At 45.3% G+C, this 288,358-nt stretch overlaps 3 protein-coding genes and 1 long non-coding RNA gene across 8 annotated transcripts; 2 read left to right on the top strand and 2 right to left on the bottom strand.

The window, feature by feature from the left end:
* Positions 1-57,682: 57,682 nt before the first annotated feature.
* On the bottom strand, positions 57,683-139,180 carry LOC140393850 (uncharacterized). The gene is made up of 6 exons (XM_072480382.1): positions 138,504-139,180; positions 123,939-124,060; positions 106,806-106,900; positions 96,456-96,582; positions 71,202-71,341; positions 57,683-60,290 (listed from the first exon to the last, which is right to left on the bottom strand). The coding sequence occupies exons 1-6, from the start codon at positions 138,956-138,958 to the stop codon at positions 60,240-60,242; spliced, it is 990 nt and encodes a 329-aa protein (XP_072336483.1). The 5' UTR covers positions 138,959-139,180; the 3' UTR covers positions 57,683-60,239.
* On the top strand, positions 138,452-230,763 carry LOC140393852 (diphosphoinositol polyphosphate phosphohydrolase 1). Of its 2 annotated transcripts, none has more exons than XM_072480386.1 (5): positions 138,452-138,478; positions 180,689-180,799; positions 215,040-215,084; positions 227,464-227,548; positions 228,576-230,763. In XM_072480386.1, the coding sequence occupies exons 1-5, from the start codon at positions 138,467-138,469 to the stop codon at positions 228,767-228,769; spliced, it is 447 nt and encodes a 148-aa protein (XP_072336487.1). In that variant the 5' UTR covers positions 138,452-138,466; the 3' UTR covers positions 228,770-230,763. The 2 variants fall into 2 exon arrangements, with proteins under 2 accessions (XP_072336487.1, XP_072336486.1); XM_072480385.1 differs by lacking the exon at positions 138,452-138,478 and adding an exon at positions 140,713-141,235.
* LOC140393854 (uncharacterized) lies at positions 227,544-252,856 on the bottom strand. 3 transcript variants are annotated; one of them, XR_011935750.1, is made up of 4 exons: positions 252,654-252,856; positions 243,404-243,469; positions 241,799-241,880; positions 227,544-228,040 (listed from the first exon to the last, which is right to left on the bottom strand). It is a non-coding gene; the product is annotated as an uncharacterized lncRNA (long non-coding RNA). The 3 variants fall into 3 exon arrangements; XR_011935749.1 differs by lacking the exon at positions 243,404-243,469; XR_011935751.1 differs by lacking the exons at positions 241,799-241,880; positions 243,404-243,469.
* A 221-nt stretch (positions 252,857-253,077) lies between these two features.
* Positions 253,078-279,283, top strand: LOC140393851 (suppressor of cytokine signaling 2-like). Of its 2 annotated transcripts, none has more exons than XM_072480384.1 (3): positions 253,078-253,131; positions 254,621-254,835; positions 267,663-279,283. In XM_072480384.1, exons 2-3 carry the CDS (start codon positions 254,706-254,708, stop codon positions 268,133-268,135), a joined length of 603 nt encoding a protein of 200 aa, XP_072336485.1. In that variant the 5' UTR covers positions 253,078-253,131; positions 254,621-254,705; the 3' UTR covers positions 268,136-279,283. The 2 variants fall into 2 exon arrangements, with proteins under 2 accessions (XP_072336485.1, XP_072336484.1); XM_072480383.1 differs by lacking the exon at positions 253,078-253,131 and adding an exon at positions 253,174-254,079.
* Positions 279,284-288,358: the final 9,075 nt, after the last annotated feature.

Genomic DNA, 288,358 nt, shown 5'->3' with positions numbered 1-288,358 from the left:
TCTCGGATGGTGAACTTAATGTTCTCCAAGTGGAGAAATTCTGATAGGCCTGTAAGCTAGTCTGCAGCTTGGGTGCTGATCGCCAGCCGAGCAGGATTCTCCAGCTGGCAATTCAGAAAGCAAAGGCAAGGGCGTCAGCCCTCTTCTCCATATGTAGTTCTGGCTGATCCGATACCCCAAACATTGCCACTTTTGGGCAAGGCGCCACCTTCACCCCCACAACTTTGGACATTGCTTCGAAGAAGGCTGTCCAAACCCGACAAGTCTGGGGTAAGCGCAGAACATGTGGGTGTGGTTGGCCGGGTCTCCTGGTAGCGTTCACATTTATCCTCCACCTCCGAGAAGAACCTGCTCATTTGGGTTCTTGTCTGGTGTGCTCTGTGCACCACTTTCAGTTGCATGAGGCTTAGCCTTGCACATGAGGAGGTGGAGACGGCTCTATAGAGTGCTTCGCTCCAGAGTCCCCACCCTATTTCCATCCCTAGCTCCCTCCCATTTTTCCCATGTTTTGTCCAGTGGGGAGCGTGTCCTTTCTAAAAGTCATTCATATGCGTCCCTGTAGTTCTCCCGAGACTGTCTGCGTAAAGTACCTCATCCAACATTGTGTTTCTCGGGTTCCTTGGGTGCATTGTTGTGTCCTTGCAGAGAAAGGTTTTGACTTGCAGATGTAGGAGTTTGTTCAGTAGCTCCAGTCTCTACCTCAGTTCTTCTAAGGTCACTAGTATGTCCCCTGTGTATAAGTCCCTAACCATCAGTGTCCTCCCCGTCCTGTCTCCACCTCTTAAAGGTGACATCGAGCATGGCTGGTGGAAACCTGTGGCCACAGATGGTGGACACCTCGGTCAGGCTGAAGTGCTGCCTCATCTGGTTCCAAGTTCTCAGGGCTGCTACTACCACTGGGCTTGTTGAATATTGTGCTGGGGGGGAGTGCTGTTGTGGCGAGGTCCCGGAGGATCGTTCCTGTACAGGAGGGCTCCTCCATCCTCACCCATTCTATATTTGGTACCTTTACCCATCCCCTCTCTCTCGCAGCCATGGCTGCCAAGTGGTAATATTGCAAGTTCAGGAGGACCAGGCCTTCCATTCTCCTTCTCCATTTGTAGTACTCTTTTGGAGATTCTTGGATTTTCTGCTCCCCACACAAACACCATAATCATTTTTCTTATTACCTGGAAAAAGGCCTCAGGGATATAGATTGGTTTGCATCTAAACAGGAAGAAGAACCTGGGTTGTATGTTCACCTTGATCGTCTATACCATTCCCACGAGGGAAAGCGGGAGTGCATCCCATCTCAGTAGGTCCTTTTTTACTTCCTCCAGACTGGTCAGGTTCCACTTGTGGATCTGTGTCCAGTCATGGGCTATCTGGAGCCCCAGGTGTGAAATTTGCTTCAGGCTATTTTAAACAGTAGATCCTCCGGCTCTGCCGCTCCCCCGATCGGGTTCACCAGGAATACTTTGCTCTTGCCCAGGTTGAGGTTGTAGCCTGAGAAGGTTCCAAACTCTCCCAGGACCTTTGTGATTTCTTTCAAGCCATTTTGCGGGTCCGAGATGTATAGGAGCAGGTCACCGGCATAGAGTGAGACTCTGTGCTCTCTGCCTCCTCTTCGGATTCCTTTCCAGCCTCTTGCTTCTCGCAGGGCGATCGCCAGTGGCTCAATTGCCAATGCAAATAAGAGTTGGGACAGCGGATATCCCTGCCTTGTGCCTCTGTGCAGCTGGAAGTATTCAGTATTGGTGTTGGGAGCATTGTACAGGAGTATTACCCATGAGGTGAACCCTGTCCATAGCCCAAACTGCTCTCGTAACTCAAATGAGGTACTTCAACTCGACTCTGTCGAAGACTTTCTCTGCATCCAGGGAGAAAATCACCTCTGGTTTTCTTTTGCTGGATGTGGTATCATATTTAGCAGTCGCCTGATGTTCGCAGTTAGCTGTCTACCTTTAACATAGCTTGTCTGGTCCTCTGCAACCACCTCTGGTACTCAGTTCTCCAGTTTCTTGGCCAGGACATTTGTAAGTATTTTTACATCCACGTTGAGCAGTGAAACGGGTCTATATGATCCACATTCCATCGGGTCCTTGTCCTTTTTGGGTATCAGCGATATGGTGGCCTGTGTTAGTGTTGGAGGGTGGACGTCCCTTGCTAGTGAGTCTATGAACAACTCCCACAGGTGCGGGGCGAGTGCTGGCACGAAATTTTGTAAAAGCTCGCCGGGAAACTGTTAGGTCCCAGTGCCTTCCCCGCCTGCATGTTTACGTTAAGGATGGAAAGGGATAAGTATACACCGCAGGGCAAGAGTTATAGCTGGGGGAAGGGCAATTATGATGCCATTAGACGTGACTTGGGGGGGATAAGGTGGAGAAGTAGGCTGCAAGTGTTGGACACACTGGATAAGTGGAGCTTGTTCAAGGATCAGCTACTGCGTGTTCTTGATAAGTATGTACCGGTCAGGCGGGGAGGAAGGTGCCGAGCGAGGGAACCGTGGTTTACCAAAGAAGTGGAATCTCTTGTTAAGAGGAAGAAGGAGGCCTATGTGAAGATGAGGTGTGAAGTTTCAGTTGGGGCGATGGATAGTTACAAGGTAGCGAGGAAGGATCTAAAGAGAGAGCTAAGACGAGCAAGGAGGGGACATGAGAAGTATTTGGCAGGAAGGATCAAGGAAAACCCAAAAGCTTTCTATAGGTATGTCAGGAATAAGCGAATGACTAGGGACAGAGTAGGACCAGTCAAGGACAGGGATGGGAAGTTGTGTGTAGAGTCTGAAGAGATAAGCGAGATACTAAATGAATATTTTTCGTCAGTATTCACTCAGGAAAAAGATAATGTTGTGGAGGAGAATGCTGAGCTCCAGGTAAATAGATTAGATGGCATTGAGGTACGTAGGGAAGAGGTGTTGGCAATTCTGGACAGGCTGAAAATAGATAAGTCCCCGGGACCTGATGGGATTTATCCTAGGATTCTCTGGGAGGCCAGGGAAGAGATTGCTGGACCATTGGCTTTGATTTTTATGGCATCATTGGATACAGGAATAGTGCCAGAGGACTGGAGGATAGCAAATGTGGTCCCTTTGTTCAAAAAGGGGAGCCGAGACAACCCCGGCAACTATAGACCGGTGAGCCTCACATCTGTAGTGGGTAAAGTCTTGGAGGGGATTATAAGAGACAAGATTTATAATCATTTAGATAGGAATAATATGATCAGGGATAGTCAGCATGACTTTGTGAAGGGTAGGTCATGCCTCACAAACCTTATCGAGTTCTTTGAGAAGGTGACTGAACAGGTAGACGAGGGTAGAGCAGTTGATGTGGTGTATATGGATTTCAGCAAAGCGTTTGATAAGGTTCCCCACGGTAGGCTATTGCAGAAAATACGGAGGCTGGGGATTGAGGGTGATTTAGAGATGTGGATCAGAAATTGGCTAGCTGAAAGAAGACAGAGGGTGGTGGTTGATGGGAAATGTTCAGAATGGAGTTCTGTCACAAGTGGAGTACCACAAGGATCTGTTCTGGGGCCGTTGCTGTTTGTCATTTTTATCAATGACCTAGAGGAAGGCGCAGAAGGGTGGGTGAGTAAATTTGCAGACGATACTAAAGTCGGTGGTGTTGTCGATAGTGTGGAAGGAAGTAGCAGGTTCCAGAGGGATATAGATAAGCTGCAGTGCTGGGCTGAGAGGTGGCAAATGGAGTTTAATGTAGAGAAGTGTGAGGTGATTCACTTTGGAAGGAAAAACAGGAATGTGGAATATTTGGCTAATGGAAAAGTTCTTGAAAGTGTGGATGAGCAGAGGGATCTAGGTGTCCATGTACATAGATCCCTGAAAGTTGCCACCCAGGTTGATAGGGTGGTGAAGAAGGCCTATGGAGTGTTGGCCTTTATTGGTAGAGGGATTGAGTTCCGGAGTCAGGAGGTCATGTTGCAGCTGTACAGAACTCTGGTACGGCCGCATTTGGAGTATTGCGTACAGTTCTGGTCACCGCATTATAGGAAGGACGTGGAGGCTTTGGAACGGGTGCAGAGGAGATTTACCAGGATGTTGCCTGGTATGGAGGGAAAATCTTATGAGGAAAGGCTGATGGACTTGAGGTTGTTTTCGTTAGAGAGAAGAAGGTTAAGAGGAGACTTAATAGAGGCATACAAAATGATCAGAGGGTTAGATAGGGTGGACAGTGAGAGCCTTCTCCCGCGGATGGAAATGGCTAGCACGAGGGGACATAGCCTTAAACTGAGGGGTGATAGATATAGGACAGAGGTCAGGGGTAGGTTCTTTACGCAAAGAGTAGTGAGGCCGTGGAATGCCCTACCTGCTACAGTAGTGAACTCGCCAACATTGAGGGCATTTAAAAGTTTATTGGATACACATATGAATGATAATGGCATAGTGTAGGTTAGATGGCTTTTGTTTCGGTGCAACATCGTGGGCCGAAGGGCCTGTACTGCGCTGTATTGTTCTATGTTCTATGGAGTTGATGCACTCCATGACCCCTCCCAGGCCAAGTGGTGCTTCCAGTTCCCTCCAACTATCGTCCCCCACAACTGGCATGTCCAGTCCATCGAGGAACCGTTTAATCCCCGAGTCCCCGTCAGGAGGCTCAGAGGTATACAGCCCCCCCGGTAGAAGACCTCTAATGCTTTGTTGACCTTTTTTGGTTCGGCTGCTATTCAGCCTCTGCTGTCCTTTACCTGGGCTATTTAGCTTGTGGCTGCCTGCTTTCTCAGCTGGTGAGCCAGCAAGTGGATAGCCTTGTCTCCATGTTCGTAAATGGGTTCCCATGTCTGGCGGAGTTGGTACACTGCTTTCCTGGTGGATAACAGATTAAAGTCCATTTGTAGCTTTTTCCTTCTGCCAGAATCTCTACGGTTAGCGCCACGGAATATCTCCTGTTGATCTCCAGAATGGAGTCGATCAGTTGTTGCCTAGCCGCCCTCTCTTCCCTATCTCTATGAGCCTTATAGGCTATGATCTCTCCCCTAATCACAGCCTTCAGTGCCTCCCAGAACGTGGAAGGTGAGACATCCCCATTCCGGTTGTTCGGAACGTACCTGCCGATGGCCTGTGATGTTTTCTGGTAGAAGACCTTGTCGGCCATGAGGGTTATGTCCAACCTCCATATGGGGCATTGGGCATGGCACGTCTCCAACCTCACATCCATGTAATGTGGAGCTTGGTCGGAGATTACGATCATGGAGTATTCTGCGCTATTTCTGGAAGCACAGATTTCTCCACGACAAAGAAGTCAATGCAGGTGTAGACCTTGTGTACTGGTGAGAAGAACGAGAATTCCTTCTCACCTGGGTGCATGAACCTTGGGTCCACTGCCCCATCTGCTCCATAAACGTTTTCAGTTCCCTCGCCATGCCTGCCGTTTTCCCCGTTCTGGGGTTTGACCTGTCCGTCAGTGGATCCATTTCCACCATGGCCTTCTTTATAAATTCCGTGTCATCCCAGTTGGGTGCATACATATTCACCAGGACTACCGGTGCCCAGTCTAGAACACCGATGACCATGACATACCGAAGTAGCTATCCCCCCCACCCCAAGCCTTTGTCCCCGAGCAGGAATGAATGGTCTGTCCCACCCAACCCTTCCTTACCACAGCCGGTACTTCTCTTGGAGGACAAATATGTCGGCTCTCATCCTTTTCATGTGGGCGAAGATCTTTTCACTGGGCCGTTAAGTCCCCTAACATTCCAGGTGACTATCCTGGTGGAGGGTTTCTGCAACCCCACCCCCCTCCCAGCCTTCCTGCAGGATCAACCATACCTACCTGGTGGATGCGCCCCTGCACTCCGGGTTTTCCTTTGTTAGGGGGCCATCCAAAATGGCCACAGTCACCGTTCCCACCATGAGCTACGCTGCAGGGTTTCCCTTTATCCAGGGACCACCCAACATGGCCACCAACTATGTGTACGCCATGTGGGTGAGCCCCTGCACCCTGGGGTTTCCCTTTGTTTAGGGGCCCTCCAAAGTGGCTGTCTACGATACCATCTTGTTCCATCTTTTCAAACTTTACCTGCTGAAGCCAGTCTAGTGGCCCCCCAGCCGCTGCATTGTCGTGTTCCTCCCATGGTCTCGGTTTCCTCTTCTATCCACCTCTCTGCCCTCCCCTTCCCACCCATCCCTATATTCAACCCGTTTCCCGTCAGACGCTCTCTCCCCACTGGGAGATGCGCCATGACCCCTCTCTCTCTCTCTCAAGTCTCCTGGCGCTAGCTTTCCCCGCTAATGTACCAGTCCTCTTCCTACACCCATTCCGTTAATGTCCTCTCTGCCCCCTCCTCACCCTCCCCTGCGCTCTGCTGCCCCCGCCCCTTACTTCCTATGAGCTGGTTCCCTTACCCACAGCGAGGCAATGCAGCCCTGTGCAAAATTGTCCATTTCTATAGCTTTCTCTCTCTCCCTGCAACTACCTCACCACTACTGCATTTGTCTAGTCCGTTCATACGGACAAACTTGTCTGCCTCTGCCAGGGTTGTAAAATAGTGCTCCTTGTTCTGTTACGCCACCCAGAGCCTGGCTTGGAATAACATCCTGAATTTAACATTACCGTTGTACAGGGCCGACTTTGTGTGGTTGAATTTGACCCTGCGTTTTGCCAGGTCCGCCCCAATGTCCTGGTATAACCTTATCTTGCATCCCTCCCAACTGCTTGCCTTCATCTGCCAAGCCCAGCGCTGGATCATCTCCCGATCCTGGTATTTGTATAGTTTGGCTATTATCGCCCTTGGTTGCTCCCAGGCCTTGGGCTTTGGTCGGAGTGCCATGTGGGCTCTGTCGATTTCCAGCGGCTTGGGAAGCTGTCATTTCCAACCAGATTGCCCAGCATCTGAACCACGTAGTCAGTTGGGTCTCTACCCTCCATTCCCTCAGGTAGGCCTACTATTGAATATTTCATTGCATGGTCGGTTCTCTTGGTCCTCGACCTTCCCTTTCAGACTCACCTGGTTCACCACCAACCTCTTTATATTGGCCTCCATGGTGATGATTCAGTCGCTCTGGTCCGTCAATGCCTTTTCAAGTTCCTGTATCATTTTCCCTTGGCTTCCAGCCTCCTTTCTATGCCTTTGAACGCCGCCTGCATGGTGGCCAGCGCCTCCATCACCACCACCTTGGCTGCCGTTTGAATCTCCGCCTTAATCTCGTACTTCATCATGGTTAGTTCTTTAGTTAGGAACGTTTTCCAACCATGAGGCAGCACGGTAGCACAGTGGTTAGCACAGTTGCTCCACTGTTCCGGTTGCCAGTCTCCCTCTCTCGGGGTGGCCAGGACCCCTTGCCTCGTGGGTCCACTGACCCGCTTACTTGCTGTCCTGCCCTTTTCCGTAGTTTCTGGCTTCCCTGAAGCCTCTCGAGCTATTGCTTCCTGGCATTATTTTCCTCTCTGTTGTCTATGTGGGTGAAGGGACAAATGAGTTCAATTTTAATCCAGACTAAATTTGGCCTATTTTGCTGTTTTCTGGAGGAGCACATCATCATCACCAGAAGTCCTTAAAAGTCTAATAATGTCCATGAAACCATTATCGATTGTTGTAAACAAAACTCATCTGGTTCACTAATGCCGTTTAGAAACGGAAATCTGCCATCCTTACCAATTTGGCCTTCAGACCCACAGCAGTGTGGTTGACTCGTAAACACCCTCTGAAATGCCACTCATTTCAAGGACATTAGGGACTAGCGATAAATGCTGGCCCACCCAGTGACACACATATCCCGTGAATGAATAAAAATAACCAATGCTATAGCTGCAAAGTTGGGCTTGTGATGATTACAAGACTAATATAAATAAAGGCAAAATAGTAGAGATTACCAGTTCATACAGCTTCACTTAAGGAGGGAACAGGGTAATATTATTTGGTTCTTATGGCTCCTCTTCAAGCACTGTAAATTTTTTAATTAGGGCTTGGTTTGATCAGCTGAATAAATAATCTTATCACCATCCAAAAGGGGTCAAGATCAGATTTTTATCGTGCCCAAGTGGTTTTAAGGAATTTGTTAGAACATAGTTAACACTTGCACATAGTTTAAACTCATAGACTTGATATCTAGGTTCAATTCAAAAAACATCTTCATCGTCTCAATAACAATGCTCAGTTTACAAATAGTGCCCTGCCCTCCCTTCTTGGAAACAAGGTATGTTTTTGGCTGAAGACTGATAACTTTGCAGCAAAGAAACGTGAAACTTATGCCAGGAATTTTAATTGATATTAGAAATGAGCAGTTTTAATGCCAGTTCTTTCATTTTTATGGAATAGTAAAATCTCATACGGCACATTTTCCGTCATGGTGAATTTTCTACTGGATGTTAATGACCCACAGTAATTTTTATGCCCACTAAGAATTGATGAAGTTCATAATAAAGGGATAAACAACAGGAAAATCGCAGTGTTGCAATTTGCAATGAATCTTTTCAGTTTTAAACACTGTTCTTATTACAACTTGAATATGGATGTTACAGTACCACAGCATTGAAATGTATGAGTAGAAGCATAAGCTCTCCCATAGCAATGACTGCATGCCAGCAGGAATAAAGTATTGATTCTAATAGTGAACCCAGGAGACTGGAAAGAGCCAATCTAAAAGACCAGCATGAATTTCTGATCTCTTGTCGTAAAGCAGCATTGCAAGGCTCATTCAATGGGCTGGCATAGCATGACAGGCCGAAAGGACTCCTGCGCTGCGATTCTATGATTGACCAGCCAAAAACATTGGGCTTTATTTGGTTTTTTAACATTTCGGAAGCACAAAAAGCAGTACAACTAGAAAAAAGATAATCCGGCATCCAATGGCTTGCCACAAGTAGGCTAAAGAGGAACACAGTCGCACACATCCTGGGAGGTGAGGAACTATAAAGTCCTGATAATAACTCAAAAGTGAATTCAGAGCTCAGAGGGTGGGGTGGATCCAAATCAATTGGGAAATTCAGATGAACTTTCTGCACTCATGCCTGTGAAATTTTAACGCAGCCACTTGACTATAACCTCTCTTCTGGTTTTGATGTCAATTGCACAGCAGCTGGAGCAGTTGGTGCAACCTGCAAGATGTGATCGCACCTGAAATATTTAAAAGATCAAATCTAAAAGTGAATTTGGAGAAGTTGTGAGGTTTTGCATTGAGGCATAAATTGCAGAAGATGGATTGACAATGCTCAAAATGCTGCACCTAGCTCTGACAATACGTAGCTCGAAGCACTGTTGGTGGCAGTGAGGAGTCAGAGAAAGATACTCTTCCCCAGCAAAGGGAGGGAGCTACAAGCGGCTGTCACAAAGACATCCTCACGAAATGACACTAGCAGACCAGACCAGCTCAGGAAAGAGAAGTTCAGTTGCACATTCAACTACATCCTGTTTTGCTCATCACCCCACCCACCTCATTCTGTCTTCTCAAGCCCATACCATGGCATCTAGCCTCACACTCACTCACCTTGCAAGTGTGCCAATTGTTCTCTTTCAATGCATTTCCTCCCATCTCCCATCTAACCAAGCAGCACTGCCACTTGCCCCGATTCTGAAACAATCTATTGCCTCCATTCATCAGCTGAACAAATTCCATTACATTTGTCGGTCTGTTTGTTTTCCTGCTGCAGGAGAGAGAACAGAGAACACAAGGGGAAGGGAGAGAACCGGCAATGGTCCTCCACAGATTTCAAAGTTAATAAATGCAAAGAAGAAAGATCTGGAGGTAGGCGGCATTTTGACTTCCCAGACCATTGGAAACCGGGCTCTCCTCACTCCACTGTAGGCTGCTATTGATGCTCCTGATGGTCCTCTTGCTCCACACTGTGTCCAATCTAATGCAGGCATTTCACCACCCATCCTGATTGTCTGTCAATTCCTCCAAAGTGTACAAATTAGTCCTTCACCAACTGTGCTCTCAAGAATTCTTTTCCCAATACAAGGAATGAAAGCACTGAGTATTTATTTGTGTTTTGTCTGGTCTTTAATTGGATCTTCTCTTGATTTCAATAGACAGTTTCAGTAAGCTTCCCTAAGGGAAGCAAATAGTGTACAACGTGCCAGTCAAAAAACCTAGCACGCTGAAAATACAAATTCAAAAAGTGGAAGTATTTCAAAAATATAAACAAAGTTCAAGAGCTTGTAAAGTAAAATTTTGCATGTCAGCCAATTTTAGCTTTTTGTTCTGTATCTTGTTGCCTTCTATCACTTGATGTACTGCAATTATAGAATCCCTACAGTGCAGAAGGAGGCCATTCAGCCCATCGAGTCTGCACCGATCGTCCAAAATAACACTCTACCTAGGCCCACTCCCCCGCCCTATCCCCATAACCATGGGCATTGATAATTTTTTTAAAATAAATGTTTTTATTGGGTTTTATACATGGTATACTTACAGATATGCACACAGAGAGACCAAAGAGAAATAAAAAACACTAAAAACTAAAAAAAAAACGAAGGGAGGGAAAATAAAAACAGAGGAAGTATATGTACAAAGAAGCAAAAATGAAAACATTTAATTACACATGCCAATAAAGGGGGGGGGGCTTTGTCCCCCCTCCCCTTCTTTTCTCTTTTCTCTTTTTATTATTATATACACAGCAAGCAAAACAAAACCAGGTGGAAGGGGTTCCTAGATGGTGCCCCTGATGTCACTTGCATCTCTTGGTCTGTTTTCTTGTTTCTTTTTGTCCATTTGCCTCAGCTTCAGCCGCCTGTTGTTCCCCGTGCATTGACCATGGCCAATCCACCTAACCAGCATATCTTTGGACTGTGGGAGGAAACAGGTGTCCCTGTGCTAAATTGCCCCTTAGTGTCCAAAAGGTTAGGTGGGATTAGTGGGTTACGGGAATAGGGTGGAGGTGTCTGCTTAAGTAGGGTGCTCTTTCCGAGGGCCGGTGCAGACTCGATGGGCCGATTGGCCTCCTTCTGCCCTGTAAATTCTATGATTCTATGAAAACATCTTGCACAAAGTCCTTCACAAGCTGTGGGTTTTGTGATGAATGGTTACTGTATTACTGTACCCTTATCATCATGTAAGGTGACGTCCCCTTTAAACGGGGCTTGGAACCCTGGGGGACTCTGCCTCCGGCTCCGCCCACCTGGGAGCCGTATATAAGGGGCTGCCTTGTGGGCGGCACCCAGTAAGCACCCGTCTCGGCACCAGGCTAGTTCTTAGCTTATAAAAGCCTTCTTTACCGTTTACTCTCTAAGCCTCGTTATTGAGGGTACAACAATTTAATAAGCTAAACTTCATCAGGGTGGACGCAGGCCTAAAACAAGAGAAGCTCAATCTGGAAGCACGGACACCGGAGGCAAAATAATTTTTTTAATACTGGCTCCGATGCTTCGAGGCCTACCTGGACTCCTCAGAGACGCCCATCCTGGGGCCACTCAAGCTGCACCTACTCAACGCCCGGGTGAGTCACAGAATCTCCGCCACGCTCGAAAAGGCGACTACCTGCGAAGAGGCGGTCGAGTTACTACGCAAGCGGTCTGTCAAACCCATCAGCGAGGTACATGCCCAGCATCTGCTCTCTATCTGCCGGCATGTACCCCGCGGACCCTGCAAGCCCCCCTCGGACTTCTCCAGACTCGGCCACGTTACGGGCCTGCGCCACGCGGCAACCCGCCCAGACTGGGGGCACACAGTGCTACTTCTGCAGGCAGGAACAGCATCCATGCCCACGCTGCCCAGCCCGCTTTCCAGCGACTGCGGGAAAAAGGAGCATTTTATGAGGGTCTGCCTGGCCAGGCCCAAGGGCCAGAAACACAAAGAACAGCAGGATCGAAAATCAGGCTCACAGGCTGGCAGGCCTCACAATGCGGCTGCGCATTGACCCAACACTCCCCCTTCTGACGCGTCATCCGCCTCGTGCGAATTGTGGGAGTGGCCATATTGTCGGCGGCCATCTTCTCGACCCGACATGGGCGACCGACGGCGGCGGCCATTTTACGAATCCAACTCGGCTGAGGACTCGAACTACCCGCAACTGGGAGTGATTAGCCTCGACCAAACGCAGCCAAAACATCTGCAGAACTCGATGATCAAGGTCCAGGTCAACGGGCGTGACACTCCATGCCTTTACGACTCCGGGAGCATGGAGAGCTTTATTCATCCTGAGACGGAAGTCCACCTCCGGGGTCTCGCTTCCACCTTGGCTGACTGCTCCGAGACCTGTTCTTCTCCGGAGGCACGCGAGGAGCCATAAAACGGACCACCTGGTCGAGAGGGACCGATTACTACACGCAAACCCCAGTTCCGCCTACATCGAGTACCCCGATGGCAGGCAAGATACGGTTTCCCTCCAGGACCTGGCACCTGCTGGTTCCCCCATTACAGACGCCCCTTCCCTCACAGCTCCCCGGCGGGACCCGGCACTCCCCCCCCCCCCCCGCCCCCGGTCCCCCTCCCTGTCGGTGGATACTGACCGCATGCGCCCCCTAGCGCCCCCCCCCTCTACACACCCCGCCGCCGCCGGCACCGCTACCCCCAGTCACAGCTATTTCCCCTGCGCCCCGATCCCCTACCCCAATCCGGACCAAGGATCCGACCACCGTGCTCCCGGACGTACCCTCAACTAAGACGTCCATGTCCACCGCACCACCGCCCGAGCTGAGGAGGTCGCTGAGGACGATTAGGCCCCCGAAACGAATGAACTTATGATGGCACTTCACCCCCGCCGGACTTTTTTCTTAAAACAGGGGGTGAATGTGATGAACGGTTACTGTATTACTGTACCCTTATCATCATGTAAGGTGATGTCTTCTTTAAGACAGGGCTTGGAAACCTGTGGGTCTCCGCCTCCGGCTCCGCCCACCTAGGAGACGTATATAATGGGCCGCCTTGTGGGCGGCATCCAGTAAGCACCCGTCTCGGCACCAGGCTAGTTCTTAGCTTATTAAAACCTTCTTTACCATTTACAACAGCTTTCTTAACATTTTCCCTCTTCCTTTCTACACAGTATACCAGTGGGAGAAACATCAACAGTGTTAATAGCAAGCTCCAAGTTGCCTATTTTCAAGATGACAAAGCTAATTTATTTGAATAGCTTCAACCTTGATTTAAGATAGTAAAATGAACTTCTGTTTAACTTATGTTTAAGAAAGTGAAAGATTTTTATTGAAGTATCTATGGATTTACAGCATTGCTCACAAAGACCTTCAAGATTCTCCTCAGGATCAATTTTCCTCCATCTGAACATCAGATGAACAGTGTATGGCAACTTAACCTACCAAGATTAATATTAACAAGGTGGTAACAACCTCAAAATGGAATTGGTAGACTTATTTGCCATGGTAGCAGCAGTGCCATTTTAGTCATATTTCTCGGGACCTACAATCGAACAAGCAAAACACCAACCTGCTTCAGCTATTGGTTCACTTTTATCCTAATCTGGGTCCTGTGATGAGCATAGGCCTCCACATGCTACTTTAGGGTCAAAAAGGTGAGCGGGAGCACAATGTACTTCATGACCAATTTTACTGTGTTCATGGAGGGCCCAGAAGTCATACATTTTTTAATTAGTCTTGTGGAGTCTCACAGAAATCATCTCCACCACATCCTCCTTGTGATTGTGTTTCCCTTCACACCCAGTCCCACCCCACCCCTAGGATTTGTCTTGCTACCAACTGGGCATCCTGCTGCCCTACGTCTTGTGAATTTCATCTGTACACTTATTTGACGCCTGTCGGGCACCAGTCCAACTTAAATAAGTTTCAAAATGTCTCTGACCTTGTGACTGCCTGAACAAGAGGCAGAATGCATCCATTGCCAGTTGATCACCCATGAACTACCTCAGTGTACCAGAGATGTGCTTGTCCTGCAGAAGGAACAGTAGGAACCAATTACACCTTTCAGGCATTACCATAGCTCGGGTACCCTTCTGGCAAGTCTGTGGGGCTTTTGTTAAATGTTTAGAGCAGCCAACTACATTCTAGAAACCATTAGTTCTGCAGTGAAAAGGCTACAACCAGTTTGAGGCCTGGGGTTCATTTTGAAAGGAATTGGCAAGCTGCCTGCTTCAACAAGCCTCCAATGAAGCTCACTATGAGTTGGCACAAAGTTATGTTGCTAAACCACCTGCAAAGTAAATCCGGAAGTACAAGTTACAATAATTGTTGGGTAGAAGCCGGGGTAGAAACAGCCTAGATTATATTTGAGGGGCCCTACAGAAATAATTTAAAACTTACCTTTGTGGACCTATTCTGTTTTATTATTATTAAGTTGGTCAAAATTGGGTAAAATTAAATTTAAGTAATCTAATAATTGGAAATATGTTCTGGTGGAGTGATTAAAAGAGAGCAATCTATTTTTAAATATGATGTGGAGATGCCGGCGTTGGACTGGGGTGAGCACAGTAAGAAGTCTTACAACACCAGGTTAGTCCAACAGGTTTGTTTCGATGTCACTAGATTTTGGAGCGCTGCTCCTTCCTCAGGTGAAGGAAGAGGTATGTTCCAGAAACATATATATAGACAGAATCTTTGAATCTGTCTATATATATGTTTCTGGAACATACCTCTTCAAAAGAAAAAGCAGTACTTCAGTGGCAGAGTTCATCCTATGCAGCTAGCTGTCCACAGCACAAAGCACAAAGCTAGGTTTATTCCAAACCAGCAAGTGTCTGGGGAAATCATGTTTCAACTGCCATTCTATCTCTATTTAAGCCAGAAATAACCCCACAAGGGATATAGGTACCAAGTGTTAGTGTAAGCCTACTTGTGACAGTAATAAAGATTATTATTATTGTAAGTGTGGTAACTATTGCTTGATTTTATTTATAGTTTAAAACCTATGGGTTAGCTCTGATGTTAGGAAATAGAAGGATTTGGAACTGGGTCAATTTAAATTAATATACATTGTGTACAGACATTAATGTATTTGCCTTTCTTCTTGTGTGTTTTACTGTTCAGTAAGCAATTATTTTGTTTCACTATCACAACAAGACTTGAATATTCCTCATTGGTCTTTACATCTTTCCTCACATTGTACCAAAATGCAAAACATATTGGTGGAACCAGCAAGTTTCCCTTCTGGGATTTGGAATACCCTCGTATTTAACATCAGCTGGGTTAACTTAATACAAGTTTGGACCGCAAATTTAAATCAGGACCCCTGCTCAACATAAGGATAAACTTGGATCTGACTTCTTTGGTGAACATAAAAGTACCCATAGATTTGTTCAGACTTGTTTGCCCTGTTTTGATTTTCCTGTAGGTCAACGTGACATTTTATTATTAGCTTAATAATGATTGACTGGCAATTTGACAATGCTATGTTGGTTATCCCAAGCATAGATGAATTTTCAGAGGCTGTATCCTGGAGCTACATAGCTCCAATTTCAACAGCACGTTTATATCGTGCCAAACATATATCCTGCCTTTTCAATGTTCACAGATTCTTAAAATTAAAAAGAGTTAGCATTCTTTCCTATGAATGCAACATTGAGTTTTGTAGCGATTGTATGCGTGGGCTGGTATACAGGGCGGAATTCCCCCCCCCCGCCCCCCCAGCCCGGATGGGACGAGCGGCCTGCCCAACACGACGGCTTCCCGCCGGCGCCGTCCACACCTGGTTGCTGCCGGCGGGAACAGCGCGGCAACGCTGCGGGGACGGCCTCAAAAGACGTCTGGGACACTTTCGGTGCCCACCGATCGGCGGTCCGGCCTCTCTGAAGGAAGACCTCCTTTCCTCCGCCACCCCGTAAGATCCATCCGACATCTTCTTGCGGGGCGGCCTCTGGGAGGACGGCAACCGCACATGCGCGGGTGACTTCATTTACACGGCGCCGCTTTTATGTGGTGCCAAGGCCTGGCGCGCGTAAATGATGCGACGCCGCTCCTAGCCCCCCGGGGGCAGGAGAATAGGGGGCTGGGAGCGGCCTCCGATAACGGAGTGAAACACTCCGGTTTTCACTCCGGCGTCGGGACTTAGTCTCCCGATGGGAGAATTGCGTCCACAGTCTCTCGCTAGTGTTTTTGAATGTGTGAGAGTTTATAAAATACAGCACGTGGCCTGCCCACCTGTCCTTGACCTGCCTACCATTTTACAGGGGCCATTGTGCACGGGCTGGCCAGTCTATCCTTGGGCCTTTTGGGGTCCATAAGTGACCAATTAAGTGCCTCATCCTGCTCCCACTGCTATTTTACTCACGGCAGTAAGTGGAAGGCCCAGGCTAGGCGGGGGTTAGTTCAGCAGCTTGGAAGATGGGCAAGGGGACTTACAGGGTTCTCTGTGTCCATTGCCACATACTAGCACTGTTCATTATATGTTTAGAATATCTGTTATATTTGAAAGTATCAGACATGCAACCTCTATGTCATGCTTTCAGGATATTAACTCAAATATCATAGGCGGGATTCTCCAATAATGGGGCTTTGTCCCCATGCCGGCATGAAAAGTGGCGCCAACCACTTTGGCGACAACGGTCCCGATAATGGGGAATGCTCCTCTTCCTAGGGGGCTAGGTTGGCGCCGGAGTGGGCCCCGCAGCATCAGCCAGCGCGGAACTGCCCGCCCAAGTTGGCGCATGCGCGGAACAGCCGGCGTAGTTCCGCGCATGCGCACTACGGCCGGCGTATTTCCGTGCTTGCATGGGGATTCCCATCTCCGCGCCGGCCCCTGGGCAATATGGCGGAGCCCTACAGGTGCCCAGCGCGGAGGAACATAGGCCCCCACGGAAACAGCCCGCTCGCCGATCGGTAGGCCCCAATCGCGGGCCAGGCCACTGTGGGGGCACCCCCCCGGGGTCGGAGCCCCCCACCCCCCTCCAGGATGGCCCCCGCTGACTCACCTTCCAGGTCCCGCCATGTGGGACCTGAGTAACTCACGCCGGCGGGACTCGGCCAAACTCGTCGGCCACTCGGCCCATCGCGTCCGGAGAATCGCCAGGGAGAGGGGGGGGGGCTGCTGCCAACGGCTCCCGATGGCCGCGACGGGAATCCCGCGGGCGCCGGAGAATCGGCGCTGGAGAATGGGGAAGCCGGCGTCGGGGCGGCAGGGCGCGATTCTCAAGTCCCCCCAGGGATTCTCTGACCCGCCACCGGGTCGGAGAATCCTGGCCCATATTCATATAAAAGCAACAAATAAGAATTAAGCAGGCAGAACATTACCAATCGCCAAGTAACATCCTAAAAAATAATTCAGACATTTTGTCTTGACTTTTATCATCTCTCCAAGGGGAAGGGATGTGTACTTGAAAACAACTACAGATCTTGGGACCAAATGCATTCTGATAATTTATAGGAAATGTACATTGTGACATAAAAGGCACACAGATCAAATTGAACACAGCTCCAGATTACAACAAAATAATGCAATGTGCATTGTAAAATATACCATCAGCATATACCACTTGAGCAATCTCCGAATCAAATTTATTTTAATATCAAATACTCTTTGTTTTCCAATGGGAAATTAATAAGCTACCAATATTTGACCTTAACTTTCTTTGCTATCCAATATTACGCTAAGTCAGGGAATATTTGTCATTCAACTTCTTCCAAACTTAACTGTTACTAATTTTGGACAATTTCCATTGCTAAACATCCTTTAGATAAAAGTGCAACAGTTTCTAAAACATCGCGATTTATTTTGACTTAGATTTTACACTTATTCATTTTAACCAACGATATCGATTGTTTCATTCACGTAAAAATAAATTCCACTGTCACAATTGTTTTAGTGAGTTATACTTTTTAACCTAACAAGTGAGTAGGGAGTTAAAGAACCTAGTGGATTGGTGTAACGACAACAATCTCTCCCTCAATGCCAGCAAAACTAAAGAGTTGGTCATTGACTTCAGGAAGCAAAGTACTGCACACACCCCGGTCTGTATCAACGGGGCCGAGGTGGAGATGGTCGACAGCTTCAAATTCCTAGGTGTGTACATGGCAAAATCTGTTCTGGTCCACCCACATCGACGCTACGACCAAGAAAACACAACAGTGCCTATACTTCCTCAGGAAACTGAGGAAATTCGGCATGTCCACATTGACTCTTACCAACTTTTACAGATGCACCATAGGAAGCATCCTATTTGGCTGCATCACAGCCTGGTATGGCAACTTCTTGACCCAAGACCACAAGAAACTTCAGAGAGTCATGAACACCGCCCAGTCCATCACACGAACCTGCCTCCCATCCTTTGACCCTATCTACACTTCCCGTTGCCTGGGGAAAGCGGGCAGCATAGTCAAAGACCCCGCCCACCCCGCTTACTCACTCTTCCAACTTCTTCCATTGGGCAGGAGATACAAATGTCTGAGAACACACACAAACAGATTCAAAAACATCTTCTGACCTGCTGTTACTCCTAAACGACCCTCTTATGGACTGATCTGATTAATACTACACTCCTCTATGCTTCACCCAATGCCGATGTCTATGTATTTACTTATGTACCTTGTGTTGCCCTATTACGTATTTTCTTTTCATGTACAAATGATCTGTTTGAGCTGCACATAGAGAAATACTTTTCACTGTACCTTGGAGATGTGACAATAAACAAATCCAATCCAAGAATAGCTTTCTGATATAATTAATTCAACTAGGTTGCTCACGGCGCATTGGCATATAACTCATTGGTGAAGATCACTTTCCCAGCGTCTTTACTCTGATTGTTCTGAAGTTGCTTCCATTAGATTTTGTCATCCTATTTTACATTCCACAAGTGTGTTTTTGCTGCAGTCATGCCTTCAGGGCCTGATTAGCTAGATGGCTGGTGTACAGTACCGAATAACAGCAACATCATGGGTTTGTTGCTCTTTTTAACCTTAGTCTATTTGCTCTGATTACGTCACCTTTGCTCATGAGTCGCCAGGTATCTTTATGATACCGCCACGTGGTTCAAGTTCAGGTTATAATTAATAATACAGCACACCGCTTAGTAAGGATTAAAACAATGGTCATTTATTATATACAACAAGCAATATTAATACCCTAATACTACTTTCTATATAATAAACCTATCACCACTGGCCAATACTTAACTTAGGAAGAGCCCACCAGGTCAGGGAAACAAATGGCTTGTCCAATCAGACCTGGCCCGCGGGATTCAAAAGGCTGCTACAGGTCGGTGGCTAGGTGTCTCTACCGGATAGCGATCGCTGGATTCAAACTTACTCTTGCCGGTTGCTGTTCTTGCGAAGGTCTTGAGCAGGCGAAGAGGAGAGAGAGAGAGATCTGAACATGGACCCTCACTTTTATAGGGCCCAGGGGCTTCCCACCTCCCGGGGCGGCCCTTGACCCTGAGTCCCAAGTGATTGGATCTGTCCCCAATCTCTGGGGTCGATGTGTCCAATGGTGAGGCGATTCCTCGATCGGGGGGTGGTCGCTCACCTGTCTTTGTTTCGGCCACTGCAGGCGCCGACAGGTCTGGCCCGGTATTCAATTGCTAATATGTTGCAATTGTTCCCGGGGATAGCCGATTTAACTGTGGATGTCTGAATAGATGGGCTGCAAACAGTCCTGAATGCAACTGCAAATACCTGGGTTGATGGGCTGTTGATAGCCCTGAGTATCGATCTGGGCTAACTTCCCAGAGCCGAATATGCAATACTGTCTGCAGCTGCCTGCTTGTGTCTTGTTAGCTGCTTTTCCCAGCAGTCTTTCGGGTTAGCCATTTCAAACTGGGTTTTGGCCAGATTAATCGGAACGCAGCCATTTTACGTGGCTACAGGTTCAATTCCCATTCTGGTTAAGGTAGACTTGGGACCTGCCTTTTCGCCTGCTTCATGCTTGATGAGCAATAATGGACATCAAGCTCTATAATAAACTGGCCGGACTTCTCCAGTCATTGCGGTTCGCTTTTCGCGCCGGCAGCGCAACCCCGCTCGTGGGTTTTCTGGCGGTGTGGAGTGGCTTCAATGGAAAACCCCATTGACAAGTGGTGGGATTACAGAATCCCTCCACCAGCAAACGGTGTGCCACTTAGAAACACGCAGCTGGAAAAACAAAGAATCCTGCCCATTGTCCTCCCTAATAAAAAGAGATGCCTAAGCTCCTTTGTGGACTATGGCTAATTACCCACTTACCTCCACAGTAACTTCATTGCAGTGTTAATGTAAGCCTACTTGTGACAATAAAGGTTATTTATTTACTTTATTGATTTATGTCTTCAAACTATTTAGTTCTTGTGCTTCTATCTTAAGATCTTAAGGGAAAAAGAGTAACTAGGGACAGAGTAGGGCCTCTTAAGGATCAACAAGGACATCTATGTGCAGAGCCACAAGAGTTGGGTGAGATCCTGAATGAATATTTCTCATCGGTATTCACGGTGGAGAAAGGCATGGATGTTAGGAAACTAAGGGAAATAAATAGTGATGTCTTGAGAAGTGTGCATATTACAGAGGAGGAGGTGCTGGAAGTCTTAAAGCGCATCAAGGTAGATAAATCCCCGGGACCTGATGAAATGTATCCCAGGATGTTGAGGGAGGCTAGGGAGGAAATTGCGGGTCCCCTAACAGAGATATTTGAATCATCGGCAGCCACAGGTGAGGTGCCTGAAGATTGGAGAGTGGCGAATGTTGTGCCCTTGTTTAAGAAGGGCAGCAGGGAAAAGCCTGGGAACTACAGACCGGTGAGCCTAACGTCTGTAGTAGGTAAGTTGCTCGTAGGTATTCTGAGAGACAGGATCTACAAGCATTTAGAGAGGCAAGGACTGATTCGGGGCAGTCAGCATGGCTTTGTGCGTGGAAAATCATGTCTCACAAATTTGATTGAGTTTTTTGAGGGGGTGACCAGGAAGGTAGATGAGGGCAGTGCAGTAGACGTTGTCTACATGGACTTTAGCAAAGCCTTTGACAAGGTACCGCATGGTAGGTTGTTGCAGAAGGTTAAAGCTCACGGGATCCAGGGTGAGGTTGCCAATTGGATTCAAAATTGGCTGGACGACAGAAGACAGAGGGTGGTTGTAGAGGGTTGTTTTTCAAACTGGAGGCCTGTGACCAGTGGTGTGCTTCAGAGATCGGTGCTGGGTCCACTGTTATTTGTGATTTATATTAATGATTTGGATGAGAATTTAGGAGGCATGGTTAGTAAGTTTGTAGATGACACCAAGATTGGTGGCACAGTGGATAGTGAAGAAGGTTATCTAGGATTGCAACGGGATCTTGATCAATTAGGCCAGTGGGCCGACGAATGGCAGATGGAGTTTAATTTAGATAAATGTGAGGTGATGCATTTTGGCAGATCGAATCAGGCCAGGACCTATTCAGTTAATGGTCTGGCGTTGGGGAGAGTTATAGAACAAAGAGATCTAGGAGTACAGGTTCATAGCTCCTTGAAGGTGGAGTCGCAGGCGGACAGGGTGGTGAAGAAGGCATTCGGCATGCTTGGTTTCATTGGTCAGAACATTGAATACAGGAGTTGGGACGTCTTGTTGAAGTTGTACAAGACATTGGTACGGCCACACTTGGAATACTGTGTGCAGTTCTGGTCACCCTATTATAGAAAGGATATTATTAAACTAGAAAGAGTGCAGAAAAGATTTACTAGGATGTTACCGGGACTTGATGGTTTGAGTTATAAGGAGAGGCTGGATAGACTGGGACTTTTTTTCCCTGGAGCGTAGGAGGCTTAGGGGTGATCTTATAGAGGTCTATAAAATAATGAGGGGCATAGATAAGGTAGATAGTCAACATCTTTTCCCAAAGGTAGGGGAGTCTAAAACTAGAGGGCATAGGTTTAAGGTGAGGGGGGAGAGATTCAGAAGGGCCCAGAGGGGCAATTTTTTCACTCAGAGGGTAGTGAGTGTCCGGAATGTGCTGCCAGGTAGTAGTAGAGGCGGGTACAATTGTGTCTTTTAAAAAGCATTTAGATAGTTACATGGGTAAGATGGGTATAGAGGGTTATGGGCCAAGTGCGGGCAACTGGGACTAGCTTAATGGTAAAAACTGGGCGGCATGGACTGGTTGGGCCGAAGGGCCTGTTTCCATGCTGTAAACTTCTATGATTCTATGATTCTATGAAGAGATTTGTACTTTTCTCTTTTGCTTCCTTCTCTTTTGCTTCCTTTAATATTATGTGCATTTCACTTATCTTCTACTGATTGTTATCTATTTTCAGACGAGCCTTCACTATTTACTCTTATCTCTCAAATCTATGTTAATTTTGCTTGCCAGCTACTGACTCCATTTCCTTCCTGCTTTGTCAGCCTTCTTATATCATTCACATCCAGCAATGTCCTCTTAACAGTCTCAGCTGTTTCCTTTGCTCAGATAATATTTTTCCACTTTCCAAACTCGTAAAGTCATGTCCGCAGTTTTTAGTTCATGTTGGCACCTGAACTGCACTCGATGAGTAGCTGATCAGTTTGTGTCATCTTTACTGCTCAGGCTGCTCTTCTTTATCTGACTTTTGAATGGTTCATTTATCTCGAAACAATGTGAACTCCCTAACTTCTCGCACTTTGTGGCCGCCCGTCTTCTTCTAGTCCTCAATTGATTTGCATCATGATGTATTTTAAACGGGGGGTTCAGGCAATGCTTACATTCATTAATAAGTACACATACACATTGGTCCTGTGATATTAATTCGGATTCTAGTTTGGTGTCAAAATTCTGTGAAATTTTTCCACTTGACCATTTACTTTAAAGGGTTCATGTTACTTGATTTGGTGATCCCTTTGATTTTATTTCACAACAGTCTCTCTTACACTTCATCATTGCCATTTATCGTCGGTGTCAGTCGTTGCTTATTCCACGTTTCTGCCAGTTTGGAGATATATAGTTTAAAAGTCAATGTGAACAAAGTAATATAGATACATGTGGAAAATATCAGGAGGCTGCGCTGCCAAATAACAGCAAAAATCAGAGATTCAGGCTCGTGTTGTTTACAATATTTTGACCATAGATTTTAATATTTGGAAAATTGTAGGTAGTGCTTCCTCGATTTCTGATTTGTATTGACAACTATCAAGGATTGAAAAACAAAAAATGTTGCAGATTCTGGAAGTTTGAAATAAGAACAGGAAATTCTGGAAATAATCAGCCGATCAGGCAGCCATCTAGGGGGTGGCATGGTGGCACAGTGGTTAGCACTCTGGTTCAATTAGCCGTGGGTGACTGTGCGGAGTTCGCATTTCCTCCCCGTGTCTAAATGGGTTTCCCTCGGGTGCTCCGGTTTCCTCCCACAGTCCAAAGATGTGCAGGTTAGGTGGGGTTATGGGGATAAGGCAGGAAGTAGGCCTAAGTAGGGTGCTCTTTAAAAAGGTGGGTACAGACTCGATGGGCAGAAGGGCCTCTTTCTGCACTGTAGGGATTCTATGTTCGGTGGAGAGGGAAAGAGAGTTACTGGGCGCGATTCTCCGGAAACATTTCGAAGTGTAGTAGCGAGTGGGAGGTGCCAACATGAACTCAAAACTGCCGACATGACTTAACGACGGGCCGCGAGGCCAGCAACGCAATTCAACATTAATTGGTCCACTTAACAAGGCCTCACAGGCATCTCGCTGCAAATGACAGCTCGCCAGCTGATTTGCTGGAACCGCGCTCACCAGCTCCGTGCTAACAAGTTTGAGCTGCACTTGCTTAGCCAACCCCAGCCAGCTCGCAATAATGGCGCCGAGGAGATCAGACCCAAGATTTGGGGACATTGATCCTGGACACAGTGGAGGCCAGGAAGGTTGCCCTGTTCCTCTGAGGGTCCTGGAGGGTGAGCCACAAGGCAGTCAGTGCGGCCTGAGATGAAGTGGCGGGAGCAGTCAGCTCAGGCAGTGTGACTAGGAGGACCAGCATTCAGTGTCTGTCGTAAGAAGGTGAATGACCTACAATGGGCAGCACAAGTGAATAGACACCAACCCCCCCCCCCCCCCCCCCCCCCCCGCAAGGGAGCATCCATCCCCTAAACCCCCCCAACCCAGCCTTCACACCCCCTCTCCTACCACTGTGAACCACGTGTGTGGCTAATGATGCCCTCTCTGTGTCTCCTCAGGAAAACCTCTCCCACAATCAGCAGTGGGGTGCCGGACATCAGAATCCTCAACGCCTTCAAGGAACGGACTCTGGAAGTGACCGAGGACAGAACGATTACTGACGCGGAGGCTGAGGAAGCCGCAGAGGTGAGGAACCACTGGGCTCCACCCGGAATACCTGTCGAACGTGAGTAGTGAATGGATCACATGTCCATTCTCCTGCAGGTCCTCCAGCCAATGGAGCCAGCCCTCCCTGGCCGCCCCCTCTCCAGTCTCCCAGGAGAACGCCTCAGAGGGGAGCTCCGAGGATGCCACTGTCATAGTCGTGGCACAACTGTCAGTCCACCCTCCACCAGTGCAGAAACAAACACCTCGTTGGGAAATACTACTGGTCAGGCTTCTGGGTAACAATCTGGTGAGCACCACACTGATGATGCACATCAGGTGGAGGCAGAACCCCCAGGTGAGACAGCAGTCAGAGGCCTTCTGGATCCCAGGACCCAGCTGGGTCTCAGCCTGATGCTGAGCCTCTGGAAGTGGGTTATCCGGAGCTGATGGAGACAATAGGGAATGGCCGGAACGTTCAGAGGGAGATGTCAGTGTCGCTTCAGTAGATCCATAGCTGCTTGCGGGAGTCCCAGAGGCCACGGCTGCAGGACATGGCGCCATCAATGGGTGGCACTGAGGCCAACACTGCTACAGTGGCGACCGGAGTGAAGAGACTGGTGCACAAAGTCGGCACCATGAGTGAAGGTGTCCAAAGTGTCGCGCAGTCGGTGATGGCCATGACTGAGGGTCTCGGTAGAATGAACGCCTCACTGGGGGATGTCACCCAGCATCAGGCCAACCCTGATGAGGTTCTGCGGGACATGTCCCGCTCTCAGATGGGCTTGGCCGGGGCGCTGCTGAGCTTGTCCCAGTTGCAGGTGGGCACTGCCAAGGTGCTGCAGAGCATAGCCCAATTGCTGAGGAGAATCACTGAGGGCGTTGACACCATGGTGCAGACATTGAGTGCAGCAAGTTCAGAGGGAGGCAGGTTACAATCAGTGAGGGGAGCAGAGAAATGGAGATGGCCAATGTCACGTCTGCAGTACTCAATAAAAAGGTCAAGAGTGGGTACGAGGCCAAATTGAGGTGTCCAGTTGGGGGAAGAATATTGGAGATAGGTGAAAGGGTCTATTGAATGGGGGGGCCGGGGTGGTGGATTCCAAGTTGACCAAGTGTGCACGGAGTTGAAGGAAGTGGAAGAAAAGCTCAACATAATGCCAAGCTTGAAATTTATTTAGGTGGGGGTATAAGGGGTTAAAGCTGAGTGCTCCGCTAAGGGCAGAACGTTCTTGGAAAATTCCCCAGGAGTGGGACTTCATCACAGAGCCATCCCAGCATGACTCTGTGCCATTTTACCAACCCCTTGCCCAGCCACCCAGGAGCTGGTAGAATTCTGCCTTATGTAGTTTCTTATCATTTGAGCGTTTTTTAAAGGTCGAAATAGTTGAATTTTGAAAGCAAATAAAAATCCTCTAATTATCATCTGACCATTAGTTGGTAGATTGTTGATAATTTGAATATGTAAATATTCAAATGACAGTCTGACCTGCTCTAGTTTGTTTGCAGGATGCTCAGCTTCAGGTCAACCGTGATCCCAGGATGTTGATGATGGGGGATCAGCAATGCTTCTGCTCTCGCAAGCCAAGGGGAAGTGATGTGCTCTCTCTTGCTGTCGATGGCCATTGCCTGATACAAATGTAACCTGCCACTTTATGCCGGGCATGTGTTGCTTCATTATCTGAGGATTTTTAAATTGAGATCAACATTCTGCAATCATCAACGAACCACTCTCTTTCTGACCTTATAATGGAGGGAAGGTCATTGATGAAGCGATTGCTCAGAGACTGATCTGAGCTGTCTGGTCTGGCATGTTGTTTTAATGACCAATGTAGCGAGCAGTAGGAAGGAAAAGATTTATTTTACTTTTAACAATGATCTGTCCACAGCAGTAACTAATCTACAATCGTAGTCCCCATTGGCATAACCAATATGCCAGTCCCTGCTTGGGCCGGCTGTTATGCTCAGTTCTAACGAGCCTCACTGTGTGGACCTCCACCCCCTTCCTGGGAATCTCATAATCCATGAGCCCATGGGAATATCGATAATGGTTTCCCCATCGGCCTCGGGGGAGGTGGGGGGGGTTATGACACTTCTGATAGTCCTGGCCTGTTTTCTTTCACATCATACCATTTCAACTTTTAATAACACAACTGGAGTACTTACATTAATCTTAAATTGTCCTTCCAACTGTCACAGGAGTCACCAGTCTGTTTGTTTCGTACCTTCACTTACATTTTTTCACTTTTGGATACAGTATGGTGAGGAAGTGTTGGAAGGATAAAAGGGCTGATTCTAAGCCTGTTGAATCATGGCATGAACCCTCCTTTTGTGGGCAACAAGTCCTGGAGTGCGACTTAAACCCAGAGCTTCTGGTTCAGAAGCAAGGGAGCACCACTGACTGAGCCACAAGTCCCCCTTCGCTAGTTTGCACTAAATACCTCCTTAAACTGGCGTTGTAAGACCCTCTCGTGCATGGATCGTCTTATTTTCCACTTCAACTATTTCTTTTTACCTGTGGGCTGGCCAGCATTTGTTGCCCGCCCCTAATTGCCCTTCAACTGAACTGCCATTTCAGAGTCAACCACATTGCTGTGGATCTGGAATCACATGTAGGCCAGACCAGGTAATGTTGGCAGAATTCCTTCCGTAAAGGACATTAGTCAACCAGATGAGTTTCCTCCCCCCTCCCGACCTCCCATTGAATGCTTCAATTGTCATCAATTTGCAAATAATATTTAATGTGTTTTTCTTTACTTCTAGAAAAAACACTGGTAATATTTTAATATCAAAAATGATCAGAGCAAAACAATAAATGAGTCCGGGAAAGAAAATTAACAAAAACACAACAGAAAAAATGAAGAAAAAACTAAAAATCGGTGAAAAAATGCCTCTGCCTTTAGAAAGTTCCTTTGCACATATTGGGTGGGATTCTCTGATTCTGAGGTTAAGTGTTGACACCATCGTAAATGCCATCGCGTTTCTCGATGGTATCAACATGGCCTCAGGATGAGTGATTCTGACCCGTACAAGGGGCCAGCATGGCACTGGAGTGACCCTCGCCGCTCCAGCTGCTGATTCCGTCGTCAGATAGGCGCCGCAGGTCTGCGCATGCACAGCGGGACCGGCGTAATTTCCACGCATGCGCGGTTTCTCCCTTCTCTGCGCCGGCCCCGACGAAACATGGCGTAGGGCTACGGGGGCTGGCGCGGAACAAAGGAGGCCCCCAGCCCGAGAGGCCGGCCCGCAGATCGGTGGGCCCCGATCGCGGGCCAGGTCTCAGCGGAGGCCCCCCCCCCCCCCCCCCCCCCGGGGTCGTACCCCCCCACCAGGCCACCCCCGGAACCATCCACGCCGAGGTCCCGCTGGGTAAGAACAGGTTAGAACGGCGGCAGGACTCGGGGGTTTTTTGTACGGCCACTCGGCCCATCCCGGGCGGAGAATCGCTGGGCGGTCCCAGTAGAGCAGCTCCCGACCGGCGCCGCGCCGACCGTGCCAGCGGCAATGGCGCCGATTCTCTGCTCTCCGGAGAAGCGCGTCCCGGCGTCGGGGCGGCCTGGCGCGATTCCGCCGGTCGCAGCGATTCTCCGGCCCGGCCACGGGGTGAGAGAATCCCGCCCATTATATTTATTGAAGGTGGATGGGAGTCGACAGGGTTTTCAACATAAGCAATGCAACAATCCCTGCGATTAAGCAAGAGGATTATGTACTGCCAAATTCCCTGGTCTCCACCCTTGATGAGTGAAACATGTTGGACAGAGCCAACATCACATCAACAAAGAAGCTGTCATACTTTACAAAAAAAATTAAAAAAACACCCCCAATAAAAACACAAATCATCGTGTCATTTGAATTTTGCACCAGCCATGACCATGAGCAACTTGTAATTTGTTATTTGTATATGTGCTGCAGTTCAGTTGTGATCCTCATCACACACAGCAGCTGGTTGCCGCATGTCCTCTATTTATAGCTTCAAATGAATACTTAACATTTCACATCAAAGCCTGTTCTTGCATTAGCAGAATTTATTTTGTCAAAATATTGAAAGTTATGATTAATCATAGGAATTATTCATTTATGATAGATAAATGCTTTAATGATATGCTTTTGTTCCTAACATCTCAGGAATATTAGATTACATACCGTCTTTTATAAATATAATATATAAAACACTGTTTAGCTCCCTTAAGTCATTGTGCACCAGCTAATTCGTTTTAGTAACTGGGAGAAATGTGTTTCTGTTCCATCAGACTGGAAAAGAAATTTGTAGGTGGAATTTTATGACCCCTGCCCCATAGCGGTGAATTTAAAATTGGGGGAAATCTAATTGGGCATGAGAGTGAAGAGTGCTCAAGGGTGGCCATCCCGTCTACTCACTAATTCAGACCCTTAAGTGGGCAATTATTGCTTATTAATGGCCTAATCCCGTCACCGCTGGTCAAATATCATAGAATCATAGAATTTTACAGTGCAGAAGGAGGCCATTCAGCCCTTTGAGTCTGCACCGGCTCTTGGAAAGAGCACTCTACTTAAACCCACGCCTCCACACTATCCCCATAACCCAGTAACTCCACCCAACCTTAATGGACACTAGGGGCAATTTAGAATGGCCAATCCACCTAACCTGCACATCTTTGGACTGTGGGAGGAGACCGGAGCACCCGGAGGAAACCCACTCAGACATGGGGAGAATGTGCATAGTCTGCACAGACGGTGACCCAAGTCGCGAATCGTATCTGGGACCCTGGAGCTGTGAAGCAACTGTGCTAATCATTGTGCTACCGTGCTTCCCATCAGTGGAAAGTGGGGGAGTCGCCATGCTGGAAGCATGAAAAGCAAACCTTGATGAGTTTGCTTGCAGGCTACCAGGAAGTCCCTCATTCACAGGCACTCAGTACCTGATTGAGGGACCCACCATTGGGAAGAGAAGACCTGCTGAAATCCAACCCCCTGCCCTTGCCTCTGACTATCCCTCCATCTCCCATAGGATGTTGTTAGTGAGGGATTCTGCAATGGTAATGCCATTGAATGTTAAGGGATGAAGGTTAGATTCTCTCTTGTTGGAGATGGTCATTGCCTGGCACTTTGTAGTGCGAAGGTTATTTGCCACTTGTCAGCTCAAGCCTGGATATTGTCCAGGTCTTGTTGCATTTGGACATGGATGGCTTCAGTATCTGACTAGTGATTAACAGTGCTGAACATTGTGCAATCATCGGCGAACTTCCCCACTTCCGACCTTGTAACGGAAGGAAATATTGATGAAGCTGGTCAGGCTTAGGACATTACCCTGAGGAAATTCTGCAGTGATATCCTGGAGGATTGATGTCCAGCAACTGCATCATCTTCCGTTGTGCTAAGTATGATTCCAACCAGCAGAGACTTTTCCCCTGATTCCCATTGACTCCAGTTTTCTTGGGCTCATTGATGACATACTCGATTAAATTCTGCCTTGATTTCAAGGGCAGTCACTCTTACCTCACCTTTGGAGTTCCGCTCTTTGTCCATGTTTGGGCCAAGGCTCAAATGAGGTCAGGAGCTCAGTGGCTCTGGCGGAGCCCAAACTGAGTGTTAGTGAGTAGGTTATTGCTAAGCAAGTGCCACTTGAGAGCACTGTTGATGACTCCTTCTGTCACTTTACTGATGATCTATAGTACACTGATGCGGTAGTAATTGGCTGGGTTGGATTTGTCCAGCTTTTTGTGTGCAGGACATACCTGGGCAATTTTCCACATTGTCAGGTAGATGCCAGTGCTGTATCTGTACTGTAACAACTTGGTTAGGATGCATGGCAAGGTCTGGAGCACAGGTCTTCAGTATTATTGCAGGAATGTTGCCAGAGTCCATGACCTTTGCAGTATCCAGTTGATTCTTGATATCATGTGGAGTGAAGACTGCTGAAGACTGGCATCTGTGATGCTTGGGACCTCCAGAAGGCTAAGGTACATCATCCACTTGACACTTCTGAAGATTGTTGCGAATGCCTCAGCCTTGTCTTTTGCACTGATGTGCTGGGCTTATCCATCATTGAGGATGAGGATATTTGAGGAGCTTCCTCCTCCACTGAGTTGTTTTATCATCCACCACCATTTATGACTGGATCTAGCAGGACTGTCCTACTGCATTCACTCACCTTAGCTCCATATCTCTCGATAGCAAAAATGGCTAGCAAAAGTCCATAAGACCATAAGACCATAAGACATAGGAGCGGAAGTAAGGCCATTCAGCCCATCGAGTCCACTCCACCATTCAATCATGGCTGATTTCAACTCCATTTACCCTCTCTCTCTCCATAGCCCTTAATTCCTCGAGAAATCAAGAATTTATCAACTTCTGTCTTAAAGACACTCAACGTCCCGGCCTCCACCGCCCTCTGTGGCAATGAATTCCACAGACCCACCACTCTCTGGCTGAAGAAATTTCTCCTCATCTCTGTTTTAAAGTGACTCCCTTTTATTCAAAGGCTGTGCCCCCGGGTCCTAGTCTCCCCTGCTAATGGAAACAACTTCCCTTAGTCCACCCTATCTAAGCCATTCATTATCTTGTATGTTTCTATTAGATCTCCCCTCAACCTCCTCAACGCCAATGAATATAATCCCAGGATCCTCAGACGTTCATCGTATGTTAGGCCTACCATTCCTGGGATCATCCGTGTGAATCTCCGCTGGACCCGCTCCAGTGTCAGTATGTCCTTCCTGAGGTGTGGGGCCCAAAATTGCTCACAGTATTCTAAATGGGGCCTAACTAATGCTTTATAAAGCTTCAGAAGTACATCCCTGCTTTTATATTCCAAGCCTCTTGAGATAAATGACAACATTGCATTTGCTTTCTTAATTATGGACTCAACCTGCAAGTTTACCTTTAGAGAATCCTGGACTAGGACTCCCAAGTCCCTTTGCACTTCAGCATTATGAATTTTGTCACCGTTTAGAAAATAGTTCATGCCTCGATTTTTCTTTCCAAAGTGCAAGACCTCGCACTTGCCCACGTTGAATTTCATCAGCCATTTCTTGGACCACTCTCCTAAACTGTCTAAATCTTTCTGCAGCCTCCCCACCTCCTCCATACTACCTGCCCCTCCGCCTATCTTTGTATCATCGGCAAACTTAGCCAGAATGCCCCCAGTCCCGTCATCTCGATCGTTAATATATAAAGAAAACAGCTGTGGCCCCAACACTGAACCCTGCAGGACACCACTCGTCACCGGTTGCCATTCCGAAAAAGAACCTTTTATCCCAACTCTCTGTCTTCTGCCTGACAGCCAATCGTCAATCCATGTTAGTACCTTGCCCCGAATACCATGGGCCCTTATTTTACTCAGCAGTCTCCCGTAAATCACTTATTGTCACAAGTAGGCTTCAAATGAAGTTACTATGAAAAGCCCCTAGTCGCCACATTCCGGCACCTGTTCGGGGAGGCTGGTTCGGGAATTGAACCACGCTGCTGGCCTGCCTTGGTCTGCTTTCAAAGCCAGCGATTTAGCCCTGTGCTAAACAGCCCCTGTCTCTCGATCTCAGGCTAAAACTTATTAATTGAGCAAGTGTTTACAACTTTTTGTGAAATAAATCTCTCATTTCTACCCCCTTGCGCATGAACAAAGGCTCTCGCTCGAGCGAAACAAGGCCGGTGAATAGCGGGAGAGGCCTGTCATGGGAGTGTCCCTTTAAGAAATGTTTTGGTCTTATCACATGGCTTCAGTCATGTCATTGTGTGGGTGGAACTGGGCTGTGGCTCTGAGTTTTACTTTTGCTTTGAGTTTGCACTGGTTTTGTACAGCACATGTTTGAAAGAAGGGGCGAAATTCTCCGTTATCGGCGGAAACTCCGCCGATCGGCGCAAAAAACGGCGCAAATCCCACTTGCGTCACGTCATAAAAATGGGCCGATAGTCTGCGGCCCGAAATGGGCTAGCAGCGACGTAACGGGATCCGTGCTTGCGCAGTGGTTCACGCCGTGCAGCGTCATATGCGCTGCACGGCGTGACGGCTCATAAGGCCGCGCAGCTCCCCCCCACCCGACCGGAACAGCCGACCGCAACACCCGACTTGATGGCTGGCCGTCGCTCAGCCCCGAGGTTCGAGTCACGCGATGTGGAGGCGCTCCTGGATGCGGTGGAGCAGAGGAGGGACGCCCTGTATCCCGGGCACGGCCGCAGAGTTGCCCCACGCCACAGCCGGCGTCTGTGGAGGGAGGTGGCAGAGGCCGTCACCGCTGTGGCCCTAACACCACGGACAGGCACCCAGTGCCACAAGAAGGTGAACGACCTCGTCAGAGCAGGCAGGGTGAGCGTCCCCCATATCCCCCATATCCCCTCTCCCCAAATCCCCCCCTCCCCCATATCCCCCCCTCCCCCATATCCCCCCTCCCCCATATCCCCCCCTCCCCCATATCCCCCCTCCCCCATATCCCCATATCCCCCCTCCCCCATATCCCCCCCTTCCCCATATCCCCCCTCCCCCATATCCCCCCTCCCCCATATCCCCCCTCCCCATATCCCCCATATTCCCCCCTCCCCCATATCCCCCCTCCCCCATATCCCCCATATCCCCCCTCCCCCATATCCCCCATATCCCCCCTCCCCCATATCCCCCATATTCCCCCCTCCCCCATATCCCCCCTCCCCCATATCCCCCCTCCCCCATATTCCCCCCTCCCCCATATCCCCCCTCCCCCATATTCCCCATATCCCCCCTCCCCATATCCCCCCTCCCACATATCCCCCATATCCCCCCTCCCGCATATCCCCCATATCCCCCCTCCCCCATATTCCCCCTCCCCATATCCCCCATATCCCCCCTCCCACATATCCCCCCTCCCCCATATCCCCCATATCCCCCCTCCCCCATATCCCCCATATCCCCCCTCCCCCATATCCCCCATATTCCCCCCTCCCCCATATCCCCCCTCCCCCATATCCCCCCTCCCCCATATCCCCCATATTCCCCCTCCCCCATATCCCCCCTCCCCCATATTCCCCATATCCCCCCTCCCCATATCCCCCCTCCCACATATCCCCCCACACCCATATCCCCCATATTCCCCCCTCCCCCATATCCCCCCTCCCCCATATTCCCCATATCCCCCCCTCCCCCATATCCCCCCTCCCCCATATTCCCCATATCCCCCCCTCCCCATATCCCCCCTCCCACATATCCCCCCTCCCCCATATCCCCCATAGCCCCCCTCCCCCATATCCCCCCCTCCCCCATATCCCCCACATCCCCCCTCCCCCATATCCCCCATATCCCCCCTCCCCATATCCCCCCCTCCCCCATATCCCCCATATCCCCAAGTGAATCCAGCCCTAACCTTAACCTCTGCAATGCACGCGCAACCGATGGCGTGCATTCATATACCTGCCTAACACTGTTGCCTTTTACCCCTGCCACCACCCCCCCCCCCCCCCCAGGAGAAGCGCGCACACAACAATAGGGAGCATGTGAGGACTGGAGGAGGGCCCGCTGATGAGAGGCCACTGACCGTACACGAGGAAAGGGCCCTGGAACTGGCTGGCGGACCTGACGACCGGGAGGTTGCTGATGCAGAGGTCGGGGCCCCACGAGCAAGTGAGCCACCAACAGCCCGTCCCCATATCCCCCCTCCCCTATATCCCCCTCTCCCGTATCACCTGATCACTGCCTGATGTCTAACCATGCATGCTTCATTGTGTATCGCAGGACCAAACGTCCAGGCACCCATCCCCGCAGATGCAGACCGCCCGCAGGATGCCCCTCCGAGACCACGGGAGACGGAGAGACCCGCACCCTCCAGCATGCGACGCCCGCAGGATGCCCCTCGGAGACCACGGGAGACGGAGAGACCCGCACCCTCCAGCATGCGACGCCCGCAGGATGCCCCTCGGAGACCACGGGAGACGGAGAGACCCGAACCCTCCAGCATGCGACGCCCGCAGGATGCCCCTCGGAGACCACGGGAGACGGAGAGACCCGAACCCTCCAGCATGCGACGCCCGCAGGATGCCCCTCGGAGACCACGGGAGACGGAGAGACCCGGACCCTTTAGCATGCGACGCCCGCAGGATGCCCCTCGGAGACCACGGGAGACGGAGAGACCTGGAGCAACAGGGAGACGACACCCCCGTCACGTGCGGGAGCGACCACCCAGCGATGAGGGGGGCAGCCACAGGCCCCCGTCACATCCGAGCCAGGACACCACTACCCAGGACACCACTATCCAGGACACCCCTACCCGGGACACCACTACCCAGGACACCCCTACCCGGGACACCCCTACCCGGGACACCACTACCCGGGACAGCACTACCCGGGACAGCACTACCCGGGACAGCACTACCCGGGACAGCACTACCCGGGACAGCACTACCCGGGACACCCCTACCCGGGAAGACGAAATACCGGACAGTGACTCAGAGTGGATGGGTGGAGACGAACCCCCACCCCAAAGTGCCATGGACTCAGAGTGGGACGAAGAGCACGACACAACGCCACTGCTGTCACCAACACCCTCCACCATCGCAGAAACACTCACCACGGTTGGGCACTTTAGTGATGAGGCGTCTGGTACACTCACTGGTGCGCACAACACAGCCGTCCCGGTACAGCAGGTGGAGGTAGGAGCAGCAGAGGGACCGGGCGGTCGGAGGGCAGCCCAGGCCAAGCGAACATCTGCCGCCCAGATGGATCCCGGGTTCCTGCAGTTACCACACCCACACATAGATCCGATGCAACCACCGACACGGAGACGAGCAAATAGGGTGACGGGTGGCTTGCGGCGGCTGCGGTCGCAGGTGGAGGAGTCCACCCACGTCCAGGAGCTGGGAGTGGTCCCGGTCATGCGTGCCACCCAGGCTGACACCGCACGGGTGGCGTCCGCGGTGGAGGCAATGGGTGCGACGGTGTCAGACATGGGGAACGGTTTGCGAGGCCTGGGGCCTTCCGTGCAGGCGGCGTCTGTGGCCCAGGAAATGGCTGCCCTCTCACAGGAGGCCATGAGCCAGTGCCAGCGCCAGATGGCAGAGGCGCTCAACGCCATAGCCCAGTCTCAGCACGCCATAGCCCAGTCTCAGCAGGCCATGGCCCAGTCTCAGCAGGCCATGGCCCAGTCTCAGCAGGCCATAGCCCAGTCTCTGCAGGCCATGGCCCAGTCTCTGCAGGCCATGGCCCAGTCTCAGCAGGCCATCGCTGAGGGCATCGGCGCCAGTGGCCATGTGCGAGCTGGCGTCGCACTGTTGCAGACAGGGTTCGACAACCCCCTGGGCTCCATGGCTGCAAACCTGCAGACCCCTGTCGATACCAGCACGGGCCTCCAGGACTGGCAGCGCCAGATGTCGGGGGCGCGTCGGATGGCCAGTCCGTTCGCATCCCCCACCCATGTAGAGGCCTGGGGGCCATCGGGCACCCCGAGGGAGGAGGAGGTGGTGTGGTCCGTCCCGGCTCCCTCTGTAGGGGAGGTCCCGGTACACCGCGACACCTCGGACTCCCCCCCTTCCGTCCCAGGTGCATCGGGTGGGCAACGGGCAGGACAGGCTGGCAGCTCGCCATCCCAGTCGCCCGGGCCGCAGCCTGGCCCATCTAGGCCAGGACGCCCCAGGAAACGGCCGCCAAAGGGATCCAGTGTCAGAGGGCAGGAATCACAGGAGTCCACCTCCAGTTCTGCTGTACCGTCTGGGGAACCACGTAGACGTAGTCAAAGGGCCCGTAAGGCCAAACAATTAGACACTGAGTAAGTTGGCACGGGTGCAGGGCACAGATGAGTTTTAGGCGCTAGGGCACGTGCATGAACTCCTTTGGTTATTAAAGTCAATGTTACACCTACCGAAGCTGCCTTTGTGCTCTGTCCAAAGTGTGCGGGGGTGTCATGTACGTTGAGCGCAAGTGTGTGTGTGAGGGGTGGTCTTACCTCAGCTCCAGGTGAGTCTGCCCCCTTCCCCCTGGGCCGCCATCAACATCCCCCGGGCAGAGGACGGGACCGTGCGCTGCAGTGTCACAGCCGCATGCAGGGATGGTCCGGGTGGATGGTGGTACTGTGGCCATGGGTCAGACATAGTCCAACGATGTAGAGCCAGGAGCTCATCGGAGGCGGGTTGTCATCATTCTCCATGGCCTGCGATAGACACGCGTCCACCCGCAACTGGGTGAGCCCGGCCCGTTGTGCCGCCGGTGGATCGGCAATTGGGAGTGGGGGGGTGGTGTGCATGCGGGTGGGGTGTGTGGGGTTGGGGAGGGGGGTGAGGGTGCTGGGTGGGTGGATGGGTGGGGGGTGTGGGTGGTCGGCTGTTGTCATGGTGTGCGGTCTGTGGCCATACTACCCGATTCCCACACCCATCTAGTCAGTGAAGCGGGCGTCTATCAGTCTGTCCCGTGCCCGCTGGGCCAGCCGGTAACGGTGGACAGCCACCCGTCTGTGTCTACCCCGTCTGCCCTGACCATTGCCCCCATCCCCCTCATCTGGGGAGGACTGGGCCTCTTCCTGCTGCTCCTCCACTCCGCCCTCCTCTGCCTGCGGCACATCGCCCCTCTGCTGGGCTATGTTGTGCAGGACGCAGCACACCACAATGATGCGGCCGACCCTATCTGACCGATACTGGAGGGCGCCCCCAGAGAGGTCCAGGCACCTGAAACGCATCTTCAGCACGCCAAAGCACCTCTCGATCACTCCCCTTGTCGCTACATGGGCATCATTGTAGCGGTTCTCCGCCTCATTGCGTGGCCTCCGTATAGGCGTCATCAGCCACGATCGCAATGGGTAGCCCCTGTCGCCCAGCAACCAGCCCCTCAGCCGGGGATGGCGTCCCTCGTACATGCCGGGGATGGATGACCGCGACAACACGAATGAGTCGTGTACACTGCCTGGGTGACGGGCGCAGACGTGCAGGATCATCATGCGGTGGTCGCAGACCACCTGTACGTTCATCGAATAGGTCCCCTTCCTATTAGTGAACACGGCCCTGTTATCTGCAGGTGGCCGCACGGCGACGTGCATCCCATCGATCGCGCCCTGGACCATGGGGAACTCGGCAATGGCAGAGAAGCCCACGGCCCGGGCATCTTGGCTGGCCCGGTCCACGGGGAAGCGGATGTAGCGGTGCGCCATGGCATATAGGGCATCTGTCACTGCCCGGATGCACCGGTGCACCGAAGTCTGCGATATGCCGGACAGGTCCCCACTCGGTGCCTGGAATGACCCCGTTGCATAAAGGTTCAGGGCCACCGTAACCTTGACGGACACGGGGAGAGGGTGTCCCCCGCCAGTGCCACGCGGTGACAGGTGTGCCAGCAGGTGGCAGATGTGTGCCACGGTTTCCCGGCTCATCCGGAGTCTCCTCCTGCATTCCCGGTCCGTGAGGTCCTGGTATGACTGCCGGGGCCGGTACACACGGGGCGCCCTCGGGTGCCTCCGTTGCCGTGGGGCCGCGACGTCCTCCTCCCCTCCTCGTCCTGTCGGTCAGGTGTCCCTCCAGCCTGGGCGGCTGCCGCCTGCCCCTCTGCGGCAGCCTGCGCCGCCTCTCTGGCACGCTCCTCCTCCTCCTCCTCCTCCTCCTCCTCCTCATCCAGGGCAACATAGACATGAGCGGCTGCCACCACGGCGGCCAACATCGCTGGATGGTCTGAAAACATGACGGCCTGGTGGGGGGGAGGGGAACGACGACATGTCATCATTGCCCATATCCCCTCCTCCCCCCAGCCAGGTGGCATGGACCGCATGGGTCCAACTGTTGGAGGCTGGCACCTGGCCAGGTGGACCAACTCATTTGCCCTCCCATCACCCACCCCGGCACGGACCCCCCCCCCCCAACCTCCACCCCGGCACGGACCCCCTCCCCAACCCCCAACCTCCACCCCAGCACGGACCCCCCCCCAACCTCCACCCCAGCACGGACCCCCCCCCGACCTCCACCCCGGCACGGACCCCCTCCCCAACCTCCACCCCGGCACGGACCCCCTCCCCAACCCCCAACCTCCAACCCAGCACGGACCCGCCCCCCAACCTCCACCCCGGCACGGACCCCCTCCCCAACCCCCAACCTCCACCCCAGCACGGACCCCCCCCCAACCTCCACCCCAGCACGGACCCCCCCCCGACCTCCACCCCGGCACGGACCCCCTCCCCAACCTCCACCCCGGCACGGACCCCCTCCCCAACCTCCACCCCGGCACGGACCCCCTCCCCAACCTCCACCCCGGCACGGACCCCCTCCCCAACCTCCACCCCAGCACGGACCCCCTCCCCAACCCCCAACCTCCACCCCAGCACGGACCCCCCCCCCAACCTCCACCCGGCACGGACCCCCTCCACAACCCCCAACCTCCACCCCAGCACGGACCCCCCCCCCAACCTCCACCCCGGCACGGACCCCCTCCCCAACCCCCAACCTCCACCCCAGCACGGACCCCCCCCCAACCTCCACCCCGGCACGGACCCCCTCCCCAACCCCCAACCTCCACCCCAGCACGGACCCCCCCCCAACCTCCACCCCAGCACGGACCCCCCCCCGACCTCCACCCCGGCACGGACCCCCTCCCCAACCTCCACCCCGGCACGGACCCCCTCCCCAACCTCCACCCCGGCACGGACCCCCTCCCCAACCTCCACCCCGGCACGGACCCCCTCCCCAACCTCCACCCCGGCACGGACCCCCTCCCCAACCCCCAACCTCCACCCCAGCACGGACCCCCCCCCCCAACCTCCACCCGGCACGGACCCCCTCCACAACCCCCAACCTCCACCCCGGCACGGACCCCCTCCCGGCACTCCCCCGGAGCCCAGCCTACTCTAACCACCCCCCCCCCCGCCGCACACACACACAAGCCGAGACACACCTCTCCTCAGGCAATCAGTCTGCGGCCACGCCATTTCCTGCCCAGAGCCAACCCCCCAGGCCGTCACTCACCTCCTCGCTGGTCGGCGTGAGCCTGGAGCACCGGGTCACGCCGATGAAAAGGAGGTTTGATTCACGTCGACGTGAACGGTCATCACGTCGACGGGACTTCGGCCCATCCGGAAGGGAGAATATCGGCAGGCCGAAAATCGGCTGCCTTGCGCAGACCCGTGACATTCTCCGCGGCAGCGGCGCCATTAACGCCCCGCCGACTTTTCTCCCTTCGGAGACTTCGGCGGAGGCGGGGGCGGGATTCACGGCGGCCAACGGCCATTCTCCGACCCGGCGGGTGGTCGGAGAATGACGCCCAAGGTTTTTACCTCTGTCGGCATTTTAAAAGCTGTTTCCAGGCTGCTTGATAACTTGAAAAGAAATAACTGTTTTTTGGAAGGAATTCAAACCTGCTGTTTTGGGAAGGAAAGAAGAAGTATTCATACCAAGTCTTAAAGATAGTAAAAGTGCTGTGTGCTGGCCCACACCTTTGAAAAGGGATTTCGGATTTATAGGATCTTTTTATTAAATTGGAACAGCTTAAGGGGGAAATCTTTTAAGGGTTATACATAGAGTGCTGTAGCTGTGTGGGGTATTAATGTTGGAAGTTGATAAAAATGCTTACTGTGTGTGTTTATAAAAAAGTTAACTAAATTCGTAGAATAAACTTTGTTTTTTGATTAAAAGTGCTTCAGGCCTCTGTTGAATAACACCTAAAACACAGGCCCTTGTGCATTTCGTAACCAAAGTCAATAAATAGTTGTAGGCCAGGTGAACTCCATGATATACTTTGGAGTTTTCTAAACCCTGGCCCCTAACAGGCCGAAAACGACCACCACGCCAGGCGCCAGTTTGCGATGCAACCGACCTGCTCCCGTCGGCAAAATCGGGATCCCGTCGTAGCATGATGAGAAACCAATTATCACCACTTAGGCCCTATTTCCATGCAATTAATGGGAGCGACCCCATATCCAACCACCTCTGGTGATTCAATGGCCTCCCAGCAAGTGGTCACGCTGGCACCAAATAGTACTCCTTTTTAAAAACGTGAACCTGGCGGAAGGGATTCTGTTGGGAGCTGAGGAGGTGAGGAACCATCTTTGTTCACAGGCAAAGAGCCCGGGAACTCTGGGCTTGCCGCCCCGGTGCTCGGCGGGGGTGGGGGACCCTCGGCTGGGGGTGGGGGTGATCCTCGGCAGGGGTGGGCCGTCATGGGAAGCTCTGGAGGGAGGCACTGGGGGACCAACTACGCGCGGCACCACCAGGCCTGGATCGTGTGTACCCATTCCAAGCGTAACCCTTGTCGCTGCCCATCTGCACCACCAACCACCCATGACCCCCAATGACTGCTGAGGCATCTGGCCATGCGGCCAAAGGCTATTGATAATAGGGAATTGGCAACCATGGTTAAGTGAGCACTTCACACAACCCAAGTGGATTCCCATGGTGGGCAGGCCATGTAGCATATGGCAATCATTACCATATGGCAATCTGATTCCCAATCAGACTGTGATGCTGTGCCTGAACACTGCAGGAGATTACACCACACATGCAGCAGCCAAGATCCAAACACCCAGGGGATGGGACACAACTCCGGGGACATGTCAATGGCTGGAAGGTGTGAGAATGCGACGGGGAGGGGACCAGTGCCTGTTCCAGATGACATTATGAGCGGGTATCTGGGGTACAGGGTCTGGGGTTCATTGAGGGTTGCCCGCTATGCCCGGGAGTGCGTGGACATGGCGTTCGGGTGAGGGGTGGATCGATGGGTGAATAGAGGGTCCTGGGGTGGGAGCCACTGCTGTTTGTCAGTCTAACATCCTCTCCCAATTCCGTACAGATATTGAATGCAGTGGACGGTATTTTGAACCCTGCAGAACAGGCCCTAGTGGAGCCCTGGGGGGTAGACGCCAGACACAGCGGCAGCAGCAGCGTCTGCAAATGCTCGAGGCGGCACACATTCAGGGACCCGCCCCGCACCCTGAGGACCCGGGTAGGAGGACCGCGATGGCCCAGGGTGTACAGGCGTCGCTGGACCTTCAAACAAATGACGGACAACGCGTGCCACAGGAGGCTCTGCCTCAACAATGAGATGGTGCAGCACTTGTGCCATGTCCTTGCAGACTTGGCACCTTGTGGAGGAGGAGGACACCCGCTCTCTGTGGCTGTCAAGATCACCACGGCCCCGAACCTTCATGCCTTGGGATCATTCCAGGGCTCGCTCGATGAGGGGCATGTGTGGCATCTCGCAGGCCACCGCCCATAGGTGCATCCAACAGGTCATGGATGCCCAACAAGATGCCCGGGTAGCAGGATTCGCCATGATCGCCGTGATGCCCCAGTTCCAGGGGCTGATAGACTGTACACATGGCGCATTGCACGCGCTAAGCCAGCTGGGAGTGCCCTACATTAATAGGAAGGGGTTTCACTACTTGAAGATCATGCACTAGTGTGCGCTCGCTTCCCAGGGTGTGTGCACGACCTCTACATCCGTGGGCAGTCGGACACCCCGGCCTCATAGAGGACCACCCGAGGATGGGCAGCTGGCTCTTGGGGGATAAGGGGTACCCGCTGAGGACCTGGCTAATGATGCCAGTACGAAGGCCAGAAAACAAAGTGGAGACCCGACACAACGAGAACCATGTGGCCACTTGAGCTGTGATTGAGTGGTGCATCACAGTGAGCTAGGCGGTGCAAGCCTGGCTCACAGTGGTCGGAGAGGGGGTGTGAAGGAAGGGTTGGGCGGGTTCAAGGCAGAGGGGGCTGAAGGGTGGGTTGGGGGCCACATGGAGGCTTGGGGGGGGTGGATGCTCGCTTGGGGATGGAAAGGTCTTGGGGGGGGGGGAACGGAGTGTTGGTGTCAACTCACCCATGCTGCCCGGTGTAGATCATTGACCTTCTTGCGACACTGGTGGCCGGTCCTCCTGGTTACACTCCACGAGCACATGGCCGCCACTTAGTCCCAGGCAGCACTGGCTGCCTGATGGCTCACCCTCCGGTTCTCTTGGGTACTGGACATCCCTCCTAGCCTCCATCATGTCGAGGAGCCTCCCCAGCTCTGCACCACTGAACCTTGGGGCCGGTCTCCTCAGCACCATGGCTGCCAACTGAGTGCTGTTTAAGTGCTGCTCGACCTTGTTAGCAGGGGCTGGCAAGCATGCTCCGGGCGAATCGGCTGGTGAGCCTTCATTTCCAGTGTGAAGTCCGTGGGGCCTCATTAAGTGGATTAATTAACTATGAATACCGTTACCGGCCTCTTTAGGCCGAGCGTCAGGAAGCTCGTGGCAGTTCCCGCTCGGGACCACACTTAGAAATCTTTCTGGAGCCTCGCGCCCAAAGTGTTTCCCAACTCATATCATTAAATAGCCATGCTCAGATTTTTGGGGTCCTGATCCCAAGTAGAGAACTGCACTGAGAACTCCCATACCCCTGAACTGTAGATTACTACTTGCCTTTGATACACACGCTTTCACTGAGTCAAGGCAGATGACACCCTTGCTGGTTGTATTGATGATGCTCACATTTGACATGGATAGTCATGAAAACATTGACCATTGCCAATTGTTTTATGCCTCATGCACTGCAGAATCTCTGAGGCAGCAAACTTTGTGTGCAACTTCACGAAATCTCCATCCGATAGTTTCCTTCACTTCGACAGGAGGAACAGTCTCTGTTCCCAGTGTTGCGTACGGATCAAAGTGCATTATTTGATTGATCTCTAAGATCGTGGCTGATGTGTTGGGTGCTCTGGATCCGTGGAGCACCTACAGGCCTCCAACACTTAAAATAGTACAACACTATTTTATTAAGTTAGAAACTGTTGAACATACTTTCACTGTGGGTTAACACGATGTTAGATTAAACTAAAGACCTATGCCTTGTCCTAACCAGTCTATGCACTCAGCACATGGTGAAGATCTGTGCTGCAGGCTGTAAGCTCTGTCCTACTAGGAGGCTGCATCCCGAATGAGCGGGAACTCTGATGCCCCCTGTCTTTATGGTGAGTGTGCTCTAACTGGTGATTGGCTGTGGTGTTGTGTGTGTTGATTGATCCCACTGTGTGTCAATCAGTGTGTGTGTATCTGCACCATGATATACTAGTGTATATTATGACATCCTCCCTTTTATAAAAGAATGTATGTGTGTGGCAATAAATAATGTATGGTGAGAATGTTCCTAACTACGTGTGGGGTGCGAAGACATATTTACAGGACTACATACATGAGAACTAAGCTATTTACATGGGACAGTGCTTGGTGCAGAGAAGCAATATGCAACAAGAATAACAAAATCAACACTGTATACAAACCAGGGAAACGATCAAACAAAGCAACGAAACAATTCAGAAAGTCTATCAGTCCGCAAAGTTCATAAATTAAGTCTCTGAGGTGGGCTACGAATTCTGGTTGACCGCCTCAAGGGTGGGTTGAGAGCCGCCGGTTCAGGAGCAGGCTGGACTGCGTCAGAGTCAGGGGGATGCAAAGTGACAGGGAGCTCTGCATAGTCCGTGGGAGGGTCAGCAAGGGGGCGAGGCGACAGTGGAGGATCACGTGCGGCGCAGAATAGAGCCATCCGGTAGATGAACCAGGAACGAGCGGGGGGCCACCTGCTGAAGGACAACAGCAGTTGCAGACCAGCCCCCATCCGGAAGATGGATGCAGACGTTGTCATCTGGAGCCAGAGCAGGGAGATCAGCTGCACAGGAGTCATGAGCCGCCTTGTGCTGTGCACGAGACAGCTGCATCCGGCGAAGGTTGCGACTCATGAGTAATTGGGCTGGCGACAGGCCAGTGGACAGTGGGGCGGAGCAATAGGCCAGCAAGGCAAGGTAGAAATCGGACCCAGCATCGGCAGCCTTGCATAGGAGCCGTTTGACTATATGTACTCCCTTCTCTGCTTTGCCGTTGGATTGGGGGTACAGGGGACCGGATGTCACATGGGCAAAATTGTACCGCCTGGCAAAGTTGGACCATTCCTGGCTGGCGAAGCAGGGGCCATTGTCCAACATAACCGTGAGCGGGATGCTGTGTCGAGCAAAGATTTCTTTACATGCACGAATGACTGCAGACGAGGTGATGTCGTGCAACCATATCACCTCCGGGTAATTCGAAAAGTAGGCCATGATCAGGACATAGTCTCTACCCAGCGCGTGGAACAGGTCGATGCCCACCTTGGTCCATGGTGACGTGACCAACTCATGGGGCTGCAGGGTCTCATGTGGTTGGGCCGGCTGGAAGCGCTGACAAGTGGGGCAGTTGAGCACTGTGCTGGCTATGTCCTCATTAATGCCGGGCCAGTACACTGCCTCTCGGGCCCGTCGGTGGCACTTTTCCACGCCAAGGTGGCCCTCGTGTAGTTGTTCCAGGACAAGCTGGCGCATGCTATGCGGGATGACAATGTGGTTCAGTTTTAGAAGAACCCCACCTACTACCGCCAGATCATCTCTGACATTATAGAACTGAGGGCATTGGCCCTTGAGCCACCCGTCCGTTAGGTGGCGTATGACACGCTGTAGCAAAGGGTCAGCCGCCATCTCGCGGCAGGTTTGGACGAGGCGTTCATCCGTGGCAGGTAGATTGGAGGCCGCGAATGCCACATGGGCATCAACCTGGCAGACAAATCCCGTTGGGTCACATGGAGTGTTGACTGCCCTGGAGAGAGCGTCAGCAATGATGAGGTCTTTGCCTGGGGTGTACACCAACTGGAAGTCATATCGCCGGGGATTGAGAAGAATACACTGGAGGCGAGGCGTCATGTCGTTCAAGTCTTTCTGTATTATATTGACCAGCGGGCGATGGTCGGTCTCGACGGTGAATTGAGGAAGTCCGTAGACATAATCGTGAAAATAAATAAAAAGCGTTCTTCGTTGTCTGCAAGCAACCAATGCTGTGGTACTTAATTCAACTTTCTATGTACTGATGAAAGGTCATTGGACCAAAATGTTAAGTCTGTTTCTTTCTCCACGGATACTGATGGAATTGCTGAGCGTTTATTTCAGATTTTCAGCATCTCAAATATTTTGCTCTTGTTTTAACCTTTTATGTAATGCCATGAAAAGTAGACTAATTACCTGGGTGTCAATCTTAGGGGTTTATAAGCATCAATTTGCACACAGTAGGTGCCCAAGAACAATAATGAGGTTTGTGATCAGATAATCTGTTTTAGTGATGCAGGTTAAGGGAGATGTGCTCATCGGGATGCTTCAAATAATGCGATAGGATATTTTACATCCACCTGAGGGGGCGAATCGGTGCTTCAAAGAACAAAGAACAAAGAAAAATTACAGCACAGGAACAGGCCCTTCGGCCCTCCACGACTGCGTCGATCCAGATCCTTTATCTAAAACTGTCGCCTATTTTCTAAGGACCTGTATCCCTCTGTTCCCTGCCCATTCATGTATCTGTCTAGATACATCTTAAATGGCGCTATCGTGCCCGCCTCTACCACCTCCTCCGGCAATGTGTTCCAGGCACCCACCACCCTCTGCATAAAGAACTTTCCACGCATATCTCCCTTAAACTTTTCCCCTCTCACCTTGAACTCGTGACCCCTAGCAATTGAGTCCCCCACTCTGGGAAAAAGCTTCTTGCTATCCACCCTGTCTATACCTCTCATGATTTTGTAGACCTCAATGAGGTCCCCCCTCAACCTTCGTCTTTCTAATGAAAATAATCCTAATCTACTCAACCTCTCTTCATAGCTAGCGCCCTCCATACCAGGCAACATCCTGGTGAATCTCCGTTGCATCTTTTCCAAAGCATCCACATCCTTTTGGTAATGTGGCGACCTGAACTGTACGCAGTATTCCAAATGTGGCCGAACCAAAGTCTTATACAACTGTAACATAACCTGCCAACTCTTGTACTCAATACCCCTTCCGATGAAGGGAAGCATGCCGTATGCCTTCTTGACCACTCTATCGGCCTGCGCAGCCACCTTCAGGGTACAATGGACCTGAACACCCAGATCTCTCTGTACATCAATTTTCCCCAGGGCTTTTTCATTAACCGTATAGTTCGCTCTTGAATTGGATCTTCCAAAATGCATCACCTCACATTTGCCCGGATTGAACTCCATCTGCCATTTCTCCGCCCAACTCTCCAATCTATCTATATTCTGCTGTATTCTCTGACAGTCCCCTTCACTATCTGCTACTCCACCAATCTTAGTGTCATCTGCAAACTTGCTAATCAGACCACCTATACCTTCCTCCAGATCATTTATGTATATGACAAAAACAGTGGTCCCAGCACGGATCCCTATGGAACACCACTGGTCACAGTTTTCCATTTTGAGAAACTCCCTTCCACAACTACTCTCTGTCTCCTGTTGCCCAGCCAGTTCTTTATCCATCTCGCTAGTACACCCTGGACCCCATGAGAGTCACTTTCTCCATCAGCTTACCATGAGGAACCTTATCAAGCGCCTTACTGAAGTCTATGTATATGACACCTACAACCCTTCCCTCATCAATCAACTTTGTCACTTCCTCAAAGAATTCTATTAAGTTAGTAAGACATGACCTTCCCTGCACAAAACCATGTTGCCTATCACTGATAAGCCCATTTTCTTCCAAATGGGAATAGATCCTATCCCTCAGTATCTTCTCCAGCAGCTTCCCTACCACTGACATCAGGCTCACCGGTCTATGTTTACCAGTTTAGCAATTCATCAGAAGACTTCAACTGTGCATATCCTTAAGTACTGTGTGAAAATGCTGTCCCAGATTATGTGCCGAAATCTCTGGAGCTGGACCTTAGTCAATGAACGTCTGACACAAAACTGCCACCAAGTAGCCAAGGCTGACAAATAACCAAGAGAAATACTGATTACCTTTAGAAAACAGAAAACAATGCACTGTTTTATCCCTAAGACACATATACTGGCCGCGTTGGGCCCGAAAGGCAGTGCGGTGCAGCTGGTAGATACCGGGAGATCCCGCTTCTGGGATCTACCCAGCTCGCCATGCCTCAGAGATCTAGTGTGATCTCACAATCTGAATCCCGCCCATTGTCGGCGGGATCACTATTTTGCAAATCTGGTCTCACATATTAGACAGTTAGTCTCACTCTAATATGCGTTCCCCTGACTTACCAAGGCACTGGGTCTAACCCCTTTGCCTCGGAGATTACGGTTCAGTGGTGGTCCCCACAAATGGAACGGCACTGGTGGGGGTCTCTGATGGGATTGGAGGCCCCCAGGTGCTTGCCCTCTGGGTTGGGTGGCACCCTGGCACTGCCAGTTTTGTGGCCTGCCACTGCCAGCCTGGAACATTAGATTTGCCACCTGGGTGCCAGCCTGACACTACGATAGTGTCCAGGTGGCACTTCCAACTTGCAGGGTTTCTGCCAGAGTGCCAGACCTGCATTTTTCCTGTGGCAGGGATCAGGTCCAGGGGTACCTTATGTATGTGCGGTGGGGCCCTGAGGACCCCTTTATAGGTGAGTCGGGGGTTTAGGGATCATACCGCTGGGGCCGAGAGATTGGGACGCTATTTGAAAATGGCGCCCCGATCTTTTCCTACAATGACAGTTCCGGAGAGCGGAGCTCCTCAGTGCAGGAAATGGAGCTAAATGCGGCCTCAAAGATGCATTCCCCGCTGAGGCCCCGAATTGAAACCGAGTCCCACTAGATGGCGTGGTGTTTCTCGGCACTGCGACACGTGGGGAAACACCCGTCTAAATGTGCTCATCATGGGATTCTTCCAATTTGGTTGGATTGTGCCCAAAATCATAAAACTGTACAGAGAGAATTTGATGTATACAGTCAACATAGTACAACCGTCCTCATTGTAAACAATATTTTTTAGCGCATCTTCACACACTTTTTTCCTATTTGGGGAAATGTTCCTTAGCTGATTATCAGCCCATTGAAGCATGTCATGAACACCCCTTGATGGCCAACAATTCTTGGTGTTGGACTTAAAACCAGAGATTAATATCCAGAGGTAAGGACGTCAACACAAGCCCTCCACAATCTACATCATTCAGGAATGTGATTCCTAAACCATCAGTAAAAGTCTCAGGTCTTCTAATAAAAACAGAACTTGACTGGTTAAGACTCTTCGTATATTATATACAATTGCTGTGTGAACTTAAATGAATGGATTACCCTTCACAATGTACTATTTGGAGGATCATTTTCATCACCAGGTAACTCTTTGCGCATCGGATCTAAAAGTGAAATAAAGTATTTGCTGGTCCATTGATTAGAATTTTAGCAGCACTGACTTCAGTTAATATGTTTTATGATAAGTGAACATAATTTCTGCTATCTCATCATTAAATTACATTACCACGCTGCAAATTAGAAAGTCATCAATGAATTAACTGGGAAGTAATTTGTTGCTATTTGGCTACTTGATGGTAATAATTCACTTGTGTTTCCTGTGACATGTTAAAATTATTTACATGATCACTGAAGCCTTGAGTAATGAACACAAGGAATTGCTTGGTAAGCATACTGAAGCTAAAAGGAACTTACATTAAAAATTGTTTCTTAAGGGAAATTTTGAAGAGTTTCCAATAATCATTTAGCTTGCTTTGCAATTACGTTTGTCTGAATTTGTGCCATTGGGGAATGTTTGGAGAAAGAGGTGGAGAAGTACCGAATGGCTGGGGTGATGTTTATGGAAATATATGATAGGATTTTCTGCCAAGATATGTAAACGTGCATTTAATCAAAATCAAGTGGAGACTTTTGATTCATAGATCCAAACGTTACGGTTGTAAGGGCAATGAACCTCAGCATTTGTATCATTACAACTGTTAAACTGACAGCAATTTCTAGATATCCACACATGCACATTTCAGCATGGAAATCCAGAGCTTGTTGTCAGTGATTCCCTTCTCCTCCACAAGGTGTGCTGTTGAGATTTTGCAGATATCTTTATGAAATCATTGAATTATTGTGAATTTCCACTATGCTACAATCTCACTCTATAAAATCTTGAACGGTGTATACCCTTGTTAAATGAGTTTTCTAACAGCATTCTAAGTAATAATTACTTATGAAAGCATCTCTGGCCCTGAAAAGCTAATTTTGGATTTGTCAAATGCGCACAGGGTACCCGCATTATTGCCCTCCACGGTGTTGTGACTGGCATGAGCTGCATCAGAAATGGCTGGGAGTGGCTTCAAACATTCACTACCTTGACCAGCTCCTGCTTGCTGAAATCACCAGTGTTACGGAGCCAAGGTTTGTGGCCTGGCTTTGTAAGTAGAGTCGCCTTTGCTAGATGTGTGACACAAAATTGCTTGAAACCAGCCTGCCATATAAAACAGCTATACACTCACACTGAAATAAATTGGCACTGAACAGCACTTTGCGTCATCAGAATTACACAAGACTAAACTCATTCCTCTGCATGTCACTTGTGCAATTATAAAGATAATATTTAGACATCGCAATAGTTTAGCATGGGTATATGTAAATATTGGCATAATTATGGAAGCAAGTCCTTTTCGTAAATATTACGCAGCACGGTAGCATTGTGGATAGCACAATTGCTTCACAGCTCCAGGGTCCCAGGTTCGATTCCGGCTTGGGTTACTGTCTGTGCGGAGTCTGCACATCCTCCCTGTGTCTGCGTGGGTTTCCTCCGGGTGCTCCGGTTTCCTCCCACAGTCCAAAGATGTGCAGGTTAGGTGGATTGGCCATGATAAATTGCCCTTAGTGTCCAAAATTGCCCTTAGTGTTGGGTGGGGTTACTGGGATATGGGGATAGGGTGGAGGTGTTGACCTTGGGTAGGGTGCTCTTTCCAAGAGCCGGTGCAGACTCGATGGGCCGAATGGCCTCCTTCTGCACTGTAAATTCTATGATATATTTACTCAATGTTTCTGAGGTACATTGTGATGGCGGTTACCTTTAATTCACTTCGATTCTGGGAGTCCCTGGTGACTCAGTAAATTTGTCCCTGTCTGTGTCGAGTCAATCAATCTCAGGTAGGTTGGGAATATACAATCAATTTGAGCACCCTGGGGGGTTACAAAGAGTAAACCTGTGTTTGTGTGGACATCAGAAGAAGGCAAAATTGCTGTGATACCTGATGGCCTGCCACCAGGGCCTGTTGGCTTCTGTCTGTTGAGATTCTCAGGCCCAGCACTACAACCAAATGGCCTCCTTTTGCACTGTAAATTCTATGAAATAACCCACTCCCTGACCATGGAGCAGTGGACCCAACACTGATGGCCAATGGTTTGTGGAGCCCCGTAACCTTGGACCTAGCTAATCCCAAGAAACCAAGACCAATCAAGACCAAACAATGTTTAGCACAGTTGCTTCACAGCTCCAGTGTCCCAGGTTCGATTCCCGGCTTGGGTGACTGTCTGTGTGGAATTGGCACTTTCTCCCCTTGTCTGCACGGGTTTCTTCCGGGTGCTCCGGTTTCCTCCCACAGTCCAAAGATGTGCAGGTCGGTGGATAGGCCATGATTAATTGCCCTTAGTGTCCAAAAAGGTTAGGTGGGGTTGCTGGGTTACGGGGATAGGGTGCAGGTGGGGGCTAAGGAAGGGTGCTCTTTCCAAGGGCCTGTGCAGACTCGATGGGCCGAATGGCCTCCTTCTGCATTGTAAATTCTATGATTAGTGTACAAGCAGGTACGAACAATATATTTGATGTGATGTATGGTTGCATTGGTGTCTCCCTGCACTTTATGTTCTAATACGCCATGATTTTTCTTATGTACTCCAACAGAATGACAGCCAAAGAGAAAATGCTGTAAAATCTCAGCAGGTCTGGCAGCATCTGTAGGGAGAGAAAAGAGCTAACGTTTCGAGTCCAGACGACCCTTTGTCAAAGCTCCCACCTGGACTCGAAACGTTAGCTCTTTTCTCTCCCTACAGATGCTGCCAGACCTGCTGGGATTTTCCAGCATTTTTCTCTTTGGCGTCAGATTCCAGCATCCGCAGTAAATTGAATCTATCAGAATGATATCCGAGTGGAAGGATATTTAGGTTTCCAGAGAAATGTTTTGAAATCCTATTAGCACCTAACTCTATAAGCTGCAAATACACACAGTCCTGCACATGTATAATGATTGGTCTGTTCTATTCAGCAATGGGGGGGGAGAGACATGTGGGCTAGAAACACGCCACATTTACACACCCGGTCTGGTTATTTTCACCTGCTTTCCTTCTTATAGTGCGCTGAACGTGCAGTATTAAAAATCCAGGGACAATGCTAACTTGGCCGGCTTGCCCGATGTTAGGTAAACTTTTACACTTTTTTATTTGCGCTTTTTTTCTCGGTCCAGGATCATCGAGGCAGGAGACATTGGGAGCCATTTTTTTGGTTGGTTAATGCTTCATAATATTAGTGTTGAGCATTTATAAATATGTTTAAATGAAAATAAAGTGAAAAAAAGATATATATATTAAACTTTGGTTTGTTATGACGCTGTTAATTCCATTAAAAGGGCACTTTACTGTTTAAAGTGAGTTTGGAGTCACAGAAAATGAAAGAAAGATTTTTTAAACTTTGGTTTGTCATGAGGATGTTATCCCATTAAACGAACTATAATGGATAGAATGGGTTTGGAATGTGTGTAATTTGTCCGCGTAAAATGCTCCGTGTTATTGGTGACAGGTTCTGCGTGGCTGATGAGCCCAATCCTAGAGCCGCATCTTCAATCACTCACTTGGCAGATGTTTCCAGAAGGTGAGATCAGTCCTTGGACTCTAGGGCGTGGGTATTCCTTTCTCAGGCTCCTTTTCCTGGCCTCCTCTTGCTGTCAGATGTCCCTTCAATCAGGAGGTTCCTCTCCAAGTAGGTCTCTTCTGAGCAAAGATCTCCCAGGCATTGACGTCTATGTTCCATTTCTTGAGGGAAGCTTTCAAGGTGTCTTTGAAGAGCTTCCTTTGTCTCCCTCTTGTTTGGGATCTTTCCTTGAGCTGGATGAAGAAGAGTTGATTTGGCAGACCCCGCCAGCTGGCGGAAACGGCCTTTGTTGCCCCGCCAGCTGGCGCGGAAATGACATCTCGGGGCGGCGCATGCGCGGGAGCGTCAGCAGCTGCTGACAGTTTCCCACGCATGCGCAGTGGAGGGAGTCTCTTCCACCTCCGCCTTGGTGGAGACCGTGGCGGAGGCGGAAGGGAAAGAGTGCCCCCACAGCACAGGCCCGCCCGCGGATCGATGGGCCCCGATCGCGGGCCAGGCCACCGTGGGGGCACCCCACAGGGCCAGATCACCCCGCAACCCCCCCATGATCCCGGAGCCCGCCCGCGCCGCCTTGTCCCGCCGGTAAGGTAGGTGATTTAATTTACGCCGGCGGGACAGGCAATTTATTGGCGGGACTTCGGCCCATCCGGGCCGGAGAATCGAGCGGGGGGCCCCGTCAACCGGTGCGGCGCGATTCCCGCCCCCGCCGAATCTCCGGTGCTGGAGACTTCGGCAACCGGCGTGGGCGGGATTCACGCCAGCCCCTGGCGATTCTCCGACCCGGCGGGGGGTTGGAGAATGTCGCCCGTTCTCCCAACTGATTGAGAGCTAAAGTATATTTGGATTTTACAATGTGTTTTAAACTGTGTTGTTTAAGAGTCTCCCTGATGTAATGTTCATCCTTACAAACCTCAGTGATGACTTCAAGTGCTTTAACAGGGTTTAATGCCTTAGTTGACATATGCAAGCCTCCTGTAAACTAATGTGAGCTATCTCTCTGACAGGTATAGTAGAATCCAGTACCGATTCAAAATCTGTCGTCATGCTTCACATCCGCTGAGGCATCGCACTTATAGCTTGGCTTCTTAAAATCCTTGACGTTCTTTTGAGGCTTCAACGTAAGTGTAGGGACCATGAGAGAAGAGTCAGGCTACATCTCTGGATAAAAGCAAATTACTGAGGATGCTGGAATCTGAAACCAAAAAGAAAATGCTGGAAAATCTCAGCAGGTCTGGCAGCATCTGTCGGGAGAGAAAAGAGCTAACGTTTCGAGTCCAGATGACCCTTTCTCAAAGCTACAATACAGAGAAAGTGGGAAATATTATACTGCGGAGTGAGAATGAAAGATGAGTCATAGCCATCTGAAAATGAAATGAAATGAAATGAAAAATGAAATGAAATTAAAATCGCTTATTGTCACAAGTAGGCTTCAAATGAAGTTACTGTGAAAAGCCCCTAGTCGCCACATTCCGCCGCCTGTTCGGGGAGGCTGGTACGGGAACACCTCATCTTTCAATCTCACTCCACAGTATTAATATTTCCCACTTTCTCTGTATTATAGCTTTAACAAAGGGTCATTTGGACTCGAAATGTTAACTCTTTTCTCTCGCTGCAGATGCTGCCAGACCTGCTGAGATTTTCCATCATTTCCATCAGGCTACATCTCTGCCTGACGAGGAAGCAAATCAATAACCCACCCCTAAGCGTGTACAGGCAAAGAAGTCATATGAAATGATGACAGAGGAGATATCTGCCAGGAAGCAATGGAACAGTTTTGTGAAATGTTGAAGGAAGACCTTAAGCTAAACTCTAACTGCTGCACTGCCTTAACAGTGGAAATGAAATTCATGACAGCGCTGAATTTCTTTGCATCTGGGTCCTTTACAGATGGCCTTAGTGACGTATGTAACATTTCACAGAATATTCACCAGGTAATTATTGTAATTTATCGTAAGGCTTTGGAACTTTCTGGACACATCTGCTGTGAAGATGAAGGAGAGGTTCATCGCATTCTACAGGATTGCTGATTTCCCAAAAGTAATCGGGGCTGTCGCTGGAGCACATATTGCATTGAAGGCAGCAAGAAAAGACACTTTCATTCGTCATCGGGAAGCCGTTCCATTCTTTAAATGTGACGATAGTGTGTGATGTATAAATAAGGATCCTCACTGTAAATGCAAACAACCGGGGAAGTGCCCTTGACTTATTTGTTCTTGAAAGCTCAATGATACAACAGTCTATGGCAACACCACCAGGAATCAAAGGATGGTTACTGGGTGATAAGGGATACCAAAAGAGGACATGGCTTATGACACCATTCAGGAGCACAAACAATGAAGCACAGGAACGATACAACTTTGCACATGTAGTAACATGTCAGGTAGTGGAGAGGACAATTGCTGTTTTGAAATCATGTTTTTGATGCCTGGACAGGCCAGGGGGCACATAACAGTATGCACCAGAGATAGTCTCAAAGATTGCTGTAGCATGCTGTGTATTGCACAACTTTGCCATTCAGCATGGGCTGAGCATTCACCCAGAAGATGTCTTGCCACAAGAAATGGATGAGCTGGAGGAATGTAATATGGAGCCTGATGCAGGCATACCTCCTGGTGAAGCCCAGGCTCCAGGTGATGCAAGAGCCATTCGAGATCGCCTGCCAGCTGCTGCTTTCGGACATTGAGCTTGTAAAATTAACTATATATCAATACCCTCCTTTCCTCCCAATTCTCCCTCGTCCCTCCCTCTTCTTCCATCTCTCCCCTTCCCCCCTCTTCCCTCCCGTCCCATTCCTCCTCTTCCTCCTTTCCCTCACCCCTTTTACAAATAGACGGAACTGTTGTGTTTATGTGGAAAAATATATTTTATTGGCCAGTATTTAAGTGAGAAATTTGTAAAATTTGAGGTTGTTTTATGTAATTGTTCAGCTGATAAAGTTAAACATTAAGCTAAATGTTAACTGGTTTGAAAGTTTGGTATTTATAACATTATTTTTGTTAATGTTTTCCATTAAATTTTACACGTTTCTACATTTACTGAAACATCAAAAAACAAATTTTAATTATGAGATAATTATAAATGAATAAAATAATTGAACTAAACAAGGCAGAAACAGAATAGTTTGCACTGCTGCCTGACAACACCTGGGAACTCTTCAATTCACGCCTTGGGCGACTGATTGGAGTTTGCACGTTCTCCCGTGTCTGCGTGGGTTTCCTCCGGGTGCTCCGGTTTCCTCACACAGTCCAAAGATGTGCAAGTTAGGTGTATTGGCCATGCTAAATTGCCCCTTAGTGTCCAAAGGTTAGGTGAGGTTATTGGGATAGGGTTGGGTCGTGGGCCAGGGTGGAGTGCTCTTTTGAAGCTGCAGTGCAGACTCAATGGGCCAAATGGCTTTCTTCTGCACTGCAGTAAATCTATGATTCTATAAACGCAAATCAAAAAAAATCAGGTGTTACAAGGACAGTGACAGCAAAAAGCCATGGGGCGTGTTTCAAATCTTATGACTATAATCTAAATTAAAACATACAAGCATTTTTAAGCATGCCACACGTAGTTATATAATAATATAGTGAATATTTAAATAGTTTCACAGATTTAAAACAAATAACAAAACCTATGCTCACTTATAAAATAATCACCTTTAATCTTAAAAAAATAAAAATTACTTTAAAAGAACCAATAACAGCAGTGCAGGTATAAAAGGAGCAAAACATTTTTTTAAACTTCTACTTATCTTTAAAACACTTGTAAAACTTGTTGCCTGTTGTCTTCAATAGACTATTTTCTCCAGCTGACAGGCTGGTCATTGAATTACTGCGTAATTCCATTTCTTTTGGTGTACAACCAGCAGCTTGGTTAATAGATGCACAAGATTTGCCCAAGGAAATTCTCACACTGTATTTGCCAGCTTTCCTCTGCATAAACTCTCATCCTCCGTTCTGTGTCTCCACCTATTGACCAGGCTGAGAATTGGACTGTATCACAAGGCAATTATACGGTTTTATCTTTCACTGTTGCACCTTCAGCCTGATAATCATTGTTATTAGGAATGATGGTGTCCTGCCCTCTTCAAGGTTACTACAGTGTAGAAACAGGACTGTGCTCAGAGTTAAAGAAAATAGTTTTTCTTGTACATTATTATGTTGTCAAGCAGAATATTATTGTTCATGAGCTAAGGTTTTGCCATCACCAATTTGACTCAATTACAGAAATTTTATTTAACGCATGGCTAAGATGAAGCAAGTCAACCTATTAAAACCTCTGTTTACATTTTCATCAGCCTTTCTGCCTTACCTCACAAAGCTAGCAGATTTAACTTTTTTTTATGGGTCTAGGGAACTATTTACCATGACAGCAATTGATTAAAATCTGCAGTTATTTATTATATATTACCAAAATTGATTTATTTGACATCAGCATTATGGAGGGCAGGAAGGGGAGAGAAATGGGGAGGGAGGGGAAATATAAATTTCAGTGCCAGTGTGATGCCAGGCAAGTACGCCGTATGCTACAAAGATTGGTTGATCGAATCAAACAACATATTCCTTTGTAATAGGCAGAGTACAGGCAGTACTCAGCCAGCCTGTGATTTCAAAATCCAAAACAAAATATTTACTACTCTAAGTGATTTCACGATTGGGCCACACTTGCTGAACAATCCTGAGAGTGCCAATAGCTACACAAATGACCAGTTTAAGATATTCAGTTGAGCTTGGAACATCACTCATTTATGCTTGCTAGAAGTGACACATATTGATGCAGAGTAACCTGTTTTCTGCAAACAAAAGGAATATGTTCAAGACTTTTGCATTTTTTGAATTACTCGGGAGATAAGGGAACCTACAATTCATGTTGCATTCCCCATAGCAATTCCTCAGCCAATCAGAGACCGCGTGGTCGGGAACTCGGCCCATCGGGGATGGAGCACTGAGGGAGGGCCTTCAGGTAACGTCCTGAAGCTGTCCCAACGGTGTGCGGCGTACTCCTGGATGATGCCGTTTTGGAGGGGGTGGAGCATCCAAAAGCAGGCACCGCCCCGATTCCATCGTAAAAAGGGATTCTCCGCCCGACCTGTGTTTACAAAATCGGCATCGGGGAACAGAGAATCCCACCCCTTGTGTGTTTCCAAAGGTGTGCAAGATAAAAAGTTTCAGGAAGCTTGCCTCTTTTTTTCAGCACTATTCAAGTGTAACAATTAATTATCTTCCAGGACATGTTTCAGCCATTAGAATCAACACAAACAATATGTACATATTAATGAGAAACATTTGTGTTGACAATGCATAACCTTATCCATGTGAAGCATTTAATGTAGATTACAGCCGTAATTCACCATCTGCTCATGCCGGTAGGAGTATCTGGTCCTGCTGCAGTGAATAGAGTTTTGGCTGAGCGCCAAATTTTGCATGCACGCTAACAGGGATAGCAGACCGGAGAACCCGGCCCAGGATAGTTTTTTGAACATACAGTAGATGGAAATTCACAGGCTACGAAATATATGAAAGACAGGCAATATTGATATTAGAAATGGTATTAGCTGTTCAGCGGCTGATTGGGAACTGATAATAGTTCATGATGGCGCGTCATCGGAAGGCCACCCCGTGATGCTCCACCCCGATGGGCCGAGTTTCCAACCATGCGGTTGACGTGTGGTCTCAGCGGTCGGGAACACGGCGTGGCGGCTGCGGACTGTGACTAGCGCCACCACACACGTCTGGGATCTGTGCCGCTGGCTGGGGGGGTGCTTCCGCGAGGGCTGGGGGGATTGGTGGGGGGTGGCCTGTGGGGTCACGGACACCGGGACAGGTCCGCGCACACCCAGAACCATGTTGTATGGGGCAACCGGTGCAAGCCGTCGCCGTCCGCATACGCGGCCAGGGACCCGGCTATTCTCCGACTGCTTTCGGCGTGGGAGCTGGGCATTTCACCCGGCGCCACTGCGAGCCCCTCATTGGTCCCGGAATCGGTGAGGGTTTGCCGCCGATTTTGGCGTCGTAAAACACCCACAAATTCTCCATTTGAGCTGGCACTTTTCTGCTGAAACGGTGAATCCAGCCCCCCATGTCTCTAGAAACCCTGGCGTATGAATCTGTACAATCTTGTGGAGTATCGTGTGGGATATCAGATCTGGGCGGAAGGGAAGGTGGGGGGTGTTTTTGAACTAAATAAAACAAACACAATATGAAGTACAGACCTACTGACCTACTGTGAAAGTCGCATTTATTACAGAAACAGCAGTTTTACAAACATTTTGGGTAACAAAACCACTCATATTTCTCAACATAATATTGAGATACAATTCAATAAAATTAATACCTGTTTTAAAGACAATTGATAGCACAAGAGAAACATGACACTGTTTTGGAAACTATTCCCTTGTAATACCTGCAAGCTCAAATGTCTAAGGATATTTTTCCCTTTTTTCTTAATGTCCTCCAATCCTGTAAAATATATATCCTAGTGTGCAAATTCACAGAAGGATTGGTTTCATGGAACAAAGTAATTTTCATGTTGTTTAAAGTATAAAGCATATAACTGCAATCACAAAATGACCATTCACATCCACAATTTATTTTAGTTGGATTTGTAAGTTTTATTCAATTTCAATTAACCTATATTATTTGCTTTGTGAGTGTCAGAGGACAGGAGACTTTTCTCGACGCAATGTGGCTTTTTTGCCAGAAGGCGTCACTCATGCTTTTCATAAATGCTGTAATACTTCTCTGAATTATTCAGAGGAGCATTACAGGAAGAATTGACTGCATTGTGCGCAGAATGAAAGGGCTGTGCAAAGGATTGCAATTGGTAGTTGGCAATCATTGATAATGAACTTTATCCAAAAGACAAAACATCTTTAAATTAAATGTAAGTGTGTCATTGGGAATTTAGTTTGTATCCCGTTATAATGATTTGAAGTTGTGCTTAAATAATGCCATGGCTGACTGCTTAAACACTTCAGCATATTCAACTATTACATTTGTTAGAAACCACCCAGCAAGGTGCAGAGAGTGAACAATCCAATGGAAGTTCCAAATAATTATTGTGGCTGGCAGGATACAGTTCCCCTCTCTCTGCACCAATACATTTCTGATCTTAATTGGAATATCTGAATTTCAAAGTAAGAGCAGTACTGTGACAGGCCAGGAAACATGTCACTTGATCACCCTTTTAATAAGGGACTGATGTATAGTGCAAGAGACCTACTCAAGGGGAAAAAAAATGCAATGGTGCTGTTCCAACAATTTTAAGAAATCTGTTCAAGAAAATTATAAATCCCACATAAAATAAGACCATATTTTAATACATATCAGATATATTAAATGGCAAAAAAACAACATTTAGTACTCTCTTACAAGCCATGTGATGTTATGGAGCTTCATGATTGGCATAATCATCCAATATACCCTCTTCATAAGTGCCATCACAGCACAGCTATCAGCTGTCATTAACATTCCCTTCAAATTAAATGCTGTTGTGCTATTTTGGGATCGCCCTGCTGTTGGTACAACTCCTGGAGAACCGAGACATCTTACAGAGCTGCTTCTGCCAAATTACAGCTGTGTAACTCTCTCCATAATATATTACTAAGTCATGAACGTCCTTAGGTTATTACATTGATTTACACGCCATAAAATATAATTGGAAAAACTTACACCAAGTAGGTTTTGATTTACACAAATGAACAAACTGTGGTACAATCAGATTTTCAGGCTAAGGCTAATTGGAAGGTAAAAGTCGCAGGAGTTACAGTCTCAGAGTTTCTATTGGCTCAAATTCTGTCTTTGCCTCGATTGTCACTCAAATCAAAGATACTTGAGAGCGTGCCGTCGACTTTCAAATGGGAAACACATGCACATGTTGACCATATTAGAAGGCAAAGTTGTTAAGAATATCTAGTTTGCATGCCAACAAATTCCATGATATAAATTGTGTTAATGTGGAGTTTTAAAACAAAGTGTTTGCTGTAGTGTTTTCTAATTCAATTGCCCAGTGCTACAGAATTCTATCCCAAGATATTTTCAAAATATCGGGCTTCATAAAAATAGTAGAAAACTATCTTCAGGACACAACAAGCATTCCATAGTTTCCTGCAAGCAGCAATATCTTAAGAAGACCACCTGAGTGCCAGACCACACATTTCTTTACCCCACAGAAGGGAAGCAGTATCCTATTCAAACTATGAAGGTGCTAACATGTTCTGTTGCTGTCCATTATTCAGTAACATATTCTAGATATCTTGGCAATTACAAGCTAGATATTCTTTACAGCAATCCATCTTTGACAAAATCAAAGCATTCTTTAAAGGAAGTTATTTTTAATCTTACGAATCTGTGGATAATTCTGTCTTGCTATATTTAATTTGAAAAAATGCAAAACTGTTGATTTAAGATGGAACTTTAACCTGGAATGCTTGAGACTTGAAACAAGACTATAATGGGCCATTCATTTGATTGAGATTAAAAACATTCAGAGATATAGCCTCGATTTTAACCTCCACTGTAACCCAGTGGGAACAGGGCGAGTACATGTTGGAAGCACATTTTACACACCACCTGTTTTCACTCTCCACAGGCTGAAATGGAGAATGTGTAAAATTGATGTTTGACCCACACATTCCCAGTTCCACGAGGCAAGTTATGTTAATATCAAGGCTATAGTCCATTTTAATTAACTCAAATTCATTCAATCTACTCTTTGTACTTTTAGCATGGGAATGATTTTTATAATTGTTTTACATTTTCCTTTTTAGAATTTTCATCCTAATGCCAGGATCTGCTTTCGTGCACATCCTTCTCCTCAAGCAGCAGAACCTAAAGAAAATAAAACTCATATTTCAGAATATATATTTGCCCAGAACAATGTTTCAAATTTTCCACAATCAATTTAAGTAGCATCTATCGAGAATATACACTTAACAAAAATGTAGTTTTGTACAAATCAAAATTCATTCAGAAAATCAGTGACTAATTATTAATATGTGAATGAGACAATTCAATGTTCCCACATTCTGTTTTAATAGCAGGTCATTAAAATTGCAATGTTCAATAAGATTTAATGGGTTTAATCGGTAACTATCAACAACGTGCTTCTAATAACTTAGTACCCACTCCAGGGCTTGATGGCCACGGAAGGTATGTTCATGACGTAGCCAAACAAGTTGATTGTCAACCTGCAGCGCAACGGCCTCCCCATGTTAACAGAGGCCACGTGCTGCTTTTTACCATGGGTTCCGTGGCAGGCATCAATCTCACTTTGAGGGACTAATGGAAGAATTACATAAATATAAAAGCAAATTACTGCAGATGCTGGAATCTGAAACACAAACAGAAAATAATGGACAATCTCAGCAAGTCTGACAGCATCTGTAGAGCGAGAAGGGAGCTAACGTTTCGAGTCTGGATGACTCTTTGTCAAAGCAGAAGGAGAAGAAGTATTAGATTTTTTCCTTCGAGGTCAGCTTATGATGATCTCCAACTCCAATGGGCATTGATTTCCAGCTCCTTCCAACTTACCTGGCTCTGATTTACCTTTACAATCTTAAGTTGTTCCAGGTAATTCTAACATTGTTGTTTGATCTCAGGCAATGGCTTGCATTTATGAAGTGCATCTGATGTAGCAAAATGTTCCAAGATACTTCATAGCGCATTACCAAACAAGTTTGGCACCGAATCACAAAAGGAGTTATTAGGTCAGGTTTTGTCAAAGAGGTCGATTTTAAGGAGTGGCTTAAAGGAGGAAAAAGAGGTAGTGAGGAGGAGAGGATAAGAGAGCAAAACTCCTGCATTTATGAACTAGACAGTTTAAGGCACAGCCGCCAATGATGGTGAGAATAGTTAGCGTGCACTGGAGGCCTGAATTGGCAGATTGCAGAGATTTCATAGAATTCCTACAGTGGAGGAGGAGGCCATTCAGCCCCTTGAGTTGCACCGACCCTCTTAAAAAGCATCCTGCCTAGGCCCACTCCTCCACCTTATTCCTGTAACCCCATAATCCTACCTAACACTTTGGACACTAAGGGGCACTTTAGCATGGCCAAATCTACCTAACCTGCACATGTTTGGACTATGGGAGAAAACTGGAGCACCCAGAGGAAACCCACACAGACACGGGGAGAATGTGCAAACTCCACACAGTCACCCAAGGCAAGAATCGAACCTGGGTCCCTGGCTCTGTGAGGCAGTAGAGCTAACCACTGTGCCACCATGCCGCCTGCTCTTAGATGATCGGAGAGTTGAAATAAGGTGACCGAGATAGGAAGGAGCAACGCTATGAAGGGATTTGAAAACTAGCAAAAGAAGTTTAAAATCAGGCTGTCGTCAGACCAAGAGCCAATATTAGTCAGTAAGTGAAGGGGTGAGCAGGACTTTGAGCGAGTTAGCATATGCGCTGCAGAATATTGGATAAACACAGGCTCACAGAGATGCATGGGAATGATGATGACGGGAAACCAACCAGGTGTCACTTGGACAGTTCTCTCCCAATTTCCACACATAGTACAAGTTTAAACTGTAAGAGTTCAGACAGATGTGCCTCTGTCATATTTTACAGGATTTGACAATTAAGTAAGTAATCCGATTTGTTTCCAGGTGATACTGTTCATGAGAATATTTTCAATCATTTTAAATTTGATCCTTTTACGACCTTATTTTACTAATCTGAAGAAAATTGCTAAGAAATTAAGGATACAATGAAAACACCAATTGGAGTTTATGGGCAAGTGAGTGATGCTTCACTTGAAGGCTTCTGAAGTCGACACTGCTGCAAGAGATGGTAAAGGGTGTATTTGGCACTCCATGACATCCTCCCAAGCAGGTGGTAATGTTCCATACCTGGCAGGTTCTGGTGCCCAATGCTATTTAAAGTAATTGCGGGACATGATAATGCATGGAAGGGAAGATGATGAGGTAAGACTAACCAACAGTATCATGTACAAGGGGATGGTTAAGATGGTGTGTGTCACTCATGTCAAGCCCAGTGACAATTCTGCAGTTCACCCAGGGGATCACATAAACGTCTAAATCTAAAAATATTGAGTCAAGGAGCTTTACTCAAATCTTCCGTTAGCTTCATGCATCAAACCATTGGAACATAAAGATGCACATCTATTAGTACTCAGGATTGTCATCAATCTGTCTTCAGGGTGGGCATTAGGCTGCCATGAAGGATACACCACAGTATGAGAAATGGAACAGTTTGCTCACATTAGGCAAAAGTGATCAGTAAGCAATTTCTTTCATGAAAGTGTTTGCCAAGCTAATTAATGCATCAGTCACTTGTTTGATCAATGTGGCGTTGATATTGCGCAGTGGACAAAAATAAACTAAAAGAGTAACATTCAAGGACAAGAGTGATCTTGCCTCCCACTAGCAGAACCATCGCTAATTTACAAGTGGCTGCCACAAGCCTCGCTGACAGGTTATGCAGTTGGCTCGCTGCTGATTTAAAACAAGCTGCAAAAGTCATCAGTCACTGAAACGTCTGCCGATGATAAACTTGTCTCAGCTGATCTCTCAGCATGCTTTACTTTACCTTACCTTCTCGAACTTTAACCAGGGAATAGTTGTATTTGAGATACTGAAGACGTAAACTTATTGCAAAAAGTAATACATAACTGTCAAACCCTTAAGACAGAAAAGAGATCATGAAATCTTAAATCAAACTTATTTAAAAAGTGAACTTTACTAAAAGAAAAGATGGCTGCTACAAGTCATATGATCACAAGCTGTTGTTTTCTGGAAATTTCCAACAGCAGTTACAGGACAAAAGCTTAACTTCATTTTTTTTCACATAGCATTCCTACAGTGCAGAAAAAGATCATTTGGCCCATCCAGTCTACACTGGCTCTCTGGAAGAGCACTCTACCTAGGCCCACTCCCATGCCCTATCTCCGTAACTCTGCGCATTGATCATGGCCAATCCACCTAACCTGCACATCTTTGGACTGTGGGAGGAAATCCATGAAGAGAAAGGGAAAACGTGCCAACTCCACACAGCCAGTCATCCAAGGCCAGAATCAAACCTGGGTCCTTGGCTCTGTGAGGCAGCAGTGCTAACCACTGTGCCACCGTGCTTCGTACTTGTGAAATACGACACCTCTCATTGTAATGTGTCCTCTCATTGTGAAGACATATTACGATCAATCAAACCAGGGTCCAGCAAACAACATGGGCAAAATTCTCCCCCAACAGCGCGATGTCCGCCGACTGGCGCCCAAAACGGCGCCAATCAGATGGGCATCGCGCCGCCCCAAAGGTGCGGAAGGGGCCGAGCCCCAACATTGAGGGGCTAGGCCGCGCCGGAGGGATTTCCGCCCCGCCAGCTGGCGGAAACGGCCTTTGTTGCCCCGCCAGCTGGCGCGGAAATGACATTCGGGGTGGCGCATGCGCGGGAGCATCAGCGGCCGCCGACAGTTTCCCGCGCATGCGCAGTGGGGAGAGTCTCTTCCGCCTCCGCCATGGTGGAGACCGTGGCGGAGGCGGAAGGGAAAGAGTGCCCCCACGGCACTGGCCCGCCCGCGGATCGGTGGGCCCCGATCGCGGGCCAGGCCACCGTGGGGGCACCCCCCGGGGTCAGATCGCCCCGCGCCCCCCCCAGGACCCCGGGGCCCGCCCGCGCCGCCTTGTCCCGCCAGTAAATAGCAACTCTAATTTACGCCGGCGGGACAGGCAATTTATTGGCGGGACTTCGGCCCACCCAGGCCGGAGAATCGAGCGGGGGGGCCCGCCAACCGGCGCGGCCCGATTCCCGCCCCCGCCCAATCTCCGGTACCGGAGACTTCAGCAACCGGCGGGGGCGGGATTCACGGCGGCCAACGGCCATACTCCGACCCACTGGGGGGTCGGAGAATGACGCCCCATGTCTCCCCAGCCTGGTCCTATAACAAAGAGAAAGCCATCAAAACGTGTTTTACCTGCAGATGCATTAAAAGCCATCATTTATTTCCTACGACGAACAATGGACTTTGACCAGAGGCATAGAGACTGCTTTTCAGCCTACAACTGACTCATTAATGGGAAACAGCACATGGCCTAGGCTTGTGGCTTTTGGAAAGTTTTAATGTTATGTTTCCTGATTCGCAACTCAGTTTGCTGTTTACACTCCAGCCTGAAAGCACCCAAGCAGGACTCCAGGCTGACTAACAGTCTGCATTAAGTCTGAAACTCTGGGGAGGTTCTTTCTCTGGAAGATTCCTGCAATCGCCTGCACAACAGACCAAATCCCTGGATCTCATCTTACTGCGGCACCATCAGCTTTTAAGGAATTCTTCAAAACCCTGCTTCAGCTGGCTGAACTGTAGCTCCTTGGTGAAGGAACCTCACTGGATTATGATTTTCTGGATCTGACAATCATGTGAACTGATCCACATCTGTGGTGCTTTTTCTTTGAGTTATTCATAGTTGTAAAGCTCTTTTTTCCTCTATTCTTATTGAATGCGTGACCCAAGCCGGGAATCGAGCCTGGGACCCTGGCGGTGTGAAGCCATAGTGCTAACCACTATGCTACCGTGGTGCCCGACTACTGTGCTGCCTGTAGGGAATGGTCACAAGGCTTGTGTTCCAATTCAGCAATTATACCTATACTTGTCATGGACCTTAGTCTCTGGTCAGCTGGGCCCTGCATTATTCTCCCCCCGGCTCTTGCACATGTGGCCTGTATCTCATCACATGCACATGCTTCTTCTATCCTAGTCTTTAAGTAAATGCAGTGCCAGTTTCTAAGCTGGTGACTGCCAGTGTAAAATCAAGTGGCAGTGTCTCTTCCTATTCACTGTCTTCTTCATCCTCCTTCACTGTTTGGGAAGGTTCTTGGGTGTCGTAAATGGAAAAGGGGCACGGTTGTTTTGTGGTGAGAGGGGAGACGGAATTCCGTACTTACGCCATCTGCAGCTTCTGATGAGAAGAGGATCTAAGATGAGTGAGAAGTGGGAAGGGAGAAGGAGGATTAGGTATGCAGATACTCTCATCATGGTTCCTTCCAACCTTAACTATAGGCTTGGCCTCAAGCGATGGTCCTTCCCAATGTTGCCTTTGCCATAGAGATTAAAACATGCAGGCACACATCCTTTTCCAGTTCTTTGCTGATGCCTGGTGTTCTGACACAGCTTCTCTTGCAAAGAAGAAGGATGTGTGTCCTGCAAAACCGTTGTGTGATGTGGGAGTCATTGTTGAATAGTTGCCAGTTTATGCGAGCTGTGAGTTGTGGCTAAAAACATCCTACAGTGCTAAGTATTTGAGGGAGAGGTAAAACATGTGAAGTTTAGGACTGATTGATGGAGAATGTTGGTAAGTAAATGATGAGTGGATGGTGTGCAGTTGGAGATGAGTTCATTGACTTTGACCACTCATGTCAGCTCATTAAACTTCTTCCTGCACCATATCCATGCTCTTGGAGCATGCCACTTCTTCCCACTGCCTCCCAAGAATAAATCCTTCTTTCTACTAAGACCTCCAATGGATTGTTAGAAAACCTTGAGTGTTTACTCTCTTGCATGTTCTCCCATTGCTCAAATGCAGCCCAAATTTACTTATGAAAATGCTTCTTGCAACCACAGTGCACCTTTCTTTTACCTTTAAATAATGTCAGCTACCAATGATATTGGGGCCCCTGCTAATGCATACAGCCAATGAACAGCATGGTTAGTGTTGCAAAGAAGAGTCATATTGGATTTGAAAGGTTAACTGTTTCTCTCTTCACAGATGCTGCCAGATTTATTGAGTGATAGAATCATAGAGTCGGACAGTTAAGAAGACGCCCTTTGGCCCATCAAGCCTGCAACAAAAAAAAAACCTACTCTAATCTACACTAATCCTATTTTCCAGCACTTGGCCCAGAGCCTTGAATGTTATGACATTTCAAGTGCTCATCTAAATACTGTTTAGAGATTGTGAGGTGTCCTGTATCAACTAACCTCCAGGCAGTGCATTCCAGATTCCCACCATCCACTGGGTGAAAAGATTCTTCCTCAAATTCACTCAAAACCTTTCATCTTAAAATTATGCCCCGTTTTCATTGACTCATCAACTAAGGGGAACAGTTGCTTTCTGTTTACCGTCCATGCCCTTCGTAATCTTATACACCTCAATCAGGTCCCCTCTCAGCTTTCTCTGTTCCAAAGAAAACAATCCAAGCTTATCCAGCCTCTCCTCATAGATACAATGCTCCGTTCCAGGCAACATCCTGGTGAATCTCCTCTGCACTCGCTCTAGTGCAATCATATCCTTCCTATAGTGTCACAACGGAACTGAACACAGTACTTCAGCTGTGGCGTAACCAAAGTCCTGTACAGCTCCAACATAACCTCTTTGCTCTTACAAATTATGCCACCACTTATGCAAGTCCCTTATGCCTTAATTACCTTATTTGCCTGTCCTGCCGCCTTCAGGAATCTGTAAACTGGCACCCCAAGATCCCTCTGTTCCTCTGAGCTTCCTAGTCATTCATTGAGTATTCCCTTGACGTGTTACTCCTTCCAAAGTGAATCAAGGAATCAACTTTTCAAGGTTAAATTCCATCTGCCCGTCTGACCAATTTGTTTGTGTCCTCCTGTGATCTAAGACCTTCTTCTTCACTGTCAACCACCCGGCCAATCATCATGTCATCATTTTACCAGCACTTTCTGTCTTTATAAAGCACAGAGAGCATTGGCTGCACATAGCAGCACCAATTTAATGTGCGGCCTGCAAGGTAATGAACATGCGAGTGTTAATCATACACTACAATCCACATGTCTGTTTTCAGGATTTAGCCAACATTTTTTGGCCAAATGAGTGCCGGCAACCGTAAGTTATCTACCAAATAATGGATACTTGCTGCTATTTACACTATCTTTTGTATTTAACTTTAGTTCAAAAAGAGGTATTGGCCGAGATTCTCTGTTCCCCCAGCCATGTGTTTCTCGGCGGCACGCTGTTCGCTGGCAGCGGGATTCTATACTCCTGCCACTTGCCAATGGGATTTCCCATTGAAGCCATCCATGCCTCTGGGAAACCCGCAGGCAGGGGTGTGCTGCCGGTGGGAATAGAGAATCCCAACGGTCAGAGAGGGGTCACCTGAGGAAGGAGCAGTGCTCCGAAAGCTAGTGACATCGAAACAAACCTGTTGGACTTTGACCTGGTGTTGTAAGACTTCGTACCTCTTTATAGATTGAGCAGTTTCACCAGTTTCTATTAATTTTGAGACAAATTTCAGTCTAAAGGGGCTGTATCAAGGTAGAAATTTTCAACAACATTTCAGAATACATCGTCACTCTGGAACAGCTCTGAAGAGTTGGAGGGAATTATATTTTCCTCAGGAAAAATTAAAGCTGCCCAAAAGCATTAACCTGCTTCAGCCGCACTGTCAAGCATCCAGATTGATATTCTCAGTCTGACTAGAGGCTCCGCTCTGTTCACAGCCAAAAGGGTTGATTCTTAATTCTAAAAATAAATAATCACTTCAAACATTGAACTACTGCAGGTGAGTTGACATTACACCAAGGAAATTCTTGGCAGGATGAGTTTTGGGCGGGATTTTACGGCTCTGTGGCGGCGGGGGTGGGACCAGAAAATGTGGCGAGGCGTTCAAAACTCCAGTGATTACGGAGGGATTCCTGTGCCGGGAAGGGCCGTAAAATTCTGCCCTTTGTTTCTGAAAAAGTATAGAACTGTGCCTTAAAACTCAACCCTGTCTAAGCATTCCTTGTCAAGAACTTAATTCCACGATCAGCAATTTGGTCCCAGCACAAGGTCAGGTTTCAGTAATAATAGGAACGTAGGAAATAGGAGCAGGAGTAGGTCATTCAGCCAGTCAAGCCTGTTCTGCCATTCAACAGATCCTTGCTGATCATCTACCTCAGGCTTATCTAAATCTTTTGTATGAGTGGCCAAATTTCTCATTCTAGGGGCCGATGAGCAAATTTTCAGAAAGGTAAGGTTTGGCACAACGTTAAACATGAATTTCAAAGAATGGGACACAGTGGGTTCTTCCTGCTGGAGGGATCTTCTGGTACTGCCAGAGGCTACCCCAAGCGGCAGGTTCCCCAGTGGCGGGACAGACAAACCATGCGAAGCTCCGCACACTTCAGCGGGACCAGAAGATCATGCTGCCGGCCAATGGCATTCCGCCTCCGCCTCCTCCGCCACTGGAAATCATGCCAGAAATCCCCACCCAAAAGCAAAGCTGAAGTAATAAAAGAAACAACTTGCATATGTAGCCACCTGAGTTGGCCACTTCCCGACTTAAAATGGAGAACCGCAAAGGCTGAAGGGAAATTCAGCCAATACAGGCAAAGACCAGCAAATACAGAAATCATGTATATTGGAACCTGCAAAACAACCAGACAGCACTAAAACCAGCAGCCATCTGCATAGTAATGTAGCAGCCATTTACATATTAATGTGCAATTCCCAGGCACAATGGCAACAGTTAAGGTAAACAAAGCCAAGCGAGACTCCTCGGCGCCAGCAGGAGCCAAGACAAAGTAAGGCCAACGGACACTTAGGACCGCCTAGCAATCAGGGAACCGCTCCAGCATTGGAGAAATCAATCCAAGTGATCAGAAAGTAGTCCAATCACTTGGAACCAGGTACGGGATCCACCCCGAAGGGCGGGAAGCCCCTGGGGACTATAAAGCAAAGCCCCCAAGTTCAAATCGTCCTTCTTGGCAGGGTCACTCAGCAGCGACTCAACCCTTGAGAGTGAACTGCCCTAGCTGCCTCCAAGCAAGTAAGTCTCAAGTCAATGCTCGCTACGAGATAGGCGCTCCTAGCTACCAGTCCATACCAGCTTTTGAATCCCGTAGACTCAGGACCTGAACGAAAGGCCATTTGTTCCCCTGACCTGGTGGGCCAGTCCAAAGCTAAGTATAGGCCTGTTAGTTATAGAGATTGTTTATTAAGTAGAATTTATGCATGAGTAGCGATTGACTGTGTATAATAAATGTGTTTTAATTTGAATCTTACTAATTGGTGTGTCGAGTTATTGATCAGTACTTGAACTTGAACCTCATGGCGGTATCATAAAGATACCTGGCGACTCTAGAGCAAAGGTTATAAAACAGAGCCGATTGAACCAACCAAAAGTTAGCAACATATAGCAAAAAAATACAATGTCAAAGTAATAAATTGATCATTTTTTAAAAAAAGAGTAATAAATGAACATATAAAATAGGGGCAGGAGGAGGTCATTTGGCCCTTCGAGCCTGCTCCCCCATTTATTATGATCATGGCTGATCATCCAACTCAATAGCCTGATCCTGCCTTCCCCGCCCCCCCCTTCCCCCCTCCCCCGCCCATATCCTTTGATCCCCCTCACCCCAAGAGCTATAACTAACTCCTTTTGAAAACAAAATGTTTTGGCTTCAACTGCTTCCTATGATAGAGAATTCCTCAGGCTGACCATTCGTTGGGTGAAGAAATTTCTCTTCATCTCAGTCCTAAAATGTTCACCCTTAACATTAGACTATGACCCCTGGTTCTGAACACCCCCACCACCAGGAACTTCCTTCCTGCATCTAACCCTGTCTAGTCCTGGTAGAATTTTCTCTTTCTACTCCACACTCCACGCCCGACTGCACTCCAGACACCCACTTCAAGCTCCCGCTCCTGTTCCAGGCCTTGCCCCTACTCCCATTCCCAGCCCCGCTACAGGCCCCGATCCAGTCCCTTGCTTTAGGCCTCCGCTCATGCTCCTGGCCCAACTCATGCTATTAGCTGGACTCTCAAACCCATCCCCCACCATGTTATTCATGGCCCTGCTCTGGGCCTCAGCCCCTCAGCTGTTACTTAGCTTCACACTGCTTGCTGCTCGACCAATTACAGGCTATTTTCTCCTCGTATTTGCAGCTGATGGGCTCATGGGTGAGCCTGTCAGCAGAAAATATATGGATTAAATAGCCTGTGATCGGACAAGTAGCTTGAAACATTTTTGAAATCCAAGACTGCTGGTCTGCCGTATCTCAGACAAAGCTTGGTGGGCAAGATATATAGGTCATATTCCAGCCCGCCTATTAGACAAGTCTGTTAGACAAGCCTGATATACCTCTATGCCATTTTTCCTCACTGTTCCCACATCCCTTAATATCATTAGTAGCCAGACATATATAACTTTCTCTCTTGAACATGCTCAATAGGTGAGCTTCCACAGATCTTTAGAATAGAGCAACCTTCTGGGATAGAGATGTATCATATATATTATACATATCATGTATATATATATATTATTTTAGTTTTTCAGGAAGCTTTATAGGTTTATAATAGATATAATTGGTGATGTAGTGATGCCATTATATCACTGACTAAATTCAAAAAGGAATTAGATATAGCTCTTGAGGCTAAAGGGATCAAGGGATATGTGGGGAGGAGGAGGCAGGATAAAGGTATCAAGCTTGACGATGACCTATGATCATAATGAATGGTGGAGTAGGCTTAAAGAGCCAAATGATTTGATTTGATTTGGTTTATTGTCACATGTACCGAAGTACAGTGAAAAGTATTGTTTTCTGCGGCCGCGGGAATGTACACAGTACGTACATAGTAGACAAAAGAATAATCAACAGACAACCTTGACAAATGGTACATCGGCAAACAGTGATTGGTTACAGTGCGGAACAGGGGCCAAACAAAGCAAATAGAAATGCTCTCCTCCTGCTTCAATTTTTTCTGTATATTACTCTGACCAAGCTTTTGTTGCAAAATATCTTATGGGTCGGCAGTACCAACAATTGGACAATTTTGCTTCAGTACCTGCTCGCGAAGAATTCCAGCATCTTTCAGTGTTGAATCTGACCTTTGCAGCAGACTGGTCTCATCATTCAAACCTTTCTTCCACAGCCGAACTTCATTCTGAACGTCAAGCATTTTCTTGATTTCCATTTCAACAAAACCTGTTCAAATATAGTTAATATTTTATCTGTAGTCATGCTATTTTGAAATATTTTTCACAAAAGCAATCGCCTTATATATTGTAATCTTATTTTTTTATTTTGGACAAAAGATAGTCTACTTTGAGAAAATTATACTTAAGATCTAGAATCTAGAACAAGGGGTCGCTGTTTAAAAATAAGGGCTTGTCCAGTTAAAGTGGAAACAAGGTGAAGTTTTTTCACTCAAGAGGGTTGTGAGTCTTTGGAACTCTCTTCCTGAAAAGGTGCTGTAGGAGAGTCTTTTAATATTTTTAATATTAGGAGAGGTGGGTAGATTGTTGGTAAGCAAGAGGTTATCGGAGGTAGCCGGGATGTAGATTTGAGGTTATTATCAGATCAGCTGTGATCTTATTAAATGGCGGAGCAGGTCCGAGGGGCTTGTTCAGAGGTTTGTAAGATGTGCAACATATGTGGTGCACAGACACAATGTTGTAAATATCAATCCCTGCCTCTAATTTGAATAGGCTACTGTCATAATATACATCAGTATAACATGGTGCAGATACACACACACTGATGGACACACAGTGGGACCAATCAACACACACAACACCGCAGCCAATCACCAGTTAGAGCACACTCACTATAAAGACAGAGGGCATCAGAGTTCCCGCTCATTCGGGATGCAGCCTCCTAGAAGGACATAGCTTACAGCTTGCAGCACAGATCTTCACCATGTGCTGAGTGCATAGACTGGTTAGGACAGGCATAGGTCTTTAGTTTAATCTAACATCGTGTTAACCCACAGTGAAAGTATGTTCAACAGTTTCTAACTTAATAAAATAGTGTTGCACTATTTTAAGTGTTGGTGGCCTGTATATGTTCTACGGATCCAGAGCACCCAACACATCAGCTACAGGACTATGAAGAATGTGTTCAGGAAGCTTGGCCCGTGGGACAATTGACTGAGGAGCTTCAAGATTCCAGCAAGACAGTAGTTTTTACATTGATTGCTTTTTGCCTCCAAGGATAAGGTTGTATTAGTGTAGAAAAGTTGAGGAATAGCTCACAATAGAACAAAGGAAAAATGTGGGGGAAAGCTGTTTCTTTTGACACAGAAGAACCAAATGGCTACAGGAGAAAGTGTACCACAGTTGTTGCTGAAATAAAAGTTCAGGTGAAAGCTACATGGCCAGAGCTTACCAAATAGGTCAGTGCAGTTAGCTCAAATGTGATTGGAAATAAGGAAGAATTTTATTTGGTCAAGGAGGCAGAATGACTCATACTTTCTTCAGTGCAGAAACATTGTAAAACCCATCAAGCATGGCAGAAATAAAAGTTGGTAAATGCTGTACAATATAAAATATTGCAAACAGCCTCCGCCCTGTTGAATACCATCCTTCATTGCAACAAAGCAACGTGGTGCAATTATCTTTCGGACTGAGGTGGCCAAACAACAGCAAGCCACTTCCCCGAGTCACTCGTCTGCAATCGGGAGAGTGAGGGGGAGGTGCTCTCAGTGGGGTCAGCAGCAAATGTTGCAAAAAATAGCCCTTAAGTGGTGACAAGCATCCACCTGGAATTTCATCTGCTTCAAATACTGTGGGCACTAAGGACAGCTGTCTAACACGGAACTATCCCCATTCCAGATGTCCGCTGATCACCTAATCTATTACAGATGGTGCAGTTCTGCAGTAGATCCTCCTCTAATATAGCCTCCTGTGAAGCACATTGCGAATGGCCTCTGCTGTTTACATCTAGAGAAGAGTCTGTAAAAATGCCTCCTGGCGTAGGAACAGGGGCAAGCTAAAATGCTGCAGATGTTGTTGCACCTGCATTTGCTGTCCCCCGTGAACTCTTCTGCCGTGTTTAAATCATTGCAGTGAAATCAGAATCCCTCACATAGAAATATCCATTTTCAACATTTTCTAGGTGCAATTTAACTAGCCGGGGCAACACAGTGGGCAGCACGGTAGCATTGTGGATAGCACAATTGCTTCACAGCTCCAGGGTCCCAGGTTCGATTCCGGCTTGGGTCACTGTCTGTGCGGAGTCTGCACATCCTCCCCGTGTGTGCGTGGGTTTCCTCCGGGGGCTCCGGTTTCCTCCCACAGTCCAAAGACGTGCAGGTTAGGTGGATTGGCCATTATAAATTGCCCTTAAGTGTCCAAATTGCCCTTCGTGTTGGGTGGGGTTACTGGGTTATGGGGATAGGGTGGAGGTGTTGACCTTGGGTAGTGTGCTCTTTCCAAGAGCCGGTGCAGACTCGATGGGCCAAATGGCCTCCTTCTGCACTGTAATTTCTATGAAACAAAGAAAATATTAAAAGGAAATAACTATCAATGCAAACTGAAAGGTATTTTTCAATTTAAGTGAAAATTCCCACTTGCCAGTGGTCTGCACTGTATCCAGTATTCTACATATCTCACTATGTACATTCCCAGTCCTCCCATGCTGATTCCCACAGCAGGGAATTCTGGCCAATGAGTGGAACCTCAAGAATGATATATTGGTCCTGGACAGGATACAATGCAAATTCATCACAATGAAGACTTGGGCCGGAATTCTCCAGCCGTTGGGATTCCCTATTCCATCCGGCAGTGCACTCCCGCCTGCAGGTTTCTCGGCGGCGTAGGGTGGCTTCAATGGGAATCCCATTGACAAGTGATGGCTTCTCTAATCCCGTCACCAGCGAACGGCACAAGGCCGAGAAACACAAGGCTAGGGGAATGGAGCATCCTGTCCCTGATGTAAATTTGGTTTGTATTCCCTCGAGCGGTAATCTAATCAAATCAAAGTATTTAAAATTATTAAGGGATTTGATCAAATAGCTACAGAGAAACTCTTTCCACTGGCAGGAGACTCAAGAACCCAGTTGTTAGACGTTTGTTCGGTAAATGGATTTAGGTTTTTAAAAAAATGGGCAAATTAAGTTGAGGTGCATATAATTCATCATCTAATTGAATCAGCTCTCGTCCTTTCATCAACGATTTTTGTTTCCAGCATGTTGGTTGCCCAGGGGATTCCAGCATTGACTGAGGAGACTGGAAATGCTAAAATCTGCATAGGCTTTTGTTACCTCCAGACCTCCTCCGCCATCTTGACAAGCCTCCCATCTTTTACCCTCTATGTACTTCAGACCTTCCCATCCTGCCCTTTCAGGACCCCCACCCTTCAACCCCCCCCAACATTTATGAAGCCTCTTCATACCTGCCTTCACCCGACGACCCTTCATATCCCCCTCATTTACTGCCAGTTTTCTAAATTGCTAAAAATCTATTTCACTCACTGACCTTTGACTCCTGGTCCACTGACGCTTAGAATTTAGATTTCACATCCTCATGTTCCAATGCATTCATGGGGTGTCATTTTGGGCGCGTTGGTGGGGTATTTCCCGCCAGTTTTTTGGTTGATATCCACAATGATATTCACCCATACTTAGTCATTTTTATGGGTCTTGGGGAACTTCTCCCCAGTCTAGCCCAAACATAGAAAGCTTTTCAGCAATGGGGAGCTGAATCCGCCGGCGAGACCGGCTCCTCAGAGATTGGGACGTCATTTTGAAATATTACCCCGATCTCTAAGTGTGCTTGAGGGCCCCCCACACACCTACCCATGGGCAGTGCCATCCCCTGCTGACATGGGCATTACCCACCCCCACTGTCCAAGTGAGGACACGGCACTATGGGGTCGCTGAGGGTCCCTCTCTTTTCAGGACTTCCCTCGCCTCCTTTCAGGACCCCCACCCTCCAACGCCCCAACCTTTATGATGTCCCTTCATACCCGTCTTCACGCTACCACCCCTCATTCCCCCTCAGACCCCAACCCTTGCCAGTTCCATCCTTGCTGTGCCACCCAAGCAGTGCCCCTGTCAGCCTGGCAGTGCCACCTAAGCATTCTGGCAGTGCCAGGGTGAGTACCAGGGTTCCACCCTGCCCTATCCTCGACCACCTGGGAATCTCCAAAGGCCGGGAGACCCAACCCCGCCCCGCCCCCTAGTGCTGATATGCCTCGTCCAAGTTTGCGTGACCAATACTTAACAGCACCCTGACAAGGTCTCCCAGGCCCAGACGTTAGGCCCTGAGGGCCTAGAGAATCCGCCGAATGCATATTTAAATGAGACTCATTGCTCAATTGCTGACCAATTCAGGTGCGATGAGGCGGCTGAATCACACCCTATGAATTCACTCCTGCTTATCTCTACAACCTCCTGTGGCCTTACAACCCTCTGAGAATTCTGTGATCCTCCAACATTGGCCTCTTATGTACCCCCAACATCTTCGCCCCACCATTGGCACCAATTCCTTCAACCATCTCAGTCTTAAGTTCTAGAATTCCACCAAAAAGCTCTCTGTCTCTCTGCCTTTCTCTTATTTAAGGTGTACTTTAAAACTGTTCTCTTTGGACAAGGGGTTCAGTCAACTGTCCCAGTATCTCCTTCTTTTGCTCAGTGTCAGATGTTTTCTGCAAACACTCCTGTGAAGCACCTTGGCACATTTTCCTATGTGAAGGGCACGACATAAACATTTTGTACGAATGCCAGACAATTAATGAGAGTTCAGAACAAAGGGTTTCATTATATGGGAAACCAATTCTTTGAAGAAAATGCTTTGTTTTGTTCGCTTTCTCTGACTTTGACACTGTTAAAGCCCTGAACTAAATAACAGGTGCTTGTAGCAACGAACGGCAATTATCTGCAATTTCTGCCCTGGCAATTATACCACAGGCTATCTTTCAGTATTGTAATTTTGAAAACTGCCTAGGGGAATAAAGACAATTATATGCTTGTTCCAAGTCATTTGATATCACAACATTTTAACAAAACAGAAATTGTGGGTGGAATTTTGTTTTCCCAATTGTGGACCTGGAATTGTGTGGAGCTTATGCTCGGTGGCCGGCCAATAAAATATGCAGAGGCGCAGGGGCCTGGCCAATTACCCAGTGTGGGCAGGCAGGAAAAAGCCAAAAACACTTTCAGCACTTTAAGCGGCACCCAGATATGCCTCCAGTGCTTAAAGTCAGCAGCATCGATGTGGCAAAAGCTGACAAGAACTCCAGCTCCATCACGTTGACCTCCACACTCAGATGGCAAATGTCTCATATTCTCCCCCAAGCTGTTTGGGAATGGCGGGAGGTGCTGTTCCTATTGACAGCATCAGGAAAACTTCCTGCCTGACCAAGGAAGCCTGGATGGAGGTTGCAGCTGAGGTTAGTAGCTGTGCAGTCCACAGGTGGGACTGTTACAATGTCGGAAAGGCGTCAATGATCTACTCCGCACCACCAGGTGGCTCTCATGAGCGTAACAAGTAATGTCTTTCAGTGAGGGGAGGGACCAGGCAGCAGTAGAATGCACTATTATTCATTGCAAGAGTGGACAAGAATTTGCAGGCTCATATTTCCATCACACTGATAAACAAGTTAGATGTCCACTGAGAATAATTGGCAATTCAGAGTAAGAATAATGAACTGGGGTGAGCCGAAGTCAATGAGGCAAGAACAGATCTGGGCCGGTTAGTCCGGAATGGAAAGTTTACAGGAAAACTGTACAAAGAAAATTATAGCACAGGAACAGGTCTTCGGCCCTCCAAGCTTGCACCGACAATGCTGCCTGTCTGAACTAAAAACCCCTATCCTTCCGGGGGCCATATCCCTCTATTCCCATCCTATTCATGTATTTGTCAAGACGTCCCTTAAAAGTAACTATCATATCTGCTTCCACCACCTCCTCCGGCAGCGAGTTCCAGGCTCCCACCACACTCTGTGTAAAAAACTTGCCTCGTACATCTCCTTTAAACCTTGCCCCTCGCACCCTAAACCTATGCCCCTTAGTAATTGACTCCCACCTTGGGAAAAAACCTCTGACTATCCACTCTGTCTATGCCCCTCATAATCTTGTAGACATCTATCAGGTCTCAACCTCCGTTGTTCCAGTGAGAACAAGCCAAGTTTCTCCAACCTCTCCTCATAGCTAATGCCCTCCATACCAGGCAACATCCTGGTAAATCTTTTCTGTACCCTCTCCCAAGCCCCCACATCCTTCTGGTTGTGTGGCAACCAGGTTTGAACACTATATTCCAAGTGCGACCTAACTAAGGTTCTATAAAGCTGCTTCATGACTTGCTAATTTTTAAATTGAATGCTCCGGCCGATGAAGGAAAGCATGCCATACACCTCGACTACCTTCTGCACCTGCATTGTCACTTTCAGTGACCTGTGTACTTGTACACCCAGATCCCTCTGCCTATCAATACTCTTAAGGGTTCTGCCATTTACTGTATATTTTCCATCGGATTTGACCTTCCAAAATGCATTAGCTCACATTTGTCGGGATTAAACTCCATCTGCCATCTCTCCACCCAAATGTCCAAGCGATCTATATCCTGCTGTATCCTCTGACAGTCCTCATCTCTATCTGTAATTCCACCAACCTTGATATCATCTGCAAACTTACTAATAAAACCAGTTTCCTCCAAATCATTTATATATATTATATCCAAAACATTTTCCTCCAAATCATTTATATATATATTACGAACAGCAAAGGTCCCAGCACTGATTCCTGAGGAACGCCACTAGTCACAGCCCTCCATTCAGAAACGCACCCTTCCACTGCTATCCTCTGTCTTCTATGACTGAGCCAGTTCTGTAGCCATCTTGCCAGCTCACCTCCGATCCCATGCGACTTCACCTTCTGTACCAGTCTGTCATGAGGGACCTTGTCAAAGGCCTTACTGAAGTCCATGTAGACAACATCCACTACTCTACCCTCATCAATCACCTTCGTCACTTCCTTGAAAAATTCAATCAAGTTAGTGAGACACGACTTCCCCTTCACAAACCAATGTTGCTTCTCGCTAATACGTCCACTTATTTCCAAGTGGGAGTAAATCAAATGTCAAAGAATCCTCTCCAATACTTTCACTACCGCGTAAGGCTCATCAACCTGTAATTACCTGGATTATTCTTGCTACTCTTCTTGAACAAAGGAACAACACCAATCCTCTGGGATCTGCCCTGTGGCCAGTGAGGATACAAAGATTTTTTTCAAGGCCCCAGAAATTTCCTCCCTTGCCCCCCTCAATATTCTGGGGTATATCCCATCAGGCCCTGGGGACTTGATTACCTTAATGGTTTCCAAGACCCCCAATACCTCCTCCTTTTTGATCTCAGCATGACCCAAACTATTGACACACTCTTCCCCAGATTCATCATCCATCAAGTCCTCTTTGGTAAATACTGACGCAAAGTACCCATTTAATACCTCACCCATTTCCTCTGGTTCGACGCATAGATTCCCTCCCCTATCCTTGAGTGGGCCAACCCTCTCCCAGGCTACCCTTTTGCTCTCTATATACGTATAAAAAGCCTTAGGACTTTCCTTAATCCTGCTGGCCAATGACTTTTCGTGGACCCTTTTAGCCTGTAGCTGAACAATGAGCTACTTTCAAAACAGAAATGGTCCGGACACAGCCAAGGTATATTCCCTTAAAAGTGAAAGGTAGGGCAAACAAATCGAAGCTCCCGGAATGAAAATAGAGATGGAAATTAAGATAAGGAAGAAAAAGTATGCTCATGACAGGTATCAGTTAGAAAATACAGGTGAGAACCTAGAAGAACAGAGAAGGTTAAGAGGGGAGATGCAAAAGCATATTAGAGAAGTGAAGAGGGATAATGAGAAAAGACTTCCTAAAGAGGAATTCCAAAGTCTTCTATTGGCATATAAATAGCAAAAGGGTGGTAAAAGGAGTAGTTGGGCCGATTAGGGGTCGAAAAGGGAATTTCTTCATGGAGGCTGGGGTCATGGTTGAGGTATTAAATTAATATTTTGCACCTGTCTTTACCAAGGAGGTACCTGCTACATTGGACATAATGACAGATGAGAGAACTCTGTAGCAGAAGGGTTCAAAATTGATAAGGAGGATGTTTAGTAGCGACTGTCGGTATCTAAAGCTGACAAGGCACTGTGACCGCTACTATGCATGCAAGATTATTGAAGGAAGTGAGAAAGGAAATTGCAGGGGCCCTGGCCATAATCCTCCAGTCTTCTCTAGACTCAGGAGAGGTTTCAGAGGACTGGAGAATTCCAAATGTTACGTCTTTATTCAAAAAGGGTTGTAAGGATAAGCTCCAGCAATTACAGGCCAATCAGTTTAACATCAATGGTGGGCAAGCTTCGAGAAACAATTATGCGGGATAGAATTAATAGTTACCTGGAACAATGTGGGTTGATTAAGAAGAGACAGCATGGATTTCCAAAGGGAAAATCATGTTTAACCAACTTGCTGGAGTTTTTTGAAATAGTAGCGGAAAGAGTCAATGAGGGTAATGCTGTTGATGTGGTGCACATGGACTTTCAAAAGGCATTCGATGCAGTGCCACACAACAGACTTGTGAGAAAAGTTATAGTTCATGGAATAAAAGGGACAGGAGCAATGTGGATACAGAATTGGCTGAAAAATAGGAAGCAAAGTGGTGTTCTCCAGGGGTCAGTATTAGGACATTGCTTTACCTGATATATATTAATGATCTAAATCTTGGTGTGCAGGGGACAATTAAAACATTTGAGGTAGATACAAAACTTGGAAGTATTGGAAACTGTGAAGAAGGCAGTGTGGAACTTCAAAGGGACATAAACAAGTTGGTGGCAGATTAAGTTCGAGATGGAGAAGCGTGAGGTGATGTATTTTGGTAGGAGGAACATGGAGAGACAATATAAAATAAAGGGGCCAATTCTTAAAAAGGTGCAGAAGCAGAGTGACCTGCATGTAAACATGCACGGCTCATTAAAGGTGGCAGGACAGGTGGAGAGAGCAGTTAATAAACATATAGGGTGGGTTTCTCTGTCTCGCCGCACCAGATTTCAGGTGTGGCACGCCTTTGGGATCGTTTGTTTCGCCGGCTAGTGAATGGAGTTTCCCATTGTGGGGCATGCCGCAAGCCGTCAGGAAATCACCGGGCTGCTGGCAAAACAGAGAATCCTGACAGCGGAATATTCAGCCCATAGTATGTTGGGCTTTATTAATAGGGGCATAGAGAACAAGAACAAGGAGGTTATTTTGAGCTTATACAAGGCACTAGTTAGATCTCAGCTGAAATACTGTGCACAGCTCTGGGCATCATTCTATCGGAAGGATGATAAATTTCAATTATGATTGGAGAGGTTGGGACTGTTCTCCTTGGAGAGAAGAGGCTGAGAGGAGATTTGATAGAGATGTTGAAAATCATGAGGGGGCTCGACAGAGTAGATAGGGAGAGACTATTCTTTCCTGTAAAAGTATCAAGAATGAGAGAGCACTGATTTAAAATGATTTGCAAAAGAAACAAATGTGATGCAACAAAAACCTTTTTCACACAACGAGTGGTTTGGGTCTGGAATACACGGCCCGGAACTGTGGTGAGGGTAGATTCAATCAAGGAATTCAAGAGGGCATTAGATGATTTCTTGAATAATTTTTTTTAAAAAAATTTTTTTTTAAATAAAATTAATTTAGAGTACCCAATTCATTTTTTCCAATTAAGGGACAATTTAGTGTGGCCGATCCACCTAGTCTACACATCTTTGGGTTGTGGGGGTGAAACCCACGCAAACACGGGGAGAATGTGCAAACTCCAAACGGACAGTGACCCAGAGCCGGGATCGAACCTGGGACCTCGTCGCCGTGAGGCTGCAGGGCTAGCCCTCTGTGCCCCGATTTCTTGAATAAAAACAATGTACAATGATCCGGGGAACAGGAAGGGCAGTAGGTCAGAATGCTCATTTGAAGAGCTGGTTCAGGCGTGATGGGCCAATTGGCATTCTTTTGCACCATTTCATTTCATGCTCTTTTGCTACCTGCAGAAGAAAATGGCAGAATATTAACGTCAAAGAACAGACAAAGGCAGGTTTAGGATGCTCACACCTCCAGCGGACGGGGCGGTTCAAATTCCTGGAGAGTACAGCAGGCAGGTAAACACAGATGTCGAAACAGGAATGCAGAGAGAGCTTCCGGTTGTGGCCATGCCTGAATAGGTCGGATGTTCGGCAGCTCCCGCCGGGAACGGACTTTAGGGCTCTCTAGAGGGACCCAACGGCACTTGTTCGACGGCTTCCAGTGTGGGAAGGTGACAGCAAGGTCCCCCCAACAGTATATGGATTGGACCAGGAGTGGAGCTGTGAAAAAAGAGATCTTGGAGCAGCGAAAAGTGAGAGGGAGAAAAAGCAAGATGGCGGCGGGTGGAGACCAAGCAGCATGGGCGCAGTGGTCGCAGGAGCAGCAGCAGTTTCTTAAATGCTGCTTTGAGGAGCTGAAGACAGAAATGCTGGTGCCAATGAAGGCAGCGATTGAGAAGCTAGTGGAGACCCAGAGGGCCCAGGGGGTGGCGATCCGGGAGGTGCGGCAGAAAGCCTCGGAGAATGAGGATGAGATCTTGGGCCTGGCGGTGAAGGTGGAGGCGCATGAGGTGCTGCACAAGAGGTGGGTGGAAAGATTTGAGGACCTGGAGAATAGGTCGAGGAGGAAGAATCTTCGGATTCTGGGTCTCCCTGAAGGAGTTGAGGTGCCCGATACCAGGGCATATGTGAGCACGATGCTCAATTTGCTGATGGGCGCGGGAGCTTTCTCGAGGCCCCTGGAGCTAGATGGGGCTCATCGGGTCCTGGCAAGGAGACCCAAGGCCAACGAGCCGCCAAGGGCTGTAGTGGTGAGGTTTCACCGCTTTATGGATAGAGAGTGTGTCCTGAGATGGGCCAAGAAAGAGCGGAGCAGCAGGTGGGAGAACACGGAGATCCGAATCTACCAGGACTGGAGTGCAGAGGTGGCCAAGAAGAGAGCTGTCTTTAATCGGGCCAAGGCGGTGCTCCATCGGAAGGGGGTGAAGTTCAGGATGCTGCAACCAGCGCGGTTGTGGGTCACGTTCCAAGATCGGCACCACTATTTTGAAATGCCTGAGGAGGCTTGGAGCTTTATACAGACTGAAAAGTTGGACTCAAATTGAGGGTCTGTGGTTGTGGGGGGGATGTCTGCTGTATATATGGTTTTAACTACGTGTAGGGAATGTTCCCTTGGTTGGGTGCTGGATGGGGACGGATGAAGGGATTTGATGGGGAGACTGTGGGAGAGTGTGGGCGCCGGTGTTGGAGGAAGGGGAGGCCCGGGGATGGGGGAATTGAGATAAGGCCGCAAAAGGAGCTGCGTCAGAGGGGGCGGGGCCGGCTCAGGAAAGCGCGGGCTTTTTCCCACACTAGGGAAGGACGGTGGTGGGGGTCGGAGGAGCGCACACTGACTGCTCGGGAGGAGGGGGAGGGGGGATTCCCACACTGGGGGGGGGTCGATGGGAAGGCGGGAGAGGCCGGGGTCAGCAGGAGTCAGCTGACTTACGGGAGTGTTATGGGGGGAGCAAAAGAGCTAGATATCGAACTAGCAAGGGGGAGGGGGGGAGGGGGGTATAGGGTTGCTGCTGCATTGGCCAATGGGGAACTGGAAATAGGAGAGGTGGTCGTGGCGGGGGTCCGCCGTCTGGGGGACTGGAGGGTGCGGGAGGTGCGGGCACGTGGCTGGCCCAGAAAAGGAGATGGCTAGTCAGCGGGGGAGGGGGGGGGGGGGGGGGGGGGGTGAGAAGCCCCCCAATCGGCTGATAACTTGGAATGTGAGGGGCCTGAATGGGCCAGTTAAAAGGGCCCGAGTGTTTGCGCACTTAAAGGGACTGAAGGCAGACATGGTCATGCTTCAGGAGACACATTTGAAGGTGGCAGACCAGGTCAGGTTGAGAAAGGGATTGGGAGGACAGGTATTCCATTCAGGGCTGAATGCGAAGAACAGAGGGGTTGCAATACTGGTGGGGAAGCGGGTGTTGTTTGAGGCCAAGAATATTGTAGTGGATAATGGAGGTCGATATGTGATGGTGAGCGGTAGTTTGCAGGGGGTGTGGGTGGTACTGGTAAACGTATACGCCCCGAACTGGGATGATGCCGGATTTATGAAGCGCATGCTGGGTCGGATTCCGGACCTGGAGGCAGGAAGCTTGATAATGGGGGGGGGGGATTTCAACACGGTGCTGGATCGCTCCAGATCCAAGACGGGGAAGAGGCCGGCTGCGGCCAAGGTGCTTAGGGGGTTTATGGACCAGATGAGGGGAGTGGATCCGTGGAGGTTTGCTAGGCCCCTGGCCAGGGAATTCTCATTTTTTTTCCCATGTACATGGAGCCTACTCCCGGATAGATTTTTTTGTTTTGAGTAGGGCGCTAATCCCGAAAGTGGAAGGAACGGAGTATTCGGCAATAGCCATCTCAGACCACACCCCGCACTGGGTGGAGCTGGAGTTGGGGGAGGAGAGGGACCAGCGCCCGCTGTGGCGTCTTGATGTGGGATTATTGGCGGATGAGGAGGTGTGCGGGCGGGTGCGGGGGTGCATTGAGAGATACATGGAGGCCAATGACAACGGAGAGGTGCAGGTGGGGGTAGTCTGGGAGGCGTTGAAGGCGGTGGTCAGGGGAGAGTTAATCTCCATTAGGGCCCACAGGGAGGAGAGGGCAGGGAGAGGGAGAGGTTGGTGGGGGAGATCTTGAGGGTGGACAGGAGATATGCAGAGGCCCCCGAGGAGGGATTACTTAGGGAACGGCGAAGCCTCCAGACGGAGTATGACCTGTTGACCACAGGGAAAGCAGATGCACAGTGGCGGAAAGCACAGGGGGCGATGTACGAGTATGGGGAGAAGGCGAGCCGGATGCTGGCATACCAGCTCCGTAAGAGGGTGGCAGCGAGGGAGATAGGTGGAGTTAAGGATAGCAGGGGGAATACGGTGCGGAGTGCGGTGAGAGTAAATGAGGTATTTAAGGACGTCTATGAGGAGCTGTACAGATCTGAGCCCCCAGCGGGGGAAGAGGGGATGCGACGATTTTTGGATCAACTGAGGTTCCCAATGGTGGAGGAGCAAGAGGTGGCTGGTTTAGGGGCGCCAATTGGGTTGGAGGAGCTGGTTAAAGGATTGGGGAACAAGTAGGCGGGGAAGGCCCCGGGGCAAGATGGGTTCCCGGTCGAGTTTTATAGGAAATATGTGGACCTGCTAGGCCCATTGTTAGTGAGAACTTTCAAAGAGGCAAGGAAGAGGGGTCCCTGCTCCCGACAATGTCTAGGGCGCTGATCTCGCTGATTCTGAAGCACGAGAAGGATCCGCTGCAATGTGGGTCGTATAGACCGATCCCGCTCCTCAATGTGGATGCTAAGTTGCTGGAAAAAGTGCTGGCTACAAGAATTGAAGATTGTGTCCCTGGGGTGATTCATGAGGACCAGACGGGATTTGTAAAGGGCAGGCAGCTAAACTCTAATGTGCGGAGGCTCCTCAACGTGATTATGATGCCATCGGTGGAGGGAGAGGCGGAGGTAGTGACAGCTATGGACGCGGAGAAGGCCTTCGACCGGGTGGAGTGGGAGTATCTTTGGGAAGTGCTGCGGAGGTTTGGGTTCAGGGAGGGGTTGCTCAGTTGGGTCAGGCTCCTTTATAGAGCCCCGGTGGCGAGTGTGGTTACGAATCGGCGGAGGTCAGAGCACTTTTGGCTGTACCGAGGGACGAGGCAGGGGGGCCCCCTGTCCCCCTTGTTGTTTGCATTGGCAATTGAGCCTTTGGCCATGGCACTAAGGGAGTCCAGGAAATGGAGGGGGTTGGTTCGAGGGGGAGAGGAACATCGGGTGTCGCTGTCTGCGGACGACCTGTTGCTGTATGTGGCAGATCCAGTGGAGAGGATGGTGGAGGTCATGCGGATCCTAAGGGAGTTTGGGGACTTCTCGGTCTATGTAAGCTCAACGTAGGGAAAAGTGAGCTCTTTGTGGTGCATCCAGGGGACCAGGGAAGGGGGATAGACGACCTACCATTGAAGAGGGCGGAAAGGAACTTTCGGTACTTGGGGATCCAGGTGGCTGGGAGCTGGGGGGCCCTGCACAAGCTCAATTTGGCGCGGTTGGTGGAGCAGATGGAGGAGGATTTCAAAAGATGAGATGTGCTGCCACTCTCGCTAGCGGGCAGGGTACAGTCGGTTAAAATGATGGTCCTCCCGAAGTTTCTCTTTGTGTTCCAGTGCCTTCCCATTGTGATTACCAAGGCCTTTTTTAAACGGGTAGGTAGGAGCATCATGGGTTTTGTGTGGGCAAATAAGACCCCGAGGGTAAAGAGGGTATTTTTGGAGCGTAGCAGGGACAGGGAGGGCTGGCGCTGCCGAATCTGTGCGGCTACTATTGGGCAGTCAACGTGGCGATGATCCGTAAGTGGGTAATAGAGGGAGAGGGGGCGGCGTGGAAGAGGTTGGAGATGGCGTCCTGCAGCGGCACGAGGCTGAGGGCGCTGGTGACGGCACCGCTGCCGCTCTAGCCGACAAGGTACACCACGGGTCCGGTGGTGGCGGCAACGTTGAAGATCTGGGGGCAGTGGAGACGACACAGGGGCGAGATGGGAGCCTCGGTTTGGTCCCCGATTCGGGAGAACCATTGGTTCGTCCCGGGAAGGATGGATGGGGGGTTTCGGAGCTGGCATCGGGCAGAGATCAGAAGAATGGGGAACCTGTTTATAGATGGGACGTTTGCGAGCCTAGGGGCGCTGGAGGAGAAGTTTGGGTTACCCCCGGGAAATGCGTTCAGGTATATGAAAGTGAGGGCGTTTGTGAGGCGGCAGGTGAGGGAATTCCCGTTGCTCCCGGGACAGAGGATTCAGGACAGGGTGATTTCAGGTGTATGGGTCGGAGAAGGCAAGGTTTTGGCGATCTATCAAGAGATGAAAGAAGAGGAGGAGGTTTCAGTAGAGGAGCTAACGGGGAAGTGGGAGGAGGAGCTTGGGGAGGAGATTGATGAGGGTCTGTGGGCTGATGCCCTGAGTAGGGTTAATTCTTCCTCCTCTTGCGCCAGGCTCAGCCTAATACAATTCAAGGTTGTTCACAGAGGGCATATGACAGGGGCGAGGATGAGTAGGTTCTTTGGGGTGGAGGACAGGTGTGGGAGGTGCTTGGGGAGTCTGGCAAATCATGTCCACATGTTCTGGTCGTGCCCGGCACTGGAGAGGTTTTGGAGGGGTCTTGTGAGGACTATGTGCAAGGTGGTGAAAGTCCTGGTCAAGCTGAGTTGGGGGTTGGCATTATTTGGGGTAACGGATGAGCCGGGAGTGCAGGAGGCGAAAGAGGCCGGTATCCTGGCCTTTGCGTCCCTGGTAGCCCGGCGGAGGATCTTGTTAGTATGGAAAGACGCGAAGTCCCCCAGTGTGGAAGCCTGGATAAATGACATGGCAGAGTTCATGAAGCTGGAGAGGATAAAGTTTGCCTTACGAGGGTCTGTGCAGGGGTTCTTCAGGCGGTGGTAACCATTCCTAGACTATCTCGCGGAACGCTAGGAGGAGGTCAGCAGCAGCAGCAACCCGGGGGGGGGGGTCTCTTTCGGGGGGGGGGTATTTGGGCGGGTGGGGGGTGGGGTTTCCCCAAGTGTACTCTTGAATGTCATATGGGGGGGGTTAATATATGCGGGAGAAACCCAATGTATAGGTAGTTTATTATTTTTGATGGTGGGGTTTGTGTTCTTTCTTCTTTTTGTTATGGGGGGGGGCTTGTTTGTTAAAAATTTTGTTGGAAAAATTTGAATAAACATATTTTTAAAAAAAGGAATGCAGAGAGAAGAATGTGAGGAGGTCTCAATTACTCTATTTGAAAATCCATTCCATACGTTCATTATTTATTCCACTAATAGTGCTAAATTTTTCTGTTATTAATTTTGTTGGTCTTCTCGTGCAATTAATAGAAATTTTTTGAATATACCTCTTCCGTTACCATTTACTGTAATGTGAAGGATAAATGTTAAATATGTAAATAAACAGTGTACATCAGTAGCGATGTAAGATCACATGACAACAGGATATGCTGAGAGATAGTTCTATGTAGAGTCTAATACAAAGCCTTAAACTGTACATAGTTAGTAGAATGTTCAATAAAAGATAAAGTTTACAAACAGTCTTGCCTCCAGCAATATCCATAAATTCAGACCATAGGTAACCCCATCTAAAATTCACAACAGTGAAAACAGATGGTAACAGTGGGAAACATGACAGAAAAAGCGCCAAGTAAAGAGTCCATTGACTGGAAGAAGCAGCAGAGAAATTACTGCAGAACAAGGAAAGTGTGGGAAAATTGCCAACATCACTCAAAGAAAGGCTGAAGTGAAGAAAAGCTATGCAGGAAATTCTACCTTTTCCAGAGTGCTTTGACCATGAGGAAGACTCGGATCAAGCCAAGAGTGGCAGAACTGGTGTTGCAGACTTACCAGGTATAGAGCAGCTTTGGGACTGGCAGAGAAAATTCACAAGGAACATATGGCTACCCTTCTCTACTCCATAGGCAGTAGTGCAGATGAAATAATGGTCTGACAGGACATAAGCTGAGAGACAGCGTAAAGTTCAACAGACTTGCCCAAAATTGGGCGAAAGTTTTGATTACTTCATTAACGATCTCTATTGATTCACTGAGAATTGCCATCATGGAGCCCTGCACAATGAATTAATTCAGACTGACATTGTTGTAGGAGTCACAGATGAGTCTTTATCAGATTTTCTGCAGTCGAGAGGAGAGTTGATCCTGTCAAAGGCTGTGCAGTTAGCAACGCAGGCAGAAGTGAGAAAACAAAATCAGATATTTATTCAAGGCAACAAAGAAATCTTGTGGAGATAAATGGCTGACTCAGTGCAGTTCATAGGGGACAGAATTGGCAGCACAGACACCAACTCCAAAACAAGGAAGAAGTGAAGGGGGCACAGTAGCCGCCATTACTAAGAGTTCTCGCTGTGGCAGGAAAAGGTTGCGTCGATGCAAAGAATATCCAGCCAAAAATGTGGAGTGCCAACCCTGTAAGAGAAGAGAACATTTTAAATTGGTATTTCACCACAAAAAGCTCCTAACACAAGAGAAATAACTTAATTGTATAACTTTCAAGCAGTTCAGATGAAAAAGACAACAAAGTGCCACTCAGGGAGCGAATGAGAACTGTTGGACTGCAGCTATTATGATCAACAGACGTAAAAGTAAACTTCAAATTAGACATTGGAGCAGGAATTTCAATTCTTTCAGAACAGTGGCTAAAGCAAAATTTCTTCCTACCATCGACTATACAACCCAATGGTCCAGGAGACAATTCAACTGAATGTCAAGGGACAGTTAACTGTTACACTTCAGTACAAAGGAAGAAGAATTACAGAACCTTTGGCAGGGGAGCTCTCTGGTCCAGCAGCCATGGGTTTCTCAGTGGCATGCCATTCACTGGTGCCGAGATTCTTTGTTCCTGCCACTTGTCAATGGGATTTCCCATTGTAAACACCCGATGCAATTGGCGAAACCCACTGGCAGGGGGGAAAAGTGAATTGCAATGACCGGTGAATTCCGGCCTTTGTCTGTGATCCAAAATCAAGAGTGTTCCATGTTGAGTCCAAAATCTTGCACAGATCCGCAACTCATCAGTAAAGTAGATGAACTGGGAAAGTAAGACAAACTACAAAGTTCAGGAAAGAATTCCCAGCATTCTTCAGAGATTTGAAGAAGACTGAAACAGATGCTATGGAACGGGAGCACGAGAACTTAGTAAAACCATGAGGGAACCTTGAGAAATCCAGGCACACGGTTTCATATAAGCAGCAAGTAAAGGATCAATGAGTTCATCACTGGAAAGAACAGCTTGCATGAAATAATGAACCAATGGACAAACATGTCCAAGGAAAACAACAAACAACAGCAAACGTATTGTCATGCATTCCTGTGGAAAAGCCTCAACAAGGGGACAGAAATGTTTTGGAAGATGTCGTCATACACCTCATTGACCACAAAATTCCTCCCAGCAATAACACAGAGGCTAAATGGAAGGCACAAAGTACAGAGGCAGAAGGTTCTAAAATTGGAGAATGCTGCATCAATGGATGGCCAGGAAGCGTTCCAAATAATCTCATCCTGAAACAACACTTAGCAGGCTTGAGGCCTACACTTATCCTCCGAGAGCAGAGACAGCCGAAACTGCGAGGGACACCTTGTACTGGGACGAGGATAAATAGAGAGCAAGGCTCGGGGCCTGCACTTGCCTTCCGGGTGAAGAGACAGCTGGAGCTGCAAGGGACACATTGTACTGGGAGAAGGATAAATAGAGAGCCAGGCTCGGGACTTTTCGGGAGCAGAGACAACCGGAGCTGCGAGGGAGATCTTGTACTGGGAAGAGACAGCGTGCTGGGTTTGAAAAAGAAAGGTGCAAGTGTGACGTCACAGCAAAGCGGTAAGCTGATTGGTTGGTGAGTAACTGACATTAAGGACCGTGATAGAGGGGGATGCAAAAGAGGAAGAGGAATTGCATTATTGTTTGGGGAGAGCATCGCGGCAATACTGAGGGATGATATCTTAGTAGGCTCCGCAAATGAAGCCATATGGGTCGAACTCAGAAACAAAAAGTTCACATTGCTAGGAGTGTACTATAGACCCCAAACAATCACTGAGAGATAGGACAGACATGTAGGCAAATCTCGAAGAATTGAAAAAAAAGACTGGGTAATAATAGTAAGGGATTTCAATTTCCCCAATATTAACTGGAATAGTCAATGTCGAAAAGCTTAGAGGGGGCGGAATTCTTCAAATGCATCCAGGAGAGCTTTTTATGGCAATATATAGAAAGTCGTGAAGGGGATGGTGAGGTGCTGGATGTGGTTTTAGAGAATAAAGTTGGACAAGTGGATGGAGTTTCAGTGGGAGAGCGTTTTGGAAACAGTGACCAAAACTCAGTAGAATTTAAGGTAGTTATGGAAAGGGACAAAAATAGACCGGAAATTAAGGTTCTGAACTGGGGGAGGGACAATTTTAATAAAATAAGACAAGATCAGTCAAAAGTTAGCTGGAAGCAGCTACTTATAGGAAAATCTACATCAGAGCACTGGGATTCATTCAACAAGGAAATAGAGAGAGTACAGGGCCACCATGTTCCCATGATAGTGAAGGGTGGGAGTGGTAAGTCCAGAGAATCCTGGATATCATTTGATAAGGAAAGAAAGGGAGGCTTGTGGCAGATAACAAGGGCTCAAAAAACTTGAAGTCCTACAGGAATATAGAAAGTGCAGGGGGGGTTACTTAAGAAAAAAAATTAGGAGAGCAAAGAGTGGCATGAAAAAGCACTGGTGGGCAAAATAATGGAATATCCAAAGGTGTTTTATCAGTATATTAAGGGCAGGATATTGACCAGGGTATGCGTACGGCCCGTTAGGGACCAATGTGGCAATTTGTGTGTGGAGTCGTAAGATATCGGTGTGGTTTTAAATGAGTACGTTGCATCTGTGTTCACTATGGAGGGGGATGATGTAGGTATAGAAATCAAGGAAGGGCATTGTGATTTACTTGAACGTAACATTGAGAGGGAGGAGGTATTAATAGTTTTAGTGGACCTAAAAGTAGATAAATCTCCCGGCTCGATAGATGTATTCCAGGTTGCGGTGGGAGGCAAGGGAGGAGACTGCAGTGGCTTTGACATAAATGTTCAAATCTTCTTTGGCCACAGGAGAGGTGCCAGAGGACTGGAAGACAGCTAATGTGGTGCCATTATTCAAGAAGGCAAGTAGGGACAGACCAAGAAATTGCAGGTCAGTGTGTCTAACTTCAGTAGTAGAAAACTACAGGAAAAAATTCAAAGGAGTATAATTAATCTCCATTTGAAGAGGCAAGGATTAATAAAGGATAGTCAGCATGGTTTTGTGAAAGGAAGATCATGTCTCACAAATTGGACTGAATTTTTTGAGGAGGTGACTAGGTATATAGAAGAGGGTAGTACGATTCAGGTAGTCTACATGGACTTTAGTAAAGCTTTTGACAAGGTAACACTTGGGAGGCTGAGAAATAAGATAAGAGCCCATGGGATCCACGGCAATTTGGCACACTGGATGCAAGCTGGTTCAGTGGTAGGAGGCTGAGGGTGATGGTTGAAGGTTGTTTTGTGACTGGAAGCCTGTGTCCAGTGGTGTTCAGCAGGGATCAGTGCTGGGTCTCTTGTTGTCTATAGTGTACATTAAAGATCTGGATGTGAATGTAGGAGGTATGATAAGTAAGTTTGCAGATGATACAAAAATTGGTAGTGTGGTAAACACTAAGAAGCAAGGCCTTAGATTACAGGACAATATAGATGGGCTGGTTAAATGGACAGAAGAGTGGCAAAGGGAATGTAACCATGAAAAGTGTGAGGTAAGGCATTTTGGAAGGACTAACAAGGCAAGGAAATATACAATGAATGATCAAAGGGATTTTGGTGTGCAGGTTCACAGATCTCTGCAGACAGTAGGATAGGTAGATAAGGTGGTTAAGAAGGCCGATGGGATCCTTGCCTTTATTAACCAAGGCATTGAATATAAGAGCAGGGAGGTTATGCTAGAGCTGAATAAAATGCTGGTTCGGCTCCAGCTGAAGTACTGTGTACAGTTCTGGTCACTACACTATATAGAAAGGAAATGATTGCACTGGAAAGGGTACAGAAGAGATTCACTTGAATGTTGCCTAGGCTGGATCGTTTCAACTACGAAGAGGGGCTGGATAGACTGGGGATGTTTTCCCTGGAGCAGAGAACGCTGACGGTTGACCTGATTGAAGTGGATGAAATTATGAGGGACATTGAAAGGGATGGATAGGAATGTACTTTTCCACTTAGTGGAGGGGTCAATCCACTTAGTGGAGGGGTCAATAACCAGGTGGCATAGATTTAAGGTAATGGGCAGGATGTTTAGAGGAGATGTGAGGAAAAACATTTTCATTCAGAGGGTGGTTGGAATCTGGAATTCACTGCCTGAAAGTGTGGTAGAGGTGGGAACCCTTGCATCTTTTAAGAAGTATTTAGATAATTACTTGAAATGCCATTGCACACAAGGCTACAAACCAAGTGCTGGAAAATGGGATTAGAATAGATAGGTGCTGGATGATCAGTGAAGGTATGATGGGCCAAAGGGCCTCTTTCCATGCTGTAAAAATCTATGACTCTGACTTCGAGCAACAAAGTCAACCTGTTCATTTATGATGAGAGATCGGCCATACCCAAATTCTAAATCCTTCAGAGAATACATCAGGGACACCCAAGCATTACGAAATGTTCTGCCAGAACACAAAATCCTGTTTGGTGTCCAGGGGTCTCAAAATAATTACAGGAAGTTATTTCAAGCTGCATCACCTGTGGAATCCATCGTCAGGGCCTAAAGAAAACAGTGATGGCATCCTTATTTCCACCCAGACTGTGGGAACATCTCAGAATGGATCTTTTCAAGCTCAAAGGGAAAACATTCCTCAAAATCATTGACTATAAAAGCTTCTCTCAGTACATAAAAGGGAATGTTAGTCCCTTGGCGGATGAGACCGGATAGTTAATAGTGGGGAACATAATATTTTGCCTCAGTTTTCATGGTGGTAAGTAAAGTAAGTAAGACACGAGTATCATCCCAATAGTAACAGGTAATGCAGAGATAATAGAAAGGGAGGAACGTTGAATAATCATCATCAATAGGGAAAAAGTACTAAACAAATGTTTGGGATTGAAGGCAGACAAGTCCCCAGGGCCTTGTTTCTGGCATCGCGAAGCGGAGAATCCAGCCCAATATATATTAATTACTTAAATGTTGGGATAGGAGGTACTGTCGCCAAATTTGCAGAATACATTAAAATAGGTGGGATAATAAGTTGCAATAAGGAAATATGAAATTTACAAATGGATATAGATCGGTTAGGTGAGTGGGCCAAATTTTGGCAGATGGAGTTGAACATGGATAAGTGTGAGGTTATCTATTTTGGTCAGATAAATGGAAAGGCAAGTTATTATCTATGTATAGAGAAAAGTCGGACTGCTTCGGTGCAGAGGAATCTGGGTGTCCTCATACATGAATCTCTGAAAGCTAGTGTGCAGGTGTAACAGGTAATAAGGAATGCAAATGACATTTTGGTCCTTTATAGCTAGAGTAACAGAGTATAAAAGCAATGAAGTGTTGCTGCAACTGTACAAAACATTGGTGAGACTGCACCTGAAGTACTGTGTACAGTTTTGACCCCCTTATTTGAGGAGAGGTGTAGTTGAATTAGAGGCATTTCAGGGTAGGTTTACTAGATTGATTCCAGAGATGAGGGGTTCTCTTATGAAGAGAGATTGAGCATTTAGACCTATACTCTCTCGAGTTCAGAAGAATGCGAGGAAATCAAATTGAGATACACACGATGATAAAAGGTATTGACAAAGTAAACATAGAGAGGATACTTCCTCTTGTGCTGCAATCTAAAATGAGAGGTCATGGTTTTAGGGTAAGGAGCAGCAGATTTAAAAGTGAGACGAGGAGAAATTACTTCTCTCAAAATTCACTACCCCAGAGTGTGGTGGATGCCAGGGCATTGAGTAAAGTCAAGGAAGAGATAGACAGATATTAAACTAGTAATGGGATGAAGAGTTATGGAGAACTGGCAGGAATGTAGAGTTGAGGCCTAGAGGAGATAAGGGGCTGAATTGCCATCTCCTTCTCCAAGTTCTTATGTTTTTAGTTCCATCTGGAGCCTTGCACTGGACATAATGTTACACACACCTGGTCAGCTCTCAACAGTGGCTAGGAGACTAGGCCAGACCATAAGTTTTTAAGGGGGTGCGGAAAGATTGATTCATTACAGGAGTGATAATATAAGAAATAGGGCTTGTTTATTTTATAAACAAACCTAATTAAAACAAAAGAAAAACAATATTTAAACTTTTAAACTTTAGCCCTATCAATAACAAATTATATGTCGTTTCTTAACCTTAACACAGAAGTTCCCATTAAACAGCACTCCAAATGAACAAACAGCTCTCATTCCACTTACATAGGTAGGCAAACAAGATGCTTGTTTTTACGAAGCAATTTTCTGCTGCTAGCCAAGTTCCTTTAGAACCTTTTTCAAAAGCCTGTCTTCTGAACAATTTTTTCATGCCCTCACTCGACGGCCTTTCAAATCCTTCTGCTTCCCTTTTCAAAAACAGGATTCGTTCTCTCTCTCTCTCTGAGCTCCGCACAGTCCCTCAAACAAAGGTTCCCCGTGGGGTTCCCAGACTTGAATCTAGTAGCGTTACCTAGGCTGTTTGATTTGGGACAGGAATGTCCCAAAGGACAATGGATCTCGAGTGACTCATCCTTACTGAACAGAGGTATCCTGTGTATCCACATTAATGAGTTTAAGTCTGACTGAGACATTGTAACTCTGGTCAGGTGTGGGCGTGTCCGTCAGACTTCATGCTAACAGTTTTTCCCTCAGTTTGTTTAACCCTTAAATTGCCTGCTACACCTTTGATCCTATTTCTGGGCCCAACTTCCTAATATCTCCCTCTCATAACAATAATTAGTAGCATGTTCAATAAAGGTTGAAGTTTACCAACCGCCTTGCCTCTAGCAGTATCTGCAAATCCAGACCATTGACACCCTCAACTAAGACCCACAATGACGATAACAGATTTACCGATTTATAAACTGTACCATTATAAGGTCATCCCTTAGACACTTCCATCAAAGGCTGAAAAGTCCAAGTCTAACCAAAATTTCTCACGACTTGCACCTCTGAAAATAGCGATCAGACTTTTGGCTCTTCTCTCAACTGTCTCCAGTGCTTAAGTATTCTCTGCACCTCAATGACCAGAACAGGACTCAATACTCGAGACATGGACCAACCAGAACACTGTACAGTTTAATTCTGACTTTAGACCAGCGTCCTATTGTTCTCACTACGTATTTGTTATTCTGTATTGTGCAGATCGAATCTACTAAGACTTCCAGGTCTCTTTCAATTTAGTAATGAATACCCGACCATAGTGACTATGGTTATGGACTAGAACACTAGAAAATGTGTGTCCAAAAGTGGCAATCATTTGGGCTAACTTCCATATTGGCATAAAATTCAATTAATTCATTAATGCCCTTTAGGTGAAAAAATATGCCACTCTTTCCTAGTCAATTTCTCGCATGTCTCTCGTCTTTGGATATGAAGCAGATTCTTAATGCCCTTTGACATGGTCGAGAAAGTTGTTCAGTTAAGAAGTTATTAAATGAATTTGGTGAAGTGAGGCCTCCCACTTTCTCAGAAAAACTAGAAGAGAATCAAGGTGCTGTTGCTCGTGCCGTCCACATCCCATGATCGAACATTTTAAAACTCCTTAGCTGCTTCAATGCCATTCAATCTAAAGAGAGACATTGCTTAAAATTGAACCGGTTGAATTCACCGGTCCCCCAACCGCATGTGTTTCGCAGCGCGACGTTTGCTGACGGCGGGATTCTCTACTCCTGCTGCTTGTCAATGGGATGTCCCATTGGAGTTACCCCATGCCACCGGGAAACCCGAGGGCGGGGGTGCGCTGCCTACGGGAACGGCCAATAGTTCACTATGGCTGAAACTGAACTTGCCTATTTCTCCAGTGGGTGACCACTTATCTGATGGACCTTCATAAAGAGCAGTGCTACTTCCATTGTGCAAGTTGTTATTATTCTCGATGAGGTTTCAGTAACTCCCCCTGGATCCTGGGTTAACACAAGATAACTTAGACATTTCAAAACTGGGCAAACAGATTTCTCGACAGTTTTAAAAGGTGCGTTTTCACAGAAAATATTTCTGAGAAAGATGTTCCCTTTGGATCGTTTTTATAATTGACCTTGAACAAGTAATGACAGATTTCAATGTCTGTCATTTTGATTCAGGCTCCTAAATAGCCCACTGGCTACAATTAAAAATTGCTCACAAGGCATCTGGGAGGAGATTCTGCCTTTCAGCAGAGAATCCATGATGAGAGAGTGGATTAGAGAATCTTTATCCTATACGGAACATGGAATTACCTTTATGCTGCTGGCAACACCCCTTAAACAACACAGTACGGACAGTAATAGACCATGAGTGAAAAAAGTTAAGAATGCAGATTTTAAGTAACATGTTTTTAACATTGTATGCCTGTAATAATAAATATAGCAGCATCAGAGGAAATCATTGTGAACGCTGTTGTAATGATTGATTTTATTGATTGGCTTGATTGTCGCACATCAATTGAGACAACACTTTTCCTTTTCCCTTCAGGGAAAAACTATTCTAAATCTCAAGAGAATAGGAATTTTACTCTGCAGTTCACAATTAAACATACATTAATCTTACCCACAGAGTCAGTAGTTCTAAAGTGACTGAAAACCAGAGGATTTGATTCATTACATCTGTACACTATCAGTTGAATGCGTTGACCATCTTCTTTTAGAAGTTCCTGTGAGTTCTCTTTACTGTGAAACTGTAATGATAATTATATTGCAATGTTACTTGGTTAGTATAAAGGAAATTAAATGTACCATTTCCGTCACCCACAAACACGAAGCACAGAGACAGAAAATGGAGCATTTGTGAGCTATATTTATAAAAAGAGCTTGCATTCAAGTGGAATTGCATAATTTCTCTCAAAAATAGTCTCAAAGCACTTCACATAAATAAAGAGCTTGCATTTATATGGCACGTTTCATGCTTTCAAGATGCCTCTGAATGCTATCCAGCTAACTCATTACTTCTGTTATATATAGTAAACTTGCCAACCAATTTGCACAAAACAAGATGCACACAGCAGTGAGAGAAGTGACCACTTATTCTGTTTGATGGCGCTAGTTGAGAGCACCATAACATACTTTTCTTTGAATTGTGTCATGAATCTTTCAAATCCATCTAAGCAAGAGTGATCTCAGTTGGCCATCTCAATGTGAGACCTCTAGCAATGCAGCCTTTTCCTCATTGCAATATTGGATTATATAATCAAGAAATTAGGGCTATTTTCCTTTCAACAGAAAAGGGTAAGAGAAGATTTGCTGGAGTTGTTTAAAATTATGAACAGTTTTGATAGAGTACCTAAGAAACTGTTGGCAGTGGTAGAAAGGTCAGTAACCAGTGGTCACAAATTTAAGGTGATCGGCAAATGACCTGTGGATTTTATTGTTGTGATCTGGAATGCACTACGTAAGAGAGTGGTGGAAGCAGATACAAGAGTCCCTTTCAAAAGAGAATTAGATAAATACTTAAAGAGAAAAAGAAATACATGACCTTGGGAAAGACCATGAGAATAGGACTAATTGTACCGTTCTTTTAAAATGCCAACATAGACACAATAAGCCTAATGGGTTCCTCTTGTGTGTATCATTCAATGATTTCATACAGATGTTGTGGAAAAACAAAATGAAATCACATAAGCAGCTTTATTTCCTGTATCCATCACAAATCTGATTAATTTATTTAACGATTAATGCTTATACATAAGCAGGCCTTCCTTGTATGTTGCTGTGAATACCTGATTTCATACTTAATGGGTGGGATTCTCCAATAATGGGGTTATGTCCCCACGCCAGCATCAAAACATGGGCGTTTCACTCTGGACTTTCCTTAAGAAAGTCCAGAGTGATTCTCCAATTTGCAGGGGGCTAGCAGGCCTCGGAGTGCTTCTCGAAGCTCTGGCTGCGGATACGGGGCCCTGCACGTCCGGTCGGGAGTCTGCGCATGCGCACGGCAGCGGCCTGCGGCAGTCGCTCCGTGCTCAGTGGTGGATTCGGGCCGCGGAGCGGCAACAAATATGTAGGCTCCCCCGAGATCGCGCGCGCCTGCGGAGAATCCCGCCCCATATCTTTTAGGAATGTAACTTTTAGGTTATAAGATAAAAAGAAACATCTGATTGAGGAACGGCTGGACAACCCTGAGGTAAATGTAATTCTAATGAACTTTGGGTAATTACAGTTATGTATTTATTCAATAAGGTTAGAGTTAGAAGGGAAAACACTTATACAATGAGTGACCAACCTTTGAGCTTTGGGCAGGGACAGGAGATCGACAGTTATTTCAATAAAGGGTTTAGATTATTCATGTAGTTCCCAGATCAAAGAAGGTAAAAGCACCTCTATACACAAGGTGGAATTCTTGGTGAAACCAGCAAGTCTGGAAAAAGGGTAGTTAACCCAATTGGAGATATAAATAATTTATGTGGGTCATAGAATCAAAAGATTGTTTTGAAGGTAAAACAGATTTGATTTACATTGTGTTTGGAACATTCCATATGGGAATAGGCTTTGTGGAAGTACAGTGGAAGTACCCTTTTGTGCTTTTTCCCTGTATGTTTCACACAAAGAACAAACGGTCGGCAGTCGGCTTGAGTGAAATTTGGAGCACTGAGAAAGAAAAATCTGCCAGGATCTGTAAAACAGCTATGGAACCATGAGCTTTACAAATCCTGTGAAGGAGCATAGAGGCCATTAGAAACCAGGGTGTTCCTGATGTTTGAATCAATAAGCATGGATGCAATAAACCCCAAGCTTGAGCTGGGAAGTCAAGAGTTGTGAGGTTTTGGAAGAAGAGTTAGAATGTCACTTAGCCAAAGGTTACATAGAAACATAGGAGTAGGCGATTCAGCCCTTTGAGCCTGCTCCACCATTCATTATAAACTTGGCCGATGATCCAACTCAAAAACTTGTTCCTGTCTTCCTCCCATATCCTTTGATTCCTTTCACCCCAGAGCTATAACTAACTCTTTCTTGAAAACATACAATGTTTTGGCCTCAACCGCTTTCTGTGGTGGTAAATTCCACATGCTCACCACTCTCTGGGTAAAGACATTTCTCTTAATTTCAGTCCGAAATGATCTACCCAGTATTCTCAGACGGTGATCCCTGGTTAAGCCCACCATCAGAAAAATCCTTCCTGCATCTACTTTGTCTAGTCCTGTTAGAATTGGCAGCACAGTGGTTAGCACTGCTGCCTCACAGGAAAGGGACCTGGGTTCAATTCCAGCCTTGGGTGACTGTCGATTTTGAGTTTGCACGTTCTCCCAGTGACTGCCTGGGTTTCCTCCGGGTTCTCTGCTTCCCCCCACTGTCCAAAGGTTTGCAGGTTAAGTGGATTGCTATAATTGCCACTAAGTGTCTCGGGTACAGGGGAATGGGCCTAGGTAGGGCACTCTTTCAGAGGGTCGGTACAGACTCGATGGGCTGAATGGCTTCCTTCTGCACTGTAGGAATTCTATGATTCTCTGAACTTTGTGAGTTTCTATGAGATTCCCCCTCATTTCTCTGAACTCCAGCCAATATAATCCTAACTGACTCAATCTCTCCTCATGTGTCAGTCCCGCCATCCCAGGAATGAGTCTGGTAAACCTTTGTTTTGCTCCCTCTATAGCAAGAATATTATTTCTCAGGAAAGGAGACCAAAACTGCACACAATATTCCAGGTGTAGTCTCACTAAGATCCTATATAATTGCAGCAACATATCCCTTCACCTGGACTCAATACCTCTTGCTAAGAAGGCCAGCATATCATTTGCCATCTTTACTGTTTGCTGCACCTGCATGCTTACTTTCATCGGCTGGTGTACAAGGACATCGCTGCACCTCTCCTCCTTGCTACCAAAATGGATAACCTCACATTTATCCACATTATCCTGCATTGGCCATGCATTGGCCCACTCCCTAAACTTGTCCAAATCACACTGAAGCATCTCTGCATCCTCTTCATAGCTCACCCTCCCACCCAGCTTTGCATCATTTCCAAATTTAGAGGCAATACATTCAGTTCCCTCACCTAAATCACTAATATATATTGTGAAAGCTGGGGTCCCTGCTGTACCCCCACTAGTCACTGTCTGCCATTTAGAAAAAGATCCATTTTTTCCGACCCTTTGTTTTCTGTCTGCCAGCCAGTTTTCTATCCATCTGACCGATTGGCATGCTGGCACAGTGGTTAGCATTGCTGCCTCACATCACCAGGGACCCGGATTCAATTCCAGCCTTGGGTGACTTTCTATGTGGAGTTTGCACTTTTCCCCCGTGTCGGTGTGGGTTTCCTCCGGGGGCTCCGGTTTCCTCCCCGGTCCAAAGATGTGCAGGTTAGGTAGATTGGCCATGTTAAATTTCCCCTCAATGTCCAAAGATGTGCAGATTAGGTAGGGTTATGGAGATAGGGCAGGGGAGTGGTCCTAGGTAGGATGCTCTTTAAGAGCATCGGTGTAGACTCATTGGGCTGAATGGCCTCCTTCTGCACTGTTGGAATTCTATGAATTTCATAGAGTTTACAGTGCAGAAGGAGGCCATTCAGCCCATTAAGTCTGCACCGGCCTTTGGAAAGAGACCCTACCCAAGCCCACACCCCCACCCTCCCCATAACCCAGTAACCCCACCCAACCTTTTTGGACACCAAGGGCCACCATCATCTCTTTACGTAGCATGGCCAATAACCCTTCCTAACCTTTTTGGACACTAAGGGCAATTTAGCATGGCCAATCCACCTAACCTGCACGACTTTGGACTGTGAGAGGAAACCGGAGCACCCAGAGGAAACTCACGCAGACATGGGGAGAACGTGCAGACTCCGCACAGACAATGACCCAAGCCGGGAACCTGGGAGCCAGGAGCTGTGAAGAAACTGTGCTAACCACTGTGCTACCGTGCTGCTCTATGATTCTAATACACTACTCCAGTCCCATGCACTTTCATTTTACACGCTAATCTCTTCTGTGGGAATTTGCCAAAAGCCTTCTTAAAGTCCAAATAAACCTCCTTGTCAACACCATTACTTAGATCCTCGAAGAATTCCAGTAGATTTGTCAAAAATGATTTCCTTTTCATAAATCCATGCTCACTCTGCCTGATTATGCCACTGTTTTCCAAATGCTCTGCCAAATGCAACTTTTACAATGAATTCTAGTACTTTCCTCACTACTGACATCAGGCTGACATCAGGTTTTCTCTCTACCTCCCGTTTTAAATAGTGGGCTTACATTAGCTCAGCTCCAATCTGTAAGAACTGTTATCGAGTCAAGAGAATCTTGGAAGATGATCATCAATGCATCCATTATTTCTAGGACCTCCTCCATAATTACACTGGGAGGTAGATAATCAGGCCCTGGGAATTTATCGGCGTTCAATCCCAGTGATTTTCCCAACACCATTTCTTTCAGTTCCTCCCTCTCACTGAACCCTGTGTTCCCCAACATTTTTAGTCTGTTATATGTGTCCTCCTTTTTAACGACAGAACCAAAGTATGTATTCAGTTGGTCAGCCAATTATTTATTCCCCTTTGTAAATTCCCCTATTTCTGACTGTAAGGGACCTACATTTGTCTTCACCAATCATTTCATACCTACAGAAATCTTTACAGTCAGTTTTTGTGTTCCCCACAAGCTTACACTCGTACTCTATTTTCTCTTCTTAATAAATCCCTTGGTCCTCCTTTACTTAATTCTAAACTGCTTGCAATTTTCAGGTCTGTTGTTTTCTTTCTAACCGAACTGTATGCCTCTTCCTTGGGTCTTATACTATCTCAAATTCCCTTGTAAGCCATGGTTTGGCCACCTTTCCCGTTTTATTTTTGCACCAAACAGGAATAAACAATTGTTGCAATTCACATGTGCTCTTTGAATGTTTGCCGGTGTCTATCCACCATCATCTCTTTAAGTAACATTTTCCAATCCATTATAGCCAACTCGAGCCTTATACCTACGTAGTTTCCTTGATTAAGTTTCAGGACCCTAGTTTCAGAATCAACTACATCACTCTCCATCTTATTGGTCACTCATCCCCAAGTCGCCTCACACAACTAGATTGCCAATTATTCCTTTCTCATTACACAATACCCAGTCTCGGATGCCCTGTTCTCCAGTTGAATCCTCAGTATATTGGTCCAGAAAACCATCCCAAATACACTTCAGTAATTCCTCCTCTACGGTATTGTTATTAATTTGATTTGCCCAATCTATATGCAGATGTTCCTTTATCACATGTGTCTCTAATTTCCAGTTTAATGCCATTGCCAAAATCAGCATAACAGTTTGCAGCCCCCACTAACATTTTGTACCCCTTAGATTTCTCAGGATTCCCATGAAATCTCATACCTCTGAGAACAGCTGGGAAAATGAGGAGAAATTAAAGTGAATTTCAGAGAGCTGTAGCAAATTTGGCTCGATTCCATAAGGAGAACTGAATTATCCCTCAAGATCTCATAGTGTAGAAGAAAATTACTGGTGGAATTAGAAAGAATTAGGGGAATTGGATTTCTATTCTTACATCTTAACAAATTATAGTATTAAATTAGTTGAGCTTACTTTATGTTTTAACATAATACAACAAATTCGCTTTTTGTTTTATAATGTGACATTTTGAGGTATGGTTTTTGCAATTAATCAGTGGGTGTTTGAATTTCTCTGTAAACATTTACAATCTCTACAGAGACTGTAACAATGTATATAAAATGGTATGTTTTAAATTGTTTGACAAACGCAAAAAGCAAAATACTACATATCCTGGAAATCTAAAATAAAATCAAAGAATTCTGAAAACACTTAACAGTTCTGGCGGCATTTGTGGAGGGAGAAACAAAGATAACACATCAGGTCTGTGATTTTCATCAGAACTGAGTAAAATTCAAAATGTAATAGGGTCTTTCCCTTTTGATCACCTCCTCACCCTCCCCAATTTTACTAATTTAAACCTATTATTTCTACCTTAACTCAGTTCTGATGAAAGGTCACAGACTCAACAGTTGGGCGGGATTCTCCGACCCCCCGCCGGGCCAGAGAATTGCCGGGGGGCGGCGTGAATCCCGCCCCGCCGCCGGCTGCCGGATACTCCGGTGCCGGTTTTTCGGTGGGGGTGTGAATCGCGCCGCACTGGTCAGGGGCCGTTGGAAGCACTCCCCACCTGCCGATTCTCCAGCCCATTTTCGGCGGGTCCCGCCGGCGTACATTACACCAGGTTCTTACCGGCAGGACCTGGCTCTGCGGGTGGCCTGCGGAGTCCTTGGGGGGCACGGGGGTATCTGGCCCGGGGGGGCCCCCACGGTGGCCTGGCCTGCGATCGGGATCCACCGATCCGTGAGCGGGCCTGTGCCGTGGGGTCACTCTTTCCTTCCACGCCGGCCAGTGTAATGGTCCGCCATGGCCAGCGCGGAGAAGAGCCCCCCTGCACATGGGCTGGGATGACGCCAGCACACGCTGGCGCTCCCGTGCATGCGCCAACTCACGGCGGACAGCAGAGGCCCTTCGGTGCCGGTTGGCATTGCGCCAAGCCCTTCGCCGCCGGCTGCCGCAGCGCCAACGCCGCCACCGGCCTAGCCCCTGAAGGTGCGGAGGATTCCGCACCTTCCGGGCGGCCCGACGCCAGAGTGGTTCACGCCACTCCTCGGCGCTGGTGCGTCCTGCCCCACCGGTTAGGGGAGAATCCCACCCAAAATGTTTCTCTCTTCACAGATGCTACCAGACCTGCTAAGTGCTTCTAGCAGTTTTTGTTTTCTATAAATTGTTTGAAGTGACTTACAAACTCTTTATCTATTGGAATGCTAAAAAGACCAAGATATGCTTTGAAGACAACTTGAATGTTAGTGTTGGCATGTTAAGTCATTTGAACAATGGGAAACTAAGAAATCAAATCATAAACCTTTCCTTGACATACTGAGAACTTACCTAAGATGAAATGTTTCAACAGCTGTGCACATTTATAAGTTCTGATGAATGCACTAATGATATATGAGACAGTCAAACGGAGCAAAATCCTGTAATGATCACTGCCTTTTACCTATTACACCTTTTCCCACTGGCCTCTATCCAAAAACTCTTTCCTTAATATCTCTCCCTGTTTTTAATAATTTCTGAAATTCTATCATATTTGCAAACCTTTTTGTCTTCCCAGTTAAAATCCTTCACATTCACCATTGTCTTTTTGCATATAGAACATAGAACATAGAACATAGAACAATACAGCGCAGTACAGGCCCTTCGGCCCACGATGTTGCACCGAAACAAAAGCCATCTAACCTACACTATGCCATTATCATCCATATGTTTATCCAATAAACTTTTAAATGCCCTCAATGTTGGCGAGTTCACTACTGTAGCAGGTAGGGCATTCCACGGCCTCACTACTCTTTGCGTAAAGAACCTACCTCTGACCTCTGTCCTATATCTATTACCCCTCAGTTTAAAGCTATGTCCCCTCGTGCCAGCCATTTCCATCCGCGGGAGAAGGCTCTCACTGTCCACCCTATCCAACCCCCTGATCATTTTGTATGCCTCTATTAAGTCTCCTCTTAACCTTCTTCTCTCCAACAAAACAACCTCAAGTCCATCAGCCTTTCCTCATAAGATTTTCCCTCCATACCAGGCAACATCCTGGTAAATCTCCTCTGCACCCACTCCAAAGCCTCCACGTCCTTCCTATAATGCGGTGACCAGAACTGTACGCAATACTCCAAATGCGGCCGTACCAGAGTTCTGTACAGCTGCAACATGACCTCCCGACTCCGGAACTCAATCCCTCTACCAATAAAGGCCAACACTCCATAGGCCTTCTTCACAACCCTATCAACCTGGGTGGCAACTTTCAGGGATCTATGTACATGGACACCTAGATCCCTCTGCTCATCCACACTTCCAAGAACTTTACCATTAGCCAAATATTCCGCATTCCTGTTATTCCTTCCAAAGTGAATCACCTCACACTTCTCTACATTAAACTCCATTTGCCACCTCTCAGCCCAGCTCTGCAGCTTATCTATATCCCTCTGTAACCTGCTACATCCTTCCACACTATCGACAACACCACCGACTTTAGTATCGTCTGCAAATTTACTCACCCACCCTTCTGCGCCTTCCTCTAGGTCATTGATAAAAATGACAAACAGCAACGGCCCCAGAACAGATCCTTGTGGTACTCCACTTGTGACTGTACTCCATTCTGAACATTTCCTATCAACCACCACCCTCTGTCTTCTTTCAGCTAGCCAATTTCTGATCCACATCTCTAAATCACCCTCAATCCTGTGTAAGATATTCTTTTGCATTGTTGTATAAATGTATGTTAAAGTGTAAAATGTGCAAGAGCACAGGGAAAGGGTGGGGGAGTGAGACTAGCGGAGTTGTTCTCACAGGGAGCCAGAACAGACATGATGGACTGAAGGATCTCCTTCTTTGATGCAATAATCCTATGGTTATTTTCTTTTCATTCTTTCATGGGCTGTTAATATCACTGGCCAGGCTGACATTTGTTGTCTTTCCCTGATTGCCCTTCAGAGGATTATGGTTAACCGTCTCCTTGAATGGCTGCAATCAATCTGGTGTGGATACACTCACAGTGCTGTTAGGAAGGAAGTTCCAGGATTTTTACTCAACAACAGTGAAGGAATGGTGGTATGGGTCCCAAGTCAGGGTAATATATGGCTTGGAGGAAAACTTGCAGACGGGAATATTCCTATGCTGCCCTTATCCACCCTAGTGGCTAAGGTCAAGGGTTCGGAAGGTACTGTTGAGGGAGCCTTGGCAAATTGTTGAAATGCATCTTGTGTATGGTCCACACTGTTGCCACTGTACATTGGTGGTGGAGTGAATGAATATTAGGGGTGGTGGATGGTGGTACTGATCAAACAGACTGGTGGAACCTGGATGGCATTGAGCTTCTTGAGTGTTGTTAGAGTTGTAAGCATTCAGGCAAGTGGAGAGTATTCTATCACCTTTCTGACTTGTGCCTTGTAGATGATGGACAGACTTTGGAGGAGGTGAGTTACTCACCACAGAATTCCTAAGCCTCTGACTTGCTCTTGTAGCCATAGTATTTATACGGCTGGTTCAGTTCCATTTCTACTCAATGCTAACAACCAAGATGTTGATGGTGGGGGATTCAGCAACGGTAATATTGTTGCATGTCAAGGGAAGATGGTTAGATTCTCTTTTTCTGGCGGTGGCCATTGCCTAGCACTTGTATGGCAAAAATGTTACTTGCCACTTATCAGCCCAAACCTGAATGTTGTCCAGGTCTTGCTGCGTTTGGGCACAGATTGCTTCAATAGCTGTGATCTGCGATTGGTACCGAACACCATGCAATTGGCAGTGAACCTCCCTACTTCTGACCTAATGATTGAGGAAAGGTGGAAACCCTCTTAACAGTTAAGAAGCATTTAAATGAGCACTTGAAATGTCGTACCATACATGTAAGCGGACCGAGTGCTGGAAACTGGGATTAGAATAGATAGGTGCTTGATGGCTGGCATGAACAGGATGTGCCGAAGGCTTCTTTTTGTGTGGTAAAGGTCTAGGGCTGTATAACTCAATGAGTATGAAACAACTGAAGATGGTTGGGCCGAGGACACTACCCTGATGAATTCCTGCAGTGATATCCTGGCACTGAGATGACCGACTTCCAATAACCACATAGGAACATAGGAATTAGGAGCAGAAGTAGGCAATTCAACCACAACTATCTTCCTTTGTGCTAGACATGAAGCCAGTGGAGAGATTTCACCTGGTTTCCACTGACTTCAAATTTTCTAGGGCCACTTGATGCCACCGTTGGTCAAATGTCAAGGGCAGTCACTCTCACCTCTCCTCACCGTTCTGTGAATTTATTATTGACTGTGAACAGGAAATTCCTCTTGGAACTTTTAGTACTAACAGTGCCAGCTAAAAGCATGAAAGTCTAAAACTTATCACAGAAAGTTAAACAAACCTACTTTAGGAATTGGAGACTTTTTCATCTTGCTGTACATATTCAACAACTTGCTCCATGGAGAGAATGACATTTTTAGGTTGTTCTCCTTTGGCTGATCTAGAAGTCCAAAAACAAAGTTTGTTTGCATTTTAATCCATTTCTAAAGAAAAGCCTAACTTCTCGTTGTTGTCTAAAGGTTTACCTCCAAGACTTATTGAATCGTTTTGGAGGCTGGGTGAGAATCAGTTGAACTTGACCAAATCAGTAAACTTCCTTCTGTGTATTGCTATGCTCCATTATTGGTTTATTACTATTATCGTCTCTAAGGATATGGAGGATATGTAAACTGTTCTCTCAACAGATGCTGACTGACTTGTCTTTTCAGCTTTTTTCTGTCCTGGCTCCAGATTACCAAGAACCTGCAGTTCTTTCTGTCATGGAAAGATTCAGGATCCATGCCGAACAACATCTCTGCACCATAAATGGCTGCTAAACATGCAGCAAATATACTGTTCCACTATAAATCATTGTTCTTTGAAACTACAATAATTAAAATTTACCAATTGAGAGAATTTCAAAGAGCCTGTATTATTTCTTAACCACAAAACGTAACCTCAATACAGTGTGGAAAAAAAACCTTGGGCGGGATTCACCATTCCCCCAGCCACGTGTTTCTCGGTGGCACACCGTTCGCTGGCAGCAGGACTCTCTCCTCTCGCAGCTCATCAATGGGATTTCCCATTGAAGTCACCCCAAGCTGCCGGGAAACCTGTGGGCGGCAGTACACTGCTGGCAGGAAAAGAGATTCCCCATGTACAGAGAATTCCGGCCCTCATCTTCTCAATGGTCAGTCACAATCTGTTTGGATGGCAGAGAGGGCTTAATGATTCGACTGGTCTAATCATGCTCCTGTTTCCTATGTTCCCATGATCCGTGATTAATGCCACAAAGCTGGGTGGGAGGAAGATGCAGAGATGCTTCAGTGTAATTTGGACAAGCTGAGTGAGTGGGCATGGCAGGTGCTGTAATGTGGGAAAATGTGAGGTTATTCACTTTGATAGCAAAACCAGGAAGGCAGATTATTTGTTACCTGAATGGCTATAAATTGAGAGAGTGGAATGTGCAACGTGACCTGGGTGTCCTCGTATGCCAGTCACTGAGGTAAGCATGCAGGTGCAGCAGGCTGGAAATAAGGCAAATCATATGTTGGCCTTCATAGCAGGGATGTCTTTCTGCAAATATACAGGGCCTTGCTGAGGCCACACATTGAATCATAGAATTTACAGTGCAGAATGAGGCCTTCGGCCCATCGAGTCTGCACCAGCCCTTGGAAACAGCACCCTAACCAAGCCCACACCTCCACCCTATCTCTGTAACCCAGTAACCCCACTCAACCCAACCTTTTATTTTTGGGCACTAAGGGCAATTTAGCATGGCCAATCCACCTAACCTGCACATCTTTGGACTGTGGGAGGAAACCAGAGCACCCGGAGGAAACCCATGCAGACATGGGGAGGACGTGCAGACTCCGCACAGACAGTGACCCAAGCCGGGATTCGAACCTGGGACCCTGGAGCTGTGAAGCAACTGTGCTAACCACTATGTTACCATGCTGCCCTTGGAATATTGTGTGTAGTTTTGCTCTGCTTATCTGAGGAAGGATTTTCTTGCTGTAGAACGAGGGCAGTAAAGGTTTACCAGACTGATTCCTGGGATGTCATACTCCTGACATATGAAGAGAGATTGAGTCGGTTAGGATTATATTCATTGGAGTTCAGAAGAATGAGGGGGGGGGAATCTCATAGAAACCTATAAAATTTGAACATAGCTGTACAGGGCAGATGCAGGAAGGATGTTCCCAATGGTGGGGAAGTCCAAAGCTAGAGGACACAGTCTTAGGATTTGGGGTAAACTAAGATGAGAAGAAAATGAGGGTGGCACGGTGGCACTGCTGCCTCACAGCGCAGGGGCCTGGGTTCAATTCCGGCCTTGCCTGTGTGGAGGTTGCACATTCTCCCCTTCTCTACGTGGATTTTCTCCGGGTGCTCTGGTTTTATCCTGTAGTCCAAAGATGTGCAGGTTAGGTGGATTGGCCATGCTAAATTGCCCATTAGTGCCAAAATGATGTGTAGGTTAGATTAAGGGATTAATGGGGTAGGACGGGGGAGTGAGCTTGGGTGAAGTGTTCTTTCAGAGGACCGGTGCAGACTTGATGGGCCGATTGGCCTCCTTCTGCACTGTGGGGATTCCATAAAGCCTCTTCACCCAGAGAATGGTGAGCCTGTGGAATTCACTATCACAGAAACCAGTTGATGACAAAACATTATGTTTTCAAGAAGCAGTTATATAGAACTCTTAGGGCTACAGGAATCAAAGGATATGGGGCAAAGGAAGGAACAGATTATTTAGTTGGATGATCAGCTATGATCATAGTGAATGCCGGAGCAGGTTTGAAATGCCGAATGGCCTACTCGTGCTCCTATTTTCTATATTTTATCTATGTTAATTTGAATTTGAAAACACATGAAAATTTGGGAGAATAGTTTCAAAAGTTTATTCAAGCTACATTCCTTTTACCCTGAAACCATCCAATGGCATTGTGTTTTGGTGTTTTGGGCTGATAGCACAGTGGGTAGCACTGTTGATTCTCAACGCTAGGCTCCCAGGTTCGATTCCCGGCTTGGGTCACAGTCTGTGCGGAGTCTGCATGTTCCCCCTGTGTCTGCGTGGGTTTCCTCCTGGTGTTCCAGTTTCCTCCCACAAGTCCCGAAAGATGTGCTGTTAGGTGAATTGGACATTCTGAATTCGCCCTCTGTGTACCCGAAAAGGCGCCGGAATGTGGCTTTTCACATCAACTTAATTGCAGTATTAATGTGAGCCTATTTGTGATGATCAAGATTATTATTATTAAAAAGCATCCCAGGAATTGTGATTTTTTTTTTGCTGGAAGGAGGATAGATGTGGCTCAGAGAATGATATTACAGTGTGTTATGGATAAAAAATACTAATGTCCTTCGAAGAATGGCGCTAACTGTCCAATAATTTCTTGCTTAATGTTCTGTCCTACATTGGAACTACCATTTTGGGGGGTGGGGAAGGGGGCTATTCCCACCAATGTTTTCTTACCCTTGCTATTCTTAATCTCCAATCATTTTGGTTTTCTGAGCCAACTTCCTTTCTCATGAATGCCTTTATGCCATTCTTTATTAATAGGGCTATCCCTCTTCCTCCTTTTCCATTCTGCCTGTCTTTTCAAAATGTTGTGTATGCTGGAATATTTATTCCCCAACCTTGGTCACCTTGTAACCATGTCTCTGTAATGGTGATTAGATCTAAGCCATTTATTTTATTTGTGCCGCTAGCTCATCTACCTTATTTTAGATACTCCATGCATTCAGATAGTTACTTCAATTTATTTTACTATACCCTGCATGAACTTTACTCTGATGTATTATGATCATTAAATTCTCTGTCCCTTCTTGCCCCACTTAGCTTGTCTTTACCTGCATCAACCTGCTTTTCTATTGCCTTAATTCTTATTTTTGGATTTCTAAGGGATGGCACGGTGGTGCAGTGGTTAGCACTGCTGCCTCACGGTGTTGAAGACTCAGGTTCAATCCCAGCCCCAGATCACAGTCCATGTGGAGTTTGCACATTCTCCCTGTGTCTGTATGGGTCTCACCCCCACAGCCCAAAGATGTGCACGCTAAATTGCCCCTTATTAGGAAAAAAAATAATTGGGTACTCTAATTTTATAATTTCTAAAACATTTTTGGATTTATAAATCTCCCTCCACCTGACCTCTTTGCCCCTACTGTTAATTTAAAGCCATTTATTCCTACTCGTACTATATCTACTGGTGCAGTCTTGTTTGTACACTCCGTTTCTTCCTGTCACACTTTGGTTATCGTTGCCTGTAACGCTACTCTGGACCATTGCTTTGTCCTTTCTCTTTAACTTTCCAAATCTACCCATAAGTTCACCTTTTCCCCGTGCTATTTACTTTACAGACATCTCTACAACCCAGTTATATGATTCACTCGGACACTGATTCCAGTAAAGCAGAGAAGATGAATGGGTGACCTTGAAGAGGTATTCAAAAATTGAGAGGTTTTGATAAAATAGGTTTTCCCTGACAAGTGAATTGATAACCAGAGATCAAAATAATTGGCAAAATAACTCGAGAAATTGAAGAGTTTCTCTCCACACAGAAGGCTGTTCAGGTCAGGAACGTACTATCTTGAATAATGATGGAAGCAGATTCCATTGAAACTTTTAAAAGGTAATTGAACATGTATTGAAGAGGATTAATTTGTGGCATTATAAGACAAAGTTGAGGAGTGGGATTAAATTGATCAACTCTTTCAAAAATCTGGCACAGGCCTGAGGGTTCAAATGGCCTCCTTCTGTGTTGTAAGATTTGATGAGTCAATCTCACTATTCCTCCATCATCACGGAGTCAAAATCCTAGCTTCCATCACTAACAGAACTGTGGACGTTCCTTCACCACACACGGACTGCAGCAGTTCAAGAAGACATTTCATCAGTGCCTTCGCGAGAAATGGACAATAAATGCTGGTCTTTTTTGTCTTATGAGGATATGTTTATTTTTTAATGAGAAAGAAGTATTTCTACTGCCTTATTTTTCCTGGCCGGAATTCAGTAAACTGTAATCTTATTAAGGCAATGGGGGCCAGCTAGCCAGCCATAAAACACAACTTGGATTCCACCCAAGTGGGATGTAATGGGAAGTGATTCAGATTCTCCCGAGACCCCATCTCCAGTTGCCTTTCACAATATCTTGAAATTTGTCAAAAGCTTCTGAGATGAGACATCAGACTTACAACAGGTTCTGCAATACAATGACTACATTGGACAAGGTAACTGTATTCTTCAGTCAGCAAGACTTTTGAAGAATGGTTTACCAAGCCAGAGGGCAGAAGTCAGAAGGATATACTGAAAAGTTGCCAAGAGTTGTCAATCTCTCTCTCTCTCTAAAGTATTGTGGATCGATATTAGACAGTAACCATCCTAAGATGAGGAAATCTGTTGCAACCAAGATCGTTTGGAGATAAAATATGGAAATCTGCTCCGTAAAGCTACACCCAGGAAGACATCCAGGAAGACAACTGAACAAGATGGTCGCAATGTGGAATCATGGCATCGAAACCAGCCAAAGGCCAGTTAACCGTATATTCCGCTAATTTATTTTCTTCGCAAACTGTAAAAATTCTTTAAGTCTATCTTCGTATTAGAACATAGAACATAGAACATTACAGCGCAGTACAGGCCCTTCGGCCCTCGATGTTGCACCGACCTGTGAAACCACTCTAAATCCCATCTACACTATAGAATGTTGCTAACTTTTCAGTTGGTTCAATTGCTCTGTTTTATTACCTTTGCTCTCAAGTCGCCAGGTATCTTTATACCGCCACGAGGTTCAAGTCCAAGTAATGATCAATAAGTCAATACACCGATTAGTAAGATTCAAATCAAAGCACATTTATTATACACAGTAATCGCTACTCATGCACAAATTCTATGTCTAAGCTACTCCTACAACTAACAGGCCTATACTTAACTTCGGACTGGCCCACCAGGGGAACAAATGGCCTTTCGTTCGGGTTCTGAGTCTGCGGGATTCGAAGTTGGTACGGATTGGTAGCTAGGAGTGCCTATCTCGTAGCGAACGTTGAATTAAGACTTACGGGCTTTCGGCGGTCACTGCACCGGTCACGATCAAGGTTGGTTCGCGTTGCTGGGTGACCCGGGCAGGAAGAAGAGAGCGACTTGAACTTGGGGCTTAACTTTATAGTCCCCAGGGGCTTCCCGCCTTTCGGGGCGGACCCTGTACCTGGTTCTAGGTGATTGGACTTTGTTCCAATCGCTTGGTTCGATTTCTCCAATACTGGAGCGGTTCCCTGATCGATGGGCGGTCTTGAGGTGTTCGTTAACCTCTTTTGTGTTGGCTCCTGCTGGCGCCAGGGAGTCTGGCTTAGTTTTGTGTGTCCCAAATGTTGCTATTGTTCCCGGGGATTGCTCATTAGTATGTAGATGGCTGCTACATTATTATGCTGATGGTCGCTGGTATCGATGCTGCCTGGACTTTTGCAGAGTTAAATATACAGCAAACGAGCACCTGCTGGTTTCTGCCTGTGTAGGCTGAATTTCCCTTCAGCCTTTGCTTTCACCATTTTAAATCGGGAGTTGGCCAACCTACGTGGCTACACCCCCTCCTTGTGATCCTAACGCGGCGCGTGAAGGATCACATAACTGCGTTGTCTTCATTCCCTGACCCGGTGAGCACTACTTTCATGGCCTCTACACTGACCATAACTGTGCAAAAAATTTTTAACTGACAATTCTAAGGGGCGCTATGTCAAACAGGGACATGCATTACAAAACAAGAAAATGGGAACCTCTAACTACCCTTAATACACTACGCTCACTTAAACATTTCATCACTCTAACTTCCTCAACCATACAAACAAAATCATAGCAGTTTATACACATTTTTCCTGGCTTGGCAGTCAAGCTCAGGATCGTACAATTATGAACATCTCTTTATTTACAATATAAAAATGCAAATGAATGCTCTTTATTATAGATCGCGGGGGTCGGGGGTCTGGTCGTATCCGAAAATAGGGGATCTGATCCTATATACCGGGGTGCGAGCACGGTAGGCTCTCCTTCTCCATTTTGTCAGACGCATAGTCTGCACGATGCAGCAGAGTATCGCCAATACCAATAGGGATTCTATCAAGTAGGACAGGGAGTACCAGGTTATAAACCTGGCACACCAAGATGGTGTGGTGTCGCTGGTGACTGGGCTCTGGGTACTGTGGGGAAGTGAATCATTAACGGCTGGGGGGCTTGAGGTCATGGGGTTCGCGTTCACACGCAACCAAATGTCCATTATAACGATGAACCACGCGGAGGATGTCCTCATGGTTCTTCTTCTTTCACTTCTCTTCCCTTCTCTTCTCTTCTCTGGTCCTGGAGCTTCTGGAGTTCTGTGGGATCAAGCATAGTGTCTGTTACTATCTTGGTTTAACATCTCGTATGATAACCTGTCTGTCCTTTAGTGCCAATTACTTCCTTTATAATTGGTCACTATGTGTGACTCCCTCATTGTTTTTCTTCCAAAAACCGAATTTCAGGACAAGACACACTTACAAATACTGAACCAGTGCGAGCCGTCTCGCAGACTGTGCGGTTTACCATCCAAATGTTTGAGGATGTAAATAGCATAAGGTTGGCAACCTATGGGTTATCTGAAACGAAACAAAACTTTTTGAACTAAAACTTTCCAAAATGAGGTGCGTATGGGCCGTGACGGGTGAGAGTTGGATGGAGTCCCTGGGTAGGATGGCGACCAATGCCGTGTGTGCCCTACCCGAGCGTAGCTGACCAGAGGGGGGGTTCCCAGGCAGGGCGGGTCCCAATGCCGTTTCTCCACTGCCTGAGCAACCGACAAGAACGGGCAAGAAATGTAGTCATCGTGAGGGGGTTGCCGTATTGGTTCTTTCCTCGAAACAGAAGAGCAGTTATGAACGGGGGTCTGTGTTTCTGTCGACAGACGTGTTCCGCTGAACTGGCGTCTGGGACATTTACAAGTCTCTGCGGACAAACTAGTTCCTCTGAACTAGCGTCTGGCCAAACTAGTTTCTCTGACTGCCAGTGGGCATCAGAGGGGTGGTGGCGTGGGGCCGTGGAAAAAAAAATTCCGGTCTGACATACAACATTTAGCAAAACACTACAAACAACATAAAACATGCTGCAGGTTCCATCAGAAAGGACACCGTTTCTCCCAAGCAGTTCTTTTTAAAACATCATCTGGACACCTCAGTTATCAGTTGCGAACAGGGTCACAAAGGGGTTCTCGTTTTGGGAGTCAGACTCAAGGTCGTCATCATCTCCCGGATGCCAAACTCTCGAATGTATCAGGGCTGATAGGGCTGCATGGTATGATTTCGGATCGCTCTCGTCATTCCGGACAAGTCTGCACAAATTATCTCTGTGCCAATAGGTGGTGTCTAGTTGTGTGGGGACGGAATCGGGGTCGTCTTGGTAGGTCGGTGGTGGGGTTTGTGTAGGAAAGTGATTGTGAAGGGATCACTCGAATCGTGGTCAGATTCGCTGGGTGTGGGTCCTGTTGCATGGGGATAGTAGGGAGGTGTGCTGTGGCTATCGTCCGAGTCACAGTCGCTATCTCTGCTGCTGCAGTCTGTGGGCGTTCCGGGGCGGAGTGTATATTTCGGGGGTGGAGTCGAGGTTGAGTCCGTGGCTGGGCTGGACGTGTTGGGGGATGGTAGGGTTACATTGGCTGTGGGCGGGGTGCGGTGTGCTGCGTCGAGCATGACGTGGTGTGCGTGGTTAGACTGTGTTCCATATGCCTTCATCTGGTTGATATGGAACCACGCAGTCTTTCCATTTATTTTGTAGACGGAAGGGCTTACTTTGTCCGCCATGGAGTACGGACCCGAGTACTTTGGTGGCAGGAATGTGTTGGGGTTGTGTACGGAGAGTATGACTTGCTGTCCTACACTGAACTCAGTCGCATGCACTGTCTTGTCAAAACAGGCCTTGCTCTGTTTCTTTCTTGTGCCCAATTTCACTGCGGCTGCTAGCTGAGCCGTTTTAACATTATCCACTAATTGTTTGACTGCGTTCTCGTGTGTGAGGGCCGTCACTTCGCGGCTGGTCAAGTCTAAACCTAATTAAAATTCTGTGCCTTTCATGGGGCGCCTGGTCATGAGAGTGTGTGGGGTGTAACCTGTGGAAGTTGAAACTATATTGCGCAAAAACTTCAGCGCAAAAGGGAGGACTGAGTCCCAAGTGGTGTTGTTTTGCTGGACCATTTTTCTGAGGGTGGATTTTAGGGTACGATTCATGCGCTCCACGATACCACTCAACTGTGGGTGGTATGCAATGTGGAATTTTTGGGTAATGCCAAATATCGTGAAGACGTACTTCATGACGCGTCCCGTAAAATGGGAACCTTGGTCGGATTCAATGCTGCGGGGGAGTCCCCATCTTGTAAAGATGTGGTGGGTCAAAATCTTGGCTGTGGTCTTTGCCGTGTTAGTTCTGGATGGGAATGCTTCCACCCATTTGGTAAACGTGTCTATCACCACGAGTACATATTTATAACCATTCCTGCAAGGGGGCAATGGTCAATCTGGAGATTAGTCCAGGGGCCATTAACGGGTCGGGTGTGACTAAGCTCAGCCTTTTTGGCATATCTGTCCGGATTATTCTGGGCACAGATAAGATAATTCTCGATGTAGTGATTTACATCGTCCTTTAAATTCGGCCACCAACAAAGCTGCCTGAGGTGGGCTGTAGTGGGATCGATTCCCTGATGTCCATGACCGTCATGGAACAAACAAATCAGTTGATTCCTGACCTGTTCAGGAACCACATAAAGGGTGTCTTTTAACACCACACCGCATGTGTGGTCAGAGCATTTTTAAACATCTCGTAGGGTGCTGGATAGTTTCCTTTTAAAATCTCCCTGAGATTGCTGTCCTGCTTCTGGGCCTGCACTAAATCCTCGATCTTAGTCTGCGAGACCTGAACTGCATTCACTGGTGCGTTTTCGGGGGGTGTCCAAAAATATCCATGCCTGGAACCTGCTTTAGCCAGTGCGTCGGCTTTTTCATTTCCAGGGGGGGAGGAACGATGGTGACTTCGAACTTTGACTATCCCAAAAGTCCTGTTTTGTGCTCTCTCTAAAATGTGACGGAGTAATGGAGCTGAGGGGAGGGGTTTTCCGTCTGCGGAAACAAATCCTCTTGCTTTCCACAGGGGCAGGAATTCCGTAAGGCTGTTGCAGACATAGAGGCTGTCCGAGTATATGTCTGCTGGGCTGGGGAAGGAATCTGGGTGTTCCACTATATACGCGATGGCCGCATCTCTGCTGTCTGCGCGCCTAAGCGCCTGGAAGTTTTAATGATATTTCCTCTAGGGCGCGTCCCTGCGCGTCCTCGACATAAATACCGCATCCTGTTATGCGCTTCCCTTCCAATACTGTGGAAGATCCATCCACATATATCTTTATGGGCTCGCACGTGTCTGTGTGCTGGGGGCTCTGGGTTGAACTACCTATCTTTCTGGGGGGTGTTTTCGCAATAAAGGGGCCTGTGTTGTGGTGTGGAGAGATAATTTCACATTCATGGGGGGTTCCGGGGTACTGTTGGTTGTCGGCTAAAAAAGTGTGGGTCTTTGTCCGTTTCACAGTGATGTCCCGTCCCTGCAAAAGAAGGGTCCATCTAGCTGCTCTAATCAGACTAACTGTACCGTCCTTGAGTCGTCCGTCCAGTAAAAGTTGGGTGGGGGGGTGTTTTGTGAGGATTGTGATGGGGTTTAGTCCGGTAATGTACAAAAAATACCGTACTGCCCAGAATACTACGAGCAGGTGCCTCTCACAGGTTGAAAATTCCTGCTCCACAGCATCTAAAATTCTGGAGGCGTAAGCTACGGGCCTTAACTGTTCGTGCCGTTCCTGAAGGAGCACGGCCGAAAGGGTGCAGTCTGTGGTTGCTACCTCTATAGCGTAAGGGGAAAGCGGGTCTGGAACTTGTAGTGCGGGGGCTGCTATGAGTGCCTGTTTTAAAGAGTCCACAGCATCCGTATGCTGCGGAAGCCATTCCCAGGGGGCTCCTTTCTTTAGGAGGTCTGAGAGGGGTGTTGCCTTGCTGGCGAAACCGTCACTGTGGTTTCGGCAGTAGCCAACCAGTCCTAAAAATGACCAGAGGGCTGAAACGTTCTGGGGAAGGGGCAATTTAGCAATCGAGTCAATCCTTTTGTGTTCGATCTCGGGTTTACCGTGCGTGATAATTGTTCCCAAATATATCACCTTGTCTTCCAAAATCTGGGCCCTTTTGGGTCAACTTTACAACCAATTGAATGTAAGAGTTCCAGGAGTTCGGACAGAAGCTCAATGTGCTCTTCCTTGGTATCTGTCTGCAGCAGTAGGTCGTCTACGTACTGGACGAGACGTTCGGGGCGAGAGAATTTGGCTAAACCATTTGCCAGCTGTCGGTGGAAAATGGAGGGGGAGTTGTGGAATCCTTGTGGCAGGCATGTCCACGTGTACTGCTGATTTTTAAAAGTGAAGGCAAATTTGTACTGGCATGCCTTTGCCAATGGAATGGACCAGAATCCATTACTGACATCCAAAACCGTAAAGAATCGGGAATTGAGTCCCTGCTTGAGCATGGTCTTGGGACTTGTGGTTACTGTGGGGGCTGCTGTGGGGGTGATTTTGTTGAGTTCCCGGTAATCGATGGTCAGTCGCCATGATCCATCGGGCTTTCTCACTGGCCAAATCGGGGCATTATTAGTGGAGGCTACTGATCTAAGTACGCCCTGCTCTAATAAGCTTTTGATTACTTTTGCGATTTCTCCCTCTGCCTCTTGGGGAAATCCATACTGTTTTTGGGGTCTTGGGTCAGGTCCTGTGATTTGTACGGAGCCAGTCATCCGGCCACAGTTGTGTTTGTGGGTCGCAAATGCTGCCCTGTTCTTTTGCAGAACTGCCCTAACCTGCTTGTCCGTGCTAAGCGTGGTCGGGTTGAACCAAAGTTTGCCTACTGCGCTAATTTTGTTTGCGTATTCACCTATGTTGAGCGTTGCGGGGGCTCTTGCGGACTTTGCCATTTTCCAGACACACTGGTTGACTGGATCAAATGAAAGATTGGGAATTCATGAAGTCGATTCCTAGAATGTGTTCTGCTGTGTGGGGCCGGTCAACTAAACCACAGGGTGCTTGGTGGTGATGTTGCCAATTTGCATGGGTACAGGGGCTGTGATGTGTCCCTGCTGTGAGAGGCCTGTAAAGCCACTGAGGCTGATGGTGGCTGTAGTGGGCCACGTGTCTTTTTGAAACAGGGTGGAGGAGTTTATTGTGGTGCGGGACCCTCCTGTGTCCCATAGAAATTCGATGGGCTGTCCCCGAATTTTCGCTGCAACTACCGGTCGTCCGGACCTATCCCAAAGGGTGTCGCAGACCCAACTGGGGGAGCCCGAACACCGTCAATCTGTTCCGGTCAGGTCTGTCTGATCTGAACGGGCTCTAACACTATGAATGGGCTCTGTCTTCTTCTTACTCAAAGTGCCCGTCTGCTGGGCTCTGTGGCTTTCGTGGGGCATTGCACCCTCTTGCAAAGTGTCCCAACTGTTCACAGTTGTAACGCTCCTGTGACTTGGGTGGGGGGCTGTTCTTTCCTTCATTTACCCATGTGGGGTTCTGATGTGTTTTAACTGCCTGTATATATGCGTCGGCCTGCTTTTCTTTGGGATTTTTAACTGCGGGTTTGCTTTGTACAGATTGCTCCCAGGCGCGGGCAATCTTTTTACTACTCATTTTTCATTATGAGCCTCCTCTGAGGGATCATAATTCGCGCAAGCTTTTTGTCCTGTTTCGGTGGCATGGGAGATAAGGGTGCGTGCCCATTTGGCCATATTGTCTGGGGGCGCGGTCTAAGTCTCCAAAAACTGCTGCAAAATGGATCCACAGGCATCCAGCAAACGCTGTGGGGTGCTCGGTTTTCTTTTGCCTGCATTTGTTGAGGCCATCTACGGGGTCACCCTGGTTATACCCGATCGCATCCAGGATCGCGGTATGCATTTCTGCAAGGGTGCGTCCTCCTACATTCTGTGGGTCGGGAAGGGCTGCTACGACTGAAGGGTCTAAACTTAAAACTATGAGCTTTACATGCTCTCGCTCATCCAGGCCGTACATGGTCGCCTGCTGCTTTACTTTGGCAAAGGAATGGTGGGGGTCTGAGGTGGGGATGAATGGTGAGATTTTCTTGCACGCGTCCCATAATTGAGTCACTGTTAAGGGGGTGGTATACAAAAATTCCGTATCGTCCGATGTGGCTGCGCGGTGGGTGGTTACTGGGTTCATTGGAGCCTGAACTATTTGCTCTGTGGGGGTTTGGGGCGCTTTTCTCTTCTGTGGCTTTCCCTGCGCACATGTTCCCTGAACATATCTCTGCGCTGTTTCATTTAATTCTTCCCAATCAGGGCCATCTTCCTTATCTAATTTTGCTCCAATGGTTTCCTGGAATCCTTTTTGGACTGAAAGCAGCGATTGCAGCTCTGCAATCTGCTTCCAGCACTTTGCGTGGTCTAGTGAGCTTTGTCTTTGCTCCGTGGTGGCAGCATGGAGTGCTCTTAATGCTGCCTTCAGGTCACTACACTGCCTCTGCAATGCTTCAACCTGCTTCTCGGTTTCATCTCGTACCAGGACTGCACGTTGCGTGTCCTGATAGGCCTTTTCATACTGGGACTGGAAGCTGCTTAAGTGCGCCAGCCAAGACTGGTGTGCCCTTTTGGCATCATCCACCTCTCCGTCTTTTGCTGCAAACTTCCTCCTTAACTCTAAGTTCTCTCTTTCCACCTCACTTACATTGACCTTACTCATTCCATGTATGCCTTCTACCTCTTTCCAGAGCGTCCTAACGACCTCCTCTGTGCCTCGTAATTGTGCCAAGCAGGACATGATTGCCATTGACTTGCGAGCTTTTCCTAAGCTCTTCTTGTGGATCTCACTCAGGGTCTCCCACCAAATATGTCCTATACTTCCGGGACCTGTTTCCTCATTGCTACAGAATTCGCTCCAAAGGGGCCATCCTTTCCCTTTGAGGTACTTCCTGATTTCTTCCTCCCATACGGGACACTGTCCTACTCTACTGCTGCTGGTCGCTGCGACCGCAAATTCCTCGGGGTTCATGAGGCATTGCATTGCCTGGATTGCCATCTTTCCTATCCGAATGCTGCTCTTCAAATTTGGGACAGGGGTATTAAGGCAGTGCTGTAAATACGGGTACGGCTTTCACTACTTTCCGAAATACAAACTCCCGACAGTTTTGTTGCAACAAAAAATCTATCAGTTTGACCTTATCGCCCTGTTAGTTACACCTGCATACACACACTTCCGAATTATGAGGATTGATCAGAACTGCTTGAACACTTGTGGTTTTCTGTTCCCAATTGGATCTCTAATTCAAATTCTGGGTTCTGCTGGAGTGGTTATGCCACTTCTAGATCGGGTCCCGGCAGAGTCGTCAAATAATGTTGCTAACTTTTCGGTTGGTTCAATTGCTCTGTTTTATTACCTTTGCTCTCAAGTCGCCAGGTATCTTTATGATACCGCCACGAGGTTCAAGTCCAAGTAATGATTAATAACTCAATACACCGATTAGCAAGATTCAAATCAAAGCACATTTATTATACACAGTAATCGCTACTCATGCACAAATTCTATGTCTGAGCTACTTCTACAACTAACAGGCCTATACTTAACTTCGGACTGGCCCGCCAGGTCAGGGGAACAAATGGCCTTTCGTTCGGGTTCTGAGTCTGCGGGATTCGAAGTTGGTACGGATTGGTAGCTAGGAGCTCCTATCTCGTAGCGAGCGTTGAATTAAGACTTACGGGCTTTCGGCGGTCACTGCACCGGTCACGGTCAAGGTTGGTTCGCTTTGCTGGGTGACCCGGGCAGGAAGAAGAGAGCGAGTTGAACTTGGGGCTTAACTTTATAGTCCCCAGGGGCTTCCCGCCTTTTGGGGCGGACCCTATACCTGGTTCTAGGTGATTGGACTTTGTTCCAATCGCTTGGTTCGATTTCTCCAATACTGGAGCGGTTCCCTGATCGATGGGCAGTCTTGAGGTGTTCGTTAACCTCTTTTGTGTTGGCTCCTGCTGGCGCCAGGGAGTCTGGCTTAGTTTTGTGAGTCCCAAATGTTGCTATTGTTCCCGGGGATTGCTCATTAGTATGTAGATGACTGCTACATTATTATGCTGATGGTCGCTGGTATTGATGCTGTCTGGGCTTTTGCATAGTTAAATACACAGCAAACCTGCACCTGCTGTTTTCTGCCTGTGTTGGCTGAATTTCCCTTCAGCCATCGCCATTTTAAATCGGGAGTTGGCCAACTTAGGTGGCTACAAGAACATAGAACCATCTGTACTGATGTGTGTGTGGAGGGGGCAAAGGAATGTGTGTAACGTATGAGTAAGGGTTACGATTTACCTTGTTTGTTTTAATCCAGGAAGTAGGGTCAATAAATTATCTAATTCTTTGATTTAAATTGAGAAAATCTGTCTGATTAATCCTTGGTAATCTGAAAGTATACATTGCAGCACTCCTACAGTATTGGAAAAGCACTTCCTCACTAAATTCGCAACTAAACCCTGTTACAACAGCCAGACCTAGAGTGGCAAATTAGGAAGTCAATTTTAACCCCTTCTCGCGTAGCCATGATACAAGTGACACACATATCCCAAGAATTAACTTCCTTTAAAAATTCCCGAAACCATCTCAGAGGTTCCTGGGATCACAGTTATGGTGTTTGAGAATTTGTTTAAATGTGAAATGTTAGATAAACATTGACAAAAAAAGCTGCCATCTATGCCAGCTTGGATTTATCCTAGGATTCTCTGGGAAGCTAGGGAGGAGATTGCTGAGTCTTTGGCTTTGATCTTTAAGTCATCTTTGTCTACAGGAATGGTGCCAGAAGACTGGAGGATAGCAAATATTGTCCCCTTGTTCAAGAAGGGGAGTAGAGACAACCCCGGTAACTATAGACCAGAGAGCCTTACTTCTGTTGTGGGCAAAATCTTGGAAAGGTTTATAAGAGATAGGATGTATAATCATCTGGAAAGTAATAATTTGATTATTAGATAGTCAAGACGGTTTTGTGAAGGGTAGGTCGTGCCTCACAAACCTTATTTATTTCTTTGAGAAGGTGACCAAACAGGTCGATGAGGGTAAAGCAGTTGATGTGGTGTATATGGATTTCAGTAAAGCATTTGATAAGGTTCCCCATGGTAGGCTACTGCAGAAAATACGGAGGCATGGGATTCAGAGTGATTTAGCAGTTCGGATCAGAAATTGGCTAGCTGGAAGAAGACAAAGGGTGGTGGTTGATGGGAAATGTTCAGACTGGAGTCCAGTTACTAGTGGTGTACCACAAGGATCTGTTTTGGGGCCACTGCTGTTTGTCATTTTTATAAATGACCTGGAGGAGGGTGTAGAAGGATGGGTGAGTAAATTTGCAGATGACACTAAAGTCGGTGGAGTTGTGGACAGTGCAGAAGGATGTTACAAGTTACAGAGGGACATAGATAAGCTGCAGCGCTGGGCTGAGAGGTGGCAAGTGGAGTTTAATGCAGAAAAGTGTGAGGTGATTCATTTTGGAAGGAATAACAGGAAGACAGAGTACTGGGCTAATGGTAAGATTCTTGGCAGTGTGGATAGCAGAGAGATCTCGGTGTCCATGTACATAGATCCCTGAAAGTTGCCACCCAGGTTGAGAGGGTTGTTAAGAAGGCGTACGGTGTGTTAGCTTTTATTGGTAGAGGGATTGAGTTTCGGAGCCATGAGGTCATGTTGCAGCTGTACAAAACTCTGGTGCGGCCGCATTTGGAGTATTGCGTGAAATTCTGGTCTCCGCATTATAGGAAGGATGTGGAAGCATTGGAAAGGGTGCAGAGGAGATTTACTAGAATGTTGCCTGGCATGGAGGGAAGATCTTATGAGAAAAGGCCGAGGGACTTGAGGCTGTTTTCATTAGAGAGAAGAAGGTTAAGAGGTGACTTAATTGAGGCATACAAGATGATCAGAGGATTGGATAGGGTGGACAGTGAGAGCCTTTTTCCTCGGATGGTGATGTCTAGCATGAGGGGACATAGCTTTAAATTGAGGGGAGATAGATATAGGACAGATGTCAGAGGTAGGTTCTTTACTCAGAGTAGTAAGGGTGTGGAATGCCCTGCCTGCAACAGTAGTGGATTCACCAACACTAAGGGCATTCAAATGGTCATTGGATAGACATATGGGCGATAAGGGAATAGTGTAGCTGGGCTTTAGAGTGGTTTCACAGGTCGGCGCAACATCAAGGGCTGAAGGGCTTGTACTGCGCTGTAATGTTCTATGTTCTATGTTAAACAAAACCAATATACCTCAAGTTCTCAATGTAAATGATCGTAATCCAACAATAAATGAATCATTTTTACGGAAATGAGTATGGATACATTTCAAAATTGGCTTGGAATTGCGGTTTTATGAACTAATAACATGCAGAAATATAATTTCAGCCTTCGCACACAGCAAAGAAAGGCAATGCAGACTCTTCCATACCCTTTAAAAGTGATTCACTCTCATCCTTGGTACTGCTGTAATCTAGCAAGGACTCGTTAGAATTCACAGATGTATTCTGTTCTTCTACAGGCATAACCTTTAGACTGGTGTTGATGTTTGACCTGTCCAAAGTAATAGTAAAAAAATACAATATTGTAATATTGTACTAAACAAAGGATTTCAAACAGCAAAGATGAGTCAGTTCATTAGGTGCTTCTCTGAAGTATTTCATCTTAGAACTATAAAGGATCAGATTGATGGATATGAATTTTTCTTTCTGGAGATAGGGGGTGGGATTCTGTGATCCTGAGGCTAGGTGTTGACGCCGTTGGAAACGCCGTCGGGTTTCTCGACGGCGTCAACACGGCCCCAGGATCAGCATTCTGGCCCCTACAGGGGTCCAGCACGGCACTGGAGCGGTTCAGTGGGCGTCAAATGGGTGCCGCGGGATCCGTGCATGCGCAGTAGCACCGGCGCCAACACGCGCATGCGCTGTGGCTTCCTTCAACGCGCCAGCCCCGTTGCATCATGGCGCAGGACTACAGGGGCCGGCGCGGAAGGAAGGAGGCCCCCAGCCAGAAAGGCCGGCCCGCAGATCGGTGGGCCCCAATCGCAGGCCACGCCACATCGGAGGCCCCCCCCCCACCCCCACCCCCCCCGCCCCCCCCCCACCTCCCACAGGCCGCCCTCCCCGACCCTTCCATGGCGAGTTCTGCCGGATGAGAGCAGGTGTGGATGTGCCGGCGGGACTCGGCATTTTTACGGTGGCTGCCAATGGCGCAGATTCTCCGCTCTGCGGAGAATTGCGTGCCGGCGTCGGGGCAGCGTGGCGCGATTCGCACTGGTCGCGGGAATTCTCCGGCCCAGCCCTGGGCTGAGAGAATCCCGCCCAAGATATTTTTGCTAATCTGATTGAAACATGACCCTCAAAACAATTGCATTAATATATTTCTAATTGTAAGATGTTGACAGTTACATTTGTTTTATTTATCTATTAAAATTTGCAATGGAGAACAGTGTAACACTTTTACTAAGTAGTAGGAACCCATCAGTATATTGCATCCTTTGCACAATATTAAATCTGGTTACTAACACAGCTACAGACTTTTTGAATTCAATTATGGGATGGGAGCGTTGCTGGCAAGGGCAGCATTTATTGCCCATTCCTGGGTGCCCTTGAGACATTGATGGTAAGCTGCCTTCTTGAACCGCCGCAGTCCCTGAGGTGTAGGTGCCCCCTCAGTGCTGTTAGGGAGGGAGTTCCAGGATTTTGACACAGCGACAGTGAAGGGACAGCGATACATTTGCAAATCAGGATGGTGAGTGATTTGGAGGGCAGCCTTCAGGTGGTCGTGTACCCAGATTATCTGCTGCCCTTGTCCTTCTAGAAGGTTTAGTGAGTTCCTGCAGTGTATCTTGTAGGTGGTACACATTGCTGCCACAGTTCATCGGTGGTTGAGGGATTGGACATTTGTGGAAGGGGTAGCAATCAAGAGGGCTGCTTTGTCCTGGATGGTGTTGAATGTCTTCAGTATTGCTGGAGCTGTACTCATCCAGGCAAATGGTGAATATTCCATCACATTCCTGACTTGTGCCTTGTAGATGATGGATAGGCTTTGAGGAGTCTGGAGTTGATTACTCGCCGCAGGATTTCAAGCCTTTGACCTGCTCTTGTAGCCACAGTATTTATATGACCAGTCCATTTCAGTTTCTGGTCAATGCTAACCCCCAGGATGTAGGTAGTGGGACAGACAATGATGATAATGCCATTGAATGCCAATGTTTAGATCCTCTCTTATTGGAGGTTGTCATTGCCTGGAACTTGTGTGGCATGAATGTTACTTGCCACTTGTCAGCCCAAGCCTGGATATTGTCCAGGTCTTGCTGCTTTTGGACATGGACTGCTTCAGTATCTGAGGAGTCATGAATGGTGTTGAACACTGTGCAGTCATCAGCAAACCTTTTCACTTCTGACCTTATGATGGAGGGAAGGTCATTGATGAAGCAACTGAAGATGGTTGGGCCGAGGACACCACCCTGAGGAACTCCTGCAGTGATGTCCTGAAACTGAGATGATTGTCCTCACGCCAGCACAACCATCTTACTTTGTACCAGGTGTGACTCCAGACTTGATGTCAAGGGCAGTCAGCCTCTCCTTACCTCTGGAGTTCAGCTCTTTTGTCCATGTTTTAACCAAAGCAGTAAGCTGGTAGATTTTGTTTGATATTGTTACCTAAAATTTACCAACATTTTCAGGGTCCTTGTCTGATTGAGTGAAGCAGTAATGTTGCTTTATTCTATCTTGAATATATTGTCATATACAGAATAAAGAAAAAGAAATGTGTATCTATCTATGTGCATATAGATGTATGTATTGTAGATAATATACATATTATATATATCTACGAAAAGATATATGTATTACATATATATGTGAGGCTTCACAATTTTGTTTTTGTGAATTGCACCATAAAAATAATGCAACATTTCAAATTGAATGTGCAGGAATAGTACCCAACATTGCATTACAGCTATAAATGTACATTCTTAACCAACCACCCGTCAGCAGGAAATAATGTGTAATATGAAAATATTTATTTTTCTTATCCTGACTATTAATAAAAATAAAATAACATCTGACTGTTGCTTCCATGGAATACTAGGTGGATGCATGCTGAATTACAGAAAATAGTCAGGATCCAAAAACATTTAAATGGACTTCAGGCAACCCATATATATATAAAACTATATAAATGAATTGCCAAAATATGGGTCAATCATAACAAGAGCAACTATGTTTCAAACATATTTTAAAGGTCCTAATTAAAATCCATGAAATAGGCAGTAGACTCCACTCGCAAAATAATAATAATATAATAATAATCGCTTATTGTCACAAGTAGGCTTCAAAGAAGTTACTGTGAAAAGATATCAAGCAGAAACAAAGAACCATCCAGATCACCAGCCTTGTCTGTCATCTAATCCCACTGCCTGCCTTACTGAAAGGACTGGCAGCCATACCTCACTCTTAGAATTTAACTCTTTGCTTCCTATTTGAAACCTTTTCATTCCTGTCCATTTAGATGCCTTTCCTCTAGCCTCTCTCCTTTGCCCTACCCCCTCCTTTCCATAGAATAGAACCTTAGAACCATAGGATTCCTACAGGGAAGAAGGAGGCCATTTGGCCCATTGAGTCTGCACCGACCCTCCGAAAAAGCACCCAACCTCTTCCTTTCACTTTCTCTAACCCTTCCTCTATGCCATTGCCATCTTTCTTTCAACGCCTTCATTCAACTCCCGCCATCTCCTCCCTCCTCTCCTTTTGTCTCATCCCTCTACTCTACCTTGTTCAAATTATCTCACCGCCCTTGTAAAACCTGACTTATCAGAACCACAGTCCTTGGGATTATCTCTGTGCAACCACAGGAAATGCACATTTACTTAACTTTGGTAGGTTTAGTAGTCACAGAGGAGTCTGGAAAGGAGATTCAAATAAATGGCTTATCACCCAAAGTGAAGTATCTACGGGTACAGTCCCAGTCTCAGGCGGGACCATCCAGCAGCTCGGCTCCTACCTGGGCCGACTTTTAAGGTCCTGAGTTAATTGTCTCGCTGATGGGCCTTCGCCCCTCAGTGGGGAAGCTCGTATCCACGAGGCTCACGGGGAGATTAATCGGGTCATTCCTGTGGATCTTGTGCAGGTTACAACATTACTTGTGTGAGGTGTAGATTTCAGTGATAACACAGCAAATATTTTTGTCAGTGTGGTTGAGTTGGGAGCACTCTTGCCTCTGGATCCAACGTTTGTGGGTTTGAGCTTAATCTGAAGGGTCTGAGCTTTCAGTGCAGGGCCAGTGGTTTTCCAACTTTTTTGGTTAAGGACCCCTTTTCAAAAAAATTTGTAATCATGGATCCCCATCAAAATTATAAAAATATATGACAATTACCAACCAGCCACTTCACAGGGGCAAATAGGGATGGGCAATAAATGTTGGCCTAGCCCATGACGCCAACATCCTATGGAAGAATAAAAAGTGCTGCATTTAAAATACTATTTAATAATGATTTTAAGAAAACAGGGCCAGGTAGGATGTTACGATCCTGATGAAGTAAACGACACTTTGAGTAGCCCGTTGCATCTGCCAATGGGAGGCACGCCATGATGGTACGGCAAAATCCTGGGCCAGGTGTTTATTAACAGATATTTTTGGGATATAGCATAAAGGTTTGTTGTTAACTCAATTAAAGTATTTGATAGACACAGTAACTACTACATTTTAAAACCAACTTATACACTGCTCGCTGGCTTTTTAATTCAGTTTAATTCAGAATTCAGTTCAATGAATTCTGTTCCAGTGTTCAACACAATACAAAAGCAGCTGAAATCAGGAGACAAGCAGATGGTTATTTACAATTTTAGATTTAGTGACGTCTAGTGTCTATTCTGGCAGTGAGCTGGAGTGGGGTGAATATAGATGGTGGCTGGTGACATACTGCTATAGAATATTATTCAGAAACAGCTGTGAGGAGGGATATAAGTATTGCCATGATGACTTTCATTCCAATAGCTCTCAGCACTCCTGCATGTGCCCTTCCCCTCAATCTAGCCCCTACCCCTTGTAGTATAAGGTCTGACACAAAAAAAACTAACATGGGACTGAGCACAGGGCCACCAACACTGTGGTGAAAGAGGGAACATGAATAAGGATCAGTGTAGTGTTGGACAGAGCGGTGTGTAGAAGCAAGTATGAAGATAGCTCTTAGCTTGGACCTTTACTGTGCCTATGTATATAGTGTCTATTAGTTATCCGGGTTCGATTCCCGGCTTGGGTCACTGACTGTGCAGAGTTTGCACGTTCTTCCCGTGTCTGCGTGGGTTTCCTCTGGGTGCTTCAGTTTCTTCCCACAAAGTCCCGAAAGTCATGCTTGTTAGGTGAATTGCTACGTTCTGAATTTTACCTCAGTGTACCCGAACAGGCGACTAGGGGATTTTCACAGTACTTCACTGCAGTGTTAATATAAGCCTACTAGTGACACGAATAAAGATTATTATTAATTAATAATGTTAAGCTCCAATAGGAACTCTATAACGAGAACTAGAAAGTAGATCTTGATTTCTTCGACTCCAAGTTAATTGCGTTCAGCAATCACTTCTTCAACAACACCACATGACCACCTCTATCCCCTTTATATTTGCTGCACTCTTATTAATGCTTCTTCATATTCATTAAACAATTAAACAATTACAGTCTATTAAACAATTAAAACCCCAATTCCAACTTAAGTACTAGGAAACTTTAACTCTTTCCTAACAAACAGATACTTACTGTTGAACTACCCAAGACAATGAATACATTTATAAGACCTACTGAACAACGCCCAACACCTTAAAACATGCTGGTAGCAAATGGAACAACACAAAACCTTGCCAAGACTGCAAAAGAAAATTTAAATCCTGGAAAGCTGAAGGAAAATTCAAAGAAGCATTCTAACCCAAAGAAAAGTTCAACAAGCAAAGGCACAGAAGGAAATCGCCAGGTCATAGCTCCAATGAGGGACCTGCATGTTGAAGCCAGAGATTAGGTCCCTCATTGCAGCAGAGGACTCCTTTGGAGCCTGTGGAGATCTGGCTTTGGTGCCCAGAGTGTGCAGTCAGCAGACATTGTAGGTGTGAACTAACATTTGAAAATTCCTGGACCATTTCCCGTATTCATTCATTAATCTTCAGACTGTTTTATGGCCCTCTATAAAGTCTCCACACATTCCAGTTTGAAAAGCACGCATCTGTGCAGTACTGAAGAAACCATCCTTGAATGAAATGTTAAGCCCAGATTCACCTTATTGTTCTGGAGATTCAGCATTTAATATTGCTACAATCTTAATCAAGATAAATAACCTTTTATCTTAAAGAAGAAGAAATCCAAAATGCCAGTGATTTACTAAGAGAATGAAGCCACAAGATTCCACGGTTTAAACCAAATTTCTTTTAAACCAAATAATAGTCAAACAAAGCAAACACTAAGTATTATCTGAGGTAACCATCTTATATTCTCAAACCCAGAAGCAACATGAATTAAATATGAATTAACAGGCAAATTGTAGTTGATTATATACTAAGCTAAATTAGACATTAACTGGCAGATACAACTACAACAGACTTCACAAACTAGCTCAGCAGCCCACTAGGCATGTACGTCACCAATCTTAGCCACAAGACCTTCAAAACTCTATTTTTCTCGCAAAGAATTTCAGCGCCTCTACTTCTAGGATTCAATCTGATCGACAGACGACATTTGCGCAAAACCAATCCATGTTCCAAGGGCAAGGTCTTACCAAAAATGGCACACATTTGCAGTACCTCCTTAACTCTGCTTACAAAGGTTCGGATGGCATAGATTCACCAGTATTATCTTCAAGTAACAGAAACAGCTGCAGGATCAAGTGTATAGTTGCCTACTCTCAGCTTCCTGATCTAGACTCCATCTTCTGCAGCCTGCCTGTACTACTCCACTGGAATCATCATCTGAGCTCTAATGGCTCTGTGTCCTTTTATATAGTTTCAACCAAGTTTAATTCTCCTCAGAAGTTTTGGTTTCCAATCTCAGTTCAGCCTTAGTTTCCATAGCACCTGGGAGGGTCAGTTTCCTTTCTCTGCTTGAAAACATGGATTGCATAACAGTATCTCATGTTTCCACTGGAGAAGACCACACAGTTTTGCTTGTGTCCTGTGTGCATCCCTTCTTTAACTGATAATAACAGCTTAACAAGTCATTTTGTTTGTTGCCCTTTTGTCAAGTTTTGTTGATGATACAAAATACCTGGCGTTTTTCTATGTAATAATAGTCACTGTACAATATTTACAAATAATTTTCAGATATTCTAAGGTGACAAGATGTTTATGATTGCAATCAGTTTTGGTTAATATTCTTGCAGTATTGGACAGGAAATGGGAATTATTTTGTGCATTGTTCATTTATCTTACATTCTATTAAGGGGTATGTTTTTTCACTGCTCCCTGGTGTCACTCATTTGATTTGATTTGATTTATTGTCACATGTACCGAAGTACAGTGAAAAGTATTTTTCTGCGGCCGCAGGAATGTACACAGTATGTACATAGTAGACAAAAGAATAATCAACAGAGAACATTGACAAATGGTACATCGACAAACAGTGATTGGTTACAGTGTGGAACAAGGGGCCAAACAAAGCAAATACATGAGCAAGAGCAGCACAGGACATTGTGAATAGTGTTCTTACACGGAACAGATCTGTCCAAGGGGGAGTCATTGAGGAGTCTTGCAGCTGTGGGGAAGAAGCTGTTCCTATGTCTGGATGTGTAAATCTTCAGACTTATGTACCTTCTGCCTTATGGAAGGGTCTGGAAGAACGCAATGCCTGGGTGGGTGGGGTCTCTGATAATGCTGTCTGCCTTTCTGAGGCAGCAGGAGGTGTACACAGAATCAATGTGGGGGTGGCAAGCTTGTGTGATGAGTTGGGCTGAGTTCACCACACTCTGCAGTTTCTTGTGATCTTGGACCGAGCAGTTGCCATACCAAGCTGTAATGCAGCCGGATAGGATGCTCTCTATCGCACATCATAGATATCATAGAATTTACGGTGCAGAAGGAGGCCATTCAGCCCATCGAGTCTGCACCAGCTCTTGGAAAGAGCACCCTACCCAAGGTCAACACCTCCACCCTATCCCCATAACCCAGTAACCCCACCCAACACTAAGGGCAATTTATCAGGGCCAATCCACCTAACCTGCACATCTTTGGACTGTGGGAGGAAACCGGAGCACCCGGAGGAAACCCACGCACACACGGGAAGAACGTGCAGACTCCACACAGACAGTGACCCAAGCTGGGAATCGAACCTGAGACCCTGAAGCTGTGAAGCAATTGTGCTAATCACCATGCTACCGTGCTGCCCCAGATATACATCTGTATAAGTTTGTGAGAGTCGATGCAGTCATGCCAAATTTTGTTAGCTTTCGTAGGAAGTAGAGACGCTGTTGGGCTTTCTTGACTGTTGCATCAATGTGAGTGGACCAGGACAGACTGTTGTTGATGGTGACCCCCAGGAACTTAAAGCTATCGACCATCTCCACTTTGGAGCCATTGATGCAGACGGGAGTGTGTGTCGTGCTACGCTACCTGAAGTTGATGGTAAGTTCCTTGGTCTTTCCAACATTTAGAGAGAGTAAGTTTTCGGTACACCATGCAACCAAGTGATTTATCTCTCTCCTGTAGACTGATTTGTCGCTGTTTGAGATACGGCCCACCACAGTCGTATCATCCGCAAACTTATAGATTGAGTTGGAGTTAAATCTAGCTACGCAGTCATGTTTGTATAGGGAGTACAGTCGAGGACTGAGCACATATCCTTGCAGGGCTCAGGTGTTGAGGTTTATCATGGAGGAGGTGCTGTTACCTATCCTGACAGATTGCGGTCTGTTGGTGAGGAAGTCGAGGATCCAGCTGCACAGGGAGGGGTCAAGTCCAAGATTGCAGAGTTTGGCTATTAGTCTTGTTGGAATAATGGTGTTGAATCTTTGAACAGTAGTCTTACATAGGTGTCCTTGTTGTCGAGGTGTTCGAGTGTTGATTGCAGAGCCAGTGAGATAGCATCTGCTGTGGACCGGTTGCGGTGATAGGCAAACTGCAGTGGATCGAGACCGTCTGGGAGGCTGGCATTGATCCGTCTCATGACTAGCCTTTCGAAGCATTTCATGATAACAGACGTTCGGGCCACCGGTCGATAGTCGTTGAGGCAGGCTACCTTGTTCTTCTTTGGTACTGGCATTATGGCGGTCTTCTTGAAGGCGGTGGGGACCTCAGAGTGGAGGAGTGAGGTGGTGAAGATATCTGCGAATACACTCGCCAGCTGGTCTGTGCAGGCTCTAAGTGCTCGCCCAGGGACTCCGTCGGGGCCCGGCACTTTCTGCGGATTCACTTTCAAGAACGCAGAACTCACCTTTGAGGCTGTAATAGTGGGTATGTGTGTGTCCAGGGCTGTTGGGGCGGGTGGCACTGATACATTGGCTGACTGCTCAAAGCGGGCATAGAACTTGTTCAAATCATCGGGTAGGGATGCTCTGTCCCTAGATATTCCGCCTGGCCTTGCTTTATAGCCTGTGATCTTGTGTAGGCCCTGCCACAGTCTGTTAGTGTCATTGGCCTTGGACTCTAGTTTGATGCGGTATTGTCGTTTTGCATCCCTGATGGCTTTCCGTACATTGTACCTGGATTTCCTATATAGGTCAGGGTCTTCAGATTTGAACGCCTCCGTCCGGAACTTCAGCAGGGACTGAATCTTTTGGTTGAGCAGGCATGAAATCATTAAGTCAGTCCAGAAACTGTTGAACTTGCCTCTCCACTTGATCCAACCCCCATCCTCCCATCTCTGACGCTTATGAGGTTTGTCCCAATGTGGGTAGGCCAGTATTAATTACATGCTAATAAGGAATGGCATGACAAGGTTATTCTGGCAGTGAAATATATACATTTTACCTTATCATAGATATTTCAACACATGCTGGACAATTTTTGGATAAACCAGGATTAAGCACCAAATTTAAAAACTCATTGAGATATTCCGTAGGTTGCCAACCGCACCGCAACTGCTGAGGGGTTCCAATGCCTGCCAGAATATTTTGCACACTGTCAGGTTAGGCTCCCCAATGGAGGGATGTTAGGATTCTACAATGGGCTGTGAATTTATTTAAATTAAGAATTATAAATACCCTAAGGCTGGAAAATTAGCCAGGATTAGGGCAAGCCACTGAGGGCTGCGACAGTGCCACAGTGGTTACCACTGCTGCCTCACAGCGCTAGGGACCTGGGTTCGATTCTGGCCTTGGGTGGCTGTCTGTGTGGAGTTTGCATGTTCTCCCCATATCTGCATGGGTTTGGTCTGGGTACTCTGGTTTCCTCCCACAGTCCAAGGTTGTGCAGGTTAGGTGGATTGGCCATGCTAAAATTGTCCCTTAGTTTCCAAAGATGTGCAGGTTAGCTATGGTTACAGAGATAGGGCAGGAGAGTGGCCTAGATAGGGTGCCCTTTCAGAGGGTCGGTGTAGACTCGATGGGCCAAATGACCTCCTTCTGCACTATAATCATTCTATGGGATTCTATAGACATAGACATAGAATTTACAGTGCAGAAGGAGGCCTTTCGGCCCATCGAGACTGCACCGGCTCTTGGAAAGAGCACCCCACCCAAGGCCAACACCGCCACCTTATCCCCATAACCCAGCAACCCCACCCAACACTAAGGGCAATTTTGAACAGTAAGGGCAATTTATCATGGCCAAACCACCTAACCTGTACATCTTTGGACTGTGGGAGGAAACCGGAGCACCCGGAGGAAACCCACGCACACACGGGGAGGATGTGCAGACTCCGCACAGACAGTGACCCAAGCCGGAATCGAACCTGGGACCCTGGAGCTGTAAAGCAATTGTGCTATCCACAATGCTACCGTGCATTGGAGGGCAGAAGTCCTGCCTTCTCAAAGTTGTATTGGAATTCCAAAGAAAAGTGGAAAATCCCAACCATGCTGCCGATTTCCAAGTAGTAGGCATACAGGTTATTGTGATGTCTATTCTTCCATGGTACTGAATGATGCCCTTCTTGTCAAATATACATACGTGTTTTATCTTTTGGGTTCTGCTTATTTAGAATAGTTGTTTTCTTTAGAACTTTTTCTGAAGAATCTTCCTGAGCATTTGATGAATCAGGGCTTAAAAATGCAATGAGTTATTGTAAATAAATGCACACCACTCATGATTTGAACTGATGCTGTGGTCGTGATATCATCAAACTATTACATTTTAGAACAGCATTACATACAAGAGGGATTGGTGTTGAATGAAAAATCTAAACTCAAGTGATAGTAAACCTAAAACTTGTAACTGCTGCAGGCTTGAAAGAGTTGTCGACTTGGAAATCAAAAGCATTGTGCATTTCATTTTTCACATTTTATTAATTACAATAGATTTTGATATTTTTTATAGATTAGTGCTTGCATTTGTTCAGTAGACTAATATTGTGCCTGAATTTTAAGCATCAACACAGAATTCGTTTTGAAGATCTCTACTCACTCTTATGTTGATCAATTCTTTACCATTATTATTCCAGCTCTGATTTATTTATAGCTGTAACCATCTTCTGACAAGGTGCTTCCTAGGTAATTAAATTGTGATAAACACTCCAGCTGTCGACCACTTATCTTGAACTTTGCTTTCCCATTATTATTTCTTCCAATCTTCGTAACTTTTGTCTTTTTTACATTTGTTTTCATTCCATAGATTTCACCACAATTAATTCTATCTATTAGGTCTGTAGATCTTCTGATGTCCTATCCACTAGCGCTTGGTTATCTGAAAACCTCACTACCTTCATCAGTTGACACTACCTTCATCCTACGATGACACATTTTCATTCTTCATCTCGTGCTTCTCTTATCATGACTTCCACATAGTTGTTAAAGATATCGTAGACCCCTTGCTGATGGGTTTAATGACAAAGTCAGGATTGGACCCAAAGAACTGAGTGTAGCAAGTGGGTGAGATGAGCAGGGAAATTGAGACAGTTCTCAATGAAAAGAGCAAGAGCAGGTAAGCAGGTGGAGGGGGGTCCAAGTGGAGGGATAATACTGCGTAAAAAGATCTATTGAGTAAGAGGAGGACTCCTGCCCAAAGAACTGAGCACGGAGACGAAGGCAGCGGTGGAAGAGTTAAGCATCATGTCGAGCCCGAAATTCGTAAGGGTATTGAAGAAGCTGAGTCCCTTGCTGTGTACAGCACATTCAGCCTCAGAGAGGGAAAGATCAGAGAGTATGGTGAATAATGGCAATGGCTGGGGTTAGAAAGGATGAGGTCTGAGGGACAGGAAGGGGTGTAGGGTCCTGGATGGGTGTTGGCATTAACGAGATGTTGGAGCTTGCATTCTTTAACATTTGAAAGGAACAGAATTTTTTTGGATGAAATGAAGAATGAAATGAAACTGGGGACAAGGGCAGTTTTGAGGTAGGATGAGTGGGCGCTGCTGGAGAGAGATATCGAGTATGCCATGGCGCATGGCACTATGCGGGGATCTCAGGATGTGGCAAGAACAGCAGTCCCGAGGAATGTTGAATGTCCTCGAAATACCTGTAATCCTGGGTTGATTCAAAACATGATGGGTAGAACTTGAGTTGGAATCCATTTGGGGTAAGTCAGAGATGGAGATAATCACTGAGGAAGGAAATATGGCTGTGAAAACAACCTCATCAACCACCAACCTCCACATTCAAAGGATTATCCTTGGCCAGTTCTGCCAACTTTTCAGCATGATGCGACCACCAAACACATCTTCACCTCACTCCCTCTGTCAGCATTCCACAGGGACCATTCCCCCTGGGATACCTTGGTCTAGAAGGTGCAACGCCTGCTCCTATACCTTCTCCCTGCTCACCATCCAAGGGACAATGCACTCTTTTCTGTTTTTGTTTCAGATTCTAACATTGGCAGCAATTTGCTTTTATCCAGGTAACTGTTATCCGGCTTTTTACCCTGAAACCATCCAATTGCATTGTGTTTTGGGTGACACAGTAGCACAGTGGTTAGCACTGTTGCTTCACAGTGCCAGGGTCCTGGGTTTGATTCCCGGCTTGGGTCACTGTCTGTGTGTTGGGTCACCGTCTGCACGTTCTCCCTATGTCTACATGCATTTCCTCCGGGTGCTCCGGTTTCCTCCCACAAGTCCTGAAATACTCGCTTGTTAGGTGAAATGGACATTCTGAATTTTCCCTCAGTGTACCCCAACAGGCACCGGAGTGTGGCGACTAGGGGATTTCCACAGTAACTTCATTGCAGCGTTAATGTAAGCCTACTTGTGACACTAATAAAGATTATTACTTATACCGAACAGAGAGTGCTGGGAGAAGAATTTCTAACGATGCTTTCAGGTCCTGTCGCAGCAGATGGCACCACTCAGATGTTTTCCTCGAGTAACCAAAGCTTTTAAACGCATTACCTAACGACCAGCACGTCCACCTCACTCACTCATGTAAACCCACTCACCTCCAAGAGTATTCTCCTTGTACACCGTACTGGCATTCAAAAAGAGTGTTTATGACTGACCCTCCTACACATAGCACTGGAGCATATGGATTCCATGGGGACCCCGCTCTACAGCTTTGGCAGATGCTCCTACTGCATCCAAACTTTAGGTAGATACAATTCTTGTCAGGTCTAGAGTAGCAAGAAGGCAATGATGCATTTTCTGGAACCAAAATTCCTCCACCTTTCAGAGCTGTCAAAAAGCGTTTTTTGTTTCTGCTCTTCGCTTTAATGTGGGCGCCTGTTGCATGACCTGCAACAGGGAAGTTGCTTGTCACCCCTGAAGTCAAAAAAGTGACTAAATGGACCAATTTGAATACCTGGTGCCTCCTTCGCTGTGGGAACCTTCAGAAAGGCAAGAAACGAATAGAAACGAGGAGCCGGTGACGGGCCTCTTCGCGCATATTTCTGCCAGGCTACACTTCCCTTTCCCAGTTCCATGGATTTGCTCTGCTCAGGAAAATTTGTCCCAGTGCTTCGACGCCGCCTCAGAGGGACATGGCCTGTTGAAGTGGTAGCCAGGCAAATTGCACAAATCTGCGCGTCGTTTTAATCCCCCGGGCAACGACAAATCGATGAAGCTGTGATCCTAGTGGTCGATGCTCTCTGCCTCGGGTACTCTGACTGGTGACTCTCTGCCACTTCACCCTGTCTCTTCATTCTCACTGCTGGTCCTGGCTGCTCCGTCCGTTTCCTTTCCTCCGGGAACGGGGGTCTGTGCCAAAAACTGCAAGTGGCTCTCGTAATAATACACTTAATAATAACCACGCTTGGTGCAGCAGCAATAGTTATGAGGGAGGTCAACGAGAGGGAGGAGAGGGGAGAGAAGGCTATGTGGACTGGGAGGGGCTTGGTTGGGAATGGGATGCATTTGTGAACTCCCTGGCCTGGAATAGAACGGGATAATATTGTCTTTGACCTGGAAATCGCAAAGGAAAGTTGAATTTGAAGGGAGAGTGCTTTTGTGAATTGAGGTGGGGTCAGAAAGGGGGGAGGGGTAACTTTACCGGCAAAGGGTGGGAGTAGGGCCCTTCCGTGCAGGGTTGGCCAGCGTGTGTTAAGAGCATTTTGCAGAAGCGATGATTAGGTTGGTTGGCTGAAATTAGATTGAACCGAAATGTCTCATACTTTCCTGTTACTGTTTTAGTGTGAACTCCGTGGCACACATTTGACAATTACATTTCTTCATGTGTTTTTTCTCTCAAAACAAGATAGTCAAATTGTTGGCAGTTTTGTCCTGTCTATTCCTACTAAGAATTGGTTTCGTAAACTCTAAAACGACTTAAATCTAAGAGCCTCAGAGTTGGCAGACTGAAGTGGCGGCATTGGTCCCTTTTAAACCTGGCTTGGACTCGAACCTATGCTGAAAGGAGAATGTGTCGAGCTCACAAAATCACTGAAAACGTTTAGCTTCAACGGGAAGATGCAACACACGGTAATTTTTTAAAACTGTCACTTACTTGCTTTCCCTCTCTGGACCACATGTGTGCCATCTTGAGTTTGTGTCTGCTGGGAACTGGATCTGTAATTCTTTGGAAGGACTTGCTGGTTTGGGAGGCGCTTCTATCCCGGATTCTTCCATTCCCTTAGCCATTCCCTCGGGAGAAGAAGGCATGTTTTCGAACATAATTGGCGCATGTGACTGTTTTGGCCGCATGCTGGATCCACTCACCATGTATGAACCTTCAGGCAACATCTGGAACTCTTTCAAATCTTCCAACAGGGAGACTTCTCCCTGACTGAGCGACCGCCTGACGCCCGAGGCCGATGAATCTGGCACAGATCTCGACATTGTCAGGTCTTGCCAGTTTTCCAAGGCCAGGTCTTGCATCTCCGAATACCTCCCCTCTTCGTTTGACAGTAAATATTTCCGTTTGTTGAGGTTGTGAAAGACAATGGGGAAAATCTGAAACATTTTATCAATGGCAGGTACCGTTTTGAATTGAAATAGTGTTCGGTGACAGTTGTGGGGAAGCAAGTTCCTATTCTAGAATCTAAGGATAGGAGAGAACGCCGCTGCTTGGAAACCAACTTTGAAAGTAAATGACAGAGCAGTTCAATCCCTTTGTTGTGCGACCTTTTAATTTAGAAATGCCTTTCTGGCGATTGCGTTTGGTTCCGTTTCGACGAGACAAAACCGAGTATCAAAAGGTGAAAATGCAAGGAAAGGCCCATAAAATCTGAACGACGAACAGGTGAGCCACATTTTAGAACAGACTGTGAAGAAAATAATAAATCCTTTCGAAAAGTGGATAACTCTGTCTTGTCAATTTTGTCACATGCGGATGCAGTAAAATAATTACCCACAGTCACCAAAAAGCAACATGAGTTTTTAGATTTGAGATTTAAGGTAACAAAATACTACGAGGCACTTCACATGGAGTGTTGTCAAACAAAAATAAACATTAAACCACATAAGGGGATATTGGGACAGATGGCCCAAGTTTGATCAAAGAGGTTGGTTTTAAGGTGTATTGAAGGAGGAGGCAGAGAAAGGTGGGGACCATAGAGAAGGAATGTCAGGGTTTACAGCATTGGCCACTGAAAAGAAGGTCCCCAATGGTGGAGCAATGAAAATTGAGGATGCACAAGAGGCCAGAATTAGAGGAGCACAGATATCCCAAAGGGTTGTATGACCGGAGGAGATCATTGAGATGGGGGTGGGTGCAAGGTCTGGGAGAGATTTGAAAACATGGATGAGAATTTGAAATTGAGGCATTGCCCGAACCCAGGAGCAGGTCAGTGAGTGCACAGGTGATGGGGCCCTGGTCCTTCACAAGTGCACCAGCCCACCACATATAAAAAGGGCTCGCATACACCGAGTGCACCAGTTGTGCACAGCAACCGAGGTAACATCAGTGCTGGATGAGAGGGGTTTGGTGCGAGTTAGAGCACCGGCAGCAGTGTTTTGGACCACCTCATGTGGATGCAAAGGTGGAAGGTGGGAGGCTGGCCAGGAGGCGTGATGAACTCGAATTGACAAACATTTGGCACAGGGGGAAAGGCAGAACATGGAGCGAGCTGCACTTGACACCCGGGCATGTATGTGCCCCGCTTGATTACATTAGCTCGTCGACAGTAGTGGCCCCAAGCCTTTTGTTTAAAAAATAATAATTCGCAGTTGCGCCTTTGGAACAAACGGAGTAGCGGAAAAGGAGACGTTGCAGCTGCAAGGTCGAGAAAACAAACGATGGCTTGAATTTACGAAAGGCGGAAACACACAATTGCACATGGAAATAGCCTTTTGGATCAGATCAAGTGTAGTATCTGCTCTGCCTTTTGGCTCAGATCTGGTATGTCTCTTTTGTGGGGACCATGAATTGGATGCAATTTGAATTTGAATTGTTTTTTTGGAGCAGGCAAGGAGCTGGATTAGGGGTTCGCCTTTGTCCACACTCTGAGCCCTGGCTTTGTAACTCAGAAGAAGTAATAGCTCTGCCCTTTGTCTCCTCCACACGCCGGCGTTGTGTGGGGAACCAGCCGCGCCGCGCCCCCTATAGGCTCGGAGTGCTCATTGCTGGAATCAGCGCCCAGGCGGCGTCCGTCCTCCAAACATTTGCTGCGGAGGGAGGGGAAAGGGGGCGAGGAAAGGGGGCGGGACAACGCCGCGCACCCGATTGGCGAAGCGGACACAAGCCCCGCCTCTGAGCAAACCCCCCCCCCCCCCCCCCCCCCTCCCCCGCGCCCTTTGTGCAGCAGGTTCGGTTGTGGCACGGTGCGGTTAAGATGGCGGCGGCGAAGACGACGATGGTGAAAGCGCCGATGTCCAGGAGAATGGCTGTGGGAATATGAAGAGAGGCGGCAGCAGCAGCAGCAGCAGCAGGAACAGCAGCGGAGGAGGAGGATAACTGTCCCGGCGGCTGAGCATCCGGCTTTCCCCTCACACATACACCGCCGGTTGGGTCCTGCTCGGTTCTCCACATTGACGGACAAGGAATCACCGGCTGTCCCTTAGCCTTTTGTGTGTCCCCAACCCCCCCCCGCCCGCCAGCCAAATTGTTTCAGTCTCTCAGCGAAGACGGAGAGAATTCGAGAAAAGATAACAGTAATTGAAACGGGACAGTTCGCGGAGAGGGGGGAAAAAATAACATAAATGATGAAATTAAAGCAAAACCAGACTCGGACTTACGATGGGGACGGGTATAAGAAGCGAGCGGCCTGTCTGTGCTTCAAAAGCGAGAGCGAAGAGGAGGTAAGAGGCTTTTGGGGTTTGTGCGGCGTTGCTGAGGGGGAGGGGAGGGTGGTGAGCGAGACAGTCCCCCGCCCCCGGGGAGCCGGGGCCCAACACGTCTGCTCTCCACCTCGGCCTTGGTCGGGGGGGGGGGGGGGGGCGTGTTCGCTTTTATTGTTCGGAATTCTGAATTTAGTTATTTATTTTCTATCCAGTAAACCGCCTCTCACGCGTCGAGTGTATGTGGGAGGGGGGAATACTTTTTTCTGGAGTGGTGCCACATGCACTTTGTGCTAAAATTAACAGTGACACCCACGGGCGAGGATTGACCTCCGTTTAAACGAAAGCCGGCGTATTCAGAAACCGTGGACTGAGGGTTGCGTTCGTCTGTCTCGTTAAATGAGACTTTTCCCCATGTCGCTGCGCAGCCCCATAATTTTATGATGGAAATCTTTCGCGTTGGACCTATGGCAGACGTGGTGGCGGTGGGGAGAGAGAAATGCATTCGTTTCCCCCTCGTACATTAGAAACGTAGCTCGCAGTCTCGCCGAATAGTAATTTGCTGCTTATACACACAAGCGCGTAAGAGAGCACAATGGGATGGATGCCTTCGTGCTGTGAGTTGGCTGTGGCACGAAAGGTTGACTTCTCTAAATGGCAGGTGGGCTGGTTGGCAGCTGTGCAAAAGGAGGAAGAAAAGGAAAAGGTCAATTGTTCCAAGTCAACAAATATTTTGTAAAAACGGCACAGTTCACTATTTTAAACCAGATCTATAAGTCCTTGCTCTAGGTATCACTAAATATTACTGAAGGTTTAAATTGAGTCAAGGAACTGGAAACATCTCTGAAGACGGTCAGCATCTGTGTACATTCTGTGGTTAAAAAGAAATCTTTGCTGCTTTCACCTGTATTCCTTGCTATGTCACATTTTCCACTTAGCTTCACCATGCCCTGGCTTTTGGATATATGTGTAGAACCAGTTTCCCCATCATCCACTATTGCGAACGAGAAAGCTCTTGCAACTCCAGTTGAGCAGGGATTGTTTGACCCCCTTCTAATTCACAAGGAACAAAAGATGACCTGGGAATCTGCTGGCATTTGAATGTCAAATTGCTTGAGTTTCACTTAGTTTGTGAGTTAACTCAAATGTGGTATAGTTACATAATGAACCTGATTGGTCTCCATTAGAATTTTTGAATTTAAGCTAAAAATATTTCAGAAACCCAGCGCTTTGCCATGCATCAGGTAGAGAAGATTGTTGAATCCTTTGTTTTGTGTGTAAAATAATGTAGATCAAAGTTAGCTGCATATTGCTGTACCTGAGCTTCAGTTCTTTTTATCTGCCCTAAATGATAACAAATACATGAAATCTATTTAATTCTTCCTAGCTGGCTTCCATCATGCAATGCCAGTATACAGAAGGTGCTTATGTCAGAAAATTACTTGATGTCTGGACAGGCAGTGTGGTAATTTGTAAACTGTAGAAATTGGGAAAATTCAGTATACCTAACCTGACCTATTGAAAAACTTGAGTGCCCCAAGTTTGATTTTTGTTACAAATGTAATTTTTCGCCTGATCATTGTATGGTTGTGTATTTTATAATCTCGTTCCTGCTTCAGGCTGCCTATTCCATGAAGTTGAGAGTGCTTTGTGAAGTAATCTATCCATGTAATTTTCATTCACTGACTCTGAAAAGAACTGCTCAGATTTTGGGCATAGTTGTTAAAATCAAGTACTGTATTACTATTTACTTACTATGACGGTAATTTACTTGTATGTTTCCCAGGTAACCCTAATATATTACAATGCTGTTTAACAACAGCAGCTGTGGAATTGTAGTGCTTGAAATCTTGATAGAATTACTTTCAAAGTGGACAAGTGTGGTGGGTAAATGCATGGTATGTGTCATAGCAAACTGCCCCATTTTCACAACATGCATAAGAGCAAGTTTCAGTCGACTCATTTACTTCTAGAAGCTACCTTTTAACTGCAATGATTGATTAAATGTTGGGTGAAAGCCTAAACTCAGACAGTAATGACCACTGGTTTAAAATTACATGGCAGTTTTGTGTTTAAATGAATTGCCCATTTTACTCAACTGTGTCAGCCTTTGGCAGTAAACTTACAATACAGTATAACATCTCAGTAATAACAGTAGAGCTATTGAGAAACAGAAGACTACAAGGCAATGCTTCTGTATCTGCAGTGCAGAAAACATTTGACAGTGCAACCTGGTAACAAGTTGTTGCAGTAATTGTCAATTAAGTTTAAGGTCTATAAATCCTTATTGACTTTTGTCTAAAAAATACAAGGCCTATGAACTATTAGCTTACTGCCATCCCTTTCCTTAATGCCATTTTTATTTCTTTGGATTGAGTTTTCTGCAACTGAGCATTCTCATCTCCAGCTTGGCCTTGTTTCCCAGGCAACCCTAATATATCACAATGCTGTTTAACAACAACAGCTGTAGAATTGTAGTTCTAGAATTACAATACTGTTCTCTCATTCCTAGATGTAATACAGAAAACTCTAAGTATATAGCGAAACATAATGTAGATGCTTATACTTTGTGCACAGCTGACTGTCTTAATACAAGAAAATCACAAGAATCCCTGTACTTGTGTAGCATTGAATGCGGTCTATGAACTTGCAACATTAAACAGCAAGTATTTTAAAATGGATGCATAAATGAATAGCTGGTGTTAATGGAGTTCCATCTTTATAGCCAGTTACAAAATGAAAATGCTACAGATCTCCCATACAGTTTTCCCATGCATAATGAAAACATGACTAAGTAGTAAATTTGAACACACCCATCAGTCTTTAAAATCCACTTTATTTGGCGATGTGAATCATTGCTTATGTTTTGTTACAGAGTACATAAATGAGACAGTAGTGTTGGGGTTTGACTGGCTACCATTTTATGTAGTGTTTGGAAGTAAAGCTTGTAAGTACTTAATGTCTTTGCTGAAGCAGACTACAAATTGTTTCAAAACTGCATATTTTTCAGTAAGTATTAATCATTCAACGGAATGTCCTGTGCAGTTGTGGTTGAGTACCTAATAGTTGTGAAGCATTGCATGATTTTTCTTTTGGCCTATCTATTCACTGGTCAGTAATCCAAACATCCTGGCCTGTTATTCAATACGTTTGCTTCTATTATGTTCATCATGTCTGGTGCACAGTACAAGAGGTTTTGCCTTGCTCCATTTTATTTTAGAAGCAGAGGTACTGATCATGGTAGAGAGTTTTATATCTGCCTCCTTGCCCTTTGAGTGTTGATGAGGGAAAAAGGAGTTAAAAGCTCAATTTCTGTAATGTTCTGACTAATCATGAGCAATGCTGTAGGAGATACATTCAAGGTTCACAAATTTTGGCTGCATATTTTCCAGCAAAAGCATTAATCATCCAACTGAATGTCCATTAATTACAACATTGGTATTGGTTTTTACTTTTTGCCTTTTCCAATCTCAAAAGCTCTTCAGTTTACTCTTTGTTGGCAGTGTTCTACAAGTTATACCCAAATGCTGACACAGGTAGAAGATGTAAGTCAAGCATTTTTCCTTTTGTAAGATATGATTCATGGTTGTAGGAATAAGTAAAATAGTTCAGTTGTAGCTGTCCCATAAGTTTTGGGTGATAGGAATAAGAGTAGATGATTTTTTTTTTGTAAATAAAATTGCATTGTAGATCTGGAGCATATTCTGACCTGTCTCAGTGCATAATTCATGGTGTGAAACATAGTTTATTTACTGATGCAACCATGTGGCTTCCTGAGGCAAATGACCACATTTAGCATTTTAACAGGAGAGATGTTCTTGCAGTAGATTGGATGATCCAGGAGAAAGCGTCTCGTGCTGGCTGCCTATTTTTTACCAAGACCTGAATTTTAGGAGTCCGATACCCTGGAATAAGTGATAGGTTCAAAAATATGATGTCACTCTTTGGGAAGCACGGTAGCACAATGGTTAGCACAGTTGCTTCACAGTTGGATTGGCCATGCTAAATTGCCCTTGGTGTCCAAAAAGGTTCGGTGGGGTTACTTGGCTACGGGGATAGGTGGAGGTGTGGAGTGTTCTTTCCAAGGGTCGGTGCAGACTTGATGGGCCGAATAGCCTCCTTCTGCATTGTAAAGTCTATGTCCATATAATCTTTGCTTTTGATGCTGCTCCTCTAATTCGAGCGTGATTACAATGAGCCAAGTGAGAAATTGAATTCAAGCTGGGTTAATGGAAGATTCTGATGAATTAATAAGTTAGACTGAAATTCAGGGTGTGTATGCATGTAAGCTGAAGAGAAATTTTAGACCATGTGAGGGGAACAAACAGGCAAGAAGATGGTTGGCTTGCAGAGGATAGGGCTTGTGGAAATGGTAAGAATGAATATATGAAGTGCATGTATTGGTATGCTTGACAGAGGCCACAAAAAAAATCCAGATATTCAAAATTGTGGCCTTGGAACAAGGGATATCAGCTTCCTGATTTGTACAAATAAGGTTGAATCAGGATGTGATTCAGTTGACAATTGTAACCACTTGTATAAAATTTCAACGAAGGAAACTCCAAATATTCACTTCCTTTTAACGAATGATCCTTGGCTTTTATGCCAGGTTACATTGTTTAGCAATTGCACATCATTGGGGGAAAAAAATCAAACTTGACGTTGCATTTTCTGTGACATTTTATTTGTCCATGTCAAGAACGGCACGATAGCACAGTGGTTAGCGCTGTTGCTTCACAGCACCAGGGTCCCGGGTTTGATTCCCGCTTGGGTCACTCTCTATGCGGACAGTCTGCATGTTCTTCCCGTGTCTGCGTGGGTTTCCTCCGGGTGCTCCGGTTTCCCCCTGAAAGACGTTCTTGTTAGGCGAATTGGACATTCTGAATTCTCCCTCTGTGTACCTGATCATGCGCCGGAGTGTAGCGACTCGGGAATTTTCACAGTAACTTCATTGCAATGTTAATGTAAGTCTACTTGTGACACTAAAAGATTATTATTATTGATGTTCAGAAAATCCTGGGTATCTTTCAACATGATGAAATTCAGACATGCTGAACATAAAAGTCTATATTACATGACATGCAATATTTGAACCATAATTTCAATATATTAAGCTGTTGGAAAATGAAATGAAAATCGCTTATTGTAGGCTTCAAATGAAGTTACTGTGAAAAGCCCCTAGTCGCCACATTCGCCTGTTCGGGGAGGCTGTTACGGGAATCGAACCGTGCTGCTGGCCTGCCTTGGTCTGCTTTCAAAGCCAGCGATTTAGCCCTGTGCTAAACAGCCCCTATATGATTTAAAATAGATTTGTATTCACAGGCAAGGTCAATTTCCATATGTTTGTGATAATACCCAACACCATCTCAGCTGCTCGCTTTGACTTCTTAACTGACTGTACTGTCAGACTGTTTGTTTGATATCCTATCCTGGAAATTCATAACTTTCAGCACAACATTGGATAGACCAAAACAGCCATTTTTGTCCGTGCCAGAAGTACCACTCAGTCAGTCAGGATTAGGCCATTCAGCTCCTCAGACCTGTCTCGCCATTTTAATCAGATTGTAGGTGAAAGATACCTCCGCTCCAGTTAACCAACATTGTTGTATGTCATCTGATATGATACCTAACAAAAATCCTTTTTTTAAAATGGATTGGCATTTGATAAAATTATTTTAAAATAACCTGGCTGGGTTTAGTCTAAAATAAAAGGAGACAGCTGCTACACATACAATTTTTGTAAAATCACGGAGAGGTTGTACTATTATTTCTCTTTTTTTTGTGGTAATGACTAGATAATCTGTTTATTTTGTTGCTGTAGGTTGAGGGATAACTATTAGCCCCAGGCCTCAGGGAAAACTCCCTGGCTCTTCTGTATTGAATTGGCTGCTTGATGCAGCTCTAATAGTTAATCTCTGTCTTATATACATTGCTGATTTTTGCCTCAAACAAACCTTGTCAGCCTGGCCTCTCGTGGAGTCTTTGCCTGTACAACACCCACCATCTTACCGAACATCTCACACGTCATGCTCCGAGCAAACACCGCACTCCAGCCACTGCCCCGCTCAACCCAACCTGCTCGTACTATTATTTCTGTAGCAATAAATCTAATGGCATCTACCATTACATATTTAGGTTTTTTGCATGGCAAGTTGCTGAAATTTCAAGCAGATCAGAGCTAGAAAACTGGACAACTGGGACCTGCATGAACAACAACAGCTTGTATTTATTTAACACTTTGACACAGTAAGACATCCCAAGCAGCTTCACAGGAATGTTATAGAGCAATATTTGACACAGGACGACGAGTGATATTAGGATAGATGGCAAACAGCTTGATCAAAGAAATACTTTCTGGGGAGCATTTTAAAGGAGGAGGAAAGAGAGTTTGAGAGGTTGGAGACCAACAAGAGAGTTGGAGACCGCAAGAAACTTCAGAGAGTCGTGAACACCGCCCAGTCCATCACACGAACCTGCCTCCCATCCATTGACTCCATCTACACCTCCCGCTGCCTGGGGAAAGCGGGCAGTATAATCAAAAGATCCCTCCCACCCGGCTTACTCACTCTTCCAACTTCTTCCATCGGGCAGGAGATACAGAAGTCTGAGAACACGCACGAACAGACTCAAACACAGCTTCTTCCCCACTGTCACCAGACTCCTAAATGACCCTCTTATGGACTGATTTCATTAACACTACACCCTGTATGCTTCATCCGATGCCAGTGCTTTTGTAGTTACATTGTATATGTTGTGTTGCCCTATTATGTATTTTCTTTTATTCCCTTTTCTTCTAATGTACTTAATGATCTGTTGAGCTGCTCGCAGAAAAATACTTTTCACTGTACCTCGGTACACGTGACAATAAACAAATCCAAACAGCCATCCATTTTGGCAAGGAATTCTGGACCATAGGGCCTTGGCAACTGGAACAGATGGCAATGGTGGGGCATTTAAGAATAGGACAATAAGTTGTGTTTGTGTTTAACTAATCGGAACGTGAAGGGTTGTAAAAGGGACTAAGACGAAAATGTAAATTAGAGTGGGTGAATTTGCTGTAAAATCAGCATAGCATGAGAAGTAGAGAAGGAACACATTGGCATAATGGTTAGCACTGCTGCTTCACAGCTCCAGGGTCCTGGTTTCAATTCCAGCCTTGGGTGACTGTGTGGAGTTTGTACTGCCTCCGCGTGTCTGCGTGGGTTTCCTCCGAGTACTCCGGTTTCCTCCCACAGTCCAAAGGTGTGCAGGTTAGATGAATTGGCTATGCTAAATTGCCCCTTAGTGTCAAAATCGTTAAGTTGGGTTACGGGGATAGGGTGGATGTATGCGCTTAATGCTCTTTCCAAGGGCCGGTGCAATCTTAATGGGCCGAATGGCCTCCTGCACTGTAAATTCTATGAAGGGAGAACAAAAACGTAACTGGAAATGTATAGCAAAACAAGTAAAATCTGAAGCAGTGAGACGCTTTGTGTCAAGGATGTTGATGGCCAGTAATTAACTCATCACATTGTTAAAAGGATACTTTGACTGTAATGGCCGAGTTTACCTTTCTGTGGTGTGATGTTTGTATCTACTGGAGAAATGCAGCAATTTCATGGAAGTGAGATCCTCCTTTAAAGCTATTGACAGAGTTGGGGTAATGTTTGCCTCACATTGCTATTGGATGCTGCAGGTTTTTGCCCTCTGCTTAGGTTGTCATTTTAAAATTGACCAGAAAACTGCAACACGTTTCTCTGTACAGCAAATATAGGCACCTGACATTTGGTCAGACTTGGCAGATGTGAAATTATGAACCAGTTCACATAACTGCAAAGTGATTGCCCCCCCCCCCCCCCCGATGTCCGAGCTTGACATTTTTTAAATTAATGAAGAGCTCCTTGTTTTGAATGTATGTAAGCAGTGTCCCCATGCAAATGCTTAGTTTTTAGCCTAATAATAATCTTTATTAGTGCCACAAATAGGCTTACATTGACACTGCAATGAAGTTACTAGTCGCCACACTCCGGCGTCTGTTCGGTACACAGTGGGGAAAATTGCGAATGTCCAATTCACCTAACAATCACGTCTTTCGGGACTTGTGGGTGGAAACCGGAGCACCCGATTGAAACCCACACAGATACTGGGAGAAACTGCAGACATGGCAGTCAGTGACCCAAGCCGGGAATCGAACCCGGGCCCCTGGCGCTGTGAAGCAATAATGCTAACCACTAGATTAGAAGCACAGTCGTGCTCCTGAAATTTGCAACATGTTGTTTGCTGTAATTCAAGACAATGTGACAGAAATCCGCTTTTTAAATTGCATCCTAACTTGTTTACTTGCAGTTTAGAAGATGCAAGTCGGGAGGACAAATCTTAAGGGCTAACATAAGTCTGCAATAAACATTTACTGTACTATGTTTGGTTCTGATTAATGCCCATGGAAGTTTCAAAAACAAAATCTAGACAACTAAACCCCTTGCAAGCAATCTCAATCCGCTTGCCCTTTTCATTGTAGCAACCGGCTGTCAAATTTAGGTAGTGGCAGTTTAACTTCTAAATTTAGAGCAATCAATAAAGCGCTTATCAAACTGGCTTATCAGTGCCATTTACCAGTATTGTTTAGTGATTCGAACCCAATTGATTAAAGGTTTAGCTTCTTAGCTTTAGAATGATGTTAGTATATGAGAAGTAAGCGGAGGACGCATAATTCAGGAGTGACACAAAAAAATGTGAACCATTTCTTGTGATTTAAGATCATGACAGAAAATGATAACATGAATAACCAGTCAGCAAATGAACCATTTGGAGCAGTGTGAAAGGGGGCATGCTGCAAAATAGTAAATTGTTTTCAGAAACATTTTCTTTATAAAAGGAAATTAAGTCTTGCATTTATATAGCATCTTTCATGGCCACAGGATGTCTCAAAGCGCTTTACAACCAATGATATACTTTGAAGTGTAATCAGTGTTGTAATGTAGGAAACAGCAGACAGTTTGCATACAGCAAGTTTCCTCAAACAGCAATGCCATAATGATGAGATAATTGCTTTTGTGATGTTGATTGAGGTTAAAAATATTGGCCAGGGCATCAGGGATCACTCCCTGGCCTTTGAAGTAATTGATTGGGATAATTTGATTGGGATAATTGGGATTAATCCTGAGAGGGCAGACAGGGCCTTGGTCGGCACCTCGGGCAGTGCAGCACTCCTTCAGTACTACACTTTTAATGCCAGCCTTGATTTTTGTGCTTCAGTCCTGGTGTAACTTGACTTCATAACCTTGTGTCTCAGACGTGAATGCAACTGAATCACAGGTGACATATTTAAAGCTTGGCATTTTATAAAAATATTATGGAATCTATAAATTGTCTGGCTTGGTGTATGTATGTATTCCACATAATTTTATGTACTTTAGTCTGTCGAGCTGCGTAGCCCTCGGTAAGGGAATAAAGGTACTTTTCCTATTGCAGTTCTAGGAGGAGTTTTTCAGACGAGAATTGCTATTTATGGAGCATATGAATTATGGAAATCTGTTTCAAAGGTCTTATCAGGGTTTGTGTCTAGATTGAATACTTGAATGAAAAATTCAATCTATTGTTTTGATGAATATGTTGTCCCTATGTCTTGAGGTTTCAAAGTATCCAAACCAGGTTGCTTAAAACTTGAAAGATTATTTTGAAAGTTGCATGTGCTGAATTCAATGAGGCAAATCCTAAAAATCCATAATAGTTAAGGTGGTGCGCACACCAGAAATTATTTACTAAAACGAATTGACTAGATTTTGCATATAGACCTAATTCTTGCTTTCGTAATTGACCATCTTTCAATAAGCCTGCAGTGGACAGTCGAAATGCACACTTTATTTTGGGCGGAGTCAGAATTCTAAGATCGTAATCTTTCGTGAGCTTGTCAGTTGAATCTGGTTCCCTGTAAATTACCCTTTGTGGATTTGTGAAAGGGAAATAGTGTTTAACTAATTTATTAGTTCTTTGAGGAAGTAACAAACAAGGTGGCGAAGGGGATCTTGTAGATGTGGTCTACTTGGATTTCCAAAAGGCATTTGATCAGCTGCCACATCTAAGGTTACACAAAATAAGAACTCATCGTGTAGTGAGGGGTAACATACTGGCATGGATCAAGGGTTGGTTAGATAACAAAGCAGGAAAAAGGAATAAATGGGTAATTTTCAGGCTGATTTTGTGTAACCAGTGGAGTGCCACAGGGATTAGTGCTGGACCTCAATATTTAAGACCTATACCACTAACTTGAATGAAAGGACAGAATACATGGCAGTCAAATTTGCTGATGACACCAGCATAGGTGGGAAAGTAAGGGCAGCCCAGTGGTTAACACTGTTGTATCACACAGCACCAGGAACCCTGATTCAATCCGGCCTTGGATGACTGTTGCGTTTGCACATTCTCCCCGTGTCTGCGATGTCCAAAGATGTGCGGGCTTGGTGGATTGACCATGCTAACGTTGCGCTTTAGTGTTTAAAGTTGTCCAGGTTAGGTGAGGTTACGGGGATAGGGCAGGGGACTGAGCCTGGGTATAGTGCTCTTTCAGAGGGTTGATGCACACTGGGTGAAATGGTGGCCTTCTAACTAAGTTGTCAAGAGAGGGTAAAAGTGTCTACGAAGGCATGAAGGGGGTGGTTAAGTGAGTGAGGAAAAATTTGGCAGATTAAGTATAATATGAGGTTGTCCACTCTGGCAGGAAGAATAGAAAAGCAGCATATTATTTAAACGGAGAGACTTGGCAGAACCTTGATGCAAAGGGATCTGACTGTCCTTGTGCATGAATCACAAAAGCTTAGTGTGCAGATACAGCAGGCGATTAGGAAGGGAGTGAGCCAATATGTTTTAGAGAAGAGACACAAAAGTCTGATAGTGTATTTTTGCATTCAACCTGACAGTCTGATATGGTTACCTGAGTATGAAATGCAAAAGTAAGCTGGCCAGAATTGGCAATGCTGCAGGTAAAATCTTTGGTAGACAGCAGACACAATTCAATTAATTTATTTAACACATTTGAGAACAGGCCATCATCGCTGGTCCCTCTCCCCTCATACCACCAATTTGAAGGCTCCCTTCATGCTGGCGCTTTTGAATGCCTGTTGCTCAGAAAAATGAAATATTTACTCATTTTAACTAATGACTGATTATATGTTATATTGGAAGTGAAGCCAAAGACCCATTTCCATGGACTATAATGTTCTGTTCTATTAAAAGGATGGAAGTTTTACTGCAGCTTTATCATCTGGACCACTGCGTTGAGTTTTGGTCTCTATTTTAATAAATATATAGTTGTGTTAGAAGCAGTTCAGAATCGAGGTTCACGCAACTCATTCTGGGATGGAGGGTTTCTTTTATGAACAAAGGTTAAGCAGGTTGGGCCTTAACCCATAGGAGTTTAGAAGAATGAGGGATGATCTCATTGAAACATAAGATTCTGAAGGGACTTGGTAGGGTGGATACTAGTAGGGTGTTTCTTGTGGGGGAGATTAGAACTGAGGGACAGTTTAAAAATAAGACGTCTGTCTCCAGGCAGTAATGAGAATTTTTTTTTAAGGTTGGTTTGACGTGTTCTCTTCAGGAAGTCGTGGAGTCTGGGTTATTTATGTTCGGTTTTATTTAAGGTTGATTGATATAGATTTTTGATTGACAAGGGAGTCTAGGGTTATGGGGAGCAGATGGAAAAAGTGTTGTTGAGTTTACAATCAGATCAGATATGTTAATAAATGGCAGTGCAGGCTTAAAAGCCTCCTGCTTGTAAATCCGATGTTCGTATGTAATAGTCTAGATTTACAAATGCATTCCGTGTTACTCCCCCTCTTATTTTTCAAAGAATTATATTTAAGTTGCATGTTTGATCTGAATAAGTTATTGATTGCTGCCTTCAACCAACATAAAAGCAGTCTGTCTTAAAACCTGTTGACGAGTATTCCTCAACATTTCAAGCTTGCTTTGTGTTTGAGCAAACTAACCGAGCCAACCAAAGAAACTTTTTTAGAATTCACCATTGATAGTAGTATTTAGGATCTTGAGAACACTTTATATGTTGCCTGTTTGAACTTGCAATGGAGTAGAAAATAACTTTTGTAGAAATATTAGCTGCTGCTTAGGCCCACTTGTGTTCTGCAAAATCTGCTACATTACTAAGGTTCATGTTACTGGAGATGGCCCACTGGTGTTCAGCAAAAGGTTCATGTTGCTGGAAACGCAGTGAGCTGCTAAGTGCACTGTTTGGGCCTCACAAGTAGTCTGACATACTAACTTATGAACGATCAATTCTGTGTGGGGGATATAATTATTTGCCATGGATCACGGTCATTAATTCTGTTTAGACCATACTTTAGAAAATTTGTGTAAGTATTTTTATTTGTCAGTGCGTCTGTTTGTGGAGTAATTCTTGTTGAATGTCTTACTACGCCCCACGATACTCTGCAGCCAGTCCCCAATTAGTACGGTCTATTTTTCATGGTATCCCAATGAAATAGAAATTACCTCATTAGTATTCTAGTTTTTCCCTTGTGGTTAAAAAGCAATTAATTTAGGATTTCAATTTATTCCAATGGTCCGGCCTGTCCTGACTTTTTTTGCAGGTCCTGGGTCTCAGGCCAATTTGGATAAATGGTACTTGTATCTCTGGTGAACACGCGGTTCTGGAAGATCTGGATGAATTCTTCAGCCTCAGCTCTCCAAAGTTAATCTTGATGATATGGAAAGTTCATATGGGGTTACACGATGAAGTCTGGGATGATCTTCAGTTATCACACTGTGTAATGGATGTAATTTCTTCTTCCTGAAAACCATCATTTGTAAGTTGATGTGAGTTAGTGGAGGCATTTAACCTCTAATATTTAAATCTCTGGTACAGCTGGACACCTGTCCTTGCAACTCTCTTTGATCCTGTTATCTTGAAGAGCTATCTTTGCAATATTAACCCAATTGGAGCTCATGTTGTTGCAATGAGATTTGAGTATTGGTTTACATGCTATTTTGAATGAGCTAAATTATTTTTTGTCAAGTCTTATTAAACATAGCTGTGAGGGTTAAGCTTTACTAATTAATTTTTTCTTTAATACTTAATTGGAGTCAACTGTTCTGGCCTTTTTGAGCTAACAAACCACTTCCTGTACTGTTGTAATTAAATGATTTCAAATTACTGGACAATTTACTTTTTTTTAAGCAATGAATTAACAAGTAGGTTATTTTTGATCAATTCCTCATTTTTGGAGGGTTTGTGGGAAGAAAGGGACATATCAGTCATATTCAGGGATATGGAACGTCGAGGTGGGAGAAAATAAACATTTTGGTTGAAATTCTGTGATGCTTTTACATTGGCTAGAAAGCTGCATACATTTTATCATTTGGAGAGCAAGGATCATTGATGATTTAAGTTACTTTGAAGTAAGTCAGAGTCAATGATACTTCAGTGGCCAGTGAAATAACTTTGTCTCGTGTTTTGCATTTGACAAAACTGTTTTTCTGATGCAGTAAGCAAACCTGAATGAAGTACGGCATTCCAAAATATTGATGGTGAAGTTGGATTATTTCAAGAAGTAGATGTACTCCAGAGTACTTAGGAGTGGTTTATGATCCTGAAACTCAGCAGCTGAAACAAACATTTCACTAAATTTATTTATGTGGCTGTTGAAATCTGTTTTCTCTTTGTAATCTTTATGCATTGAATGTCAGTAAAAGTTTTAAAATTAACTTTTATCGTTACTGCTTCAAAAAATATAATTTGAATGCAATACATTTATAGATAGATGGTTGGTGCAATATCATTATTTTGTTACCTATGTATTACTTTCTTTGTGTAGCTTACTATATTCGTCTCTGCTCTTCCAGCCGAGTTGACCAAACAGGTGCCAAAAGCTATTGGCAGTGGTTCAGTTAGAGTACCTTTTTATATCATCATAAGTACGGTCTGATTAAAAGTCAAATTAAGCAATGATGATGACGATTCCAAGGTGATAATTGTGCTATCCTGAATTATAAGAGCTAATTTTGAGCAGTTTACAAACCTCCGTGGTGGATGATAATTTAATCAAGAAAAACCATGTGCTTGTTCTTACTTAAAAAGTTTGTTTTGGGTCTGGTATAATTGGGGGCACGGTAGCACAGTGGTGAGCACTGCTGCCTCAGTGCCAGGGACCCGGGTTTGATTCTGGCCTTGGGTGACAAACTTTCTCCCTGTGTCTGCATGGGTTTCCTCCAGGCGCACCAGTTTCTTCCCACTTTCCAAAGTTGTGCAGGTTAGGTGAGGTTATGGTGACAGGGCTTGAGAGAAGGCCTGGTAGGGTGCTCTTTCAGAGGGTCTGTACAGACTCCATAGGCTGAATGGCCTCCAACACTGTAGGAATTCTATGAGGTAAGTAAATAGAATATTAATGACTATACATAGTTCCTGGACACGTATTGACATCACGTGGACCTGCGCCCGTCAGTGATGGAATAGAAGGAGTATCATGGTAATTGAATAGATAATATTCAAGCAAAGAATGGTGAAAAAGTGCAATTCTGTCCTGCTGTGTTTTACACAATTTGTAAATTCACATGTTTGTAATGTCCACAATCATAGAGTGAAGTTTTGGAAAGGTGCACAGTATTTTTCTTGTATGAGGGAAAAAGGTCCGATGAACTGTTCTGGTGTCTTTCCTGTTAACTTGTTTCTGAATGGCATTTGGAGATAATTTGATGAGGATGTAAAATGGGTCTTTTTCTGTAGTCCCCCCCCCCCTTTAAATAATTGTGCCATATTTCCCCTACTCTATACTGATAAAATGTGTTGCACATTGCCCAATTCATCCCTTACTCTGTGAAACCAATTTCAATAATTAAGAAATACGAATCATCTCTTGATAGTGCAGAAAATACTGAAGAAAGAATGTTGCTGAAATCTTTCATCTTGCACTCATCAGGACAAATGTAAGAATACCAAATTTCAAACGCTCACAACAATTTATAGTACAGGAGAAAAAGGTTGAAAGTCTGTTGGTAAGCTTTCTCCATGGTAAAATCTTAGCCAATCATTGGTCAGTGAACCAGGTGGGTTTTTATGGTCACCATTACTGAGACTAGCTTTATATTCCAGATTTATTAACTGCTGCCATGGTAGGATTTAAACTCGTGACCCCAGAGCCATTAGCCTGGCAGCAGCATAGGCAGATAAGGTTGTTATGAAAGCATATGGGATACTTGCCTTTATTAGCTGAGGCATAGAATGCAAGACCAGGGAAGTTATGATGGAGCTGTATAAAATGCCACAGTTAGAGTACTGTGTTCAGTACTTGTTTAAAGGCATTGAGGAGTATGGGGAAGAATGCAGCAGTATGGTACTTAGAAAGAGGATCAGCCATGATCATAGTGAACTGCAGAGCAGGCTCGAAGGGCTGAATGGCTGACTCATCCTACTTTCTCTGAATGAAGAAGTTTCTCCTATTTCAGTTTGAAATGGCCATCTCCTTATCCTGAGACCACGTCCCCCCAATTCTAGACTTTCAAACCAGGAAACCTACCTTTCGTCATCTACCTGTTCAATCCTCTCAATTTTATATCCTTCAGTGAGATCACCTCTCATTCTTTTAAGCATTAGAGAAGATAAGCCCATTCCATGCTAATTCATCTCCACAATCACCACATCGGAGAATCATCTCATCCCAGGAAGCAATAAAATGACTCTATCGCACCCTCTTTAAAGTAAGTATATTCTTTCTTGGATTGAGACCAAAGCTGCACATAGTACTCCAGGTGTTGTCTCATCAAAGCTTGTGCAATTGTATGTGGCAAGACTTCATTACTTTCGTATTTCAATAAAAACAAACCTGCAATCTGCCTTTCTAATTGCTTTCTGACCCTGCATGTTAATTTTGTGTTGCTTTCACAACAACACCTAAATCCCTCTGAACACCAACAGTTAATAGCTTCTGAGAATTTTTTAAAAAATCATTGTTTTTCTTTTTCTTTCCATGAGAGTGAATAACCTCTCATTTCCCCACATATTTATTATCTGTGTTACTTTGAAGACTCTGTCCTCCTCAGAACTTACTTTCCTTCCTAGGTTTATATTTTCAGTAAGCTTGGATTCAATCTACTCAGTCCACTCACCTACGTAATTAATATAGTTTGTAAATAGTTGAGATCCTGTCACTGATTCTTGTGACACCCCAATATTAACAGTCTGCCACCCATAAAATGATCCAGTTATTTCTATTCTGTTTTCTGTCCATTTACTGATCTTTTATCCATGCCAACATATTACTCCCATTTTTGACAAAGATGGTCATCTTGACTCAATGTAAGCTCTTTTCTCTCCCTGCAGATGTTGCCAGACCTGCTGAGATTTTCCAGCATTTTCTCTTTTGGTTTCAGATTCCAGCATCCGCATTAATTTGCTTTTATATTACTCCATCTCACTGAGCCCTTATCTTGTACAGCAACCTTTTGTGTGGCACCTTATTGAATGCCTCTGAAAATCCAATATAATATATTCGCTGATCCTCCTTTACCTACCCTGTTAGTTAAATCCTCAGAAACTCAGACTTTTCAGATGCAATTTCCCTTTCATGAAACCATATTGACTTTACCTAATATTCATTTAATAGCTAAACAACTAAATTTATCCTTTGCGGCAGAGGCATTATTGGTATTGTCACTGGACTAGAAATCTAGAGATTGCTGAGTAATGCTTTGGGCACCCGAGTTCGAATCCCACTAGGCAGATGGCGAAGTTCGAATTCAATAAAATCTGAAATTAAATGCCTAATGGTGATCATGAAGCAATTGTCCATTGTTGTTTAAAAAAACATCTGATTCATATCCATTCGGGAAGGAAATCCATTTTCCATTCCTGGTCTGGCCTTCATGTGACTCCAGATTCACAACAATGTGGTAAACCTCTTTTAAATACCCTGTGAAATAGCCTAGCAAGCCACTCAAGTCAATAAAAAGGAATGAAACTGGATGGACCACCCAGCATCGATCGAGGTACTGAAAACGACAATGGTCTAAACAGGAAATTAGAGATGCATGCAATAAAGGAACATTTACAATTATAGGTCACATTAATCTGCCTGTAGATTGGGCAAGTCAAATTAGTAACAATACCATAAAGAGTAGAAATTCCTGGATGTATACAGGATGGTTTTCTGAATCAATATGCAGAGGAACCAGTATGTTCAAGGCTGAGATAGACAGATTTTTAATCAGCGAGGGAATCGAGGGTTATAGGGATAAGGTGGGAAAGTGGAGTTGAGGATTATATCCGATTATCCATGATCCCATTGAATGGCAGAACCGACTCGATGGACCGAATGGCCTACTTCTGCTCCAACGCCTTGTGGTCTAACCAACCGGAGAACAGGCCATCCCAGACTGGGTAGTATGTAATGTAAAAGGAATAATTGGCGATCTAGTTGTGCGAGGTCCCTTGGGGATGAGCGACCATAATATAGAATTATTCATCAAGGTGGAGACTGATGTAGTTGATTGAGACTAGGTCCCTGAATCTAAATAAAGGGAACTACGATAGTTTGAGACGCAAGTTGTCTATGATGGATTGGGGAACATTAAGCGATGATGGTGGATAGGTAATGGCAAACATTCAAAGAGCACATGGGTGAACTGCAACAGTTGTTCATTCCTGTCTGGCGCAAAAATCTGGACATTGTCGATTTGAAGACCTTGCATTGTGGCCTAAAACAAATTTGTTTTATTTTCTAGTTTAATACCAATCTCAAACATAGTCATCTGCATGAATATTGATCAGTTTTATTCTCATTGCTTGGCTTTCCTGACTGAAAATATTGTCATTGTAAAAATAGTTAATATTTAAAATGCATATATATTTTAGGTCTACTCTGTTCATCTTTTAACCATAAGCAATAAGCATGTTTTGACAACCCTTAATGCATGAATGTGCAGTAGTTTTTCATAGACTGAATTGATTTTTCTTGTTTCATTATAAAGCTGCTGTGGTCGGTAGAGTAAGGCTAGGTTTTTATACAGTATTGGCGCTAACTATGACCGCTGAGGGCAACAGCAGAAGTTTTGTCATTTAGGAAGTGATCTTTTTTCTGTCTGACTAAAGTACTCTGAGGCACTGTTTAAGCAGGAAGTCTTTCTGGGGTGAGTGTAGATCTTGTGTTCCTTACACTCAGTGAATTAAAATAAATTATTTGATGCTGTTGATATTGAGCTGGTTCTTGAGATATCTCAAAGCTTTTAAACTAGCTGAAGCCTATGTGGAACTAACAATGGCATATGTCAGGAGTGCAAAATGCACAAACCTTAACTCCAACTTAACTTATTATAATGAACCAACTTCAGAGCATTTGTTAATAGTTGCATCATGCTTTTTGTATAACAATTTGCTACTTTTGATCGATAATTAAGTATAAATTACCTTCTCAAAATCATTGCATCAGCTGTTGTAAATTGCATATCCTTGAACTCCATATCCTCCATGCTTTCATCTGTATCATAACTTTTTGCATTCTTGTATGTAAGATTTGTAGACAATTCTCTTTCTGATTGTATTTATAATTTACAAAAGATGTTCCTGACTAAGCTTCTAATTGGCTCATGTGGTCAATTTGGCCTACCTCACTTGAAACATAGTATATCTTTTCAATTTGTCTTTCTAACCTGTACTTTGAGCTGTTTGCGTAGGAGCTTTAATCCCCAATGCAGATAATATTTTGGATGTTAAAATGCCTGCCTTGTTCAAGGTGATCATTAGGCTGACAGCTGAACTTGTTAGACTTTCCACAGGGGTCAGCGGTGATGAAGGATAGTTTATTAAACCTGAGGACAGGTTTTCAAATAGATTGGCAGATCAAAGTAAAGCTGGTTAAGGCTTGTTCAAGGAGAAATTCTTGTCCATATTGGTGGGGTGCATTTTGCCACCATCCTGACCAATTGCTTGAAGTCTTATCTGGAAACTATGCTTACAGATGTGTTTCATGCAGTGCTGTACAAGGTAATCTAGCCCGAAAGTGTCCTCAGGCCTTGGATTGGTGTCCTCTCTAAAAGAAGGGAATAGTATCACACCAGTGCATTATGTTTAGCTTTTGAGTCTGCCGCTGGAAATGATTTGTACAAATTACTCAAGATTGAGGAGCCCAACTGCTTATACTTGCAGGTTACTGGCCAGTAAATGGCAGTTACCTTTCTGATATTACTTATTTCTGATATGTTTTGAGGTCAGTTTAAATGAACCTCACAGGTTTGAACATGTATTGCAATTATGATTATGTTGTCATTCAATATTTGTGCAACTATTGTTGAGAAAATATTATCTTTGACTTGTCATTAAAATTGATTGTTACAAGTATTTGGCCATCAAATTCTTAATCTTGAGTTCTCACTGTTCTGTGTACATGCAAGAAATCAGAATTTATTTGCCATTATAAATCCCACAGGCTTTATTGTGGCAATGACTGGGGATCTTAATTATTGGACAGTTAAGTGTTGGTAGAGTTCTTGAAGCTGATGGCTTCCAGAATAGTTCTTTTAATAATGTTCTTGTTAGTCAATAAGCTCTTTAAACTGCTCTGAACCAAACTGGCCTGATCCCACAATTTTCTTTCAATGTACTCTTGCAATGTCAACTCAAAATCATAAAACTTGGCCTCATAAGGAACTTAACAAGATAATGTTTATTAGTGTCTCATTTTATGTATACAATATAGGTTATATATGTTGATTTATTCAGTTGGGAATGTGACTTGGGAGATTTTTATCCATTTTCCAAGACAATTTTTGAACATGGTGTGAATACAACTCTGGTTGTGAATTAATTTCAGTACACTTTTTATGAGATGCCTTGAGTATTATAGATACTATTAAAACCTTTGTACAAGTAAATGGATATAAATAACTCTCTATTCAAAGAAAATGATTAATTCTGCCTCTGTGAAGCGAGTAGATAATCATTAAAGAGAGTCGATAGCACTGTCTCAGCATCATGTAAAGCAGCAGTATCATAGATTTACAGTGCCCAACCACGGACAAAAGCTACATCTACCCAGTGATTGACGATGCTTTGCAATTTCAGTAAACCTTAAATGTCTATGTTTCTCCTCCAAATCCTTTTCCGTTCATTGTCCACCTGCTATTAAGGTATTAATTCTTTGTTAAGTGCAAATCAACAGGCCACTGTAGCTGCTGGTGCCATTCCCCAGTGGATATTTCTCATATGGACTATGAGTATTGGCATTCTGTTTTATTGGGGAGAACGTCAGAATGCTCACATGCCTATTGACAATCAAATGACCTTGAATTTTGCTAAATGTGTCTTTCATGGTCGAGATTGTCAGTATTATAATTTGGAGCATTGAATTTTGCTTCCACTGTTGGTTTAGTGTTGATGTACATTAAAAGACTGTTTTCATGGCACATTTTATTTAAAATAAAGTCAAGATTCCAGCTATTGCATTCCTGTGTTGTATTTAGTTGCAACCGTTACAGGATAATCAAGTGTGTCCTTAGAGGATTTGCTCTGTCACTGAAAAGTAGAATTTGTATAAGCATTTTTCCTGAACTAGTTGAAAAGCTTTAAGCGAGGTGTTGGGGAGATCTGAAAAAAAAATCTTGTTTTACCTTGTGACTTCCTGGACATAGTCCAGCAACACAGTTCTTGGACATAGTCCAAAAACACAGTACTCATGTAATGTTCAACTAGTTAATGTTGTGTTCATCTGTTCGATGGCTGAAATATAATGATGTGTTGACAACATCAACCAGTCTCCGTTTCTGTTTAAGGATTTGACTAATTGATGTGTCAAACATGTTCTCTAAATCTGTGCTATACTTTTTCCTGTTTTAGATTATACTTAATATTTGTAAGGTTCATTAAACAAGGTTTCAAACAATCACTGCAATAAATAAATAAACCAAGAATAAATTCATAGCTCATTCAAATGTAACCATACATTGATCACTTGCATGTGATCTCTTGTAATTGGGGCAGCACGGTAGCACAGTTGCTTCACAGCTCCAGGGTCCCAGGTTCGATTCCTGGCTTGGGTCAGTCTGTGTGGAGTCTGCATGTTCTCTGTGTCTGCGTGGGTTTCCTCCGGTTGCTCCGGTTTCCTCCCACAGTCCAAAGATGTGCAGGTTAGGTGGATTGGCTATGCTAAATTGCCCTTGGTGCCCAAAAAGGTTAGGTGGGGTTACTGGGTAACTGGGATAGGTTTGAAGTGAGGTGCTCTTTCCAAGGACCGATGCAGTCTCGATGGGCCGAATGGCTTCCTTCTGCATTGTAAATTCTGTGTCTTAAATTTTGAATTTTATTTAAATTGTTTATTCCCATTCCATGGCTCCCCATTTCTTTATTCAGAGCAATTTGCTTAACCTCTTCATCTGAGGTCTGGGGCAAATAATGTCCAGCAATAAAGCATAGAGCGCATTGTATTTTTTGGAAATAATGCTCTCTGTTTAAAAGCTGTCAAAATTGACACATCTTAGTCGAAAAAAGTTAGAATCATAGAATGGTTGCAGCACAGAAGGAGTCCATTTAGTCCATGCAGGCTCCCTGTAAAAGAAACTTGTCAAGCCCCACTCACCTCCCCTTTTCCCATCGCTTTCCAATATTTTTATCCTCTTCAGATAATTATCCAATTCCCTTTGTAAGTCATTGCATCTGCCAGCACCCCATTCTCAGGCAGTGCTTTACAGTTCCTAACCACTTGCTGGTTAAAACAGAAAGAAATTTCCTTGCGCTGCCTCTGGTTCTTCTGCCATTCACCTTAAATAGGTTAGCAGCTGTTCCTTGATCCTTCTGCTGTGCGAACAGTTTCTCCCTATCTACGGTGGCCAGACAATTCCATCAAATCTCCTTGAAAATTCCTGTTTTGCAAGGAGAACATCACCAACATTGCCAATCTATCCATGCAACTGACCTCTCACACATGGAACCATTGCTATAAATCCTTTCTGCACTCTCTTCAATGCCTTAATATTCTAAAAAGTAGTGCCAAGAATTGAACACAAACTCAGTTGTGGTTGAACCAGTAGTTTATAAAGGTGCACAGTAATTTCCTTGCTTTTGTATTCTATTTGTAAAGTTCAGAATCTTGAACCTTTATTAACCACTTTCTCAACTTGGCATCTTGAATGATTTTCAACATGATTTTGACATGCCCCCAGGCCCATCTGCTCCTGCACCCTGTTTAGAATTATAACCTTTATGCTGTATCATTTTCTGTTAGAAACCAAGGGAAGACAACAGTTCACACTTGCTGCATTAAATTTGATCTACCATTTGTCCAGCCATTCTATTGTCCCATTGAGCAGACGCAGCATGGGTTCATAAAGGGTAGGTCGTGTCTGACTAATTTGGTAGAATTTTTGAGGACATTACCAGTGCAGTAGATAACGGGGAGCCAGTGGATGTGCTATATCTGGATCTCCAGAAAGCTTTTGACAAGGTGCCACACAAAAGGTTGCTGCATAAACTAAAGATGCATGGCATTGAGGGTAAAGTGGTAGCATCGGTAGAGGATTGGTTAACTAACAGAAAGCAGAGAGTGGGGATAAATGGGTGTTTCTCTGGTTGGCAACCTGTAACTAGTGGGGTCCCTCAAGGATCAGTGTTGGGCCCGCAGTTGTTCACAATTTACATAGATGATTTGGAGTTGGGGACCAAGTGCAAGTTTGCAGACGACACTAAGATGAGTGGTAAAGCAAAAAGTGCAGAGGATACCGGAAGTCTGCAGAAGGATTTGGATAGGTTAGGTGAATGGGCTAGGGTCTGGCAGATGGAATTCAATGTTGCCAAGTGTGAGGCTATCCATTTTGGGAGGAATAACAGCAGAATGGATTATTATTTAAACGGTAAGATGTTAAAACATGCTGCTGTGCAGAGAGACCTGGGTGTGCTGGTGCACGAGTCGCAAAAAGTTGGTGTGCAGGTGCAGCAGGTGATTAAGAAGGCTAATCGAGTTTTGTCTTTCATTGCTAGAGGGATGGAGTTCAAGACTAGGGAGGTTATGCTGCAATTGTATAAGATGTTGGTGAGGCCACATCTGGAGTATTGTGTTCAGTTTTGGCCTCCTTACCTGAGAAAGGACATATTGGCACTGGAGGAGTGCAGAGGAGATTCACTAGGTTGATCCCAGAGTTGAGGGGATTAGATTATGACGCGAGGTTGAGTAGACTGGGACTGTACTCATTGGAGTTTAGAAGGATGCGGGAGGATCTTATTGAAACATATAAAATTATGAAGGAAATAGATAGGATAGATGCGGGCAGGTTGTTTCCACTGGTCGGGGAAAGCAGAACTAGGGGGCATAGTCTCAAAATAAGGGGAAGTAGATTTAGGACCGAGTTTAGGAGGAACGTCTTCACCCAAAGGGTTGTGAATCTCTGGAATTCCTTGCCCAGTGAAGCAGTTGAGGCTCCTTCTTTAAACGTTTTTAAGAAAAAGATAGATACCTTTCGAAAGAATAAAGTGATTCGGGGATATGGTGTACGGGCCGGAGAGTGGAGCTGAGTCCACAAAGATCAGCCATGATCTCATTGAATGGCGGAGCAGGCTCGACGGGCCAACTCCTGCTCCATGTTCTTATGTTCTTATCACCCCCCCTCCCCCAATGGTTTACAATACTTGCAAGTTCTGTGTATTTTGAAATTGTGCCCACTACACCAAGACCTAGGCAATGAATATAGATGAAAGAAAGTAGTGGTCCTAAATACTTATATCTGGGGAAACTCACTCTTTATCTTATTCAGTCCAAAAAACAACCATTCACCAGGACTCTGTTCCTGTTACTGAACAAACTTTCTATTCGTGCTGCTACTGTCAAGTTTATATTCCGGGCTTCAACTTGGCCGACGAGCCTGTCTATGACGAGAGCAAAATAACTGGATGCTGTAAATCTGAAAGTTGAAAAAATGCTGGAAAACAAAGCTCAACAGGTCCAGCAGCAACTGTGGACAGAGAAGCAGAGTTAGTGTTTTGAGTCCATATAATTTCTTCAGAGCTCCTGTTTATGGAACTTTATCAAATGTCTTTTGGAAGTCCATGGACACCACACCAATCGCATTACTCTCATCAGCCCTCAGTTAGCTAATCAAACAAAATCTCAAATCAAGTTAGTTAAACATATGATTTGCTCTTAACAAATATATGCTGTCTTAATCTAAATTTAACTTAAGTGACTGTTAATTTTGTCCGGATTATGGTTTATGAAAGCTTCCCCACTACTGAGATAAATTAACTGGGCTGTAGTTGATGGTCTTATCTTTATATAGCCATATTCAATAAAGGGCGTAATATTTGCAATTTCAAATCCTGTGGAATCACCCTTGAATCTAAGAAGGATAGGAAGATTGTGGCTAGTTTGCCTCTGCATTTTTCACCTGTACTTCCTCCGTATTTTTCTTTCGTCCATGGGATGTGGACATCACTGAGGGCATTTAAGAGTCAACCACATGGCAGTGGATCTGGAGTCACATGTAGGCCAGACCAGGTAAGGACAATAAATTTCCTTCCCTAAAGGGCATTAGTGATGGGTTTTTACGACAATCGACAATGGTTTCATGGTCACCGTTAGAATTTATAATTCCAGATTTTTATCGAATTCAAATTTCACTATCTGCCCTGGTGGAATTTGAACCAGGGTCCCGAGAGCATGGCTCTGGGTCTCTGAATTACTAGTCCAGTGGCAATACCACCACGCCACTGCCTCCTCCGGATAACCTCGGTTGCATCCCATTTTGTCCTGGAAACTTATTCATTTCAACTTCTTTCACTTACTTGGTAAAAACAAATGCTAAGTACTCATTTGGTATCTCAGCCATGTGCTCTGCCTCCAAGTGGAAATTCACTTTGTAGTATCAAATCGGTTCTGTGCATCCTTTTACAACGTTTGCTAACATTTTCATGCTTATACAAGACTTTTCGAATCTCTTTAGGTTGGCTCCCTGGTCCATATCACCCTCCATGTTTGCTGCCTTTATTTCTTTTCTCACTTCCCTCTGAACTTTTCTATATTTCTGACATTTTTATGGGATGGAATGAAATGTGGAGGATTTGAAATTTGTTTGACATATACTGCAGAATGATAATCACGGTTTTTAATTTGCAGCATTTTACTATAACCCTGTAAGGGTCAAACAATTTGCCAGAAGCATTACTCTGATGATCTGGAAGATCCATCGATTTAGCAATGAGTGCGAATTTATTTTGGTTACATTGCAATAACGCTGAAAAACGCAATAGGTCCAGACAAGGTATTATGAGCGCCTCTCTAATATTACATGTTCAGTGTTGGTCAGTTGAGGTTAACACCCTTTTAAGTTTAATGTTCCTTGAAACCTGTCAAATTGCCGCAGAGTTTATATACAATGGCTTTCTAAGCTGATATTTTGTCTTTGGTCATTTGAACCTTTTTGTAAGCTGATCCTGAATCTTCCTAGAACCTTCTGTGTGCATAACATTTATTCAGTTGTCTCAATCAGTGTAAGGTTTCTCCAAATCCTGATTTTGAGTTTATATGACATTAAAATACGAGAATTGAGGGGTGATCTTTTTAAAATTTAACTTTGTGTGTAAAAAATATAAATGGATGCTGTAAATTCTGTTCATTAGCCAACTTGCTGGAGCTGCAGGACTTTTTTTCATCCTATTGCAAGGTTTAGAAATGGATAGCACATTTTACTATTTTCAAAGCTATCCATTTTAATGCAGATCATGGTGTGTCATTTCCATGCCAGGAAAGAAAGCAGTCCTTAAGCAATATTGTCAGTTGTTTAAACCCAAGTGCTGCAAGTGTAACTAACAAACCAGTCAGGATCTGCGGAAAAATTAGGCAGATCCGGGCTTGACCTTCCAAAACTGAAAGTTGAGGGCCGGGGGGGGGGGGGGGTGATGACCATTAGATGATGGAAGAAGAAATTACAGACAAACATTAAAAGTTGTAAATTGTTAAGCATGCAACAAGTTGATAAAATTGAATAGATTTAAATTCAAATTCAGTTTAGATTTTAAATTAAAACAAGATGTAGGCAAAACACTGGGTGGGAATTTCTGCCTATCACATGCTGAGTTCCCCAATCTAATGCACATTTGAAAAGTTTATGGATTTACAATTCAACATTTGTAAAGGTTTAACAAATTACGCGATGGAGTTTCCATCACTCTCCATTTTTGTGATGTATCATTAACTTTGCAACACACTGGACTTCCGGGTGCGGCGATGACCAGCTGAGTCGCACGTTTCGGCACCTCCCGTTGGAATGGACTTTTGGGCTCTTATTAGGAGCCCCAACGGCAATTTTTAACAGCCAAAATCACTGTGCGGTGAAATAGAAGGGAATCCCCCCGGATATATATGGAAAAAGGAGAGGATAGCGGCCGGATTGCAGTGGATCCTTTGGAGCAGCGGCAAGGAAGGGAAGCTCGAAGCAAGATGGCGTCGGAAGGTGGCCGTTTGGTATGGGGCCCGGAGCAACAAGAGTTCCTGCGGCGCTGTGTGGAAGAACTGAAGAAGGAGGTGTTGGCCCCGATGCTACAGGCGATTGAAGGGCTAAAGGAGGCGCAGAAGACCCGGGAGCTGGAGCTTCGGGTCGTGAAGGCAAAGGCTGCTGAAAATGAAGATGAAATACAGGGCCTGGTGGTGAAGACAGAGACGCATGAGGCACAGCACAAAAGGTGTGTGGAGAGGTTGGAAGCCCTGGAGAATAATTCGAGGAGGAAGAATTTAAGAGTCCTGGGTCTTCCCGAAGGCGCAGAGGGGGCGGACGTCGGGGCATTATGTGAGCACGATGCTTCACTCGCTAATGGGATCGGAGGCCCCGACGGGCCCTTTGGAGGTGGAGGGAGCTTATCGAGTTCTGGCGCGAAGACCAAAGGCTGGAGAAATACCTCGAGCCATAGTGGTGAGGTTCCACCGCTACAACGACAGAGAGATGGTCCTAAGATGGGCGAAGAAAACACGTAGCTGTAGGTGGGAGAACGTGGTGATCCGCGTATACCAGGATTGGAGTGCGGAGGTGGCGAGAAGGAGGGCGAGTTTCAATCGGGCTAAGGCGGTGCTTCACAAAAAGGTTAAATTTGGAATGTTGCAACCGGCGAGATTGTGGGTCACACACCAAGGGAAGCACCACTACTTTGAGACGGCAGAAGAGGCGTGGACGAGAAGCTGGAACAGTCTGGCGAGAGAAAGAGCTTCTGGGATAAAGTGGTGGGGTGGTTATGTGGGGCAAGGAAGGGGAAGGGAAGGGGGGGGTGGGGGGTGATTTTTCAATTTGTTAATTTTTCAATCCTGTAACTTTTCTCTCTTCCCCTCGTTTGGGGGGGGGGGGGGGGGAGGAGGAGTATGAGGAACTGTGGGCGCCGGTGGGAAGGAAAGGGGAAGGAGAAGGGAACTGCGCCATTAGGGGCGGGGCCGAGTGGGAAACGCCGGAGTTGCTCCTGCGCTATGGTAATTATGGCGGGAATAGGGACGCAGGAAGGAGTGGGCCTCGCACAGTGAGGGGCCGAGGGCAAACGGGGAAGCCGAGTTCAGCCAGAGTTCACGGACTTCTGGGAGCAACATGGGGGGGTGTAATTACGCTGGAGGGGGATCTAGCGGAGGGGGGGGGGGGGGGGAGTTAACTGGGTTGCTGCTGCTAAGGGGAAGGGGGAGCTGTTATGGGGCGGGGTGGTCGAGACGGGAGGGCACCGTCGGTGGGATATACGTGTACGTGGGAACCGGGTAAGGAGCTGGGTTAAAAAAGGGGATGGCTAGTCGACAAGGGGGGGGGGGGTAAAGAGCCCCCCAACCCGGCTGATCACGTGGAACGTGAGAGGGCTGAATGGGCCGATTAAACGGGCACGGGTACTCGCACACCTAAAGAAATTAAAGGCAGATGTGGTTATGTTGCAGGAGACGCACCTGAAACGGACAGACCAGGTTAGACTACGTAAAGGATGGGTGGGACAGGTGTTTCATTCAGGTTTAGATGCAAAACATAGGGGGGTGGCTATTTTAGTGGGGAAACGGGTACTGTTTGAGGCAAAGACCATAGTGGCGGACAGGGGGGGTAGATACGTGATGGTGAGTGGCAGATTGCAAGGGGAGGCGGTGGTTCTGGTGAACGTATACGCCCCGAACTGGGATGATGCAAACTTCATGAGGTGTATGTTGGGGCGTATCCCGGACCTGGAGGCGGAAAGTTGGTAATGGGGGGAGACTTCAATACGGTGCTTGATCCAGGGCTGGATCGGTCGAGGTCCAGGACCGGGAGGAGGCCGGCAGCGGCCAAGGTGCTTAAGGACTTCATGGAGCAGATGGGAGGAGTAGACCCCTGGAGATTTATTAGGCCTAGGAGTAAGGAGTTCTCATTTTTCTTCCATGTTCACAAGGTATATTCACGGATAGACTTTTTTGTCCTGGGAAGGGCACTGATCCCGAAGGTGACAGGGACGGAGTATACGGCCATAGCCATCTCGGACCACGCTCCACATTGGGTAGATCTGGAGGTAGGAGAGGAAAAAGAACAGCACCCACTCTGGAGAATGGATATGGGCTTATTGGCGGATGAGGGGGTATATCGAAGGGTAAGGGGGTGTATCGAAAGGTACTTGGAGCTTAATGACAACGGAGAGGTTCAGGTGGGAGTGGTCTGGGAGGCGTTGAAGGCGGTGGTCAGAGGGGAACTGATATCCATAAGGGCACATGAAGGGAAGCAAGAGAGTAAAGAAAGGGAGTGATTGTTGAGAGAACTTCTGAGGGTGGACAGGCAATATGCAGAGGCACCGGAGGAGGGACTGTACAGGGAAAGACCAAGGTTACATGTGGAATGTGACCTGCTGACCACGGGCAAGGGCAGAGGCACAGTGGAGGAGGGCACGGTGTACAGTATGAGTATGGAGAGAAGGCGAGCCGGCTACTGGCCCAACAATTGAGGAAGAGGGGAGCGGCGAGGGAGATAGGTGGTGTGAGAGATGAGGAGGGAGAGATGGAACGGGGAGCGGAGAGAGTGAACGGGGTGTTCAAGGCATTCTATGAGAGGTTGTATAAGGCTCAGCCCCCGGAAGGGAAGGAGGGAATGATGCATTTCCTGGATCAGCTGGAATTCCCGAAGGTGGAGGAGCAGGAGAGGGTGGGACTGGGAGCACAGATTGAGGTGGAGGAGGTGATAAAGGGGATTGGGAGCATGCAGGCGGGGAAGGCCCCGGGACCGGATGGGTTCCCGGTGGAATTTTATAGGAAATATATGAACCTACTGGCCCCGCTTTTGACGAGAACCTTTAATGAGGCCAGGGAAAGGGGGAAGCTGCCCCTGACTATGTCGGAGGCGACAATATCGTTACTTTTGAAGAAGGAAAAAGACCCGCTGCAGTGTGGGTCCTACAGGCCCATTTCCCTTTTGAATGTAGATGCTAAGCTCCTGGCCAAGGTGATGGCGACGAGGATAGAGGATTGTGTCCCGGGGGTGGTCCACGAGGATCAAACTGGGTTCGTTAAGAGGAGACAGCTGAACACGAACGCTAGGGGTGATGATGATGCCCCCACCAGAGGGGGAGGCGGAGATAGTGGTGGCGATGGACGCCGAGAAAGCATTCGACAGAGTGGAGTGGGACTACCTGTGGGAAGTGTTGAGGAAATTTGGTTTTGGAGAAGGGTTTATTGGATGGGTACAGTTGCTATATAGGGTCCCGGTGGCAAGTGTGATCACGAACAGGCAGAGGTCTGACTACTTCCGTCTTTATAGAGGGACGAGGCAGGGGTGTCCCCTGTCTCCGTTACTGTTTGCATTGACAATTGAGCCCCTGGCCATAGCATTGAGGGGCTCCAGGAAGTGGAGGGGAGTACTCGGGGGAGGAGAAGAACACCGGGTATCATTGTATGCAGATGATTTATTGCTGTATGTTGCGGACCCAGTGGAGGGGATGCCTGAGATAATGTAGACACTCAGGGTGTTTGGAGAATTCTCGGGGCACAAATTGAATATGGGGAAGAGTGAGCTGTTTGTGGTGCATCCGGGGGAGCAGAGTAGGGGAATAGATGATTTACCGCTGAGGAAGGTAACAAGAGATTTCCAGTACTTAGGGATTCAGATAGCCAGGAGTTGGGGAACCTTACATAGGCTAAATCTAACACGCTTGGTGGAACAGATGGAGGAGGATTTTAAGAGATGGGACATGGTGCCCCTGTCACTGGTGGGTAGGGTGCAGGCGGTCAAAATGGTAGTCCTCCCGAGATTCCTTTTTGTGTTTCAGTGATCTACAGTGAAAATGGGAAGAAGAGCTGGAGGAAGAGATTGAAGAGGGGCTGTGGGCAGATGCCCTACGTAGGGTAAACTCTTCATCCTTGTGCGCCAGGCTTACCCTGATACAATTCAAGGTTTTGCACAGGGCGCATATGACCGGAGCAAGGCTCAGTAAATTTTTCGGGGTAGAGGATAGGTGATGGTCACGAAGGCTTTTTTTCAAGAAAATCGAGAAAAGTGTCATGAGTTTTGTGTGGGCTGGGAAGACCCCGAGAGTGAGGAGGGGTTTTTTGCAGCGTAGCAGGGATAGGGGGGGACTGGCACTGCCGAGCTTAAGTGAGTACTATTGGGCCGCCAATATCTCAATGGTGTGTAAGTGGATGGGAGAAGGGGAGGGAGCGGCGTGGAAGAGATTGGAGATGGCGTCCTGCAAAGGAACCAGCCTACAAGCACTGGCGACGGCGCCGTTGCCGTTCTCCCCGAAGAAATACACCACAAGTCCAGTGGTGGTGGCAACACTGAAAATTTGGGGGTAGTGGAGACGGCATAGGGGAAGGACGGGAGCCTCGGTGCGGTCCCCGATAAGAAATAATCATAGGTTTGTCCCAGGGAGAATAGATGGGGGATTTAGAGCATGGCAGAGAGCTGGGATTGTGCAACTGAGGGATCTGTTCTTAGACGGGACGTTTGCGAGTCTGTGAGCGCTGACGGAAAAATATGGGTTGTCCCAAGGGAATGCATTTCGGTACATGCAACTGAGGGCTTTTGCGAGGCAACAGGGGAGGGAATTCCCGCAGCTCCCGACGCAGGAGATTCAGGATAGAGTGATCTCAGGGACATGGGTGGGGGATGGTAGGGTGTCGGATATATACAGGGAAATGAGAGACGAGGGGGAGATCATGGTGGATGAGCTGAAGGGAAAATGGGAAGAAGAGCTGGTGGAAGAGATTGAAGAGGGGCTGTGGGCAGATGCCCTACGTAGGGTAAACTCTTTGTCCTCGTGCGCCAGGCTTAGCCTGATACAATTCAAGGTTTTGCACAGGGCGCATATGACCGGAGCAAGGCTCAGTAAATTTTTCGGGGTAGAGGATAGGTGTGGGAGATGCTCGAGGAGCCCAGCAAACCACACCCACATGTTTTGGTCATGCCCGGCACTGCAGGGGTTCTGGGTGGGGGTGGCGAATGTGCTTTCGAAGGTGGTGGGGGTCCGGGTCGAGCCAAGCTGGGGGTTGGCTATACTTGGGGTTGCAGAAGAGCCGGGGGTGCAGGAGGCGAGAGAGGCTGATGTTTTGGCCTTTGTGTCTCTAGTAGCCCGGCGAAGGATGTTGCTTATGTGGAAGGAAGCCAAACCCCCGGGCGTGGAGACCTGGATAAACGACATGGCAGGGTTCATAAAACTAGAACGGATAAAGTTTGCACTAAGGGGTTCGGCTCAAGGGTTCACCAGGCGGTGGCGACCGTTCATTAACTACCTCGCAGAACGATAAAGGAAATGGGAAGGTAACAGCAGCAACCCGGGTGGGGGGGGGGGGGTCCTCGGGTGGGTCCTCAGGGGTGTTTTTGTATAAATATTTGTACTTGGTTATGTATATTAGATTGCTTGACTTTATTATTTGGGAGAGCTATTATTTTTGTTATGGCAGTTGCCATTTAGTTTATATATAATTTATTTATTTGTTAAAAACGGTCACTGTTATTTATATTGTTTTATTGTTGTAAAAAGGGAAAAACCTTTGTACTGTTTTGTTTGGCCGAAAAATTTGAATAAAATATATTTTAAAAAAAACTTTGCAACACACTTTACTGCCAACTATATTTCCAGCTACCTTTCCCCTGGCGATTTCCTGTGCAACCACAGTAAATATATTACTTGCCTATCCCCCTCTCATTCATGCATGGTCCAATGACAATCTTAAAAGGAGAGAAAAGGGCTGGCGATTGAGGTTACCCCCACCCTCCCAACTTTAATAAAAGGGTTCCCCCAGAGCATAACACCACCAGTCCCTGAGCATCACCTCTTGCCTCACCAGTTGCTGTAAAGGATAATAGCAGTGTGCCTACAAAATGGAGGTTCATTGGAACACTGTGAGAAGCCAAAAACTAAGGTCAGTGTGGGAATAGGAATTAAAATAATGAATCACAGAAAGCTCGAGTCATACATGCAGATAAAATTGAGTATTTAACAAAATGGACAACTGATTATCATCATTTGACCATCCCATCTTCAAAGATGCTACATTTTGAACATCAAGCATAGTACACTTGATTGGTAGGAATGCAAAAAATTGTTGTCTCACAGAAGATATCTTCGGACCCCTGGACCATGGTATGAGAGGAGGGGAATGGTCAAGTGACGTATTTGCTGTGGCTGCACAAGAAGATACCAGGGATAGGTAGCTCAAAATATGGTTGGCATTCACAAGTGAGTTGTAAATTTGATGATCCATCACAAAGGTGGGAAGTTATGCAAAGATGTTGATTCATGTAGATTTTCAGTTCAGTTGTACATGTGGTTGAATTTGCCTGTTACAATTCTATTAAGCCTCACCATCTAAACCTTTTTTAATAACCAAATGATAATTTGTGGATTAACTTAATTGCCCTTTTTCTTCCATTCTTTATATAATTAAGCATAATGGCTAGTGTTTATAACATTGGCACAATGTCACTGAAGATTTTTGAACCTGGCAAAGTGGGAGCACTAAATTAACATGCAAGTTGATGTGGGAAGTGAGTTAATGAGCTTTCCACTGCTGTTGAACTGAATATCTCAGGAGATGTCATCTTGTGTGCTTTATATTGGATAAAAGTGGTGATTTGTTCTGCAAATGGTGAATAGTTTACTGTTGGCTCTCCATCTACTTTGTGTCGTCTGTGTGTAGGCATAATGGGTATTTTACTTGCCTATCCCCCTCTCATTCATGCATGGTCCCCCCCCCCAAAAAAGTTAGTTCTCCAGTTGGTATTGAAAGATGGATCCATGTCCGCTGGTGGCCATATTTGCCGGTGCTTCAGTCGGTGGGTGAAGGCGGATGGTCTCACTTTCGGCTCGTTGATAGTCTGGAGACGAGATCTACTTGGGTGTAGGTCTCCTACTCCGCCGGGTGCCTCGGCTTGGTTGGGTGACCTCTTGTCTTTTCTACATTTGGGGAAGGTTAAGTACACCATTTAGAGGGCCAGTAGAAAGTTCATAGCCAAGATGGCAGCCATTCATTTCTTTTTTTAAGGAGCTCGTCACCGTCAGCTGCTAAGTGGTTTAGTTTAGTTTTTTGGGTTAAAGTTAATGTGTTTTTGTTTATTTGTTTCTTGTATTAATTTTAGTAAATTGTTTTGGATGGTTTTGTTTAATATGGAAAATCTTTAATTAACATTTTTAAAAAAAGTAAAGTAATGCACAAATTTGTGGGCTTATTTTCTCACTATGATATGTATGGATCAACTGGGTGATTTAATATTACTGTCGGTGGGGTTTCAGAAATGTTAGTTCCAAAAGTGCAGGTCTCATGTAGCTAGTGGAAGACCCAAAATAAATTTGCTGGACTTGCTAAATGCAGCCACGTGAAAGACTCAGTTTAAAAAAGAAAACTGGTATTCCTGGCAGCTGGGTTTCGCAAATCCACTAGGTTTACATTTCAGCTGCAACTGCCTGCATGAGACCTACACCCTGGGAATCCTTATTGGCACCGATTAAACATTTCTTTATGTGAGACCCCAGCTCCTGCAGACAAGCTCTGCAAACTTGCCAGGTTCATTAAATCCATTTGTTAGGAGACACTGTGTGCTGATTTAGTGAGTCTAGCAGTTTTACAATGGGGTTTCATTTAACTATGTAGGAGCTGCTGCACCCGCTGCCTCCAATAAATAAAAGGCATGCTTATCCTTGCATGTAGTTCCATATCCAAAATAAGTATTTTTAATTTTCCATTAAGTAACTTTAAGCAGACTATAAAATATTAAAAATTATAAAAAACAATTATTTACGGAAAGGTCCTGAAACTATGTCCTGCGGTAATCATGAGCGAGGGAGGGACAGAACAAATTGAAAACTTTATTTAGCTTGTTGATTTCTTTTCTGCAAAAGAGACTTTAATCTTGGAAACCATAATAGAAAAATGGATCTTTGGGAGCAAAGCGGATTTAATGGAAAGATTACAAAATAAGCCATAGGTCTATGTGAGTGAGCAACCAGAATAAGTTTGTGAGGACTATGTAAATTAAGTACTGTGACAACGACAAATTCTTGCTGAAGTTTTCATTTCTTAGAATTCCGTTTTCTTTATTGGATCTTTGCACTTTTTCCCCCTTTTGGGCAATAATGGGGAAGTGGTGGAAGGATTCCCTGGCTGGTTATCAGTCCCTTTAACTGTATAACGGATACTCCTTCTGTGACCAACAAGTCCTGTCATGGAACTTGATCCTCAAACTTCTGGCCCAGGGGTAGGGACTTTACCATTGTGCCACAATACTTTCAGAATTTTTTTGTGACCGCTTCAAGCAGGCACTCCTATGAGTGAGTTTTATTGCCTAATTAAAATTGTGTAACTGATGTAGTAGCTGCAAGGTATGTTTCAACAGAAACGGAATACTAACCATTGCAACACCATTCTACTTTCCTGTGAGACTATCAAAAAAGTGTGTTTAAAAATGCCAGAAAATGTCAAATGGCAGTTCTGTAGTTATTCAGAAGTTTGTATTAAAAGAACAGCTGATGTTTCGTACAACCTTTCTCGATGAATTTAGTTGCTGTTGGCAGCTTCCCTGTACTTCTCATTTATACTCTCTTCTCAATCATCTGTTTTAACCCCTTCTACCCTGTAGCTGATTCCAGTTTACATCTGTTTCATATGAGCCGGCTCAGCTACATTTCCTTAATGTCCACTTATCTTATGCGAGGCTGGACAGTGATTTATCACCAAGTTCCAGTGGTTTTGCAGCCGAGGGGCTGTTTGTTAGTGCCAAGGAGCAGAAACCGGGGTGGATACTTCATTTTGTTTCCCAAACTAACTATCATTCTCTTATTATGCCTTTAATGAACTTGAGCACATTGACTTCTGTTTTGTATTGTTCAGTGGGATGTGGATGAGTATATTTAACTCTGAGTCACTGTAGGAGTGTCACTGTTGACATTTGCAAAAATGAAATTGAGGTGATTTAAGCAGTGTTTAAATTTTGTTTTGCTATTCAAAACTTAAGAATTTAGAACAATATTTTAGTTGGAGGTGGTTAACAGAAGTTTCATTTCTCTTGTTTAAAGAAAAAATTATATTGTAACATTTTATCCACCCTCTACTGCCATCCGTTCTGTCTATTCTGGGAACTGCATAGTGTTTTAAGAAGTTGCCACATGGGAGAGGATTACATATTTACATGCTAATGTGTTATTGCATGCAGTTCACTTGTGATGGCAGTTTTGAATAACCAGTTAAGAAAATGCTGACAGAGACTGGTGTACCAGAACATTGAAAATGTTGATTCTAGATGAGAAAGGAAAAGTTTAATGAATTTATTATAAACCATTGGAAAAATACTTCATGTTTGTCTAGCATTCTCTTCCCTCTCTCTCTCTCTCTCTCTCTCTCTCTTTACACTGAAGTCACCCACTTTCTTCAATGTCATTAAACTTAATTTTGCAATCCTTCAAAGTGATTGATTAAGGAGATGTATAGAACCCCTATAGTGCAGAAGGTCTGCACTGACCCTCTGAAAGAGCACCCTTTCAGGGTGCCACACCCCCACCCTATCCCCACAATTCAGTAACCCCAACTAACCTTTTAGACATTTAAGGGCAATTTGTTAGCACGACCAATCTACCTAATCTGCACATCTTTGGACTGTGGGAGAAAAACCACTCGGTCACGCAATGCTGGAATTGAACCCGGGTCATGGGCGCTGCAAGGCATCAGTGTTAACCACTGCGCTACCATGCCACCCAACACAATTGCTTGTTTTGTTCATTCAGGTCCCTTGATGCTATATTATTAGCTGGCACTCTCAGTAACCTGCTATGTACTTTTTTTTCCTACAACCTAAAACATGCAAGGGGAAATCTGGCTCATGGCAGGCACTATTAGATACTATGCCACAGCAAATCCTGACTTTTTAAAAAAATTGAAAGTGCCCAATTTCTTTTTCCAATTAAGTGGCAATTTAGCATGGTTAATCCACCCACCCTGCACATCTTTGGGCTGTGGGGGTGAGACCCATGCAGACACAGTAAGAATGTGCACACTCCACATGTACAGTAACCTGGGACCTGGATCGAACCCAGTCCTCAGTGCTGTGAGGCAGCAGTGCTAACCACTGCGCCACCGTGCCGTCTGCAAATTCTGACTTGCTAATTTGGCTCTCATTTATTGATCTCTGTACCATATACTTAAATGCAGGTTGCTGCTTTTTCTTCATGGCAATCTCTCATCCCAAAGTTAAATGTTCACTGCTGAATATTGATAGTTTTCCAAAGCTGACCTGTCAGTTTTGACATTTTGTTCCCCTTTCCTGTCATCAGGGACTGTAAGTGGCACATCTTTCAATCTTATGAAATAGTGATATTCCTCCCTCAGTAATAGAAATAACTTTGTCCTCTTTCAATCAGGAGAAGTAAGATTTTAGCTTGCCTTGGACATGAGCAGCTAAGAGAACTATGAGTCATGAATATCAGATTGTCACAAGTAAATACAATCAGAAATTGGGGCAACTACCAGAGAATAGTTAGAATGTAGAACCCACCACCACATGAAGTAATTGAAACAAATAACATATCTAGCTTTCCCTTTAAATTGTCTTGTTCGTGGGGGTGAGAGAAGAATGGAAGGATGGTGTTAGGTGAAGAACAGTAGGAGGCAAATACTGTCATATATTTCCAGGTAGAATGCTCTGGAGACCTTAATGATGCACACATTTTAGAATTTTTGGACCAGCCATTGTTGTGTATTAAGGGCATTTTCGATGCTGAAGTCCTCTTTGTGGCCTTATTCCCACTGACATATTTTTCCAGTTGTTTTCCATTAAGGTGATTTCAGCTGCTATATACCACAAAAAAGGGGTCGATTCAGTTTCCATAACGTAATCTATAGATGTGGCAACATTTTTGTGTGTTGTTTGGCTGACTTTCTCTTCCATTTGATTCTGGTGGCTTAGTGTACAGAAATCATGGATGTTATCAAACGAGCAGAGACCTGTAAAACATTTGCGATCAAATTAGTATTTTTGTTGCAACAGGATTTCTAGTTCTTTAACAGAATCAAAACTTACTCGGGGAGGGGCATGGTGGGGGGGATGGGGGGAGAAACACAAAGCAGTGTGTGAAAACACACATATGATATAAATACAACATTTTTAAAGAATCTGTTCTGATATGGAATATGAAAATCTAACTGGGAGCTTATTTTCTCCCAGTTGAAAGGATAGAAAGGCAGCACGGTAGCATTGTGGATAGCACAATTGCTTCACAGCTCCAGGGTCCCAAGTTCGATTCCGGCTTGGGTCACTGTCTGTGCGGAGTCTGCACATCCTCCCAGTGTGTGCGTGGGTTTCCTCCGGGTGCTCCGGTTTCCTCCCACAATCCAAAGATGTGCAGGTTAGGTGGATTGGCCATGCTAAATTGCCCTTAGTGTCCAAAATTGCCCTTAGTGTTGGGTGGGGTTACTGGGTTGTGGGGATAGGATGGAGGTGTTGACCTCCGGTAGGGTGCTCTTTCCAAAAGTTGGTGCAGACTCGATGGGCCGAATGGCCTCCTTCTGCACTGTAAATTCTATGATTAGCATCTGATGAGCTCAATATTATTCCAGGAATAAATACGCTTTTCTTGATATCCACCAGTTATAATTTCAGCATCTTATCATCAAAGATATCCACTTTGTCTACAGAATCTATGCTGATGTATTCCTAACCCATCTGATAACTTTTCTAAAACTCGTTTTGAATGTTTAATTTTGGCTTTTGAATAATAAATTGTATCAAACAATCGTCCCTGCCACTTTGCCACACAACCAATTCTATCATTCTATCCCTCCCTCCCATGCGTGTCTCGTCCGTCCTGTCAGTCCTGTCAGTCCTGCCACATCCCTCCCAACCAAGTCAACTTTGGGCTCCCTTTAACTTGTGCAGCTTTTGTTCTCCACCAAACCGTCATCCTGCAACTGCCACCACCCATCAACATCATGCACTCTAGTCCCCCTTGTGCCAAATGCTCTATGTGCATCAGGCCGCCCACCAAATAAACTCGTCGATATTTACCACCCATGAAACTGGTCCAGAGAGAGAAAAATTGATCTTTATTATTATAGGTTGCATGCAATATTGTGAATTAGGAGATTGTACAATAAAATATTAAAAAGCGTTGGCAAATCACAAGCAGCAGAAGTAGAAAATCTTTGGAGTGTCTACACTAAAGTTATTTCTGGAACAAGCTGTACATTACAAAACATTCAGAAAATATTTGTAATAACTGGGTTTGTACCGTCATTTTGATTCTTTAAACTGGCTGTCATTTGCATGAGTTATGAGCTAATAACATTAAGCTATTGAGGGTGGGGCCCTATTTCTTGTTTTAAAACAAAATTGTGGAGTACGAGGATCAGTCTAGGTGGTAATAAAGGGACATTTATTTTGGATATGTGCTAAAAATATATATTGGCAGATGGGAAGGATTGTTTCACCCAACCATAAATAAGTAATTGGGATATTGTATTAACTGATTTATTCAATAACCACCTCTGGCAAGCACAACATTTAAAGATTGCAGAGAAAAGCAGAAAAAAACAGGATTTGAGCAGACATTTGTATACAGGAAACTAATATTGACAGGCTAAGTGGGACAAATGGATTATTTTACTGGAACTTCTGTGATTAATCATATTGTTCCGCTCTGCAAGAAAGTCTGCTTAACATAACTGGTATCAAAAATGAAAATATTGATACGGGCACAATAAAAGACAAAACCTATTGGTCCGTATTAGTAAGGAAAGTTGACAGTGTATAATTTTCTAATTTCTTGAATTTTTGCATATCCTTTGAAAATGTTAAGATTAGTCGGTAGTTAATACTTTGAATAGTTTGTTGTGTATCAGACAAAAACTAGGATAGAGGATTTATATTTTATTTGAGCACTGCCTGTAACAAGTTGGCCCTGTGTTTTCTGATGCCCTCCTTTCACAATGTGGTACATCTTTTTGGAAAATGCATGTTCTTCATGAGTGCTTAATTGATTTGTTTCAAATGTGATTGAAGCCGAGAGAAGAAAATCACAGTACCCTTTTTCCTAAGTTAAATACTCTTTTATCCTAGGTTCTGTTGGTCAGCAGCAGTCGATACCCAGACAGATGGATTGTGCCAGGTGGTGGCATGGAGCCTGATGAGGAACCGAGTGTGGCAGCTGTCCGAGAAGTCTGTGAAGAAGTACGTACAGAGCACTCATTTGTTCTGTGTTCTTAAGCTTCACTATCAACTAATTTTAATAACTCTTCATTGTTAATCAGGCTTCTGTTGGAGAAGTTAGAATCTTCATTCAAATTTGTATCTGTTTAATTGATGCGACTTTGTGTAAACCTAGCTGAAGTATAGCAATTTCCGATCTCTCTATGGTTCATAATTTCATGATACTTCTTTCCAGATGCAGCTCATGAAAAAAACATTTAATTCTTTTGCATATCACTAGATTAATTTCAAGTACCCAGGCTGGAGAATTGCAAGAATAGTTATAACCTTGTGTAATATCCCCACCTCCATATATCAAGGGCACTCCTGATGGTTCATTACACTTTGCCAGAGCCTCAACTGTTGTAATTCTTCTTGTACATCAAAAGATTTCTCATGTTTATCCATCTCTGATTTTGTGTTCATCACAATGGCTCCAAATATTGGCATTCAAATTGTAACTCAAAAGTCACAGCATTCATTTGGAAAAGCATCCCGTGTCAAGTTCCTGCTGGTTCATTGGGTTTCCACTGCTGAAGTATGATGCGATGCACTGCATCAGCTGTGTTAGACTAAGCACAAACGTAGTGGGGTACTGGCTCCAGGCAAGGACTTGAATTTGCTCCAGACCTTCCTCCACAGTTTCCATTCCTGGTACTGAGGACAATAATATTGTCACAAGTAGGCTTACATTAACACTGCAATGAAGTTACTGTGAAAAGCCTCTGGTTGCCACACTCTGGCACCTCTTCGGATACACTGGGAGAATACAGAATGTCCAATTCACTGAACAAGCAAGTCTTTCGGGACTTGTGTGAGGAACCCGGGACGCCCGGAAGAAACCCACGCAGAGTACAGACAGTGACCCTAGTTGGGAATTGAACCTGGGACCATGGCGCTGTGATGCAACAGTGCTAACCACTGTGCCGGGTATCCAAAGGAGGTATGAGAGTCTTGGTGACTATGTTATTGAATAGTAGTGCAGGGGCCTTGAATAATGATCGAAAGACACCAGTTCAAAGCTGACAGCGAGTGTCCACACAAATAGCATCAGCTCAGGATATCTCTCTCTCCACCTTGGGACTAGGCAGGGATGTCCTATGTCCCTTCTGCTGTTTGCACTCTCGATTGAGCCGTTGGCCATCGTGTTAAGAGGTTCGGGGGTATGGAAAGGGATCGTGCGGGGGTGTGAAGCATAGGGTGTCCCTGTATGCCGATGACTTGTTATACGTGTCGGAACCGAGTGTGTCAATAGGGGGAATATTGGAGCTGCTTTGGGTTTTTCTCGGCACAAATTAAATCTAGACAAGATGAGTATTTTGTGGTGTCTCGACTGGGGGTGGGGGGCTGCCATTCCATAGGGCAGGAAGTCACTTTAGATACCTGGGGGTGCAGTTTGCTTGGGATTGGCGGGGGCTCTGTAGGTACAACATTTCCCTCTCTGGAAGAAGGTTTTTAGGGTAGTCTCTAAAGTGGTGCATGTGTAACTGGATCCAGGCCCTTGGAAGTCCATATTCGGGGTGTCGGACCAGCTGTGGTTGGAAATGGGTGCGGAGGCAGATGTTGTAGCCTTCGCCTCGTTGATCACCCGAAGGTGGATCTGTTGGGATGGAGAGCAACCTCTCCACCCTGTGCCCTGGCGTGTCGAGGGGACCTGCTGGAATTCTTAACTCTTGAGAAGGTTAAAGTTTGAACTGAGGGGAAGGATAGAGGGGATCTACAATTTATGGCTGTTAGTCATTATGCACTTTCAAGAATTGGAATACATCCAAAATTGGGGCTGGGAGGAGGGTTTAGGGGAGAGGGACTGATGTGTTTATTATTTGTTTATGTTAACATGCGGGCTGCTGTTTGGGGGTTTGGTGGGAGGATGGGATTGTTGTTGTTGATATGGGGATTGAAATTATATTCGTTACTGCTTATTGTTTCTTGTTGTTGCGTGCAAATTTGGGAGAAAATATGAAAAAGGAGGAGAATAAAAATATATTTTTTTAAAAAAGAAGACAGAAACCAATCTCTAATTCGGTTAACTTTACCTTCCAATTTTGGGCTAAAGAATGTTCAGAGAGTTCTAACTTCGTAAAAAAAACAGTTAAGTTTCTGATCCAGCCCATCCGAGTTCATTCCTATATATGAACATCAGCCTAATCCAATATCCCATTATTCCCTTTCCTATAACCATCAACTGGGCCAAGTCTGAATTGTTGATATGTACCATTTTTCAATGTTCTCTGTTGATTATTCTTGTGTCTACTGTGTACGTTTCTCAGCTGCAGAAAAATACTTTTCGCTGTACTTCGGTACATGTGACAATAAATCAAATCAATCAATCAGTATCTACTTCAGTCACTAACTGTAATAATACATTCCATGACTTCAAAACCCTCCCTTAAAAAATTGTTTGTGTTCTCTGTCATGAATTTCTTGCAATTGTTCCCATTTCCTCCCTCATTCTGTACCCTTGAATTGATGGAAATGATCTCTTTTCCATCTACAGGGGACTCAACTCCAGACCTTATTACAGCCTTGGTTTAAACATGGACAAAAGTGCTGAATTCCAGAGCTGACTTCAGAGTTACTGCTTTTGACATCGGTCTTCAACACCCATTCCAGTCCAGCTCGTGGGCTGTTCTTACTTGGTTCCATTCCTGTCTATCCAGTCAGAGCTGGGGAATCACATGCTTTTCTTCTTGTCGCCACATCACTTTCTCTGGAGTAACCCAAGGATCTATTGCTAACTCTCCCAACAAGACACAGTTATTCATTACCTCTTGCTGGTTCCTGGTCCAGCGTTGGTTCCTGGTTCAGCTACACCTCAATTTTTTAAATTCTCGTATTTGTTTTCAAATTCCTTCAGGGCCCCACTCTTCATCTCTGCAGGCCGCTACAGCTCTACGATATCTCTGCACTCCTCAAATTCTGTTCTTCTGTGCACCCTGATTTCTTTGCTTTACCATTGATGACTGCTCCTCCAGATGTCAAGGCCCTTGACTCTGCAATTTATCCTCTAAACCTGTCAACCCCTACTTTCCTCTCATTTCAACATGTTCCTTGAAACCTACTTTTTCAAACATACCTGTCCTCACATTTCCTCGTTTGGCTCATGTCAATTTTGTTCAATAATCACTCCTGTGAAATGCCTTGGAGTGTTTTATTATGTTAAATGCGCTATATGCAAGTTGTTATACTAATATATTCAAATACTCTTCGGCTCTCACTGTAACGCCAAAACACCGTGACTGTTTAACTACAAACAATGATACAATTATGGTATGGATCACAAACGATTGCTTGTTTGGCAAGGGTAAGATCAATAGCATTGGATTGCATATAACGGAAAAGAATACGAAAGTTGGAGAGATAAATCAACCTTTTGATATGAAAGTCTTTGATATGAAAGTCTTTTATAAGAAGAAGGGAGCAAGACGAGGAATTCCATTTTTGAAGTTCAGCCAAGAATTAGAGCGGGAGCTGATCGTGAGTAGGCTGTGTCATGAGAGTGACCCTTTTAAGAATGATTTTGGCTTGTCACATGGCTTCAGTGATGTCATTGTGTGGGTGGAGCTGGGCTGTGGCTCTGAGTTTTACTTTTGCTTTGCGTTTGACCTGGTTTTGTTTGCACAGGTTGGAAAGAAGTGCCTCTCTATCTTCCGTTTAAAAGCTGTTTCCAGATTACTTGATAACTTAAAAGCGATAACTGTTTTCTGGAAGGAATTTAAACCTGCTATTTTGGAAAGGAAACACTTATCCATACCAAGTCTTAAAGATAATAAGAGTGCCGTGTTTTGGGCCATGCTTTTGAAAAGGGGTTTCTGATTTCTGGGATCTTGTTATTAAATTGGAACAGTTAAAGGGGGAAGTTTATTAAGGGTGATACATAGATTACTGTGTGGGGTATTTATGCTTGTAGTTGATAAAAATGCTTACTGTGTGTGTTTATAAAATTGTTTACTAAATTCGTAGAATAAAGCTTGTTTTTGATTAAAAGTGCTTAAGGCCTCTGTTGACTAACACCTGAAAGGCAGGCCCTTGTACTCATCGTAACCAAAATCGATAAACAGTTGTAGGTTAGGTGAACTCCATGATATACTTTGGAGTTTTCTAAACCTTGGCCTATAACAGTTGGCATACTGGGATTTTGGGAGGAAATGTTAATAAGGCAGCAGCTCCGGAATCTTTGAGACCAGGAGACCAGAAAATCACAAATTAAGGATGAGTGATGACAGCTACACAGTTTAAATGTGATGGCCTTTGTTTGCACTTGGTTTTTAAAATAACAGGATTTTCACTGCTGCACCAGTTACTTGTGGAAAATAGATGCTTAACACACTTCTTCCTGTTAGCCATCTGTATTTTTCTGTGTTGACAGAATCTAGGGCACTAAAGTTGAGGAAGATCACATCCAAGGAAATAGAATTAAACCATGGGGATGAATACATTTGTTTTTAGGCCTTGCTTATGAGAGATGCTCCGAAGAATGATTGTTAAATTCTGGTTGCTATCAAAACAATAGGTTAAATACCTCAGCACATTGCTTCTGCAGCCAAGCAGATGCAAGAAAGAAACTGGTTTCGGCCAGTCCAGATTATGTGCAAAGCACGTGGTTCATTGGTGTAAAAGAATGTTGCTTACAGCTTCCAAAAAAAACTAAGATACTGATCTCTAATAAACCATTAAACTTTGCACTCATGGTTTGGTTTGTTTTTTCTACTATTACTTAAACATCACGAACACAAGCTAGAAAATTATTTGACATCATTCTAATTGGGTTGACCTGGTAAAAAAATTTATCTCTAGGATCCCTGAGAATTTGCGCATATAACTTGAAAATATAAAAGCCAATGGAATAATGAGCTTCCAGCTTAAAGATTTATGCATAAAAAGAATGAGTTATTGTAAAGAGATTTTTGGCTGTACCCACCCTGTGTTGACCATCAGCTTTTCATGAATTGAAGCTATTTTTGCCCTGTCTCTGTATAATGGATGAGAGGTCTGTAGCTTAAACATAGAAAGGCTAATAGAATTATAGAGCTCTGTACAGTTACTGATAGCAGTATTGTAATTGCATGGAAAAAATGTAGGTACAGCAAAGAAAATATGAAAAATAAAGGGCTGGATTCTTCGTCGGCGGGGTGCTCTGTTTTGCCGGCACTGAATAAGCATGAACGTATCTCAAAACTTTGTGGGAAATAGCATGAACCGCACAGATTTATCAATCTTCATAGTATAGTGGCCATCCTGATCTTGAGCCATTATTCCATGAGCTTGGTGTTGGATGATCAAAAGCAAAGAAATGTTAACGGTGTTGTGCATAGAGACGGCTTGCATTTATATAATAATAATCGCTTATTGTCACAAGTAGGCTTCAATGAAGTTACTGTGAAAAGCCCCTAGTCGCCACATTCCGGCGCCTGTTCGGGGAGGCCAGTACAGGAATTGAACCCGCGCTGCTGGCATTGTTCTGCATTACAAGCCAGCTGTTTAGCCCACTGTGCTAAACCAGCCTCTGCTGCTTTTGGGACATCCCAAAGTGCAGCAATTAAGTATTATGTTCATAAAATACAATTACGTATTTTGAAGTGTGGCTACTGTTGCAATGTAGGGGGATATAGCAGTCAATTTGTTCATAGCAATGTCCCACAAAGATGAGATAAATTACAAGATCATTTGTTTTTGATTCTGTTAGTCGAGGGCGAAAGTTTGGCCAAAACTAGGTGAAAGCTCCCCTGCTTGCCACATAGTGCCATGGAGTTTTGGATGGTTTATTGCTGTATTAACACCTTTGACAATATAGCAGTCCCTCAGTGCCGTGATATGTCAGTCTAGATTATGTGTTTCAGTCTCTGGAGTGGTCTTGAGACCATGAACCTTTTCTAAGGTGGTGATGTTACCACTGAGACCAGGTTGACATTTTAACTGGAATCCTTGATCATGGTCATGAAACTCTCTTCCAACAAAATATCCAAACTTGATGTAACCAATATCAGTTGCAGAAAATCGATGGTTTCAACCTTATTAAACATTGTGACAGGTTCAATAATTTCTCCATGTCAAAGATCGTAGTAACTGGGGTAGGCATTCCTGTCATGCCACATCATTGTGGCAAGTTTAGGGAACAGTCATTCCCCAGGGCAATACCTTGACCAATCTTGTCAACCTGCCCAGTTTGAATTTTAACAAAGCTGGGTAGTTCAGTGCTGCATGGCAACGCCTCCACCAATCCGAGTCCAATTGCCAACCAATCAGCACTCTTCACATGCAGTATAAATTGTTGTTCCATGTTGCTATTGGAAATTTGTATGAGCTATCCTGATGAGTGCAAGACAGAAAGCTTTGATGATATGTCTATTTTCAGCAATACATTGTGAATCTTTGATAAAGCAGGAATGAGCTTTGGAAGACCTATTTTAAACTTGATTCAGTGTTAGGAACATTTGAATTTGCTGCTATGTGGGTGGAGCAATATGGGAGTGGTTTTTTGCTGCAACTTTAAGGGAACTGCCACTGTATCGTTGAAAATACCCCCAACACGAACAGTTTGCTCAATTGAAACATCCTATTTTCCCAAAGGCACACATTGGATAATAGACCTATTGCACACTGTGTCCTACTTAACGATCGAATCCTGACCTGGTGGTGTATATGGCCATGCTAAAGTGTTAGGGTTTTCAAAGGGTTAATTGATGGGAATGCCAGTAGATTATGTTATTCTCCTAGTCTTATGATTTCTATCTGGTTGGGGGAGGTAGTGGGAATTGTGTGTAAAAACGGTTTGAAGATTTGATCCAACCAGTTCCTACCCTGGATTCCGCCCAGATAATAGGCTTAGCACTGGCATTTTAGGATTGCTTTATTTTTTTTTTGTTTACATTGGTATTTTTAAACCAGCAACTGATGAGAGCTGGGAATTTGAATAGCAAAGTAACTATCATTTGATTCTCCTCAAATTCATGTGGCTATTATACTCTCAGGAAGCTGTTGCAGTGTGATATTTGGCTTCAATCTAATGGAGAATTGAGTACATTCAAAATGATAGTCCATGACAATTGATGGGTTTGGCTATTTGAGTAATCTGAAATCTTCCCACTCATCAATAGTTTAATTGTAACATTGCATGTGAATTCTTTGCTTCTGAGTTTGGCTTTAAATTGTAATAAGATTAAGGAGTGCTTGAAGTGTCAACCAGGTTAGTGGAGGCAAATTTCATTTATGCTGTTGGCCTGACTCTTCCAGACAAGTGGGAGAACCCACAAATGAAATTCCACCCTGACCCGAAACTTGTGCTCTGGGTTTTTTGTGGGTTAGAGTGATGTAGATTTCCAAATTCTGCACAACAGAGAAAAATATACCAAGTTCATCAACAAATCTAAATATATTAACAGAAGTGAGAATGAAAAAAAACATAGAAAGGAGAACTGGAAATAGTTTTCATAGATCATCTTGAACTTGATCATTAGGTTAACCATAATTAAGTACAGTCGCCAATTCTTAAAATATTCACATTTAAAATAGGAAGTCTCCTTTGGCCAAAATGGATATCCACTAATCGTTTTAATTAATGTCAGTTTCAAAGTTATCTCTTATTTCAAGCAGTAATAAATCGTAATGCTCACTAACTTTCACCTCATACTCTTGATCTATAACATTTTGTTACATTCCTAAATTACATACACCTACGTTCTTAAATTACATACATTTTCAGGACCATGAACAACAGAATGCCTTCTCTTGAACCCTATATTAAAGGCTAGCCAACCGTTCTATCAGCTTGCATGAAGTTATCTTATCGTTTTCATGCAGGTGGTGTTGAAGAGTTCTTGTTCCTTGGTCAACTCTAGGGTTCGTCAAAAAAGAGGTTTGCTCCTGTGTATATTACTTCTATCTTATATTGGTACTCGCATATAATGGGCAAATCACACACATGTGCCAGTTATAAATGTTTAGAATTGTGATGGCTAATTGTTCCTCACTTGGGACAAAGGCAGCAGCATCGATTTGATTCACAGTTTTGGAGTAGATTAAAATTTTCTACACACCAGTAATTTGAAACTTGTGTGAAGTATCTTACTGGAATGGAACCCCACTTCCAGAAATTGGGCTGTAACTTCTGAGTTTCAGGACGGTGTAAATGGGGGGGTGGGGGGCAAAGATGCGCTGGAAGTTCCCAGGGGAGGTTTGTACAACAAATTGTCTGGGAAATTGTCCTGCAGCGAGAGCCATCTGAAAATGTGGTTTTAAACACAACTTCAGATGGTTGCAACTGTGTTACATCAGTAGTTACCCATTAAAAAAAATAGAAGAAATTATAATAATTTCTAACTTGTGGGGAAACTATTGTACAGACCCAGACTGCCGACCCCACCACCCATCCCTAAAAGGGGACAGGACTACTGTCACACCCCTGAAACTTCAGTGGTCACTTCTCCCCACAGAATCTCCCAACTGCCTGACATCTACACATGTGTGAAAATACAAGATCTACAGATCTGCAGCTACCTACCACCATCTACCTTCTCCTTGGCTTGAAAGTGGCTGGAGCCTTTGTTGATTTACAGCAGCTGGTTCTGTTATTTTTTTTTAAAAAGATGGGGGGGGGGGGGGGTGCTTGGCCTCCTTGCATTTAACTCTGGAGCCCTTGACAGAAGAGCGTCGTGCCTTGAACAGCCATTCGTTTGGAGGTTGGGCATGAAAGAATCAAAAAGATTGAGGTTTTTAAAAAAAATACAGGAGTGGAGTGGCAGTCCAACTCCACGGAAGTTCAAGTCCATTATGTTCTCTTTGCTGTTTCACCTGTCTTCAGACTCCACGCACACAAATAACTTGCGTCTAGTACCATTTTCAGTTTCCTCTTCAGCTTCAACTGCAGATCTTCTTCTATTATCACACATGTATAAATAGATTCACATTGCTCTCTGCGGCCTTGAAGTATTTGTAAATCTTCAGGTGATTGACAAACAAGTGAAAATACACATTTGTTTCAGTATAGCTTTTCACAGCTGCTCTTCCACAGCTTATAATCTAGATTGATACATAATTAATTGAAATATAAATTTATGCAAGAGCATTTCATTTTCTCAACCGCAATTTTTCATATTACTGTGACTGGAGTAGGCACAATGAAGTACAGCTTGAGATAACTAAAAACAGATGAGTGCCAAATTTGAAGGGTAGTTACCAGCAGCAAATGATTGAAGGACTGTATTGGAATCACTGGGTAAGGCGCACATTTTCCATAAATCGTTGCATATTTCAGTAGTGCAACTGATTCAGCAGTCATTCCCGATTGCAGGAGAAGCGCCTAATGGCTGCGGCCAGGTTTTAAATTGAGAATGCTGGCCGTGACCAGCTTTTAAAAATGGAACGATGCAGTCTTCCGGCCAGAAGCAGTGGCAGAGAACAGGTTGCGTGTCCGGCAGGTACACTGATCTCGCACATCCTGTACATTTATGCTTTTGCCGTGAAATTAGGGAGGGGAGATTCCTCCATTTCCTATCTGCGGGAAAGCAAAGCAACAGGACTGAAGAACTGCTGATGGATCGTTTTGTTATAAGGAAGAGAGGGCTACCGACTCAAAACAGGTTAGGATCTCGCAATTGAATATGCTGGAGAGACCTGCTCAGGATAGTTCACGGCAGGACAAAGCAGTGGTGGTAGTGTTAGCTCTTTACAGAGTTCCAAGGCCTCTGATGAACAGCGAACAAAGAAATAACTGAAATCGAGAACAAGGCAGTATAAAGATGATTGCTTGAGGTATGGCTTTGTTAATTGAGCCAGTGCAAATTAGGATACAAAGCACATGTGTGTTATATACCAGGAAATACTGGAAAATGAGAGTATAAAACCCTCAAAGCTTCAAAGGCATTTGAAGACTAAGTATGGCATTTTCAAAGGGTGCAACGAAAATTTAAAACATCAGCTGAAATCCTTGGCAGAAAAACAACATTGAATGAGAAAGCACAATTAGCCTCTTGACGGTAGCTTACCATGTAGCTAAAGGGAAAATTCCCCACACTGTAGCAGAGAGGTTAATTCTCCCTGCAGCATTTGACATGGCGCCTACGGTCCTACGTGAACGGTCAGCTGAAAAACTGAAATGCATCCAACTTAGTGATGAAACAATGGCTTGCCGAATTTCTGATACTGCTGAGAATTTAGAAGTCCAGCTTATTTTTTGTTTAAAGTCAGCACAGGAGTTCTCAATACAACTGAATGAAAGTACAGATGTTTCAGATTTTCCAACCTTGCTAGTTTACGTTAAGTATGTTTAGCACAATGGATTTGTTGAAGGTTTGCTGTGCTGCCTGACATTATCAGCCAGCACAACTGGCACAGACGTTTTTGAAGCATTGAATAGTTACATGGTTGGAAAGTGCGGGTTCGACTGGGTTCATTGCAGAGGAGTCACGAGCGATGGGACAGCCAACATGACTGGGAAAAACAGCGTGTTATGATGTGGATTAAGGAGGCAGCTGGTCAGGACATTGTTTGGAATCATTGTTTTATTCACTATGAGGCACTGGCATTGAAAAGAATTCCGTCCGATCTTGAAGTGGCATTGAAAAGAATTGCGAATCTCAGGGGGTTGGCAGAGTGGCGGGGGTTTATGAGGGGACAGAGGGAGCATCGGGTGTCGCTCTATGCCGATGAGCTCTTGCTGTATGTTTCGGATCCGTTGTAGAGTATGGGAAGGATTATGGGTCTGCTGGGGTGGTTTGGACAGTTCTCTGGATACAAACTGAATGTAGGGAAAAGCAAGGTTTTCCCGGTGAATGAGCTACGACAGCGGGCTAATTTCGGGGGGATGCCATTTACGGTAGCGAGGAATAGGTTTAGGTATTTGGGGATTCAGGTAGTGAGGGAATGGACGGGGCTCCTTAAGTGGAACTTAATGAAGATGGTGGAGGAGGCCAGAGAGGATCTTAAGAGGTGGGATACACTGCACTTAACATTGGCGGGGAGGATCCAAGTGGTGAAAATGAATATTCTGCCGAGGTTCTGGTTTATCTTTCAAGCTCTCCCGGTCTTTACACCAAAGGCCTTTTTCGGAAAATGGACACGATCATTTCTGACTTTGTATGGGCGGGGAAGACGGCGAGGGTGGGGTGGGCCCTGTTACAGAGACAGGAGACAGCGGGGTTGGGGGGGGGGGGGGGGGGGGGGGTAGGCGTTGCCGAACTTGCTTCATTATTATTAGGCTGTGAATGTGGACAAGGTGCAGCGGTGGTGGGAAGGAGATGGGGTAGAGTGGAGAGGGGGTTAGGATGGAGGAGGAATCATTTAAGGGGTGTAGTGAGGGCTATGGTGATGGCAGCATTGCCAATGGCTCCGAGTAGATATTCAGGGAGCCCGGTGGTGCAGTCCACGGTGACGATACGGAATCGGTTGAGGCTGCATTTTAGGGTGGAAGGGATGTCAGTGCTAACGCTGCTGTGCAAGAATCATGGGTTTGAGCTGGGGGGGATAGACAGTGTATACAGGAGGTGGAGGGAAGTGTGGGGCTGGTCAAGGTGAGGAATCTTTATTTGGAGGAAGGGTTCACCAGTCTGGAGGAGCTAAGGGAGAGGGTAGAGCTGCCGTGGGGGAGTCAGTTCCGGTATCTGCAGGTTAGGGACTTTGCGCGAAAGGTCCGGAGGGGGTTCCGTAGGTTGACGGGATACACCTGCTGGAGCGACTGCTGCTTCCGGATGTGGAAGGGGAGGGAAGAATTGGGGATATATAAAAGTGGTGGGGGGAGCAGGGAGGCGAGCGGGTGGTGAAGATCAAGGAGAAATTGGGAGAGGAGATCAATTGGGGAGTATGGAGTGAGGCACTGCGTAGGGCAAACGGGACCTCCTCTTCTCTTGTGCAAGGATAAGCCTGATACAGTTTAAGGTGGTGCACAGGATGCATATGATTCAGCCGAGAATGAGTGGGTTCTTTCAGGAGGTAGCAGATGAGTGTGAGAGATGTGGGCGGGGGCCAGTGAATCCCGCGCACATATTTTGGGGTTGTGAAAAATTGGGAAGATTCTGGGCAGGAGTAGTATTTGTGGTCTTTGCCAGGGTAGTGGAGAAGGTGGTGGACCGGGACCCTTTGGTGGCGATATTTGGGGTTTCAGAGAAGCCGGAGCTCATGGAGAGGAGGAAGGCTGATGGCGTGGCCTTCACCCCTCTGATTGCACAGCGGGGTGAATTTTGCTGGAGTGGCGGTCAGCATCGCCACCTGGAGTAGCAGTTTGGTTGGGTGACCTGTACAACTTCCTGCGGTTAGAGAAGATAAAGTATGAGTTAAGGGGCTCTTCAGGGGGGTTTGAGGAAAGGTGGGGGATGTTTGTGACCCTGTTTGAGGGGCTGTTCGTTGCAGGCGGGGGGGGAAAGGGGGTTACAAAAGGGGACAAATCTGTACAGACTGTATAGTTGAGTGCTGGGAAGTATGTTTCCTGGGGCGTTTGTTCGCTGTAACCTGTTTTGATACATGTTTGTAATAAAATACATTTGAAAAAAAGAATTGTGAAAGTTGTGAATTTCATTAAGCACAGTGCACTCAATACCAGGCTTTTTGAGGCTCTGTGTTCCGATTATGGGGGCTGAGCACACACACTTATTGTTCCACACAGTGGTACATTGGCTGTCAAGGGACCTGGTGCTTGTCAAAGTTAATGAACTGAGGTATGGAATCCATGCTTTTCTCCTTGAGAAATCGTCCCCTCTGGCTAATTTGTTTGCTAATGAAACTTGGATGCTAACTGTCTTACCTTGCAGATATGTTTCCAATTCTAAACAAACTGAACCTCAAATTGCAAGAATGATGATTGCTTTTGGCACTGTGAAGAAATATATGCTTTCCAAAAGTCATTGAAAATTTGACAAGTACGAGTACAAAGCCCAAACTACTACTTGTTCCCCACATTGCTACGACACATCGAAGAAAACAGTGCTAGTAAGGGAGCTGTCAATAGACTGGCATGCCTTATTCAGTCGCATCTGGCTGCGCAGATCAACAGTTTTTGTCTCTGCTTTCCAGAGAGGAATTTTCAGATTTAAAATTGAAGAAAGAAGGGGAAAATAATAAGTCATTAAAGGATGCCAAAAACAGCTCTGAAGCAGGGAGGAAACGCGGGTTCGCCATCAAATGAGGAGACCAACAAAGAGCTGACAAGATGGAGGATGCCGGACCGCATGATGGGACCGCACTACTTACGGTGGAAACGATGACCGAGGTGATGGCTATGGAGCTGGAGAAGCAGTTTGCAAGGCACATGGAGGCGTTGAGGAAGTAGATGGCGGTCACACTAAAATCATTGGTGGAGGAAGCAATCGCCCCGGTGAGGGTAGCTGTGGCAAAGACATCGGCCGAGGTGAGAGAACAAGGTGAAAAGATGAAGGAATTGAAGGAGGCCGAGTCGTAGCACAGCGACAAGCTCGCCTCGATGGGGGACAAGCTGCGGAGGGTGGTGGAAGTCAACAGAGGACTCCGAGCAAAGCACGAGGACTTAGAGAACCGTTTGAGGCGCCACAATCTGAGAATTGTGGGGTTTCCCAAAGGGGCAGAGGGCTCGAGGTCAACAGAATACGTTGCTACGATGCTGGCGGAGTTGATGGGGGAAGGTGAAGACCCCTCCCAGTATGAACTGGACTGAGCTCATCGATCGTTAAGGCTGAAAACCAAAGTAAATAAGCCACCAAGAGCAGTAATTATTTGCTTCCATAAATACCACATGAAGGAGGTGTTTTTTTATTTTTATTTTAAAAATAAATAAATGTAGTGTACCCAACTTCATTTTTTTCCAATGGAGGGACAATTTAGCGTGGCCAATCTACCTACCCTGCAGATCTTTGGGTTGTGGGGGCGAAACCCACGCAAACCCTGGGAGAATGTGCAAACTCCACATGGACAGTGATCCAGAGCCAGGATCGAACTTGGGACCTCAGCGCCATGAGGCAGCAGGGCTAGCCACTGTGCTACCGTGCTGCCCTGAAGGAGAAGGTGTTAAGCTGGGCGAAGCAGAAGTGGGAGGTGCAGTGGGATGGTGCTAGACTTCGGATTTACCAGGACTTGACGGTGGAGTTGGCGAAGAGACGAGCGGCGTTCAGCCGAGTGAAGGTGGCACTGTACAAGGGGGTGCGATTTGGTATTGTGTACCCGGCAAAGCTGAGGGTGATATACAACGCCAAAGATTTTTATTTTGAAAAGGTGGAGGTGGCTGAGGCATTCATGAAGGCGGAAGTCTTGGGACAGAAGTGAGGAGTGGAGCTGGAAGAGAGATCGTGGACTGTAATTGGGAAGCTGGAAAATGTATAAATGTTAGAACTTTTTATTGACCTGCATTGTAACTTGTGTGACTTCACGTTATAGAGTTTAAGTTTTTGGTTTGGTTTGATTGGCATTTTTTAATTTTTATTTTTTGTAACGGTTATAGTTAATTTATTGAATTGTATGGATTGGATTGTTTTTCTTTTTCTTCTGGGACTGGGCGAGAGGGGATGGTTTGCCTTTAGGTGGGGCCACCCGCTAGTTAATGAAAGAATTGAAGTCGGCTAGTGAACGGAGGTGAGAGGAGGGCTACGGACATTGGAGTCTGGTTAGCAGGTTTTGATGGGCCTACGAGGCGAGGGGGGGAATTGATACTGGGTGAGATTTTTTTGAGGGGAAGTGCAGGGGGTATTCTGGGAAGGGAGGGATGGATTTGATGTTAATAATGGATAGGGGTGGGCCAGGCTCATGGAACAGGGCCTGGTGGTATGATGGTGGATAAGTATGGGGGGGGGGGGTGAGAGACCCCCAGTTAGGATAGTCATGTGGAACATGAGGGAGTTGGGAGGTCCAGTCAAGAGGTCAACGGTGCTTGTGCATCTTGCATCTTAAAAGTTTGAATGCCGATGTAGCAATGCTACAGGAGACTCACTTGAGGGTGAAGGATCAGACGAGACCTTAAAAGGGCTGGGTTAGTCAGGTGTTTCACTCTGGATTTGACCGAAGGGTTCGAGGGGTAGCAGTAATGGTCAGGAAAAGGGTACGGTTCCAGATGGAGAAGGTGGTTTCAGATAAGAGGGATAGGTATGTGATTGTGACAGAGGCACTGGAGGGGAGCCTAGTGAAGCCAGTCAGTGTATATGGTCCCAATAGGGACGATGTGGGATTTGCGAAGAAGGTGTGTGGGGCCATCCCTGACTTGGACTCACACAAAACTGATAGTGAGGGGGATGGGGGGACGGGACTGGTACTTGGGCTGGAGCCAAGGTTGGACAGATCACGGCCGCTGTTGTATTACTATTTTGTAGTATATATATATATATATATATATACATATATTACTCTCTTTATCTAGCTGAGGTTTTGAAATATAGACTTAGTCTTCCAGTAATGACACAATAATTTAATGAGTAATATTAAATAAACCAGTGAGTTCTTTTTACTTCTAGTAAACCAACAAATAACTATAGATTAAACTATTTAATAAGATTATGCTATATACTGAAATATATAACTTCTCTCTAGCTGTTTCCCTTCTGTACTCTCCGCACTCCTAACACACACACCTTGAGGAAAGAGTGGGGAAACCTTTTTATAGGTCTTGATAGTGTGGCCATATGGTGTTCATTTGCCTGTACTTGTTTAACATTACTTGATCATGTATTACTACATGCATCAGTACAGCTGTGCTCGCTGGTCCCATCAGCGGGGGGCAAAAGGCGTTGACTGGGACAATGGTGGAAATGGGAGGGGTGGACCCTTAAAGGTTTTTGCACCCGAGGGAGCGGGAGTGCTTGTTTTTCTCCGTGGTCCATAAGGTATACTCGTGGATCAACCTTTTCATGGTGGGGAAGGCGCTGCTGGCTGGGGTTAAGGGGTCGGAGTACTCGGCAATTGCAATATCAGATCATGCTCTGCATTGGGTGGCTAAGGTATTGGAGAAGAGGATGGTACAGAGACCAGGGTGGAAATTAGATGCGGTATTGTTGGGGGACCGAGGGTTCTGTGACAAAATTGAAAAAGTAATCGAGGAATATGTAGGTTTCAATTGAACGGGTGAGGTGTTGAAGGCAGTTGTCTGGGAGGCGCTAAAGGCGGTGGTGAGGGGTAAGGTGATTTCGTTAAAGGCTGTCCTGTTGTGTCCAGTGACTGCTGATTAAACACAATGTACCTGGGACTTCCGGGTACGGCTATGCAGAGCTAGGTCGCACATTCGGTAGCTCCCGCTTGGAAGGGACTTTTGGGCTCTTTTGCAGGGCCCCCACGGCATTTGTTTGACATTTCCCGGTGTGGCAAGAAGACTGTAACATTCCCCTGACAGTGTCCCCCAGGAATGTTATGTCTTTTGGCGACCAGACCCGGCAGAAACAGTAAAAGATTTGGCTGCAACAGGATAAACAGGGCCTCTTCCAGTATGCAGGCGGGGGAAGGGCAAGCTTAAAGCTGCAAACTGACCTGAGGGCCTTTATCAAAAGTGAATTCGAACAGCAGAGGGAACAAGTGTGAAAAGATCTCACCAAGGCCACTGAAGAAGTGGGGACGAGGCTTCCGGTGGCGGCCAGGGAGGAGTAGGTCGCGCATTCGGCAGCTCCCGCCTGGAACGGACTCTTAAGACCTTTTTCAGGAGTTTCCACAGACATTTTGGGGCAGATTGGTGAAGCGAACACTGCCAAAAGGATTCCCTCTCGAGACTTTTGGGCTCTTTTCAGGGCCCCCAAGGGCACTTTTTCGGCGTTTCCCAGTGTGGGAAGGAGTTAATAATAGCTCCCCGTCAGTATATGGCTTTAACTAGGAGCGGGGTGACAAAAAAGGTGGTGGTGGACCAGAAGAAGGGAGGGAAAAGGGACAAAATGGCAGCGGGCGGAGACCAGGCAGCGTGGAGGCAGTGGGCGGAGGAGCAACAGGAGGGTATCCGGCGCTGCCTCCGAGATTAAAACGGACCTGCTAGAGCCGATGAAGGCTTCTATTGATAAGCTGCTGGAGACACAGACGGCCCAGGGGGTAGCGATCCGAGTGGCTCAACAAAAGATCTCTGACAATGCGGACGAGATCTTAGTCCTGGCGGTAAAGGTGGAGGCGCACGAGGCGCTCCACAAGAAATGGCAGGAGCGGTTCGAGGAGATGGAGAATCGGTCGAGGCGGAAGAATCTGCGGATTCTGGGCCTCCCGGAGGGGCTGGAGGGGCCGGACGTGGGGGCATATGTGGTCACCATGTTAAACTCGCTGATGGGAGCGGGGTCCTTCCAGGGGCCCCTGGAGCTGGAAGGGGCCCATAAAGTGTTGGCGAGGAGGCCCAAGGCTAACGAGCCTCCGCGGGGTGTGCTGGTGCGGTTCCATCGGTTCGTCGATCGGGAGTGTGTGCTTAGGTGGGCCAAGAAGGAAACGAGCAGCAGGTGGGAGAACGCGGAGGTTCGGATATATCAGGACTGGAGTGCGGAGGTGGCGAAGAGGAGGGCCGGGTACAATCGAGCGAAGGCGGTGCTGCACAGGAAGGAGGTGAAGTTTGGCATGTTGCAGCCGGCGCGACTGTGGGTTACCTACAAGGACCGGCACCATTATTTTGAGTCTCCGGAGGAGGCGTGGGCCTTTGTTCAGGCCGAGAAGCTGGACACAGACTGAGGGTCGGGATGGGTGATTGGGGACTGCGGTGGATATGTTATGCCTATTTTTGGTTCGGGGGGGGAGGGGCCTTTGCATTGTTTTGGGTTTCTTTTTCTCTGTGTTTTTCTCTTTCGGGTTGGGGAGGGTGGATGGGGCGGGTTGAGCACTGTTTTGGTTGGTGGCGGGGCCTGGTAGGTGGAGAGCGCGGGATTTTTTTCCCGCGCCGAAGACGGGGGGGCGAGACCGGGGCGGGGAAGCGAGGATTGTTTCCCGCGCTTAGAACGGAGCGGGAGAGGAGGGTGTGCCACACAATGGGAGGAGTCGAAGGGGAGGCAGGAGTGGCCGGGGTCAGCAGGAGTCAGCTGACTTGCGGAAGTGCAATGGGGAGAGTAAACCAGCTAGGATGGGTCCTAGCCGGGTGGGGGGGGGATCGAGTTGCTGCTGCTAAGATCAAGGAGGAGCTGGAGCGAGTGGGTGGGTCGAGACGGGGGGTATGCCGCTGTGGGGAACGGGCCGGGTGTGGGGTGCGGGCACGTGGCTGGCCGAGGAGGGCTCATGGCTAGTCGGCGGGGGAGGGGGGGCGGGTATCCCCCTGATCCGGCTGATAACCTGGAATGTAAAGGGACTGAATGGGCCGGTTAAGCGGGCCCGCTTGTTCGCGCACCTGAAGGGGCTCAAGGCGGATGTGGTTATGCTCCAGGAGACACACCTGAAGGTGGCAGACCAGGTAAGACTGAGGAAAGGGTGGGTAGGTCAGGTGTTTCGCTCGGGGCTAGATGCCAAAAATCGAGGGGTGGCGATCTTGGTGGGAAAGAAGGTGTTATTCGAGGCGTCGAGCATTGTGGCAGATAATGGCGGTAGGTACATAATGGTAAGTGGTTAGTTGCAGGGAGAGAGGGTGGTACTGGTCAATGTGTAGGCTCCGAACTGGGACGATGCGGGTTTTATGCGGCGTATGTTGGGTCGGATCCCAGACTTGGAAGTGGGGGGCCTGATAATGGGGGGAGACTTTAACACGGTGTTGGACCCTGCACTGGATCGCTCCAGGTCTAGGACGGGTAGGAAGCCAGCGGCGGCTAGAGTGTTGAGGGAATTTATGGACCAAATGGGAGGGGTGGACCCTTGGAGATTTGCAAGGCCGGGGGCTAGGGAATTTTCATTCTTCTCACATGTCCATAAGGCTTATTCTCGAATCGACTTTTTCATTTTGAGTAGGGCGCTGATAGCGAGAGTAGAGGATACCGAGTATTCGGCAATAGCCATTTCGGCCACGCCCTGCATTGGGTGGACTTGGAGATGGGGGAGGAGAGGGACCAGCGCTCGCTGTGGCGCTTGGAGGTGGGGCTGTTGGCGGACGAGGAGGTGAGCGAGCGGGTCCGAGGAAGTATAGAGAGGTACTTGGAGACCAGCGACAACGGGGAGGTCCGAGTGGGGATGGTATGGGAGGCACTGAAGGTGGTGGTGAGGGGAGAGCTGATCTCCATCAGGGCCCACAGGGAGCGGGGGGAGAGGGAGAGGGAGAGGCTGGTGGGGGAGATGGTGAGGGTAGACAGGAGGTATGCGGAAGAACCTGAGGAAGGATTGTTGAGGAAGAGGCGCAGCCTCCAGGCCAAATTCGACCTGGTGACCACCAGGAAGGCGGAGGTGCAGTGGAGGAAGGCCCAGGGGGCGGTCTACGAGTATGGGGAAAAGGCAAGCCGGATGCTGGCGCATCAGCTTCGGAAGCGGGACGCAGCTGGGGAGATCGGGGGAGTTAAGGACAGGGGAGGGAGCGTGGTGCGGAGTGGGGTTGGCATCAATGGGGTCTTCAGGGACTTCTACGAGGAATTGTACCGATCCGAGCCCCCTTGGGAGGAGGGAGGGATGGGCCGTTTCCTGGACAAATTGAGGTTTCCAAAGGTGGAAGAGGGACTGGTGGCGGGACTGGGGGCCCCGATTGGGCTGGAGGTGCTGATCAAAGGGATAGGAAGCATGCAGGCGGGGAAGGCACCGGGGCCGGACGGTTTCCCGGTCGAGTTTTATCAAAAATATATGGACCTGTTGCCCGCTGTTAGTTAGGACCTTCAATGAGGCAAGGGAGGGGGGGGCTTTACCCCCGACGATGTCCCGGGCACTGATCTCCTTGATCCTGAAGCGGGACAAGGATCTTACAGACCGATTTCCTTGCTCAATGTAGATGCCAAGGTGCTGGTGAAGGTCTTAGCCACGAGGATTGAGGATTGTGTGCCGCAGATCATCCATGAAGACCAGACGGGGTTTGTGAAGGGGAGACAGTTGAACGCGAATGTGCGGAGGCTTTTGAACGTTATCATGATGCCGGCGAGGGAGGGGGAGGCGGAGAAAGTGGTGGCGATGGACGCTGAGAAAGCCTTCGATAGGGTAGAGTGGGGGTACCTGTGGGAGGTGCTGAAGTGGCTCGGGTTTGGGGAGGGGTTTGTCAGGTGGGTTAGGCTGTTGTATGAGGTCCCGATGGCGAGTGTGGCCACAAATAGGAGGAGGTCCGAGTACTTTCGGTTGCACCGAGGGATGAGACCGGGGTGTCCCCTGTCCCCCCCTGCTCTTCGCACTGGCGATTGAACCCCTGGCTATGGCACTGAGGGAGTCAAGGAACTGGAGGGGGTTGGTGCGGGGTGGGGAGGAGCATAGAGTGTCGCTTTATGCGGATGACCTGCTGCTGTATGTGGCGGACCCGGTGGGGGGAATGCCAGAGGTAATGAGGATGCTTAGGAAATTCGGGGACTTTTCGGGGTACAAGCTCAATATGGGGAAGAGCGAGCTGTTCGTAGTTCAGCTAGGGGACAAGGAGAGGGGGATTGGCGAGCTCCCACTAAAAAGGGCAGAGAGGAGTTTCAGATATTTGGGGGTCCAGGTGGCCAGGAGCTGGGGGGCCCTGCATAGGCTTAACTTTACAAGGCTGGTGGAGCAAATGGAGGAGGAGTTCAAGAGGTGGGACGTGTTGCCGCTGTCCCTGGCGGGTAGGGTGCAGTCAATCAAAATGACGGTGCTCCCAAGGTTTTTGTTCCTGTTCCAGTGCCTCCCCGTGTTTATCCCGAAGGCTTTTTCAGGCGGGTTAACAGGAGTATAATGGGGTTTGTGTGGGCGCGAGGGACTCCGAGGGTGAGAAGGGTGTTCCTGGAGCGGAGTAGAGATGGGGGGGTGCTGGCGCTGCCCAACCTCTGTGGGTACTACTGGGCCGCCAATGCGACAATGGTGCGCAAGTGGGTGATGGAGGGGGAGGGGGCTGCATGGAAGAGGCTGGAGACGGCGTCCTGTGTGGGTACGAGCCTGGGGGCGCTGGCAACGGCACCGCTGCCGCTCCCTCCAAGGAGGTATACCACGAGCCCGGTGGTGGTGGCGGCCCTCAAGATTTGGGGGCAGTGGAGGCGGCATAGGGGGGAAGTTAGGGCCTCTGCGTGGACCCCATTACAGGGGAACCACCGGTTCGCCCCAGGAAGAACATTTGGAGGGTTTTTGGGGTTGCACAGGGCAGGCATACGAAAGTTGGGGGACCTGTTTGTGGACGGGAAGCTTGGGTGTGCTGGAGGAGAAGTACGGGCTTCCCCCCGGGGAACACCTTCAGGTGCTTACAGGTAAGGGCGTTTGCCAGACGGCAGGTGGTGGAATTCCCACGGCTACTGCCACACACAGTACAGGACAGGGTGCTCTCGGGGGGGGGGGGGGGAGAGAAATCTCGGAAACTTACCAGGTGATGCAGGAGGAGGAGGAGGCCTCGGTGGTGGCGTTGAAAGGTAAGTGGGAGGAGGAGTTGGGAGAGGAGATCGAAGAGTGGACGTGGGCAGATGCCCTAGGGAGGGTGAACTCTTCCTCTTCGTGCGCGAGGCTCAGCCTCATACGGTTTAAGGTGCTGCACAGGGCACACATGACCGGGACAAGGATGAGCAGGTTCTTTGGGGGTGAGGACAGGTGTGTTAGGTGCTCAGGGAGCCCAGCAAATCACACCCATATGTTCTGGGCATGCCCAGCGCTGGAGGAATTTTGGAAGGGCGTAGCGAGGACGGTGTTGAGGGTGGTAGGATCTAGGGTCAAACCAGGCTGGGGGCTCGCAATATTTGGGGTTGCAGAGGAGCCGGGAGTGCAGGAGGCGAAAGAGGCCGGAATTCTGGCCTTTGCGTCCGTGGTAGCCCAGCGAAGGATTCTCCTTCTTTCAGTGGAAAGATACGAGGCCCCCAAGCGTGGAATCCTGGATCAGCGATATGGCAGGGTTCATTAAATTGGAGAGGGTGAAATTTGCCTTGAGAGGGTCGGTACAAGGGTTCTTTAGGCGGTGGCAACCGTTCTTGGACTTTCTGGCAGAATGATAGACATTGGTCAATGGCAGCAGCAGCTCGGGGGGGGGGGTTTACTTTATTTTTGTTTATGTTATTTACACTGGAAGGGTCTGAGGGGGTGTATACACCTGTTGTCTTAAGTCGGGGTGTTAATGTTAATTTATTATTTAGGTACGGGGGGGGAGGGGTTTGGGGGGTTGCTTTTTTAGATTGTGTTTTCTACTTAACCCTTTTGGGTTCTTTTTTCTTTCTCATTTTGTTATTGATATTTAATGAAAACCTTTAATAATTTTTTTTTTAAAAAAACAACACAATGTACCTAATACAGTATAGCAGGGTGTGCGCCATGCCGTTTTGTGAACCATACGAAACAGTAGTTATTTCCATTGCTGTTGTCTTGAATTGTTGTGGTATTATCTGTTAATTTTCCCCACCAGAAGCATTTTTTAAGCACCTGTGTGTATTTCCTCTAATAATAATAATTGCCATTTACTTAATCACTAATAAATAATTTTCGTTGTTGTCACAAGTAGACTTACTTTAACACTGCAATGAAGCTACTGGGAAAATCTCCGAGTCGCCAGACTGCGGCGCCTGTTCGGGTACACGGAGGGAGAATTCAGAATGTCCAATTCCCCTAACAAGCACGTCTTTCGGTACTTGTGGGAGCAAACCAGAGCGCCCGGAGGAAACCCACGCAGACACGGGGAGAACGTGCAAATTCCGCACAAAGAGTGACCCAAGCCGGTATTCAAACCTGTGATCCTGGTGCTGTGAAGCAACAATGCTAACCACTGTGCTTCCATGCCCAGAGCTGGTTTTAACATCCAATATTGTAGCAAACCTTACACAATAAATATTATTGATAAAGTTGCTCGTTTACAATTCTTCCACTCTAATTTAGCGTCTGGATTATTTCACATAATTTATTTCATAAACAAAACAGTATTTTGTTTATGAAATAAATTATGGGATATGGCAAAAGAGTGAGGGAGTGGGACTTGACAACAGCAGGTGTACAGACATGATGGACTGCATCGCAGCTTCCTGTGCTGTAGTCGTCTATGATTTTATAATGTCAAAGGAGAAAATGACCATCGTGCTCCATGGCGGACTCGGACTGCGGAGCCGGACCTGCCAAATAATGCCCCCGATCGGCTGCGCGTCCGACCCGGACCGCCTGCCCAAAATTAGCCCGGTGCCATATAAAGCCCCTCCTGCCCCCCAGTCGGCCCGTTCCTGACCATGGCGGTCGCAGGCTGAGTCCGCAGCCGCCACGCTAGTGTCCCGACCGGCAGGACCATGTTAGATCCACGCCGTCGGGAATTTGGCCGGTCGGGGGCAGAGAATAGCAGGGTGGGCCTCCAGCAATGGCCGCTGGTAGGTGATATGCGGCTTTTCGGGGCCGGGAGAATTGGGGAACCAGCGCCAGTCTCTATTCCATGCACTGAAATGGATTCTCGGCGCCTGACGTGATTTCGGCGTCAGGGTGCGGAGAATCCAACCCCAGCTCTGTGACCTGTGCTGCTTTTTGCTTGTCTACAAAATATAGTCGGTGTTCAAAAATAGTTTAGTCTCCACATGAAATAGGAATTGCTGTCCGGGAAAATAATCTGGATCTCTTCAGAATTTATACCTGGTAGAACCATTTATTTTTAATTGTACTGCTGTGGCCAGTGCTCCTCAGAACTTTCACTTGTAAGTGCCCTTCCTGTTGATTCCCTTAGTTCCTATTTCTTTATTATTTTTGGTCCATGGATTATTAATAGAGACATACCTTTAACTCAAAGTGTCAAAATATTACATTGTGTTATAAAGTTTTTTATTTTGGGCAGAGGAACCCAGACTTCATGGCACCCAAGAGATTGGAGGAGTTTGTATTGATTGGTTGGCTGGTGGCCAATGGATTGGCCAGGGATAGTATTCTGCCCGTCAATTGACAACAATTCCTGTCAGATGCGGTTCTGCAGAGAGAAGCCACTGGACCCTCTTTCTACTCTACAGCCTGGTGTCTGAAGGCAGAAGCTTCTAGACCCTGAAAGAAGCGTTCTCGCGCTCTCTCTCTCTCTCTCTCTCTCTCTCTCTCCCTCTGCGCTCTCTCTCCCTCTGCGCTCTCTCTCCCTCTGTGCGCTCTCTCTCTCTTGCGCTCTCTCTCTCTTGCGCTCTCTCTCTCGCGCTCTCTCTCTCTCGCGCTCTCTCTCTCTCGCGCTCTCTCTCTCTCGCGCTCTCTCTCTCTCTCGCGCTCTCTCTCTCTCGCGCTCTCTCTCTCTCGCTCTCTCTTGCGCTCTCTCTCTCTTGCGCTCTCTCTCTCTTGCGCTCGCTCTTGTGCGCTCTCTTGTGCGCTCTCTTGTGCGCTCTCTTGTGCGCTCTCTTGTGCGCTCTCTTGTGCGCTCTCTTGTGCGCTCTCTCTTGTGCGCTCTCTCTTGTGCGCTCTCTCGCACGTGCTCTTGCACGCGCGCTCTCACTCTCGCGCACTCTTGCACGCGCTCTCTCACTCTATCGCTCTCTCTCTAGTCCACTCTCTCTTCGTCCCCGCTGCGACTCTCTCTTCGTCCCCGCTGCGACTCTCTCTTCGTCCCCGCTGCGACTCTCTCTTCGTCCCCGCTGCGACTCTCTCTTCGTCCCCGCTGCGACTCTCTCTTCGTCCCCGCTGCGACTCTCTCTTCGTCCCCGCTGCGACTCTCTCTTCGTCCCCGCTGCGACTCTCTCTTCGTCCCCGCTGCGACTCTCTCTTCGTCCCCGCTGCGACTCTCTCTTCGTCCCCGCTGCGACTCTCTCTTCGTCCCCGCTGCGACTCTCTCTTCGTCCCCGCTGCGACTCTCTCTTCGTCCCCGCTGCGACTCTCTCTTCGTCCCCGCTGCGACTCTCTCTTCGTCCCCGCTGCGACTCTCTCTTCGTCCCCGCTGCGACTCTCTCTTCGTCCCCGCTGCGACTCTCTCTTCGTCCCCGCTGCGACTCTCTCTTCGTCCCCGCTGCGACTCTCTCTTCGTCCCCGCTGCGACTCTCTCTTCGTCCCCGCTGCGACTCTCTCTTCGTCCCCGCTGCGACTCTCTCTTCGTCCCCGCTGCGACTCTCTCTTCGTCCCCGCTGCGACTCTCTCTTCGTCCCCGCTGCGACTCTCTCTTCGTCCCCGCTGCGACTCTCTCTTCGTCCCCGCTGCGACTCTCTCTTCGTCCCCGCTGCGACTCTCTCTTCGTCCCCGCTGCGACTCTCTCTTCGTCCCCGCTGCGACTCTCTCTTCGTCCCCGCTGCGACTCTCTCTTCGTCCCCGCTGCGACTCTCTCTTCGTCCCCGCTGCGACTCTCTCTTCGTCCCCGCTGCGACTCTCTCTTCGTCCCCGCTGCGACTCTCTCTTCGTCCCCGCTGCGACTCTCTCTTCGTCCCCGCTGCGACTCTCTCTTCGTCCCCGCTGCGACTCTCTCTTCGTCCCCGCTGCGACTCTCTCTTCGTCCCCGCTGCGACTCTCTCTTCGTCCCCGCTGCGACTCTCTCTTCGTCCCCGCTGCGACTCTCTCTTCGTCCCCGCTGCGACTCTCTCTTCGTCCCCGCTGCGACTCTCTCTTCGTCCCCGCTGCGACTCTCTCTTCGTCCCCGCTGCGACTCTCTCTTCGTCCCCGCTGCGACTCTCTCTTCGTCCCCGCTGCGACTCTCTCTTCGTCCCCGCTGCGACTCTCTCTTCGTCCCCGCTGCGACTCTCTCTTCGTCCCCGCTGCGACTCTCTCTTCGTCCCCGCTGCGACTCTCTCTTCGTCCCCGCTGCGACTCTCTCTTCGTCCCCGCTGCGACTCTCTCTTCGTCCCCGCTGCGACTCTCTCTTCGTCCCCGCTGCGACTCTCTCTTCGTCCCCGCTGCGACTCTCTCTTCGTCCCCGCTGCGACTCTCTCTTCGTCCCCGCTGCGACTCTCTCTTCGTCCCCGCTGCGACTCTCTCTTCGTCCCCGCTGCGACTCTCTCTTCGTCCCCGCTGCGACTCTCTCTTCGTCCCCGCTGCGACTCTCTCTTCGTCCCCGCTGCGACTCTCTCTTCGTCCCCGCTGCGACTCTCTCTTCGTCCCCGCTGCGACTCTCTGGTCAAGTGGAGCTGGAATTGACCACGCACTGCCTCAGGGTGTCGTAACGCTCTTGATTCTGTTACCCTGTATGAATGCCCTTCACACTTGTTTAACCTTGCCACTGTATTGATATCAAAACTTACCCACACAGGCTGCGACTGAAATTCATTGACAGAAACTCTGAACAATGGAAACACAAACCACCTAAATCAGCATGCACTCTTCATGCCCCACCTACCTATCCCCATGGTCCTTTACAGCCCCTATACCAACTTAGTGCCAGCTCATATAAATGATTGGCTCCCCACCACCTTTTCCCCTGTATTCTCCATGCAAACCCACCCAGTAACCACCAGGAGCAGACTTGGGTCCATGCTGAGGTGAAATGAAATGAAGCTCTTAAGTGTCTGTGGATGAATTAACCACTTTTTAAAAACACCTAAATGAAAATGAGTATTTGTATTCATAGCCCCTCTTATAAGCACTTAAATAAAACTGTACAAGGGCATACCATGTGATAGTGAAAGTTTGTCAAATCAGTCATACAGCACAATTCCCATAATGATGACCCCCCCAGCGTCACTCACTAATGAGTTTGATTGTCCACCTAAGAAACTGGTCACGGATTCTGGGGTTCTTGCATGGCTGATTAGGCCGATCATAGAGCTGCATCTTAAACTTCATACTTAGCAGGTGCTTCCGAGAGGTGGGATTGGTCCTTGTATTCTGGATCGCTAATATTCCTTTCTCAGGCTCCTTTTGCCATTGGGTGTCCTCGAAGAATCGCATTCCTTCAACCAGGAGATTCCTCCAAGTAGGTCTCTTCTCGGCATGGGTCTCTCAAGTGTTGATGTTGTGTTTCTTGAGGTAAGCCTTCAGGATGTCTTTGAAGCGCTTCTTTAGTATCCTCTTATTCGGAATCCTTCCTTGTACTGGGCAAAAAGATATTCTTTTAAGTCAGGAATTTTTAACATCCTAAGCACATGGCCAGCCCAGAAGAGTTGGTTTAGGATGATCATGATGACGATGCTGGTGTGCTCGGCTCCTTCAATGACACTGATGTTATTACACCTGTCCTCAGCTGATGCGGAGTTTCATCTCAGACAGCGTTGATGGTACCTCTCCAAGGCCTTGAGGTGGCGTCTGTACGTAGTTCCAAGTTTCTGAGCTGTATAGATGAGTTGGGAGGACGATCGTCTTGCACACAAGGTTCTTGGTGTCAGCACGATGTCACGGTCGTCAAAGACTGTTGTTAGGCGTCCGAAGGAGGCGCTCGCGAATAGGATACGATGTTGGAACTCTCCATCGATGTCAGCCTTCGAGAAGGAATGCTTCCCCAGGAATGGGAAATGTACCACATTTGGGAGGATATCCCTGTTGATCCTAATGGAGGGAGATCGCCCTGGGGTGGGTTGGTAAACTTGAAGTTGACACCGATTATTTAGTATGCTCTCCCGTTCCTATTCCAAGAGCGAGACAGCGGAATCAAACTCAACTGCTTATATTCCAAAGCTAGGGACTTCAAGATTCAGGGTCCTGTCATTGTCACCTCTCGCCGATTGCCAGAGGGCTTGTCAGTGTGGGGGTTGTGCTGGTTTCCCCTCGGTAGACGCCCGGTGCGGGATATACTTTAACGTGAGGATGCCTTCGCACATCAGGAAACATGCAGCCCTTGACAGATGGTAGTTACAGTGGCAAGGGAACCTCGATGACTGGGAATTTCCTACTGCTGCAGCCTTCATCCGCTATTGTAGCCGTTGATACCATATAGTTATCTTCCACCTGATACATAATTGAGGACTTGTTTTGCATTGTGCTTTGTCTGGTTCCTCCCCTCCGATCTTCCTGTCATGGAGAACCCTGCCAGGGGCTTAAGATTCCCAATGGCATTTCTCTCGGGATTGACAGATAGCTCAAGCCTCTCCAACGCAACAAGGTAGCAATCTATGGAAAGGAATGATGGCCCTCAAGCTTGTGTCAATAGAGTGAAATGGCAAGTACGGATTTATTTTTGTACACAGCAGACAGTTTTTGCAAAAAGTTAAAGGCCAGGAGATTTAAATCACTTGACAGTTCCAAAGAGATTGTCCATTTTTTTTAAAAACATGGATTCAAGTCTACCTTTAACAATCCCAAAGGGCATCTGACCTCTCCCAAAGGTGATCCTGGACTATCTCTCCAACATTTCACCTGAAGCCCACAAGTCATGTTTTTGACAACCCATTCACGAAAATATGATCTGACCAAAGGCAGCTGCACTTCAACATATGAACAACGAATATGCAAAAGTACAACCACCCCCACAGAAAATGGTGGCTGCCGAGCTCTGGGGCAGGACTATGAATTCAGGCCTCTGGTGTCATTTTGCCAGAGAGAGACTCACTCTCATGGAGAATATTCAGTCCTTTTACTCTTGTCTTCCCTTCCTGCTAAAACAGTCAGACTTTTAAAACAAACTTATCATCACTTTATCATTGTTTCCTAGTTTACACTCCAGTCTCCTATCTAACCTTGAGGGCGGCAGAATAGCCGTTGAATTTCTAGCTTTGTTTCAGAATTACATAGGTTTTAAATGAGCTCGAATATTAAGATTTATAGTCAGTCATTGCATGCCTCCCAGTGCTGGAATGGGGTACTACAACAAAACATTTTATTTTTAACAACCTATACATGACATCTTCCCACCTACTAGTTGCAAAAAAATTAAGCTAAGCTTTCATTCACCCTTGAATCTCTTTATTCAAAAAACATGCGTTTTTAAACGTTTTCTGTCTTGAATGCCCCCTTCATTCACTTCACACAAATTTGCGATGCAAATATGTTGCCAAGGAAACTGAATAGGAAATGGTGCCCCAGCTAGAATGAATGGAGTGTTAGAACCTCACAAACTCATGTGCCTATATTAATGTATGTATTTTCATTTTGGTAGTATTTTTTAAAATGCCAAATGAAACGAAGTTACTTTTAGCGAATGATAATGAAAATTGAAAACCATGAGAACATGTACAAAATTAGCAAGTAGTTTAGGTGGGCATGAGGAACTTTTCTTTCTCTCGGGGCCAGTAAGTTGGGAGTCCATGTGAACTCTAGAAAAAATGCAATAACACAAGATCTGGAGATTGGAGAATTTAATGGAAAATGTCTTTTCTTGAGCTGTAATAACGAGATGACTGGTGCTGTGCAAAAATTGTAAGTAGAAAAGCAAACAAAGAATATTTGGCCAAGAAAAACTTGTTCATGATCATATGAAGGGCCACTAGCAGATTACTTTAATTTCTTGGCTTGTGGTATAATCAGAACAATAAGGCATGATTTTGCTGAATGGCAAAGTTGAGGTGATTTGGCCCCTCGTGCTTGCACAAGCAACTCAAGGGCAGGTTATACTTAATTTGTACCGGTCCTGTCATTTGAATATGGTGATCATACCTGAACAATTTGTCAGTACCACACTGGACTGGAAAGCTTAAAATCTATTAAAATGCAACTCGCCATTAAAGGAGGCTCAGAGACAGAAAATTGACTAATTGTGTATAGTGGCAATATACATGGATTCAAGTTTACCTTTAACAATCCCAAAGGGCATCTGACCTCTCCCAAAGGTGTTCCTGGACTTATGCAAAAGGTACCCTACCTCTCCAACATTTCACCTGAAGCCCACAAGTCATGTCTTTGACAACCCATTAGCTAAAATATAATCTGACCAAAGGCCTTTTTTCCATAATATCCATAATATTGAATTGGAGCTTTTACTGTGGGAGTTTCGCCAAGGATTGTGGGAGGGGGGGGTCTTCTATTTGGTTGTAAATGAAGAAGTAGTTTGCTGCTATTAGCCGGAAGATTAAATTAATTGTGCTCCTCAGTGTTTAAGCACATTTTATACAAAACCCAACATGTATGACACAAACCTAAGGTGGGAATTGTGGCTACTTAACGCATTATACACAAATATTGCACAGTTATTGGCCTTTTGCATACTTTTATTTAGTATACCAGATCAGTACACTTCTTAGAGCTGGGGTGGAGGAGTAGCCAACAGGTTCTGATTTCCACCTCCTCTGCTGCTATGGATTTAGTTAGGAAAGGAGGGCGTATTTTAATTTAAACAGCCCTGATTTTGTCTCCTCACCACTCGTCTGTAAGCAGAAAGGTGTTTTGATTTTTATTTCCGCCATTATAATTACTTGGTGTGATCCAATTTCTACTAATAACCCCATAGCAAAGTTGAGATATGGTAAAATAAGAGGGTTAGTTCATTTTGCGCGCACAACATAGGAAGAGGTTTGCAATGTTCCTCCCATCTTGCATTCACACTGTAAAAGCGGGATAGAGGAAAGAACAAGTTACAGGGCAAAGAATACAGAAAATATTTATTGTTTTGCCTGAGTTCAGGGTCAAAGCCCAGTGGTGTTTCTTTTGGTGTCAGCAGACTGAAGACAGCTAGATAATTCCCTCTTCCAGTAGAGGTGACATCCGTGATGAGATGGATCCGTAAGGATGAATTAGTCTTGGAGGTGATGGCATAGAAATGGTGTAGATAGGGGGCCAGGTAACTTAAACCTGGACAGAACTCTGCTTCTACTTGGTTAAAGGAAGATGGCAGTCTTGAGTTTTTCAGCTCCACAAGCACTCCACCTTAGTTTTGACAAAGGAGGTATGTTCCTTTTAGATGGTTAATGTTTCAACCATAAAGTTCAAGAGTTTTCATGTTATTTGTCCTAGTAGAGTGATGTCTTTGTTGGTCACGGCCTGGCCGTATAAATGTAAATTGCTGTTATTTAATTCCTTTGCATTCGATTCCTACAGTCATGGGAGCATTAACACATCTTTAGAGATAACGAGGGGGTTGCTGTTCTGAATGCTCGGAACCTCCTTTGGTGCGAGTCATAGCCAGTCACGGCTTCAGCTATTTTAAAATCTTTATCCAGTTTTTAAAGATACACCTGAGTCACCCCACCCCAGTATTGTTCTACCTCTTCAGACATTGAACAATTGCATAATGAGGATGCCATGGAGACTGGTGACATGCATCATGTTTCTGGGATCTGATAGCATCTACACGAATCTGTTAACATAGGCCAATTGCTATGAGGAGCCTTGTACTACACTGTCAATAGATGTGTTACCATAGAAACGTAAAATGATTTACAGCCAGATGGAAGTCATTCAGCCCATCATGTCTGTGCTGACCAATAGTCCCAGCTCTTGGTCCACAGCCCTCGGTTATGGCATTTCAGTTGCATGTCCAAGTTTTTTTAAATGCAGTGAGGTTTGCTGCCTCTATAACCCTCGGTTATAGATTCCCATCATATATTTTCTGTCCCCTGGTTATTGATCTCTCTGCAAATGGAAATCAGTCCTTCCAATCCATTTTAACTAGACCACTCAATTTTATACATTTCAATTAAATCTCACCTTGGCCCCCTCTGTTCCAAAAAAAAATAAACTCAGACCAGCAAATGTAGCACTTTGCCCGCAGACTACGTTTGGGACACGTCTCTGGGGATGGCTTGAAAGGATACACTCCCCTGAAAGGTGCATATTTATTAACTTTCCCTTTAATAGCAAATATTGTCCCTGTTGTCGAGCTGTTCATGATGCAGCAGATGGCGCAACATGCAATAGCCTGTCTTGAGAAGCAGAGGTGGCAAAGACGGGTCTACTGACTTGAGAGGGGTGTCTCAAACAGAAGTGATGATTGTGAACAAATCTTGTCACTGCATCTGTATTTATTTCTTCATGAACTTGTCTACAGCCCTATGGCCACATTTAATAAATTCCCATCTCTTTGTATGTAAGGAGCATATTCATAGAATTTACAGTGCAGAAGGAGGCCATTCGGCCCATCGAGTCTGCACCGGCTCTTGGAAAGAGCACCCTACCCAAAGTCAACACCTCCACCCTATCCCCATAACCCAGTAACCCCAACCAACGCTAAGGGCAAATTTGGACACTAAGGGCAATTTCGCATGGCCAATCCACCTAATCTGCACATCTTTGGACTGTGGGAGGAAACCGGAACACCCGGAGGAAACCCACGCACACACTGGGAGAACGTGCAGACTCCGCACAGACAGTGACCCAGCCGGGAATCGAACCTGGGACCCTGGAGCTGTGAAGCAATTGCGCTAACCGCTATGCTACCGTGCTGCCCTTTTGGGATATTGGACAAAATGTTTTATTTAAAATGATGGATTACTTAATTAAACATGCAGACAGCAACATATGATTGTAAGTGCGAAGCAAATCAAAACACTTTTACCAGCAGTTCAAGTTGAGATCTCCCTTTAACTAGCATACTTTTCAACAGATTAGATCCCAGAATTTCTGATATGTCCATTTTATGTGGGTTATATATGTGATTCCATAGCTACATAGCACAGAAGTAGTTTATTCAACTGTGTTATAGGCAGAGCCTTGCCAAACTCAATTTACCATTGAACTATCTAAAATGTCTTGCATGGAGTCATCTTGACTTTTTTGCGTCTGTAGAGTGCACACTTTTCCAAGTCTTTCTGAGAAGTGTGGGTATGATTGTAGCCTGATTTTTGTCCGCTGCTCCTATCCCCTTAATGCCAGCTCCATACTGCTGCTGAAACTTTGGAATATAGAATCGATACCGTACAAATGTTTAGATTTGGAGACTGGATTACAAGAAAATTTGGCTTTCACTTGCTTTTCAGTGTGCATATATTTATTTCTACTGAATTATAACCAGGTTTATTATGGATGTGTGGTGTTTTTTTGGAGTCTTCTGTACTGTAAAGTCATGTATTAGGTATTCTTTATTTCTTAAGTATACAATGGAATATGTTGTTCTGAATAGGACAATAGCACTTAAAAACGATTTGAAGTGGGGTATTACGATCCCAGACCAGGCCCCACCAGTGTCTGGAATACTGGACCGAAACCCCAATATTTCATTTAATTTTGTAAGACTGTGAGGAAAGGATACTTCGCTCAAGGAGTGATTGCACAAAGAAATGGGGATATGGTATATTTCAATAAAACTCTATTGCTAACACAGTATTAAAATCTTTAACATCACATCCGAAAGTAGCCTACAATTACCCCTTAAACAATACTACTCAATACAGTGAATACAAACCTTAATAATTGCTATCTTTATTCCCGCTTAAAGAAAATAAACCATCTCTGTGCTCAATCCACCTTAAATACCAATGACACGGAGTAATATTTGCTTTACAGAGTTATTCTTTGAGAAAAAGATCACTTGAACTGCTTTACAGATCTGATCCACTGCTGAAACTCTGGCTGAATGTCTTCAAAAGCTGTTGCAACTGGCTTGTTTCAGTTCTCCCTTGTCCAGAGCCATGTCTGAACTGCTTTAAATAGTTAATCACTTTTAACTAATTAACAATGAGGATAAACTGCCTTAGTCTCAGCTTCAGCCAGATCGGAGCTCAACTGAAAATGCTTTGTCAAAATGCCTGATGCCTTCGCTCCACCCAGCAGTGACATCTCACCAAGCTGAAAACTAACTAACTCCCCAAGGAATTCCCTTAATTAAAACAAAATTGCATTAGCCCAAGCTTTCACGATGGTTCATTGTACCTCAGGCTCCTAAAAGCTCTGTTGTCTTTCAAACCAGGATTCTTTAAATACATGACTTCAGCAGTCAAACACACTCTAATTCTGGCTTTTAATCCTTCACCAAATACTTATAATGCAATGTATCTAAAATCCTACATTCATCACAGCAGTTACTTTCAAGGCTACAAACCAGAATCTGGAAAATAAGTAAGGCTGAATAACTCCTCGACAAGCATGGGCACGACGGGCTAAATGGGCTCTTTCTGTGCTTTAAGTTTCTTTAATTCTACAAGACATTGTTATGCCTGTTTGATGGAGTGAACCTTGAACTCCTGACTGCCTGCTGTACTGCTTGAATTCTTATCTACAACTTTATAAATACAGTTTAAGGAGTATAAAATATGCAGTATCAAATACCCTCAAGCCCAGGGTAAGGTTTGAGTCCTGTTATCTTCTTGAGTCTCTGTACTTACAAAATAAATCTTGATGCTTTTTGGTCCAAGTTGGTGTTATTGTTTGATTATTTGTCGGCAACATTAGTGAATTTATGATCTATTTGTGTCAAATGTAATTCTAATTATCTGGAGGCAAAAATAAATTTAAATCCCTGTTATTTATATTGTATGAATTATGGTTCTGATAATTTGGCAGAGATCCCTTTATATGACTGCATAGAAAAAAATTGATTTTAGGTAATAGACCAGAAAGGCCTTGAAGTCTATTCTAAAATAAATAGACATGGATATTCTAAAATGTATAATTACATTTATTTATTTTGCAGGCTGGAGTCAAAGGGACATTAGGAAGATTAGTAGGAATATTTGAGGTAAGTTCCTGTTTTAAAGTAGACCATTGATATTGCTTCAGCGCAGTTATATCAATGTATTTAATGGATATTCTATACTAGATTGATAGTAAATTTAATCCCAATGAACAGGAACACTGATGAATGGTCATTGAAAAATGATCAAGGCCATTTAAATAGATAGAAGTGGCTGATCTGTTTGATGTAGAATTAAAAGTATTTATTTCATAACTGAATGATATGGGTAATAGGCAATCCACCCTTTGAATTCACTGGGGTGTCCACCACCTGTCTGCTGGTTGTGCCTACAATTTTCCAATTGGTGACAAGTCACTATTCAACTCCTAACCTTAACATGGTGGCATATTTTCAACATATGCAAGTTGAAAATGATGTCACCTCTAGTCTTTATTCAAAGAACAAAGAAATGTACAGCACAGGAACAGGCCCTTCGGCCCTCCAAGCCCGTGCCGACCATACTGCCCGGCTAAACTACAATCTTCTACACTTCCTGGGTCCGTATCCTTCTATTCCCGTCCTATTCATGTATTTGTCAAGATGCCCCTTAAATGTCCCTATCGTCCCTGCTTCCACTACCTCCTCCGGTAGCGAGTTCCAGGTACCCACTACCCTCTGCGTAAAAAACTTGCCTCGTACATCTACTCTAAACCTTGCCCCTCTCACCTTAAACCTATGCCCCCTAGTAATTGACCCCTCTACCCTGGGGAAAAGCCTCAAATTCTTGAGATCAGAATCACAATCCACAATGGAACACCTTTAATGGAGAGGCAAACCACTTCGTACCGCTCTCCCCCATCACGGTTTCCACCCACAAGTCCCGAAAGACGTGCTGTTAGGTGAATTGGACGTTCTGAATTCTCCCTCTATGTACCTGAACAAGCGCCGGAGTGAGGCAACTAGTGGATTTTCACAGTACCTTCATTGCACTGTTAATGTAAACCCACTTGTGACAATAATAAAGATTATTATTAGCCTTGAGTCATCTACTGTCTGACTTAAAATTCATATGGTTGAATCTCATGAAAAAGATACAAGTGGACCAAGTGAGAAGTGGGTATAGATTTGTTTTTTGCGGCACAATGGCATATTCAAACCTTCCCACCTTGTCCACAGGAAGATCCACTCCAGAAGCTGTGGGATGCTACCAAATACAATCTAGATTAGACCATTCATAGAATGGAACAAAATCCTGAGAATCAGAAAAGAGTATATCAAAAGAAGGCCATTTAAAAGCCGTTATTGAATCTGTATCCAGCACCCTTTCAGGCAGTGCATTCCAAATCCTAACACTGGTTGCATTTACAGAAATTGCTTTTGCCATTTGCCTTAAATCTATGCAACTCTTCAGCCATTGGAAATAGATTTTATTTACTGTATATAAACTCTTTTGGCTTCTATCAAATCCACTCTTGGCCTTCTCTGCTCAAAGGAGAACACCCCAGGATCTCCAGCCTATTTACTCCATCCCTGGAACCATTGTGTACTCTCTCCAAAATCCATTTCCTTTCTAGGGGCTGGTTTAGCACACTGGGCTAAATCGCTGGCTTTTAAAGCAGACCAAGGCAGGCCAGCAGCACGGTTCAATTCCGTACCAACCTCACCGAACAGGTGCCGGAATGTGGCGACTAGGGGCTTTTCACAGTAACTTTATTTGAAGCCTACTTGTGACAATAAGCGATTTTCATTTCATTCCATTTCAAAGTGGCATGCCCAGAATTGAACACGCCACTCTAGCTGTGTCTGGTTTAGCATAACCTCCCGACATTTGTATGCAGTATCTCTACTTATAAAGCCCAAGACCCTAAATGTTTATTTAACTGCTTTGTTAATCTGTCCTTCCATACTCAAAACTTTGGCCCCACGAGGTACAAGTTATATTGTAAAGTCGCACTATGTATAAAGCTGACTGACATATGTTGTGAAATATTTGTTTTCCAAAAGAGGAACAATCATTTAGGGTTTGAAGATCCAGTGGCATTCTTTGGGTATAAAATCCCTGCAGTGCAGAAGGAGGCCATACGACTCATCGAGTCTGCACTGACCCTCCGAAAAAGCACCCCACCCAGGCCCACTCCCCTGTCCCATCCCCGTAACCCCACCTACCCTTTGGACATTTAGGGGCAATTTAGCATGGCCACCTAACCTGCACATCTTTGGATTTGGGAGAAACTGGAGCACCCTGAGGAAACCCACACAGACAGTGGGAGAATGTGCAAACTCCAAACAGTTACCCAAGGCTGGAATTGAACCTAGGTTCCTGGCGCTGTGAGACAGCAGTGCTAACCACTGTGCCACCGTGCCGCTCCATCTCTTAATTTGTTCTTAAAATGTGATGGAGAATTTAACACAGCACTGTGAGACAACGTATACTGAATTAAATGGCACAACAACCATTAGGCATTTAATTTTTTGGAGATCAAGTGTAGACCTTTATTTTGCAGCTCAACCAACCATTAAAGTATATTCCATGCTTTAATACATCTTACCACACCCTCCCAAAAAATGGGAACATTCAGTCCTGAAGGTGAGGATCAAACAAGATCTGGAAATAAGTGGGGTTCTTTTTAATTCTTGAAATGAGATGAAACCATAGCAGAGAACTATAGGTAGAAGAAAAGCTTGAAAATGGCTCAAACATTCTGGCTACCAATACCATGTAATGAAGCCAACCTGCTCCTACCCAGTAAGTAAACAGATATATAGACCAATAAACAGTTTGTCTCTTGAACAAATTGGTACTGCCATAATTATTACATAAATTGTGGATCTTTCCACTTAATTGCCAATATTTACAATTGTTTTGTTTATTTCAGAATATATTATTTACATTTGACTGCTATATTTTGCAGTGAAGTACAAACAAATACTAATCTAATCTTATGCTTACAGCTCAATTTACCAACTCACATCACCAGGTCTCTTCTGGAACCCTCTTTCTAGTTTAACAAATAAAACTTAGCAAAAATTAATCAGGTCATTTCTAAAGTGTATATTTTGATTTGAATTGAAAAACAATCTTTAAAACGCTTTAAGCCAGTGAAAACCAATTTTTGGGGGGACTTAGTGGAGCTCAGTGGATTAAATGTTGGCATTTCATCTCTGGGATAAATAATTTCTCATTGGCAGGCTTATGTGTAAAATGAATTGAGGAACTTGATTGAGATTATCCACTGTGCATAAACTCCTAAAACCGTGAAGTCTTAAATTGGCAATCTCTTGGAGATTGCAGGATGACTGTTCTGCTCAGTTTTGTTTTAAATGTTGCATTCATTTGGTCGGTATTGCTGTTTTTTAAAGCTAGGAAAAGAGGCAGCTTCACTCTGCGGTGAACTGCTATACCTGACCTGAAAGGGAAGGCAAAAGCGGAAGCAAAATTCAACATTTCAGACTTTTATTTTGGAGAAAAAGTTAGGATAATAATCTTTATTCGTGTCACAAGTAGACATGCATTAATTCTGCAATGAAGTTACTGTGACATTGTAACTTTATAACATAATGCTGTGATTGAAGAGAAAGGCTGCTGAGAAGCCTTGAACTATAGCCAATGATGTTGACATGCAGCCGACGCCTCAATGTATAAAGGAGGGATCATTCATCGGAGATGTCCAAAAAAGATGTGGGAGGGGAAAACAACAGATGTTTAGTGTAGATGTTACTAAATCAATTATCTGCAGCCTTTTAACCTATGAACAAATTTCTGAAAAGAGATGAAAAAATATAGGATGATGTACAAATCTTATGTAAATCTCACTTTAAACAGGCATTAGAAAGACGAAGCTCAGTAAAATCTTTTAAAATTGAAAGAAACGTATGGTCGAACTTGAATGGGGAAATCTGGCAGGCAGGAAAATTGAGGCAACAGCTAAGATCTGATGTTGCCTACCTGAGTTTGCAGGCCGAGGGCTACTGTCTGTCCATGCCAAAGTTGTGAGATATTATTCTGAGGTTTGGTACCAAGCACTCTTCCAACCAACCTTAATACAAAGACAATGGCCTGGGTGAAAATGGAAATTAAAGTCAAAGTGATGATTGATTGAACGCTGAAGACCATGATTGCAGATAGAATATCTATTGGCAGCAAAGTACATGCCCAATCTGTATTTGCATTGTCTAGAGTAGAATTTAAAATAAAAAAAAAAAATAAATGTCTTTATTCACAAGTTTTCAATAATTTTTACAAACCACTACAAAAGAAAATATAATGCAAAGAGAACAAAACAATATGCCAACAAAAACAACTTAACCCTCCAACAAATTAACAATTTAACAAACAACAAAACAAGGTGGGGCATTTGCCCCTTACAAATAAAATGAAATCAACCCCCCCCCCCCCCTCTCTGGATTGCTGCTGCTGCTGACCTCCATCTAACGTTCCGCGAGAAAGTCGAGGAACTGTTGCCACCGCCTGGAGAACCCCTGCAAGGACCCTTGCAAGGCAAACTTCATCTTCTCCAACCTGAGAAACCCTGCCATATCACTGACCCAAGCCTCTACGCTTGGGGGCTTTGCGTCCCTCCACATTAACAAGAGCCTTCTCCGGGCTACCAAGGAGGCAAAGGCTAGAAGTCCAGCATCTTTCGACTCCTGCACTCCCGGATCATCCGATACCCCAAATATCGCAATCCCCCAGCTCGGTTTTACCCGCGTGTCCAAGACCGTGGACATAGCCTTTGCAAAGCCTTTCCAAAATTCCGTAAGTGCCGGGCATGTCCAAAATATATGGGCATGGTTCTCTGGGCTCCCTGAACATCTCACACACCTGTCCTCTACCCCAAAGAACTTACTCATTCTCGCCCCTGTCATGTGCGCCCGGTGCACCACTTTAAACTGAATCAGGCTCAGCCTGGCGCAAGATGAGGAGGAATTGACTCTGCCCAGGGCGTCAGCCCACAGGCCCTCATCCAGCTCCTCCTCCCACTTTCCCTTCAGCTCTTCTACCAAGGCCTCCTCCGTCTCCACTGCCCCCAAATCCTCAGTGCCGCCGCCACCTCCGGGCTCATGGTTATATCGTTTCAGCGGAAGCGGCAACGGTGCCGTCACCAGTGCCCCCAGGCTAGTATCTGTACAGGACGCTGCTTCCAACCGTTTCCACGCCGCCCCCTCTCCCTCCATTACCCATTTCCGAATTATAGACACATTCGCTGCCCAGTAATAGCTGCACAAGTTCGGCAGCGCCAAACCCCCCCACCCTCGACTGTGCTCCCAAAACAGTCTCTTTTCCCACACAAATCCCGTAATACTCCTATTTACCCGCTTGAAAAAGGACTTTGGGATGAGAATGGGCAGGCACTGGAAGACGAACAAGAACCATGGGGGGACCGTCATCTTTACGGACTGCACCCTGCCCGCCAGGGAGAGTGGCAGCATGTCCCACCTCCTAAAGTCCTCCTCCATCTGATCCACCAGCCGCGCTAAATTGAGGTTGTGCAAGACCCCCAAGCTCTTGGCCACCTGGATGCCCAAGTACCGAAAGCTCCTCTCCACCATCTTAAGCGATAGCTCTCCCAACCTCTTTTCCTGGCCCCTCGCATGCACCACAAAAAGCTCACATTTTCCCATTCAGCTTGTATCCCGAGAAGTCCTCAAAATCCCTAAGTATCCACATGACCTCCTCCATGCCCTCCACCGGATCCGCAATGTACAGAAGCAGGTCATCCGCATACAGTGAAACACGGTGCCCCCCCCCCCCCCCCAGAAACAACCCCCTCCAGGTTCTGGACTTCCCCCAATCGCCAGGGCAAAGAGCAGGGGGGACAAGGGGCACCCCTGCCTCATTCCACGATATAGTCTAAAGTACCCCGACCGTGCCGGTTCGTTGAAACACTCGCTACCGGGGCCTGATACAGCAATTTGACCCACCCTATGAATTCGCCCCCAAAACCCACCCAGCCCCGGGGCCTTGCCCGCCTGCATACTCCCCAACCCCTTAATTAGTTCCTTCATCTCAATCGGGGCCCCCAATCCCTCTACCTGCCCTTCCTCCACCTTTTGGAAACCAAAGTTGGTCCAGGAACTGCCTCATCCCCTCCCCTCCCTCCTGGGGTTCTGACTTGTATAATCTACCATAAAAGTCCTTAAATACCTTGTTTATCTTAGCTGAGCTCAGCACCATGTGTGTCTCCCCCCCCCCGCCCCATCTCTAATTTCCCCCAATGTCCCTAGCCGCCTCCCTCTTCCGCAACTGATGCACCAGCATCCGACTTGCCTTTTCCCCATATTCATACACTGCTCCCTGTACCTTCCTCAACTGGGCCTTCCTTCAGCCGTCCCCGTGGTTAGCAAGTCAAACTCCGTTTGAAGGCTCCGGCGCTCCTTCAACAACCCCTCCTCGGGGGATTCTGCATACCTCCTATCCACCCTCAGTATCTCCCCCACCAACCTCTCCCTCTCCCTCTTCTCCCTGTGGGCCCTGATTGAGATTAGCTCCCCCCTGACCACTGCCTTCAGCGCCTCCCAGACCACACTCACCAAAATCTCCCCATTATCATTGGCCTCCACATATATTTGGATGCACCTCTGGAACCGCCCACAGTCCTCCTCGTCCGCCAGTAGCCCCACGTCCATTCGCCACAGCGGGCGTTGGCGCCTCTCTCCTCCCCCATCCCCAGCTCCACCCAGTGCGGGGCATGGTCCGAGATCGCAATGGCCGAGTACTCTGCCCCCTCCACTCTCGGAATTCGCGCCCTGCTTACCACGAAAAAATCTATCCGCGAGTAAGCCTTGTGTACATGGGAGAAGAAGGAAAACTCCTTCGCCCTTGGCTTGGCAAATCTCCACGGATCCACTCCCCCCATCTGGTCATGAACCCCCTCAGGACCTTGGCCACTGCTGGCCTCTTACTCGACCTAGACCGATCCAATGTTGGATCCTGGACCGTATTAAAGTCCCCCTCCCCCATTACCAAACTACATGACTCCAGATCTGGAATCCGGCTCAGCATCCGCTTCATGAACCCTGCATCGTCCCAGTTCGGAGCATACACATTCACTAGCACCACCCAGGCCCCCTGCAGCCTGCCACTCAACATAACATAACGACCTCCCTTATCTGCCACAATACCCACCGCCTCAAATGCCACCCGCTTACTCACCAAGGTTGTGACCCCCCTGTTCTTCGCATCCAGCCCTGAGTGAAAAACTTGTCCCACCCATCTCTTCCTCAGCCTGGTTTGATCCGCAATCTTCAGGTGTGTTTCCTGTAGCAGAGCTACGTCTGCCTTTAGCCCTTTAAGTGCGAAAACACCCGGGCCCTCTTGACCGGCCCATTCAGACCTCTCACGTTCCACGTGATCATCCGGATCGGGGGGCTACCCCCCCCCCCCCCCGTCAACTCACCCCTCCCCCTGCCAACTAGCCATCTCCTTTTTTAGGCCAGCCACGTGTCTAGAGTAGAACTGAGCAGTGAATACCATCCACTAAAAATGGAGCAAGCACATTTTAACTAATGTCTCGCAAGAGACTGCTTTTGGAAACCCAGGCACTGATATGTTAGTAAGCAAATAAACAATCTTGGCATTTAGTAGGTTTCAATGAAGAAGGTCTTTTTTTAAAAAAGAGTAACCAATGATATGCATGCGATGGAGGAATGCATAAAGTGTTTCAACCCTAGTGATTCCCCTTTTTTCAGGCAACAGTTCCTGTTTGAGAAATCAGAAAGAAATTATTTGATCCTGGGTTACTTTACTAATTTGAATTGTGAATGGATGCATCAATATAAATTTCAGGACTTCTATGTCAAGTGAATGACCAGTAGTTGGTATTCTATGAATGCCTGGCATACTTGTAACTGAAAGGATGTTTGTGATGGGAATGTTCAAATTTGTATGCCCAACTCCTTTTCAATATGTACTTATTTGTGTGAGCCAATGCAGAGTATCTTTAGAAAGCAGGTCAATATTTGATATCGCTTGGGAAAATTCAATAGTGGTGGTTTATTGAAACATTTAGTATCAACATTGTTGATACTTAAAAGCTGATTGTTGTAAAAATATTAAAAATCTTATCCTGGTATTAAATCCAACTGAAGACTCAATTATAACCCCTGCTTAAGGTAAATGAAATGCTGACGTTGAAAATTTTGTTTTTAAAAAACCTTAACTGATTGAATTTATCTTGCCAGTAAACTAGACTTGACTTTAAACTCTCGACATTTTATTCATTTCCAATCGTATTTATAGATTTTATTGCTGGCAATTTGCAAATGTTTCCAAGGTTTTTAAGTATAATTCTATTAGTTGTAATTAATATTAATATCCACCAGTTACACTGTATGTGACAACTCTGAATGAAAGTATAGAAACATGGAGCAGGAGGAGGCCATTAATTTGTCTTTTGAACCTGCTCTGCCATTCAATGTGATCATGGCTGATCCTCTAACTCAACGTAATATTCCTGCTTTCTCCCTTGATGCCATTGAAATTTTTTTTAAATCTCTCTCTCTTTCTTGAATATATTGACTTGGCCTCCATAGCCTTCTGCGGTTTACTACCCTTTGAGTGAAGAATCTTCCCTCATCTCAGTCCAAAATGGTCTATCCCATATCCCGAGACTATGTCCCCTGGTTCTAGACTCCCCAACCAGGGAAAACATCCTCCCTGCGCCTAGTCTGTCCAGCTCTGGTAGAATTCTATATGTTTCATTCAGATAGTCTCTCACCCTTCTAAACTCTAGTGAATACAGACCCAGTCAAACCAATCTCTCATAAGTCCCGCTAACCCTAGTATCAGCCAAGTGCACCTCCATTGTGTTGCCTCTATGGCAAATAGGGAGAGCAAAGCTGCACGCAGTACTCCAGGTGTGGTCTCAAAGAAGATCCTGTATAACTGCAGTAAGACAGCCCTACTTTTAAACTCAAATCCTTGCAGTGAAGGCCAACATACCATTTGCCTTAGTAATTGCTTTCTGACTCTCCATTTTCATTGATTAGTGTACATGAACACCAAGATTTCTTTGTACATCCACACTTCCCAATATATCATAAATTAAATAATATTCTCCCTTGTTAATCTAGGAAAGTTACCTGTTGACTCACATTGTGCAACTTTGCTAGCAGCATTTACCAATTTTGATTTTATATACACTATAAATCCATTGAGATAAATATATATAAAAACCTGTGAAAGTGTGAGAGGCAGCCTCTCCCGAAAGCACAGAGAAGTAATGATGTGCTGGATTTTTAAGTTGTATTGCAGATGGAACCTGAAAACCAGGAGGATGGGACTAAGGGTGAAGCTTAAGCTGTGAGAGGAGGGAAAATAATGAGAGTAGAGCAACAGGAAAAGATGGTGTATTTGCAATCCCATACAAAGGAAAAGCTCAGAATTAATAGAAAGCATTTATTCCGAAATCTTAGTAGAAAGTCATGTCAGAGCAAATGCAACTGATGGTGCAATTGAGAGAAAAGGTGGAATCATCCCAGGAACGTTTTTAAAAATATATATTTTATTTCAAACACAGTTACATTCACAAACAGTAATCAACTTTGTTTTTCTTTTCCTTTCTGTCTCTTTTCCCTAAATCCAATCTTTTCACCATCACATATCTCTGTACTTAATTGACAATGAATTCATGCACTGTAATTCACCTTCCTTTTTGGTCATTCCTCTGTTTATTTCTCAATCCTTAAATCTCATTGGTGAAGAAAATAATCAGTTTCTCCCATTGCTCACCAGTGTCCCAGATTCCTTGTCATCATTCCACCTTTCAGTTTGCACTTCCAGCAACTTTGTGAGCAAAATTATTTAAATCCTAAACGTGCGCAAATAAATCTGACTAACCAGGCATACTTTGAGAAGTCTCTCTCCAGCAAAATCTAGGCTGTAATCATGAACTTCTGCACAGTGGAGCCATAACAGGAAACAATGCTAACATGATCATTAATGTACTAGCAGAGGTTAGGGAATGAGCATTTGACATCACAGACAAAGGTGGTATATCTAGGGCTCCCATTGCGACACCCTAAATTTAAGAATGTGTGGAGTGGAGTTTAGATTTGAGGATTGAACAGTTTCAGCAAAATAGAATGTGGTGATAGACCATAAGACATCGGAGCAGAATTGGCCACTTGGCCCATCGAGTCTGCTCTGTCATTCAGTCATGGCTGATGATCCCCTTGTTAATCAAGAATCTATCTATTTCTGTCTTAAAGACACTCACTGATCTGGCCTCCACAGCCTCCGGGTAAGAGTTCCACAGATTCACCACCCTCTGGCTGAAGAAATTCCTCCTCATCTCTGTTTTAAAGGATCATCCCTTTAGTCTGTGATTGTGTCCTCTGGTTCTAGTTTTTCCTACAAGTGGAAAACTCTCCATGTCCACCCTATCCAGGCCTTGCAGTATCCTACAAGTTTCAATAAGTTTCCCCCGTCAACCTTCTAAACTCCCAACAAGTACAGACCCAGAGTCCTCAACCGTTCCTCATATGACAAGCTCTTGATTCCAGGGATCATTCTTGTGAACCTCCTCTGTACCCTTTCCAAGTGGGTTAGTAGGTTGAATGGATACAGCTTAATAAGTGAATAGCCTAGATATTGACGTGGTATGGATTGGAGTTGTAGATAAACGCTGTGTATTCATGATGAAAAGGAAATTTGGAGACCAAGGGCCCAAAATTGTTTAGATGCCTGTGGGACATGTTTTTTTTGAGAGGTGACTAATGTGATAGAAGCAAATTTAAACCAATATCCTATTTTTGAACCAGAGAAAGAAGCTAGAAATGATCAACAAAGTTGTTGGGAGAGGAAGGGATTTAAAACTGTACCTCCTAAATAACAAATCTGACCTGACTTGGGTGCTGCTTTCTTAAATGTATTTTAGCATGTCAGCGGGCAAACAAAACCTTGAACATGACCAGAAATACCGTACATCTTCTGGGAATTGCCGTTTGTTTTTGTAAACAGCATATAAATGCCTTTTACAATAGTTGCTGTTCGTTTCTGAAATTGAAAATGTGTGTTTCCACAGCATATTTTATATTCGGCCAATATGATTCACTCCACGTGATATTAAGAAACAGCTGAAGGCACTGGATACTGCAAAGGCTACGGGCCCTGACAATATCCCAGCAATAGTACTAAAGCCAAGCTGTTCCAGTGCAGCTACAACACTTGCATCTACCCGGCAATGTGGAAAGTTGCCCAGGTGTGTCCTGTACACAAGAAACAGGACAAATCCAACTCAGCCAATTACCGCCCTATCAGTCTACTCTCCATCATCAACAAAGTGATGGAAGGAGTCATCAACAGTGCTATCAAACGGCACTTGCTCAGCAATAATCTGTTCACAGGCGCTCAGTTTGGGTTCGCCAGGGTTGGCCTTGGTTCAAACAGGGACAAAAGAGATACCAGGGGTGAGGTGAGAGTGACTGCCCTTGACATAAGGCAGAATTTGACCGAGTTTGGCATCAAAGAGCCCTAGCTAAACTGGAGTCAATGGGAATCAGGGGAGAAACTCGTTGCTGGTTGGAGTCCATCCCTGGCACAAAGGAATGTGGCTGTGGTGGTTGGAGGTCAATCATCTCAACTCCAAGACATCGCTGCAGGAATTCCTCAGGGTAGTGTCCTAGGCCCAACCATCGTCAGCTGTTTCATCAATGATCTCCCTTCCATCAAAAGGTCATAAGTGGGGATGTTTCTGGATGACTGCACAATGTTCAGCACCATTTGCAACTCCTCTGATAATCAAGCAGTCCATGTTCAAATGCAGCAAGACTTGGACAATATCCAGGCTTGGGCTAATAAGTGGCAAGTTACATTTGCGCCACACAAGTGCAAGGCAATGACCATCTCCCACAAGAGAGGATCTAACCACCGCCCCTTGATTCAATGACATTACCATCGCTGAATCCCTGACAATCAACATCCTGGGGGGTTACCATTGATCAGAAACTGAACTAGCCACATTAATACTGTGGCTACCAGGGCAGGTCAAAGACTAGGAATCCTACGGCGAATAACTCTCCTCCTGACCTCCCCCCCCCCCCCCCCCCCCCCCACCCAAAAAAAAACTGTCCATCATCTACGAGGCACACATCAGGAGTGTAATGGAATACTCTCCACTTGCCTGGCTGAGTGCAGCTCCAACAACACTCGAAGCTTAACGCAATCCAGGACAAAGCAGCCCGCTTGATTTCTCCCCGTTCCAGAAACGTTCAAACCCTCCACCACTGAGGAACAGTGGCAGCAATGTGTACCATCTACAAGATGCACTGCAGTAACTCAACATGGTTCCTTAGACAACACCTTCTGAAGGGCAACTAGGGATGGGCAATATATGCTGGCCTAACCAGTGACGTCCACATCCCGTAAATGAATAAACAAATTCTGCATGTCTTGGAATCAATGCCTGTTGTGAAGTCATTATAAGATAATATTGTTTTTCAGAATCAAGACAGGAAGCATAGAACATATGTGTACGTTCTGGTAATAACAGAAGTGTTAGATGACTGGGAGGATTCAGTTAATATTGGTAAGATGAAACTTTATTTACTATCTAAATTATCTTTGTCTATTTCAGGCCTTGAATAAAAATGATGCACTACTTTTGTGACTCATTTATATTGTAGTATTTATTCTACAGTATTAGCGAAGGGCTCAGTGGTATTTAATTTGCTCTGTTTATGTTGTGGGATAGTTATATATATCATTGGACTACAGATAACAAACTGCACATAAACAAGATTGTGGATTGCAGTTGTTTTATAGGTATCTGCTCAGGGGCCAGAATGGCTTTATGGATCTTTAAAAGTGGGCTGAAATGTTGAGCCCAGGGTCAACTTGAATAATTCAGCCACTATCTCAGGCAGAAATGTTTACATTATCACAGGTGACCTTCGACCTCTTGCAACAACAAAAAAATCTTAGTCGGTTTTCTGGAGACGGTCTTGATTACTATGCAGCTGCGAGCGTTTCCTGTCTTCTCCATTATTCTTATCGAGTAATGATGCCTAGAGTAGGCAACCTAAAAGAGAGAGAAAATAAATTCAACTGCATGAAATCTCCCTGGTCTTGTAACTTTTGTTTTTTTTTGCTGTTGCTTAGTAGTTGCAGCCCCACTTGTTCATAGCAACATCACTTGAATGAAGGTTGGGCTTTTTTTTTTTTTTTTTGCATTAACTAGTTTCTCTATTTTTTTAAATTCTTAATCATATTTAGGTATAACATTTTGTGCACTTGTATATTTAACAGCTGAGCTGTTGGAGCTTGAAAGGTTCTTTCTGTTTCCAGTTGTCAGTATTTATGCAATAGGTTTTTTGATCAGTGAACCATTTTCATCCTTCAAAGTTGTGCCCAAGGAATAGATTGCATTGATTTAAAAATGGACAAGGGTGCAGAATATGTGCATCGATTGTAACTCCTCTAACAGGTTTTCTATCTCTTTCCTCCAACTCCCCTCCGCTCACCTACCACCCACCCCCACCTTCCCTGCTCATTCCCAATGGATAGGGAGTGGGGGTACTCAATTATGTATGTTTAATCTTTCTCATTTTATTTAGGGAGAAAAAGGGAATGGTTTAAAATAGATGATGCCATTAAAGTTCTTCAGTGTCATAAACCTGTACAGGCCTCGTATTTTGAAACCTTCAAACAAGGCTATTTGGCAAATAATGGAACTCCTGTTGTTGCAACATTATCTGAAGAGAAGGCCTCAACATACGCCAATCAGAGTTCAGTATCCAGTATTAGATGACTGAGAGGAGCTCCACAGTAATTGACTCATCATACATCGAGTCCCAAAGGCATGGACTTGAAAAAGTGTTCAGTGAAAGAATGTTTGACCTAGTTTGATTGCTTCTATACATTGTACATGTATAAATAAATTTTGCATGGGGATCTGCGCAATGTTGATAACGATACTTTATATTGTGATGTAAAATATAGTGCTGAAGATCAAAGCCATAACTAGTAAGTTTTTTTGTTAGATATTGTATATTTTTGATAGGATTGTGAAATTAAGGTACCGGTGTTACACCCAGTTGTCCCCCAGGTATTATCCTATAGAATTCCTAATTGTCAGGTGACTTGGATTTCAACCTCAGGATATTGTTTGGGTGCCAAATGGGTATCGATTTTAGTTCTCTGCAACTTTTTATATATAGCTTTTGTAAATTTTTTGCTGGCTTTATCACCTGCACTACTGCTGTTTACATAAGAAGGAAGCTATGGAACGATTGATCACTGACTTGTACTACTATGTGGAATAACATTCATGACACACACTTCATCACAGTACTTCTGTTAGCTTGTACACAAACTGCTGAATAAGGCCGTTAAAGCATTTTACCTTGTATGTAAGACAAGTTCAAGCCATGCATATTAGGTGTTACCTTCTGTGGAGCTTTGGATTATATTCAGTTTAACAGTGCACATTTCTGTGTCGCCGGCTTTATTTTCCTAATCTCTGCTATTCTCCCTATTTCGTTCTACACTGGATTTAAAGGATGTTCTTTGCAGGTGATTCAAGGTCTTAACAGAGCTGAGAATTTGGTGTTTTGAATTTTCTGATTGTGTTTTTGTTCTTGCAATTTAAAAAGGACACTGTATACTGCTTAAGCATTTAAACTGTGTAACCTGGTTTTTAAATTCCAACTCTGGATTAGTAAAATGTGGAACAAAAATTACCCTGTACAGTACATTTTCCTTTTTTAAACAAATTCTTGATTTGCTTTTTTACTGAGACACAAAATATAGTACTGTTTCTTTTGAAATGAGTGTTATTGATCACCAACATAATTTCAAAATTGATTTAGTTTATTTTATTTTTAATTAATACAGAGATCTGAAATTGTCATAGAATATTTGCCTCAAAACTTGTACAGTCTGCCAGCTAACAAACAGATTGTACCTCAAAGCCTCAATAGAGAAAGGAACATTGCTGAAGAAAACACCCTTTTGTTAACCGAGGGATGGGCTGTTTTTTTAAAAACTCATATCTAGATGGATATCCCTTCAGCCAGTTTAAAAGAGGTGTAAATAAATGTTCATTATTGTAGAACTGTGGAATACTAACATCATTGTACAAATTATCTTTTGCAACTTTTTCCCCAATTGTTGGAAGATTTGGAAGTCTAGAAACTATTGCTTTACACAGGTGGCTCAGTAGTGAAGATTTAAAGCAAACTGGAACAGCATCAGAAAACTGAATGCTTGAGTGAAAATTGTCCTATTCTCCAGTGATGTTTAAAAAATGACAATACTTATGCTTAAGTACATAACTGAAAATATGCTGATGTGATAAATGCTGATGTGATAAATGAAGTTTTGGTCAAAGTAAAACTGAGTACTGAATCATAAGAATGCTTTGTATTTCTGAAGAGCAGACATAAAAATCTTGTTAATATGTAAAAAGTGAAACAAATGGAATCCGTTGATTATGACCACTTAAAGCTTTTACCTGCAATTAATGCACTGTATATACATGTCATTTTTGGTGCTTTCCTGTGTAAAGCCTTAGATGGAAGGGATAAGTGCTAGTTTTTACAATGGTCAGTATTGGTAAGAATATGAGGCATGTTATCCTACTCTTCACATTTTAATGCAACGGTTACACATCAGTTGGAGAGATTGTCACTGGAGGAAGGGCCTTATTTTACCTGACTTAAGTGTGATGCACATGTGAGGCAAGAGATTTACGATTGTAATAAACCTGTGCCAACGAATAAAAACTCACTAGTATTTCAGAAACCAAGTGTTGACTTTTTTTCTTTGTCACGTTATTTATGAAGTGCAGTTTTATTTCTTGTGATTTACATTGAGGATTTCATACTGTTTCCAAATATTTAATTTATGCCAGTGAAGAAAATGTACTTATTAATATGTCACTCAATATTTTCACTAGTCCTTTGTTTCATACTAAAATCTGAGGTCTGAAATTTAGGTAGTCCGATTTAGTTAAAAATAAGATCTTGCATGCTGCTCCATTGCTCTAATAGGGTGTTGTATCAAATTTCTACACATACGTGCATCATGCCTCCGTGATCCGACATATACATTCCTGTTGCTCTTAACCATGCTCATCAAACATACCATTATTGTAAAAGAATGCGAAAAGCTGCCACATAAAGAACTAACACCAGCCCTACCCAATCAAGTGCAGGAGAAAAAATGCTTCCAAGTGCCCTCAATGCCCACTCTAGAATCCTAGAATGATCTAGCATGGAAGGATGTCAATTCAGCCCTAAGTTGCTGCACAGTTGAGTTATCCAATTGATCTCCTTCTACCCTGCCCCCACCCCCCATACTTTCCCCCTTCAAGTATCCAATTTTCCTTTGACTGTTACTAATGAAGCTGCTCCCACCACCTTGTCAGGTAGCATATCCTGGATAAGTCTCACTTTTTTTAAGTTAGTTGCCTGTCATCACAAATCTGACACCTGATTACTGACCCCTTTGCCACTGGAAACAATTTCACCTTATTAACTCTACGAAAAACATTCATAATTTTTGAACACCTCTATTCAACCACCTCTGGCCCATCTCTGTTCCAAGGAGAACAGCTCTAGCTTTGCCTATCCCTACCTTAAGGGAGGGTCCTCAGCCCTGGTAATACTTGAGTAAATCTCACCACTCTCTTCAAAGCCTTGCATCCTTCCTAATGTGTGGTATCTAAAGTTGGCCTTAATACACAAACTGGGGCCTAACCAGCATTTTATAAATGTTTAGCTTAACTTTATGCCTCTACTAATAAAGTCAAGGATCCCAAAAGTTATTTCAATAGTCTTCTCAACTTGTCCTGCTGCCTTCGAAGATGAATGCACATCCACTCTGGGTTTCTCTCCCTACACTCCCATTAAAATTGTACCATTTAGTTCATATTACCTCCTTATTGTTCCTACCAAAATTAATTACTTCACACTTCGTTGAATTTCATCCTTCACGCCTGGGTTTTGCAAAAATAAAATTAACATCAACAAAATACCTTTATGAATGTACAAGGCTATTTGGCTCAACACAGATTTACTTGACTCTTTATCTCCACTCTGGAATTTGAGGAAGCCAAATGTAAATTCGGGGCCATATTTTACTGGAACACACAATCTGCTTGCATGCCTCCTTGTTAATATTATTGCATGTTTCCATTTTAAACATTTTTGCTGTCAAAGTTGCTGGAAACACAAGCTGATTAGTGCAGACAACAGAACCTTTAGTGAACAGTAGCACACGCTATAATTCAATGAGACACAATGAACAGAGGATTAAGGAGGAGGGGTGAATTTGAATGAACTCAATGTCAAATTAGGTACAGAAAGTAAAAATGGAATTGAGAAAGAACAAGTAAAACAAAATATTGCATGCTCCATTGCTACAATTTTTAAAACTCACAACCTGCAGGAATAAATCTTTATTAGGCTTTTATAATTGTTTACTTTCTGGGCAGGTGGGGTTTACAGATAATTATAACACTGCCCAGAAAGTACTTAAACTATGAAGTTTAGTAAGGAATGGACAATCAATGTGCAAATACAGCAACTTTATTGCTATCTTGGGGAAATTAAGGGTTAGCTAATAAGCTAATGCGAGCAATATAAATTCATCAGCTACTGATGGTAATTTCACATTGCAGGTTGCTGGCCAATTTGCATTTATAACAGCATGCACCATTCACACTTTTCACCAAAGTCTGGGCCAGTATCACCAACTTTAGCAAGAAGTAATATTGCCGTTTTACTTGATTATCAATGACATGTAAATGTTCCAATTTCATTCCTGATTAACCTTGCTCTGATCAACCTTTCACCAGTGAGAGTTGGTTTAGTGGAGTATTTCTGTTTCTAGTCAGAAGGTGCAGGTTCTGGACAGTCCCCCTGAATAGTGATTGGAATTCTGGATTAGCTCCAAAGGAATAGTTTGTGTTTCGTAGGTCTGCCATCTGTCATTAAATGGATTGTGGGTGTGTAGAAAACTCTGCTGCTTATTGGAAGTAGCCGATGTAAATATGGTTAATGCCATGGAAGGAGTATTAATGTCTGGGCCATTGGACAATTAATCAGATTGAAAATCTCCCCCCCCCCCCATTTATCTCATTATTCTTCAAAGGAAGAGTGTGAAGATGTGATTTTTTTTGAAGTGTGGTTATAGCCAGATTTTTTTTTTTTTTTTAATTTTTTTGCAGCAAGTGGAGAACCTTGCATAGTAGTTAGCATTAAACGTTCATAGATATCTAAATGTCTAGTTGAAGTGAATTTTTAATTCTACTTCATATACCATTTGGGTCTAGTTGAAGTGAATTTAATTCTACTTCATATACCATTTGTACACATCGCTGAAGGATAAGTATGACTTGTTATTTTAACTTCTAATGCTTTTCATAAATGCAGATTTGTTTTTTCTTTCAGGACTCCATTAGGGATGGTCTTAAGACTGAACCCCTTGTGATGCTTATACATACAGGCTTTGTATGTCCTATCCTTAATACCTCCATTGAGAGCATTCTTACACTCTCACCCAAGTTGTCATTTAAGATTGTTAACCCCCCCACCTCCCCCACCCAGTAAAGAGGGACAACATTAACTTCTCTAGATGAGCAAATAGCAGTCTCCGAGACCCTAGCCTAACATGGCTGTGAAACTTCAAGGATAGATCCTAAGGTGGCATACCATTTAAAATTTGATTTATGTTACTTGTAGTGGGGAGGGGGGGGGGGGGGGGATCTGATCGGTTCTTGTTAAGAATTGGGGGAAATTATTAAAAAAAAGACAAGTGCAACAGCTGATTAGAGGCAGACATCTGAAGAAATTGAGGTCATTGGAAAAAAAACAGTATTTTCCATGTGGCTAGAGAAAACAATGGGGCTATAGAGGTGGCAAATTTAAAGTGGAGAGATAGGAAAATGGGCACGTACCTGCCAAAAGCCAACTCCACGGGGTGAATAACATCAAAGGGAAAGAAACAGAACTGTAGAACCCTAATTAGAGGCTAACATCAGAATTCCATCAAGTTGCAGATATGGTCTCCCGAAAGAAGCAGCCAATTTCTACCTTCACTGAACTTGAAGACTATTTCCCAGATGTGTCCACCATAACTTGGTTGTGGTAATTACTTGCTGGATTTAGCTGATAAAGTTACTTAAAATTGGAAGTTGCTTGGGGAAAGGGGTGTTTCAGTGTTCCGGTAAACATCGGTAAGTTGGGGACCAAAGGACAGTTACATGTAAAAATTCTCCATATAGTCATCAAAACGTTTAAGTGTCAAAGCATATTATAGTTCTGTCACGTGTGTTTTGTCTTTTAAGTTCCTCACTGGGCTGTACACTGTTCCTCACATTATACTAGAAAAAATAAATACAACACTGTGAACTCTTGTGTTTAACATCAGCGTGGTTCATAAGAATTGGAGGTTCTTGGCCGGGATTTTAAAATGTATAATTCCTTGTGTTAGGGAATTTGTGACTTCTTACCTTAACAAGTATGAGGAAAGCGTGGGAACCAAGTGAGGTGTGTGATTTAAAATAAGGTGGCAACAAAAATGGCTGTTGCACTTGCTAAGACTTGTTTGGGAATAAACAAGAAACCTTGGAAAGTTTGAAAAGTATACCTAAAGCTGAATTGATAAAATTGGTGAATACGTTACAATTAAGATTACCTGCACGGATGAAGAAAACAAGTAATTGAAGATATAGCAATACATTTAAATGTGCACCGGCTGAAGGTTTCATGAAGACCCCGCCTTCTCAACCTTGCCTGAGATGTGTTGATTCTCGGGTTAAATCAACACATCCAGTCGATTTCGGTGGGAGAACAGCTGGTGAGTCAGTTTCAGCGGGAGCAGTGCGGAAGTGGTTGCTGGGAGGTAAGTCTGTCCTTTAAAAGCACTTGTCTTTGCAGGGGCAGGCCAGTCGATTTCGCCTTGAGAACAGCTGGTGAGTCAGTTTCAGCGGGAGCAGTGCGGAAGTGGTTGCTGGGAGGTAAGTCTGTCCTTTAAAAGCACTTGTCTTTGCAGGGGCAGGCCAGTCGATTTCGGCGGGAGAACAGCTGGTGAGTCAGTTTCAGCGGGAGCAGTGCGGAAGTGGTTGCTGGGAGGTAAGTCTCCTTTAAAAGCACTTGTCTTTGCAGGGGCAGGCCAGTCGATTTCGGCGGGAGAACAGCTGGTGAGTCAGTTTCAGCGGGAGCAGTGCGGAAGTGGTTGCTGGGAGGTAAGTCTGTCCTTTAAAAGCACTTGTCTTTGCAGGGGCAGGCCAGTCGATTTCGGCGGGAGAACAGCTGGTGAGTCAGTTTCAGCGGGAGCAGTGCGGAAGTGTTTGCTGGGAGGGAAGTCTGTCCTTTAAAAGCACTTGTCTTTGCAGGGGCAGGCCAGTCGATTTCGGCGGGAGAACAGCTGGTGAGTCAGTTTCAGCGGGAGCAGTGCGGAAGTGGTTGCTGGGAGGTAAGTCTGTCCTTTAAAAGCACTTGTCTTTGCAGGGGCAGGCCAGTCGATTTCGGCGGGAGAACAGCTGGTGAGTCAGTTTCAGCGGGAGCAGTGCGGAAGTGGTTGCTGGGAGGTAAGTCTGTCCTTTAAAAGCACTTGTCTTTGCAGGGTCAGGCCAGTCGATTTCGGCGGGAGAACAGCTGGTGAGTCAGTTTCAGCGGGAGCAGTGCGGAAGTGGTTGCTGGGAGGTAAGTCTGTCCTTTAAAAGCACTTGTCTTTGCAGGGGCAGGCCAGTCGATTTTGGCAGGAGTGGAGCTGGCTGGTTAGTCAATTTCAGCAGGAGCTGAGAATTTTTTTTTTTGTTTTTAAATTAGTGTTTTAGGCGGGAACAGGAAGTCGACCCGCGGACGTCTGGGAAGACCCTCACCAATAAATTCTGGTGGAGAGGAAACCCGAGACACTACACGTGTAGTGTCTCCCACCCACCCTCCTCCTCTAACCTAATCATAAAACCCATTGGTCTGAGGTAAGTACCATATTTTATTATATATTTAGTTGTTAGCCAGATCTTGGTAGAAAGTTGGAGGAATGGCAGGGAAGGGCGTGCAATGTTCCTCCTGCAGGATGTTTGAGGTGAGGGATGCAGTTAGTGTCCCTGCTGATTTTACCTGCAGGAAGTGCTGCCATCTCCAGCTCCTCCAAGACCGAGTTAGGGAACTGGAGCTGGAGTTGGAAGAACTTCGGATCATTCGGGAGGCAGAAGGGGTCATAGATAGCAGCTTCAGGGAATTAGTTACACCAAAGATTGGAGATAGGTGGGTAACTGTAAGAGGGACTGGGAAAAAGCAGTCAGTGCAGGGATCCCCTGCGGTCGTTCCCCTGAGAAACAAGTATACCGCTTTGGATACTTGTGGGGGGGGGGGGGACTTACCAGGGGTAAGCCATGGGGTACGGGCCTCTGGCACGGAGTCTGTCCCTGTTGCTCAGAAGGGAAGGGGGGAGAGGAGCAGAGCATTAGTAATTGGGGACTCTATAGTCGGGGGCACAGATAGGAGATTTTGTGGGAGCGTGAGAGACTCACGTTTGGTATGTTGCCTCCCAGGTGCAAGGGTACGTGATGTCTCGGATCGTGTTTTCCGGGTCCTTGGGGGGAGGGGGAGCAGCCCCAAGTCGTGGTCCACATTGGCACTAACGACATAGGTAGGAAAGGGGACAAGGATGTCAGGCAGGCTTTCAGGGAGCTAGGATGGAAGCTCAGAACTAGAACAAACAGAGTTGTTATCTCTGGGTTGTTGCCCGTGCCACGTGATAGTGAGATGAGGAATAGGGAGAGAGAGCATTTAAACACGTGGCTACAGGGATATGGTGCAGGCGGGAGGGATTCAGATTTCTGGATAACTGGGGCTCTTTTTGGGGAAGGTGGGACCTCTACAGACAGGATGGTCTACATCTGAACCTGAGGGGCACAAATATCCTGGGGGGGAGATTTGTTAGTGCTCTTTGGGGGGGTTTAAACTAATGCAGCAGGGGCATGGGAACCTGGATTGTAGTTTTAGGGTAAGGGAGAATGAGAGTATAGAGGTCAGGAGCACAGATTTGACATCGCAGGAGGGGGCCAGTGTTCAGGTAGGTGGTTTGAAGTGTGTCTACTTCAATGCCAGGAGTATACGAAACAAGGTAGGGAACTGGCAGCATGGGTTGGTACCTGGGACTTCGATGTTGTGGCCATTTCGGAGACATGGATAGAGCAGGGACAGGAATGGATGTTGCAGGTTCCGGGGTTTAGGTGTTTTAGTAAGCTCAGAGAAGGAGGCAAAAGAGGGGGAGGTGTGGCGCTGCTAGTCAAGAGCAGTATTACGGTGGCGGAGAGGATGCTAGATGGGGACTCTTCTTCCGAGGTAGTATGGGCTGAAGTTAGAAACAGGAAAGGAGAGGTCACCTGTTGGGAGTTTTTTATAGGCCTCCTAATAGTTCCAGGGATGTAGAGGAAAGGATGGCGAAGATGATTCTGGATAAGAGCGAAAGTAACAGGGTAGTTATTATGGGCGACTTTAACTTTCCAAATATTGACTGGAAAAGATATAGTTCGAGTACAATAGATGGGTCGTTTTTTGTACAGTGTGTGCAGGAGGGTTTCCTGAAACAATATGTTGACAGGCCAACCAGAGGCGAGGCCAGGTGTTGGATTTGGAGGTAGGAGAGCACTTTGGGGACAGTGACCACAATTCGGTGACGTTTACGTTAATGATGGAAAGGGATAAGTATACACCGCAGGGCAAGAGTTATAGCTGGGGGAAGGGCAATTATGATGCCATTAGAAGTGACTTGGGGGGGATAAGGTGGAGAAGTAGGCTGCAAGTGTTGGGCACACTGGATAAGTGGGGCTTGTTCAAGGATCAGCTACTGCGTGTGCTTGATAAGTATGTACCGGTCAGACAGGGAGGAAGGCGTCGAGCGAGGGAACCGTGGTTTACCAAGGAAGTGGAATCTCTTGTTAAGAGGAAGAAGGAGGCCTATGTGAAGATGAGGTGTGAAGTTTCGATTGGGGCGATGGATAGTTACAAGGTAGCGAGGAAGGATCTAAAGAGAGCGCTAAGACGAGCAAGGAGGGGACATGAGAAGTATTTGGCAGGAAGGATCAAGGAAAACCCAAAAGCTTTCTATAGGTATGTCAGGAATAAGCGAATGACTAGGGAAAGAGTAGGACCAGTCAAGGACAGGGATGGGAAATTGTGTGTGGAGTCTGAAGAGATAGGCAAGATACTAAATGAATATTTTTCGTCAGTATTCACTCAGGAAAAAGATAATGTTGTGGAGGAGAATGCTGAGCCCCAGGCTAATAGAATAGATGGCATTGAGGTACGTAGGGAAGAGGTGTTGGCAATTCTGGACAGGCTGAAAATAGATAAGTCCCCGGGGTCTGATGGGATTTATCCTAGGATTCTCTGGGAGGCCAGGGAAGAGATTGCTGGACCTTTGGCTTTGATTTTTATGTCATCATTGGCTACAGGAATAGTGCCAGAGGACTGGAGGACAGCAAATGTGGTCCCTTTGTTCAAAAAGGGGAGCAGAGACAACCCCGGCAACTATAGACCGGTGAGCCTCACGTCTGTAGTGGGTAAAGTCTTGGAGGGGATTATAAGAGACAAGATTTATAATCATCTAGATATGAATAATATGATCAGGGATAGTCAACATGACTTTGTGAAGGGTAGGTCATGCCTCACAAACCTTATTGAGTTCTTTGAGAAGGTGACTGAACAGGTAGACGAGGGTAGAGCAGTTGATGTGGTGTATATGGATTTCAGCAAAGCATTTGATAAGGTTCCCCACGGTAGGCTATTGCAAAAAATACGGAGGCTGGGGATTGAGGGTGATTTAGAGATGTGGATCAGAAATTGGCTAGCTGAAAGAAGACAGAGGGTGGTGGTTGATGGGAAATGTTCAGAATGGAGTACAGTCACAAGTGGAGTACCACAAGGATCTGTTCTGGGGCCGTTGCTGTTTGTCATTTTTATCAATGACCTAGAGGAAGGCGCAGAAGGGTGGGTGAGTAAATTTGCAGACGATACTAAAGTCGGTGGTGTTGTCGATAGTGTGGAAGGATGTAGCAGGTTACAGGGGGATATAGATAAGCTGCAGAGCTGGGCTGAGAGGTGGCAAATGGAGTTTAATGTAGAGAAGTGTGAGGTGATTCACTTTGGAAGGAATAACAGGAATGCGGAATATTTGGCTAATGGTAAAGTTCTTGAAAGTGTGGATGAGCAGAGGGATCTAGGTGTCCATGTACATAGATCCCTGAAAGTTGCCACCCAGGTTGATAGGGTTGTGAAGAAGGCCTATGGAGTGTTGGCCTTTATTGGTAGAGGGATTGAGTTCCGGAGTCGGGAGGTCATGTTGCAGCTGTACAGAACTCTGGTACGGCCGCATTTGGAGTATTGCGTACAGTTCTGGTCACCGCATTATAGGAAGGACGTGGAGGCTTTGGAGCGGGTGCAGAGGAGATTTACCAGGATGTTGCCTGGTATGGAGGGAAAATCTTATGAGGAAAGGCTGATGGACTTGAGGTTGTTTTCGTTGGAGAGAGGAAGGTTAAGAGGAGACTTAATAGAGGCATACAAAATGATCAGGGGGTTGGATAGGGTGGACAGTGAGCGCCTTCTCCCGCGGATGGTTATGGCTGGCACGAGGGGACATAACTTTAAACTGAGGGGTAATAGATATAGGACAGAGGTCAGAGGTAGGTTCTTTACGCAAAGAGTAGTGAGGCCGTGGAATGCCCTACCTGCTACAGTAGTGAACTCGCCAACATTGAGGGCATTTAAAAGTTTATTGGATAAACATATGGATGATAATGGCATAGTGTAGGTTAGATGGCTTTTGTTTCGGTGCAACATCGTGGGCCGAAGGGCCTGTACTGCGCTGTATTGTTCTATGTTCTATGTAAATCACTGCCAGTCAGCTCTCCCCCGGGGGATAGCGCCGATGGTCATCTGGGGATAAGACTCATCAGACCAAGTATTTTGGAAAGTGAAGTCATTGAATTTGATAAATTCAAATAAAATCAGGATGCAGGCAAAATAGGAATCAAAATGAAAAAACTTGAGCTTCAAATGCAGGAAAAGTGAAACACAGGAAGAGAAAAAGCTTTTCAAAGGGAATTAGAAATGCAAAGGTTAGCAATAGCAGAAAGGGAAAAGGAGAGAGGATTTCAATTTCAAAGGCCGGCAGTGGGAAAAGAGACCAGAGCAGGTGGAGGACGGAAGGAATTTTCGACATGGACTTAGTGGAGATAAGTTTAGATTGTGCAGGCACTTCCAAAGTTTGGTGACAAGGATGTTGTGACATTTTAAACTTCCTTTGAGAACATAGCCAGACAAATGCAATGGTCGCAAGGTGTTTGCAAACCTGTTGGTCAGGCTACTGAAGACTTTGTCTTTGTCAGAGCAAAGTCTGGGAAGTACAGTGAAGAAAGCTATATTGAGTGCTTACAGCCAAAGGTTTCCACATGTAAGAAAACAGTATGGACAGAGTTGTATTGAATTTGAAACGGTTAAAGTAATTTTGATGGTTGGGTGAGAGCAATAAAAGTAGAAGGAACCTAAGACGGCCTTTGAGAAGTACTTCTGTTGAAAGAATTAAAAGATTCATTCCCTGCAGTGGAGGAACAAAGAGTTAAAACTGCAAGACGGAGCTTGCTGATGACCGAGTTGGTTCATCGAGCAGAGCCTTTTTTCAACACCACCTTTTAAATCTGAGAAAATGGGAAAGTGCGAGAAAAGACAAGCAAGAGAGGGAGAGGTTGAAAATTCCAAGGAGACTTCACCTCAAAATAAAAAAGACGGTCCTGAGGGAATGGGAGATATTCGGAGTTTGGGGCTGGTTTAGCACAGTGGGCTAAACAGCTGGCTTGTAATGCAGAACAAGGCCAGCAGCGCGGGTTCAATTCGCGCTGCTGAATTCGGCCTCCCCGAACAGGCGCCGGAATGTGGCGATGGGGCTTTTCACAGTAACTTCATTGAATTCTACTTGTGACGAGCGATTATTATTATAATAAACTGAGTGTAAGGATCCTCCTACTCCATGTCTGTCCCTTGTTTATCCATTTAATTTCTGTTCTATTAAAGTTTTTTGTACATGGACAATTAATGGGACCTAGGCCTTTAAGATGAACTTTGCCTTTAATTTGAGTGGCTGGTAAACTGAAGATTGACTTATGACCTTAGGCAAGGCAGATCACAAAAAGCTGTTTATATTTTGGATCAGCGGACTCCAGGGAGATAGTGGTGACATATCTTGATGGACTTGGTTGGTGGCCAATGGGCTGGCTCAAATTGCCAGGCCGATGCTCGATGCTGATTGGTACTGACCATTCTGGAATGTTCTGTAGAGCCAGGAAGGGTTCATCTTTGTTTCAGTTTTTAAAAATCCTGCAGCAGAACAATATCTCTGCTGTAGCTGTCTCCAGGAAAGCAGATCCAGCCGGCTTTTCCTCTCGATCCAGCCTGTGTTTAATTCTTGAAGGGAACTCTTTGGGTTTCCCTCCCTGAATTGTTAACAGACTTCTCTGAAGCCTTGTGCAAGCTGATTCTCTGATACTCTGTTTTCCTTAGTAAAGCTGGGGAAGATTCTGGTGAGTCTGGAAACCAGTTAAGTTTAAAACACAGGATGGAACTGGGGAGAAAGTGAGACTGAGAATCTTAAGAATCAAACTGGCCTGAGGCTGTTACTTTGAAGGCCTAGGGTAATAAAAGTTAGTGATCACCCTGGAGCCTGAAAGCACTGAATGAATGTTCTTGCTAGAAGATCCTCATCAGAAATCCAACCGGTGGTTTCAATCCCGAAGCATCCTGGAAGGAAAGCATGCTGTAATTACCTCGACATCGAAAGCAAGGAGACTCCTCACTAATTTTAATTCCTATTATGTTTCTTCTTCCCATCTTCTATGTGTGTCTGGCCTGTGTTTGGGTAAAGGGTGGGACAGTAAAAAGGGGGAGTAATAGATTAGTTGACCGTTATTCTGTTATAGTTATTGCAAAGTTCAACTTGGTTCCCGATTGGTTGCGGTTAACCTACTAACCTGGTGGCTATAACGTATTGAGCAGTCAAGGGGCCAAAGATTTTGCAAATTTTATACAAATTATTGGTTAATTCACTTGTGTTGGGACTCCGGGTGCGTAGGACTGGAATCAACAGCGCACTAGCCCAGGATGTGTAATGGGCCACATCAAATCACCATGCTGGGATTTAAGTGGAAAGCCGGTTGGAGTTATAAATCTTAAGAAAGGAACTATTTCTGGAGAACAAGAGAAGCCTATAGAATTTGTACACGGAGAAGACCAAACAATAGGGGTGAAAACTTTTGCACAAATTACACAGGGGCAGAGTGACCAGCAGATGTCTGATGTGTTTCAGAATTTTGTAAATGTAGGGAAAGATTTTCCAGGTGTACAGAATGAAATCGAAAAATAAATTAAAACTTTGAAACAGGAGTGAGTCAATTGCTAATGTTATGGGATAAGGATATTTGTTATCTAGAAGGAATATTGAAGGAAAGACCCTAGTCAGTAGTATTCACAGAGAAAACAAGAAAAATTACGTTGGTGAAAATAAATGAGTAGCTTGAAGACTGGTGAAGTGATTGTAGGAGTAGTAGAAACATTGCCCATTGCAATTCATTCTAGGGAATTATAAACTAAATCACAGTAGTGATGCCTATTGTGGTTGAACAGCCAGTTCCAGCAAAACCATTCTGGAGTGTTTCCTGGCTGTGTAATAACAAGGTCACAGGTAGATAAGTTAAGATAAGAGGCAGTGGAGTTACGAGCACAGGATGAGAAAAGTCAGACAAGGTTATGTGATATCTTTAGCAAGCTGAATAAAGATGGAACAGATGAAGGGAAAGAAACCGATGTGTTTAGTTCAAAGAGATGGATAGAATTAGATCAGAGTGATTCCAAATTAAAACCAATCTATCAAACAGCTTACTCGGAATTGGAGTCTCAGTATATTCCTGAATTATATAAAGGATCACATATTAATGAGAAAATGGTACCCCACACATGTTAGTACAGATGCCAAATGGGCATAAATACATCAAATTGATTACCTCCTGAGTATAGGAAAGAAATTTCAAGGATAGCTCATGAAATTCCATTAGGGGGGCATCTCGGAATAAGGAAAATCCAAGCAAAGATACAGAAACAGTTTTAGTGACCGGGATTACGTAAAGATGTAGTTACATTTTGTCAAACATGTCAAGCTGCAGTAAAGCCAGCACCTTTGATCCCTATTCCAGCTTTCGAAGAACATTCTAAAAGAATTCTAGTCGACTGAAGAACAATTGTCAAAAATATGAAGTGGAAATCAAAACTTGTTATGGCTATTTCCAATAGATTTTCTGAAGACATATCATTAAGAACCATTGCAGCCAAGAGAATGGTAGAGGAATTAACCAAATTCTTTACTATATATGACTTGCCAAAAGATACAATCAGATCAAAGGACAAATTTCATGTCAGGATTATTTAAACAGGTTATAAATAGCCTGGAAATAAAACAGTACAAATCATTAGTATATCACAGTCACAGGAAGTATTAGAGAGGTGGCATCAAACTTTGAAAACAATGATGAGGGTGTATAGTCAAGATAACTCATGATTGGGACAAAGAGATTCCATTTTTATTATTTGCCATTAGGGATGCGCTCAATGATTCTACCAGATTTAGTCCTTTTGAATTGGTCTATGGACAAGAAGTTAGGGGTCCCCTGAAATTAATCCCAAGAAAAATTATTAAATAAGAAGTCAGAGACAACACCATTGGACTACGTATTAAATGAGGCTTGTGAAGAGGCAAGGAAGCATTTAAAGACCACAGCAGGATTGAAAGACGTGGCTGAAAGGAAAGTGCAGACTCGTAGCTTTGTGCAGGATAGAAATTGCTAGTGCTATTACCCATGTGGGGTGAACAACTAAAACTACATTTAGTGGACTAGCAGATTGAAAGAAGACTGAGTGAAGTAAATTATCTGGTATGTACACCAAATAAACATAAATGTCACTGTGTCATGTTAACATTTTGAAAAAAATGAAATGAAAATTGCTTATTATCACAAGTAAGCTTCAAATGAAGTTACTGTGAAAAGCCCCTCGTCGCCACATTCCGGCGCCTGTTCGGGGAGGCTGGTATGGGAATTGAACCGTGCTGCTGTCCTGCCTTGGTCTTTCAAAGCCAGTGATTTAGCCCTGTGCTGAACAGCCCCATCCTTAAGGGGTATAGAGATAGAGGAGATGAGGGCAAGTATGAGGTCTTGAAGGAATGAAGCAGGGACAAGAAGGGTTAAATTCTGCGAGTGATTTCCCTTTAATTCATTTGGGTAATGAAGTACTGAATAATTTACACCACTGGTTAAATTATCTTCCAGATACAAGTCGAGGTGAATTGGAAGAGTTACTGCAGTCTTATAAATGTATTTGTGGGAATAAGTTAGTTAGAACCGGGATAACGATGCATGTAGATGTAGAGGAAACAGTTCCAATAAAGCTAAAGAAGAAAACAAGTATTTTACACATATGACTAGAGAAAACAATGGGGCTATAGAAGTGGTAACTTCAAAGTGGAGAGATAAGGAAATGGACATGTGCCAAAGGCCAACTCCACAGGGTGAATAACATCAAAGGGAAAGAATCAGTATACATGTGGAACCCTAACTAGAGAAATAGGAAGACAGCTAAATAAAACATCTATATAGGTTAAATCCAGCAAAGTTATCACAAGCACAGCAGCAAATTGCATATATGCTCCAAAATGACATTATTGAATTGAGGTCTAGTGATTGGAGCTCCCCTACTGTAATAGTGCCAAAGATGGATGGAACACAAAGGCTTTGTGTGGACTACAGGAAAGTGAATGCCGTTACCAGGAGTGATTTGTTTCCTATACCACGGTCAGAGGATTGTTTTGAAATTGTTGGACAGTCTACATTCATCACAAAAATAATCTTGCTAAAGGGCTATTAGCAAATACCTTTGCCTGAGAGGGCGAAGGAAATCTCAGCATTCATGACACCAAATGGACTTAATGAATTTAAAGTTATGCCGCTCGGGATGTCCATTTCCTTATCTCTCCACTTTGAAGTTACCCATTGTTTTCTCTAGTCGTATGTGTAAAATATTTGTTTTCTTCTTTAGCTTTACCCGCAACATTTCAGAGACTAACAACTAAAGTTATTCAAGGACTACGTCACTGTGCAGTGTACATTGACGATTTGGCAGTGTTTATTGTCGAATTTGGGAAGAACATCTACAACACTTAAAAAGATTGGGAACGCTTCAAAGAGGCTAATCTCAACATGAATTTTGCAAAAAAACAAATTTGCTAAAGCTCAAATTTCATATTTCAGACATGTCGTGGGGCATGGTTGAATGGCCCCACGAGATGCGAAAATACAGGCCACTTGGGATTTTCCAGAACCTACAACAAAAAAATTAATTTTAAGGTTTCTGAGAATGAGTGGATTTTATCATAAATTTGCGCCGAACTTTGGAAGTATGATAGCACCACTAACAGAGCGTTTGAAGAAGAACAAGAAATGTAACATTTAAAACCTGTGTTGACAACATTGCCAGTTTTAGCTGCACCAGATTATGACAAGAAGGGGAACTTGGACTTTAGAAGCCTGTGGGGTATTAAGGAAATTAAACTGTCACCAACAATTGAAAAAGATATGGTTTGGTATTGGCATTGCAACATTTTGAGATTTATGTTGCCAGTAATCCACCATAACCCCTAAAATTGCTGGAGAACTTTTGAGATCAGAACACCAGGTTATTCCAATGGAATTTGTTACGACAACTTGTTCATTTAAGAATAATTCATTTGGTCGGGAGAGAAAACGTCATTGTGGATGCTTTATCCCAAGTGTAATATAGACTATTTGGGAACACAGTGCAAATACTCTGGGATATATTTTATGTTAATACATACTTTTGAATTTATAATGGTTGATTAGGTAGAACCAATAAGAAATGGCTGAGAAATGAAATTGTCTTTCAAGTTAAGACGTTTCATTTTCTAAAGAGAATTTGTTCAGAACTGGGGGAAATTTAAAAAAATAGAGAGTTGATTAGAGTCAGACATTTGGAGAAATTATGAATTTGCCTATCAATGGAAAACAAGTATTTTACACATATGACTTGAGAAAACAATGGGAACTTCAAAGTGGAGAGATAAGGAAATGGACATGTACCTGCCAAAAGCCAACTCCACAGTGTGAATAACATCAAAGGGAAAGAAACAGTATAACTAGAACCCTAACTAACGAGAAAGGAAGACCGCTAACATCAGAACTGCAGAGTCATAAGTACAATTAAATGTGATAGTGTATTATAGTTCTTGTAATGTGTTTTGTCTTTCTTTTAAGTTAATAAAAATTCTTTATTAATTGTTCACACAAACACATGGACTGTTCCTCTCTGGGTTTTAGAACGAGAGGTCACAGGTATAGGTTGAGAGGTGGTAGATTTAGAACTGAGATGAGGAGGAACTACTTCTCGCAGAGGGTGGTGAATTTGTGGAACTCGCTGCCCCATAGTGCGGAATAATCTGAGTCATTAAATGGCTTCAAGAAGGAGATAGAAATATTTCTGATAAAAATGGGTTAAAGGGATATGGGGAACAGGTAGAAAGGTGGATTTGAGACCAGGAAGAGATCAGCCATGATCTGATTGAATGGCGGAGCAGGCCCAAGGGGCTGAATTGCCTACTTCTGCTCCTAATTCCTATGTTCCTATGTACACCTTTCCTCACAATATACATATATCACTATGATCCAGTGTTGCTAGATATCCTTCTGTGTTTTGGGTTACCTTTACATTTAACATTAGTGTGGTTCGTAACATTCTGAAGGAAACAAGAGTTCTCATCTGCTTTTATATATGTATGAAATTATTGCAGTGTAGATTTACATTCTGTGTGATAAGTTTCTGATCTCAGTGTTCTACCATAAAGGACAAAAACAAACCTAGATTATTTCCCCCATAAATTGGGAAAATCAAAGCAAAAGAATAAAGAAAGTCATATTAATTAAAATTACTTGGGTCTTCCATTTAAGGGACTGACTTAAAACCATTTATTTCAAATATATCACCTAGTCAGGGATTGCACTGAAAATGTTTGTACTTTCAATTCATAAACATCAAAGCAATGTGTGGTATACTTTATGCAGACCCCTCTGCCCTAGTCCTTTACCCATTTGCCACATCAATACTGCCAAACCAACTCCATGTTTTTGATATGCATACATGCAAAAATGCTTGGTATTAATGACTGAACCATCAGCACAGGTCATGGTAATTCAGCCAATTAAGATATCAATGGTGCAGACTTTCATTCTAGTGAAGTGCAGGGTCACTGCTCAATTCCCCATACATCCAGTTTATAGAAACTTATCCTTGTCCCACAAAATTAGTGATTTACTCACTTCTGTATCACTTAAAATTCTGATTTTATTCCCCCATTCCATTTTGTACACATGGAATAACTTTCCCTCATATGCAAAATTCTTAAACACATCAGTCACCTGCTGGTCACTCTGCCCCTATACAATTTGTGCTTACGTTTTCACCCCTGTTGTTTGATCTTCTCTGTGTATAATTCCAATCGGCTTTTCATACTTCCTTTCTTAAGATTTATAACTCCAACCGGCTTTCCGCTTCACTCCCAGCATGATGATTTGGTGTGGCCTAGTTTATTACAATGAAAGCATCTAACTTTCCTCATATCTCTCATTCCCTCAGCACCATCTTTTTTTTATTTTGAGGTGAAGTCTCCTTGGAATTTTCAACTATTTCCTCTCTTACTTGACAGTCTTTTTCTCACACATTCCCGTTTTCTATCTTTCTCAGGTTTAAAAGTGTGTCGATAAAAGACTCTGAACTATGAACCAACTCAGTCTTGTCTTGCAGTTTTAATTCTTTGTTCCTCCACAAGAGATCTTATCACTGCTGGTAATGCATCTTTACAGTCTTGCAACAGGGCCTCACAGGTTCCTTCTACTTTTAATGCTCTCACCCACCTATCAAAATTACTTTGTTTAACCCTTTCAAATACAAGTCTGTCCAAACTGTTTTCTTACATGTGGAAACTTTTGTCTGTAAGTCTCTGGTACTAACTCCTAAGCACTCAATGTAGCTTTCTTCACTGTATGGTACTTCCCAGACCTTTCTTCTGACAGACACATAGCCTTCATTAGGGTTACTGACATTGAAACAGCCCTGAGATGGATAATGCCCACCATCTTTGCTACTCCGCCATCTTCCAGAACCATGTGACCTTTCAAATTAACTTGGTGGATAATACAAATTACTTTTCATTTGGCGGATTCCAAGATCTCAAGATCTATCCCAAAAAGAACCACTATTTGCTCAATCACCATTCCATTTCAGACAATGAGTGGATTTGAATTTGGCAGATTTTGGTGTTTTCCAATTCCCTGTGCCTCTTACACGATTGCCGGGCAGGTACAGGACATCTACCTGCAATGGTTTAGACACACTTGTCTGTCCAGGCTAGCTGCCATGCAGATGCAATCCCTGATGGAATTCAGTGTCTGGAAAGCGAGTAGAAAAGTCTAAGGATGCTAGTCTCCGGAAAGATTTCTAAGTGTGGTAATGAGCAGGAACTGCCACAAGCTTCACGGTGCTCAGCCCAGCAACACCGGCAACGCTATTCAACATTAATTAGTCCACTTAACGAGACTGCACGGGCTTCTCGCTGCAAATGAAGGCTCACCAGCCGATTCACCAGTCCCCCACTAACAAGGTCGAGCAGCATTTAAACAGCAGTTGCACAGCCAGCCCCACTCAGCTTGTAGCCATGGCGCCAAGACGATCGGGCCCAAGGTTCAGCGATGTAGACCTGGGGAGGCTCTTCAACGCGGTGGAGGCCAAGAGGGATATCCTGTTCCCCTGAGGGTCCCCAAGGGTGAGCCATAGGACAGACAGTGGACGAGGTGGTGGCGGCGTGAGCTCGGGGAGTGTGACCAGGACTGGCCTCCAGTGTTGTAAGGAGGTCATCAACGTACACCGAGCAGCATGGGTGAGTTGACACCATCGTCCCCAGGCCTTTCTGCCCCCATGCGAGCACCCAGCCCCTGATCCCTCCATGCGGCCCCCAACCCTCCATCCACCCCTCTCTCCCTTCAACACCCCAACCCTGCCTTCATACACCCCCTCCCACCACTGTGAACCACACATGCGGCCCTCCCTGTGCCTCCGCAGGAGCTCTTCCAGAATCAATGGGAGAGAGCTCAGACTGGTGGAGGCTTGCCAGACATATGAATCCTCATCATCTTCGGGAAACGGGCCCTGGAGGTGACAGGGGTGGCTGAGGATAGAACGGTCACTAATGTGGAGGTTGGCGCAAGCTACAGAGGTGAGAATCCACTGGGGCACAAATGGAGAACCTATCACGTGAGTTGTTATTGCTTTATTGACTGAACCCTCCCTCCCACTGACCATATGTACATTCTCCCGCTGGTCCTCCAGCCGACGGCACCGGGTGGCCCCATCTCCAGCCTCCAGGAGAACACATCGGAGGAGAGCTCCGAGGAAGCCATGATCGATGCATCACAGCTGTCACCGCCACGCTCCAACAATGCAGAGACACGCACCACGGTGGGAAATGATAGTGGTCAGGCTTCTGGGGCACAATCGGCTGAGCAATACACAACTGATGATGCACATCAGGTGCAGGCAGGAACCCCCAGGCAAGACACAGAGGGCGGCTGGATCCCAGGACCCAGCTGGATCATAGCCTGATACTGAGCCTGTGGAAGAGGTTTTCCCAGAGCTGATGGAGACGTTAGGGTGCCAGGACATTCAGAGGGAGATGACAGCAACACTCCAGCAGGTCCATAGATGATTGGAGGAGTACTCGAGGCTACGGGTGCAGGAGATGTCGCCGGCAATAAGTGGCACCTAGGCCATCGCTGCTAGGGTGGCTACCGCAGAGGAGAGCCTGGTGCATAGCGCCGGTGCCATTAGTGGAGGTGTCCAACGTGTGGCGCAGTCGGTAACAGCCATGGATGGGGGCTTCGGCAGCATGTCAATGACATGACCCAGTACAGCTGCCCCTCCGTCCCAAGGTGAACCCCAGGGTCCTACGGGCACCAAGCGGGAGGAGGGGGTGCTGGGTGCCAACCCGGATGAGGCTGCGTTCCACACGGAACAGGGCATCACAGCTGTGCATGTGCGGTTGACAAGTGTGCCGGGGCCCTCCATCCCCAGAGCCCTGAGAGGACGCCCAACATGGGCATCGCAGGATACGGGAAGTGGTAAGCAGCTGGCTCCCTCCACCTCTGATGTGTATTCTGGGGTCACCTGGACGTAACGGTAGAGCTATGAAGGTTAAGTACATTGAGGGTCACTGAGGGCACCAGGGTCTCACGGTCAATTCCCGGCTTGGGTCACTGTCTGTGCAGAGTCTGCACATTCTCCCTGTGTCTGCTTGGGCTACCTCCGGGTGCTCTGGTTTCCTCCCACAAGTCCCGAAATAAATGCTGTTAGGTGAATTGGACATTCTCAATTCCCCCTCAATGTACCCCAACAGGCGCCGGAGTGTGGTGTCTAGGGGATTTTCACAGTAACTTCATTGCAGTGTTAATGTAAGCCTACTTGTGACAATAAAGATTATAATAAAAATGATTATAAATTTGGGGAGATATCAGAACCACCTTCACCTTCCCTAACTCGCTGCTACTTTTCTGATAAGGGACGATTGAATGCAGCAGAACTCCCAATTGGCCTGGCATATCAGGAGATAGGAACTAAAACAATTTTACAGCCTGGAGATTGCTATTTCCTTTCTTTAAGATTTGTATATCCAATTACAAATGTTTCTCCTGTTCGAATGAGCTAGGACTCATTAAAATATTTTACTGGGGGCTGGTCATTTCTATCCAAGCAAATGTCACAAGCATGTAACAAGTGTAACAGCGTTTCCATTCTAAAGAAGGGATATTAGTGTGAAATAACAACCCTCCCTTTCTTTCTCCACAGATGCTTCCTTTTTCCAGCATTTTTGGATTTTGTTTCAGATTTCTAGCATCTGCAGTTTTTGCTCTTTCCCTTCTTAGGAATTAATTGTATGATCTTGGTTGATGTTCCAGCGCTGTGCTGGGGGATTTTTTTGCGTTGCTGGAGATTATAAAGCGGAGCCCCTATGTCTCTCGTTCGACTGAATGCAAAGCTAGCCTGTGAATTACTTCAGAAGACGGTGGGGGAAATGTCCCGTGTAACAGATAACTGAAGTGGTTATTTGCCTTATGAGCTGCTTGTGGGACTGTGGGTCGACAATACCCTTCATTGGCCCCCAAAGGAAATCGTGGCGATGTCAATGTGTACTATGCAAATATAAAGGCTGGAAACGCTCAACTGCCTGGACCTGTGTTGTAACATGTAAGGTTTACGGACCAGTGCTGGAAAGTGGGATTAAGATGAACAGTTTCTTTTTGGGGAAGGGGGGGTCGGTGCAGACGATGTGCTGAATGGCCTCAACTCTGTGTGCCCTAACTTTTCGCCTGAGGAAGGAACTGCGCTCCAAAAGCTAGTGATTCGAAACAAACCTGTTGGGCTTTAACCTGGTGTTGTAAGACTTCTTACTGTGCCCGCCCCAGTCCCTATAAAGCCGGCATCTCCACATCATAACTTTTCTATGGCAAGCTTTATTTCACCCTAAACATGCTGTGTTTGTTTGTAATTCCACTGGAGGACGCTGTAGCCTCACAATGGGGGACAATGGAGAACAGTCATACTCGCACCTTCTTTGAACTGAACTAGAATTGATTGCGAAAAGCTGAACAATTCCTTCTGTATGAATTGGCAGACTAACGCCGCTTGCCAATCGGCTGATAAGCCATTGTCAAAACTTCCTTGAAGCGTTTTCCAGCGTCCCCGTTTTGCGCTTGTCTTTGTTTTCCGGCTTACCCGTGATTCGACTCGACCTCTTTCCCAGCGGGTTATGTTTGTTTTGCAATGGTGCAGCGAGCTCGCGTAACACTGGCTGCTGTTCCTCGATCGGTCCCGTAAATCTGGCCCCTGGCCCCAGGCCCCAGTTACCGCGATTTTAATACCGCATCAAATTGGGACATTTTTAATGTGACAGTTATTTACTCTGCTGGATATCAATATTTTGGGGGGAATTAACCCACCTCCTTTCTATATGGCGTTGATTAAAGGATAATAGTCCCCTTCCCCAGTACATTTCACAATTAATGCCACACAATTGAACTTGACAGATTCCAGTTATTTATTGTATAAAATAAACCCTGACTTTCACATTCGGGACATAGAAACAGTTCTTGGTGTGAAGATGTATTAACGAATACAACCAATGGAGTGACGATGATTATTTTTGAAACTACGGCTGATGTCACAAGTAAATACGCGGCGCCGATGCCGCCCCAATAATTCATTTCGGAATCTCAATGAGATTCGGCCCATCGAATCTGCATGCCATCTTCTGCGAACAGCCATTCAGCTGTCTTATTCACCCCCCCCCCCCTTAAATAGTGTCAGAAGCAGCATCGTCCGCTTTGTTGTCCACTTACAAATGAGACCTTTTGAGCACAAATTTCCACGGGGGGGGGGGGGGGGGTGCAGTTGAGCAATTTCTAGAGTCAATGCAAATGCCAAAAATATTTCTTAAAAAGGAGATTTGAAACAAATTACCTGAGAGCTCACAAAGCAAAATATGACGAAGTGCGTAGGCGATGCATAATCACACGATTGCAATTCACGTTTGGGTTGTCTGAGGAACAGTCAGCAGACAGTATGGGCAGTCAGTATCCGCAATTGTTGATGCTGAGCAGCTCAGGAAGGAATCAATGAAATTGTGCAATGATCCACCCCCGACGTGTACCGAAACACCCCCCTCCTCCTCCACCCCCTCCTTGTGTATCGAAACACCCCGTCCTCCACCCCCTCCTTGTGTATTGAATCCTCCCCCCCTCTTCTCCCACCTCTTCGTGTATTGATCAGAAAAGGATCATTTCCTGACACCTCCCCCCCTCCCCTCCGCGGGGTTAGCGTCAAGCCCGATAACGTGAGAGCCCCGCCTCCCCGGCGGTGATGTCACAATGGAAGGCGGGGTGAGCGAAAGGGAAGCGCCGCCGCTGATTGGCCGGCGGTGAAATGGCAACAAGAGCAGGTGACGCGAGTTCTTGGAAAGTTCCTGGAAAGCAGCGCGTGCGCCACCGCCTTCAAGGCCACAAAGGCAAAAATTAAAGCTTTCGGGGAGGAAGGAGCTGGGCAAGTCGGCAGAGCCAGCACATTATGTGGCTGCAGAAATAAAGGGAACGCTTGGCTGTAATAGCATCCCTCACTGCACACACATCTGTCCAGTGCAGCCTTTCTATGTATTAATGATGCTGCCTCTTTGTTTGTCAACCATTCTTTCAACACCCCCCAAGAACACTGTTTTGCATGGGGGGGGGGGGAGTGGAAAAAAAGTTCAACGGGAAACAGGATGCGTTGGAGCACGTAGGCGTGTCTCCAATGTTAACATATTCGGTGATGCTCTGTCGCCGGGGGGGGGGCAGGCAGTCTGAGGTTTTATTTGAGCTGTTGGAGTGAAGACTTTCTACTCGGTGCTATCGCCATGTGACCTTTTTGCTGCAAATTCCCCTTTGTTGTGTTTTTGTGTGTGAAGGGACAGCGCCGCTCGCCATGACTGGAAGATATTCCTCGTAAATCTCACCCCTCCTCCCTTCCCGGCTGGGAAATGTTCATTGAGAGAAGCTGAACGGCCTGTGTTTGTGTGTCTGTGTTGCTTCCAAGTTCATCCTGTGCCGCGCATCACTGGAGCTGAGAGGTGTTCACTTGGGGGAGGAGGGGGCCAGTTAGAGGGGGACGAGTCCTTTTGTTCAAAGGGTTCAATTAATTCCAAGAATCAGAACCCCCCCCCATTTTCGTTTCCTTTTGTAATGCGCCCGTCACCTTCCTCCACTTTGTCTGAGAGGGTTGAATGAGTCCGATATCCAATTAGCGGCTGGCTGCTGCCAGTGGAGTTTACACGAGGGCAGCGGCTGAGCTTGTTCCCAGGCTCGGCAAGATGTTTGGAAGCCGATGAATCGGGTGACAAAACGGGGAAGGAAAGGTGTGTGCCGATAATGTTTCACAACGCCCCATATGCGGGGGAATATATTCGTTGGGTGCTCAGTAAGAAGGCGGGTGGGGGTGAGATGGAAATGAGTTTATGTAAATGACATGTTTCTGAATTAAGCTGCAACGAATGTGGTGAGAACAGCGGAGCGGGCAGAGACTCCAGGAACTGACTCTTAATGAAATCGTTCGTGCCTTTGGGGCCATTGCGATCCTTTATATCGAAGCGATTGATTTTTACTCGAAAGCATTTTTCGGTCTTGCCTGCATAAATTAATGTGACTTGTAGTAAATCCTGGGCGTGCTGCTGTGTCACCGTAGTTGGGGGGGAATGAACGTGAATTCGGAAATTATGCCGAAGACGAATGTGAATTGAGTTTTCGAGTCATGTTTACGGCCGGCAAAAAAAAAATGTGGCTTTGCCGTATCTGAGGATTTGATTTTGAAGGAAGCGCGCTGTCTTAGAACTTCAATGTGTCAGGAGTTGGTGCCGTCAGTTTCACCGTGAACCCGTCTCTTTCCTTGTCCACATTCAGGAGCTCGAAGACACCAAGCTCTTTCTGGCCGATGTAGACGGTTACCTTGAAGTGCCATCAGCGGTCATCCCAATTCATCACCTCTATGATCTGTCAGGAGAAAGCAGCAACCGCGCTGTCCTCCTGCAACTCTCCCCAGGACCCACTTGACCTCCGGGAAGGACATTCTCACTTGTTCCGTATTTCCTGCACCATGAGTCATTTGGAGCTCACAGGTAGCGTGTGTGTGTGTGCGCGCGAGCGAATGTATGGATTTGTAATCTGGAGTATATGTGGCGGGTGCAGGTCGGTTTGTGAATGGAGCTCCCCCTTTAGAATGTGCTGCAGTGAAATCGCCCCTTTGTGGCGGCGTGTGTGCCGTGATTTTTCTTTCTAATAGGTACCTGGCATTTCAGTAAATTCCCCCTTCTCTTAAATGTCCAGGATTCCGTTTCAAATGCAATATGTGTTATCCCAGATATATCTTGTCACAACGCTGTGCTTAATGGTTTAATTCCAACTCAACATCGACACGAACAAATCTGATGTATAGGAGAGCCACTTAATTCCGACAGTTAAATATTTTCCTGTAAATACCATTTCGGTTCCAAATTCGTGTAACTTTTTTTTAAGGAGTAATGTATGGTATTGGGAGCTGTCGATGTAGATGGCGGGTTTAGCGTGTCTCATGTACAGAAATCAGAAATATGAGTTTTTATATTATATATACAATTAATACATGTGCCATTCTATTAGAATAGTGAGTGGAAAATATTTAGAAGGATTCTTCTTCGTAATTTCAGAGAACGCAACGTTCGCTTCATAAATTATGCAATGTCACAATTGATTTTGAACTGTAATAAACCCTGAATTGAAATTCATTTCAGTCAGTAAAGAAGCATGTCACTATTTAAGAGTAAGTACAGAGGATACATATTTTAAAAGTTCACTATTATTGAGTTCTTACTGTGCTCACCCCAGTCCAACGCTGGCATCTCCACATCATGAGTACCATCGACACTATTATTGAGGTTAGATGTATTTTTACTTGACCTGATATATTTAAAATACTGCAAAACGAAGCAATCAGCTGAGGCACCTAACATCATGCAACATGTCAGAAACCTAAAGAGCAATTAAACTCTTTATTAAAATAGTCTAGAAGCGAATTATTAAGTAGGGCAGCACATGCCTGAGTGGAGACAAAGCACCACGTGTAAAGTGTTAACTTAAACAACTGCATAAACAGAACTACACTAGGCTAAGAAAACAACCAGTGTTATTAAAAGACTCTTCATAGTTCGAGTTTTATTTTCTTTCCCACTGTAGCAAAAATATTTTTAAATTTCTGCTCTCTAATGCAAAAAAATAGACCTGGCTATAATAGCAAATTTTGATTTGCAAATGGGTGATAAAGGGAACTTTTTCTTGACTAGCTATTAGTATGTTCCACAGCATCTCCCTTGACATCTGCTAATAATAATTCTATAAGCATGCAGCCACTCTTCCACTTCTGTGTACATGAAAATAAACTGCAATTGTATGGGTCGACTTGTACAAATATTCTGTGATCAGTTTAGCTCCCCTCTCATTCTGTAGACACACAAATATAAATCTTGGCTGAACTTAGTTCAGTTCCTTAACACAACTGGATTTGAAACTCCACACAAACAGTGCCCCCCCCCCCCCCCCCCCCCAAACAATGATGCCCCTATTGATTGTTCATCCAAATAGCTTCATGCCAAAGAACATGCTTGGAGTGTGAAAAGAGAATGAAAGTGGCAAAGGAACACTTTGGATTGAATATGCCAAGAGAAGTGTAGGATGGTAATGAAAATGCTATTAGTTATGTTAAGCAATAAGGTAAAACAAGAAATGGAGTGGGGAATGGCAAGATAACTGATGCTATGTCGGCTGCAAAAGTACTAAATAAGGAGGACATTGTAGGAACTCGGGCACAAATCACCCAGAAGCCTCTGAATATTGGAGCAATGCCTAGGACTGAAGAAAGGCAGATGTTGCTCCATTTAAAAATATATATATCCAGCAAAACTAACCCAATAAACTACAGACTAGAGAGTTTGGCATCCACTGTGGTTAAAGTTATGGAAGCTCTTATTAAAGATAATAAGATGGTGCATATGAATAGAAATAAATCTTACATAATATGGGATAATAGAGAGGCAATCTTGTCAATCAAACTTACTGGTTTCCTTTGTTGTGACAAAGGAGCTTGATGGGGGTAAGGTGCAAGGATGTGATGTACTTTCATTTTAGTAAAGCCTTTGATACAGATTTTCTGGAAAGGCTGGTACTGAAAATAAAGCAGGAATCAGTGGCAATATTTTCTAGTGGTTACACAACTGGTTGACTAATAGAATCCAAATGTTGGGAGTATGCAATAAAAAAGTATTGGTTATAATTGCAAATTTTGATTTGCAAATGGGGAATAAAGGGAACTTTTCTTGACAAGCTATTATGTTCCACAGCATCTCCCTTTACTTCTGGGATACTAACAATTCTATAAGGATGCAGCCACTCTTCCACTGTATTTTCTGTACACCTGAAAATAAACTGCAATTGTATGGGTTGACTTATACAAATATTCTGTGATCAGTTTTGGTCCCCTCTCCTTCTGCAGACACACAAATATAAATCTTGGTTACACAACTGGTTGACAAATAGAACCCAAATGACGGTAGTCCAGGGCTTATCATTAGCCTGGGAGAATATGTGAAGTAAAGTCCAGGCGATCCTTTTCTGCGCCCTCTTTTATTTAATATCTTCAGAAACAATCTGGAGCTAAAAGTAATGAGCACAGTGGTTATATTTGTATACGATTCAAAGCTAATAAATCGGAATCACAGAAGCATGCAGCATGGATTGAGATAATTTATCTCAAAGAGCTGTCATGCTTCATACTAAACTCTCATCTTTTGTCTGTAACCCTGTGAGTTCCTCATCTGTGCAATTTTGGGTGATAGATTCCAAAAATAAACAGGATAAAGTAGAAGAGGTTTTGAATATGAATGGAAATTAGGCAGACCGGTGAAATGCCAAGTAGAGAAATGCAAAGTGCTTCACAAGTTGGCAAATAATCCAGGGAGAGACCATGATCAATATGGAAAGAAACTAATGTGCATAGCAAATTAAAAACAATAAATCGAGGTTATCGCAACAATGAGTGAGAAAAGCAAAAAAGATGTTAGGATGTATTAACGGATTAAATTTTGAGGTAAACCTGTTACTTTATAAACCATTGGTGCAACTGCACTTGAATTTAGAGATCTGACCACCAGAGTACAAAAATAATGTTGTTGCTATTGAAAGGATATAGAAGAGAAGAACCAGGACCATTTTTTTATTTATTTTTAGAGTGCCCAATTCATTTTTTTCAATTAAGGGGCAATTTAACGTGGCCAATCCACCTACCCTGCACATCTTTGGGTTGTGGGGGCGAAACCCACGCAAACACGGGGAGAATGTGCAAATTCCACATAGACAGTGACCCAGAGCCGGGATCGAACCTGGGACCTCGGCGCCGTGAAGCAAGAGGGCTAACCCACTGCACCACCGTACTGCCGTAACAACCAGAATAATTAAAGGGATAAGTGGATTGGATTATGGTTGGGCAACAGTTGTGTGAATAGGGCATTTTCTCACTGGGGGAAGGTGAAAGTTGGAAGAGAAGATGGTTGCTTTGTTTTGGATTCTAAAGGGATTAGACAATGTAAACCATGACCAGACATCTTGCCTTGTCTCGAGGATATAGCTGGACGATATGGCCTGTGCAAGAAGGGATGTAAATTCAAAATGAATCCGCAGAAACATTGGAATATTTTTTGTAGGAGTTAAAATGATGGTGTCTGCTGTTCATTAGACTCGCCTTTGCACATTTAGGTTTAAATGTTTCTACTTAACAAGTTGCTGAAAGTGCAAGCTGATAACATCATAGTGAGAAAGACTGAGTGTTTGCAATCTGAGTAAACAAGGCAAGAAACTGTGTTACTTAGCCAATCAGTTGCAGGATTGTGAAATTAACAATACAAGGACAGGGAAGAATTAGTGCGTGAATTCAATGTCACAGGGAAATAAAGAGAGGGAAAGGAAGATTGAATTGAGAGAGGAGGAAACACCTGAACGTAAAAGTTTTGGAACATATATTTAAAATTTTACATTTTAAAAGTCTTCAACAATTAAAGCCTGCAGTATTGAGATTGTACACTTGCAATCTTAACACTTACCAGATAGATAAATATATACTTAGACCGGAATGAACAAATCTCGATTTTCCACAGTGAGCTTAGTTTGACCCTACTGCAAAATGCAGCAGCTTCACACCATTCAATGGTAAGTGGTACAATTTGAACAGCAATGTTCGATAGTAAAGTTTAGGTGTACCTCTGCCTTAGGCCACACCTGAATTTGTTGCACATTTGTGTATAAATAACAGTGTGCACTGTTAGCATCACAAGTTGTTTTTCCGGCCAATTATGGCACATTATTTCAGTAAATCCATGAAACAAGACCCCTAGGGAGACAGTAGAAGCAGAAAGTATTGATTGACTCAAATGCAATTTAGATATTTTTCAGAAAATGGTCATTCTGGATACCGTATATGTCAATGTAATATCAATTTGTTAATGTCAATTACATCGTTAAGGTGTATAATATTTAAGGTGAATAATATTTGAATATTATTATTCAAATAATATACACATCTTTTGGTGTGTATATTATTTATTATATGTGTGTGTGTGTATATTAGATATCACCAACCAACTTGCACTCTATAAACTGCATCGTTGAGTAACTTGGGATGTGACATATGATGGGAGGAAAAGGTAATGTTGCAATATGGCTCCCAATGCTTTTCACCTCTGGGGCTTTCGCCAATTAAGTTTAAGTTTATGCAGGTGGAGGACATGGATTGGATGATTGCTTGAACACATTTCAAAAGAGGATAAAGAGACAATTATTGACACTGTTGTGGGAGTTGATTTTCGGAGATATACATTTTCAATGTTTCACTCTGAATGAATCTAAAACTGAGAAAAGATTGGCTTCTGGTTGTCTCCAACTGGCTGTTAGATTTTTAACATCTTGTGTCTAGACTGTTTGGTAAAAATTAATTGCTGTGATAAGTGATTGCAGCTCCATAATCAAATCTGGACTGAATGTAGTCCATCTTTGTCAAAGACTTTGTGTTTCAAAATATATTACAGTACTAGCGAGAGAACAATAATCCGATTTTTACTTTAAAAAATTAACTCTAGTGGCGTGTGAGACTTTTAGTTGGGTCATACAGTTTCAATTAATCAAACTCTGATATAACTTTCTCGTGCTAAAGGATTATTTGTCTGTTTATAATGGCGTTAATAATTTCTGATTAAAAAGTACTTTCCCGAGTACTTTCTCTTCATCAAATTCAGGCTGTTTCTGGGAAAAACAGTCCAAAGTTCGTTGCAGCTCAGTTACAGCAAAGGAATGAAGTAATAAAGCTGTTATTTTCTTACAGTGGTAGAAGAAAGGTTGCTGGGAAAGTAATCAGCCACACGGAGCCAAAAAAACTGTAATGCTTATGCAAGCTCCCCATTATACAAGGTTCCTGTTTAATGATTTTTTTAAACGTACTGAGCAATAATGTTTAGTTTGGGTGTATTCAATAAGTTGACCCAGTACTATCTTTACTAATTGCCACCACCAGTTTCTTCTTTCTTTGTGCACCCTGAAGCGTTCCTTATTTTTTTAGTTGGTATGATTGTCGCACATATTTGGGTGCTTAAAATGGAGGGAAGATATATGGGTTACATTTAGCCAAGGGGAAAGGTTGAGTGGGCTGTGACTTGTGTGCGCAGGGGAAAATTGAAATAGTTTGAAACAAGAAAGCTAAAACATAGAATTTTTGAAAAACACAAATTAGTGTTTTAAAATCAATAATGGAGAAACATGGGCAAAGATTGTTTTGTGTGTTCCCTGCTGGTGTTTGAGTGGTATGTAAGTGATTAAGTGATTGGCTCATGCTAATCATGTGATTTATTATTATTCCCAGAGTCATTCTACAATAATAAATTCTATTGATTGGACTATTTGCCTTTTTTGGAAGGCGGATATTTTAAAACTATTGTTGAGAGTTGGTTACAATTGCCAACGGCAGTTATTTAACCTAGATAGCTAAGCAGTCACGTGCCTATACAGATGGTGGCACAGTAGCACAGTGATTAGCACTATTGCTTCACAGCACCAGGGTCCCAGGTTCGATTCCCGGCTTAGGTCACTGTCTGTGCAGAGTCTACACGTTCTCCCCGTGTCTGCGTGGGTTTCTTCCGGGTCGTCCGGTTTTCTCCCACTGTCCAAAGATGTGCAGGTTAGGTGGATTGGCCATGCTAAATTGCCCTTCGTGTCCGGTTTCCTCCCACAAGTCCTGAAAGACGTGCTATTGGGTAATTTGGACACTCTGATTTCGCCCGCCGTATATCCGAACAGGCGCCGGAATTTGCCAACTAGGGGCTTTCACAATAACTTCATTAGTGTTAATGTAAGCCCACTTGTGACAATAAAGATTATTATTAACATTATTATACATGTAAATTTCCTATGTTGCATTGAACTTATTGACTGCTATCTGCCTACTCTAAGCCCTGCCCTTCATGATATAAAAAAAAGGCAAACAAAAATATCCCATATCCAATTGAAATTCAGGCAGTGACAAAAGCATATTCCTGGTTTGTAAATTGCTTTTACAGTCATTCAAAATCAAAGGTTCATGGTTCATTGTTTGGGAATAATTTCTAATAAATGCAAGAGTCTCTTGTAAACAATGCGTTCTGCATATTGCTCAAAGGCAGCAGTCTTTTGTGCTTCATTTAACATCATAATCGATCAAGAAATACAAAAAACAGTATTTATCGATGTAGGTTTGTGACTGCACCTTTTCTTGCATGCTACGTTTGATCCTTGCTGTTAGGTTAGAGAGGAGAAAATCAGTGTTCCATGTCCCAACCAGTGTTCAGCTACTCCTAGGAAGTGCACTGCAAGATGCTCTCTGTCTGAATAGCCTTCCAACACCTACAGCCAAGACTGATACGTAAAGGATGGCCGGGTGGGCATGGTACTGGGAGCTGACCAGTCTCTGTGTACCAGAAAATTTAATTTGATGCTAAAAATTTAATTTTATGCTAAAATATAGGAAGCTAATAATACAACAGAAATTACATCACATCAAACTGTCTGTCTTTCTGTAAGAAGTCTTGCAACACCAGGTTAAAGTCCAACAGGTTTGTTTCAAAACACTAGCTTTTGGTGCACAGCTCCTTCGTCAGGTAAGGTCTTTCTGTGATTCAATCAATCCAGCTACATGCTAGAAAGAGCACATTCTACCATCCCTGGCATTTTATATACAAAAATCTCATTTAGCAGTAGACACACTAATAATTAAATAACTAGGTTCATGTTACATCACTATATTTAGTGTAAAATGGAATGTGTTTTGACTCTAGCAAGGATTACAACTCACAACGGTGCTGATCACCTGGATGCTTTATGGCTTTCCAGTAGCTATGGCTGAAGCAGGGTTGTCAGATGCAACAATGGCCAATGACAATTCTTTAGGGCGTCATAGAACCCCTTACTTTGTTATTTTGGTATGTTTCATGTTGCCATTCAAGGACAGTTCATTCTTATATTTGTGGCCGGTTGGGAAATCTTAATCTTGTTCTTTATGGAGATGGGCCATTTTACAAATGCCACTTGTAATTTGGCATCAGATTGGTCACTGGGATGTCTGGTGTGATGAATATAAACGTTTACAATGGTGATATGGGCTTGTTCTTGTGAGGTTGGAGTTGAACTGTGCTTTAGGGCCAGAAAAACAGCCACTGCACTGTATCTGGCTATACCTGGGCAAGAAGGTTCTGCTGCTATCAATAGAAACAAGCTATTTAGTGGTCGGCAAGGCCACAGTTGCACTAGGCTTTGGACTGAAAGGGAAGGAGACATGTTTTTGAATGCGGCACAGTAGTACAGTGGTTAGCACTGTTGCTCACAGCGCCAGGGTCCCAGGTTCGATTCCTGGCACTGTCTGTGCGGAATCTGCACATTCTCCCCGTGTTTGAGTTGGTTTCCTCTGGGTCCTCCGGTTTCATCCCACAAGTCCCCTAAGACGTGCTTGTTAGGTGAGTTGGACATTCTGAATTCTCCCTCTATGCACCCGAACAGGCGCCGGAGTATAGCGACTAGGGGCTTTTCACAGTAACTTTATTGCAGTGTTAATGTAAGCATACTTGTGACAAGAATAAAGATGATTTATTTATTTAATAATGCTGTCCATTTAAAAGTGTTCACCTAAGTGCACCTAGACCAGTGTTCTTCAAACTTTTTTTCCGGGGATCCATTTTTACCAACCGGCCGATCTTCGCGACCCACGCCGGCCGACCTGCGTGACCCACCATTTTCTCTTACTTTGTTTGCTGCTGACAAAAATGGAGGAAATGGTTTTGGGCCCCTTTGGCCCTCATACACGCTCCTCCAATGGAACCTGTTGGATGAAGGTGAAGCCTTCTGGTGTTGGAAAGTATGGAGTCTCCGTCTGTCCAAAGTTCTGCATTTTTTTCCTGTAAAATTTTATCAAATAAATCCCCCCTGAACTTGTAAAGAAAAAGAAAAATGAAATGAATAAAGTAAATGAACCCCCCCCCGAACTTGTAAAACAAAAAGCTGCGACCGTTTATTATAAAAAAAAAAGCGGCTGCACTGCGCATGCGCGCCGATGATCGGGCACGCATGCGCAGTGCGGCCGTGTTTGTTTTACATGGTCGTGGCCATTTTGAAGGCCGCTTGCAGCTGGCGTTATTAACAGCCGGCTGTTGCGCACAGATTTGCGTGATCGGGAGCGCCGCGACGGACCCTCCAGACACCCACCCGCGACCCACCCGCGGGTCGCGCCCTCTAGTTTGACAATGCCTGACCTAAACAGTGCAGTTGCTCTAGTAGTGTGTATTGTCCAGCTTACCATATTCATCATAAATCGAATTGAAATAACTGAAGTAGATCCTAATTCCTGTCTGCAGAATAACTTCACAGACACTGCATTAGAGTTTACAGTCTCATGGGCAGCATGGTAGCACAGTGGCTAGCACTGTTGCTTCACAAAGCCAGGGACCCGGATTCGATTCCCGGCTTGGGACACTGTGCGGAGTCTGCATTTTTTCCCCGTGACTGCTTGAGTTTCCTCCGGGTGCTCCAGTTTCCTCCCACAAGTCCCGAAAGACATTCTTGTTAGGTGAATTGGACATTCTGAATTCTCCCTCAGTGTACCGCAACAGGCGCCGGACTGTGGCGCGTAGGGGAATTTCACAGTAACTTCATTGTAGTGATAATGTAAGGCTACTTGTGATACTAATAAAGATTATTATAAAGATATTTTTGCAGGATGGATGATTTCAATTAGTGGATAATTTTGTGTTTTTAATTTTTTTAAATATACAAACAGCTGTGAAGCATTTCAGGCAGCTGCTGTAATCTGTGAATGGAGCTGTTGTCTAGTTATACATAGTTGTTTTAGCATGATGTCATTCCTGTTGTGCAGTAATTGTCCTGTGTTTTCAACTTTGGTTTTTCTGTGTGTGGCTTGTGGTGACACTGGGTTCTTCTATGATGAACTGGGTTTCTGGGTAATATGTCTAGTGAAGGTAGAGCTGTTGTTTATAACCATCAAAGCAAATCCCCTGATGCTCCCATCCACCTGGCTTTACTTTCAATGACTTGCAGGACTGTCATCTTTCACCTTGGAAGCATTTGCATAATAGCCTACCTCCCTATTTCACCCCACCCCCCTCCCTCTCTTCCTTCTCTTCCACCCACAGATTGGCAGATAGCCGATGCTTTAACAGTCGCGCCCTGTTCAGTCTCTTTCCCTTTCCAAATAAAGGTCATTGCTTCATGTTGGTAATTATGTATACTTTTCTGTCTAGGAACATAATTATGCATCTGGTGCTGTTTACTCTGAGAATCTGTCCCTGTGAGTTTGTGAAACTCAGATTCATGCACGAGGACACACCTAGTCATGTTTTCAAAAACATAGAAAGTTTGCACTTTGTGTTTCCTTCTCCTAAAAGCATGTTGTTGAAACAGTGATTGAATAAAGGATAAAGTATATTCATATGTTTGTTACCTGCCTGTGTGCCATTAACACCTCTGAAAATAATCATCATGGGCTTTTTTTGTTTGAAATTTTCTGGTACTGTGTCAATAAATTGCAGTGCGGCATCTGTTTTCACGTAAATCCTTCCAGGAATTTTCCAGCAAAGGAAATCCAATCAAAATTGGAAGAAGGGAAGAACGTCCATTAAGTTGATTCACTTTATTTTTTTGTTAGTAGCCTACATGTCTGCAGCCCAAACCATGCAGGGTGGCTTTTCACGGCTGTTCTGCTACTTTTAACAGCTATAACATACTGCATCAGCTCGTTTTCTGGCATTTTTCACAAGTAGTTATTTAGATGGACATTTGCAGTAAAATTCTCTCTCCTCATGGAGAAAATGCAGAGCTACAAAATTTAACACGGAGTACATTCATTCATACTTTAGCTCGGTAAGCTTGGGATGCAATTTATAACTCCTCATACAATGTGTAAAGTCATTCATTCTCTCTGGCAGTCCAGATTTTTCTATTATATATAATGCAGGAATGATCACAATGCTTTCAAAGGGGAAGTGGATGTGCATCAGAAGAGACGCAATTTGTGAGGAGCTGGGGAATGCAACAAGCTGGGTTACCCTTGTTTAGACTGACATGGACCCAATGGGTCACATTACCTCCTTCTGTGCTGAAACCATTTTATGTAGGCCAGGTTAGTGGGGCCGGGGTGCACTGCCCTGCTATCTTCCTGATCACCTGTGGGCTACACTAGCCTCCGTGCCCCTGGCATGGTCATCTCGACTGCTGGAGAGCAGAAGTGATTCCCGCCAGTGTGACATCATGCCTCTGAGGGGGAACATCTATCTCCCAGAAGATACAATGTTATGCCGTCAGGAATATTTGAATCCATGCAAATTTATGGTAATCAGGTTAATATCTTGGATGGGCTTAAACCAGATTTTCACCCACGGGGGGGGGGGGGGGGGGGGGGTAGGGAAGTTCTCATTCTAAGATCTCCCCGGCGCAAATCCTGTTATGGCCCTCTTGAGAGTGCTAGTGGCCAGCACAGGATTTGCGCCTGTGGCAATAGGCCTGATGAGCCTGGGAAATTGCGGCCTAAGAACGTGGACTGCTGGGGAGGATTCGGGAAATCACAGAGGGAGGGCTGCAGTGTTGCGGATGATACAAAAATTGGTGGAGTGGTAAATGATGAGGAGGATAGCCGTAGGTTACAGGAGGACATAGATGGGCTGATCAGTGGCAAATGGAATTCAATCTGGATTAGTGTGCTTTGGCAGGACAAACAAGGCAAGGAATACGTGATGAATAGCAGGACTGGGAATCACCAAGGATCAGAGGGACCTTAGTGTGCATGTACACTGGTCCCTTTAGATAGCAGGGCGGTAGATACAGTAGGTTGAGAAGGGATATAGTATACTTGTCTTTATTAGCCATGGCATAGAGTTTAAGAGGTTATGCTGGAACTGTATAAAACATTGGTTAGGCCACAGTTAGTGTGTTGTGTGCAGTTCTGGAATCCACATTATAAGAGGGATGTGATAGCACTGGATGTTGCCTGGATGGCTGGAGAGTTTTAGTTATGAAGAGAGATTGGATAAACTGGGGTTATTTTTCTTGGAGCAGAGGAACCTGAGGGGGGACATGATTGAGATGTATAAGATTACGAGGGGCATAGATAGAGCAGACAGGAAGACATTTTTCCTCTTGGTGAAGGGATCAATGACCAATGGGCATAGAGTTAAGGTAAGCGGAAGGGGGTTTAAAGGGGATGTGAGAAACCTTTTTCCACCCAGAGGGTGGTGAGAGTCTAGAACTCGCTGCCTGGAAGGGTGCTGGAAGCAGAGACCCTCATAACATTGTAGAAGTATTTAAATGTGCACTTTGATGCCAAGGCATACAAGGCTCAGGGCCAAGTGCTGGAAAATGGGATTAGAATACTTAGGTGGTTGTTTTTGACCGGCACATGCTTGATGGGCCGAAGAGCCTTTTCTGTGCTGTACACCTCTGACTCTGAGGACAAGGCAATGAGCAATCAGTAGAAGGTAACGCTTAATACAGAACACGTATGAGACAATACTTTTTGAGAACATGAATAAAAGTATTAAATTTTCAGTACACTGGAGGTGTTATAGAATCTATATAAAGAATTCCTTAAAGTTGGTTCGGTAGGTTTAAAAAAAAAAAAAGCTTGAAGGAAAGTGTGATTTTGGAGTTTATTTCAAGATGGATTGAACAACAAACAAAGAGGTCATGATGACTCTGCACAGTATTGTAGGTCAGATCTGGACTAAAGTGTGTAGTTTTGTACTCCTCACTATAGGAGAAACGCAGGAGCCTTGGGGAAGCATAAAAGGATGTTTACCAGAATTGCGAGGAAATATAAGAGCTGAATTGTCCAGAGATTTGGAATGGATATAGTTGATACAGGTGTTTAAATTTATAACGTGAATCAGTAAGGTGCATACAAATAGTATTCACCATTGGTAGAGTCAAATTGAAGACCATAAACATGACCTTGAAGTAAATACTAGACTATAAATGAGATTATAAGAAACTTTCTTCTGCAAAGACTGACTGAAATTGACATATAGGAAGCCATTGATTCAAAGTCAATTTCAGAAAGTTCCTGATAATTAAGAAATATAAAGGGAATGGGGAACAAAACAGAAGAACTGAACTATATAAATTCAATTTCTGAATGGCATTCTAACCCCGTTGTAATTTTTTAGAATAGTTTTTGTACTACTTAGCTGCATTTGGTATTGCTGAAAGTTTAATTAGAGGAAACTAATAAATGTTGAATGAACAAATGATTCTTGCTTTGATTTGTTCTCCAGATTCAGATGCGAAGTGATGAAATGAGAGATGTGATTTACTCTAGCCCTAATTTTTTCTCTCTCTTCAGGCTGGTATTGGGGAGCACTCACATCAATTGAAGCACGGCAAATTCTGAATCAAACCACTGAAGGCACATTTTTAATCCGGGACAGCTCTAACCCGGAATATCTTCTAACTCTTTCCGTCAAAACGAGCTCAGGACCTGCCCACCTTCGCATTGAGTACAACGAAGGAAAGTTTGGCTTTGATTCAGTGGTTTTGGCGAAACCGAAGCTCAAGAATTTTGAAGATGTGGTTGATCTAATCCAGCATTACGTCTCCTTGTCTAAAAGTTCCCAAACCACACATGACCAATCAATTGCACCCGTGACTAAAGACACCGTAATTCACCTGAAACTGACCAAACCCCTCTATGTTGCAACGCCGTCATTGCAACATCTATGTAGGATTATAATCAATAAAAGTACCAAGACGATCCAAGAACTTCCCTTACCCACTAGATTAAAGGAATATTTATTAGAATACCCTTTCCGTTTGTAAGGCAGTCAACAGATAACCGTTCCTAAAATGTGTGGGAGAGAAAATGACTCGAGTGTCAGAGGGACTTGTGTTATCCTGAGGAAATGCTCAACTGTTTCCTGTTAACAACAGAATGAGATTTGGTGCTCTATTGGAATGCACCCTACAGATATTGAATTAAACTGTCCACCATTTTTTAATATTTGGATTAATTTAATGTATAAGCAAATTTTATGGTTTCTCAGTAAATACAATCTGTTTAGTTTTCTCAGTTTTTATGGTAACCGTTTGATTTTTGTTCAACATTTCTTTTGACAGTTACAACTTGTTATGGTACATTATACATTGCATACAACTTGCATTGTTGATGTGCATTATCTGGAGACTAGTTTGGCATCTGGTGGGCCTAATGTTCCGTCTGTGCAAGGATGGGACGAATCAGAAGATGAAATCCGGTATTGCCAGGAATGTGCTCGAGGTTTCGTCCAGGAGAGCATCCTTACTAAAAATTATTGTGTCCTAATTTTCAGCCCAGCGGCCAAAATGTGCTACTGGGACTAAAAGGTTTGCTTAGCTAGCCACTGAGATTGATTTAGAACACCGTTTCCTGCTGCTCCCCACAGCAACTCCCGTGAACCCCAATATGGACAAACACTTGGAATTTCTTCCTGTCACAGGTTGGTAATGTGGCTTGATGTTTGGCAAACTGGTCTGTCCCTGTGAAATTGCAAACTATGGGTCTCTCCACGGCTTGGGTAATGAGGGTGAGGGAGATTTTAATCAATGCTTGATTTTGCTTCTTGCCCTATTATGAACTGTAGATAACTTGCACAGGCAGCATTCCCCCACTTAGACTTTTAGTCTAATGTCTGAACGAGTGTGGCAAGCCAGTCAGCTAAGGATGAAGCTTCTTGACATTTGAGAATGCTGTGTGAAATGTGATTTGAATTGTTTAAGTACACAAACCAAAAGAATTGGACAGAGCAAAAAAAGTTGTCGATTTAAACCTTTCCTGAAAACAAATCTTTCTGTCGAGAGCAGGTTGGCCTGGAATTTGCCACTGTAACAATGCTGGCGCTGTCGGCACTTGCTATCATTATTGACAGAAGCTTCTGGTTCCTGCACATGCTCAGCCCAATGCAGACGTTGCTGTCAGTCATATGCTACTCGGCTACAGGGTGCGCTGTTGCAGACTTCACCAATGCAGACAACACAATCAATAATATGACCTGACCCTCAACTTTTTATGCACTATTCTCACTGTAAAAACATTTTTTTAAATGTTAAGCCTGAGATATTAACAGCTTCCTCAGTCATGATGAGTGCTGAATAACATCTCTGGCCCTGAGAATGTAATTTTGCAATTACGGAGTGTCAATCCCTGCATTTTCATGAATAAAAATTGCGTAGGTTTTTAATTTTCTTTAAAAGTTCAAATGAATTTTCAGCTTCCATCTTAATCTTAAGTGTATGCCCCAGTCTTTATTTCACTCTCTGTAAGATGATTAGATGCAAGCCACGGCCCTGGCCTTTTTTTACATCTAGTCCGTACAATTTGTTTCAGTCTGAATGGCTGCCCAGCCGACTTGAGGCTTTCACTGTCCCTGGATGTTATAGACTGCACCAGATTGGAAGCTGCACCTGAATGAGAAAAATCAATTGTGTATAGCCCGGTAATTCTTTGTAGGCTTCTTCCTTCAATGCCAGTGGCAAGCGCTGTCCCTTTCTGCTGCCTGAAAAATTTAGGCATTGTGTTACCTTGTTCAGTTGGAGTGATGCCAATGATGTACTAGTATCTGTAGACCAGAAAAACAGCTGCCTTATTGGCTTGCTGACACCTTAGAATCTATGGAACAGGGAAAGGTCACTCAGCCTGTTAAGCTTGTTCTGTTTTTTGCTTGTGTGTTATAAATAGCCACAGTATACTGTGATCCACTCCTAGTCCCATCTGTCACTGACTTGTTCAAAATCTTAATCTTCCATTCTGCAACAAAATCTGTTTATTCCTACCTCCTGGATTTAGCAGAGAGATTTTTACTGTGCTGGGCATTAGCTTATTCCAGGTATTGATTCGCTGCAAGAGATTATCTTGAAACTCTGATTTAGCAAGCTCACGGCTCACTTTGAAGAATGCTCTCTTTGCCTGCATTCCTGATTCTGTTAAAACCTTTGCTTTTATTTACTGCTTACATTGTTTGGCCCAGTTACCCTTCACATTCTTATATCAATTAGATCTGAGAATTGCTTGTATACTGCCAGATTTTGCCGGGATTTGGTTTAATGGAGATCACATCTGGCAGTTATTCCGACACTGCAACAGTACGAGCCCGAAGTAATATGTCTGCTATTCATCGAAAAGCAGCATTTTAAAAAAAAACTCACATTTAAACCTTTTAGCATTGTCACAGAGGAGAATGTCCTTGCCTTGTTAGCTTTTTAAAGAAAAAAACACCATTTGGATCTTGGTTAATTGAGGCAGTTTACAGATGTAGTGCTTCACTTTGCCTGAGCAGAGAGTGACATGAAGCTGGGAAGTACCGACTCTACATCCCTCTTACCAAAACAAAAAGCCAGCAAAACTGATATCACAATAATGTAAAATCATACAGCAGAAAAGGATGCTCTCAATTGAGCTGCAATAATTTTCTTTTCAAATTCTGTTTTGGGACATTACTATGGAACCACTACAGTTTCAGGTAGTGCACTCCATATCAGAACAGCTCGGTGCAATAAATGAATTCTCATCATCTCCATTAAATATCTGGACTGTTTATTTAAAAGAAAAACATATCAAAATCATGTTCCTTTCCTGATTTCTTTCTTAATATTCCATTTAGGACTTGTAAATTGACCAAACCAGCAAAGGATTGAGGAGCTTCAATTGCAAATTACACCCAACGCAAATTAAGTTTCCAAAATCTTTGCGATAGTTTTTTAAAAATCACACTGGAAGCTGGCCCTGCCCTCAATTGGCTGTGCCCCAAATCAGATTAATCGATCACTCCTGCTGGTTGTGCCCATTTGCAGACCTTCGAGGAGGCTCTTAAAATGGAGACACAAGCATTTTGAGGCGCAAGCACACCATTTGCACCATTTAATAGCTTTTGAACTGTCTTTCAGTTTACAACGAAGCTACCCACTGTGCACCAATGAAACTAGTTAATGGTGCTCTATAGCTTTTTAACATCAGTTGTTTAATATCAGGCTGCTCACAGGTGGTTGATTAGGCAGCCTTGTTAAAACTTTTGTGGTTAAACTCATTTTCAGCTGCATTAACTTAACTACACCAAGTTACCACTTAAATATACCAAGGAATACATTTAATGCAAAAAAAAAAGTGCATTCCAAAATATTGTCTGATTGTGATGATACCTGGTAGATTTGATGTTGGGGTTATGTGCAAATGCATGGGGACTTGAGCTAAAAAAAAAACCACTTTTTTACTATAAACTAGTGCAATTTTGAGCACAATTTTCACCTGGATTGCCAATTGTACCCAAAGTGGAAATACTGCACCATAAGACAAAGGAACAGAATGAAGCCACTTGGCCCATTGAGTCTGCTCCGCCATTCAATCATGGCAGATATTTTTCTCATCCCCAAATTTCAAAAGATGAATGTAGTTAATTTTAGCAATCTTAAAAGTTTAAGTAAGTGCATTGCGGTGCAACATGTTTAATGTGTAACCATTTTTAAACCGAAATTTAAAAAAAAATGTAATTTGGGAACTGAAATGTTGCCTTTCACGAGTCTTAAATTATTTATTTTATGATTCACCTTTTATGTTGTGGATATAGTTCCAATGATGTCTGGCTGGGTGTTACAAGTAAATCAAACCAAATATTGGAATTTTCTGAAGAAATCAACTGGGTTTTTTTCTTTTCAAGGCCCATTTCAAGCTATTTTAAGGTACTCCGTGTTATAATGTTCAATTGCGTCCTGAAGCATATAGATTCATTTGGAAGGATAAAGGTGTGTGGTTTTTAAATCGATAAAACAAAATCTGGCTGCTTGAAGTTATAACTAATCCATTGTGTGCCACTGATGATCTAATTGCAGAACATGAAATGAGAAGGGTACATGTTTACAGTGGAATTTGGCACTAAATCAAGAATGTAAAGGTCATACTGCAATATACTAACTCAGAATGAAGAAAATTAATGGTATTAACGCAGTTGCTACATGTCGGAAGATCTCCATTGTGGTTCTCCCTTATACCTGGCGATCAGTGTGCATTATAATGCCTAGCCTTCATAGCTCTGATTTGATCATTTAAAACAAACCGAGGCTACATTCTTGGTGATGCTGTGATGAAGGTTTTGCAAAGTATAATTCTAAAATCTAGTCAAATGCATTCCAATGAAAATGTTGCCCTTGGATAACACCTGACATCTCTGAAGTGCTTTTCCTTTCTCAACATGACCTACTATTATATTTTTATTTTTCTCAGCAGTATGTCCTGTTGTTCATGAGTGATTTAGCCTTTTTTGCCTTCCGTGTCGGGCACATTGTCGGCTTTCATATCTGGACCAGGTGTAGGTCTGTGGCACAGTGGCAGTGCCCCTACTCCTGGACCAGAAGCTCTGGGTTCGAGCCCAAACACCAGGACATTTTGGTCAAAGAAGGAGTGTTCATAACGTGGTTTAATGGGCTGATCAGCTCAAAAGTCCTTCCAGCGCTTCCCCCACTATTCGCCAACGGGTTAAAAACAGCATGGGTGTAAAGATACAAAACAAATATCTGAATCCAAATGACCACGGAGAGCAACACTAATTGTATGTGTTTAAAACGATTGTATGGGTTGTTTTCTTAAATCTATTTATTCCTCATAGACCAGAACCCTAGTTAATACGATCATGTAACAGACTTTGAGAATTTCTTTCATTTATTCATTTTTCCAGAGATGTATCCACATCTTCAAATGAAACCTTTTGGAAGCAATAAAAACTTTCCATTTATTTTGAGATTCAATACAGTTCTTGGCCAACTAAAGTCCTTTGTTTAACTAATGATTTTTAAACATTAAGATCTCTATAAGTTTGATATTTTTTTCATGTACTCAGAAAATGAAGCAGTTTTTAAAATGAGCAAGCCAGATGTTGTCTTCCTTGCTGACTGAGTCAAGGGCAGGTCACTAGCAAAAGTATTTGATCTCGTAGATAATGATGGTCAAAATAGATAAGCAAATACTCCTTTTGAAACTTTTCTCCATACATGGCCGACACTATAAAAACAGAAAATGCTGGATAAACTCAGTAGGTCTGGCAGCATCGATGGGGGGAGATAGTTAATGTTTCAAGTCCGTATGAGTCCTCTTCAGAGCTCTGCGGTTTCCCAGCATTTTCTATTTTGATTTCAGTGTCGTGATCTCTATATGTGCATGTACATAAGGGGTTAATGTGTAATCAGTAGCACCACATGATCACTAGCGGTTATCAGCCATTGCTGCATACATTGGGTATTTTCAAAACCTTTATGCACTTTAAATGTAGACTGTCCTCTCTTCCTCTAGCAAATACTTCTCATTACGGCTCTTAATATTTGAAAAGCTCTAATTTTTAAAGGTACACCTATGTCAGTGTACGAAAGGATCAGCAATATCAGATCATGGATTTATTATGTAAAATGATGGCTAATTTTCCTTACAAAATAATCTCTTTTCACAGTTGCAAATACAGTGTTGTGATCTTTCTAGCATTGCCCCCTTTAAAATGTAGGGGGAAATCTCCAATCTGAATGACCATATTTTGCAAACATTAACCCTGCTGCTCGTTTACAGTGCAGCCAGATGGGATTTCTGAAAATGGGCTGTAGGCTGAATAAAACTTTGCTGGGCATTAGGCAGATCAGAGCCTCCACCACTTGATGTAATTAAAATGTGTAATTAAGTACCCCTTGGAACAGTGAACATTCAATGATACTACAGATCCCACCCAGATTAGACCACTGTACATGTTAGAATTGTGCTGTGCTTTCAATGGAAACAAATGTTTTTGGAGCTAACAAAATGCATTTTCTTGGCAGAAAATAATCTGAGAAAATAGAAGGTGAAATATATTTGGCTTTTGAGGTTTGAAACTGAATATTTTTAATAAATGCAGATAAGATTCTAAAAGTATGAACATTTTCATAATTTATTCACTTAAACTTAGTTATTTACTTTTTAAATGGACAAGTGATGAATAAGGCTCTGAATTTATTGTGTGGTTTATGCTGTTAGGGACCTTCAGGACGTGGCAAACTGAGCATTGAAAATGTCACCATTTAATATATAAAAAAATAAATGCTGCTGTCCGTGGTCCTTGCGCAATTTGAAAGCACAGAAAATGACTTCTGCTGGAAACCTCAAATCTTATTGGGTCCCTGAAAAAAATCTGGTTCAAATCTACCCGGTGCATAATTTCACAATGTTTTAAAGTGGATCAGTGCTATCCAAAAACCTGCAATAAAAACAGAAAATGCTGGAAGTCCTCATCAGGTCTGGCAGCATCTGTGAAGAGAGGAACCGAGTTAACATTTGAGGTGAATGGACTTTGATTGGTGACCTAGGACATGTTTCTCTCTTCACAGATGCTGCCAGACCTCCTGAGTATTTCCAACATTTCTGCTCTAATTTAAGTATTGATCTCTGGCAGTTTCTTGAATAACTGATTTATTGAGGGCAATATCCATTTAAATAAATCCGAGTTTGTGACAAAAACAAAAGTAAGACACGTGTTAGTGCTGACCAACAGTTAGCTACTCCCCTCGAAGGTAGGACTAAAAGCAATGAGGGACCAGCGCACATAGGATCCAGGGCACACTCATGCATTTTGGGGTCATGACTACCAGTTATAATGTTGCATGCTGGTGTGGCATGCCTGTACACAATCCATGTGATTGAGCACCTAAGGGGTTAGTAAGTGAGAAAAGTGGATCAGGGGATTGGGGTTACTGAAGTAACAAATATTTCCAAATTTCTAACCCCCATGGGCAAACTTTTACAGTTGAAATATTTGACTTTTTGAAAATCTGAAGGCTGCAAATTGTGCCCAGTAAGTGCATTCTATTCGGACCCATTTTCTGAGTGGCAACTTCTGACCTCGTGTTTGTGACTGAACTACTACTCCAGTGCCAAATAGCCCATAATTGGGTAATATATTCCAACTTGGATAGGGAAAGTGGAGGTGGACAACTCAGCCCATCCTCCTTGAATTACAAATCGAAGCAGCTTGAGGCCCTAAATAATGGTTTTCTAATTAGAGGACGATGCTTAGAGGAAGAAAGACCATGCATATTGAACGGAAACTGAAGCAATGATTTCAGTGCTGATGAGTTGAGAGCCAACTAACTCACAGGACAAGTAGCCTGTAATTATGATTAAACTAGTTAAAGGGAAAAATGTTGCATTGGAAAGACTTATCGCTCCTCTCATATCTGAGACCTACGATTGTACCTCATATATTTTTTTTAAATCATCCTAAAACATTGGGAATGTTTTTTAATTGTATCTCTGAGGCGGCTGTCTGTTCAGGCTGAAGATGTGCTCAACTGCTATTAACCATGGGTTCAGCCAATGGTTTACCACTGACTGGCACAGATTTTCTTTTCTTGGATTATTTAAGAGCTGTTTAACCTGTATTTATGATAACAGCTCGGGGATACCAGATTGAAACAAGTTTCTCCTGACCCCTTACAAAGTTTTAAAAGATAAACTATACAGTATTTGCAAAAACGAAGTGGGAGGAGTATATTGCATTGAAACATTTCCTTGTTTCTTTTTATGATTGTTAGTTGCCCATTTGAATAGCTTTCACCCAAACAGTTGATGCTACTGTTGACTGATGCGCAGTCATATTATTGCAACAAGCACAAGTTAAAATATAAAAGGATTCTGTTTACAAAAACATGCAGTTCTTTATTTTATATATTTTTTATATTGTTCCCGAAATATAAATTCTGTTGATAAACCTGAAATAATTTCTCAGTGACCAGCAGAGTGTCTTGACACCCTGGCTTTTATTTTATATCAAATCATAGCTGCATCAGGATATTGGTAAATTGGTAAAGCCACATGTTGATTGAGGCAGTTGGCTAACTGAGAGGAGTCAGCTGGTCTGGCCAAACAGATCTTTTGTACTGTAGGGAAAACTAACCTTTTTACTTCCATCGCACAAAGTGGGCATATCAAAGAACATCTCCAGTTAAGAATTGTGGTTCCTGTGTCTCGGGTGCTTTTACCATACAATATTTTAAAGAACCTACAATCACCAAGAGTGAGATTATTTTTGACAATCTGTGAAATCGCCAAGATTTTCCTCTTTTATTCTATTTGGTGATATCATAATAGAGGCTGCTGTGACCAGGGTAAATGATTCTTAAACCCGATCCTAATGATCTACTCTAATAATGAAAAGAGCAAATTTTTAAATGACACATTAAACGTAGTTGATTTCTTTTAATCATTTTTTTCACAAACCACTTGATTCCACATAAAACAAGTATTTGGAGGCATTTGAGGGAAGTGTGCCATGTGGCATTAAATGTCCAAATCTGACCAATGAAGTTAAGCAGAAGTTATTTTACCAGTCATTATTTTTGATTGCAGTAGTAAAGGGAAAATGCATGAATAATGCTTCAGCTAATAAATGACTCATTTTGGTATTTCCATAGGGGGTGACGGGACAGTTCTGTATGCATGTGATTTTTCCACTCTTTGATAGGGAATGCTTCAACCCAAAAAGGCTATCAATACTTCTTGTGAAGTGAGTTTTAGTTGATTATTTGGTATACTTGATGCATAGGGACTTTGAATCTACGTGTTTTACATGGGAGACATCCCTTGCATTTCCATGTCAACAGTGATCTCTGAGACCTTTCCACCTTTGATGTCATCTGCCATTACAAACTGTTGAGCTTGCAGACCGTGAGCTTGTTACACATAGAGTGGCAATTATTTTGTGATAAAACCTTGTGTACAGAAAATTAATCGTCCAGGATCCACTGACTGAGATACATATTGTTCCTCATTTTGAATTCAATTGCATATGTGAAATACTCTGGATTATGTATAACTAGTTCGATTGAAAGTCATTTTGTAATTCTTGTATATCGTAAACGTAAACTGGTATAAATAATAATAATAATCACTTATTGTCACAAGTAGGCTTCAATGAAGTTACTGTGAAAAGCCCCTAGTCGCCACATTCCGGCGCCTGTTCAGGGAGGCCGGTATGGGAATTGAACCCGCACTGCTGGCATTGTTCTGCATTACAAGCCAGCTGTTTAGCTCACTGTGCTAAACTAGCCCCATTATAAATGTAAATTATAAATGTAATCAAATTAATGATGAGTGAATAATGCAACTAGATTTTGCTGCAGTTGTTCACCGTGCACCTTGATCCATTTCACAGGCTCCCAGTAATGGGTGCTGTGGAATTTTCTGAGCTGAATTGGTCCCAGGTAAATCTTTTGACCGATGACCTCCAAATATCTTGGGTCTTGTTCATTTGAACAAATCTGCTCTCAGGAAGAATTTGAACACTCCAATGCATTCATTGTGTTAACACAATATGATGACTTAAGCAGCTGATTTATCAACTGCTGGGAAGTGGCCAAATTACAAACATGGTGCACATTATGAAAACAATCTCTTGGGTTAATATATTAAGTCAAATCTGTTGGTGCTAAAACATTTTTGGTTATTGGTGCACAGCTGTTTCCTAGCATTTGCCAGCCTTGTTCTTATTCAACTTATAGCTATGTAGTTATTGGTCACTAAAACTAGCTATTCAATTATTGGTAATATTCTTCTCACAAAATAAATGATACCTTTGGAAAAATATTTTGAATGGCACTTTTTAAAATTCACCACAAAACTGGTTTAAATAGCTTGCTATGGGAATGACTGCACCTATATTTAAAGAGGTGCATTCAAGTGTTTGGCAAACTATTATTCTGGAGGGGACAAATCATGTGTCATTTTTGTTGATATAACATCAGTGACCTAACGATGTGTATCGGCATTTTACAGCAGATTTTTAAAGTAATTGATAAAGAAGGGCTTAGCCAATACTTTACTGAGCAGCTTCGAAATTACACCTGCAACTTACAAATGTTATTTTTACTTTGAAGTCAGAACTGGCATGGCCATTCTTACGACGTGTAAGCCTGGGTAAGGTGTTTGTTTGCAAGTGTTTTCAGGACTTTTCACTTTTTTTTAGCAGTATGCCTGATAAAAGCACAAGTTAAAATATAAAAGGATTCTGTTTACAAAAACACGCAGTTCTTTATTTTATATATTTTTATATTGTTCCCAAAATATAAATTATGTTGGTAAACCTGAAATAATTTCTCAGTGACCAGCAGAGTGTCTTGACACCCTGGTTTTTATTTTATATCAAATCATAGCTGCATCAGGATATTGGTAAATTGGTAAAGCCACATGTTGATTGAGGCGGTTGGCTAACTGAGAGGAGTCAGCTGGTCTGGCCAAACAGATCTTTTGTACTGTAGGGAAAACTAACCTTTTTACTTCCATCGCACAAAGTGGGCATATCAAAGAACATCTCCAGTTAATGGTCCATTTATGTATTGTCAGTACGGAGGTAATAAGGATGTTGGACTTATTCGAAGTATAGGCCTGTGGCTGACTAACTGTTGTCAAGGATGTGTAATGAAAAAAAAAAAGTTGAAAAAAAGATTTAAACCAATGAGCAAGTACAGCAAGCAGCACTTTATAAACCTCCATGGCGAATAAAATGTAATCCTAATATTTTTTAAACTCTTTTTGGTGTCTGATTTTTGTGCTTTGAATGTTATCAAATTTCAGTCCAGTATTAACATCAGGATCTATCACCAGACAAACACTGGACGGTTTTAACCCTTGCTTTCAGATGGCGAAAAAACACAAACTAAACATGATTGGAAAAATGCATTCATTGTGTTAGTGTTTTTGATCTTATTTGTAATCCTGAATTAAAATAAGCCTTTACCTTGTCAATTGACCTTCTGAAAATGAAGCTTGGGAGGCCTGCAAACATTGATATATTGTTATATTTAATGAATAGTATTGTTTGTTATATTTCTGGAACTGCAGGCTCTGTACAGTATTATGTGTTTGTGTCTTTCTGTTCGCATTTTGTGAACCTTGTTGTAATTCATACTCCAATAAAATACTGCTGAATCTTTTCCATGACTAGAAGCTATTTAACCATGTTATAATTTATTCTTGGAATGACTGTGTGAAAATGGGGGGGGAAGAGAGAGATTGGGCAGCCAGACAAAATGGCACCCCAATCTGCGAGGAGCTTTTCCTGCTGGATTCTAGCAGGAAATGATTCTCAATGCAGCCTTAATGGAGAGAAACTCCTCGAATCCAAAAGAAGTGGCAAAGTGCCTTTGAATGACATAGAATTTACAGTGCAGGAGGCCATTCGGCCCATCGAGTCTGCACCAGCTCTTGGAAAGAGCACCCTACCCAAGTCCACACCTCCACCCTATCCCCATAACCCAGTAACCCCACCCAGCACTAAGGGCAATTTTGGACACTAAGGGCAATTTAGCTTGGCCAATCCACCTAACCTGCACATCTTTGGACTGTGGGAGGAAACTGGAGCACCCGGAAGAAACCCACGCAGAACCCACGGGGAGAACGTGCAGACTCCACACAGACAGTGACCCAGCGGGGAATTGAACCTGGGACCCTGGAGCTGTGAAGCAATTGTGCTAACCACCATGCTACCGTGCTGCCCCGCAGAGAGCTCATGACTCATGAACAAGATTGCTAATGCTCTAGCACCTATTAGTAAGGCTGCAGCAGCCATTTAATGACAAGGTTCATTTTGGCTGGAGCCCATTTGAAAAAGAATTCTATAAAAACAGCATAAAGCCTGCAGGCAGATAACTGAATAGTGAGGTGTTTCTCAGTGCTGCAGCTCCGAAGGTCTTTACTCTTCAGTTCACTGGTCCACACTGCCCGAGGTCCTGCTCCCAGGGCCCTGCACAAACTCCCCATTAGCCAGGGTTTGCGTGCTCCTGTGCGATTGGCCCCAACCCAGTCACGTGGTTGGTGGAACTCATCCCCTTAAAGGGGCCACACTATCTCAATGATGATGCTTGGCAAAGTACTGCAGTCGTTTGTCATTGCCTTCTGCAGTATACCTGACCCAGAAACCCTTTACTGCCAGGATTTACAGGCTGATTATCTATTTGTTTGGCTATGTTAGGCACGCACCTTCTGTAGCCATCAAGCCCTGGAGTGGGACTTGAACCTGGAGCTTCTGGCGCAGAGGTAGGGACACTACCACTGCGCCATAAGATCTCCACTTACTCTTTACAACCAGCGTACAATATTCAAAGATTTATTTTGTCAGGCCCGTAAAAGGTAGCTTGTCTAAAGTATGAGGGTGATTTTGTTGAATTCTAAGTGTTCTTTTGCTGGAAAGAAAACCGTCTTGTACCTATAGCAGCTCATTCTGTTTTCTTTCATATTCAGTATAACTAAAAGTTTTGTTACTGGCCAGATCGACCAGCTGCAGATGATATACTTTTTTTCTTCAATTTAAAAAAAATCCTATCTCTTTCCAGATGTGATCACATCACTTCCTTCATTTTTTGATATGAACCTAAATGTATGAGAGGCCGTATTATAAAGCTTATTTTGACAGGCTTTCTGGTATGAAATAGGATGTTCCAACTCCACAAATTTCATTGGGAATGTCGTAATGGCGATTTCCCACCCTTTATTACTCTCTTGTGGCAACAAAAAGCATCTTATCTTTGCTTCCATCATTAGCCTTTTCCAGAATCTTTCTCCTATTTTCGGGCATCTTCTGTATCATTGTACGTTTATAAGTCTATCTTCCTACTTTCCAGTTGACAGTAAATATTTGTTTGGGTGTTCCAGCCCACATACATTTGTTGACCCATGGAAATTTTTATTTTATTGTATTGATTCAAAAAGTCTTGCCCACCAAATAGCAACTTGTGTCCGAAACATTTCCCAAGCTTGGAATAGCTGGTCACTGGTGAAAATCATCTTTTACATGACGGAAGGATTCCAAGTTCCAGCCCACGCTGTGGGGAATACTAAAGTGTGAGAGACAGTCCATTGACTACAATTCCACCAAACTGCTCATGCACTGTCTGTTTTAATCACTGGCAGAGATTAGGCTCAGACGGGCAGTGGATGTTCTGCCCTTTCTCTGTGCCAGAGCTTTGTAAAAACATAATGTGAAGGCCAAGGACATTCTCTTCTGTGCAAGAACCGTTTGTTGATGAGGTGCCAAAGAAAATGCTAATTTCAACAACATGCTCTTCTCCAAGTATTATTAAATTTGTATGTTAAATTATTCTGTTTTAATATCACATTCCCGGGGGACTTCCGGTTGTGGCTATGCCTAGGTAGGTTGCACGTTCGGCAGCTCCCGCCGGGAATGGACTTTTGGGCTCTCCGGAGGGGCCCCAATGGCAATTGTTCGACGGCTTCCAGTGTGGGAAGGTGACAGCAGGGTCCCCCCTGACATTATATGGATTGGACCAGGAGTGGAGCGGTGAAAAAAGTGATCTTGGGGCAGCGAAAAGTGCGAGGGAGGAAAAGCAAGATGGCGACGGGTGGAGACCAAGCAGCGTGGGCGCAATGGTCGCAGGAGCATCAGGAGTTTCTTAAACGCTGCTTTGAGGAGCTGAAGACAGAAATGCTGGCGCCAATGAAGGCGGCGATTGAGAAGCTTGTGGAGACCCAGAAGGCCCAAGGGGCGGCGATCCGGGAGGTGCGGCAAAAAGCCTCGGAGAACGAGGATGTGATCTTGGGCCTGGCGGTGAAGGTGGAGACGCACGAGGCGCTGCACAAGACATGGGCGGAAAAATTCGAGGACCTGGAGAATAGGTCGAGGAGGAAGAATCTTCGGATTCTGGGTCTCCCTGAAGGAGTGGAGGGGCCCGATGCTGGGGCATATATGAGCACGATGCTCAATTCGCTGATGGGCGTGGGAGCTTTCCCGAGGCCCCTGGAACTAGATGGGGCTCATCGGGTCCTGGCAAGGAGACCCAAAGCCAACGAGCCGCCAAGGGCTGTAGTGGTGCGGTTCCACCGCTTTATGGACAGAGAGTGTGTCCTGAGATGGGCCAAAAAAGAGCGGAGCAGCAGGCGAGTAGCCCCCCAATCCGGCTGATAACTTGGAATGTGAGGAGCCTGAACGGGCCGGTCAAGAGGGCCCGGGTTTTCGTGCACTTAAAGGGACTGAAGGCAGACGTGGTTATGCTCCAGGAGACACATTTGAAGGTGGCAGATCAGGTTAGGCTAAGAAAGGGATGGGTAGGGCAGATCTTCCAGTCTGGGCTGGATGCGAAGAACAGAGGGATTGCAATACTGGTGGGGAAGCGGGTGTCGTTTGAGGCAATGAATATTGTAGTGGATAATGGAGGTCGATATGTGATGGTGAGCGGTAGGTTGCAGGGGGTGCGGGTGGTACTGATGAACGTGTATGCCCCGAATTGGGATGATGCCGGATTTATGAAACGCATGCTGGGTCGGATTCCGGATCTGGAGGTAGGATGCTTGATAATAGGGGGGGACTTCAACACGGTGCAGGACCCAGCACTGGACCGCTCTAGGTCCAGGACGGGTAAGAGGCCGGCTGCGGCCAAGGTACACAGGGGGTTTATGGACCAGATGGGGGGAGTGGACCCATGGAGGTTTGTCAGGCCGCTGGCCAGGGAATTTTCCTTCTTTTCCCACGTCCATAGAGCCTAATCCCGGATAGGGTTTTTTCATTTTGAGTAGGGCGCTAATCCCGAAAGTGGAGGGAATGGAATATTCGGCCATTGCCATCTCGGACCATGCCCCGCATTGGGTGGAGCTGGAGTTGGGGGAGGAGAGGGACCAGCGCCCGCTGTGGCACCTTGATGTGGGACTGTTGGCGGATGAGGAGGTGTGCGGGTGGGTGCGGGGGTGCATTGAAAGATATTTGGAGGCCAACGACAACGGGGAGGTGCAGGTGGGGGTAGTCTGGGAGACGCTGAAGGCGGTGGTCAGGGGAGAGCTAATCTCCATTAGTGCCCACAGGGAGAAGAGAGGGGAGGGAGAGGGAGAGGTTGGTGGGGGAGATTTTAAGGGTGGACAGGAGGTATGCAGAGGCCCCCAAGGAGGGGCTACTCGGAGCGACGGAACCTCCAGACGGAGTTCGACCTGTTGACCACAGAGGCTCAGTGGAGGAAAGCGCAGGGGGCGACGTATGAGTATGGGGAGAAGGCGAGTCTGATGCTGGCACACCAACTTCGTAAGAGGGAGATTGGTGGAGTTAAGATTAGAGGGGGGAATACGGTGCGGAGTGCGGTGAGAATAAACGAGGTATTAAGGGACTTCTATGGGGATCTGTACAGGTCTGAGCCCCTAGCGGGGAGGAGGGGATGCGATGATTCTTGGATCAGCTGAGGTTCCCGAGGGTGGAGGAGGAGGAGGTGTCTAGTTTGGGGGCGCCGATTGGGCTGGAGGAGCTGGTTAAAGGATTGGGGAGCATGCAGGCGGGGAAGGCCCCGGGGCCGGATAGGTTCCTGGTTGAATTCTACAGGAAATACGTGGACCTGCTGGGCCCGTTGCTAGTGAGGACTTTCAATAAGGCGAGGGAGGGGGGGACCTTGCTCCCGACAATGTCTAGGGCGCTGATTTCTTTGATCCTGAAGCGGGACAAGGATCCACTGCAATGTGGGTCGTATAGATCGATCTCGCTCCTCAATGTTGATGCAAAGTTGTTGGCAAAGGTGCTGGCTACGAGAATTGAGGACTGTGTCCCGGGGGTGATCCATGAGGACCAGACGAGATTTGTGAAGGGTAGGCAATTAAATACAAATGTGTGGAGGCTCCTCAATGTGATTATGATACCCCCGGTGGAGGGGGAAGAGGAGGTAGTGGCAGCTATGGATACGGAGAAGGCCTTTGTGGGAGTATCTTTGGGAAGTGTTGCGGAGGTTTGGGTTCAAGGAGGGGTTCATCAGCTGGGTCAGGCTGCTATATAGAGCCCCGGTGGCGTGTGTGGCTACGAATAGGCGGAGGTTGGAGTACTTTCGGCTGTACCGGGGGAAGAGGCAGGGGTGCCCCACTGTCCCCCTTGTTGTTTGCACTGGCAATTGAGCCTCTGGCCATGGCACTAAGGGAGTCCAGGAAATGGAGGGGACTGGTCCGGGGGGGAGAGGAACACCGGGTGTCGTTGTCTGCTGACGACCTGTTGCTGTATGTGGCAGATCCAGTGGAGGTGATGGCGGAGGTCATGCGGATCCTAAGGGAGTTTGGGGACTTTTCGGGGTATAAACTCAACGTGGGGAAGAGCGAGCTCTTTGTGGTGCGTTCAGGGGACCAGGGAAGGGGGATAGACGAGCTACCGCTGAGGAGGGCGGAAAGGAGCTTTCGGTACCTAGGGATTCAAGTAGCTAGGAGTTGGGGGGCCCTGCACAAGCTCAATTTGACGTGGTTGGTGGAGCAGATGGAGGAGGATTTTAAAAGATGGGATATGCTGCCACTCTCACTAGCGGGTAGGGTGCAGTCGGTCAAAATGACGGTCCTCCCGAGGTTTCTCTTTGTGTTCCAGTGCCTTCCCATTATGATCCCCAAGGCCTTTTTCAAATGGGTAAGTAGGAGCATCATGGGTTTTGTGTGGGCGAATAAGACCCCGAGGGTGAAGAGTGTGTTTCTGGAGCGTAGCGGGGGGGTGGGGGCGGGGGGGGGGGGGGGGGGGGGCTGTTGCTGCCGAATTTGTGCGGCTATTATTGGGCAGCCAATGTGGCGATGATCCGTAAGTGGGTAATGGAGGGAGAGGGCGAGGCGTGGAAGAGGTTAGAGATGGCGTCCTGTGTGGGCACGAGCCGGAGGACGCTGGCGACGGCACCGCTGCTATTCTCGCCGACAAGGTACACCACGGGTCCGGTGGTGGCGGCGACGTTGAAGATCTGGGGGCAGTGGAGGCGACACAGGGGCGAGGTGGGAGCCTCGGTTTTGTCCCCGATTCAGGAGAATCATCGGTTCGTTCCGGGAAGGATGGATGAGGGGTTTCGGGGCTGGCGCTGCCGAATTTGTGCGGCTATTGTTGGGCAGCCAATGTGGCGATGATCCGTAAGTGGGTAATGGAGGGAGAGGGGGAGGCGTGGAAGAGGTTAGAGATGGCGTCCTGTGTGGGCACGAGCCTGAGGGCGCTGGTGACGGCACCGCTGCTGTTCTCGCCGACAAGGTACACCACGAGTCCGGTGGTGGCGGCGACGTTGAAGATCTGGGGGCAGTGGAGGCGACACAGGGGTGAGGTGGGAGCCTCGGTTTGGTCCCCGATTCAGGAGAATCATCGGTTCGTTCTGGGAAGGATGGATGGGGGGTTTTGGAGCTGGCACCGGGCAGGGATTAGAAGAATGGGGGACCTGTTCATCGATGGGACGTTTACGAGCCTAGGGGCGCTGGAGGACAGGTGTGGGAGGTGTTCGGGAAGCCCGGCAAATCACGTCCATATGTTCTGGTCGTGCCCGGCACTGGATGGGTTTTGGAGGGGTTTTGCGAGGACTATGTCCAAGGTGGTGAAAGCCCGGGTCAAGCCGAGCTAGGGAGTTGGCATTATTTGGTGTAACGGACGAGCCGTGAGTGCAGGAGGCGAAAGAGGCCGGTATTCTGGCCTTTGCGTCCCTGGTAGCCCGGCGGAGGATTTTGCTATTATGGAAACATGCGAAGCCCCCTCGTGTGGAAGCTTGGATCAATGACATGGCAGGGTTCATCAAGCTGGAGAGGATAAAGTTTGCCTTACGAGGGTCTGTGCAGGGGTTCCTCAGGCGGTGGCAACCGTTCCTAGACTATCTCGCGGAGCGTTAGGAGGAGGTCAGCAGCAGCAGCAGCCCTGGGGCGGGAGGGGGGTGGTTCTTTTGGGGGGGCGTTTGGGTGGGTGGGGGGGGGGGGCTTCCCTATTGGTGCTTTTAAATGTCATATGGGGGGTTATTGTAGATGGGGGAAATCCAATGTATAATTTTTGTATAATTTTTGCTTGTTGTGTTCTTGTTTCTTTCTTTTTGTTGGGTGGGGGGGGGGTTTGTTGAAAATCTGTTGAAAAATTTGATTAAATATATAAAAAAAATATATGTCACATTCCCAAGTTTCTTTAGAAATGGCCCTTGGAATCATAGGATCCCTCCAGTGCAGAAGGAGGCCATGTGACCCATCGAGTCTGTACCGACCCTCCGAAGGAGCACCCTATTTAGGCCCATGCCCCACCCTATCCCCGTAACCCCACTTAACCTTTGGGCACTAAAGGACAATTTAGCATGGCAAATCCTCCGAACCTGCACTTCTTTTAACTGTGGGAGGAAACTGGAGTACCCGGAGGAAACCCACGCTGATACAGGAAGAAAGTGCAAACTCCACAGACAGTCACCCAAGGCCGGAATTGAACTAGGGTCCCTGGCGGTGTGAGGCAGCTGTGCTAACCGCTGGGCCATGTTTACTCATAACTTTAAAAGGTTATGGGCTGGATTCTACGTTTCTGCGACTAAGTTGACGCCAACAGAGAATCCGTGGACCTTTACGACCGGAAAATAGGCACCCCACAGGCACCGATTTTGTTACTGGTGAGGGGTTAACACCGGTGCTGCGTGGACTCCCATGAATAAAGGTGTGGGATTCACCGGGTCCGTGATCGACACTTGCAGGGATGCCAAGCTGCAGCCGCACGTAATCATACATTCCCCGCACACACTTATCGAAGCCGAAACGTAGGGGCAGGTTGTGCTGGAGTGCCCATACAGCTGATAGGTCGGCTGGGGCCGGAGGGCACCCAGGGAGGTGCTCGGGCGGGGTCACCTATACGACCCAGGGCGACAGGTATGAAGCGCAGATGCATGGCTGCCTTGCCGGCTACTTGCTCTCTCTCTCAAAGCTCGGAGGCTGAGAATCGCAGGTGGGCCCACTAATAATATGCAAACGGCGTTTACGCCGTTTTTGAAGTGACGGAGCATTTAGCGTCAGAAGCTATTCTCCACCCGATCGCACACCCCGATTTCGGCATCAGCTAACGGACAATCCCACCCTATAAATTTTATAGGTCCGATCCAAGCAGGCAGCTGTACTCAACGGCGGTGTATGGGTTTCCCGGCGGTAAGGGGTGCAGTCACCTGGGAATCCCATTGACAATGGCACGGTCAGTAAATCCCACTGGTGGGCAGCCTCCGCCGTGGAAAAACAGGCGGTGAGTTGGTCGGTTAATCTTGCCCGTTGTCACCTCGTATTTGACTTATGCCCATTTCAATTGTAAAATACTTGCTGGGATTGTGGACTCACACCTGATGATTGATGATCTCTTCCTGTTTAAACATTGGGGTTGATTTTTCATGAATTGTGGGGAAATTTTGCCACATGAGTTTTGCTCTGACTCAAATAATGTGATCTAAAAAGCCTTCTGGGTTTAATCTAATTCTACCTTTTATTTGTTGCAAAAACATACCTTATTCGTAAAATATGGTAAAGATAAACATTGCAAACATCTAAAAATGGCCATCACAGTGCAATAAGATTCAGGTTTTCTATATAGATCATACACAAATAATGGTCTTGGAATTGAGTACTCGCAGAGAGCTCATGACTCATGAACAAGATTGCTAATTCTCTAGCACCTATTTGTAAGGCTGCAGCAGCCATTTAACTACAAGGTTCATTTTGGCTGGAGCCCATTTGAAAAAGAATTCTATAAAAACAGCATAAAGCCTGCAGGCAGATAATTGAATGCCAGCAAGGCATAGCCTGCATATTTTAAGATGCATCAATAGAACTGGGTACACGGTAGCATAGTGGTTATCACTGTGGCTTCACAGCGCCAGGGTCCCAGGTTCGCTTCCCCGCTGAGTCACTGTCTGTGCGGAGTCTGCACATTCTCCCCGCGTCTGCGTGGGTTTCCTCCGGGTGCTCCGGTTTCCTCCCACAGTCCAAAGACGTGCAGGCTAGGTGGATTGGCCATGCTAAATTGCCCTTAGTGTCCAAAAAGGTTAGGAAGGGTTATTGGGTTACGGGCTAGGGTGAAAGTAAGGGCTTAAGTGGGTTGGTGCAGACTCGATGGGCCGAATGGCCTCCTCCTGCACTATATGTTCTATGTTCTAACTGCTGCAAAACATGGTGGAAAGGACGATTGTCCTGTTTATTCCTTTATGGGATCCATAGTGCGCCAATCCACAGTTACAGGAGGTGGTAGAATGCATCTATTCAGGCTGCATCCCGGAGATATACTGGCACCAAACCCACTGAATGTT

The sequence above is a fragment of the Scyliorhinus torazame genome, chromosome 17 (genome assembly GCF_047496885.1).
Source record: "Scyliorhinus torazame isolate Kashiwa2021f chromosome 17, sScyTor2.1, whole genome shotgun sequence".
In the NCBI taxonomy this organism is placed as follows: Eukaryota; Metazoa; Chordata; class Chondrichthyes; order Carcharhiniformes; family Scyliorhinidae; genus Scyliorhinus; species Scyliorhinus torazame.
This window is presented reverse-complemented; position numbering and strand designations above follow the sequence as displayed.

Coding starts and splice junctions, on each gene's coding strand:
- LOC140393850 (XM_072480382.1), bottom strand. CDS start 138,958: ATGTTTCAGATTTTCCCCATTGTCTTTCACAACCTCAACAAACGGAAA. Junction 106,901..123,938: donor GAGTGAATCACTTTTAAAGG/GTATGGAAGAGT, acceptor TTGGACTTCTAG/ATCAGCCAAAGGAGAACAAC. Junction 71,342..96,455: donor TAGAACTACTGACTCTGTGG/GTAAGATTAATG, acceptor ATATTTGAACAG/GTTTTGTTGAAATGGAAATC.
- LOC140393852 (XM_072480385.1), top strand. CDS start 141,137: ATGATGAAATTAAAGCAAAACCAGACTCGGACTTACGATGGGGACGGG. Junction 215,085..227,463: donor GATTAGTAGGAATATTTGAG/GTAAGTTCCTGT, acceptor ATTGTTTTTCAG/AATCAAGACAGGAAGCATAG. Junction 227,549..228,575: donor GGAGGATTCAGTTAATATTG/GTAAGATGAAAC, acceptor CATTTTATTTAG/GGAGAAAAAGGGAATGGTTT.
- LOC140393851 (XM_072480384.1), top strand. CDS start 254,706: ATGATCTGTCAGGAGAAAGCAGCAACCGCGCTGTCCTCCTGCAACTCT. Junction 254,836..267,662: donor GAGTCATTTGGAGCTCACAG/GTAGCGTGTGTG, acceptor CTCTCTCTTCAG/GCTGGTATTGGGGAGCACTC.